At 49.7% G+C, this 285,872-nt stretch overlaps 2 protein-coding genes across 5 annotated transcripts; both read left to right on the forward strand.

Annotated features, from left to right (window-relative positions):
- Positions 1-6,828: 6,828 nt before the first annotated feature.
- Positions 6,829-146,430, forward strand: EPHA5 (EPH receptor A5). 4 transcript variants are annotated; one of them, XM_077302526.1, is made up of 17 exons: positions 6,829-6,989; positions 19,494-19,558; positions 31,863-32,526; positions 75,693-75,848; positions 79,110-79,445; positions 91,359-91,483; positions 97,962-98,121; positions 104,928-105,033; positions 117,740-117,807; positions 119,863-119,988; positions 123,920-124,105; positions 129,920-129,981; positions 130,589-130,798; positions 132,499-132,648; positions 135,715-135,908; positions 136,552-136,707; positions 145,593-146,430. In XM_077302526.1, the coding sequence occupies exons 1-17, from the start codon at positions 6,869-6,871 to the stop codon at positions 145,753-145,755; spliced, it is 3,048 nt and encodes a 1,015-aa protein (XP_077158641.1). In that variant the 5' UTR covers positions 6,829-6,868; the 3' UTR covers positions 145,756-146,430. The 4 variants fall into 4 exon arrangements, with proteins under 4 accessions (XP_077158641.1, XP_077158642.1, XP_077158644.1 ...); XM_077302527.1 differs by having other exon boundaries at positions 104,931-105,033; XM_077302528.1 differs by lacking the exon at positions 6,829-6,989 and adding an exon at positions 14,327-15,263.
- Positions 146,431-230,547: 84,117 nt separating this feature from the next.
- TECRL (trans-2,3-enoyl-CoA reductase like) lies at positions 230,548-248,980 on the forward strand. The gene is made up of 12 exons (XM_077303685.1): positions 230,548-230,899; positions 234,227-234,278; positions 236,541-236,585; positions 237,624-237,727; positions 241,054-241,169; positions 241,740-241,845; positions 242,475-242,547; positions 243,453-243,496; positions 245,272-245,329; positions 246,455-246,540; positions 247,250-247,295; positions 247,685-248,980. Exons 1-12 carry the CDS (start codon positions 230,666-230,668, stop codon positions 247,810-247,812), a joined length of 1,092 nt encoding a protein of 363 aa, XP_077159800.1. The 5' UTR covers positions 230,548-230,665; the 3' UTR covers positions 247,813-248,980.
- Positions 248,981-285,872: the final 36,892 nt, after the last annotated feature.

The raw sequence follows: 285,872 nt of genomic DNA on the forward strand, positions 1-285,872 counted from the left end.
AGTGTGTGTCTGTCTGTCCATCCATCTGTCGCTCCATTTGTGCATTCAGTGCTGACCTGGGCAGTCACAAAATTATTAAAGCCCCTTACAACTCTATCTTTTTCTTTTATTATTATATAATGTATAATAGTTCCCAAACTGTTGTGTATAATCTCTTTTTTTACTTTGTCTATTTCTTTGTTGGAAAAAATATATATGAATCTTGCTAAAAAAACACACCAAAATGAAAGGTGCAAGTCGTATTGCCGTGCATCTTCAGTATCTCTTGCTCACAGCTTGAAAGCCTTTTTGCTTTCCCTGGCGAACAATCCCTTTTATTGTGTCTTGACTCAAATGCGGGGCTGTTGCCAGGGGCCGGATAAATCTGTTGCAGAGCCAGATCTTGTCTGCAGCCCACCGGTGGCCCTTCCCGGCGCACGCAACTGGGTAACAGTAATTCACAGATCATATATTTACGGGTTGTCATGTCGATAAATCACAGATTAAAGGTCCCTCTCGTAATGCAGCTATTGATGTGCCCGTCTGGGGGAGCCATTAGTGTTTATTGTGTCAATGATGCACAGACAAGGCAGGCTGGGGAGGATTTGAACAGCCCCCCCCCCCACTATAATACTGTGAGACAGGAGTGCAAATAAAACATTCACTGAGAACATAACTTAGTTTTCAGCAAAGAATTTTGTTTTATGTCTTTTTTCTTGTGTTTTTCAATGTCGTGGACGTTTCCAAGAGACCCTGTGTCCAAGCTGGATTTCCAGGTGGGCTGCTGTGTTTTTGGGGGGGCTAACAAAGCACAGGAATACTCAGCCCTTGAATTGAACTGGGTTGGTCTTCAGGTGGCCCTGGACGAGGCTGACCAGATTTCCTGGATGCAAAAAGGGGACATTGGGAGGGCAAAAACGGGGCAGGGGTTAGATATTCTGCATTTATGAAAATAAGATGATCAAAATGTTTTATAAACACATTGAGTTTGCCATTATTCTTTAGTAACAGAACCATACAAACATTTAGATAGATTCAGTTGATGGGGGTGGTTTTTCAGCACGATGTCGTACCATGAATATTTCTCCAATGAAGTCATCTTACGCAGTAAATTTCCATCTTTCAACACCTGGTCACAGGAGGGCAGGGAAAGGTTCCTGTTGGCAGCAGAGGAGAGGACCCACAGTAATGGGTTTAAACTAAGTGGAGAACATTATTGGCTAGATAGCCAATTCATAGTTAGAGTAGTTCAGCAGTGGGCTGCCTAAGGAGGTGGGGAGCTCCCCCTCACTGGCCGTCTTCAAGCAGCGGCTGGACAGATCCTTCTCCTGGATGCTGGAGGCTGATCCTGCACTGAGCAGGGGGTGGACTAGATGGCCTGCATGGCCCCTTCTAACTCTAGGATTCTATAGGTCTTGTTCAGCAGTGGGATGGGCTGCCTCAGGAGGTGGGGAGTTCCCCGTCATTGGTGGTCTTCAAGCAGTGGTTGGGCAGATCCTTCTCCTGGATGCTGGAGGCTGATCCTGCACTGAGCAGGGGGTGGTAATGGCCCCTTCCCCTTCTAGGATTCTATGAGTCGAACCCCACTGCAAAAGGAGTTTTGACTCTTGAAAGTGGCTCTTCTGCTGCAGACCAGTTGGGCTTCTCAGGAGAAAGGCCTGCATCCCTCCCAGCGTGTGGCTTGAGAGAGGTTTCTGTAGCACTGAGCCTCTCCCAAGCAGAGAAATGAGGGGTGTGGACGGGAGGGAGTTTTATCAGAGCGCCTTTTGGGTTTTAAAGAAGAGTAAAAAATGTTGCCTCAAGAATCCCAACAGTTCCCTCATTTACATTAAGGGGACCAGATTTCAACATTGGTAAAGCGGGACACCATTGGTGGTGGTGGTGGTTCTTGATTAAAAATTTGGTCTACATGGAGCAACCAAAAGTTTCATAGAACGCAAAAATAATATTGTAAGATATATATTTTAATTTCAACATAAGTACAATTTGCCAGGTACCCCCAGATGTCCCTCCAAAAATGGGATAATCTGGTCACCTTAATTTACATGCAATAGAAAGTGTGCCTGCACATGAATGCTTAGGCCCAGAATAAGACTTGGCTGGTCATGAAGATGCCGCTGGACTCAACATGTGTTCCGTTGCTGCAACACCATAACTTGGATCTCTCCCTCAGATGCCCATTCACCCAGAAGGGAGGGCTCAGTACCAGGTTCTGCCCTCTTCCTTGGAGATGCTAGTGCCAAACCTCAGGGTGTGACTGCCAGGAAACCTGGCAATCCTAACTGAGATCCCTTTTCCTGGGATCACTTGGAAAAAGTTTGCAGGCACATCTCGGGTGTCTCTCCCCATCTAGAGCCCAAGTGCCAGCTTGAGACCCACACCTACGTCTGGGGCATGGGGAGGGAAAGATGAAAGCACCTGGGGATGAGTCCTCCGGAGCACCATGGCCTACCATGGCCTCAGCAGCAATCTGGAGCACCAGCAGATGAACGTGAAGGCAGGGGTGTGTTTGTGTCTCTAATCCACACAAAGAGATCCAGCCATTGTGGAGCACCTTTTTCGTGGGGGACGGAAGGTAGTGTGGACATTCTGATTGGCTCTTGCATGGGTTGATGACAACAATAACAAAGTCAGCAAGGGAGGAGGTGATGGTGGAGGATCAGCAGCTTCCTCCACGTTTTCCAAAATGGCACCGTCCTTACTCCAGCCGCTTTGCTGCACTGCATGTAAGATAGTGCTGGCTGCCCTCATTTACAGAGAAACCCCGGTGTCGGCAGCGTCCCAGATTCAAATCCCCATGCCTGTCATGGAAGCTCCCTGGGTGAGTTGGGGCCAGTCATCCTCCGTCAACCTACCTTGCAGGGATGCTGTGAAAATACAATGGAGAAGAGATTGGAGTGAGCTATTCTGGGTCCCTGCTGTGGAGAAAGGCGTGTGTGTGTATCAGGGAATTACGTAAATCAGAAATCAGTTATTTTATTTTTATTTATTTATTATCACATTTTGTCAGTAACCTTTTATTGGCATAAAATATGTATAAGATATAAAAATAGGGTTTAAAATTTCAACAAAATAATAAAATAGGCCATGGGGTTACATAACCAAACAGATCTTAAAATGATTAAATAAACTATGAAAGATAAAATACAAGGTAGGCAGCATATTATAAAAGCATCTTAGTTAAACTCTGGGAACTAAAATGGTTACCTCTGGGTCTTTGTCAGAGAGCAGAAAATGCAAGGTCATAGACTTACTTACAGAAGGCTTGTTTCCCAGCAAAGCAACAAAGCTGTCATCCCGACACTGCTCAAATAAGGGGCCATCTAACAAAATGTGTGAGACAGAGTCGGGGCAGCCAGAACCACACGGACAGAGTCTCGCATGGTATGGGATCCGGTGGAATCTTCCCTCTAAGACCTTTGAGGGGAAGGCATTCATTCATGCCAGGAGAAAAGCTCACACTTACAGATTGCCACTCTTGGCCCGGCCGGCTCATGGCAGTTTACATAAAAACATAAACCCAAAAACATAGCTCCCAATAAAACCCACAGTATATCCATGGTGGCAGCAATCAACCACCTAAGACCCCCCCCCCCAACCCTTCCAGTAGCATTTGCTGTTCCCCTGGTCGGTGTTTGCAGGTGGCGATGAGCCTAGGGGGCCACAGCTATAGCGGGTGGGACCCGATCTTACTACCAATGTACATTAAACAATGTAATACGGATTTATCAGCCAAGCTCTGGGTGACGTGAGATCACCGTCCATCACCCAAGAGTAAAAATCTGCATTCCTTCCACATACACTCTTTGAATGCCCACAGTGAGAATCCTGCAAGGAGGTCAGCAGCATTGTTCCCATCCCGTCATGCAGGAGGATGGGGGGGGGGGAAACTGGGGTGTTTTAAGAGTGGCTGTTGCTGGAGACACACTTATTGAGTCTTTGGAGAAAGGGCCACACTCCCAGCCTCTCAAACGGCCACAAGAATGGGCCCTCCCAGGAGACAAAACTCTAAGGGGGGGGGGGGATCTCTGCAAAGGGAATCTTATGTAACTTCCCAATTAATTCCATCAGCTAGAAGACAGGATGAAGTGACAGTGCGGAACTGGGGCCATTCCAGATAATTAGGCGAGACCAGAGAACAGGACCAAGGTCTCACACAGGGCAACAGTGAGAAACGTCAAAGTGTCCAGTGAAGGGGAGAAACGTCTTGGAAATGCTGGTGGGCCATAATGGGAGGGGACCAATTGCAGGGGAACTGTGCTCACTCTGCTGTGGCCCAGGGAACAAGATCCCTGGGGGCTGGACTAGATGACCCCGAAGGCCCCTGCAACTATGAGTTCAGGAGAAATGGGTCTAGACAGAAGCCTGCTTTCCCTGGCTCCAGTTGGCTTCTCTTCATGACACCTGCTCCTTGCCCTCCTCCTCCTCCACTACCCCTGCCGCCTGTGGAGCAGAGTCTCAAGTTTTTAAAAACCAGGCTTAAAAACAGAAAAGGCCACAAGCCCCCTGGGGCCCGCCTGCCCCTTTCCTGATGCCTGCCAAGGCCTTCTGAAGGTGGCTGCAGCCTGTGAGGCCTTGGCCCAGCAAGGATGCCAACTGGCTACTGGAAACCTGATGGGCTGTGCAGACCTTTTGAGAACACTGCTGCCAGCCCAGCACAAGGGTCTTCACTGGCCGGTTGGAGATATGCTGTGGCAGCCGTCTTGTGTCTGGCTCCACCTCCTCTGGCAGGCATTTTTTATTAATGTTTTAAATGTAGAAGTATTTGTTAACCGCCACTCTTGGGCCCGGCCGGCTCACATAGCATTTAAAATTCCCACATAAAAGCAATACTCACCACCACCCCAAACCCAGATTGCGGTAACATCCCTATCTGCAGGATCCTCACTCCCTTCCCTCTCCCCCAACCCCCCAGGAGGCAGGTTCAGAGAGCGTCTGGCCCAGCAGTTTCCCTAGACCTGTGCAGGGAGGGAGCCCCTCGCCCTGGCTTCCCTGGCCCGTCTAGGCTGCTGGGATGTTCAGCTGAGGGAGGGTCTCCGTAGGCTGCTGAGCCAAGCCCCCAGTCCTGTCTTTGTCCGGTTTTATTATCTGCACCCGATCAGAACTCACAGCCAAGTGCATTGTAGGCTGGGTGGGAATTCTTTTTATGGCGCTGGAAAGGCCGCTAGACCTTCCCAGAAATCCTCTGCTGATCTGGGGAGGTTCTGGGGGCGAGGGATTGCCTGATGGGGAAAGACGCAGACAGAAGGGGAGGACTAAGCAGAGCTAAGTGATGACTTAGGAGGACATTATAGATTTCTAGACATGCCCTGCGGAAATACATGTGAGGGAAAGGAACGGGTTGCAGCCCAAACAGCCCCTGGGCATGGAGTGCTACGGGACCCAGGCTGACGGAATGACAGGCTAGTCGAAAGAAATAGTCAGCGAGACCAAGGGGGACCAAGGCAGGAGTCACGGCCATGAGATGCAGGAGATTGGGAAGTGGGGGGAGGAGGAGGGAGAAACTCGCCCTCCCTGGGACTCAGTGATGCAGCATTGATTCTTCATAAAATCAGAGGCCATATGATAATTCTGCCAAAACAGCCAATCAGTCCCCTGGAATTCAGTTGTGGTTCACAAAAACATAGGAGAAATAAAACTCTGTCAGTGATCAAAGGCTCCCACTCCACCATTTGCTGTTTGCCCCATCTGTCACCATGCAAGGGTGAAACATTCCTGTGAGGGAATTGCTGGCAATTATCCCATCCCAGGGTCAGGGAGTCAAACTCAAAATTCCATTCCATTGCCATTACTTTACAGCCACCTTATCACAAATAAAATAAATTGTGAGGAATATGGATACACGAGTTGAACAAGGTTAGCATGCATAGTGAGATAAAAAAACTTATGTCCTTGTTGAGTCCAGGGTATGTCATCGTTTTGCGTGTTGTAATAACTTGCATTTCTGCAGTCTCCCTTTCTAGCCTGTTCTTGAAGTTCCTTGCAATAAAACAGCTACTTTCAGGTCCCTCATTGACTGTCCTGGAAGGTTGAAGTGTTCCCCCACAGCTATTTCCGTCTTGTGGCTTCTGATGTCAGACTGGTGCCCATGAATTCTTTGGCGGAGGGTTTGACCTGCTTGCCCTACGTAGAGACCGGAGGGGCATTGTCGGCCCTTGATGGCATTTACAAGGTTGCAAGATGAGCAGGTGCATAGGCCTTTGATGGCCCTGATTCTTGAGAGAGTCACTCACCTTTCGGCTCAGAAGGGGAAGAGCCCGGCCCTCTCCCCCCCCCCCCCGTCTAGCCAGAGGCTCTCAAGAGCAGCCCTTATTTGGGCCAGAGGCCAAAGGCAACCGGGTGCCCCCTCGGACGTGAAGGCACAAGGCAGCCCTTCCCGGGGGGGGGGGGCGGGCGATGCTCCCCGGGGCCCCAGCAGGGCGGGAGAGAGGGGGTGGGGGTGGGGGAGACTCCGGAGCCCGCCGGTCGCTCGTGGGCCTGCCCCTCCGCCCCCCCCCCCCCGGGCCTGCCCCTCCGCCCGGCGGCGATGCCAGCGTCCCGTCCCGTCGTGCGGCGGCGGCTGCTGCTGTTGCTGCTCCTCGGCAGGCGGCTCTGTCCCCCCCCCCCCCCCGCGGCGCTCGAGCCGTCTCTCCTCCCGACCGGGGCTTGGCCTCGACGGACAGACAGACGGGCCGGCTTCCCGCCTTCCTCCTGGCTGGCTGGCTGGCTGGCTGTCCCAAGGGCCACCGGCCGGGCCTCCCCCCTGCCCGGCAGGCCCGCCCCTCGGCGGGGGGTGGGGGCGGGGCGAGGGCGGCGGGCGGGGCGGGGCGGGGCGGGGCGGGCTGGCGGCGGGCTGCTCCTCCGGCGGCGGCGGCGGCGGGCGGCGGGCCGGCGAGGGACGCGTCGGAGGATGCCGGCTGCCCCGCGCTCGCTGCCGCCTCTGGCGCCGCCGCTGCTGCTGCTGCTGCTGCTGCTGCTCGCGCCCGGCGGGGCGGCCCGGGGAGGGCCGGGCGGCGCGGACGGCAGCCAAGGTGAGCGGGCGAGGGAGGCTCCGGCGGGAGGGCTTGCCGTGCTCAGGGCCGGGGCCGGGGGAGGCCGGGAAGGGGCTGGCCCGGGGCCGCGCCGGGGGAGGCTGCCGTGAGCGGCCGGCTTCGTTTGAAGCGGGGGGCAGGAGCCGGACGGGCCTCGGAGCCGGGATTCCGCCGCCGGCCTCTCGCGGTTCGGAGGCGAGGCAGAGACCCCCGGGGGGTCGTTCGGTCCAGGCAGGCCAGCGGCCCCGCCACCCTCGCCTTGCCCCCCAAAGTGGACTCTCGAGGGGGGGGGCTTCCCTTAGCCACGGGGGTGCCAGCCTCCGGGTCCAACTGGGCACCCCCCAGAATTCCATCTCGTCCCAGACGACAGAACTCAGCTGCTTGGGGGGGGGGCGGCTCTGTGGCCTTGCCCCCCCCCAGTCTCTGCCCTCCCCCCCAGGCTGCAGCCTCACCCCTGGCAGTGCCCACCCGTGGCCAGCCCTCCCCCCCCCCCGTTTAGCTATCCTGGTTCACGTGCCTTGACCTCCGTCTTATTCCGGGGTTTGTCTTATACCTTTTTATACCGTGGTCAGGCGTTCTGTAGGTTAATATATACATTAATAATAAACCCATCCCGACATTGGAAATCCTTTAGCCTTTTCACAGGCGTTTGAACATTTTTCATCCTTGGCTGTTTTTCCTCATCAGGCCCTTGGCTTAAAGCTTCAGCTCCCCGAAAACCGGCCGGCTTCCTTAAAAGGGATCAAGGCCACGGAGCGCGGGACGGGCTGCTGTGTCCACGGCTTCCTTCCCCCGGCCCTTCTTGCACGGAGCTGAGGACACTTTGCTGTGGTTGCTGCCGCTTGCCCACTGCAAGGAAGGGGGGCAGCTGCAGTGAGCTGGGGATGCTTTTAGTCAGGGCAGCAAAGTACCAGGCGAGCCGGGGCATTCATATGCCCTCCTCACCCCCCCCCTTTTGGGGGAGATGCCCTTTTTCGAAATGAGGGCACCCTGGTGATGGACAGCGCAGATGCAGCCCCTGGGCTGATCTTTTTTCTCTGGCACCGTTTGATAGTCTACTATTGACTAAAGAGAAAGAGAGAGCCCTAAAGGAAAAGGCATTTCGCTTCTGACATGTCTCCTTTTAATGCACAGTGCCCGTTCTTGTCCAGACGGTTAACTTGGCAGAGTTTCTCCTTGGCATTATTTTTCCGTCAATCTCTGGGTTTCAACCGTAAGATGCTTGTGTTGCTGCTTGACAACTTGCACCCGATATTGAGGAGGAGAGATTTGTTTGTTCAAAAACAGATTCAGGGATGTAATCTGGGCTCATCAGCCAGCAAATAAGCCCCAAGAAATCCTGTGGGATTTATTTCTTTGTCAATGTGTTTAGGATTGCACCGAACAAAATGATTTCACACCTTTTAATGGGAGGATTACGGAGAAATAATCTCCCGTGGTTGGTGACATTTTTAACAAACAGAAAAGGAGGGAGGGTGGGTGAGTGGGTGGGTGGAGAAGATATGTCACAGTGTCAACTCGTAATTTTACCAGCATTATACCCTTCTGAGCCCCATGACTTCAGCAGACTCAGAGGGCTCTAACTCTTCTTAGGATTGCAGTGGTGAAGAGGTTAAATCTAAGGAAGGTATACGTGAATAGCTCCCATTCCCCCCCATGTAAGTGGAGAATAGCTCTCTCTCTCTCTCTCTCTCTCTCTTTATCTATCTATCTATCTATCTATCTATCTATCTATCTATCTATCTATCTATCTATCTATCTATCTATCTATCTATCTATCTATCTATCTATCTATCTATCTATCTATCTATCTATCTATCTATCTATCTATCTATCTATCTATCTATCTATCTATCTATCTATCTATCTATCTATCTATCTATCTATCTACCTACCTACCTATCTACCTACCTACCTACCTACCTACCGCCCTCCCTCGGAGGCTCCCAGTTGTTCCCAGTTTTCCAGATACCTCTCTATGAGTTTAAATTCTTTCCACCTGGAGGTGGTGGGAATGGAGGAGGGCTTTTCCTGCTCCCCCGAGGCCAGAGCCTTCCTGTTGGTTTTTCTCTCTGGGGCGGAGGCTGTTGCTGTGATCAGAGAGCAGTGCTCCGCTGGGGGCATTGGGCTTGCATGCATGCTCAGGTAGAAACCTGTGCTCTGGATCAATTGCAGGCAGCTTAAAAACAATTCATTCGGCATGGCAGACCTTATGAGGGGCAGCAGCTGATTTCTACGTCTCCCAGCTTGGGATACAGATTTCTCAGCATGTCTGTAGTCTCCTCACTTTAGTTTCCCATGGGCCTTTGAAATGCGCCAGATGTACAAAGCAGAAAAGGGGAAGCATAGGACTATATTAACCTATTGCAGGGATTTTTAATCAGCTGTGTTTAGATATTGATCTACTTGTTCTCTTTCTTTATGACATATCATTTGTGAGCATAGGGACACGCTGAGTGAGCATTGTGGTCTGGAAATCCCCCATTCAGATCCCAAGGGTAACTCACTGCCACCCCCCACCCCCCATCGTCCTTGCTTAGAGAGCATTTGAAGCTCACTTTGCTTCCCCCCTCCTTATATTGTACGTTTATATGCTATTAAAGGCTTGTTGTTGTTGATGTTGTAAAAGCTCACTTTGCACTCTTCCTGTGAGTCCTTTCATGGCCCATTGTTATTGCTCTACCTGCATCAGGTGCTCAAATTCTGCTGAGGCTGCAGGACTGAGTGTGGAGGTCCAACACAGAATTTGGGGAGCTTTCCTCTTCAAAGACTAGGACTTGAGTGGCTGTGATCCCACTGGCAGACTAGTTTGCTCTTTGTGAAGGTGTCTCCCGTGTTCAGAAGCAATACTTAGCATAAAGCCACCCGTGGCAGGCAGTGGTCTGATGTCTCCGGAGTCCTTTGTGAGTGTCGCTGTGCGATAGTTTTGTTCTGGCGCTTGGAGCAGGGGAGAGATGGCTGTAGGGTATAATTCCATGAAGTTCCCCCCTCCAAACAGGCCTTTTTTCCCTGGGGAACTGAAGTCTGTAGTCTGAAGAACAGGTGTGATTTCAGGAGCTAGTATAAGGTAATCTTTCATAAATGTGAATTTTGTTTTGCATACAGATTTGCTGGGTTAATGCCCGATTTTTGCTTCTTTACAGTGAATAAAACAACAGTACAATTGAAAATAGCGGCAGGGTAGAATTCATTTTTACTGCTCACATGTTGTCAGCATTGAGACATTGGATTGCAGCACACTGATTGTTCCTGTTCAGGAGATTGCCCCTGAGGAAGGGGCGTCCTTCAAAAACGTGGTTAAAACCTCTGGCCGGCGTATTTCCTACCAGACTACTTTAAAGAAAGCATATTGGAGAACATTGTTGGAATAGCCTTTATTGAACAGTGGTGGCCGATTCTTTTCTCTGCTCTAACTTCTTGGGATTGGCGGTTTCTCTTCCATCTGACCATCCCCAGGAGGCTGGCAACCCTATATCCATCTTGTCACAGAAATTAAGGCTTTGTTTTAGCTCGAGGCTGGAAGACATCGATACCTGGTGAAGCCCCCTGCAAGCCTGGCATGCTGTGTTTTGCCTGGTGTGTGCCTGATACAGGATACCATGGCAGAACTGCAAATTAGATACTGTGTTCTAATACCCTGAACAAAACTTTGTTGATCTTGAAGGTGCCCCAAGAGTCGGGGTAGTCAAACTGCGGCCCTCCAGATGTCCATGGACTACAATTCCCAGGAGCCCCTGCCAGCAAATGCTGACAGGGGCTCCTGGGCATTGTAGTCCATGGACATCTGGAGGGCCGCAGTTTGACTACCCCTCTAGACTCAACTTTGTTCTGCTTCCGAGCAGCATGGCTACCCGCCTGAACTTAGATACAAGTGAGTTGCAGGTGCCTTTGGGATAAATCACGAATCGGTTAAATTTTGGTTGATTCCAGTACCCAACTATCCATCGCTTGAGTAACCCTTTCATGCCATTTTCAGGGCTGGGTGGGATGTTTGCACATTGGGCCAGGGGCCTTGAACAGGTTCAGGAACATCGAAAATAGCAGCCAAAGCGTGCTAGCTGCTACAGGAATGGAACAATAACTTTGTGTAAAAAAACCCCTCAGTTGTGGGTGTGCTCTCTGTGGACCTCGCTGTATACTCCAAACCTTTTGTTAGAAACGTATTTTAGTTTCATTTCCCCTGTGACAAAACTAGCGGTGATCTTTCCCGCAGAGAAGCATGAGTTTTAGAAAGGTGAACAGTTGTTTCCATTCCTTGAAGCAATCAATATTTTCCACACTCTGAACTGGAGCCCAGCCTCCCGGGGCAAAGAGCCAAACCAAGGCCTCCGGGAAATTCCCCTTTAGCTGTAAGCAAAGGCACCCGGGCGCTCCCTGGAATTGGGAACCTGTACCCCCCCCTGATCCTTTTGATTGGGGTGTTGCCCCTGAGAGGCTTTGACAGCTGGTGCCTGTGGTGTGTTCAGGAGGGAGGGAAGGAAGAACTTTGTAATCGAGGTCTCCTTGATGCTGTCTGCCAGGGATCCTTCTGTACCAGTGGCTTGATCACATTCCAGTCAGTGAAGGACTTGGGTTTCTGCAAACGGACATGGCTAGAGTGGGGTTGGTGGCCTTTGGAAGCTTGGAAGGTGACGGCAGCTCAGGTGGACCTCGGAGAGTCCAGTTCTCAACCCTGTGAGCTCCGCCAAGGCCTGTTCAGGGGTCAGAAAGTTTGCCAGGTGCTGCTCGTGCCCTTCCGTTCTTTCTCTGTGTCCAGGTAGATTCCAGAGGCCTTCCGAATCTGGCTAGCATGGTGGACCTGGAAAGGCAGATCAGGTCTGCTCCAATGAGCCCTCCTTTCCAGAGGCTTCGCCCTCTCTCTCTCTCTCTCTCTCTCTCTCTCTCTCTCTGTCTCTCTCTGTCCGTGTAAGAGAGCGTCCTGTGCGCTGTAATGCTTATTAGAGATGTGGCTATTCACGTGATCCAATGCAAATAAAGACCATTATTACAGCTTCAGGTGATGAATTTCCCCCCAGTTACATCATCTGCATTTTCTGTATGGACAAATGAGGTCTACTTAATAGGCTTATTTTATTAGATTTTTTTATACCGCCCTTCCCTCGTGGCGGTTTACAAGATATGGCATAGACACAGTCACAACTAAAACCATTTGTTACAGTTATAAAATTCTGCATGCTATTTAATCACTTGCATTCTTGGTGGTTTCAAATGGGTCGCCGTGTTGGTCTGAAGTAGCACAATAAAGTCAGAGTCCAGGAGCACCTTTAAGACCAACAAAGATTTATTCAGGCTGTGAGCTTTCGAGGGCAAGCACTCTCCCTCAGACTAAGACATGACCGTGGGAATATATAGCAAAAATCAATTTTTCCGCCTTGAATAAATCTCTGTTGGTCTTAAACAGACTGGACTCTGATTCTTGGCGATCGTCTGAGCTCGTCTTGGGGGCTGGGGGCCATCCTCAGAGCAGGGAGCCTCTAGAGCAGAGGTCCCCAACCTTTCTGCGGTCGGGGTCCGCTTCTGGGGGAGGGGGAGAGCCGACAGCCTGGACGACCAGCACATGCGGCAGCTGTGCGCAAACGCGCACGCGCAGTTGCCGCGCATGTGCATTTTCGCCAGCAGGGGCGCTAACACGCATGAGCAGAGTTGTCGCGCATACGTGTTTTCGCCAGCAGGGGACACAAAAAAAACGCATGCGCAGCAGCTCAGTGCATGCGCGTTTGCATCGCCAGCATGCCGGCAGCCGCGCCTGCCTCTTCCCCTCCCTCTCACAGCAAGAAGCTTGCTGGCGCGGCTGCCGGCGGCCCGGTCCCTTGGCCTTCATGGCCCGGTCCCTTGGCCTTCACGGCCTGGTACCGGGCCGCGAACCGGGGGTTGACGACCCCTGCTCTAGAGGACTGCAGTGTCTTCTCTTTCTTTAACTCCTTGTATTTGCTGCCGGCTGCTTGGCTCTGATGGGGTGTATGCTTCGGGGGGGGGCTGTTTTTCTGGCAGTGCTGATGGCTCAGGGGTGGACGGTTCATTATCAGGTGATCCACCTTCTGCCAGTTCTTGCTCCAGACAGAGGCTGTGCTTCAGGCGGTGTGCTGGCTACATTTGGGACCAAGTGCATGGAGCCAGATTCTTCATCTCCTGAGGAGGAGTCCTCCTGTGCAGAGGGCCGACTCATGGCTCCAGGTGGAACCTGGGGATCTCCCAAAATTCCAGGAGAAAAGGGTACTTTGGAGGGTGGACAAGGACGCTGTGCCCTACTGATGCCCCTGTCCTCCCCAGGCTCCAGGAGTTTCCCAGCTTGGTCCTGCAGTCCTGGTCCTCCATCCCGCACTAGTGGGGTGGGGGGTGGGCGAGGACAATAATTGCCAGCAGCAGTTCCCTGGGAGGAATGCCTCACAGTTGTATGGAGCAAGCAACATATGGGGAGGTGATAGCTTTTGATCTCTAATAGCAGCATTTTGGTTTCTCTTTGTAAAGTCCACTGAATTCTAGGGGATTGATTGGCTGTTTTGACTAAGGATTATCATTGGCTGTATTTGGTTGTGACTCAGTCTACTGATGTAACAGAATTGATTTTTGCTATATATTCCCTGTCATGTAAGTTCTTAGTCTGACGAAGGGTGCCCTGAATAAATCTTTGTTGGTCTTAATGGTGCCACTGGACTCTGATTTTATTATCCAGCCATCTGTTGTTAATCATGCCCTTCCCCCCCCAACCACCTGAACTCCTCCTCTGCCTGAGCTTTCCTGTGTGTGTTGGCACTTTTGCAGGAGTTTACAGCTTCCTCCATCACATGTTCTCTTTTATTTCTGTGTCCTAAGTCAGAAGAATCCCCTTTGTGCCGGGGCCATTCAGTGCATGGGTGGTTTGTAAGAAAAGTGACAGGCTAGCAGTAAATGAAGAAGAGGCTGAATAAAGGTGCCCATAAAGGTGCCTGTCTGTCTCCCCTGGCCTCTAAATGGACATTGATGCCCTCAGCGGCTTGGCCCAGGTAGTCATCCTTGTGGCTGATTTCCTTTTGTGAGCTCGGCCAGTCGTCCCACTCTTGCCCTCGAATGGGTTGCTTGAATAGAAACCCTGTTGATCGCCCACTTTTCTCCCTGGCCAGTCTCCACTGGCATTTAAATGGAGACATACCCATCTCTCCCCTTCCCCCCCTCAGTCCCCCTCCCGTTCCATTTGTTGGTGGGCTGGCTTTCCTGTTCACACCAATAATCAACAAACCGTTTGCTCGTCCCGCGGCTTTTGATTTCTTCCGAGGCTGAGTCCGTTTTGCACGTGGATGTCCTGGACGGAGTCTGCCTGGGCAGCAGGAGAGCTTTGCCAAAGGAAAGGAGCACAGCAGGGAAGCTGGTCCGGGCTGCAGTGCGGTTGAGGCGGCTTGGAATTGATGAGGGGAGAGAAGTTTGCCTTGGAATGGACCGCTTGGCAGAGGTGTGAGCCTGCAGTGGGCTTTCCCTCGCTGAGATGGAGGGACTCTGGGGCTCCAAGACTTGCCAGGCTCCTGCTGCTTCCTGGTCTATTCCTTGCAAGGCGGTGCTGAGCACCATCGAGAGACATCAGGGCACAGCTAACGCACAGCACCCCGTGGCGTTTCCAGGGCAGGAGTCCAGCAGAGGGGGCTTCCCCTCGCCTGCTTCAGCACTACCATTTTAGCCTGCCTGCCTGCCTGCAGGGGAGGGTTTGGCACGGAAACTGCCTCGACCACCTGGATGGATTGCCTGCATCAGGAGAGGGGCAATGCAACCCTTGGGGTTCTCCTTGATCTTTCACCTGGCTCCAAGATCATTGGCCATGGGATCCTGCTGGTGCCACTTCAGGGACTCTCTCTCGATTCCATCCAAGTCAGTTGAGGTGGCTGAAATGCTCGATTGCCGCCTGGAGGCAGTACGGGACTGGATGAGAATCCAGATGAGACAGAGGGGCTCTTTGCCCAGGGGTCCTGTGCCCAGGATGTTCAGGGACACCCAGTTCTGGATGGGGTTGTTCTGCTCCAGAAAGCATGAGTTCAAGATCTGAGCGTTCTCCTGGATCCATTGCTGTCATTTGAGACTCATGTGACAGTGGGAGCCAGGAGTGCCTCCCTCCATCTCTGACTGGTTCTCGAGCATCAGCCTTTCCTGGATAGGGATAACTTGGCCATGGTGATCCATGCACTGATAACCTCCAGATTGGACTACTGTAATGAAGTCTACATGGGGCTTCCCTTGAAGATGGTCTAGAAGCTGAAACTGGTACAGAATGCAGCAGCTTGTAAACTGGGATGGAACAGAACCAACGGGGTGAAATTAATTCAAAAGAAATTCCGTCTAAACATCCGGAAGAAGTTCCTGACAGTTAGAGTGGTTTCTCAGTGGAACAGGCTTCCTCGGGAGGTGGTGGGTTCTCCATCTTTGGAAATTTTAAAACAGTGGCTAGATAGCCATCTGACGGAGAGGCTGATTCTGTGAAGGCAAACGGGTGGCAAGTTACAGTAGATGAGTGATTGGGATGTGAGTGTCCTGCATAGTGCAGGGGGTTGGACTAGATGACCCAAGAGGTCCCTTCCAACTCTATGATTCTATGAAGGTAGTTTCTGGCTGGACGCACATCATGCTGGCCTCCCTATTTGCTACTGAGCCCAAATTCAAGGCGTTGATGTTAATATATAAAGCTCTAAAGGGCTTGGGCCCTGGTTATTGGAAGGAGTGTCTTCTCCCATGCAGACCTGCCCAAGCACTGAGATCTTCTTGCTGTCCCTTCTCTCCTTCTTGTTGTTCCACCTCTCTCAGAGGCACAAAGGGCAATGACATGCAGAAGGGCCTTTTCTGGGCTGGTCCCTAGACTTTGGAACAGTCTCTCTCTGGTGCTTGGCCAGCCATCTACATTATGTGGTTTTGGGTGCCCGATGAAAACACATCTCTTCACCCAGGACTTTGATGTCTTGTTTCCTCTGGGTGCTGTCCTGGTTAGCGGGTGAATAAGGGAGGGGCGGCAGCAGCGGTGATGTTTTTAATGTATTTTCAATTCCTTTATTCTGTATTTTATTTTATTTTGTTGGGACCTTGGGGTGAAGACGCAGGAAATGAATTCCCCAGTAAGGAGTAAAAAGGTCTGTGTGTGTAGATCGCCATAGTGTGTTCATCATTCCCTCTTTGTAAGCATGGTAAAATTAGTCTGGGTTCCGTAAGAAAGGAACTATTGTGCCACGTTTACCCTCAAAGTGAATTTTCCCCACTGAAAAACAGTGTCCCCCCCCCCCCCTCAGCGTTCCTGGAGATTTTGGACCTCCCGTTGAGTGATGCTTCAATCTGCTTTCCAGTCTGAGGCACTTCCTTTCCCCAGCCTCAGGAAACTGGTGAAAATATGCTAATTTTCCTGAGCATCAAGTGTTGTGCAGCTTTCCTTTAAGTAATAATTACTGTGTGGTGGTCCTGCGTCTGCATTTCCTAGATGTCTAAATTTCCCCTTGATCTGAATCCACGTACAGAATTGATTTGCACGTACTAAGCTGTCTCTGAGAACGTGCAGGCTGGACTCATGCATGCTTGCCCCCCCCCTCCCAAATATCTAGCTGGACCTTACACAATTTGTGCTACCCGGTGGGCATGAAGTTAATTAATAATATAGATTCAGTATTGTTTTGCGCATTTCTATTGACCTTGTGTTAGTGGTAATTAGGGCCTGAGGAATTTGTGGGGTGTACAGACACTGGGTCAAGGATTAGCCATTAAGCATCGCTAGCTCATCCACAAATATTATGTCAGCTGGACCTCCCACCGTTGATAGTCTAGCTGTTTGGAAATCTCTGTTTTTATAATAAAGCCAAACTAGAGCCAGTTAATGTAATGTTAACGTAACACATTTAAAAATGTTTTGGGTTTTTTACAAGATGTCTGGCTTTGATGCTTGGAACAAAAGTCCAGCGACACCTGAAAGAGGGATGATTTATTTTGGTATATTTCAGTGCTTGCAATTGTGCTATTTGACATATTTGTGGAATGTAGAAGTATGAGAACATCTCCATGCTCTATAAGAATAAACTGCAGGCACACCCAATGGTTGAGAGTAGCACACTCCTCCACCCTGTGCCACAGGAGCATGTGAAGCTTTATTTGTGTCATCTGAGAGGCAGGAAAGAATACCCACTGGAGGCAAAAAACAAGTTATTTCATAAACAGAGCAAAGTGTAGCATTTGCACAGAAACACTTGCATCCATTTACCATGGGCAGGACTACCAGCATATTTGGATATTAAGCTGAATTTATAGAATCCTACAGTTGGAAGGGACTATCCAGGCCCTCTAGTCCCTCCCTCTGCTCAATGCAGGATCAGCCTCCAGCATCCAGGAGAAGGATCTGTCCAGCCGCTGCTTGAAGACCGCCAGTGAGGGGGAGCTCCCCACCTCCTTAGGCAGCCCATTCCATGACTGAACTAGACTCATAGAATCCTAGAGTGGGAAGGGGCCACAAAGGCCATCTAGTCCCACCCCCTGCTCAGTGCAGGATCAGCCTCCAGCATCCAGGAGAAAGATCTGTCCAGCCGCTGCTTGAGGATGGCCAGTGTGGGGGAGCTCCCCACCTCCTTAGGCAGCCCATTCCACTGCTGAACTAGACTCATGGAATCCTAGAGTGGGAAGGGGCCATGCAGGCCATCTAGTCCTACCCCCTGCTCAAGGCAGGATCAGCCTCAAGCATCCAGGAGAAGGATCAGCCGCTGTGGCCTTTGGGCTGAGTTCCAGTCTGTAGGGAACAGGGTCTTGACGGGGGGTTCCTGTCCTCCCTAGGCACCCTCCCGCAACCTCCCAGGAGTTTCCCAACCAGTGCCTGGCAGTCCTCCTCTTCCAGCTTTTGCCACTGGCCAACAGAGATGTGGCCATCCTATTAGAAATGCACATTTTTTCTATTTCATTCCGTAAGTTTCTAAAGCTCTGACAAAAAAACAAAAACCCGAACCACACATTTAAAAGATTGTTTGATGCTTTAATTAATATATGCAAAGTATCTTGGTTCTATCAAACATTCCATCTAATTATATTCATTAGTTGCTTCTCCAGGACAGGTTTTAATTAAGTTATCCAATGTAAATCAATACTCATTGCTCACCCATTACAATTTGAACAATTTAATTATTACAACTGTAGCAGAGTGATTTCTGCCGGCTCTGTGGTCTTGCTGACTGAGCTCCCATTCGCCTCATCTGAAAAGTCAGGGCTCCTCCGTGGATTCCCGGGATGTGCCGGTGCGGGATGGGAATGCTGACCTATGGCGATCCCTCACGGGGATCAGGACCCCTCTCATGCTTACACCCCCCCTCCCCCCAGCATTTTAAGCAAAATGTTTTATTAAGAAAGCATAGCAGAGTCCAGGAGACGTTGTTGTTGAATCTGATGTTGATTAACAACACAGCGATCAGTATCCCCTCGTGGTGCTCCATCTCCATCCACATCCTGTCACCCCCCCATGGAGAGGCGGGTCATGCTCCATTCCCACAAGAACAAAGTGACCCGTGCCAGGTACCAGGTGCCTATGCCGAGGACAGTCATTGGGAAGCTGGCTCGATGGAAGGATTTCTGGATGCCTCACATCAGAGATGAGAGTTGGGCCCAGTTTGCCCCCCTCCCCTCCCCTCCCCTCCCCTCCCCTCCCCTCCCCTCCCCTCCCCTCCCCTCCCCTCCCCTCCCCTCCCCTCCCCTCCCCTCCCCTCCCCTCCCCTCCTTAGTGAAGTGTGGCAGCGGAATAGAAGCCCTGTCCTTCCCCCAGGGTGGACTCCGCTCCCCCTCAGCTCCCCTGGAAGGGCACACGGCTGTTACTTGCTCCCAGTGGCCTTCATTGCCCACCTGCCACAGTAGCCACCCTAGCAGATCCCTAGAGATCTGACAGGGCCAGGCTGTCCCTCCCGTGCTCTCCTGGGGCTCTGCTGTCATCACACTTGAGCTATGAGCAATTAGCCATTGCTGAGTCAAACGAGAGACTGACATTGCCCCCTGAGGAAGAGGGCCGGGCCTTGGAGTGGGGGATGGATGGATGGTTGAGACCAGGAGAGAGTGTGTGTGTGTGTTGGAAGGGGCCGGAGGGGAGGTTAGTGTTTAGTGGTTAAGAGCTGCGGCTTCTCATCTGGCTGGCCAGCTGGTCACAGTCCTGATAGGGCTGTTCTGGCCAAGCGGTGCGGTCAGAGCGCTCTTAGCCGTGCAGGGGCTGTCCAGAGTCTCAGGGCGGAGTCTTTCCCCTCACCTTCTGCCTGATCCTTCAAAATGGAGATGCTCGGGACCTTCTGAACTCGGGACCTTCAGGCCTGCCAGGCAGAATGTACAACCACACCCTCCCTCCCCTCTGCCTTCCCTCACCCGTGTGAGGTGGGGTTCATTCAGCTCAGGGTCTGCCCCTTGCCTTCTGTTTGGCAGCAGGTTGATTGGCATTAGCTTTTGGGGTCTCTCTGCCCAGGGCAGGATCATCCATTGAGCTCTTCTCTCTCTCTCCCCCCCCCATTGCATCTGCTGAAATAAAGATCGCTTTTTCCTTCTTTCTTTCAGTGAACTTACTGGACTCACGATCAGTAATGGGAGATCTTGGGTGGATCGCCTATCCGAAGAATGGGGTGAGTTTCTTATTGTGCACTTGATGTGCTAGTCCTATCTTATGTTTAGGACTTGTGTTCTCAGCTTGGGCAGGGGAGGATGGACTGGAAGCTTCCTGAGTTTACTTGGACATCAATTTCAGGAATGCATTTATAATTTTGGCTCCCAGAGCGTGAATTGGCTCCCAGCTTCTAAGGTTTAGTCTCCTTTGGCTGACATGCACTCGTTAGGGGCTTGTGGTGCCCTTGTAATATTTGCTTCATTGGAGACAAAGACCCTCCTAAAAGGAGCAAGCGCCTCATTCAGCCTCGTCCTGCACGGCCGTCCCTAGCATGTCTTGAATTTATGCCATTCTGCTGCTCCTCCCCCCACCCTCAGTTGAAGGGGGATCGTCATCTCCTGGTCAGTAGCTCACATGGATGTGGATCATGCAGGACTGACAGCATGGATTTATTTATGCATTTTGATGCTTCTACCTGAGTGTTTCCCTGAAGGCCTGAAGTACATAAGAAGAGAAGAGCCCTGCTGGATCAGACCAGGGAGGGTCCATCTAGTCCAGCATCCCTTCTCACACAGAAGCTGATTGGTTCCTTTGGAGGGCAGAGAGGGTGGGGCCTTCCCCTGATGTTGCCCCCCGGCTCTGAAGGTGAAGGTTCCCTTTAGTCACCATGAATCTACAGACAGAAGCCACAGACAGAATCTACGTAATCCCCTTTTAGAGCCATCTATAAGCCCATAATACTTGCAAAGACTAGCGGCTGTCAGCCAGCTGAAAGGTTCATGTGCGTGGGGAAAGATGGCTGATGCGAGTCAAGAAGCTGGGGTCTCATCAATGTACAGTTCTGTGGTCCTCTGATGGTGGGCTCAGAAGAAAGTACATCTGTGGAAGGTCCTTAACATCTGCCCTGCTCTTTAATTTTTCATATGAATGTCATTAGGGAACTAAAATAATGATAATTCCTGGCACCCTGGTTATACAGGCAAATGGTTCTAAAGGAGCACGTTGGAGCTTTATTTTGTTGAATCCTGTAGTTGCAGGATCCCTGGACTCCCTCAGTGGAGACCTCCCCCCCCCACTTCCCTTAATTATTCTCATGTGTCCCTCTTGGACATATAGATGTGGGGGAAGGGGGAAAATCAGAGAAACAGAATTTGGTTTCTCCTCTGAAAAGAAAACCATTTGGGGGGGGGGACGGGGGGGACCCCAGTGTTGAATCTGATGGAAGAGGAGAGAAATCCAAGTGTAGAATCGGTTAATCTCATGTGTACTTTGTGGGTCACACAAATGTTGTTTGTACTATTGGCTACAAACACGAGTTGTCCTTCTTGGATCCTGAGTGAATTGTCACTTTGCACAACCGGCTTTATTTTTAGGTGCTCTTTCCTCAGGGGAAGCTTAGCTTTCTTCCGCTTAATTGTCATCTTCTCAGGGATCACATACTAACGTGGAGCTTTACTCTCAAGTTTTAGCTTGGCTAAAGCCTTTCCCTTTAAGACCTATCTCAGTGTTTTCTCGGCCTGCCATCTGCCGATGGTTTAACTGAGCTGCTCTGCTTTTGATCAACTGCTGATTAAATCATGAGAATGTCCTCCTTGGGGCGGTGGCCGAATTGGGGAGGGGGGGGGATTTTGCCTTCTCTCCCTCTTGCACTGGAACCCGCCTTCTGGCACTCCAGACGTTCCTCTGACGGTGGCTTTAAAGGCCTTTATCCTTTCCCACCAGGACTGTCAAGGATACTCCGTCTAGTGACTTGATGGCCCTTCAGAAGGGTCCCTTGAGAGCGGCATCTCTCTCTCTCCCCCCCCCACGCCAAGCACAAGCTTGTGATGCCAAACTCTGGATCTGAAGACTTCCCTTGGGAAGTTTTGGGTAATACACATAGAAGTGAAAAAGAGCAGCTCAAAACCAGGCTGGGGTGTGTGCTTGTGTGTGTGTGTGTATGAAATGACATGCTTCCCCATTCACTTCTGTGGAGTTGTGCAGTGGATTTTGGCTATGCTGGCTTAATTAGCCTGCGATGACTACCTCAAGTGGTATCTGAGACAGAGAGAACAGGTGACCTGATCTGTTGTAATCCGAGGAGAACTCTAGCCATCCCCTGGAGGTTGGCAACCCTAACAACTAGTATGTTTGAGGAGAAGGAGGGGGGAGGGAGAGAGAGAGATGCTCCTGAGGAGCCTTTCACAGGAGTTAGGATCAAGGGACTGTCCTTCCGAAAGTATGCTTCCGCGGTTCCCCTAAACCTGCTCCCTATAGCCGGTTAGTTCCACTTGTTCACGTAGGGTTGCCCACCTGGAGATCTCCTGGGATTGCACCTGAACTCCAGACTACAGAGATCCCTGTGGCTGCTGAGGTCCCTCCCCTCCCCTCCAGCCAGGGGATTCCCCACCTGGACTCAGCAGCCCTGTGGTCCTGACAGTGGGGGAGGCAAGGAGAGACAATTCGCTTTGGGTTGGTTTTAGAGTCACTCCAAGGGGTGTGAGTTAAGAGTCTCCCAGTGGGGCAGTCTCCTTGGAAGGAAGTGTGCCTCAGAAAGCAAATCCCCCGGGAGTTGGCAACAAATGGCAAGCTTATCTTCTGATGTTTTGAAACTCCCCAAGCCAGGTCTAAAAGGAGGGGGGGGGGAGGTGTTGGTAACAGCAATGGCTTTGCATTATAGCAGGTGCTGGCAGGGGCTCATGGACATCTGGAGAGCCACAGCTGGACCACCCTGGATTATAGGAAGGGTAGACTGCTTCGAGGGCTGGAGCCTCAGTTTCACTGCTGGGGAGAGAGGCACCCATTTCCCCTCTGAGGAATGGGAAGTCCACCCCAGACAAGCTCTCTCACATGGTTCCCCTGAGTTCTGCCGCCATCTCACTCCCACCAAGAGGAGGTAACCGGAAGGTGGAATGGACAGGTTTGATTCTAAATGTAACTAAGGAATTGTAAACACCTATTTCTTAATGCTGTATATTTTAAACTTTGCAAACTGCCCTGACTGAGCCTCTGGGGATATAAATGTAACAACCAATAGATATTGGTCTTCAGCTTTTTTGTGACGCTTATGAATACCAAACTGGCTTGCAAGTAGCTCAGGGGAAGCAATCTCCTTTTCCTGTTTTCTTTTTTCTTTAATGACTGCAGTTGATGAATGGCCCACTGGACAAACAGGGCTGGAAGTTCCTGAGTGTTCCCAAAGCATTTAGCGCCTGTCTGTGGCTCCTTGGGATTTGGCCTGTAAATATGTTTTAAATTAGGAGAAATATTGAACCTCAAATATGAGTTTTGTAAGCCAAGCTGGCCTTGCTTTTGTTTTGCTCCGCTTAATATCATCTGTCTCTTTCCTTTTCACGATCTGATTCTTGGCTCCGGTTGTGGAAGGGAGAGCGATGATTATTACAGTCACGGGGAGAGCAGCTCCCTCCCTCTTGATTTGCTGCTGCAAAGAGGAGCTTTGAGGGAAGGCCCAGAACGCCGAGGGCTTCTCTCTTGAGCAAGAGTCGGCCAACAGGCTCCGCTTCCCACCCGTATCTGGCCCCTCGGAGGTCCCGATCAAGAGCTGCCAGCAGAGAGCAAAGGCACAGTGCGCATGCCGCTCCCACGCAGTGTGTGTCTGAGGACAGAAATGTGTGGCTGGCCTTGCTGGGCCATTCCAGGAGTGGGCCAACTGAAGTTGGAAACAAGGGAGCACAAGTGGACCGATTTTTCAACTGGGGAGTCAATTGGGCATTTGAACCTGGGTCTGCCGGATACCAATGAGCCCCCCCCCCTCCCCTTGCCAGCAAGTGGGGAAGCTGACTCAGGCATGCCTGGGGAGGCTGCAGATGGCTTCTCCTGCAAGCAGAGCTTAGCCTTCAGCATTCGTTTTCACTAAACGCCAATCCTTGTCAGAAAACAACAGCAACAACACACACAGCTAAGAACATCTTCGATTTTAAACCTGTGTGTGTGTGTGTGTGTGTGTGTGCGGAACGGGGATGCTAAGGCGGTGCTAAGATGGCTGTCCAGGAGTAAACACACCTTCATCTATCAAAAACCAAAGCAAAATCAGAAAACTGGCCAATCAGGGGAGTGATGCTAACCTCAAGGCACTGCCCACCCAGCTGTGTTGCCTCAACAAAAGCTGATATTTCTATATAACCATAGTGTGCAGCAAGCCCCTGGCTTCCATGCTCTGCACTATTTAGAACACCCCCCAGCTATTCAGTGGGGCTGAAGTTTAAATATTTGTGATGTGTTGTGGCTCAGAGGCCTTGAAAATGGGTTTTGAAAGGGGCAGCAGGCAGGAGGGCGTGAGAGGGTGGCTACATTGGATAATGCACTTTCAATGCACTTTAGAAGTAGATTTTCCTGTTCTGCACAGGAAGGCCCATCCACAAAAGCACACTGAAAGTGCAGTATCCTACATGTGCGGAATGGGCCCTGGTTTCTGAAAGCCGAGTCCGCTCACGGAATACCTTGGCCTTTTGAAGTTTAAAGGACTATTTTATTGTGGATTAACTGGAACAAAAAGGCTTCCTGACTTGATTCTGGATATTTCTAATATCTGTTGGGCAAAAAATACTAGAATTGGGAAATACCCGGAAAGCTGCTCACGGTACTGGATAATGCAGAGATGACTTGTTACAGGAAATACCAGACATTGAACGGAGTCAGCAGTGCTCACTCTTGCGAGTTTATTGGAGTTTATTTTCCTATCCTTAACACCATTTCACTCCCTTATATCATTGGGAAACAGTCTCCTGGGAGGAGCCTGTCCGGGGCCCTGTCCGTCCAGCTCCACCCTGATTGGCCCTCCCCCTCCAGCTCCCACCCTCCCTCCTTGCCTGCTGGAAGCCTTGTGGCTGTGGCCTCCATTGTCACCCATGAGGAGAGAGGCAACGACAGAGCTTTGGGGCCCGCAGGTACACTCCTGCTGGGAGGGAGCTGTGTGTGTGTGTGTGTGGGGGGGGGGAGTTTACAGCTTCCCTGTGGGCCGCAAAGCCCTGTCTCTGCCGACGACAGGGGGAGGGGGCTTTCCACTCCCTTTAGCCCACTTTGTGTGCCAAAGGGAGCCGCGGCCACCCTCTCACGCCCTCCTGCCCGCCACCCCTTTCAAAGCCCATTTTTAAAATGGGCTTTGTTACTAGTTACAGATAGAACTATTTTGTTCCTTAACAAAAAACACATCATTTTATAGGGTTTTCATCTCCTGGTTGGGAAATGCCCAGAGGTTCTGGGGATGGAGCCTCAGGGGAGGTCAGGATTTGGGAGGGGAGGGACATCAGTGGGTTGCAGGGCCAGAGAATCCACCTTCCGAAGCAGCTCTTTCCCCCAGGGAAGCAGAACTATTTCATCTGGAGATGTCGAAATCTCATGAGCACTCCAGCCACCACCTGGAGGTTGGCAAGTCTACTCAACTAGTTATTAGTGTATAAAATGGAAAAAAGTGGAATGGTCTTAGTTTCTAGAAGAGAAGTAGCAAATGACGCTAAAACTAGCGTGTGTGAGAGAGGGGGTGGTCTAATCAAATAAACAAATAACCATCAGGTGAGCCATCAGGTCATGGGTGTGTGTGGTGGGGGGCTGGGCAGGAAGGAAGACAGCAGGTCACTCTGGACACTCCCTGGACAGGTGCCCAGAGAGGTGTCTCCTCAACAGCACAGCTTTCTGTGATGCATCTTGGCCACGATTGCTTCTGGCTTATGCTTCTATCCAAGTGGCTTGCTAGTGGTAGAATAATAACAGGAATAAATAACTCAGTAGCCCCCCCCCCCCGCTGTTTTAAAAATGTTAATTAAATCCAGTTAAGGGCTTGAGGAGTTATTTTCTTACTGAATTATAATTTTATGTCATTACTTGATTAAAGCTGGAAAATAAATCTTAAAAAAAATTCCTACTAGACTCAGCATGCGAATATTGTTTAATTTGTGCTTGATGAGGAAAGAAGTTGGGTTCTTGCTTTGAAGAGGCTAGTTCTGGCTTTTATCTTGAAAGGGGAGGGGCTGTGGCCCATAAGCCTGTCTTGTGCCCCCCCCCCCACCCATTCCTCTTGCTCCTTGCAGGGAACCCAGGATGGAAACCTGGGTCTCACTCCTGTGCATGAATGGAGGTGTCTGGATTAATCCAGGTGACATTCTTCCCCCCTCATCCATCCAGCTGGGACTTGGCTGCTTGGTCCTTGAGCCTGGGGACTCAAACCCTGGATGCCTCCGGTGAATGGGCTGTGGAGCACCTCCCGGTGGTGGTCATCCGTTGTTCAGCCGTTGTTCAGGTTGGAGGTTTCCCCTGGCTGGGTGGCTCACAGATGGACTCCCTTGACTCAGCCACAGACTCCGGCTTGACTGTGGGATTGATAGCCTCTCGTGACCCTGCTGGAAGCCTTTGCTCTTGAGGCTGACACAAAGTGACATTTATCCTCAAAGGCAAAGAGCTGACCCCACCTTTCTGCCTCTGGGGACAAAGGGCTCATGCCCATGGGAGGATGCTTGACTTGGCAGCGGGAGCTTGCTCTTAGGCTCCCCCGCAAGCAGACTCTTGGCTTGAAGAAATTTCTTTTTTGAAGAAGCAGCAAAGCAGCAGGACTCTGGTCTTTGCCAAGACTGGAGTTGCTTACCAACTGCAGTCCTATGAGGTCAACACACTCCCTTCACCTGAGCGTTTGCTTCAGGTTCAAAAACTCCAGATGGAAACCTCTTAGTGCTCTCCACGCCCCCTCTTCCCCCCCCCCCGGACAGTTGGAGTCACAAACTGATTTGTCCATTCAGAGGTTAGGGATGCTGGTCACTGTTGGACCTCCCTGGTGCTTCTGACCTTCTATGGGAGTCAGACAAGAGGAAAAGAGCCCAAGACATGAGAAGAAGGCCCTGAGGGACTCAGGTAGGGATGCCAGTCCCCACGTGGGCCCTGGGGAATCCCCTGGGATTATAGCTCTTCTCCAGACTGCAGAGATCAGTTCCCCAGGAGAAAATGGCTGCTTTGGAAGGGGGGGGGGACTCCATGGCATTCTAGCCCTCGGAGGTCTCTCCCTGCCCCAAATCCCACTCACTCCCACTCTCACCCCGAGGATTTCCCAACCCAGAGCTGGCAAGGCGGGATCCAGCCCTGCCCCTTCTCCTGAGCCTGGGCAGGTGCCTGAAGGGGAAACGTGGCTGGCCCTGAGAGGTCCTTGGCGGATAGTAGACGAATGGAACAAAAGGGAGACTCCTGAACGTTTTTGCATTGATCACTCTTGAGTTTTCCCTGTGTTCTGCTGCTTTAATTGGCTTTTGTTAATGTACCCATTCTTAGAAAGCTTTTTGGTGTATTGTACATGGCAAAGGGTAACTCATCACGCCCTGGATAATGTTTCTTTAGTTTCCTTGTGCAAAATTATAGGCGCTTTTTTGTTTTTAAAAACCATCTGTCACTTAAACCACAGGCTCATCCGAGGGATGCTGGAACTTTTATGCAAATGAAGGGGGGCGATCTCCACACTGCGGCCGGTTCCCTGTTGGCACACCTTTTGTGACAGAGAAGCATGCCCATCTCCACTGCACACTCTGGGGAGGAAAATGGATCCTGATGGGTGAAACCTTTGGACAAGCCAGCCAATTGGGGACCGCGGCAGGCCTGATGCCATAGTGCTCCCCCCCCAAGGCAGCTGCTCTCTGTAATCTGGAGATGAGTGGTAATTCTGGGAGATCTCAAGTCCCCACCTGGAGGTTGGCACCCCCTTGTCAGCGTGGCGCTTCCCCATCCCCATCTGGAAGAAGCCTCTGCTCTGAGGCTGCCTGTCGCTTGCCTCCCCTGGCCTGGTGCCGCTGGTGTGCCTGGCCAGGGCCATTAATGCAGCTCACGGAGTGTTTATTGGGGGATATATAACCATTTAAGGCTGACTAAGCGTCAAAGCCCTCATGCGGCTGTTTGGCCAACAGAAATGAGATGTAAATTTGCACTGAATGGCCACTGATTACCAAAAGATGATTAATGAAAGATCAGAAATTGATTTATGGAGGCAGTTGTCAGGGCCCCTGGCTCAGACTGCCATGCGATCTCTGTGCAAAGCAGCGGGCAAATTAGAGGCGGGGGACATGGGGGGGGGAGGCAGCACTCTCTCTCTCTGTGTTTCTGTGTGTTCGGGGAGGGGGAGGGAGAGAAAGAGAAAAGAGAAAAGAGAAAAGAGAAAAGAGAAAAGAGAAAAGAGAGAGGCCTGTGTTTTCGGACACATCGATGGGACCAGGGCTCTCTTAGGCTGAGGATTCTTTGGCTGGGTTGCTGATCCCTAAGTGAATTTTTCTCTGCGAGAAATGTGGAATATTGGTTAGTGCCTAATCAGCATTTCTGCGGGTCAGCGTTTTGTACACATTAGTGGCCACCAAGGGGTAAGTGTGACCTTGGAGTTTAGCATATAAGAAGGAGGTTTATGTGGATCTGGCCCCTGGGGCTCTGGGGCCCATTATCCTCTCTTTGGACAGGCCCTGGGCCTCAAGCGGAGGAAGCCTTGGCTGTCTTCCTTAGAGTTGCCAACCTCCAGGTGGATTCGGACCAAACGGGCTGAAATGTAGCTGGCCGGTCTTGCTGAAGGGCTGCTTTGTCACCCTAGGGCTGCGCAGAGTCCTTCAGACTCAAAGCGGACTTCTTTCCAGGAGCAGCAGTGAGCTCTTGAGCCTGTGAGGAATATTGCCCGTCCTGTTGTGCATCGTTGCAACTAGTCCATGAGGGGGGAAAGGGCTGCATGCAAAAAGAAGCAGGTAAACACACGGATGAAACGGGACTGCCTCAAAATGGCTGCTCTCTTCATAACTCTTGAAAGCCCGCTCGGTGAAGCAGGCAAGAAAGGCAGCCTCTAATCTGGAGAACCGGGTTGGATTCCCTCCTCCTCCTCCACGTGCAGCCAGCTGGGTGGCCTTGGGCTAGTCACAGTTCTCTTTGAGCTATTCTCTCAGAGCTCTCTCAGGCTCATCTCCCTCACAGGGTGTCTGTTGTGGGGAGAGGAAGACTCCTTTGGGCAGTGAAAAGCAGGGTATAAAAAAAACCAGCTCTTCTTTTTGTTCTTTCCCGTGCAAATTCAGGCACTCGATCTCCATGTCCGTCTCCTACCTTCAGACACACGAGAGGAAAAAATTTGGGGCTCTTGAGCATGAACGCAAGGAGCAGAGGCTCCCTTGGCTGCTCATCGGGCTGCTGGTCCATTAAGGGTGGGGGGTGGGGGTCCTCAGGGACTGCTGAGCGATTAAAATTAGAGCCAGCTGCTTAGTGGCAAGAGAGGTTCGTAAGGATCCAAAGCTGGAGGTGAGTTGCGGTGCTCGCCAGTGTCCCAACAAGAAGAGTTGAGTCAACCTCTTGTGGGTCTCCCAGATATGGCTGGCCTTTCTTAATGTAGACCAGGGGTAGTCAAACTACGGCCCTCCAGATGTCCATGGACTACAATTCCCAGGAGCCCCTGCCAGCGAATGCTGGCAGGGGCTCCTCGGAATTGTAGTCCATGGACATCTGGAGGGCCGCAGTTTGACTATCCCTGATGTAGACAAACAAGTTCAATTATGCCCTGTGACCAGATAACGCAGGCTTTCCCACACAGCACTGATATGTTTAATCCAGATTTGAAATATTTATGGGCCTGAGCTGTTGGCTGTAGCTCTGTGTTATTTTGGAGTCCTACGTTCCATCTGTTATTTTTTAAAATATTTCATAAGGCACCTCAACAGAACCAAGCCTGGTTGGAGAACATGTTTTTATGTCAGATGGGGCGAGCCTACCTGAACCTGAGACCTAAACTGATGGTTCAGACCACTGGGTCTCTCTACTGTTCTCCCCAGAGAGATGCATCCTTCTGTCGACACGGATATTGCCGAGTTACACGGAAGGCGAGGGGAATGTATCTGTCTCCCCAGATGTCTGGGGAAGCAAACTGATTCCTGTGCAAGTCCTGATTCTGACCCACCAAAGCAATGAATCCATTCCTAGGACAAGTGATGGCTTCAGAGCAGATTTATTTATTTATTGGTTTTATATAGTGCCACTCCCGGACCGGCCGGCTTGTCCTTGTTCCCAGACCGCTCAGTCCTTGTTCTTGACGCAGGTTCTTCCGTGGTGCATGTAGACAAATCTGCATTTATACATTTGTCACGTTGCCATGTGCTTTAAATGTCAAGGGAATCCCGTATTGCCCCACATACTCAGAGTGAGTTGGAATACAACTTCTGCAGTTTGAAAAAAGTTGCTATGGCTGTTAAAACTGAATGTGGTATGATACAAATGGCTTCCAAATCGGCAGCCCCCAACTGGAACGTGTCGCTTTGTCCTGCATTCCAAGCGGTTTGTTCTCTTCCCTCTGCTACGGGATTCCAGTCCAAGCCAGGGCTTGATCCTGACTTGGAGAGAGGAGGACTGATGTTTCAGTGGAGAGCTTGTAGGAGCAGCGGTTGCTTTCCAAAAGGAAAGGGGCTTGCGTGTCTGAGGACCTCAAGGCTCACTGTAACAGCAGCCCACAATGGGTTAATGCAGGGGTAGTCAAACTGCGGCCCTCCAGATGTCCATGGACTACAATTCCCAGGAGCCCCCTGCCAGCATTTGCTGGCAGGGGGCTCCTGGGAATTGTAGTCCATGGACATCTGGAGGGCCGCAGTTTGACTACCCCTGGGTTAATGCATGAAGCCCTCGTACCCTTCATTAATAGTTCGATAACTTCCTGTGTGTATTCCTCACTGAGGAGCATTGTGCATCTTTTGGGGGGGTTAAATGGAATACACAGTTGGCTGCCACTGAGGAAGAAAACCAAGAGTTCATTTTTAAGATTTTTTTTTTGGTGATAATCTGCTTCTCCCGTCGTTGCTGAAATGTCTTTTGACAGCTGCGTTAAAAAAAGAAAAAAGTAGGTTGATTTCCTTCCTCTTGCAAGGAGGACATTTCTACAGGTATGCTTCGGCCTTTGAAAGGAATGGCTACCTGCCCTACATCAATAAAATTGGCCCTTGAACCTGCGGCTGGGCTGCCACATGCTGGACGACTTGTATTTTTAGTAGCACTTGTGAGATCTTCCTTTGACGCTGTGCGTCTATTCTGAAGTGAATCATGCTATTGTTGGGACTATTGTAAGTCTGGTTCCTGTTAACTTGCTAGCTGTTAGCCTGTGAATGTTTCCAATTCAAAAACAGGTCTGCTATAAATGATTTCGCACCCGGTAATTGAAATGCATGAATGTTTTCCTTCTCAGGTTGTTAGAGACTTGGAAATAAACATTTAGCATCAAATTAATGCCAGGGTTCCTGGTGAAACCTGTAGCATTTCTCTCAGAATACTGTGTCTTGAGACAAAGGGACCTGCGTGCCATTCTTCTGTGGAATTGTATTTTGATCCCATACAAATTGGGTTGTATAGTTAATCTCAAAATGCTTTCTCATGCATTCTTATACTTGCAGAAATCATCCCCACAATGTGGCATGGTACTTGTTAATAAAAAGGCTTGGGAAAGCATAAGTCTGTCAAGTGCTACTAGTCACCATGACAACAAAAGGGAGCTTCCATAGTTAGAGGCAGTATGTCTGAATTGTGCCCTGTGCAAACTGGTGGGCTGTTGTCCTGGAGTGTGGCTTGTGGGCTTCCTTGGAGCATCTGTTTGACCACTGTGGGAAGCAGAATAGGGAGCAGCTCTCTTTTGGTCTGCAGTGGAACGGCTAGAATTGGATCCAGGAGCGCCTGAGAGGATTGGGCGGGGGGGGGGGGGGATGGGGGAGCTTTGGAGGAATGGAGATCTTCATGTCCCCCACGCTGGCTCCCAGAGACACAGAATAGAGCAAAGCAGTGGACCAGCCGCAGTCCCTTGTGCTGCAAAGAAGAAAGGCTCGGGTAGTGGAAGGGAGGCTTGGAGATTTCTGCCCCCCCCCCCCAGAGATAGACAACGAGGTGGGTATGCTCAACAATAGCTGCCTGGAGAAGATCTGGGTGTTTTTCCTGCTGGGCCCTGCCATTAACTGCCTCCTGGACTTCCTTGGTGGGCTTCCTGCCCACCCTCGCCAGGACTGACCCTGCTGCACTTCCAAGATGTGTCGTGATGGGTCTGGCCTGGGCCAGCAAGTAATGGGGATGAGAAAAGCTTGGGAAGGGGGCGGCTCTGACCCTCTTCCGAAGCTCTTGTCAAAACTGCAGCCGGGTCGTCAAGAGTTCTTGCCTTGTCCAAGCCACTCCCATTCTGTCCACCTCGGAGTGGCTTGTTTTGTGGTCTCAGTGGACAGACAGAGCGGGCAGGTTTGAAGTTTGCAAGGCACGTTCCACAGGGATGCAGGGCCGGAGCTAGACTGCAGAGATTCCTAATGTGTCCCTCCATTCCTTTTAAAGCCATGCTTTCTTTTCTCTTCTCCTTCCTGTCTCCCCTTGTCCAGTGGGAAGAAATAGGTGAGGTGGATGAGAATTACGCACCGATCCACACATACCAGGTGTGCCGGGTGATGGAGCAGAGCCAGAACAACTGGTTGCTGACCAGCTGGATCTCCAACGAAGGGGCCTCGCGAATCTTCATTGAACTGAAGTTCACTCTGAGGGACTGCAACAGCCTCCCGGGAGGCCTGGGCACGTGCAAAGAGACCTTTAATGTGTACTACTTTGAGTCAGATGACGAAGAGGGGAGAGACGCGCGAGAGAACCAGTACGTCAAGATCGATACCATCGCTGCAGACGAGAGCTTCACGGAGCTGGACCTTGGGGACCGAGTCATGAAGCTGAACACGGAAGTGCGGGACGTGGGGCCTTTGACCAAGAAGGGGTTCTACCTCGCTTTCCAGGATGTTGGGGCTTGCATTGCGCTGGTCTCCGTGCGGGTGTACTACAAGAAGTGCCCTGTGGTGGTCCAGAATCTGGCCGTCTTTCCAGACACCATCACCGGGGGTGACGCTTCACAGCTGCTGGAGGTTTCGGGGGCTTGCATAAGCCACTCGGTGACTGATGAGCTTCCCAGAATGCACTGCAGCGCTGAAGGGGAATGGCTCGTTCCGATTGGGAAATGCTTGTGTGAGGCAGGCTATGAGGAGAAGAACAACTCCTGCCAAGGTAAGGACTCAGCCGGGAGTGGCGTTTGGGGGGAGGGACTCTGGGCCTCTGTCCCAGGGGCATGGAGTGAGGGAGAGGCCGCCGTGGCAGCAAGAAGCAGCCAGGGTATTAATCTATGCGCTGCAGATGAGGCTCTTATGCTGCCTCTTGCACAGTGCACTTAGCGCATTCACACATGACACTGTGGGGCTGTCTGGTGACAAGGAATTAAAAGGGGCAGGCATCTGTGGAATTCGTTGCGGAATGCTGCACTTGGACCTGCAGGTTGATATTGTGCTGTCTTTGTAGAGAACCCCCCAAAGGGTTTAAGCTTGAGTGTCGGGGTGTGGATTTGTGAGCCTCTTGATGGTTGTGCAGATGGATGTGGAGGACGATATTCACCGCTGGAAACAACAGTTTGCCTCTTATTGGCAAGGAAGGACTGCTATGCAAGCTCTGGAAAGCAGCGGATTTTGTTGGGGATCCAGATTTTGGAATTTGGATTTTGTTGGGAATCCAGATTTTGCAATGGGTGGGCTTGGAGAGAGCCACCCCGCTAGTTTTGTATCATTTTGATTTTCTGAGACCTCATATGAGAGTCTGCCGAGGGTGTTCTCCCGTTCCCTTGGGGGTGTCCTGCCCCAGAAGTCTCTCGTCCCCTGTTATGCAGCTGTCTGTGCCCAGCTATAGGTGAGCTTTGATGCTGTCCCACCTCCAGCAATGCAGGGCTGGAATAGGAACGTGCCCCATTCAGAGGGGCTGTGCTTAGGTGCGTTTGGGAAAACTGATTCTACGGGATGCTGTTTGTTGCGATGCCCCTTTTATTGGCAACCATGAGAGAGTCTTGGATTATTCCACCCTAGGCAGGATGGCTGGTTGGTGCGTCAGTGGAAGAAAAATTAAGAAGCATTTTTGACTGAAGTGTCGGGGTTATTTTGGCTGGCTGGAGCAGTTTTTTTGTCACATGTTAAAATGATTTTCTTAGCTTAGTGGCACTACACAAAACTGAGTGTTTTCATTTAAAGGAAAAAAAATAGCCCAATAGAGGTAAAGGTATACTGTGGAAAAGAGTGGAAAGCTACCTCAGGATGGGTGTTCTCTCTCTGTGGCATTTTTAGCCAGAAAGGTTCTCAGTTCCCTCTAGAACAGGGGTAGTCAAACTACGGCCCTCCAGATATCCATGCACTACAATTCCCATGAGCCCCTGCCAGCAAACGCTGGCAGGGGCTCATGGGAATTGTAGTCCATGGACATCTGGAGGGCCGTAGTTTGACCACCCCTGCTCTAGAAGATGTTCTGAGAGATCTGCACGTATGTCCCAGCGGCATTTCTAGTGTCAGGAGAAGACTGTTTATGGACAGAAGTCTCTCCCCAGCAGCCTGACCTTTTCAGGGGTTGCTTCAGCTGACCTGCGGCCAGGAAAAGCATCTTGTATTTTGTTAGCTCTTGAGCAGATTTTGACCCTCTGTGAATGTGATTTTGGTGATTTACTGGCAGAACCAACTTCTCGGGGCTCCTGGCTTTGTGTTGGCTTGTCTCATGAACTTCCTACTGCATAAAGCCTTCAGGGAGTCCTACAGGATTGGAAACACCTTCTAGCTGTGAGCTCGGGAGAGAGCTCCCTGCAATTTGTCCATTGATGACCGCTTGCTGAATAATCCAGATGTTGAAGAGGTCAAATTGTTTTGTTAAAAATGCACATCTGTACTTTGTGCGGATCGGTTTTGGAGATTTTTTTGTCTTGCATAATGGAATTTCAGTTGCTTGGAAATGCATTCATTTTTAGAATATAGACTGGGAAGGAGCCATGCAGGACATCCAGTCCCACCCCCTTCTTGAGGCAGGGTCAGCCTTCCCAACTTGCTGCAGGAGAGGCTGGGAAAGATCAAAGATTTGACCAAAGTCTCTTCGACTTGTATTTGTGAATTTTCTTTGGCTGTTCCTTGCACAAAACCCCACCCATTTTTTAAAGCTTTCTTTCTTTCTTTCTTTCTTTCTTTCTTTCTTTCTTTCTTTCTTTCTTTCTTTCTTTCTTTCTTTCTTTCTTTCTTTCTTTCTTTCTTTCTTTCTTTCTTTCTTTCTTTCTTTCTTTCTCTGTCTGATGTCGTGGACAGTACCAGTTTTGTAAATACCATCCTCAGTTTCCATCCCTGCTTAAAAGCCACTGGTTATTAGTTTTGGGGAGAGGAAAAAAAGTTAGCAACTAGCTTGTTTGGGGAGAGGGAAACTCTTTTCACACAAAGTTTGAGTAGGGTGACCCCTTTCAGACCAATAAGGCTTCCTTCCTGGCTGCTGGCCTGGCCTGGCCTGGCCTGGTCTCCTGGGTGTGGGGTGGTGGGCTCTCCTTCTGGTGGACCGCTGGGCTGGTCTTGCTCCCTTCTCTTGCTCTCCCCTTTGTCACAATGGGCAGGTGGGGCTGGGGGAAGGCTTGCAAGTGGTGGTGCCCCCCCCCATCAAACCCCACTGGTAGAAGGCAGCAACTCTGCTTGATCTTTGTAGATTGTCGCCTCCCCAGCCACAAGAACTAACCAAACAGAACGGGAGCTGAAAATATGGGTCGGAGGGAGAAAATGAAGAGAGAACAAAAGATGGTGAAGGTCATGGGAGGCATGCAAATTCATCAGTCTTAGGTTTAGCCTCGAGCAAAACAGTGTAGGTCACTTGACAGGTCCCATACTTGAAATACTGCAGCGCACTCATGCTGGCTGCACCCCAGCCCCAATTTGCTGGTTAATGGATTTACTTCTCCTAGAAAGAGAAGTAATGGCCCCGCACCATTTTGCACTTTCTGAAATGAGGCAGGATGCCAGCCTTGCTCGCCTTCCCAGACATGTGGCAATCATTGCGTGATCTGGACACGATACAGCCCAAAATCCCATTTGCCTTTTTAGCTACTGAGTCACACTGCTGACTCATGTTCAGTATATGGTCTACTGAGACCCCGAGATCCTTTTTGCACACCCTACTGCCAAGCCCCCAACCTGTAGTGATGCATGTGATTTTTCCTATCTAAATCCAGAACTTTATGTTTTTCACTCTTGAAATCCATTTTAGCCCAGTTTTCCAGCCTGCCAAGATTCTCCTGTAACCTGATTCTGTCATCTGCTGTGTTTGCTTGCTTTGGCCCTGGAATTGCTACAGATGGGATAATAAAAGTTTGTTACCAGGAATATTGACCAGCTCCTTCCCTCACTCAGTAGCTGGTTCACGACTGGCCAGAGTTCCATGATTTGGGATGTATCTAGAAGCGATGGTGCAAATCCTGGAATAAGGAGGATTTGAATGTCAATTGGAGCAGCTGGCTCTGGAGGAGCCGAGTTCTGCAAGAGGGACCCCCGCTCCACTCCCTGGGTTTACTCTTCTGACGGAGAGACCTGGGCAGGGCTGACAGCTGTGGGCTGGGCCATCCCATCACGCCCACACACCTTTGAAATGGGTCCCGATATCTGGACTTAGCGGACTTGGCAGCTCTGAGGCAAGGGGCTCTCCAAGTGTCTGCATGTTTGTGGCCAAAGGCTGCCTGTCTGGAAAGGCCCAGGATTTATTCCTGAGTGTGACGGAAGAGAGGAAAGGTGGCACCCAAGGGAATGTGCAAAAACAGGTCAAGTCTGGAGGAGCAAAAACAAAAACCGCATTAATTGTTCTACTGGGAGGTGATTGCGTATGTTGGGGGGGGAGGAGGAGGATGGAAATTCTGTGTAGGTGGAAAGCTCTGCGTTTTGGAAACAGGATCAGAGGGGAACACAACACCTTAGAGGTCTGTTTTCCCATTACACTGAAGTGGTTGGCTGAACGCTATCTTTGGTGCTTGCAAACCCCATGGATCTGAGCATTAATTAATGTTAATGAGACACTTTCCACAGCAGCCTGTAAACGGCTGGCTTTGATGACACTGTAGCCTAGAAGAAAACAACATGGAAACACTGGCAGGGCCACCAAAATAGTTTGTCGGGCTGGGAAAAGGTTGCCGATGGCTTGTGTCTTATTTGGCTGGCAGCATCCCTGGGGATTTCCCCAGCCTTGGTGCATTTCAGCTCTTGAGACCACGTGGGTGGATGCTGGGGGGGGGGGGTGGCGAATGGGACCTATTAGGGTCAGGTATGGTTTTTATTCTCCTGGGCTCCAAGATCACTGCAGATCTTGGAGCAAATCTTGATAGCATCCTAAAAAGCAGAGACATCACCCTGCCCAAAAAAGTGCATCTAGTCAAGGCTATGGTCTTCCCAGTTGCAATGTATGGCTGTGAAAGTTGGACCATAAGGAAGGCCGAGCGTCAAAGAATTGAGGCTTTTGAACTCTGGTGCTGGAGAAGACTCTTGCGAGTCCCTTGGACTGCAAGGCGAACAAACCGGTCAGTCCTAGAGGAGATCAGCCCTGACTGCTCCTTAGAAGGCCAGATCCTGAAGATGAAACTCAAATACTTTGGCCACCTCATGAGAAGGAAGGACTCCCTGGAGAAGAGCCTGATGCTGGGAGCGATCAAGGGCAAAAGAAGAAGGGGACGACAGAGAATGAGGTGGCTGGATGGAGTCACTGAAGCAGTCGGTGCAAACTTAAATGGACTCCGGGGAATGGTAGAGGACAGGAAGGCCTGGAGGATCATTGTCCATGGGGTCGCGATGGGTCGGACACGACTTCGCCCTTAACAACAACAACATGGTTAAAGCCCCCCTTGAATGCTTTGTTATTAGACCTTTTGAATACCTGTTTAGTATAGATTCGTAATGGTTACTCACCAGCATGGCGTTGTGATTAAGAGTGGCACACTCTAATCTTGAGAACTGGGTTTGATCCCCCACCCCTCCTCCACATCCAGCTAACTGGGGGACCTTGGGCCCATCACAGTTCTCTCAGAGCTCTCTCAGCTCCAGCTACCTCACAGGGCGTTTGCTGTAGGAAGATGAAAGAAAGGCAGTTGTAATTTGGGTAGTGAAAAGCTGGGTACACAAGACCTCTTCTTCTTCTTCTTCGACTCTTGTAAGTAAGGATTGCTTTTCAGGTAGGGTTGCCAACCTCCAGGTGGCACCTGGGGATCTTCCAGAGTTTTCTCACCTGGCACCGCCTGCCTGTGTCTGTGGCATGAGGGAGGCTTGACCTTACACAGGACCTCTAGGCGGCTTTATCTGGACCTTTCCCTCAGCAGATTCTTTACTTTTGGGCTGCTTCCCTCTCACTTTCTGGTTTATATCATCTTCCTTTCCTCTGGGATCCATGTGGCTTCATAAAACAAACCCCTGTCCATTTTTATGTGGACAGAAGTGGTGGCAACATGGCCACAAAGTGAGGAGGCATCTAGCAAGTGCCTTGCTGTGGTCCTGCCAAGATGTATTGGTAGGCTTTGGTTCCAAGGCTACCCCCAGGAGCCCCTGCCCCTCAGCAAATTTGTCAAACCAGTGTCAAAGCCTGTCAATCTTCCCACAAGCAGATTCTTTGGTGTAAAAGAAATCTCTTTATTGAGGGTATATGCATACAGGTGCTAGAGGGTTTGCTGAAACTGAATTTCCACCCATGACCCCTGTCCTTAATTCAAGGTCCAGTCGCAAAATGTCCAGCTGCATTTCCACACTAAAGGCCTACAGAGGCTGCACAGCATTCCAAGCTGTTTACTTCAGCTGCTCAAGGTCAGAGTAAGAAGATAACATGGGAAAAGTTCTGTGGAAATTTACTATACAACTAACTGGAGTCAACGGAATAAAAGGAAAAAAAATCACATGACAGAACCAAAGGCATAGTGTAATAGAAACAGATCAGTGCAAAATTGTGGAAGGGACTGCCTCAGGAGGTGGGGAGCTCCCCCTCACTGGCGGTCTTCAAGCAGCGGCTGGGCAGATCCTTCTCTGGATGCTTGTGGCAAATCCTGCACTGAGCAGGGGGTGGACTAGATGGCCTGGGTGGCCCCTTCCCACTCTGGGATTCTAGGAGTCAATGGCAACTACATTTATAACTCAGGTTATGTTTTCCTTCACTCAAGGAATGGGAACCTGCTTGTGTCCAGCCCCACTTCCCTTCCAAAACAGGCGTGTGTGCATGTGTGGTATCTATTAGTCACTAGCTCTGAAAAGTCATCGGCAAGCAGATTTCACCTAAGAAACGATATCAAAGCCCAGAAAGAAAGTTCTTTTGCATTTTTAAAGTGTGCTAAAATATGAACATCAATATATAGGTAATCATGTAAAGTCTGTCAGCTTTATTTTCCTTAGAGCCACAGACGTGCCTAACAGGAAGTGTTAAAGTACCGTCTGCAGTGGGTGGTCTTGCAATTAATTTTGATGGCTTCAAAGATAATTAAAATGAAAATGGATATTTAACTAAGTCAGGTGCCCTTTCTTTGGCAATCAATACCAGTCTGATAATGGCTGTTCCTCTGAGCCTAGGAAGTAAATGCACTGAGGATCTTCATGCAGAATTGACCTCCTTCTCGTAGAATGACAGCAAAGAAATGCAGAGCTTCCAGCTTTCCTACCCAGACTCTGAAGCTCAGCCTGGCTGAAATGGTAGTTCCTGTAAGCTGCAGGCTGGAGTCCTTTGCTAATCTTTTCCTAATGCTTGTCCTGTCAAGGGGATTTATTGTGTGTTGCACTGGAGCAGAATTGCATACTGATGGCATTTTTTGTGATTTAATTTTGATCCAATAACATGCATTTCTGAGCTCATCTGGAATTTGTGAATACACAAATTGTGTTAATCTGGTATAAATAAGATTTAATCTTCTTTAATGCCCTATTTTAAATCTTCAAACCCCCTTCTGACTAGTTAATCATGTCAGCTGCTGACGTTTGTTGCCGTGAGCAGCCCTGGGGAGCACGATGTCATCGCAAACACAAAACTATCACACACTTCTCAGTTTAAACTTGGCTACTGTGTACTGCTCGCCCCCAATTACAAATTATTTACGAAGGAAGTAAATAGAATGGGTCCCAGTGTAGATCTTGTGGCACCCCCTCCGTTGCGAGGAGTGCCCATCTAGTCCCTGCCACTTAACTAATTTTTAATCCATAATAGGGCTCTTCTTTCTTTCTTTCTTTCTTTCTTTCTTTCTTTCTTTCTTTCTTTCTTTCTTTCTTTCTTTCTTTCTTTCTTTCTTTCTTTCTTTCTTTCTTTCTTTCTTTCTTTCTTTCTTTCTTTCTTTCTTTTTTTCCTTCCTTCCTTCCTTCCTTCCTTCCTTCCTTCCTTCCTTCCTTCCTTCCTTCCTTCCTTCCTTCCTTCCTTCCTTCTCATTCCACTCCAATTTCCTTCCTTCCTTCCTTCCTTCCTTCCTTCCTTCCTTCCTTCCTTCCTTCCTTCCTTCCTTCCTTCCTTCCTTCCTTCCTTCCTTCCTTCCTTCCTTCCTTCCTTCCTTCCTTCCTTCCTTCCTTCCTTCCTTTCTCGCCCTCCCTGAAGGCTCAGGGCGGTTTACATAGAACTTAGAAACTATACAAGAAACAATCAGTACATACAAATAACTATACCATTAATATTACTAATTGATAATTATAACAGTGGTAACAGTACAACTCATTTACTTTATTCACATCATACCTCTCTCCCCAGTGCGTTCCCAAAGTGGCTTACGGTATTCTCTTCTTCTCCATTTTATCCTCATAAGAGCCCTGTAAGGTAGGATAGGCTGTGAGTTTGAGACTGACCCAAGGCCACCCAACACACACTTCCAACAGCAGTTTATTGAGGCAGTGACGCAAAACTCACACTTATTCTTTGTTTTTAATTTCAGATTTTATTTATAGTCCATTTCATCAAAATACATCTAACAACCTCAGAAAGTGACATGTTCATAGATTATATTCCATTTACAGATAATAACTTCTGACTGTATTTGTATATACAGAAAAAGATCACTAAATCTCCTACTCAAAATGTCTAGGTCCAATCTTATTTCCCCTTATAAATCCTAAATCACAACTAATCGTCATAAATCCACCCTTCTACTTTTTTTCTGATGGACTCTATCCAGCTTTTCCCTTGCCGGTCCCTCGGCCCACTTGCCTTGGAGCCTTGACTGGGCCCTCCCCAGCGGAAAAAGCCCCCCCTGAGGAGGAGAGGGAAGGGCCTCCGGCTGGGCCTGGCTCTTGGCCTCAGGGGGTTGGAGAGAGGGACAAGCCAGGGCCCCAGGGAGGCTCCTTTCTGCAGTCCTGATGCTTTCCCTTCCAGCCTGGCCCCTTCTCCCCCCCCCCGCTCCCCCAGAGCTCTCCCTCGTGGCCCCGTGAGGACAGAACAGGGCCCTCAGGCCCGCCTCAACACAAGCCGGTCCAGGGTGGAGCTCCTGACTAGAAAGGATCCCTGTTGGGGCTGCAGAGGTAAAAAGGCTCGTTGTTTTGTTTCTTGCCAGCACACACAGGAGGGATTGAACACGCTGCTTCTTCTCCCCCCCCCCATCATTCCGGGGGGGGGGGATTTGGCCCATGAATCGAATGTCCCTTTTTGTTGAGATGGATGAACCAGGGGCAAAGCCGGCGGCAGAGGAGACTAAGCATCATCCGGGAGTCAAAGGCCACCCAGACCGATCCGGGGACGGCCCTGTGGTGGCTTCCCTGTCCCCCGCTCTCAGCATTAAGCTGTAATATAAATGCATGAACTGCTGTGCTGGGCGAGAATTGATGGGCATGTTTCCCCCAGAGGTTGAGCTTCCCGGGAAAAGATGATCTTTTGTAAGAGAGCCGTCAGGCCAGCCTTGAGCCATTGGGGCTCTGAATTCAGATTCCCGTTTACACAAGGAAAGACTTTTCTGGCAGCCAAAACGTTTGAAAAGTACAAATCTGATGCATGTTTGTTTTTGAATCACTGGCTGTTATCTGCTCTGTAGGCAGCGGCAGGAAGTGACTTTTGACTTCTGACGGATGGGCAACTTACGGCCGTCTTGTAGGATTCTTCAAGGCCAGAGATGTTCACAAGGGGGTTGCTGGCTTTGAGGAGGGGTTAAGAGCAGTGGTCTTTAACCTGGCAAGATGGGCTTGATTCCCTGCCCCTCCACATGCAGCCAGCTGGGTGACCTTGGGCTATTCATAGTCCTGATAGTGCTGTTCTCACAGAGGAGTTCTCTCAGAGCTCTCTTAGCCCCATCTCCCTCTCCGAGTATCTGTTGTGGAGAGAGGACGTTGGATGTGGGGCAGGTGGCTGTGATCGCAGCCATTCTCAGTGACCACGTCCCTCTGGCCCTTTTCCTGTCTTCATAGCGAAGGAACTCCTGGAGTACCACAGACTTCTCTCTGCTGAGCCCCCAGCTTTATGTGGCCGTTCCTGTGGCGAAATATTGTCGTGTGCGTGTGTGTTTTCACAAGCATTTTCACTTGACTGTTTTTTTGGTGTAATCCTTTGTATAATTTATTTTTGTAAGCAATAAAGTTTCTGTGCTTCAGCAGCTCCAAGAGGCGTGCACATTAATATCCTGTTGAATAGAAATGCACCCTCAAAGGCCCCTTTTCTAATTTCCTTCTATTTCAATGCGCAAGAGACGTGTTATGCGATTTCATTTTATTTTTTATTACCTTTGCACTTTCCCTCCTGCATGTGGAGAAGATTAAAGTGCTGTTCAAGCCATACGGTAGACAGATGACTTTCTAATATGAATGAGAAAATTTCAAACAGTTGATATTCAGCTGCATAGTGCCTGCACAGACAGTTGTGGGTTGCGCCGTTGAATCTGAGCATATTGGCAGGGATGGGATGTTCGGTTCTTACTGGCCAAGCGATATTCTGGTTGGTAAGAAATCAGTGGTTTATATCTTCGTGGCCACAGTTATCACTTCTCTTTATTCTGTGTTCTTAGAAGAAATGCGCATCAGCATTTATGGTTGGCAGGTGAGTATGAGAACCAGACCCTTTGGCCTTGCTGATGGATTTAAAGGAATTTTAGTTGCACAAATGTATTCTTTTCACACAGCCAACTCCAGAATGAAAATGAGGTTTTCATTGTGTGACATTACTCATGGGGCTTTTTAGACATTCACAAGGAAGGTGGACACGCGAGGGGAGGTCAAAAAGTATTGCTGCAAGATCACAGAAACCTCAAAATGGCCCCTTCCAACTCTGTCCTTGTATTCCAGACTAACGTGCTTTCCTTCTTTGACCAAGTGACGGGCTTATTAGATTGTGGAAATTCAGTGGACGTTTTTGACCTGGATTTCAGTCAGGCTTTTGACAAGGTTCCCCATGATGTTTTGATGGGTAAACTGGAGGACTCATGTAGTAGCACTTGGGGTTAGGTGGGAGACCCAAATGAGTCAGTTGGGAGACCCCCCAAGGAACTCCAGGGTTAGAATCATGGAATAATAGAGTTGGAAGGGACCTCATGGGTCATCTAGTCCAACCCCCTGCACTATGCAGGACACTCACATCCCAATCGCTCATCTACTGTAACCTGCCAACTCCTTGAGCCTTCACAAAATCAGCCTCTCCATCAGATGGCTCTCCAACCTCTGTTTAAAAATTTCCAAAGATGGAGAACCCACCACCTCACAAGGAAGCCTGTTCCACTGAGAAACCGCTCTGACTGTCAGGAATTTCTTTCTGATGTTTACATAGAATTTATTTTGAATTAATTTCATCCCATTCGTTCTGGTCTGTCCCTCTGGGGCAAGAGACAACAATTCTGCTCCATCCTCCATATGGCACCCTTTTAAATACTTGAAGATGGTTATCAGATCTCCTCTCAGTCGTCTCCTCTCCAGGCTAAACAGACCAAGCTCCCCCAACCTTTCTTCATATGACTTGGTCTCCAAACCCCTCACCATCTTTGTTGCCCTCCTCTGGACATGCTCCAGTTTGCCTACATCCCTCTTCAATTGGGGTGCCCAAAACTGAACACAGGACTCCAAGTGAGGCCGAACCAGAGCAGAGTTGCTATGCATAGGGTTGCTGTGCAGAGGCAGCTCTGAAAACTCTACAGGTTTGCTGTGGGTTGGTTCTGACTTGACTGTACTTTCTACCCCAAAGGTAACAACGTGTGGCACTCCTTGGTGGAAAAGGAGGGTCATAAAAAGTGGGGGATTTTGTGCACCTGGGGATGGCTTGTCGATGAAGCTGCCTGCTGAGCTGTGGGAGGGGAGTCTGGTGCCTGTGTTCAGCTCCTGCTGTTAATGGCTAACGCTGTCCTTCAGCGCCCTTAAGATTGCAGTTATGGAATGGATTTAGTCATCTCTTTTCATTGTCTTGGAAAGAAATCACATTGTCTTTAAAGGTCAGCCTATACTGAAATAATCTGCAACTCAAAATGATGTTAATAAAAGTAACTTTTGTTGTTATATGAGGTTGTCTTTTAAAAAAAGTAAAAGCATACTGCAGCAAATTATTATACCCCCCCAAGACTCCTCAATAATTGCATGATCCTGCAGTGAGAGTCTATAAACATCCACTCGATCCTCCCCCCTCCCCTTTGTCGGGCATTGCAAATTGAGCCCTGATTACCTTGGCTGTGATGTGTATGAAGAGGCCTTGTTGCCCTCTTTGCCAAGGAGTCTTTACTTCCCTCTCTTGGGGGGGGGGGGTCAAGCCTTTGGCCTCCTTGTGAGACCCAAATGAGATTTGTCAGTCAGGCATGGCAAAATCGAATCTCGTCCACAGCAAAAGAAGAAAGCCGACCAGGAAATGATCTGATTTTACAATTCCATGGCCAAGGTTACCCTGGGAAGTGCTGAAAAGGGCATCTAATGCCCGTAACAAAGATGTTGTGTCCTACCAAACATTCACAGTCAAGCAATGGGGCTGGAAGAGATTGTGTAGCAATTTTCCAGGGGCTAGGTATGGTGGTGGCTGGGGGCGTGGGTGACCCTCAGAGCTCCAGAACGGATGTCAGAGCCCTGTTGTAGCCCTTGAAGTGAGGGCCATCTGGGCTTCTCAGTTGATGACGTTTGTTTGCTCCTTGTTTAAGCAGTGGACACAACAGTTAAAGTAATTTAAATACAAAACATAATGTTATAAAACTGAGACCGTTCCTGCACTGGGGACCTCACTGTCCCGTCTCCGGTGTGGAATCACAGATCTGGGGTGGACGAGGTGCACCAGGTCAAATGTCGGCCATTCCTGGCTTCCCATTGAATCATAGAATCATAGTATCATAGAGATGGAAGGGACCTCCTGGGTCATCTAGTCCAACCCCCTGCACTATGCAGGACACTCACATCCCAATCGCTCATCCACTGTCACCTGCCACCCCCTTGAGCCTTCACAGAATCAGCCTCTCCGTCAGATGACTATCCAGCCTCTGTTTAGAAATCTCCAAAGATGGAGAACCCACCACCTCCTGAGGAAGCCTGTTCCACTGAGGAACCGCTGTGACTGTCAGAAACATCTTCCGGATGTTTGGAAGAAATTGGAAGAGCTGCCTTTCAGCTCTGCTTTTTATTTCTTTTTGCTCTGTGGAAATTACATTGGATGAGCAGAAGAAGAAATTGCACTCACCTGAGCAGAGAGACCACCGCAGGGGGTCTTCCAGGAGACGTGCTCCCTTGGCATGCACAGTTTTGCCAAATGTCTGTGATTGGCGGGGGGGGGGGGTGTCACTTCTGAAATTCCAGCCCACTCTGAGGCAGACAGCTTTCACCTCAGCAACACGGTTGCACTGCTGTGGAGCCAGGAGCCCGGGGCCGCTGTTTGCCAAAGGCTGCAACTTATTTGCATAATGCAAGGCAGATGACCCTCCTACACTCACTCACTCACTCACTCACTCACTCACTCACTCACTCACTCACTCACTCACTCACTCACTCACTCACTCACTCACTCACTCACTCACTCACTCACTCACTCACTCACTCACTCACTCACACTCTTCTGTGGGCTGGTAAAGTTCTTGCCTCTTGGCAAGGCTGAACTAGCGTCGAAGTACACTTTGTGCTCTCCCTGCCGCACGGACGTGTAACTTCCAGTTTACAGCCACCCTGTTTGAACCCGTGCTTTTTTTTTTTTTGAGAGAGAGAGCGTTCGGAATCTGCTGGTGCTGGAAAATGAGACGGTGTCTTTGCCCAGAATGTGTGAAGAGCTGAGGTCTATTTTTACTCCCCTTGCAGCCATTAATTGCAGCTCACACTGAGCGGTGGAAGTGGCCTAGACAGGTGATATTTTTTAGAAAGGCCTGCAAAGATGGCTGCCTCCAGCATCTCTGAAACACGTCCACCTCCTGGACAGTCCCGGGGCTGCCCTGAACGAGGGGAACCAAAGTCGGTTCTCCAGAACAGAGTCCACCAAACTTAGTTATTATTCCGTGCTGGCTGGGCTTCGTTCTGTCGGGAAACCATCTGGTTTGGATCCAGCCAGCTTTTGTACTCTGTTTCCCTGCTGCAGCCCCCACCCCACATAGCTTTTGTGCATTCAGGACTCTTGATGATCAGGACAGCCCCTCCCTCCTGCTCAGGACACCTGACCGTTTTGTCCCTGCCCCATTGAGGCTGCCACACATTTTATAAAGGAACAAAACCAGCGGCCCTGGGAAGGGACAGGGCAAGGTCAGCAGATATGTGATGGCTTGTGTCGAGGACGACTAGTTTGGGCAGCGCGGGGGGTCCGGAGAAGGAGCGTGCTGACAGGAGCGGAAACCTAAGAAAGGAAGATCCAGAGGAAGAGATCCCGGCAGACCCTCTTTGGATACGAAACTTACATAAAGTGATGTGGGGAATCAGTTCACCAGGGGTGGGGGAAACGGTAGCACAGGGGCAGTCAGTACAAGCGGGGAGAGCAAGGGAGAAACCCAGGGCGGGGCGGTGGCGGAGAGACGCGGAGTCCCGGAAGGGCGAGGTCCGCCTGAGAAGCCCGGAGGGTGGAGACAGGGGCTAGAGAGGCTACTTAAGGAAGCGTCAATGAGGAGATGGGGTTGGAGGCGTAGTGACGGAACTACCCTGAACCCAGGAGCGGGAGAGAGAATACCGACTCCATTCTGAGACGCTGTTTCCTACAGATAAAGCCTTCTAGTCCCGGGTCTCCCTCACCGAACAACGTGGCGGACCCGAAGCGTGGCAAAGACCCGGCGGACCCTGACAGCTTGGTTTTCCTAATTAGCTCAGCTGGAGGTTGTGAGATCTCAGACGCTAAGCAGGGTCAGCCCTGTTTAGCCCTTGGATGGGATGGGAGTCCACCAAGGAAGGCCACACAATGGCTTGCAATGGCCAACCACCTCCCAAAGTCTTTTGCCTTGAAACCCCCTGAGGGGCCACCAGAAGTCAGCTATGGCTTCGTGGCAAAAAGAGCGATAAAGTCAGGGCTAAGGTTCAGAGCCAAGAACTGAGCTGTACCCAAAGCTGTTGCGGACCGCCGGCCCCTGTAGTGAAGCGACTTGGATTATAATTGAAATTGAACTGTGTATCCTTGTTCCGATTTTTACGCTATACGTAAGTTATATGCTTTTATCTTGTCTGCCACCTTGAGGACCCAATCATGTTAGTCAAAAGGCAGTGAATAAGTGTTCTGTCCAGACTGAATGATCCAGATGGCCGCTCTAAGGAGGGGTTGCCCCACGGAGAGCGAGGCGGCCATTAATCTGGGTCGAATGGCACATTCTAAAGCAGGGGTAGTCAAACTGCGGCCCTCCAGATGTCCATGGACTACAATTCCCAAGAGCCCCTGCCAGCGAATGCTGGCAGGGGCTCTTGGGAATTGTAGTCCATGGACATCTGGAGGGCCGCAGTTTGACTACCCCTGTTCTAAAGTGAGGCCAGGGAGGCAGCAGAGTTGAGGGGCAGAGCTCAAGAAATGCCACCATTGAAACCTTTGTTTTATTTCCTGCTTCTTTTTCATCTGGGGCTTGCTATTTGATCTTTTAACCATTATTGTAACCTACCTTGAACTAAGAAGAAAGCTGTGATTGAAATGTTTCCATAAATAAATAAGGACCGTGCTTGTGACATCTTCCACCTGCATGGTGCCGAGCGGTAGCTTCTGGTCATCATTCGAGGAAATCTCATTCATTCTGCTGATCCAGTGTGTACAAGGAAAGAAAGAGGCCCCTTTCCCCCTTTTGCAAAGAGAGTTAGCAGACACAATGGGCAGAAGGGTGACAGTAAGTAGTTTGACTCAGTGTCTGATTTTTATAACCTCCTTCACAGGACTGAGGTCAGTGCCCTGTCAGACTTCCAATATGCAGACTCTTGATGCAAAAGCAATCTCTTTATTGAAGAAATAGGCTAAACAGGTGCATAGAAGTTCCTTGCTGAAACTTTTACTACACCTGTATGGGTACCCTGACCCCTCCCCCCTGAATTCAAACCTTGGCATGTAAGAGCCACATGTCCAAGGTTAACTGCTTTCACACACTAACCAGCCTACATAAACTGGTGCTAGTTAGTTACTCCAGCCACCCAAGTTCTGTGGAAATTTACTACCAAACTAATTGAGATCAAAAGGATAAATGACCACCAGAGCATATTAGGACAGAGCCAGAAAAACAGACCAAAGGAGTTGGGCATACAAATAAAAATATATCCTTTCCTCCAAAATCCAGTCTAATACACAGCTCATGGCAATAACATGTGAATTTGAGAACAGGGTCTTGACATTTGACAAGGCCTCTTCTAATTTCCAGAAAATGTGACAGAAATGTGAGTTCAAAAGGGTACAGCCAAACTTTCTGCCATTAAGAACTCTGTGATTCAAAATCACTATCACTAAACATTATAAAGTTGAAGTTGAGTGAAGATAATTCAATTCCTACCTAATTGGGCTTCCCTGGAGGGGCGCGCTGCCAATGAGAAAGCACTCTGCCAATGAGAGCCAATGAGTTCAAATTGCACTCAATGCAGGATCAGCCCAAAGCATCCTAAAGCATCCAAGAAAAGTGTGTATCCAACCTTTGCTTGAAGACTGCCAGTGAGGGGGAGCTCACCACCTCCTTAAGCAGCCTATTCCACTGCTGAACTACTCTGACTGTGAAATTTTTTTTCCTGATATCTAGCCTTGTACTTGTAGTTTAAATCCATAACTGCGTGTCCTCTCCTCTGCAGCCAACAGAAACAGCATCCTGCCCTCCTCCAAGTGACAACCTTTCAAATACTTAAAGAGGGCTATCATGCCCCCTTTCAACCTCCTTTTATCCAGGCTGAACATTCCCAAGTCCCTCAACCATGTCGCTCTCCTCTGTACCCTTTCAATTTTATCTACGTCCTTCTTGAAGTGAGGCCTCCAGAACTGCACACAGTACTCCAGGTGCGGTCTGACCAGTGCCGTATACAATGGGACTATGACACCTTGTGATTTTGATGTGATGCCCCTGTTGATATACCAGGTTGGTCTGACAGGACACAAATCCATGCTGACTTCCTTGGATCACCAAATTGTCCTCCAGATGTTTGCAGATATCTCCCTTTAATATCTGCTCCATTATCTTCCCCACAACAGAGGTCAGACTCACTGGTCTGTAGTTTCCCGTGTCATCCTTCCTTCCTTTTTTGAAGATCGGAATAACGTTTGCTCTCTTCCTGTCCTCCGGGACATCTCCAGTCCTTAGAGGTCCCAAAGATGATGGATAAGGGTTCTGCAAGTTCTCCAGAAAGTTTTTTGAGCACTCTCGGGTGCATTTCATCCAGCCCAGGGGATTTGAACTCATCCAGGACAGCTAAATGCCTCTCGACAACCTCTCTGTCCATGTCAACCTGCCACCCAGACACTATTCCTTGGCTACTGCCATCTCTAGATGTGCCTAAACCCCTTGACCTGTGGGAAAAAACAGATGTAAAATAGGCGCTGAACCTTTCTGCTTTCTCTGCATCTTTCGTTAGAGTTTGTCCATCCGCACCCAACAGTGGGCCTATTGCCTCCTTTACTTTACGTTTGCTCCTCACATAACTGAATTTTTTTTCTTGTTACAATGGGCTTCCCTTGCCAATCTTAGCTCACTCTCAGCTTTGGCCTTTCTGATGATTGATCTACAGTGCCTAGTAACCTGTAGGTACTCTTCTTTAGAGCTCTGTCCTTCCCTCTATTTTCTGAACATTTCCCCTTTCTTTCTTAGTTCCTCTTGAAGTTCTCTGTTAAATAGGGGGAAAGCACTGAGCCCTAAGGGACTCCAGAAGGAAGTTGATAAGGGCCTCCCCCACCGCCACCCTCTGGATCCGGTTCTGGAGGAAGGAGCATATCCAGGTTAGAGCTGTGCCCCGTATCCCCATCCCGGCAAGGTGAGGTGCCAGTAGTTCATGGTCAACCATATCAAACGTGGCCTACAGATCTAATAGAACAAGCATGGCTGATCTACCTCAATCCAGCTGGTGTCGTAGATTAACAAGGTGACCAACACCGTCTCTACCCCGTGGCCAGGACAAAAGCAAGACAGATATGGATCAAATGCCAAAGTTTCCTCCAAGAACACCAGGAGCTGGTCCACTGCAGCCCTTTCCACTACCTTCCCCAGGAACACGAGATGCGTAACTGGTCGGTAGTTAGCTGAGTCCGCGGGTCCAGCAATGGTTTCTGGAGGAGAGGACAAACCACCGCCTCCTTCAAAAGCTCAGGGAATTCCCCGGATTGCAGGGAGCAGTTGATGATATCCCTGAGCTGATCCACTATCTGACTTCCGCCCTCCTTGAGGAGCCAAGATGGACAGGGATCCAGAGGACAAGTGGTCGCCCTAATTTTCCCCTGGGGGTGTGCCACCAATACAAAGAGAGCACTCTTCCAATGAGGGCCAGTCATGGGTTTTATCTGTCCTCTTCTTCCTCTTCCTGGTATTCTCCTGGTGGAAGAGGTGCTGACCTCTCTGGGGCAACTGCTGCTGGTAAGTTGCCCCATCCTTGGTCTCCTCCCTCCATCCATCTCTCCCAGGCAGGGGAGGGAAGTTTGCCTCCCGTGTTGGTCTCAGGTTTCAGCCCTCTGCTGAAGCACAGGAAGCACAGATGAGCTGTTAGGGAGGCAGCCTCCTGACATTCGTTTTTGCAGTCTGGGTCACAGAAGGGAAGGACGTGGAAACTACAAAATGAATGTTGTAGTAAGCAGAAGACCGTGGATTCCTTGGATGGCGATAGGGTCATGTTGTTGTTGTTATGTGCGAAGTCGTGTCCGACCCATCGCGACCCCATGGACAATGATCCTCCACGCCTTCCTTTCCTCTACCATTCCCCGGAGTCCATTTAAGTTTGCACCTACTGCTTCAGTGACTCCATCCAGCCACCTCATTCTCTGTGGTCCCCTTCTTCTTTTGCCCTCGATCGCTCCCAACATCAGGCTCTTCTCCAGGGAGTCCTTCCTTCTCATGAGGGGGCCAAAGTATTTGAGTTTCATCTTCAGGATCTGGCCTTCTAAAGAGCAGTCAGGGTTGATCTCCTCTAGGACTGACCGGTTTGTTCGCCTTGCAGTCCAAGGGACTCGCAAGAGTCTTCTCCAGCACCAGAGTTCAAAAGCCTCAATTCTTTGACGCTCGGCCTTCCTTATGGTCCAACTTTCGCAGCCATACATTGCAACTGGGAAGACCATAGCCTTGACTAGATGCACTTTTGTTGGCAGGGTGATGTCTCTGCTTTTTAGGATGCTGTCTAGATTTGCCATAGCTTTCCTCCCCAGGAGCAAGCGTCTTTTAATTTCTTTGCTGCAGTCCCCATCTGCAGTGATCTTGGAGCCAGGAAAATAAAATCTGTCACTATCTCCATTTCTTCCCCATCTATTTGCCAGGAATTGAGAGGACCGGATGCCATGATCTTCGTTTTCTTGATGTTGAGTTTCAAGCCAACCTTTGCACTCTCCTCCTTCACCCGCATCAACAGGCTCTTTAGTTCCTCTTCACTTTCTGCCATTAGAGTGGCATCATCTGCATATGCCAATCTTTTTATACGTCAACATTTAACTTTATAGCACCGACGATGATGAGAAATTGTTCAGTATTTTCAAACGCATTGTGAAACACTGAATGTTGCCCAAGGGATTCACAATAAATATTGTTTACATAGAAACAGTCATTTTCTAATACTGATAGATTGCCTTACATAAACATTTTTATGCTACATGTTCCGTGTAAAAACTTGTCTTTAGAAAGCATTCTACTCATTCTAAAAGGCAGGGAAAAAATATCCTCCCCCCCCCCCCCAAAAAAAATGTTCCATTTCTTCTATAAAAAGAAAGAAAGAAAAGGCAAAGAAAATACCTCTGGAGAGGAGGTAACCTCCCCCCGCGCTTCTTTTGCATTTTCTATTTTTTCTCCAGACTTCCATTTCTCTAATAGCAATGGATTTTTGGTTTCCAGTTGATCGGTTACTTAATCTATATATTGATTTTCCCAGGCAAGGGAATGAGGTTTTAAATACTTTCAGCAAGTAGATTTGTTTCAGCAGTACAGAGCAGACTGAGCGGCAGCCTGGATTTATTATGCATTTGGTGTTAAAAAGCTGACAGCTGATGGCCAGGAGGCCACGGCTCGGCCCCCTCCCCCTGTGCTGGTTCGTCCTTCTTCCCCGTGCCCACAGGGGGCTGGTCTTGCTTGAGGATTCAGAAAGTATATCTTTTTCTTGTTAGAGCCCTTGATTGGCCGGCCGCCCAGTCAGAGGCCGCTAAGAAAGGCGGTGGATGACTGTCATTCAACCAGGGGAGTGAGTGAAGGCCACGGTGGTGGTAAATTGCCTGCCCCGTCAGCTGTGGCCAAGGTTAGAACAGGGCAATTGTGGGCCTGTAGCAGTGGGGAGCCGTCTGCCATCTCCCATCAGCCCCTAATGGGGAGGGGATTGCGCTCCCTCCCAAGCAGGTGGAGCCGAAGGGAGGAGGGGGCGGCCACAGCCTTGGCAGAAGTAGCCGTCGCAAACCAGAGAGAAGTCGTCATGCTTGAAACGACCAGTCTAGGCCTTTTGGCAAGCCGAAATCACTAAGGATTGACTTCCTTCCCATTTTCCACACAAAAATCCCATTAAAAGAAATGTTTCCCAGGGAGCCTCTGTGAGATGGATGGGCTCTGCCCAGGAAGCCAGGAGGACCCTCCCCCTGAAAGCCCTGAGCAAGAGGGAGATGTTTTGGAGGACCTGCATTGACTTCAGGGCAGCCCTTCAAATGGCACGTCTTTGGTTTCTTCATTTGTCCTGCAGGTTTCTCCCCAGGGAGGACCCAAAGTGGATCTCAGTATTCCTGCCCCCTCCTTTTTACTGCCACTGCTGCCCTGTGAGGTTGGCTAGGCTGAGAGGATGTGGCCAACTCAGATTCACCCAGCAAGCTTCCATGACCAAGTGGGGATTCAAGACCCTCCCAAATCCTCATCCGGCTCTCCAGCCACTGTCTGGCAGTCTTGCTGTGGGAATGGGGGTGGGGAGCACACCCTTCACTGTTGTATGGGTGCCTCTCTTTGCCTGCCATTCCCCTCCTTGTCTTCTCCTGTGCTGCCTCTTCTGGCGGTGTCTCTCTCCTCCCTGGCACCTAGCGGTTCGGTTCCGTGTATGTGGGTGGCTTCTTCCTAGAACTGGAGCTACCAGTGCTTGAAAGAGCCATCCAGTTTCACCCAACTCCTGGCAATCTCCTACAAGTGTTGCCGGTGTGTTCTACTCTCTCTCTAAGCCCTGAAGGGGCTGAATTCAGGCCTTTGTTAAGAGAAAAGCAAAGGTATTCTTAATGTACTTCACATTTTGTATTCAAACAAATTCAAAGCTTAGTAGGTAATTATTTTTGCTGAAATACATGTACATACTTTAAGATATTCCAGTTCACTCGTGTGCCCTTGCCATCTCATGTTTGCTTTTTTAAGAGAGAGAGAATGGGACACAGAAAATTTTGCGTGCCCCATGACATCCCCTGGCCTGTCTGGTTTCAAGAGTCGAAAGTTGTTTCAGCCCCTCAGCTTCTGTGCCTCCTGTGCAGTCTGGAGGAAATTAAGTGGTGCTGGCTGGAGATGAGACCAGCCTTATGGGCAGAAGAAGAGGAACACAGCAGCCTCCAGCTGAACATATAAAAACCAGCAGGGAATCAGGGTATGGCTAGTGCTGAATGGGACACAGAAGGGCCTTTAAAGGCTGCAAGCAGAGGGGAATGTAGCAGCATCGAAATAAAACTGCAGCTTAATCAGAGGATGCCCCAGGTGAAGAGTTAATGGAACACAGTGAGCGAGCAAGGGACCCATTAACCACCGTCTCCAACTCCTTCCAGATCAGCTTCCTTTGGCTAAAAAGTCTTCCTTGTTGATAGCTAAATTCAGTGGCTTAGGGAAAGTTGTTCTAGCCCCATTCTTCCTTTGCTGTATTCGTTCTGTTTTTTTTAAGGTAGGGGGAATCATGACCCCTGAGATGTAAGGTGCTTGGAAGCTCATACGGAGTCTCTTGGGATTCTGACAACCACATTCTTTCCCAAGGAAAAAGGCCCTTAAAATGTTGGTCTGCAAGAGCTGAGGTGTATTTCAACATCAGTTATTTGTTTGTTTGTATTTTGGCTTCTATACCGACACTCCGAAATGGCTCGTGGTGGTTCACACTAACAAATCTCCCCGCAATAAGATCCCCACAAAGCAGTCATAAAATTCCAGTCATAACTTTTAAAACCCTAATTACAACCCCCCCCCATGCCAACAACACTCTCCCACCCTCCGGCTCACAGACCTTCTAACCACAGATGTTTCAGGGAAGTCATCTTGGGGGAGCCATGACCTCACACATCAGGGAGCGGCCCAGATCTTCCTTGCTCAACCAAAAACCAAAAACCTGGTGGAAGAGTTCCATTTTTCAGGTCCTGCGGAACTGAGAAAGTTCCAACAGGGCCCGCAGTACTCCTGAGAGCTCATTCTGCCAGGAGCAGAAAGCTCTACCTGCCCAGAGGGCAAGATGGGTAGCCATGATGAAGCATGATCCGGGTATTGAGATGTATGGAGAATTTGCCCTGGGATGACTAGGAGAGGGGGGTTCATCATCCCATGTAGGACTGGGTAAGAGACTTCTAACCAACCAGAGCAAGAAGGGTTAAAAGGGGGGCTTGTCCAGTTAGCATTGCTGAAATGCTTGGAATTGGACCCCCCTGCATGGATTAGGGGAGAGTTTAAGCCAGCAGACTGTGTGTCAAATTCTTCCCTGTGCGCCTTGGCCAAGCATTCACAGGGGAGAGCTCACTGGCCATTTTCAAGCAGTGGCTGGACAGCTACTTATCCTGGATGCTTGAGGCCAGCCTTCCCCATCTTTTTTGCCATTGAGAAACCCCTGAAACATTCTTCAGATTCCAAGAAACCCCAGAAGTGGTGCGATTGTTAAGAATATGATTGGGAAGCAGAGCTGTGTACAAGCAGGGCCCCTCCAGGACCATCATTGGCCATTTTGGGAGGGGGAGTGGGTCATATTACCTGATAAATGTTTAACAAATTTAAAATGTGTCTCTGTGTGTGTGTGTGTGTAAAATTAACTCCCACCCATTTGGGAAACCCTCCCAGGGCCATAAAGAAACCCCAGGGATTCACAAAACCCTGGTTGAGAAAACTTCCTTTAGGCTGATCCTGCATTAAGCAGGTGATGATGTCATCTGTTCAGTCGTGTCCAACCCTCAGCGATTCTATAGGAAAGTCTCCGCCATGCGTCCCTGTCTCTGACTGCTTTTTTTAGTTGGCTCATGGTCATCCCTGTATCGGCTTTGATTGTGTCGAGCCAGCGGATCCTTTGGCAACCATGTTTCCTTTTGCCGCTGACCATGCATTAATGATTTTTCTAGCGAGTTTGATCGCATGATGTGTCCAAAGTAAGTGAGCTTTAGCCGTAATATCTTCCCTTCTAATGACATAGTTGGTTTACTCCTCTCTAAAACTATCTTGTTGGTAACTTTGGCTGTCCATAGTATTCGCAGCATTCGTCACCAACACCATAATTCAGAAGCTTCTATTTTCCTCCTGTCTTCCTTCTTCAGGGTCCAGCTTTCGCATCCATAGGTTGTTATGGGGAAGACAATAGCGTAGACTAGCCAGCACTTTGTATTAAGGCTGATATCCTTATTCTTCCATATTTGGTTCTTGCCCAACATTCTGTTCCGGCCCAGTGTTATTTGCCATTTGATTTCACAGCTGCATCCACCACTTTGAATGATCATAGAGCCAAGAAAGATGAAATTATGAATACATTCGATGTTCTCATTGTCAATTGTGACTTTGATGCTACTGCCAGTAGTTGTCATGGTCTTTTTTGATATTTAGGTGTAGTCCCATCTTTTCACTTTCTTCTTTTAGTCTCTTTATCAGGGTCTTCAGAACACGCTTCGATTCAGCAAGAAGTGTTGTATCATCTGCATAGTGGAGATTATTGATGTTACAACCTCCAATTTTGACTCCAATTCTGACTATGGAAGAATCGTAGATTCTTCCAGATTAAGCTTCTGCATAATTACCAATGCATATAGGTTAAAAAGAAAGGGTGATAAGAATATACCTTTTTCTCACTCCTTGGCTGACCTTGAACCAATCAGTGTCTCAGTATATTGATCGTACTGTGGCCTCCTGGTTGGTGTACAATGAACTGATGAGGTCGGTTAAGTGGGACGACACTCCCAATTCATGTAATGCAGTGGTTCTCTACCTTGGGGTCCCAATCCCAAATGGGGTCGCCTGGAAACAATTAGAAAGACAGAATCTAAGAAAGGGTTTGCCGGTGAAGGGGTGTCCTATTGAATCAGAGAGGTGTGTGTGTTGTCTTAAGTCGAAGGGCACACGGCCAAACTTCAAAGAGCTACGTGGTTTGCAAAAGACAAAAGGGCCATTAGAATTAATACATAGCGGTGTCTGTGGCCCAATGAAGACAGCGACCCCTGGTGGGAATAGATATATACTGACTTTTATTGATAACTACACAAGATTCACAGTGACCTACCTACTTAAAAATAAAAGTCATGTATTGGAAAAATTTAAAGAGTGTCTTGCATTGGCCAGCAACAGGTTTGGAGGTATCAAACCACTAGTATTATTGTCAGACAATGGGGGAGAATATATGGGACATGAAATGAAAAATTATCTGATGGAACAAGGCATAAAGCATAACTTTACTGTCCCATAAACCCCAGAGTAGAATGGTGTGGCAGAGAGGAAGAACTGCTCTCTCACAGAAATGTGTAAATGCATGCTCCTTGAAGCAGACTTCCGTGAGAAGTATTGGGGAGAGGTGATTAACACAGCTACCTACCTGCAAAATAGATTACCTACCAAAGGTGCTACAGCAACACCTGAATCGAGAAGTGGAAGTGAAGCAACTTGGAGACATCCAGTACTATCTTGGAATACAAATAGAACGTAGAGAAGATGGGAGCTATCTTCTCAACCAGAAGCAGAAAATTCAAGAAGCCAGCACCAACTCCAATGAAGACAAACTTCTTGGAACAAAGAGGAATTAGTGAACTTTTCCTCAATAACATAAAGACCATAAGGAAGGCCGAGTGTCAAAGAATTGAGGCTTTTGAACTCTGGTGCTGGAGAAGATTCTTGCAAGTCCCTTGGACTGCAAGGCGAACAAACTGGTCAGTCCTAGAGGAGATTAGCCCTGACTTCTCCTTAGAAGGCCAGATCCTGAAGATGAAACTCAAATACTTTGGCCACCTCATGAGAAGGAAGGACTCCCTGGAGAAGAGCCTAATGCTGGGAGCGGTCGAAGGCAAAAGAAGAAGGGGACGACAGAGAATGAGGTGGCTGGATCGAGTAACTGAAGCAGTCAGTGCAAGCTTAAATGGACTCTGGGGAATGGTAGAGGACAGGAAGACCTGGAGGATAATTGTCCATGGGGTTGCAATGGGTCGGACATGACTTTGCAACTAACAACAACAAATAGTTTTTATATAGAGTAGTGTTTTTATGACTTGTTGTGAACTGTCGGAAGCTGGTCTATAAATCCCACAATAAACAAACAAACAAACAAATAAAAAGATAGATCAGTTGGAGGTGGCTGAGGTGGCCTTTGGCCGAAAGGTGTTACAACAGGCGATGGACTCTGACTAATTTTTTTCCTGCCCTCATTCTATTGGGATTGCGCTTGTAAATCCTAACAAGCTGTCCTCCTGATCTGGAGGAAGAATGACCATTGGACACTCAGCGAAAAGGATCCTTATCCTCATAGGTCAGGAGGACAGCTTGTCCCTCCCTTGTTGGTGTTAATCCATCACAGTTGACACGAGGGTTTGAGCCACTTCAGTTCAGAGAGACAGAGGTGGTCACGGTATGATAGTTGGAGGCTGCTGTCAGGATCAGCTGAAGCATATTAGAATTATAGTTGCCTAGACATTGAAATAATTTAAAAAAAGAAATTAGGCACTGGGCAGTGTGTGTTCTGTGAGTTCTTGTTTGCATTGCTTTCTGTCTCATTTCTTGCCACCTTCTCTGCTGAGTTTGAATCCTAGAGGGCCACAGCATAGGGAGAGCTCTCAGGAAAAAATCAACTGGCAAAAGGAGGGTGTTTCCCAGTGGAAGACAGGAAGTTTTCATTTGATCTGCCTCCATCAAAGAGACACCGGAAACACACACCAAGCTGTCCTCGAGGAATGGATTTGGAGGAATGGTAAAGGACAGGAAGGCCTGGAGGATCATTGTCCATGGGGTCTCAATGGGTCGGACAGGACTTCGCACCTAACAACAACAACAACAACAACAACAACAACTACAGGGAAGTAATTCTGTCCATCAGCACATTGATACATCCAGATATCGCGACAGCTGATGGTTTATTATGCAGGAAGGTGGAGTCACCAACCAAAAGAGACTGGAATGCAGTCAAACAACTTACAAAGTACCTGACTGGAACTGCACACCTGAAACTAAAGTTACCAACATGTGATGATCCCAGACTGGTGGGATACATGGATGCCAATTGGGCAGGAGACACTACTGACAGAAAGTCAACAAGTGGACACCTGTTCTACTATGGCAGCGGAGTAATCAGCTGGAAGCATGACTGAAGCTGAATATGTATCTGCAGTGGAAGCGTGCAGACAACTGAAATGGATACTGCAACTAATGCAGGACTTTGGGATAGAAGAACCCAAGCCAGTGCAACTTTATGAAGACAACCAAGGGTGCATCAAGCTTGCACTAACAGAGAAAATCAACTCCAGAACAAAGCACATTGATGTGAAGCAACACCTCATGAGAAACATGAAGGAAGATGAGCTTGTTGAGCTGGACTACTGTCCTACGAAGGAAATGATTGCTGATGTGCTCATTCTCCAGAGCGAAGTCTCAAAGAGTGCGAAAGAAGATGAACCTTGTGGACTTTGTACACTAGACCTTGAGGAGGGGTGTTGGAATAGACAGTGTATGGTGTACAGAGATGAGAAGAGAAGGAGACCCTGAAGGGGGCAGCAAGAGGGCTGTCAGATAGGTCAGAGAGTTCAGGACCTCTCTACCCTTTTAAGTGTGCTTTCTTGTCTGTCCTTAGACTGATACTCTTAGGAGCAATATCCTCCTTCTTCATGGAAGCTTCTCTGCCTCTTCTGCTCAGATAGCCATGGAGAGCAGATGCCTGTCCCTCTCTCTCTCGGCACTATCACAGATGTCCTTCCGTAATTAAATCCTTTTATCTCCTTTATCCTAAAATACAGCGTGTGCATATCCTTGACTTATTTACCCTGCTGACACCCACACTCCGATTGCAGCCCCCCCACACTACTTTCCCCCAGTGGTCTTTCTAAGGGACAAATGGAGGCTCATGGGGCTGCAGGGGAAGAGAATAGCTCTGTTTTACGGGTCCTGTGATGGAAATCATGCCTTCCGAAGTGACTACCCTTCTCTTTAGTCGAATGGCTTTGGATACAGCCATTTGGGAGATGGTTAAAGGAGCTGGCCATCTGTAAAAAAAAGTGTGGGGGTTGGACTTTGTTTCCTTCTGGCAGCAGAATGCAAATTTCCGCAGCTGATCAGTTGGTGCATTCAGGACCTTGGACAGCAGTCCAGTCCCATCACTGTATGATTCACCTCAAGCTGAATTTGAACTGCGCCTTCAGTTTCTAGTGGTTTCTTATTTGGATTAATAGATTTGAATAATAGATTGTAATTAATGGTCTAATGTTATTTAATTATTTATCCATCCATCCACTTCATGCTGCCCTTCCCCAGGAGACTCAGGGCAGCTCACAACAGTTTATAAACCTCTCATAGACCCATTATGCACGTCAGCAGTCCCCATCGGCTGCTTCTGGGCATTGCGCTGGGCAGCAAGCCCTGGCGCTTCCCATGTATTCACAGGGGAGGGAATCCCCCAGCACATGTGGGCTGCCCTGGCGTAACGCATGCGTGCAAAATGCTGGGGCTGGAAAGCCCAGTACGCTGCCAGGAGGTGGTAGCAGTGGCATGCCACTCTCCCAGCAAGGTTGGGGTCACTTCCTGGCCAGCTCTGTGAAACTGAAAGGGACGTGCAATGTCCCTGCAGGGACACCATAGATTGGGGGAAGGGCCAGGCCCAAAGGCCTGACTCTTCCAATTGTGCACGGCGCTGGCCCGACCCAGCCCTTGCTGGCCCCCACGGCATCCCAGGGAACGCAGAATATTCCGCGTTTCCTTACCACGGGCCTTATGGGGCATTGTGCCGGGCCAGGGCTGGGATGGCGGCAGTGTTGTGCACAATTGGGGCTGCCCTGCTGCTGCCATCCTGGATTTCCTGCCCCAGGCATAATCGGTCATAAAATAATAAAATGACATAGAAATTTAGTTTAAAATTAAATGCCACAATTTCAGAAGGGCCACATCTTTCTTTCTATAGAGAAAGGGGTACATAATGTACATCCATGAATAGTTGATGGTACGTATTAGTTGGTGTTTTGGGTGCTTTATGTAGGTAGGCCAGAATTTTGATGTTTTCCCTAGGCCTCAGCCGTAGGACTGGCAGAATAGCTCCGTCTTACAGGCGCTGTGGAGCTGTCCAAGGTCCTGCAGGGCCCCGATCATACTCAGCAAAGCATATGTACTTTGTTACTGCTTCTTTTTTTTAATTGACAGCATTCCTAGCTAAATCTTTGTCTTCTTCTGTCCCTCATGAATGTAAGGGCATGGGCATGAATGCTACAGTTGCTAGGAGCTTGGGCAAAATAAATCCCCAGAGTACCTGAGGAGGGACCAAGGAAGTTCTTACAAGGGAACTGCAGGCAAAACATCTTTGCTGCCATCATCTCAGTGGGCATCCGGAAGGGTGGAGGGGATGGCCTTTCCCCGAAGCTTTCTCACCTGACATCTCTGGGCCATCATTCCGAGCCGATGGACTCTGGGATCCACAGTTTCAATTGTGCATGATGGGCCAAAAGAGCAGCATCTTGGATTGGGGCCAACAACTTGGACTTTATTCCTGCCCCCATCTTCATATAATATTCTGGGACCCAGGTGTTTTGTTGCTGTCAGTTAATGAAAGGATGGAAAGCCCCTGGATGCTCTTTGCTTAAATGATGCATTCAGAAAGAGCAATTGCCTGGATTCGCAAGCCCTGATCTCTCCCACTAGCACTACCTGTCCATCCAGAAAGCCCCCATGACGAACTCTGGCTTTCTCTTGCCCAATCAGCGATGCCCCTCTTCTAGCTGTCCTTCTACTGCCCAGGCAGGCCAAACATAATTATAAGCTATATAATTGAAGCCATTTAAAACCAACCCCAAATCCTGACACGGAAGCAAAGAGCAGAAACAGCTTAAGGAAGAGCTGATGAAGTATATTTTTATTGTGTTTGCGAGAGGTCATTGCTGCTGATTCAATGGAATAAGACAATGGTTGAGGCTCTTGCTTGGATGGAAATGGCTTTATCTAATCATCCTCTTCCAAATTGGTCTTAATGTACTCCTATAAATAGATTATTTTTCAGCTCCCCCTTGCTCAACTTATGTTGATGTTTCCTTCGTATCACGCTCCTCAGAGGAACTTTTATCAGTGGTAAAAGTAACCATCTTTTTTTTCTGTAAGTCAGTAACCTTTATTGCCATAAAATATGTATAAAACATATAGAAATAGGGCTTAAAATTGCAACAAAATAATAAAATAGGCCATGGGGTTACATAACCAAACAGATCTTAAAATGATTAGATAAACTATAAAAGATAAAATACAAAATAGGCAGCATATTATAAAAGCATCTTAGTTAAGACTCTGGCGACTATAATGGTTACTTCTGGGTCTTTGTCAGATAGCAGAAATTGCAAGGTCATAGACTTACTTACAGAAGGCTTGTTTCTCAGCAAAGCAACAAAACTGTCATTCCGGCATTGCTCATATAAGGGGCAATCTAACAAAAGGTGTCCAATAGAGTCAGGGCAGCCAGAACCAGACGGACAGAGTCTCGCATGGTATGGGATACGGTTAAACCTTCCCTCTAAGACCATTGAGGGGAAAGCATTCATTCGTGCAATGAGAAAAGCTCTTCTTAGGGGTGGGACATCAAGAAGATGTAAGTATGTAAGCATAAGATTTCTCTGCATAGTGATGCCAAAGAATGCTGGAGAGCAGACTCGAGGCTGGGTAGGCATGAGTTCCTGATGCTCATGGTTTAATATTCTCTGTTTAATAATCCGGAAGATACATTTTTCTTCCAGAGGTAGTAGGGAGTTCAGGTCGATGCCAATGGAGACTAATTTTTGTTCAATAGCCTGGAACCATTGAAATTTAAGAGGGTCACTTTTTAGACAAGTTAAAAGGCTGCCAGTTTCTACTCTAAAATAGAGTCTGACCCAAAATTTAAAAGCAGCTATCCAGGTCCTTGTCTCTACCTTAATTTGGCCAAATTCTGTGTAGATGGCATGATAGGAGACACAATTGGGAGCCCCTGCAATTTGCCTATAGAAAGCAGATTGAACACCCTCAACAGATTTATTAAAAACAGGAACCCATAAGGGGCATCCAAACAGGAGCTGGGTCATCACTTTGGCATTAAAAATGTTAATTGCTGCAGGAATAAATTGATTACCTTTCGCAGAGAAAAAGAACTGTTTTATCAGGGAAGATGAGGATTTGGCCAGATTGATAGCTAGTTGGCAGTGGGAACGCCAGTTCTATATTGGAAGGTAACACCTAGATACTTAAATGTTTTGACTCCAATAGACCAAGTGCCTCCAATAGACCAAGTCATTGCATGCCAGCTCTTAGAGGAAACCAAAACTTTTGTCTTACCATAGTTAATTACTAACTTATTATCTTGGCAATATTGGTAAAAAGTGGATAAGTATCGTTGTAAGCCAACCCTTGTATATGAGAGTATTTTAGTGTCGTCGGCATACTACAACAAAGGAATATGCTGGGAACCAAGTTTTGGGGGATGACCATTAATAGATTCCAGTTTTTGCGCTAAATCATTAATGAATAAATTAAACAACAAGGGGGCCAGAATACAGCCTTGCTTAACTCCAATGGTCATTGAGATCTTAGAGGTTAAGTCTCCCTTTGAAGAATACCGGACTTAACAGGAGGTGGACACATAAAGTTTTCGGATGTGAAACACAAGTCTTGGTTCCATACCCATTTGTTGCAATTTATTCCAAGAGCATATCCTTATCTATCTTATCAAAGGCACTTTTAAGGTCTATAAAAGCTGTATAGAGCCTCTTACTGTTTTGGGTCGTATATTTCTCAGCCAGACATGAGAGAATTAAACAATGATCTATAGTAGAGTTACTCTGCAAGAAACCAATCTGTTCTGGACCTATAATTCTTTGAGAGCGAGCCCAATCAGTTAGGCGCCGTTCAAGATGTTTTGCATAAATTTTACCTATAATTGATAATAAACTAATAGGTCTAAATTATTAGGGTCATTAAGGTCACCATTTTTAAACACAGGAACAATGATTGAATTCAACCAGGAACGTGGGACAATCCCATGTAAATCAATTAAGGTAAATAAATTGGCCAAAGGCGGAACCCACCATTTAGGGTTGTTTTTTAAAAGTTCTGCAGAGAGGGCATCCTGGCCTGGGGCTTTGCCTATCTTAAGACTCAGAATTAGTTTATTTCGTCAGGCAATACCAGCGACCATCTAGGGACATTAGTTGGAATGGAGTCATTCAGCAGATTTTCTGGAGCTGCTAGAACATTAAATAGAGCAGTAAAATGATCAACCCAAACTTGGGGGTCAATAATGAGTTCTAAATTACAAGTCTTCCCATTCAAGGGTCCCCTTACAGCTGACCAAAATGCTTTGGAATTTTTGGATTTAACAATATCAAATAGGCGGGCCCAATTATCATGAGAATAAAGCCATTTTTTCTCTCAGATAAGATTATTATACTGTTTTTTTTTTGTTTGAAGTAACTATAGATAATAGTCTGATCCTCTGATGATCGAACCTGTCTAAAGAGCTCTCTTTTTTTTTTTTTTTTTTTGAGATATGACATTCTTGGTCAAACCAGGAAGGATTGCTGCGGTCATAGGTGAGCATGAGTTAGTTAAAGTCTCCCTAAGTTCAGATTCCACAAGGGATGTACTTACTTTCTCCATCTTAGTGGACCATCTAATCCGTTTCAAACAAGATTCAGTGGGATCTGCTGATAGAGATACACTGGGACTGTAAACATCTATCCCAGTATGATCCCAGTTTAGAGTCAGTGGAAAGTGGTCACTCTCAGTACGTGGTTCTATAGAGAATGAAGATATACTTTGGAAGCAGTTAAAAGTGCATAAACCATAATCAATCACACTCTGTCCTTGAGAGGGCGTGAATGTGAAATCTGCAGATGCGGGAAACTTGTTTTGACCATTTAATACCAGAAAATTGTGCTCTATACAGAATTCAGTTAATTTGATCCCATCCTCGTTAATGACACTGTCCTTTGAATTCCTTAAAGGAATTTCAAAAAGCAACACGACCTTTTCCAAGTGTCCGTATGAAGGAAAATGTTGAGATTAAAAGAAAATAATAGTGATGATGATGATGATGATAATAAAAATATCATGTTCTATAATCATAGCTCAAAAATAATATTGGGAGACAGAGATGAGCAATATTGCCCAGCAAAAATCTTTTTAATGGGATAAACTAGGTTGGTGTCCATGGGGTGGGGTGGGGTGTGGCTTATTCATTCCGACTCCTCCTAGGAAAGAATGAAAAGTCAACTCACACACAAAGTGTAACTTTACTTTGGAATTAGGCACTTTATGTTCTTATTCTAATCTATATCCAATAAGTGGAGCACACCTAGGAACACAGGATGGCTGCAGAGGAAAGGACATGCAGTAATGGGTTTAAACTACAAGTACAACGATATAGGCTAGATATCAGGAAAAAGTTTTTCACAGTCAGAGTAGTTCAGCAGTGGAATCAGCTGCCTAAGGAGGTGGTGAGCTCCCCCTCACTGGCAGTCTTCAAGCAAAGGTTGGATACACACTTTTCTTGGATGCTTTAGGATGCTTAGGGCTAATCCTGCATTGAGCAGGGGGTTGGACTAGATGGCCTGTATGGCCCCTTCCAACTCTATGATTCTGTGATTCTATGATTTTATGATACGTCTAGGTGAGTTGGCTTGAGTCAGATTTGGTTTACAGAGTCCCTTCAGCGTGGGCAGAAAGAGAGAATGGGGAATCCACCTGAAAGACCTCTGTCTTCAGCATGAAAAATCTTCATGGAACTAAGCTGGTTGCTCTAAATCCAGAAAAGTTGGATCTGACAGTCACAATTCTAAAGAGATGGAAACATCATGGGAGAACACAGCAGGCTCTTCTTGTGATGCACCAGAAAGGAGAAATTCATACTGAAGTGAAGGAGAAAGCGCTCACCACAGAACAGGAGCAGAAGTGGAAACAGGATATCAACACTGACTACTGGGAAAATATTTTGAGCTAAACTGAATGCAGATTGTGCCTGCATTCAAGGGACAAGAAGCCACAAAACAACCCAAAAGTGGAAAATGTGGCTAATAGTATTGCTGGAAATGCATTTTGTTCTTGGGCATGAAAAATATATGAGGAAAACAAGTCCTGGTCCTGTATACATCTTGCCAGCATGCTGAAAACCTAACGGGGTGTGGCTTTTATTGTAGCTGGGAGAGGGGACATAATCACCAGTGGGTCTTCTTGTTAGTCCGTCAGACGGATGGGAGGAGAAAAAAGGCTCTATATCCGCTCCTCACACGATTTTTTAAAACAACATTTGATGGATATTTTTAACACAACACCAAAGTGAGAAAATGATCAGAGGAGGTGGTTTTAATAGCACAGTAGATCCACAATTAGATGGGTCCAATAAACAAATGCATTACATTACAAAAGGAGGTGTGTAGAGAAACTGCAGCTTGGTAGACAGCAGGAGAATATTGCATCTTCCCCAGAAATGTTCCTCACTTCATTATAATTGTTCTAGAATAGATAAGATACGGGTTACTGCCTCTTTTAAGACTTCCAGTGAGGGGGACCTCACCGCCTGCTTAGGCAGCCCATTCCACTGCTGAACTACTCTGACTGTGAAAAATTTTTCCTGCTATCTAGTCAGTACCATTCTATGTGCAGTTTAAAGCCATAAAGTGCTTTACTGCCAACGGGAACCCTTTTCTGCCCTCCTCCAAGTGACAACCTTTCAGTTACTTAAAGAGAGCAATTTTGTCCCCTCGGAACCTCCTCTTCTCCAGGCAGAACATTCCCAAGTCCCTCCGCCTTCCCTCCTAGGACGTGGTCCCCAGACCTTGGATCATCCTCGTTGCTCTACTCTGCACCCTTCTCCATTTTGTTCACATCCTCTTATGTATCCCAGAAGCCCAGTCAAGGAAGGCTTTTACGATTGCAGCCCCTGTCCTCTGCACTCCCAACTGAAGTCCACTGATACTGTTCCAGCCATTTCTGATGCAAGGGCCATGGGGCAGGATAAGCAGAGGGGTCTCCCTGAGTTCAGGCTGAATCTGAGCTGCAGATTGCAGGGGCAGCAGGAATTCCTCTCTGCCTTTCTGATTGTCAAGCCAAGTTCCTTGTTTTCCTGCTCCATTGACATTGCTGTTGAGGCTTGCAGTTTGCCGTTATGGGGTGTCTGTCTCTTTGGAAGCTTGTCCACCATTTTGGCCGGATGGGCTGCCATTTTGTTTCTTATTTATAAAGCCCTAGACTAGATGATCTGGGGCCAGGCTGCTCCCCCCTGAGCCTGCCCAGCAGTTAAGACTGGCCTTGTTGGTTTCCATCTTTGGAAGGTCATGACCAGCAAGAGGACAGGCCCCGGCTGCAGGATCCCTTCATGAGGATGAAACTTTAAGCTGAATGCCTAGGCTTAAGTATTGCATGTTTTTCTTAAGGAACTATGAGGGTTAAAAGGACATTATAAAAACGCACCTTAAACAGACCTTCTCCCCTTTTGCTGCAGCTTCTTTTTCAGGGAGGTTTTAAGCTAAGCTGACCATCCTTCCCGCCTTTGGCAGGACAGTCCCGCATTTGGGGCTTTTGTGTCGTGTCTCGCGGCATTTTCAAAATGTCCTGCGGTGTTTTTTAAATTATTTTTTTTGCCTGGGATGTCCATGAAGGAAATGAATAAGGCAGGCTAGGGACTGGTGGAGACAGGCCATCGTCTTGCTACAGAACCAGAGCCGAGAATGCAGAAAGCAAGACCCTTCCGTGGTCCCGCGCGGCTCCTTCGTCGTGTTGGGTCCGGCTGTGGCATTTGGCATTCCACTCACATCCTGCGACGACAGGCCTGGAGCAGGAGGCAAGAGGAGCTGGCTAAATCGAGCACTTAAATCACGACTTCTCTGGCTCCATGGCAGATTTAACAAGCATCCTGGAACGAATGCTGTGAAATAATATCCTGTCAAAGCTGACACAGCAGAACGACTCTGCTTCCACTGGCACGCTGTCCCCAGGAGCCCACACAATTACCATTAACCTCCTGCTGGCCTGTGCCTAATGAGAGATGATCCTATCAAAGAGAAAACCTGGAGAAGCGTCATGGACAAGAAAATGATTCCTGAATGGCACACCAAAATAAATTAGCATGGAAAGAATGGGAGGAGAGCCGGTTGTCATCCCTCTGGAATCCCAAACAGATGCCTACAGCATGGACCTTCTAAGCGTAGGCCGGCGGATGGCCTCTGCTCTGTGTGTGCCTATCCTGAAAAGCTGCCTTTGAATAGGACACAACTGCATTGTAACACCTTAATATAGATTTGTGGCATTTGGAAGACCCTGTGAGGTCCAGGTGAGCATTCTGTGAAAGAACCCGTAGAGGTGAACAAGGTCCTGGGAGAGACGAACTAATTAATAATAAAAGGTATGAAATGTTTTCCCTCCAGAACAAAGTTGGAAACTTTGAATTCTTCTCTCTTTTTCAGCGTAAGACAGAGAGAGGGAATAAAGTTTTAACTGGAGAGTTAAGAGCAGGTAGACTTTTGTGCCCTTAACACATGAGGAAACCATCAAATTGATCAGCAATAGATTTGGGACAGACAGACTGTTTCACTCAATGCTTAATTAAGGTAGGGGTTCGCTAGATCAGGATTGTAAGTCTGCTTGAGCCATGAGGAAAGGTAGGATTTAATAATTTAGTTTAATAATGAATAATTTAATACATATTTGATGTTGGGGGGGGCTTCAACAGGTGAGGGTGGTGGGAAGGGGAGGGCAACCATCTGTGCTGTCTGAACTCCTTGGAGGGAGGAGGGAGGAGCATGTCCCAAATAACTCCAGAGGCATATGGTAGTTCTCGATGAATGATGTCGGTGCTGCTATATTCCTTAAAAAACTTCCTCATAACAGCATAGAGGTTTTGGCAGTTTAAAGCAACAGAAACAATTTTTAAACAATGAGATTAGCAAAACTGTCTAAGACATGCAGCTTTAGAGTTCCAGCACTAAATGGTTGGTTGTGTGGGAGGTTGCGAGTTCATGGGCAGGTGACTCCTGCTGCCCCACCTGCCGGTTCCCCACTCTGGGCTGGGGGAGAAGCCAGGAGAGGGTGGGACGAGGGGAGGGGAGGGGAGGGGAGGGGAGGGGAGGGGAGAAGCCGGGAGAGGGTGGGACGAGGGGAGGGGAGGGGAGAAGCCGGGAGAGGGTGGGACGAGGGGAGGGGAGGGGAGGGGAGGGGAGAAGCCGGGAGAGGGTGGGACGAGGGGAGGGGAGGGGAGGGGCCACAGAGCAATAGAATTCATAGAGTCCATCCTCCCAAGTAGCCATTTAAATGAATCTACCATTCAAGCTAATTTTAATCAGCTAAGTATATTTAAAACTGAATTTTAATGCACTGTTTTAACTGTATTTATGTGAACAATACGATGTCCACTACCCTGAGCCGGTCAACTGGGGTGGTGGTGGTATGTAAATCAAACGAACAAATAAGTAAGCAAATGCATTTTACTCCAGGGAAACTGATAGTTCTGCTCTGTAGCCTGGAGACCAGTGGTATCTCAAGGAGTTCCTCAGACCCACCTAGAGGTTGGCATCTCTACTTTAAGCCCCTTAGACTGGATGCACAGAAGGGTCTATAGCAGGGTTGGCCAAACGGTGGCTCTCCAGATGTCTGTGGACTACAATTCCCATGAGCCCCAGATTGTGGTCCATGGGCATCTTGAGAGCCACAGTTTGGCCACTCCTTGTCTGTAACCTGAATAATGCCTTGATCGTCTCCCCCTCCCCCCCTACTCATGTCCTGGAAACAGTAGCATATCCGGCTGTGCCGATCCCATCATGTTTGTGTGTCTGGTACCCTGGGTCTAGAGATGCCTGCCTCTTTTGCAGTCATTTTATTTAAGGGATTTATTCTCACTTTTGTGGCTGCTAATCCAATAAGCAGATAACAGCTCTGTTGTCAGGACCTAAGAAAAGAGCAGGTGTCTGTAACAGCTTCTATTTTTTAAATTTTAATTTTCTTAGCTATCTGCTTCCAAATTAAAAGGAATACAGGTTTCTTCTTATCTTCCTGTTTCTTTCTTCTCTTTGATACCGGAGGGGCTGCTGTTAGACAGCGCCATGGTGTCACACTCTAGAAAAGTACCTTTTGTAAAGCTGTTGAATAAGAAACGGTGGGTTAAAAATAAAGTGGAATCAAGTAAGACTTCATGAGAAACTAAGCCCTCGGGATCCATGTTTGGAGGCATCTCATGTTAGGTACAGGACCTCTGGTAGCTCTACAACCCCAGGTAGTCTGAGCTGGCTGAATCTGAAGGTACACAAATAAAATACTGTCACATGCACTTTAACAACTATCTCAAGGTATTCAAGCATGTATGGGAAAGTGACCATCTGAAATATATTCACCCAGGGGACTTGTTCCAGGGGTCCCCTCCCTCCCCAAATCATAAGACACCCCCCCACTCCATCAGACCTCCATCAGACACAGGGAGGTGTTGGATGGTTTCTAATTTGCATGCTCCGAGTCCTGTAATGGCTTGGCCATTAACCCAAGACCACAGTGGCTGTCCGGGTTCCCAGACGCCGACTTAAGCACTGCAGGCCAGCTCAGTCGGGGGAAGCCAAGGCAAGGCCTGTTGGCTTGAGAGGTGCCTCTTGAGTCAAACTGGGGCTTTCTCCAACCGTCTTCAGCCCCAGGAGACAAAGCCCACCAGAGAGGAAAAGCTGCCCTGTGGACCAGAAGTCAAATGGCCGGGACACCCCCCAGCCACCCAGAAGTGAAGGGCAGTTCAGGGAGGCCGTCCTTCAAAGTGGGCCTGAGGCTGCATCTTGCAAGGTGGAGGAGGAGGAGGAATATCCCCGGCAGCTGTTCAGGGGAAAGGAGGAACAACAGCTGCGGAAGGTTCCTCATCTGGGGGAGAGGCAACAGTTGGGCCAAGCCAGAGAGACACTAAGGCCCCTGGAAAGGGAAGCAGTCCTCTTCAAAGGATGGGGAGGAGGGGCAATAAGCGGAAGCACCAGTGGGAGGCCAGGGAGGATACTGACCAGGGAGCCGGGTGGCCATGGCATGTTCTCCTGGTCAGGGAGGGGGCTTAGGGCAGTTCCCCCTTCCCCTCCAAGTCGGAGGCTTTGGGAAACTCCTAGCCGCAGAGGCACGAAGGCAGTGGGAGGCAGCAGCTTCCCAAGAGGGTGCAAAGAGGATGACAATGTGGGGACCCATGTGGGGACTGACCCCCCCCCCCCGGCAGTGAGCATGACTGTGCCCGTGGGTGGCCGCTTGAGATCCAGGACTTTGATGCCGTGGCTGAGAATACCATCTCCTGCATTTCACCTACCTAATCTCAAAGCTGGGCTTCCAAAGGTGACCACAGTGGTCGGGTGGGTTCACTAGTGACACATGCCCGATGCTGCATCGTACAGAGTCAGACCTGTGGGCCACCGGGATCTGTGCCTCTCCGGGGTCACCTCCTGCCTGTCCTTTGTCTGACGATGCTGCGGATTGACCTGGGACCTTCTGCACACCAAGGAGATGCTTCACCACTGAGCCACGGAGGGCACTGAGTCCTTTTTAATAGAACGGAATGCCAATAAACATATGAATGCCCTTCTTAGGAAAAGTGGGCTTTTCTTTCCCACCTGGTTCTTTGACAGATGGGACATAAGAAGTGAAAGCTTGAGGGCGGGGACATCACTGCGGAGGGCTTGGGAAGGACACAACAGGTGCAGTCTCTCACCGCCTTGGGTCCTTCTGTGCGCCAGGTGCCAGGAATCACCGCAATCCCCCCCCCCTTCCAGTCTTGCCATAGGAGGAGGCAGGATTGTGCTTTTCATCTCGGAGCTAATCAGGCTGCCTGCGCATGCGGGTGCCACCAGTGTGCTGCGCTGCCTTCTGCCCGAGGAATTGGCTTTCTCATGCGCTTGTTGATTTACACAGAATAGAAGCCCATCAAACTTTTTGTGTGGTAATGATTTTCTGTCTGTCTTGATGAGGCATAATGGGATGAATTCAAGAGCTCTTTAAAGGCTAATTATGGCCTGGCTGCTGCCGGCATGGGCTGCCCTTCCTCCCGCCAGCAGTTCTGCTCCGCTTTCTTCCCTCTCTTCTCCGATCCAGGCCTGTTGCTCAGCATGCAGGGGAGAGGGATGGAGAGGGTGCCCTTCTCTCCCCACCGCCCAGTCCGGTGGCTGTCACACCAAACAACTTTATAAAGGGGGATGTAGAGCCTTGGAGTAAATAGAAGTCCTGCTTTTTAGGACAGGCTCAAACAGGAGTAAATGATGAACAGTCCTTGGAACAAATTCAATTCAGAAGTCGCTCCTGGGCTATCTGCAGCTCTAATTTATATTCTCTCCGAAGGGCTAGAAACTCCCCCACCTCCCCCGTGGCAGTAAAGAGCCACTCTGACTAGAATGACTCTCTTTGCACACATGTTCCACTGAAAACCAGCTCTGCTGTTCTTCTCGCCTTCCTTTTGCACATCCTCTCTCTTGAAGCCAAGCTAGACTGGTCTCAAAGCCGGGCTAGCCCAGCCTCGTCCGAACTGACCTTGGTGGAGTGATGCTCTGAGTCGGTCTAAGGCAGCTTCAGGTGTTCACGTCTGTGTTCATGCACTCACACGTTAGCTAAAAGGAAGGTTGCAAAGGGGGTAACTTGGTAGCTAAACGAAACCCAAGTCCAGGGGCACCCAAAGACAAGCGATGTTTCCTGCCGCAGGAGGAGCTTTTGTGAGTCTCATCCTGCATCAACAGTGCGGAAAAGGGCTTGCAAGAGGCAGCCAACGCCAAGTCTCCACTGTTGGTCTCCTGCCTTGAAAACCCTCCGAGGGCTTTCATCTCCATAAGACGGCCACAGCTTGAGAGCACTTTCTGCCCCTCCCCCCCAGACTCAATGGAAGGACAACGTGACCGAAGTTTGCAGTCAAAGGAGTAATCTCATAGCTGTCTCTGCAGCCTCTTCGTCCCAACAACGGCAAGGCAAGAGGACAACCCCCCCTCCCCCCTCTTGTGCATTGGCTGTCTTTGGACATGGGTGGTCCATGGCTCCCAGTTGCCCTCTCATCCCACAGGCAAGCCGGGGCCGGCAGGTAAGGTCAGCAGGAACTCCCAGAGAGGCACAAGGGTGGAGGCTGGCAGTGCCTCCAACTCTTCCACCGTCACACCAAACTCCTTTGTGCCTCCACCCAGCTGTGAAATGGGCCACAAGGGTTGATGGACTGTGGGGGGACCAAGCATGGGAGGATTTAGCTCCTTTGCCCCCTCTGATGTTCAGGCGAGACCTGCCCTGTCCCCTGCTCCATGCAAGAACAGACCAGAGCTGTCCCAGCCAGTGCTGTGTGTGCGTGCATGTAGGGCTGTCAAGTCACAGGCAACTAACAGCGACCCCAGAGGGTGTTCCCAGCAGGAGAGTAACAGAGGTGGTTTAGAATCATAGAATGGAAGCATAGAACAACAGAGTTGGAAGGGACCTCCTGGGTCATCTAGTCCAACCCCCTGCACTATGCAGGACACTCACATCCCAGTCGCTCATCTACTGTAACCTGCCACCCCTTTGCCTTCACAGAATCAGCCTCTCTGTCAGATGGCTATCTAGCCTCTGTTTAAAAATTTCCAAACCTACCACCTCCCAAGGAAGCCTGTTCCACTGAGAAACCGCTCTGTCAGGAACTTCTTCCTGATGTTTAAACGGAATTTCTTTTGCTTTAATTTCGTCCCATTGGTTCTGGTCCATCCCTCCGGGGCTTGAAGATGGTAATCAGATCCCCTCTCAGTCATCTCCTCTCCAGGTTAAACACACCAAGCTCCCCCAACCTTTCCTCAGACATCTTGGTCTCCAAACCCTTCACCATCTTTGTTGCCCTCCTCTGGACACGTTCCAGTTTGTCTACATCCCTCTTCAACTGGGGTGCCTAAAACTGAACAGAGGACTCCAAGTGAGGCCGAACCAGAGTTTGCCATCGCCAGCCTCTGCATAGCATCCCCTGGGCTTCTCTGGAGGTCTCTCGTCCAAACACTAACCAGGGCTGACCCTGCCTAGCTCCTCAGTCTCGCCCACTCAGGCTGGCAGGAGCTCTCCAGGGACTCTGGCCGAGGTCTTTCACGTCACCCACTGCCAGATCCTTTGCCTGGAACCTGAACCTGAAGCCTTCTGCTTGCCCAGTGAGGCTCTACCCCTAAGCCACAGCCCGTTTTCCTCCTCCTTTACTGGCCAGCACACCTGGACCGTGCCTTCTGCCCTGAACCCTTCCCAGAATAACTCACGGTGACACCTTTTTCCCCTTTTCCTCCCTGTCTCCTCTCAAAACACAACTTTTACTTTGATGTGAAGCCTGGGCTTTGAGACCTCCTCCCCACTCCCATTAACCTTCATGGCTAATTACAGCTAGCTGTGGGAGGCCCTATAATTAAGGCATCCTCTCAGGCAAAACAAGCTGGCAAGGAGTGCGATGGGCTGTGATTGGGCAACACCCACTGAGATGACTAGGACAAGGTTGGAGGCAAGAACTTCTCCTCGGAGGCTTATGGGAGTCCACCAGGGGGCAGGGAGGGAGGCTAAACGAGGGCTTTAGGCCAGCTGCGTTGTGTCCACCAGCTCATGCCCAGCTCAAAGGTTTGGGGTAATTTGATCAGGTGTCTAGGGCAGGACAATGTAGGGCAGGACAATGTAGACAACAAAGGCTTTCTCCCAGAGCTGTCCTCTTGACCAGGGGTAGTCAACCTGTGGTCCTCCAGATGTTCATGGCCTACAATTCCCATGAGCCCCTGCCAGCAAACGCTGGCAGGGGCTCATGGGAATTGTAGGCCATGAACATCTGGAGGACCACAGGTTGACTACCCCTACTCTAGACCTCTGCCCTTTGTGGCTTCTAAAAACAAGCAACAAGAAGGTAGGAGGACTGCTCTGGGAAAAAAAGAAGCCTGCCCCTACAGGAAGGGGCTTCCCTGGATGGTCTGGATGAGGCAGAGGTTCGTCCTCTGCTGAAGAAACCATAGTTTCTGGGACCATGGGACCTGGCTAGTTACTGCCCCGTTTCACTCCTTGCGCCTCTGAGGAAGGTGATTGAAAGGGCTGTCGGGCGACAAGGCCCAGCTTGGACGTGGGGAGGGCCAGAAGGGAGAGGTCAAGAGGCAGCCCTGAGCACAAAGGAGCAGGGAGACTGGCAGGAGGGGAAGAGGCAGGGGAGGCGTCCCTTTCCTGTGTACAGCCTCCCAGATGGAGGGGGAGGTGGGGTCTGAACTCCCCTGCCCCCTATACTTGCCAGCTCTCAGTATGTCTGGGAGGCAGTAAAGTTTCCAGGATGAGAGATTGTCTGGCCATCAGCTCCAGATTCCCCTCTCAATGGATCCCTCATCAGCTTCTCCTGCTCTCAGGTAGTTTGTTCCTGTGAATCCAGGTGGACATGTTGTGAACAGCTGAGCAGAGTGTTGATTGTTGCTGCTGAAGACGTGTGTTTGATCATCCCTACCAAAATCCTTGTTTGCCTCCTGAAACGGTGGTTTCCTTGCCTTTGCTTTGGCAGGTATCTTTGTAGCCGGGAAGGGCACGTTTTCAGCAACTTCAAGCCAGGAGGTCCATCTTTCTGCACGTAACAGAAAGCCTTCGCTAAATCCGACTATGGTCACAATCCAGAACCAGATTCATAGTTCAGAGCTTGGTCTGACAGGTCCTAAGTAATCATCCTGAGCAGAGGGGCTTCCCCTCACAGGTCCACGCTCCCCCTTTCTAAATGAAACTGTGGTGATGACTACAGGGACAGGCAGCTTTAAAAGGGGATTGGATTCATGGCCGGGAAGGCTGTTAGTGGCTGCTAGCCATGGTGACTGAGGGGAGCCTCCTCAACAATTGCCACCAAGCCCCATAATCCCAGAACCAGGAGGCAACATCTGGAGAAGGCCTCGGCCTCTCTGCCCTGTGGCTGGCCCTGCAGAGGAACTGGCTGGCCCCTGGGTGAGACGGGAGGCTGAACTGGAGGGACCCTCCCTGGTCTGACCCAGCAGGGCTCTTCTGATGTCCTTAGGAAGGTCTCGGCCTCTCTGCCCTGTTGCTGGCCCTCCAGGGGAACTGGCTGGCCCGTGAGTGAGATGGGAGGCTGGACTGGTTGAGCCCAACCTGGCCTGGCCCAGCAGGGCTCCTCTCAGGGGAAGGCCTCGGCCTCCCTGCCCTGCGGTTGGCTCTCCATAGGAACTGGTTGGCCACTGGGTGAGAGGGGAAGCAGAACTAGGTGGACCCTCATTGATTTGACGCAGCTGGGCTCTTTGTATGGTTTAATATTATGTGTGATGAAGTTCTCCAGACTATGATGAAATTACACTGGCCAAAGCATTCTGTGTTTTACTCCTTGAAGAAACATTTGCTCTCCTCTCTCAATACCCACAGGTGCTTTGGAAGGTGCTTTCCAGATGGCTTGGTTACAGCGCTCCTTCCTCTTTTCCGTCCCTTAACCTGCACAGGGATTCTTTCCTGCAGCTGGCTTCCCCGAGGGGGCATCTGCCTCACCATCCTGCACACACCTTGTCCTGTGGGAGGATTTTGCCGAGCCATGCGAACCTCGTGGGTGGAGAAAGGGACTGAATCTCTGGCTTCTGTCTTGCAGCATGCCGGCCCGGGTTCTTTAAGGACTCCCCTCAGAGTCCGACGTGCACAAAATGCCCCCCGCACAGCTACACTCAGGAAGAAGCATCCACCTCCTGTGTGTGTGAGGAGAACTATTACCGCAAGGAAACGGATCCGCCCACAATGGCCTGCACAAGTGAGTATGTTTTCCTTGCATGAAGGGTTGATTGGGTCAGCCCCGTCCCCAATGACCTTTGCCTGCCAGATCCTCCTCTGAGGAGAGAGAATGGCTCTGCTTGGTGATCCGGGGGACGGACTCATTGAGCTGAAGGTGCTGAGCCCTCCAGCCGGGATCTGCCTTGTTCCGGCAGAGAGTCCCAGTGCCATAAGCAGAGTGGAACAGAGATGGATGACGCACCACCTGGCTGTCTCTTGTTGAGAGCCGGAGGAAGAGGCAGCAGGCTTGGTGGTGCCCAGATCTGTGCCATTCAGGTCTCAGAGAGGGCCTGCGGGCCACGGGAGCCTGCTGTCAGCTCCCACTTGACCCTTTCCTTATGAGAGTGGCTCTTGACAAGTGGGTCACAAAGAGTTCCCGCCCTTCCCAGACTGTGCCCCTCAAGTCCCCACTGCCTGCTTTGGCCTCTGCTGGGGCCTGTGGCTGGGCAGGCTGGCCGGGGGTTTCTGCTCAGCCTTTCCACCCGTCCCTCCTTGTTCTCCTGCTTCTTACCATGTTGGCTTTTCTCCAGCTGAGCTCTGGGGATGCTTCAGTGGGTTCCTGGAGGGGTTGGGTCATGTGGGTTACTTGGCCTTCTTTGAGCCCATTCACTTATGATATGTGGTGAAAGGGAAGCTGGTCTCTTTCCAAGGACCCATGCACTCCTGGAGGCGTCCAGGTGAACTTCCTAGAAAGGAGCCCCAGGAGATTTGAGGCATTTTAGGAAGTCAGATAATACGGAGGAAAGTGCCTGTCTTTTCCCTGTTGTGCTTTCCCCAAATATGACTTGGGCACTCCCAGAGCTTTCCCCTCCAGGCCAGAGCAAAGATCAATGTCCTTTGCTCTGACTTCAGATTCAGATACCTTTGCTGGCATAAGATTTGATATAGATAAAACAAAATTCAAACCAGAAACAAACAAAATTTAAACCAGAAACAAATTCCAGGAATAGACATATGGACAGCAGCCAATCTGCAGCCAATCTGCAGCAGAGATAGATTGGTTCTCGAGTTGATTGACAGAATTTTTGCAAGGTCCACTTTCTGAGATGGCTCCTTTGCACTCAACAACATTTTCACTAGATGTTTCTCATCGATGCACAGACACTTCAGTTTCCCCATAAAACCCCCCAGATAATGATGGAACATTTGAAATTTGGGGCAGTTGAATAATAGGTGGCTAAGGGAATCTGGTACATTGCACCCATGCAGACAGCTTCTCTCGTTTCGAGGGGTTTGAAGGAAGCGGCCTCTTGATAGGTTTGAAGGGAAGCTATTTAGGCATGTAAGAAGAAAGGCCCTTTTTAGGAAATAGATATCTAACACTTGAAGATATAGGGGCATTGATTTGTAAGACCAGGGGATGTCCCAGTGACCAGGTGAACAGATCCTGTGGGTTGATGTGCCTATTATCTAAACAATCTTTTTGTGATCAGCATCAGGACTGTGCTCTTGTCATAATTGACTAGAGTAGATAAATCTAATCCTAAACAATGTTTATGAAAAATTACTTCATTAAATAAAATAGGAATCTCCTAAAATGTTAAAAGGAGAGATAGTGGAAGACAATGGAAGTGGATTTTTAACCAGTATTTGAATGTACATATTCAGGCTCCGGTTTCTAGGGTCTGTTGATCAAGCTCCGCTAAGAGTATATAGTTTGCGACACATTTTGGTATATCCAACAATTGCCTAAAAAAAGGTATATTGACATTTTTCAACTTTGCTGCTGAATGCACCAATCCAGAGAGGGCTTCCAAAAAGCAGTTGGGGGATTATTTTAGCTGCATAGATTTTCATTGTGGCTGAGAAATTCCCATTACCCCTCTGGTGGAAAACCTTTGCCAGTAAAGCCAGTTGCCCCTTAGAGGATTTGACAGTCTTCTCCCTATGGTAGGTCCACTTGTTATTATAGCTAAAATTCATACCAAGATATTTGAAGTGATATACTTGCTCGATCCGATTGCCTCTCACCTTCCACCGGTATTTATGTCTTGCTTTGGCGATGACTAAGATGGTGAGATCATTTTCAGTACAGTAGTCTATAAAAGTTCTAAAGTATCTTATTAGGCCTATTTGGGTTCTTGATAGGATGATCGTATCATCCACGTACAGTAACAGTGGTGTAGATCAGCAGTCCGTAATCTTTTTAATGTTGCGGCCTGCTGCCAAGGGGTGGGGGGAGAGGGCAACCCGGGGCCCGCGCATGCGTGGCAGCCCGCACTTGTGCGTTTGCACCCTGGGACGGCGAAATGCACACACGTGGCAGTTTGTGCATGTGTGTGTGCACGGGGCTGCCACGCTTGTGCGTTTGCGTTCCTGGAGGGGTCGCAAACACGCATGTGCAGTGGCTCTGTGCATGCGCACATGCACAAAACTGCTGTGCATTTGCACTCCCAGGGGGTCGCAGACACGCATGCATGGCAGATCTGTGCATACGTGTTTGCGCTGGTGGCATGCCGGCGGCCATGCTTCCCTCCCCCCCCCACAGCAAGAAGCTTGCCGGCCTGCAAGCTAATAGGCCGCTTTGGTGGCCGATTTGCTCATGACCTGGCGAGCTTCTCGCTGTGGGGGGGGGGTGGCAGGGAGAGGGACCCATGGCCCGCTGCCAAGGCTATCGCTGCCTGGCACCGGGCTGCAGACCAGTGGTTGGGAACCACTGGTGTAGATCTATTACCTACCGAAGGGGAGTGACCATTGGTTCTCCCAAAGAGAGCAGGGAGATCGCAAAGAAAAAGATTAAATAAATGAGGAGGAAGAATGCACCCCTGCTTCACTCCCCTATTAATGGGTATTTTATTAGTTAGATTCCCCTTTTTTGAATACTTGCCAGAAATTATTACAATGTAATTGTTTTAATAAAAGTAATAGGTGGTCCTCGATGTTTAATTGTTAGGGTAGTATTGCTCTGATATAAAGGTGAAGCCGTGCTGCAGCCATGGACACCCTCCCACGCTCCCTCTGGGTGAAAGCTCTGCCCCAGGTTCAGCCAAGCTAGTAGAACTGTCCCTCTGGAGGGAATGGCTGCTTTGGAGGGTGGACTCCATGACATCCTACCCCACTGAAGTGTCTGCCCTCCCCTGTCTCCAGCTCCAAAATGCCCAGCTCTTTCCCAAGATGGAGACGCAGAGGATTTTCAGAGGGGCTCAGGGGCTGGGAGATGGTGTTGTGCTTTGCTGGGGGTGGTGCTGAGCTCTTGGGAGGGACTTTGACTCTGACCCTCTCCCGTTCCTTTCCCCGCCAGGACCGCCCTCGGCTCCTCGGAGCGCCATCTCCAATGTGAACGAGACGAGTGTCTTTCTGGAATGGATCCCTCCTGCTGACACGGGTGGCAGGAAAGACGTGTCTTATTATATCGCCTGCAAGAAGTGCAGCTGGCACTCGGGGCAGTGCGAGGCGTGTGGCGGCCACGTCCGGTACCTCCCGCAGCAGAGCGGCCTGAGAAACACCTCGGTCATGATGGCAGACCTGCTCGCTCACACCAACTATACCTTTGAGATCGAGGCCCTCAACGGCGTGTCCGGCCAGAGTGCGGCGGCTCGGCAGTTTGTGTCTGTCAACGTCACCACGAACCAGGCAGGTGAGTGCCGCCTCCGAGGGGAGGGGTTGGCCAGGGTGGCGCTTGAGGGCTGGAGCTCCCTGGGCTTCAGGGGCCAAGGGCTTCTTGGAGCCACCCACGGGGCCCGTAGTGGGGCTCTCTTTCTTAATCTGAAGCTGCCCTGGCCCGAGTGCTTCCTCTCGGAAGCCTACAGACTGACTCCTACAGAATGTTTCCTGCTTGCATCGGTCCTAAAATAACTGAATCGAAAGGCGTGGTTCCTATCCCTTGTTAGGAGGAAGAGCTCCCCGTCCTGCCCCCCCCTCCAAAGCTGGGTATTTTGAACCAACTGCTTGAACAAGGAGGCAGAAGGTTTTGAGTAAGCGGAGTTGTTTTGAGGGTCGGTTTGTGCAGCCTGCAGGGTCTTATCAGAATGCTGAACATTAAATAAAAATAAAAATCTAATCTTCATGGTTGTCAGGACCTTGGCTGCGAATGTGAAGGCAGAGGACCTGCTCATGGCTAGGAATGAAGGTGGTCAATTAAGATCAAGTATTCTCGGGCCTGTTGTGATTTTAGTCCCATCTCATGATGTTACCTTGCAGGGCTGCCTGGGCGGCGTTCACAGCTGAGAGTAAGAAATCCTGCTTCACACCAGCATCCGTTTAGGGATTTGGGGGGCTGCTACCTGCAGAATTAGTTTCCTGAGAAGGAGAGGTGGCCATGGTACAGCAAAGGAAAACCTGCAAAGTGTTTCTTCACAGATGTAGCGGCCCTTGTTCCATATGTTTGCAGGGCCACGTACAAGGAAGCCCCTCCCCCCGCACCAGTGCCGGTAGTGTCCCCGTAGCCCAGACCACCATTCCCAGAGGTCCCCTCTGTCCCTTATCCCACTCAGGGCTTCTGCCACTCGCTTCCCTCAGAGTTTCTTGCCAGAAGACCAAGGGGGTCCCTCTGCAGCTCCTTCCACCCAGTCAGTCTCTGACCAGGTGTGTGGGGGGAGGGAAATCTTTTTCTGCTTATGAAGTGCAAGGTGGGGACGACCATGCAGGCAGGGGCCGATTGGGGAAATCAGTCTGCCGCTAGCTTCTGTTCAAGCCCCCGAGTGCAAAGGCACAGCTATGCTCGTCTCTGAAAATATGAGCCCACATACTGAGTTGATAGTGATATCATTCAGCCAGTAGTTGTAATATATTGGTTGGTGTAGATTTCAGATGTTGCTGTAGGTGAATATGAGGCTTATGAGCCACAGGGTCTGGGTTTGAATTCTGATGCTGCTGTGGCCACACTTGGTAGACCTCCGCAGAACGGTCTCTCTCAGACTGGTTCTCTCAGTGACTGAGTGCGAGGGAAGTGGGTGGAGCTTAGCCACACGTGACGAAGCACCACGAGGCCGTCTCTGGCCAAAGCAAAAGTGAGGAATGCTGTTTTTGGAGATTCCAAACCATCTGCCACAGTCCTGGCCTGGCGGCTGCCTCGGTGCCAACAGCCCTTCGGCTTTACTTGGTTAGGCTTAGGAAGGAAGGAAGGAAGGAAGGAAGGAAGGAAGGAAGGAAGGAAGGAAGGAAGGAAGGAAGGAAGGAAGGAAGGAAAGAGAACTTGAATTCTGGAAGGGGAAGGAAGGAAGGAAGGAAGGAAGGAAGGAAGGAAGGAAGGAAGGAAGGAAGGAAGGAAGGAAGGAGAACTTGAATTCTGGAAGGGGAAGGAAGGAAGGAAGGAAGGAAGGAAGGAAGGAAGGAAGGAAGGAAGGAAGGAAGGAAGGAAGGAAGGAAGGAAGGAAGAAAGAAAGAAAGAAAGAAAGAAAGAAAGAAAGAAAGAAAGAAAGAAAGAAAGAAAGAAAGAAAGAAAGAAAGAAAGAAAGAAAGAAAGAAAGAAAGAAAGACCTCATTTGTTTCAATGCAGAGTGCACCTGGATCAGGATTCTGGATGTGGCGGACACATTCTATTTGGGGGGAGCAGACTGGCTTTGAGCTCCAGCCGGGATTGTTTCCTGACAGCTTTGCCTCTTCCCCCTATTGCTTCCCCCTGTCCTTGGTGGGAAGGGCACGGGCATTATGTCTGGCCTTTCAGTCAGGGAGGCGACTTCCTTTCTGACTGGGAACCCCAGTTCTAACTGGCGTGGCAGCAGGACGGCCTGTGTCTCGGGGGCCCTGGGTCAAGAAGAAGTGTCTGGGAGGGGGAAAGGGGAGCAGCTCAATAACCAGCTTCTTATTTCCTGTTCAGTATATAATTCAGTGCAACAATTTCAACTGTATGTTAGACTTTGAGATGAGGAGGAGTTCAGGGTCCAGGAAATTAATGCCAGGGAGGTGGTGGGGTGGGAAGTGCCGTCAAGGGGCGGCTGGCTTGTGGCCACCCCCTGCAGGGTCTTCAAGGCAAGCGGCCGAGAGAGGTCGTCTGCTGTGGCCTGCCTGTGGGTAGCGACCGTGGACTGCCCAGATGGGCTCCCTCCAAGTCCTGACCAGGGCCGAGTTGACTTAGCTTCTGCGCCAGCCCAGGCCAGCCCTGCTGAGCTTCCAAGAGCTGGTGAGGGGGGGCTAGCCTGGGCCATCGGGTCAGCTCTGGCCAGGGACAACCAACTCAGGTTTTGTTTATTTTATTATCACTGTGTTAGATGCAAATGAAAAGGTGGCTAGGAAATAAATAAAAAGGGGATACAGAGACCAGGGCCTAGTCTGCACACAATAGATAATGCACTTTCAATGCACTTTAGAAGTAGATTTTCCTGTTCTGCACAGGAAAATCCAGCTGCCAAAGCACATTGAAAGTGCATTATCCTATGTGTGCAGACTAGTCCCAGCATCGAAAAAGCCGCTTTTTGTTAGGGCTGATTGAAAAGGCACCTGCAATTTTTTGTTCTTTAGGCCAGCAGTGTCCTAGTCATGTCACATCCTGCTTCTGAATGTTATGCAGAGGGGCTGCTGTCTCAGAGGGGCCAGCGTGGACCCTACTGGCGAGTAGGGGACACGTAGCGCTGTTCTGTGGATCTGGGCTACCAAATATGCCCAGTAGATGCCTCCATCCAGGTACTCTGCACACTTTGCACCCCACAAAGGGGGTCATGCTGTGTTGGCACCTTGCTAAATAAGAACGGCTATTTCTGCCTCCACCTGGTCCCAGCCTGTCAATTGCTTCTGTGATTTCTTGTTCCAGGAGCAGAATTATTGATTCAAAGCCTGAGGTGAGAAATTGCCACCTGACTCTGCCTAGAATGTTTAAGGATAATCAGAAATAAGATATCCGAAGAAATCACTTATCATATTGACACCCATTTTTTGCATGCCAGATCCCCATCACGGGCCATCTGATGCTTGCGTTACAAGTTCATTCCCTGGTCCAGATGGCGGAATGTCTGTTCCCAATGAATTATGGATTAGACGAATACTTTATGCTTTTATTTATAACTCCCCTGTTGGTAATTGGCTTCCCTCCGTTGGTTACTAGAGGTTCAGAAACACACAATATGTGTAAGCAGTCTGTCTGAAGCTTGAAGTGCAAAAAAAAAAATTGCAAAAATTTGTTATGTTAGATTTAGCGCCCTTTTAAGGCAATCTGGTGCATTTAATGCCATTTTGGATTTGCAGTTTGGCAGGCTTAACGGGCTCAAAATGGACGCGGTTTTGCTGTCGAAAGCTGCCCGGCTAACTTTGCAGTGTTTCCATTGGGCAAGGCCCTGCCTGGGCCACAGGAGCTAGGGCCCTGGAGCACCAGACTGGCCCTGTTGAAGAAGCCCCCAAGGAGGAGGGACACAGTGTGGACTGAGGTGATGGTGCTGGGGAATTAAAAGACCACTTGCCCACCTGCACTGCTTGTAGACTACCTCTGAATTTGGAGGTTCTATATAGTCACTGAGAGACCTAATAGCCACTGAGAGACCTCCCCTCCATAGATCTGTCCAATCTTTCCTTTTAAAGCTGTCTATGCCTGTGGCCACCACCACATCCTTTGGCAATACATTCTGCATTTTAATCACTATCTGTGCAAAGTATTGTTTCCTCTTTTCCATCCTGTATCTGCTGCCCCTCAGCTTCACTGGGTGCCCTTAAGCTCTGGATTTCGGGGAGAGGGAGAACAGGATCTGCCCGCCCTGTGCCTAACTTCATAAAGCTCTGTCACATCCCCCTTCGTCATCTCTTTTCTGAAGTGAAAAGTCCCAGCAGCCTCTTTGGTCCTTTGTCCCAGGGCCCGGCTCAGAGCCTGGAGAACAGGAAGTGCCTCCCCCCCCCATCAACCCCCCACCCCCACCCCATGGTCTGCACCTTTCCACTGCACATTAACTCCAGAACTGGTTATTTTATCTGCTGCTATGTTGAGCTTTGAAGATCTCCCTATGAATTTTAGTCATGAGATGAGGGGGAATAAGCACTCTTGCTGATGATGTTTACGAGACATTTAATTACATTTTTGCAGAGTGATTTCCAATTACAGCAAGATGCTCTGTATGTGCATTAAAGGCCCTGTGATAAATCTGAGGCTTCAGGAGTCTGGTGAGCAGCCTTCCTGCCTTTAATCGCATCAGTTACGTGCAGCTATTTTTAGCTGTATGTTTATTTTCTCCACGAGTAAACTGTTTGCAGGGGCCAGAAATCTTCTCCGGCGCCCCCTCCCCACTCGGGAGGAGGCAATCTGCTAGGACGCTCCGTGCCGTCTAGTTCAGGGGTAGTCAAACTGTGGCCCTCCAGATGTCCATGGACTACAATTCCCAGGAGCCCCCTGCCAGCGTTCGCTGGCAGGGGGCTCCTGGGAATTGTAGTCCATGGACATCTGGAGGGCCGCAGTTTGACTACCCCTGGTCTAGTTAGTCGCCCTGTGAAACGCAGCTCTGGAATGGAAAGAAAACCATTGACCTGCAAGCTCTCTTTCCTCCCCCACTGTGCAGAATCATGGCCACTCTTCATGCGTTTTGCCTTCATTGAGATACAAACATTGTGAAAAGATTGCTCCTCTGCTGTGGAATTGTGAAGCCGCCCCAGACCCGAAGACCGTTCAGGTAGCTCTCTGGAGCTTGGCCTCCGGGTGTTCATCCATGACATGTAGGAAACGGAACGTGGTGGAGAGAGTCGCACAGGATCTCGCCGATATTAAAAAACGAGGAGGTGCTTTTTTAAAAGAAGAAAATCTCTATTCTGCAGCCAGTCGCAGCGGACCTGGGGGTCTTTGCAGGCAGGAGACGGGCCTTGTCTGCCTCTGCTGCACATTTCTCACTGCAGCTGCAGGATGCGTTGCATGCAAAGCCAGTGTTGGGCCCTGCCCCATGACTGGGATCCCTCCTCCCCCACTTTGTAGGGTGGGGCTGGGGCTGGGGAGGAGAATAGCATCGATGGGGCACCGTCTGCAGCTGCTTTGTGCACATGTGGACATGTGAGGGTGGGGGGGCAGGGGGGAGGCAGCCAGACACCTGTGTGGAGGCATTCCCCTTGAACCCACATGGGGGAGGATCCTGATAGGGTTTTGGATCTTTACGTGGGGCAGTTATCAGCTTCAGATTAGGACGTTGGTGGAGATTTGGGGGAGGTTTCTGGGGAGGGGAGGGCTTGGGGATGTGAAGTGCCTTGGCCTGGTATAATTCCATAGAGTCCCCCCTCCTGAGGCTCTTTTCCTCTGTAGCCTGGACAGCAGCTGTAATTAGGAGCACTCTCCAGGCCCCACCTGGATGTCGGCAGCCCTGTTACGTGGAGTGCTTGATCTGCTTTGGAGAAGAGAAGCGTTTTCGTTTTAAGCACCTGCAGCCCAGGTCTTTCTCGGGACCAGCGGAGGCCGTCTCTTTTGTATGAGTCCTGCTTGTTCCCAGAAGCATCCTGGGGCCTGATAAATGAGCAGGCTTCCCAGTCCAGGACCCAAGAGAGGAAAGAGCTGATGGGAAGGACAGGGAAACTGAGAGGCAGTGCAGTATAATGGGCAGAGTGCTGGGTGGGGCTTGAACCCGCGCTCTGCCACGGAAGCCTGGTGGGTGGCATGCCGCTTCCTGTCCCTCACGCCTGGCGGGCCCATCAGTCTCGGCCTCCCTCCGCTCTCCTGCTGCATCCTTGGACTGGGCTGAGCCAGTTTTACAGTGTGGGGGACATTTCTTTTCACGACAACACTGCCTCCTCCTAGGATACACCAATCAATCTCCTTGATGAATTCTAATATTAAAGCCAAGCCTCTAACCACCCCACCAACGGCCAGGCTTTACTTTACAGCTTGAGGTATAATTGGTAGAGCAAAGAGGGTGTTTTTTTATTAGTCAGTAACTAGTTTGGGGGGGGGGGAAGAGATTTCTTTGAGTGCAGTATTGATTTCTTGCTAAAACTGCCCTATTGATCTCGGTGCATTAAGCTTCTCAGGAAGCAAAAAGCAGATTCGAGGAAGGAGACGGCCCACCTCCCAGGGCAGTAGGGATACCAACCCCCAGGTGGGGCCAGGAGATGGCTCAGAATGACAACTGATCTCCAGATTACCCTTCTCCCCAAACCCCACTGCCTTCAGAGTCATTTGGGGGCAAGGGGCTTCCTGACAAGCTGGCGTCATACAGAGATGATGCCAGCATACTGGAGGTGACGTTCTGCCTTGTGAACAAAACTCTATTCTGTGGCACCATCGAGTGGGTGCCATGCCTCATGCCTGATTCCCTTCCTCCGAGAAACTTACAGAGCTGGCTTTGTGGTTCTGCTGCAGATAGACCCTGCTGCCAGCATGTGTGTCTACTCCCCCCCCCCCCCACACACACACCCCAGGAAATTTCAGAGGGGGAGACAGTGCGCAGTATGATGGCGGACAGAGCTACAAATGCTGGCTCCACATGTTCCAGGTAGGGGATTGGGGGGTGTTTTTCCCTACTTTTTTTGAATTCCTAACCGGGGTGGTGGTGCCAAAGTTAGGGTTGTCCCAGTGGAGGTCTGGCATCCCTATCCCAAATCTTCAGGAACTGACTGAGTGTGGCCCCCCTCCTCAACTTCCGAAATATCCTGCATCGGCTCCAAAGAGACTGCAGGAAGTGGGGTCACTTGGCCTCTTCCGCAGAGTGGCCAGAACAAGTTATTGGTGGTGGTGGCAGCGGTGGGTGGTGGCGGGCGGTGGTGGGTGGTGGCGACAGCCAGCAGCGGTGGAGCCATAGCACTGGCCACCTCCATGCCACCTCCAGATTGTTGTATGCTTATGCACGTTCCTTCAATCTTGTGTGCATGCCCCTGTGTGCGCGCCACCCCCACCACTGCTCTAGGGGGTTGGACTAGATGACCCTGGAGGTACCTTCCAACTCTAGTGTTCTATGTATCAGTATCGCAACTCTCCTGATCTCTTGTCCAGATTCAGTGGAGAGCTGAGGAACTGATTGTTAGATTCCCAGTTGGACTCCCCACTTAGCAGACTCTTTAGTTGGCAAGTCTCTTTATTCAGGAAGAAAGGTAGCAGGTAGACCACATTCCTTGCTGAAACTGTGGCTTATCTTAAACATTCATCAGGTGCTCCACCTGAGGAAGCCTGAAATTTGTTTCAGTGTTGGGTTTTTTAAAGAAATGTTCATGCCAACTGTGATTTATGAAATGTGTTTTGAAGCGTCTCTTAAAAAAAAAAGAGCATGGATGCCCAATTGTCTGTAAACAATTAGGATAAAAGCTGTCCCTTCATTTCCTTTTCTAGTTCCAGAGATGCTTATCCGGACTTTTGGGAACTGTTGGGTGATGGAGCTTCCACAGCTCCCCTTCATTCAAAGGATATTATCCTTGCAGAAGCAATGACCTTTACAATGCCGGTTTTATGGAATTCCCTTTTTCCCCTTCCGACGGTCTTGCGTGGGATCTCATTTCAAGCTTTTAAGATGGAACGATTTCAGACTTTGTTCAACTGCGGAGATTGGATTACGGTTTCCGTTTGTCAAAGAAAGCTAAGGGAGGCACACCTCCGCTCTCCAGTAACTTGGATGTCTGGCAGCTGCATTTTCGTGCCAGAACCACAAAGATCAATGGGACACACTTAATTGGTCTTTATCTTGCCATTACAATTTAACACTTCTGTTGAGGAAGATTCTAAAAGGATACAGTTACTGCCTTTCTAAAGTACTCTGGGTTTGCACTTACCCAATTCTCGTATCTCTTTCCCCTCATTTCAGTAGAGCAGAACATTCCGCATGGCCACTAATGACTCCAGTAGAAATCTGTCTCACTAGACATTAGAGTCTTCAAAGTGCTGACCCCACAGAGCTTAGGAACGTTCGGGCACTTCTTAAAGATCACGGGGGTGGAGTGCCAGTGGGGGGAATGCCACTAGGGGTAGCCCTACAAATGGGGGAGGGATGTGTCTTATGCCCTGGATTTAGGACTTGGTCATTCTTGGTTGAAAGTGACCTCAAGTAACAGCTGACTTATGGTGACCTCTCAGGGTTTTCAAGGCAAGAACCATCCAGAGCTGGTTTGCCATTGCCTTCCCTCTGCATAGCAACCCTGCACTTCCCTGGAGGCCTCCTGTCCAAATACTATCCAGGATTGACCCTGCTTAGCATCCAAGAGCTAAGAAGATCCGGCCAGGTTAGGACTGGCCATTCTTAGTGATGGTTAAGTGGTTTGACTTCTCTTAAGTCTAATGAGCTCCTGCCACTTTAGCAGCTTCAATTGTGTGTTGCTTTTAAGTTGTAGCTGGATGTTTGCAATGTTTGTCCAGTGCTGTTTTATTAGCAGAGTGTAAATATTGTAGATAATTAGCCAACATGGACATTTGGGTGTTCCTCCATGCAACAGTAGTATAAGGTGTTGTGATCCTGAGGCAGAGATCCAAGCGGCACTGCACATTCCATGAGGTATGTGTGGGAAATAAGCGAACTGGCCATTTGCCAGTCTTTCCTGGCCCATGTCTTTTATTGGGTGACCCTTGCCTTGACTGTCTGGAAGGGCCTCCCATAGTCACATGCAGCAGGACCTTGATTCAGTAACTGTTGGTAGTTATAAGGACCCCGATGCTATTTATGTATTATTTATTAATCTAAACTATTTATTAGCTGCCTTTCTACCTAACAGGAACTCAAGGAAAGCATGAAACTGCTAGTTTTCATGAGCCAGTTTGGTGTAGTGGTTAGGAGTGCGGACTTCTAATCTGGCATGCCCTAATTCTGTTGTCACCAAGCCCTAATTCTGTTGTAGCTGCAGTCTTTGAACACTCTTCAAGGGTAGTCCCAAGCCAACACACTTCAATAGTCCAGTCCGGATGTATGCACAGAAGTAAGAAGGGCTACTAGGCATCCTGTGGGGCTTGTTAAGAATTCATCTCCTCTTCTAGGTTGTTGTTGAGAATGCCAGTGCTGCTTGACCTTGCTCCGGCCCTTGTTTTGTCTTGTGGCACGGAGCATCTAAGGGCTGCTTCACACCAGCTGAATTTCCTTCTCAGGTATGGTTTCAATAAGCATAAAAGAAGATCGGACATGTTCTTCCTTGTAGTCTCTGTGAACTCACACCAGTCAGCTCTGCGCATATGTAGCATCTACATTTGGAATGTTTTAGAACCAGACTTGTAGATGCAAAGCCATCCCCCTCCTTGGAGAAGGACCGGCAGCCTCCCACTCAGCCTTTCGACCACGGGGACAGCAGCATCAATGGGCATTAGTTTCCTCAGAGAACTGTCGGAGAGCTCCCTTTCCCATCATTTTCCTCTCCCGTCTCCAATCCTTCATTATTCCCCTTCCATTTCTTCCTTCTTTTTCTTAAGCCGTGTTCATCATCTTTGATTTTGAGGATCCCTTCCCAATCGGATATTATCTACTGTCCAAGAGGTGCCAGCCATGAGGGGATAAATTATAGTACACAGATGGGCAAGATTTGTGTGTGTGTGTGTGTTGGGGCGTTGTACCTGGAATAGAACAGAAAGCTGAGGCTTGATCCACTGGATAAAAGCTCACAAAGCAATCCATACAGAACTGCTTATTCTGCCTTTGAGTCCTCTTTGTGTTGCATGTATTGGTAGGAGATCCTTCAGACTGGTAGCTCCAGCACGGTCAACTCTGAGTTACTCTTAAAACTACAAAACAACCCCCAAACTCTGATACTGACCCTGACTACAGAAACTTCAGTACCATAGACCCCGGAGCCAGTAAGATAAGGGAGAAACTAAGTCCAACAGATAGTTGTATGTATGAGAAACTTACAATCACTATTTTTACATGGTTGGCTGTGTTTAAAAGTATTAAGAATGCATTTGTATGGGTTTTAGAAGCTATACAAGTATTTATTTATTTTATTTATCATATATACCGCCCTCCCCGGAGGCTCAGGTATATAAGTATAGCTTAGTCTGCCAAGAATGTAAGCTCTCTCAGTCAAACCAGATAGCTATTGTACAAGATGATTTCCTCCTTGTAAACTAAAACCTTCTGCTTCTTGTTAAAAGCACTGCCATTTCCGACAAAGGTTAAAGAACAAGAGGGCTCTTATGACTTCCTTAAAAGTTCCAGGGCGGAGTAAAGGCTGATGCTGCCCACTGTTTCAGTTGAGCCACCCTTGATGTAGTGGGGAGCCAGCTTGGCGTAGTGGTTAAGAGCAGTGGCTTCTGATCTGGCCTCCATGGGAGGGGAGGAGGTGATGGGGAGTGTCAGGGCCTCTGGGGAGGTGGGGGCCACCTAGGCCACCACCACGGGTGGGGAGGAGTCGGATGAGAGTGGCAGGACCTTAGAGGAGGAGTTGGCTCGTTTTCCCGTTCCTGCCATTGGCGAGAAGGGAAGGCCTCCCTGGAGGAGGCAGCTGCCTTCGGTGCCCTTGCCAGCAGGAAGGAGGTGAGGAAGTCAGACCCAGTCGTGGGGGCTTCATCAGAGGATGGGGCTAGACATGGCATGCGGCTGGCCCTCAGTGTCGCTCAGGGGAGTCCTGCCTGACGGGCTCACAACATCTCCCCATGGCCCTGCGGCTGGCCCTCGCAGGGAGCTCTCAAGCACTCTCTCTCCAGTCTGCCGGTCTGCGCAGGGCTAGAGGTTATGTGGCTTACAACGTATAAAATCATATTTAAAACAATTAACCAGTTTGACAATGTGATGTTCCTGTTCATTCTGCCCCCCATGTTATGTCGTCCAGTCCCTCCTCACAGGCGTGGGGGGAGTGGTTTGGGCCCTTCGCCTCCTTGGCAGGCAGAAATGCCCCTGGTCATGTCCGGCTCGGAAGCGGCATAGTTCCTGCCTGCCGTGCCTCTTTCACTAAAACAACCCAAACTCCGAGCCCTTGTTTTAGAGCAGGGGTAGTCAAACTGCGGCCCTCCAGATGTCCATGGACTACAATTCCCAGGAGCCCCTGCCAGCATTCGCTGGCAGGGGCTCCTGGGAATTGTAGTCCATGGACATCTGGAGGGCCGCAGTTTGACTACCCCTGTTTTAGAGGGTCCGCGTGCCAAAGACCCTCCTTTTCCTCTCTGCAAATCCTCCTTCCTCCCGGCCTTCTCCCCAGGCACCCGCTTCTGCCTGGCTTCCTTAAGCCCAGCTGTGCTTATTGACAGAACCCATCAGACAAGCGGCTGTTGAGCTCTTGGGGGGGGGGGGGGACCAAAGACAAAAACGCTGGATAGTCCTGCTCTGGTTTAGGAAAGAAGCATCAACTCTGTGGTGGAGGGACTGGGAGAGGCTGTGAGGCAGAGTCCGTCCCTCAGGGTTGCCAGCTGGGGGTTGGGAAATACCTGGGGATTGGGGAGGCAGAGCCTGGGATAGGCAGGGTTTGGGGACGTGAAGGACATCTTAGGGTCCAGCAGTCCTCTTCTTCAGGACAGCTGCTCTCTGTCATCTGGAGATGGATTGAAATAGTGTGAGAGTTTCAGGCCCCATCTGGAGATTGGCGACCCTTCTGTCCCAACCAGGCGCTTCTGCTCCTGGCTCTTTCCCGCTGGCGTTTCTTGAGGCAGAGGGTTGTTCTGTGCTTGACAAACCAGGCCCTGGGAGAAGGGGGCTCCCTGCCGGGCATTCCAGCTGCCCCTTGCGCTGACTTGATTTGGATGTTTTGTCCTGTTTTGCAGCCCCGTCTCCCATCACGAATGTGAAAAAGGGGAAAGTCGGCAAAAACAGCATCTCGCTCTCCTGGCAGGAGCCGGACCGACCCAACGGCATCATCCTGGAGTACGAAATCAAATATTTTGAAAAGGTGCGCTGGTTCGCTCTTCCCTGGGGGTGGTAATCTCTGGGCAAGGGGAGGGAGCTTTGGGAAGGGGATCAGCCTCGGCCGGAGCACCGGCAGTGGCCAAGCAGTCTCGAAGAGTGTGTTTGTGTGTGTTTGTGCGATGGTTCTCATCAGTGGGCCACATCTGCTGAATAAGTACGTGTCAGCTTTGCCTCCCGCTTTCTTGTATTACCATCAGAACTGCTGGCTGCCTCGTCCGTGCCTCCACTGAGTGCCATGACATCTCCTCCCTTTTAGTCTAAGAATGTTTGGCGTGCTCCTAAGAGCTTCAGACCCATTGCCTCCTGATCCTCACAGCCTCCCTGTGATTATCCCCATGTTGCCAGTGGGAATGCCGAGGCTGAGAGAGCTTGGTTTGCTTGAAGCCATCTTGGGGGGGGGGGGTGTCACACCAGGGATGGGCTCCAGCCCCAGGAATTCCCTCTCTTTCCCCCTCCGAGGCCTGTTGTGCATTGGGCTGGGCTTCCTAGGCATTCTCTTGGCTATGAAACCTCAAGGCTGCCATTCAGCACGGTGGGCGTAGGAGTGGATAGTGATGCCAGTGAAGATTGCGGCCACGTGGCTCAAAGTACAGATGTCCTTTGCTCATGGCAAATGCTGAAGGATCTTGCCACGTATCCTGCACTGATGGCTTGTTTATAGTAATTCTGGCTCCCAAGAAATGCAGCAAACTCCCCCCCTCCCCTCCCCCATGGAGGGACTTTGCAGGCCGCCAGCGAGAACACATGGGGAGCCTGACCAAAGCTTGCCGGCTCTCCGTAGGGAGGCCCTGTCATTTCCACTGCTGACCGCACAGCCTTGGCCTTTCTAACCCCCCAACCCTCCCCCCCAGCCTTTGTATGAAAATTGTTGTATTCTGCAAGATGAAATTCCCACCAGCCTCAGAGGGCAACACTCTGGGGAATGAGCTTCAGCTCCCGCTGTGGGGACCCTTCTTCAGCTCTGTCCTGGCTGCTAGTAGCCACTGGTAGACCTCTCCTCCCCTTTGGAAGCTGCCCATGCTCACTACATCTTCTGGCAGTGAATCCCACATTTTAATCACTCGGCTACATACAGAAGTGTTTAAAGGAAACCAGGGAGAGAGGAGGGGCTTCTGGTGTCCGTCTCAGTCCATTTTTGCTGGCAGAAACCCCTCCCCCTTGCATCTCTCCAAAGCCAAGTGGACTCCTTGCAAAGCAAAAGGTGGTGAGTCCAGACAGGCCCCTCTGACCCAAGTCATGCCGCATGTAATGTTTGGCTTGGACCTTGCTTGCTAACAACACCTTTTGTGCTGATGCTGTAGCTTGTATTCTGGTGGCTCAGTTCAGATGTCGTGCAAACCCATGGCTTCATTAAATGGGGGGCTGGGCTGACCACTGAGTGGTGGTTCTGGAGCTTATCAAACGAGGATTCTGAGTCCACAGTTTGCAGTTGGTGTATGAAGAATTCTCTTTTGTGTGATGTACAAGGGAATGAACACACCTGAAGCTGCTTTGGACTGAATCAGGCTTTCCAGGGTTTTGGATGGAGGTCTTCTACCTATTTCCTGGTCCTATGTAGCTGGAGGTGTCAGGGACGAAACCCTTCTGCATGCCAAGCAGAGTCTCTTCTGCTGAGCCTAGCCTCCATGCAAGCACCTGGCTCCTGCAGGCTTCTTCCCTGGGGCTGCCTCCCCTTTAAAATAAGCCAGCTAGGATATTATTATTATTATTATTATTATTATTATTATTATTATTATTATTATTATTATTTATTTGATTTGTATGACCGCCGCTCTCGGAAACCGGCTCGCGGCGGTTCACAATGTTTTAATACAAATACAATATATTAACCATTAAAATTCCCCATTAAAACCCCATTAAAATAATGACTGAGTCACAATGATGGCGATTAAAAAAAAAACTATTCCCGTACAGGCCCACTGGATGAGCAGAAGGGAACGGATGGATAATTGGGCATAGGGTGGAACAATCTGGGGAACCAGGTCAGTCTAGTACTGGCCTCCCCCCTCCGGGGAGAGGGGTCCGATCTTAGCCCCGGGCCATCACCTGGCCTTAGACAAACGCCTGGCGGAAGAGCTCCGTTTTGCAGGCTCTGCGGAACTCAGAGAGCTCCGACAGGGCCCGCAGCTCTTCAGGGAGCTCGTTCCACCAGGTAGGGGCCAGGACCGAAAAGGCCCTGGCCCTTGTTGAGGCCAGGCGTGCCTCCCGGGGTCCTGGGATCATCAGCAAATTCTTACCCGCAGAGCGAAGTACCCTGCGGGGGGCATAAGGAGATAGGCGGTCCCTCAAGTATGCAGGACCCAAGCCGCGTATAGTCTTAAAGGTTAATACCAAAACCTTGAACCTAATCCGGAAACAAACTGGCAACCAGTGCAGCTGCTTCAGCAGAGGCTGAACATGGGACCTCCAAGATGATTTAGTGAGGACCCGTGCAGCTGCATTCTGTACCAGCTGTAACTTCCGGGTTAGAGACAAGGGTAGGCCCGCGGCTGGGTCCCCATGGGAGAGGCAAGGGAAAGAGAGCCAGTGTTTTTAAGGCCAATTAGGATTTTAGGACTTGCGTGTAAGGTGAATCCTGGTTTCAGATGCTAACCATTATTAGACTGGATTATTGTTTTGCATTAGGTCTGAATTAAGCTATTATGAGCCAGTGGAGAAGTTTCTAGAAGAACAGACCTTTCTAAAGCACTGGTCATGATGCTTTAAACCGAACACCCGATTGTTGTACCCAATGGAAGGACGGCCTGTTTCATTCTGATGGTTTTGCCATCAAACACATATTAGTCTCATTTAAGCAATAAACTTCCCTGACCTGGATTGTCCAGGTCAGCCCAATCTTGTCCGATCTGGATTGCTTGAGGGCAACTAGGGGTTGGCATCCGTGACTTACGAGGAGAGGTTGAGAGAGCAATGCTTGGAGAAAAGGAGGGCGAGGGGTGATAGGGTAGCTGTGTAGGCATCTTGGAGAGGGAGCCCACTTGTTTACAGCACCTTTAGAGACCAGGGTAGATTCTGCACACAATAGATAATGCACTTTCAATGCACTTTAGAAGTAGATTTTCCTGTTCTGCATAGGAAAATCCAGCTGCCAAAGCACATTGAAAGTGCATTATCCTATGTGTGCAGACTCTGCCCAGGACTAGGAGCAGTGGGTCCAAACGACAGGAAAGGAGATTCCATTGAACTGTTAGAAAGCATTTTCTGCCGGTGAGGGCTGTTAGCAGATGGAAAATGCTGCCTCGGAGGGACCGTTTATGCACTGGGAACTTCACTGCCCCAGCTCCCGTGCAGGAGCACAAATCGGGGGCAGATGAGGTACACCAGGCCAAATGCTCCCCCGTGTGGGTGCAGGAAGAGGTGGGGCAACCGGCCATGACTAAAACTCCAGCCAGCAGCCCGGCATGAAACCTCCAGTGTGTAAACGGTCAGGGTGGTGCAGTTTCCTTTGTTGGAAGCTTTTAGGAGGAGTTTGGAAGAGCACCTGTCGGGAGGTTGTTTTTTAAGGTTCCCAAGAAGGTGGGGGGCTGGACTGGATGGCCTATGGTGGTCTCTTCCAGCTCATTGTGATTCTGCCTTGAAAACCCCATAGGTTGTCATAAATCAAGTGAGACTCAATGGCAAAAAAACAAACGCACACCGAATAAACCAGTATTTTAAACTAATCTGGGAAATTAAATTGTATGTGGCTAGTGCATAAATAATAAATAAGAATTATATAACGCTGTATATTCTTGCATAAATCTTTCTTACCCTACATTTGGAATGAGGACACCTGTAGTCATGAAAAGGGCTTGAGTCATTCCTAAAGAAGAAAAATCACAGGGTTTTTTTTGTGGCAATGTTCCCCCAGATTTCTGGCTTTTTCCTGTCTTTCCAGTCCTACTTTGACATACTGACCACTGTATCTCAGTGCTGTACTTGCAAGATGCTTTTCAGGGGTTTGAAGGGAAATACCAATGCCTCTGTTCAAAGTGATAAATTATCCTTTTAATAAGGAGTGACAATACTTTCAGACTTAGCCAGTAAATATTCTTTGCTGTAATTTTATTTTATGCTTGCTGTCAGAGCTTTCGAGCTTTTGAGGCAAGAAGCATTCAGAGGCCTGGACTTGCTGGCCACCCTTCCAGGCACTCACCAGGGTGAGCCCGCTTAACTTCTGAGATATGATGAGATCGGACTACCCTTGGCCATCTAGCTCAGGGCCACGTGTCTTTCTGTCCATTCAGTAAAGCCGGTTCAGTGGCATCCCTTCAGCACACCTGCCTCCTTTCTTGTTTAATTTCCAGAAGACATCAGGAGTCTGTGGAAATACAGCTTGGGTGTCATGAGGCTCTTCTCTTCATGGGTCTCCCAGCGATTCCAAGTGAGCTTTGCTTTTGCAGAGACTGGGATGGCTGGATTTCACGCTCTTTCTGCCAGAGGGCACCCACGAGAGCATCTTGCCCAGACTAGAGAGCAGGACCTGACAGTCTCCCCTGCCGCCCATTGTGGGAGCCTTGTGAGCTTTTAAAATGACACACAAGTGGATCTCCTGGGGCCTCTGCCCAGAAGAGCTGTGCCCTCCTTGGGCCTGGCCCTGGTGCCCACTGAGACTTGGAGAGTGTCCTCCTGGTCTGCATGGAAGGCCTTAGGCTTGGAGCAGGAGACGTTCTGTGTGGCTGGAAGGGACAGCAGCAGATGAGTCTTGTGAGAGGTGCCTTGAACAGCCAGTGAGGAGAGGCTGTGGGCTCACCTGGCTTCATTGGTGCTGTTTTGTTCTTTTCTGCATGTGTTTGGCTCCCTCCAGTTGTTGATTTGATATTACATTGCTGCATGTCGGGCATGTTTCCCTGCACTTTAAATCTGTAGGTCAATAGGCAGGGCATACATCAATCTAATATCCTATTGTCCTGTAAAGGGAAGGAAACACATGCAGGACAGATAAAACACCAACGATGAAGAAGAAGCAGAGTTGATTTTTATACCCCGCTTTCCACTATTCGAAGGAGTCTCAAAGCAGTTTAAAATCACCTTCCCATCTTCTCCCCACAACAGATACCTTGTGAGGTGAGTGGGGCTTACAGAGCTCTGACAGAACTGCTCTGCAAGGACAGCACTAGCAGGACTATGACTAGCCCACGGCCACTCAACCGGCTGCATGTGGAGGAGGAGCGGGGAATGAAACCCAGCTCACTAAATTAGAAACCACTGCTCTTAACCAGTCCACCAAGCTGGCTCTGATGTGACAGGGACGCAGGAGCAATGAGAATGAGAATGTTACAAAGTCCAGTGATGGGAGAACAGGTGCAATGGAGGGTGAGATGCCAAAATAAGTTAAAGTACATATTTTTTTGGAAGCCCTTTCTTTCACATACACTCTTATTGCATCCCCAAATATTATTGTCTTGGGAATCCCTGAATCTTGGTGAGACAGTAGTGTATAATTGTGAGATTGCAAAGTCCACAGAAAGAGGATTTGAAGACTCCCCCAATGTCATCTGCTGACTCCCTCACCATCTGCAAACCTTTTCCTTCTTGTTACACAAAAAAAAATGGACGATTCCAAATTAGTGACAAGAGAAAAACAGAATCTATCCAATGGCTTAATAAATCATCAGAAATGTACAAAAATATCCATACCCACACATAGTTGAGTTAAATATATTCATAGAGAGTGCTATGTATAACATGAACAGTTACTTTCATGTTATACATAGCACTCTCTGTGAATATATTTAACTCAACTATGTGGGGGTATGGATATTTTTGTACATTTCTGATGATTATTATTATTTGTTATATGTTATACTAATAAGGACATTTGTTTATGTAGGACTCACTGCCACTGACGAAATATTGAAAACGGAAAACAAATCTAGAGACCGTTCTGGCAGAGTCGAAGCCTGAATAAATAACATAAGAGACTCTTTATCTTTTCAAGCTTTATTAAGCCACTGGATAGATTCTGTTTTTCTCTTGTCAACCTTTTCCTTCTTAGCATGAATGACTGTCATCAAGGCTAATGCTAGATATAGTCAGCTATCAATTAGTATTGTTATGAAATCCAGTTAGAGCAAAGTCCACAATCAAAGCTTGGACTGCTCTGTTGGACCATCCATCCGATAGATGTGAATTTGTAGTTGTAAATTTCCTGCATTCTTCATGGGGTTGGGCTAGATGACCCTGGAGGTCCCCTCCAACTATGATTCCATGATTCTGTGATCCCTTGTTTGAAGCTATTTGGCATACCACGGCTGAACTCGACTATACTTAGCTTTGGTGCAGGTAGAACTCAGCATCTTGGTAAACACTAAGAAGGGGAGGGAGATGGGAAAGAAATCTGTTCCCAGTTGTTTATGCACCGCTAAGAGAAAGGAGTATGACGCTAGTTTTTTTGTGACAGCTGCCATCAAGTTTGTCCTTGCCATGCAAATGTTTGATCTTTCTCTGTGTTGATGCCTGTCTGGGTGTGGCCAACCAAGGACCAAGAGACCAGCTACACCATCATCAAATCCAGGGAGACCACAGTGGCTGCCGATGGCCTGAAACCAGCGTCCACATACATCTTCCAGATCCGAGCGCGAACTGCAGCGGGATATGGTGGCTTCAGCCGGAGATTTGAGTTTGAAACCAGCCCAGTGTGTAAGTCACCTTCCTTATCGCCTCCCTTGGACTGTGTAATGATTTCTTTAAAGACAAAGAGAGAGTGGGCAGGTCAGTGTCTTTGCAGGGAATTCACCAGCCTCCATTGCACTCTTCCCGGAACCTTCTTGACGTGCTGTGTTCACAAGCATCCTGTGTCCTCTGTGGCCTCCCCCTTCCCCCCCTACAGTCATTACCTTAGGTTGCTCCGATGTAGTAAAACTAAGAAGCCTTTTTTATATATATATATACTTTGGGAAAGCCCCAGAAGGCTGCAAGATGGAATTAACAAGGTTTGTAGCCTCCCTGCCTGAAAAGGACCAGGCTCATTTCTCTTCATGAAATTGACACAGAGCATCCAATCTGGCTGGGGGGCGGAGGGGGGGGGGAGGCAGGGGTGTGTGTGTGTGTGTGTGTGTCATGCTTGTGCTACTTTGGAACTGCGTTTTAATGCAATCCTGCTTAAACTTTTTTAAAACAGCGGGGAATGGAGGAAGGCAGGCAGAGACCCAGCATGGGTCGGGCGTCAAACGTCATCATTTTGATGCAGGAAACAGTGGAGGAAGCCAATGTGACTTTTGAGTTCCACTTCAGGTTACTGCGAATTTCCTCCCAGGAGAGGGGGGAGGGAATCTCACATTTTCTCAGCATTTACAATATGCATGGCAAACAGGGAGCGCAGTTGGGGCTGCACCTGAATCATGACAGAATCACAGAACCATAGAGTTGGAAGGGGCCATACAGGCCATCTAGTCCAACCCCCTGCTCAACGCAGGATCAGCCCTAAGCATCCTAAAGCAGCCAAGAAAAGTGTGTATCCAACCTTTGCTTGAAGACTGCCAAGTGAAGGGGAGCTCACTTTAGTGCAAAAGTTCCACGTAGCATTATGGTTGCTGCCGTGAAGTTGTTAGTTATTGCGGAAACGGCCTCATAGCATTTGTCCAACTGCCGGAGCGCCCTGCATGCTGGGAATGCAGTGATGCCCCTTCGGGTGCATGCTGGAAGGGACACTGCATGTCACTGGTGACATCACTTTCATTCCAGGCTAGACCTCGCCCTGCTGCCAGTAAGTCCCCCTCCCTGTGCACACTGGGTACCAGGGAGGCCTGGCCACCTGTGTGGCACAGTCCTATAAGAAACCTGATCGTAGGAACTCCTGTTCATCTGAATCTGCGGGTGCCCTGCTTGGGGGCTGCCCTTTTCACCATCTGTGCCAGTATTCCGACCGGAGGAGCCTGTCCCCCCCCTCCCCTCCCCTCTCTGACCTTGTTGTGAGCAAGTTTCACCCACCACTCAAATGTATGTGTGCCCCATATATGGATTCCAGTTCCAATTTGCATGAATGACATATTTATTATATTTTCATTCTATCCAGGAAAGGTTTCATAATGGAAAAAATTCCCTTCATTTCCCTGTTGAATAGAAACTCATTCTCCATATTTATCTTCTGAATTTAAATTCATCAGCCTTTGATTATTGTTTGCCTTAAGCTCTCATCATCCCCCCCTTTTTTTTTTACAAAAAAGCTGTCAGTTTTCCAATTTTCAGTGCCTCTTACCTTTAAAAAAATGAACTAAATTTGAAAGGAATCCATTAGATATGTGCAGGCACGGCCACGGAGTCAGCGAGCAAGCAAATATAGAGACATGCAAACATTAATGTAATAAAAATTATCTATTTAATGTATCTCATATTGCATTAAGCATTAATCATGTCCTATAAGTAGAAACAAAACCTTATTATGCCACCAAATAAGACTCTATTATGACTTCTGCGTACAGTAAAAAAAAAAAAAAAAGCTTTATTGAGAACAGTTCAGTAATCCTGTTTCAAGTTATTTAAAAATAACCTGCTGGCATTTCAGTACAATTGGTCTGTTGCCATCTTGACCTTAAACTAATGAGCAAAAATACCCTTAGCAATAACGTTTAAAAGGCTGGCATGGAGCTGTGGCTGGAAGGTGGATGGAACAGCTGCTCTGAGGGCCTCCGTCTCCCAGTGCTTTTTCCTTAGCAATGAATCCAGTTTAGCAAATGTTCTGGACCAGCGAGGAAATGGAGTTACAAGCACAAAATGGGGCAGCCGGAATCTGTGTCCAGCTCCAGAGGTCTCGCTGGGAGCAAAACGTTTGCTGCTGAGATCCCTTGGAGGCAAGACAGCCTGTGTGCCACTCTGCTCTGCCGCCTTCCCGACTCTGCATCCCTTTGAGGGGCACACAGCTGAGTTCACTTTAGTCCAGGGGAGCTTTACAGAATGGCGTCTTTTTGAAAAATCAACCTAGTGATGGTGAATTCTTTCCATCCATAGTGAAGAAGTTTTGGGTTTTATGCCCCGCTTTTCGCTACTTGAAGGACTCTCAAAGTGTCTTACAGTCACCCTCCTCTCCCCACAACAGACACCCTGTGAGGTAGGTGGGGCTGAGAGAGCTCTAAGAGAGCTGCTCTGTGAGAACAGCTCTAAAAGAACTGTGACTGGCCCAAGGTCACTCAGCTGGCTGCCTGTGGAGGAAAAGTGGGGAATCAAGCCTGGTTCTCTAAATTAGAGGCCGCCACTCTTAAGCACGACACCAGGCTGGCTCTTGGGGTAGACCCAGGACATTTATTGGTATCTTCATACTATAGACCTGTCTTTAATCTCCATGAGTGTAAAATGTGGGGGGTTTTGTATACACATATTCTCCTTATTCTACTTGAGCCTCTTGTGGCGCAGAGTGGTAAGGCAGCGACATGCTGTCTGCCCATGAGGCTGGGAGTTCGATCCCAGCAGCCGGCTCAAGGTTGACTCAGCCTTCCATCCTTCCGAGGTCGGTAAAATGAGTACCCAGCTTGCTGGGGGATAAACGGTAATGACTGGGGAAGGCCCTGGCAAACCACCCCGTATTGAGTCTGCCATGAAAACGCTGGAGGGCGTCACCCCATGGGTCAGACATGACCCAGTGCTTACACAGCGGATACCTTTACCTTTACCTTATTCTACTTATGGGGGAGTATGTATGGGGTTGATAATTGACCTCTGAAGAAGATCCAGTTGGATCAGAACACACAAGGTTGTTTTCTTATCTGTGGCAGATTTTGGGGCACTGTGTGTGTGAATCAAAGTGTTTTTGCATATTTTCTAATGTATAGTTTCTAATTTACCTTGTTTAGCACTGTACAACAAAACATGTATTCAATATATTTTGGTAGTAATAATTTATAGATTTTGTGGGTTCCAACCCCAAATGTGCAGGTATCTGAGGAAGTGTGCCTGCACATGAATGCTCCTACCTTGAATAAAACGTTGTGGGACTTTAAGGTGCCCCTGCTGGACTCTAAATTTGTCTTCCAGCTCAGCCCACGTGCGCTAGAGTCAATGCAGGCTCCGGGGGTGGGATGGGGGGGCGTCCATCAGAAGCAGAGCTTCCAGTGCCTGCTTATCAATACGTTTCAGAGCTGTGTGGCTCCCAGTAGGAATAACCACCATCAAAATAATTGCTCAAGTATCGGTGCTGGGGGCATTGCAACATAATATATATAATACACATACCCAATCATTATGAAAGGGGAATATTGATAGTAATTTAGCCAAGCACTGCTCTCGTGGTGACTGACAGACGAGAAACTCAGCATGAAATCCCATCGTCTGTAGCCCAAACTGTCGGTTTATGGAGGGCGGGGGATGTGGTCCTTGGTTGAAACTTTACATGGGGGTAGGAAATGGATTGGGTCCCCCACCTCCTCCAAACTTCACCTTGCGCTGTGGTGGACAGGGACAGACCCCCCTTGATTTCCTCACCCCCAGCACTCAGCTTGGGATGGAAAGAGGATGACGATGGCTTTTTCTCTCTCCGCCCAAATCCGACAGAGAACAGGAGTGCTCAGCACCTTTTCTGTTATTTATTTATTCATTACTTTATCCTCAGAGTGACAGATGTCATTCTCTGGTCCACAGTTTTATCCTCAGAACTCTCCTGGGAGGTAGATCATGCAGAGAGAGTGTGAGAAGCCCAAAGTCATTCAGCAAGTTTCCACGGCAGAGTTGGGATTCGAATCTGGGTCTCCCATGATCCTTCTCCTGCACTCCAACCGTTACACCGCATTGGCTCCGAGTAGCCCAAGCAGAACGTTACAAAGAGGGAGCTGGGAAGCAGAACCAGCTGGGTGCCAAATAGCATATTTCCCTCCACTTGCCCGATCTCAAAAAGAAAATGTTGCAGGCTGGGTGACAATAAGAAACGGAATCTTAGCTGATTTCTGTAATCAGCTGAGAGTTGGCTCCTGATTCCCTGCCCTCTAAAATACAATGTATCCTCAGAGGAAGATCAGAAGCTGACTCCCAGCTGGTCTCTTCCTGCCAGTTGGCACCATCTGCCAAACCACCTGCTGGTTATCCAGCTGCCTGAAGCAGCCCCTGGTAATGTCAGCCAAACCAACAGGTATCTGAGCATCATGGAGGAGAGTCCCTGCAAGCCTAATGAGAAGTAGTAAACCTCTGAATTCTGGTGCTAGGAAGCAACATGAGGAGAAGGCCTCCGCCACTCTCCCCTGCTGTTGGACCCCAGCTGAATTTGTTGGCCACTGTGTGAGGCTGGATGCTGAACTTGCTGGATCCTCACTGGTCTGATCCAGTTCTTCTTATGTTTATCCTTGTTTAAGCAGTGAATACCGCTGATGGCAGAAGTCTCCTGAGGTGTCATTTTTAGAGCGGGAGGGCTGTCTAAACACACATTGTTCCTCAGGAGCATCTTTATCTCTGGCTAACTCCTTCCTTCAGCAAGAATGTCAAATAAACGGCCTCTCTCCAAAGGACACGCCTGCCCACATGCAAGGCCTTTCACTTCAGCCAAGGGATGATCGGAGGAGATGCATGTGTGAGAGCCAGTTTGGTGTCGTGGTTAGGAGTGCGGACTTTTAATCTGGCAAGCTGAATTCGATTCTGCACTCCCCCACATGCAGCCAGCTGGGTGACCTTGGGCTCACCATGGCAGTAATAAAACTGTTCTGACCGGGCAGTGATATCAGGGCTCAGCCTCACCCACCCCACAGGGTGTCTGTTGTGGGGAGAGGAAAAGGAAGGCAACTGGAAGCCACTTGGAGACTCCTTTGGGTAAAGAAAAGTCTTCTTCTTCTTCTTCTTCTTCTTCTTCTTCTTCTTCTTCTTCTTCTTCTTCTTCTTCTTCTTCTTCTTCTTCTTCTTCTTCTTCTTCTTCTTCTTCTTCTTCTTCTTCTTCTTCTTCTTCTTCTTCTTCTTCTTCTTCTTCTTCTTCTTCTTCTTCTTCTTCTTCTGACAGCCCCTGACTGAAGGGAGGGAGGGGTTTTCCTTCAGAGAGCAACGCAGGGGAGCCTGAGGGCATTCCTTTTGAGGTTGGGGGGGGACTATCCCCATCTGCCAAACAGCTGGCTGACAGGGAGGCCACAGAAAAGCCCCCTCTCACTGAAAATACTGCTCTGGCTGGGGGTTAGACACAGCCAAGCCATGTGTCTTTCTTCTTTGCAACTCTCTGCAGATTTGAGGCCACTGCACAGCGTTATTCTGCAGATGAAACTGTTTTTTTTTGTCTCCTGTTTCATCTGCACAACAACCCTGTGCAGTAGACCTCAAGTCTTTCAATTCAACAACAACCTGTGTGGGAGGCCTTAAATGTTTCTTCTCTACCACAACCCTGTCCAAAGTAGCCCTTTCTGCCTGGGGAGCTGATTTTATACTCTACAGGTGAGCTCTCCAGGAGCTCTCCAGGCTCCACCTGGAGGTTAGTGAGCCCTGAGTTGGAAATATTCCTGGAGGTTTGGAGGTGGGACTTCAAAATCATACAATGCCTCAGAGTCCAGCCTTCAAAGGAGCCATTTTTGCCTGCAGTTGGGAGGGAGTGGTGCAGGAGTGTCCCTCCTGGGCAGTAAACAACAGGGTACAAAAATCCGTTCTTCTTCTAAGGAGCAACCATGAAAGAAACATGTGGGCACATAACATTTTATCAACAGTGAAAAAAATGGAGAAGAAGGAACAGGGTGGACACCTGTGTACTGTGACTACCCCATGTGTATTAGGGCAGAGGGGCATTTCAGTGTCTGTGGCCTAATTCAAACAAGGGAAATGAGGTTGAATGCAGAACTGGGAGGAATTGGTTGCCATGTAATCTCCCCCTAAGAAGAGTCTCCAGTCTGATTTTCCCTTCACATATCTGAAGACATGGTTCTTGCTAGCTCATCTGTAACCCCTATGCCACAATTCCCAAAGGTCAGTCCTTTCCCACAATCAACGAACATTCCACACCACAGGTTCTTGACACCCATATCTCCACACCCATGGCCTCATTAGCCACCACACCACCACAACCTCCCACACAACACACACATTCAACCCCATGCCCTTACAGACTGGACAACTCCTCCCCTTCCTCTTCCCACTGCCAAGCTCTAGCGCCCGTTGCATTCTTGGATACAACGGGCTTTGCCCCTAGTAATAATATAAATTATATTAAAAAGGAAATCTGCAAGGTTTGACACTGAAGTCCTTAGCTGCTAGGTCTGGAAACAGGGTGTGGTCACAAGGGGAATGCCCAAGGACAGAAAACCTGACTAAGAAAGACGGATTTCATAGGGGGAGGCACTCCTGCAACAACGGAAGCCCCAGTGGCTCAAAATCTTCTTTGGTGGATTAGGGTACAAGTTTCCTAAAAGCTGTGCCTTGTATCCCCCCCCCTTCTTTTGGAAAGCTGCTTCTTCTCGAGGAGGGAGCTGCTGTTTCTTTTGAGCAGACTAGCCCTAAAGGCCCCTGTGAGGCAGAGTGGCAATTTTCACCTTAATCTTCTTTTTTGTTTCTTCTCTCAGCAGTAGCTGCCTCCAGCGACCACAGCCAGATCCCCATAATTGCTGTGTCTGTTACAGTGGGAGTGATTCTCTTGGCGGTGGTTATTGGTTTCCTGCTCAGTGGACGGTAAGAGGTGAAAGTTGCCTGTTTGAGGCACCTGTGTGTTGTCTCTCTTTTTATCTCTTCCCCTGAAACTTTGATCTGGCCAACTGTCTTTGAAGCACGTTTTTGTGCAATGAGGGAAACACTTTAACCGATTAAACCCCAGTACGTGTGGATATGTTTCATGGGGGAAACGCTTCTCTGTGGAAAACAGCGCCCAAAGCTTTCCTCCCGCTGACGAAGGCCAGCCCAGCCCAGGGAGTTCTGTTCCATGCCGCCTGCTGTGCCTGTGCAGCTCCTGCGTTTTGCATCATGTTGTATATTCTCTTGTAGCCAGTTTGTAGTGGGTGGGGCTCCGTCCATTTCAAAGGCAACAAGGATCTGTATGCAGGTGGCCATTTAAAGTTCTTTAATGCGGGTGCTGAAAAAGTGGCGTGGAGAAGCATGGGGCAAGATTACACAGAAGGACAGAGGCTCAGGATGCAGTGCAACCCAAGTCATGTTGGCCCCAAAGTATGCGCTTGGGTGGAGGGTCACTGATGATCTTGGCTGAGTGTCTTTCTTGAGATAAACTTGTCTCAGCCACAGAGGCATTTTGAAGTGCATTCGGCACCAGCAGGCCCTGTCATTTTTTTACTCTTGGAATATGTCTGAGATACAGTCAAACAGCAACATGAATAATCTTTGATAATGATTTTGACAGTCAGCCTCTGGGAAAAGGCAGTTATGCTGTCTTTGTTGCATTGGAATGGTAGAGTCTGAAAAAGGATGCTTTTGAGTAAGATAACATCTTACTTACTGGGAGGGAAGAATTAACGGGAAACTTGGGACCCTGCAGAAAATGCCCAGCAAAAAGCTCTTACTGTTCCTTTTTCATATTCAGAAATGATTTTGGATCTTCTGAGGGTTGTTACCTCTCTCTTGTAACCAAGACAGATTTTTAGAAGGATTGTTTTTCTTAATAAAATAGTAATTTAAACACATTCCTACCAAACTCAGTGTATTGTCCTTTACACACCGTCTTCCCTGACTTACATTGTTTCCCCATTTTTTCTTGAATCTGGAGACCTGGGTACAAATTTTAGCAAAAAGGTTAGGTGTCCACAAAATATAAATATACAAATGAGATTAACATTTTTGTGCCCAATTTATAAAGTAAAAAATTAAAAATATGGACAGAGGCTAAGCGTTGAATTTGCAAAATATGCACTATATGATGCTAAACCGACAGTGACTGACCTAATGTGTTTAGACCCCAAAATGGGTGTTCCTCAGAGGTCTAATCCTGAACACACAAGTGATAGTGGACAATGCAGCCAGTGAGATTTTTTTAAAATCAATTTATACTCCATGAATATCAAGCTCAATAAGAATGAAACTGATAGACAACATTGATTTATCAAATGTGAGTCTCCTTCTCCACGGCTGCCAAAAATTCCTGATGCATGCTGGTAGGTTCTGTGCATGTGTGGAAGCAAACGATATTCAAGCCTGATTTTATTTGATCAACCAAGGAGCCCTTCCAGCAGTGAGTCAGTGTTTCTTTTTAAGGACCTTACTATAAAACTCACAATTAATGCATGTGTGCTCAATTGATTTGACTTCTCTTTGTGGGCACATGCAGAATCTCTGTGCATTCTTATATTTCCCTTCCTGTAGTGCAGAGGGCACTTCTTGTTAATGTAAATTTAAAGAAAAGAAAAGTAAGACCACCACCCAGGTCAAAAGCAGCCCTTGAAAGGCCCCTTAATGTTAACTAGAGAGGAACAAACATGTGATTTTCCTACTAAAGGGGGGGGGGGATTTCCAGTGCAATCCTAAACTGTGATATAACTTCCAAATCCATTAACTTCTATTATCTTTGACAAGAACAAACTCTGCAAAGGACTGCACTGCTAGGAACATGTAAGACTTGCTAAAATTTTAATAAAGAATATGTTTTATCGTTGTATTTATTCTGATTTAATTATCCAAACAGTTGATTGCCCTGTGTCTATTTTTGCCTTGATTGAGGTTGTCCTTGCATTTTCAAAAGTTTCCTTTTCCCTGTTTTGTGACTGGCTCTGGTTGAAGACCACAATAAACATTTGATTGATTGATACTTTCGCTTTAGAACTCAGACATGAAACATCCCAGCTCCTGTGGGCAGGGCTGTGACTTTGAACTTCAGGTCTCTGTTGCAACCGTGTTCCTCCTCCTCCTCCTCCTCCTCCTCCTCCTCCTCCTCCTCCTCCTCCTCCTCCTCCTCGTGGGCTGTCATTTGTTGTTGTCGTTTTTAAAGCGTTGAAGTCACAGTGTTTGGAGTGGCTCTTGACACTGACAACCCAAATTAAAACACAATGTGGAACCCCAGCCTTGGCAGCTATCGGCCAATTTGGAAATGAAAGCAAAAGGAACCTGATTTGAGAGGCAGAAATGATTTGCGTCCTGCTGTGTTTGTCTTGGATGCAGCTCTGCAGGGTCTTGGCGTGCTGCAGCATCCCCAGGATAACGTACTCCAAGCAAAGCCTTGGCCCCTTTTAGAGTCTGCTAATCATTCTGTGGGCATATGCGATTCCCGTCAGAGGCGCAGGAGGCCGTGGGAGCTGAAAAAGCTCTTGGTTTTAAGGCCTTGGCTTGTAACCATTTCTAGCATTTGGGGGTCAAAGCTGGGAACGGCCAATGGGCTGCAGAGCCAGGGAAAAGGGCAAGCAGTTGTTTTCCTTGCCGTGCAGAAGAACCGTCTGTTTGCAGAGGAACTGTGCAGATCCTATTGAGACTGTGCTTTTAAAGGTTTTCTTTTTAGGAAATGGTCCTTGGTGGAAAGTTGGTTTCAAGTAAAGATTTGGGGATGAGAGGAGGGGTTGATTCTTTCCCAGCACTCTGTCTCTCCCCCACCCCTACTGCTAGGGCTGTGTGTCCTGGAGATGCCCTGTGTGGTAGACCTTCCCACCAGTCAGGGCCAAGTCCTCACACTCTAGCTGGGGGAAGCCCAGGAGATGGACACGACTCAAAGCTTAATTACAAGACTCAGGAAGTTTGGATGACCCAAGCTCCCTGCAAGGTAGTCTGCCACTAACACTGAAATGCTTCCCCAGTCTCCAGAACCCAGGGGCAGCCCTGGAGACTGTCAGGGACTTAAACCCCCCTCCCACTCAGATATGCCCACTCTGCGGGGTTATGGCCGTGATGTTACCTGTGCACAAATGTTCTGCTGTTGCTTAGGTTATGGTTACTGTTGATGATGCCCCATTGATGATGATCTGCTTACTGAACTTATATTGTATTCTGTTATGCAATCCATGTTCTCTGTAAACTGCCCTGAGCTGCAAGGGAGGGCAGAATATAAATGCAGTGGATGGATGGATGGATGGATGGATGGATGGGCCCCTCAACAGTGTGTGCTTGAGCAGACAACACTTTATGTAACTACTGTGGGATTTAAACCCCACAGTGTTTTTTTAAAACATCTGTAAGTCGCTCCTGCGGAGTGGTATTAATAAAGCGCTATGAAGTAAAGGGGAGGAGAGAGGGCAGTCCGTGATAAAAACTCGGAGGGCCCAATCAGGAGCCGTGAAGCGGCTCCTGATTGGGCCATCCGAGTATCACTTGAGGGCCAAGTGGCCAATTTCTTAGGGCTCCCCATTGGCTGATTAGCCTGTCTTCGGCTGGGCTGGCCAGGGAGTCGCCGCGCCGAGGAAGCTGCCTTCCCTGCGGGTAAGTCCTCCAGCCATCTTACCCTCACCCTCGGGAAAGGAGCAGGGAGGCCGTGTTTTCAACGCGGCCTCATTTTTCCTTTCCCGCCCGGGGTCCCTTCGCCCTCCGGAAAGGAGCAGGGACGCGGCGGCCCTGCTCCTTTCCTGCCAGACACACGGCCGCCTTGTGCGGGGAGGGGGGCTGTGGGAAATGTGCTGGGCTGTCGCATCGCAGTTTCGGCAGCCTACTCCATTCCTGCCCACGTACTGCGGCCCGTGGCCATGGAGCCCGTGCCCGGCCTCCACCCGCAGGACCGCGACGTCACGGGAAGCCTTCGCCCGGCGAAGACAACCCACCCACCTGACGCCGGCCCTGACCTTCTCCCGCGCCTTCCCACACACGCTAATAGGTGGGGGGGACATGCTACTCGTGGGGAGGCGGCGCCCATCCTTCCGCGGGCCCCTACTCTGCCCATTTTATAAATGGGCTTTAATTCTAGTTTTTGATATTTCCTCAAACCCAAGTTTGTCGAAAGCAATGTCTTAATAAGCGTGGCCCCAATCCACAGACGTGGGTATCTGCAGATGGGGGCCACACTTGAGAAAGAGATACAGCCATGTGTGTGTTTTCTCATCCTTATTAGCAACAGTTGTCAATATTGGTGTAGACTGCATTGTAAAAGGTCAAAGTAAATTGTGTGACAGTTGTGGCAATAAAGCCTCTGATATACACAGAGTGAGCTGTTGTGAGGTCTTAGAGTTGTCACGAACACTCCAGTAACTCAGGGCATAGATTTGTCTACAACTGAAGGATCTCAATCCAATTTCAATTAAAGGAGCAAAATGTCTAAGTCAGGGGTAGTCAAACTGCAGCCCTCCAGATGTCCATGGACTACAATTCCCAGAAGCCCCTGCCAGCATTCGCTGGCAGGGGCTTCTGGGAATTGTAGTCCATGGACATCTGGAGGGCCGCAGTTTGACCACCCCTGGTCTAAGTAGTAATTTTGCAACCCGAGGAAGCTTACAGATTTACTGGACAGATATAACTTACTTTTCTGGACCCTTTCACAGTTTTTATTATTACAGTTTACTAGAAGAACTGAGGAGGGAGTGGTTGAATTTGGGGATGGTTTAATCCAGGGGTAGTCAAACTGCGGCCCTCCAGATGTCCCTGGACTACAATTCCCAGGAGTCCCTGCCAGCAAATGCTGACAGGGGGCTCCTGGGAATTGTAGTCCATGGACATCTGGAGGGCCGCAGTTTGACTACCCTGGGGGAATGGACTGTCCCAGTCTTGTTGAAGCCTTACTGGACTCGGATGTTTGCAGTTGTCCACAAGCAGCAAGAATGAGCGGGGTCAGGAAAAGAATGCCCCCATTTAATAACGGAAGCCAGCCCATCCGCGAATAGGATTTGAGGAAAGACTTTTCATGTTCCAGAATATGAGTGCTGCCATGTGATAGGTACTTATTGTGGCTTTTTCTTTCCTTTTTCTGCCTTGGGAAAATAATGATTTCTTAGCCCTAATTAAAATAAGTAGAGCTATTGCTGTAAAGATTTGCTGTGAGGACGAATGAAGTAAAACAGTTATGTTCTCTTTAGCTCACATTGATGAGTTCGGCTTTAATTAGGAATGGGCTTTGAATGCAAATGCATGAATTGGAACCTCAGAATGTCCACTGCCAACTGTCTCAATTCAGAGAACAACCAGCTATTTTGACATGATCTTGACACAAATGTATGCGTCGTTTCATTAGTAGAAGGGGAGAATAGAATTTGTATAAATTTGGGGACAATTTCTAGATGGAATAAATTATAGCAATGTGCAGAACTGAAGTAACTATTAATTAGCAATGCATAAAAATGAAATGGATCTTCTGCCTCAAAATCTGTTTGGGTTGCAGGTGCCAAAGAAGTCTGAAATAGCTTTCCTTTCTTGAGACAGGAGACGCTGTTTGGGTAGCTAGCGCCTTCTTAATAAGTTAACAACTTTCATGACGTGAATCATCATTTTCAGCACGCCGAGAGCTGCTTGTCACCAGCATCTTGTTTGCGCAGATGGCGCCAGCAGGTGAAAGCAGGGGCCGCTCCTGTCTTGGAAACACACCGCCATGTTAGCTTGCCAGGATCCACTCCCTGGACCTGATTTGTGCCAGGCCTCAGCCTGTGGAGCTGAATGAGACATCATCATGTGCTAAAGAACAATTTCCCATTTTTCTATTAGGACTCTAGGATACCTGGAAGGATGCAAGATAAAACCTGCCAGTTCTGCAGGCTGGGGGCTGATTGTGGTCGTGCGGGCCACTGATTCTGAGTGGTGACTAAGAGCGAGATTTGGCACACTGCCGGATCAGAACTCACCTTAATCACAAATCGTCCCGAAAGCATCTCTCTTCTCAGGCTGCGTTCTGCAAGACAGGACTAAGGATCTGAACCTCCTAGATCTATAAAGCGGCTGCATATGGAGTCAGACCACTGGTCCGAGAAGGAAACAGGCTTATATAATGCTGAACTTCTTCATATAATGGACATCAGAGTCACCGATGCAGTAATGCCCGGGGATTTAGTGGTGGAGGAAAGAGCCATCAAAGCACACGTGAATTGTGGCCATCCAGTAGAGTTTTCAATGAACAGAGGGGGTTGGCTGTGGCCTATCTCTGCATAGCAACCCTGAATTTTCTCAGTGGTCTCCTTGATTATCTTGTAAAGAGATTGGGCTAGGCTGAGCCTTCCAGGGCAGGTTGAGGTTGCTGTAAAGCAGGGGTAGTCAAACTGCGGCCCTCCAGATGTCCATGGACTACAATTCCCAGGAGCCCCTACCAGCATTCGCTGGCAGGGGGCTCCTGGGAATTGTAGTCCATGGACATCTGAAGGGCCGCAGTTTGACTACCCCTTCTGTAAAGACAGCAAGAGACCCTCCAGGTTCAGAGATGCTGGGCTTCTGAATGCCGGTTGCTGGGGGATCAATGAACAGGAGAGGTCTGGTCTTCCGTATTTCACTTGTAGTCCTTGGGGTGTGTGTGGGGGGAGTACCTGGCAGAACATTGTGGAAAACAGGATGTCTGGATGGACCAGTGGGATCATTGAGGGAGTCTGGTCCCAAACACCCCAAACCTGAAGCCAGGAGTGACTATGTGAAGGGACTTGAGGAGTTCTAAAAGGTGCTGTGTAACTACTTTGTCAAGCAAAGGCCTGAAGAGTATAGGCTGGAATCTGACCACAGAACAGCAATGAGTAGATGGGGAAATGCCACCTTTTCACATGTATACTTGAAGACGAGTATTTGCAATCCAGAGTGTTCTATGAGCTTATCTGCAACTGGCAGGCATTTGATTAGATTCCTGTACAATTGCTTGGGAATGTGCTTGTAGAATTCATGGGACCTACTCCCAGGTAGATGTGATTTGGAATAGGCTTGGTGTATAGCTCTATAGCTCTTCTTTATTCAGTTACTAGAGAGTTACTCCTATGAGAAAATCCCAGAGGTAGAAATCAAAGATCTTGTCAGAATGAATCCTGTAAAGGAGAGTGAAAGGGGAGTGAAAGAGGTCTGAATGTTGGTTCTTTACACAGGAAGCTCTGTTCTGAATTTGTTCCCAAGATAAACTCTCTTCTGTGAAGAGCTGAAGGTGTTGGCTTTAAAGCATCGAGGCTGGCTGGTCTTCCCGGCCATTAATTGTTGGTGAAAATTGCTGTCAAGTCATAGCTGACTTGTGGCAGCCTCATGGATTTTCCAAGGCAAGAGGCAGTCAAAGGAGGTTGGCCATGACCTGCCCCTTTGTGGCAACCCAGGACTTCTTTGACAGTCTCCCATCCATGGACTAGCCAGGACCAGTTCTGCTTAACTTCTGAGAGCTGATAATGAGCAGAGGTGGTTTGCCACTCCTTCTTCTATGCCACAACTCGGGGCTTCCTTGGTGGTTTCCTGCCCCAGGGCTAACTCTTCTCTACTTGACTTCTGAGATCTGATGAGATGGAGCCAGCCTGGGACATCCACATCAGAACACCAATTAAGGCTATGAAATGTCACAGTCCTGCAAGGAGGAGGGAGGGATCTGCAGTCTCAAAAGCTGCCACTGTCCACTGTTTTTCTCGTCGATGTATGCCCCTTGTCTGAGATCAAATCCAGGATGACATAGGAATTTGTGGGGAGGAAGAGGGGGAAAGCAGCAAATCTCTTTTCATTGTGTATTGCAAGACAGAAACAATTTCTATCGACACTCTGAAGTTTATTATAAACTTTCCCAAGCAGCAGAGCATGAAAAGATTTGTTGTTGGCCTGGCTGATGATTGGCGACATTTCTGCTTCCGCAAAAATTCCTGCTGCTTTTGTGGTCCTACTTGTCACTAGCCACCTGTGGCATTCCAGGATCTAGACGCAAAAGCCTTTTCTTTAAGTCCAGCCAATATTCAAGACCATCCGTTGCACAAACCTTTGAGTTCTGCAGAAATGTTTATCAGGAGGGATTCTTTTCAAAGGAGGGGAATAAAAAAGATGTTTCCGGACAGGTCTTAAGGCCCCTTGTCTGTATTCTGTTTAGAAGGTCTGCAGATTGGAATGGATAAAGGGATGTTGGATGGAACTCATCAGGGAAGGACAAGGACTGGGATAAGTTCAAGGTTCAAGGCAGCCCCTAAACCAAAAGGGCCCCACCCAAATCAGCATGCTTGGATGCCCCTTTCTCCTGGCTGCAGCGAGCCACTGGGGGAGGGGGAAGGGGGGGTCTTCCCTTCTACTGTTCTCCTGGTCATGGCTGTTTTGTTTATATGCTTGCAAGATGGCTTGTGGGAGCTGCTCTCTAGTTGGTTATAGTGGGGAATGTTTTGGTCTTAATATTTATTGCCTTTCAGTTTTGTTAAGTCATGAGCCACCCCAAGAGCCTTTATGCTGAGGGGCAGGATATACATTTTAAATAAATATCATAAAATGCAGTTATTATTTGCTACTTCTGCTGTGAATGGGGGAGTTAAGTTGCTTCCCCATATAAATACCAAGCCCTCTCTACATATAGATCATTTCATAAGGTAGTACTGTCGAACAGCTAGATTCAGTTCCAGTAATCCCTTAAGAGACCCAACTCAATTTTGGGGGTATGAGGCTTGGGGAGTCAAAGTTCCCCTTGTCTGCTGATGAATATTGCTCTCTACATATAGTTAGGGAGCCTGTCCAGGAGATGACAGGATTTAAATGGTTTTGTGTACTTCTGGGAAGTAGAAAATCTTTACACCTGGGAGCACTTGTACAAAGAGCTCTGAACCTTGTGCCAAAGTATATCTGACTTCTATGAATTCCCCTAGTATGAATCCTTTCCTGGCACCAATCCTGCAGGACCCGTTCCATTGTACTGCCTGCCCGTGGCTGAATCTGTCTTTTTTCTTAATAGGATGGTGCCATATTTCCATCCAAGCGTTTTCTCCTTTATAAGTTTGTCAGAAGAAGACTTCAGAACCTCAGTTTTATGAGATGGATGATAAATATTTCACTGGATGATTGTCAGTGTGAAAGTAGGTTTTATACCACATAAAACGCCACAAGAATATTTAGAATGGAAAGGCCCTTTTTCTGCTGAAAAGCATTGACCTGTGATCCAGAGCTCTTCTTTTTCTCTGTGTGATGGGAATAAGACATAAATTTGCCGTGCAGAAATTGTTTCTGGGATATGGAAATGATCAACCACAGACAAGACTACATAGAGTGAATTTATACCAGCCAAAGAACATCCAGGTGTTTGAGATAAGAGGTGGATACTCCAAACTTTTAAATGTGTTACCATTAGAGCTTTAGCTTATCATCCAGCAATACATCAAATTCTGACTTGCAGAATAGAATGCTTCTTGAAATGGGGATAAAACAAAGTTGAGGACGAGTCAAGTTCCACTATATTGCAGTTTGCCCCACACCGGCAGCCCATTTCTGAGACCCAGGTGCTGGCACATGACCATTATGCTCAGCAGACAGGAAAATGTGCAGAAAAGGCCTTATCAGATAACTTAGGACTTGTGTGGGAGCCACCTATAGCAATCCCATGGCAGATCCCCATGGGCATATCTACAGCAACTCTGTGATTGATTGGCACATGGAGGCAGCCAGACAAGGCTGCGCTCCTGACATCATGCCACAGCTGGCCATGCACAAAATGGAACAAGGAAAGAGAGAGCACCCTTCCCCACCTTGAAGAAGTACTGTGTCATGTTCAGGAGGGCCCCTGGAATGAGCACACTCCAGGGAGCTTTGCAACTTCTTTTTTAAAAAATGCATTTTTATATGTTTTACAAAACAACAGACAAACAGTGAACAAAAAAAGATTATACTTTAGGAACTATTATATATTATATAATGTAATAAAAGACAGATTGATAAACATCTAGATTATTCTCTTCTCTTCATCAAATTCTTTGCATAGTTCACCCCCATTTTCTCAATGTTCTTAGGAGTAATGTACCATCTAAAAACAATTCATATCAGTTTTCTCTTAACATCTGATGCTGTGAATTTAATTTGTTTTTCATGTAACTGTTCCCATTGTGACATAGGCATTTGCTCTCTAAAATTTTGCATCCATTTAATCGTGCATTTTTTCACTTTTTCTTCTGTTTCATATATAAGACGTAATGACATAATAAATTATCTTTTTTGTTCTGTAATCACCTGTTAAAACTCAGTCTTTTAAGTCTCTGCCTTCCATGTCAATTTCTCCTTTAATCTTGAAACTGATAATAGAACATTATTATTAGTGTTGTTATTATTATTGTTGCTGTTATTGTTGTTGTTGTTGTATTTATATCCCGCCTCCCCCCGAAGGCTCGAGGCGGCTTACATAACCCCATCCCCTAAAATCCATACGATAACAATAAGTTCCAATAAAATTACAATAGTTGGTAACCAGTTGGTCACAGTAGCAACAATGATGGCATAGTCTTACTCATTTAGTCTCCGCATCCTCAACTATGGGGGGTTGACACTCTCTACCGCCAGTTTGTGAGGGGGCCTTAAAGCCTTCATCTTCAATACCTAGAGCGAGTTTGGAGGAAAACCCATGATGAAGCCACAAGAACATCCTACGGGATGCTTATGAGAGCCTGTGAGATGGCAGTGAAAGCTGTGAAGGGAGAATTCTGTGCAGACCCAGCTCAGTTGTTTCAGGAAATTTGGTCTCTTGCTGCCCTGGAAGATGGGCACTCAGTTGGCTGTGAGCTGTGAGGCTTTTGCAAGATGTTTTGTGGATAAAACCTTGTCTGTCGGTCATGACCTTCTCCCAACTGTTAATACAGTACGAGAACTGGAAGCACCTTGGCCTCCCTCAGGGGGGGAGCTTGAAAGCTTACCCACCCCAAGTGGATAGGTGGCTTACTTCAGTGAGGCCGACCATTTCCCCCCTAAAAACGGGTGACAAGAGGATTGGGAGGCCCGTTGGGGAAATAGTGAATAGGCCTCTGTCTTCAGGGATATTCCTGGGGAAGTTACAGGAGGCAAGGTTCAGCCACTATTGCAAAAAACATCATTGGGCCCTCAGGAGCCCTGCCAGCTACTGCCCCGTCTCGTATCTGGCATTTCTGGGAAAGGTGTGCAGCCCCAGATTACTTAAAGGCAGACCTAGATGAAGCTTTGGTTCTGGACCCAGTCTGGTTTCTGGCCTGGCCATGGGGTGGAGACGGCTTTGGTCATTCTGACAGATGATTTCTGAAGGCAGCTAGACTGGGGTGGGTCAGGGTTGCTCGTGTTATTATACCTCACGGCAGCGTTTGACTTAGTAGATCATGAGCTGTGAACTCACCGTCTCACTGCTGCAGGGATACGGGGAGCCAGTGTGGCAATGCCTGGTCCCATTTCTCCAAGGTCAAGGACAGAGGGTTGCTACTGGGGAAGAACAGTCGTGCTGTTGCCAACTCCAAGGCAGGGCACAATTCTCTCCCTGGTACTCTTCAACATCTTTATGCGCCCTCTAGCTCAGCTCGTCCAGGGATATGGCGTCACCAATATTTAGATGGCACCGAGCTCTCCCCATTCATGAGCAGATGGCCAGAGACTCCACCGGATTTCTTGGAGTTGGGAGGGAGAGGCTCCATCAAAGATCCTTGAATCTTAACCCCCTAAAGGCAGAAGTCCTCTGGGTGGGACAGAAGGGACCAGAAGAGGAAGCGCACCTCCCCTGTCTGGACAGATTGCAACTGGAACCTGCACATACCGTCCAGAATCTGGGGTGATCTTTGACACCTCTCTTACTATGGAGGTGCAGTTCACAAGGGTAGCCTGGAAGGTGTTTTTCCATCTATGCCAGACGAAGCTACTAGCACGCTATCTGGCCCCAGGACACTGAGCTATGCGACGTTCACCTCCAGACTAGTTGTCTGTAACTCGCTCTATGGGGGTCTTCCCTTAACCTTGACCCAGAAACTACACCCGGCCCAGAATGCAGCTGCCTGAGTTCTCACTAGAACCCGGTGGAGAGTCCATATTCTGCCTGTCCTCCAGCAGCTGCATGGGTTACCAGTTGAATTCCAGATGAAGTCTAAGGTCCTGGTCTTCACCTTCAAGGCCTTACATGCTCTGGAACCCGTGTACCTGAAGGACAGCCTCTCAGAGCACACCCCTGAAGAGCATGATGCTTGCAAACGCCAACTTGCAAGCCCCAAAGATATGTGGTTGGCCCTGGCTGCAGCTTGGTAGAATGAGTTGCCAGCAGAGACCGGGGCCCTGTTGGGGCTGAGGGGCCAGCAAACTGGCACTCTCCCGCCAGGCATGTGGCTGGGGCCAAGGGCTGCACAGATGGACATCAGAATGGGCCCCCTTGCCATCAGAACTTGGATGCCAGTTCCAAACCCCAGTGGGCACTGAGTTTTAACTCCTGAATGATGTTGTTAATACGTGTTGTAATGTTGTTAACCTCCCCAAGTCTGTTATCAGAGAGGGTCAGCCAAAGAATATGAATAAAAATCATCGTCATCATCCCCAGTAGGAAATTGAGCAAAATGTCTGTGTTCTTCTGTATTCTGTTGAACGTGGTGACATTCGTAAGAGGCTTCTCACCTGCGCCTTAACTCCTTTTCCATCCCAGGCGATGTGGCTACAGCAAAGCCAAGCAAGACCCGGATGAGGAAAAGATGCATTTCCATAATGGCCACAGTGAGTAATGTTCAGGCAATCCCATCCTGTGTGCTTGATGCCAAAGCAGAGCAGCCTCGGCAGGCAGCGGGGGGGGGGGGGAGATTCTGGGGGAGATGCATTTCCTTCCACCTCTGGGAACTGAATGGCCACCCCCTCCCTTTCCCCTGCCTTCTGGTTCTCCTCATCCACCAATAGGCCACTGTGGCCTCTCATTCGCCCACCACCAGCTGGGGTGGTGAGTTGCCAACTACAGGTCAGGAGATTCCTTGAGATGTGGAGGCTGAATAGTTAATTCTCCATTTTCTCAAGGGGTCTGATCACTGTATTGTGGTCCTGGTAGGTCTCCAGTCCCCACCTGGAAGTTGGCAACCCTATGCCCACCATTATTCTCTTGCCTCACAACTTCTTGAGCTCTTCTAGGTGGGAAGGGGAAAGCCCCCCACACCCCCATTTCTGAAACAGATCTGGGAGATGCTTAAAAACAGTTGGCCCCACATTCAGTCTGAAATGCTTCCTTTGGACTGAATCACAGAATCCTAGAGTGGGAAGGGGCCATGCAGGCCATCTAGTCCCACCCCCTGCTCAAGGTAGGATCAGCCTCAAGCATCCAGGATAAGCATCTGTCCAGCCACTTCTAGAAGACCGCCAGTGTGGGGGAGCTCCCCACCTCCTTAGGCAGCCCATTCCACTGCTGAACTAGACCCCTAGAATCCTAGAGTGGGAGGGGGCCATGCAGGCCATCTAGTCCCACCCCCTGCTCAGTGCAGGATCAGCCTCAATCAGCCAGGACAAGGGTCTGTCCAGCTGCTGCTTGGAGACCGCCAGTGAGGGGAGCTCCCCACCTCCTCAGGCAGCCCATTCCACTGCTGAACTAGACCCATAGAATCCTAGAGTGGGAAGGGTCCATGCAGGCCATCTAGTCCCACCCCCTGCTCAGTGCAGGATCAGCCTCCAGCATCCAGGATAAGGATCTGTCCAGCTGCTGCTTGAAGACCGCCAGTGAGGGGGAGCTCCCCACCTCCTTAGGCAGCCCATTCCACTGATGACCTAGACTCCTAGAATCCTAGAGTGGGGCCATGGAGGCCATCTAGTCCCACCTCCTGCTCAGAGCAGGATCAGCCTCCAGCATCCAGGAGAAGGGTCTGTCCAGCTGCTGCTTGGAGACCACCAGTGAGGGGGAGCTCCCTACCTCCTTAGGCAGCCCATTCCACTGATGAACTAGACTCCTAGAATCCTAGAGTAGGTCCATGGAGGCCATCTAGTCCCACCCCCTGCTCAGAGCAGGATCAGCCTCCAGCATCCAGGAGAAGGATCTGTCCAGCCAGTGAGGGGGAGCTCCCCACCTCCTCAGGCAGCCCATCCCACTGCTGAACTAGACTCCTAGAATCCTAGAGTGGGAAGGGGCCATCCAGGCCATCTAGTCCCACCCCCTGCTCAGAGCAGGATCAGCCTCCAGCATCCAGGAGAAGGATCTGTCCAGCCAGTGAGGGGGAGCTCCCCACCTCCTCAGGCAGCCCATTCCACTGCAGAACTAGACTCATAGAATCCTAGAGTGGGAAGGGGCCATCCAGGCCATCTAGTCCCACCCCCTGCTCAGAGCAGGATCAGCCTCCAGCATCCAGGAGAAGGATCTGTCCAGCCAGTGAGGGGGAGCTCCCCACCTCCTCAGGCAGCCCATCCCACTGCTGAACTAGACTCCTAGAATCCTAGAGTGGGAAGGGGCCATCCAGGCCATCTAGTCCCACCCCCTGCTCAGAGCAGGATCAGCCTCCAGCATCCAGGAGAAGGATCTGTCCAGCCAGTGAGGGGGAGCTCCCCACCTCCTCAGGCAGCCCATTCCACTGCAGAACTAGACTCATAGAATCCTAGAGTGGGAAGGGGCCATCCAGGCCATCTAGTCCCACCCCCTGCTCAGAGCAGGATCAGCCTCCAGCATCCAGGAGAAGGCGGGTCCTTTGCTGCCAACAGGAACTGTTCCCTGCCCCCCTTCCCCTGCCTGTGAGCTCAAGGGCTCGTTGCCTTGTCTTTCTCCATCCCTGTTTGTAATACCTGGAACTCTAATTGCATTCACAGTTAAATTGCCTGGAGTCAGGACGTACATCGACCCACATACTTATGAGGACCCCAATCAAGCAGTCCATGAGTTTGCCAAGGAAATAGAAGCCTCGTGCATATCAATTGAAAGAGTGATTGGAGCTGGTGAGATGAGACGGCCATCCTTTTTATCTGTCTTTTGTGCTGTGGTGAGACACAAAGCAATGTCCAGTGATTGCCTATGGCTTGGGGTCTGTTACTGAGAAAACAGCGTGTGAAGGAGAGAATTCTTATGAACGAAATGGGAGTAGCGTATTTTATTAGCACCAGCCAAGTAAACCCAAATGCTTTCCAGTTCACCGTTCTCTCCATCAGGCTGGCTATTAGAAACGCTTCAAAAGACAGATGGGCAGAAGGCGTACGGTGCAGGAGGTGCGGGTGGCTCCCATTGGGCACTCATCCTCCGCGAAAACAAGCAGGCAACTCAGTTCACTTTACTGCTGAGGAGTTGTATTATGTCTGGGGTTGCCAACTGCCTAGAGGTGGAAAGGCCCTGCTCCATGAATAGGGGTGTAATGCAAACTTTTCATGCCATGGAGCCATGGGACTCTTGCCCTGTGCCTGGCTGACAGCGGGGTACAAGGGGCAGCTCTTAAACGGTTGCAGAGGGTGTCTGCAGAGGGCGTCACCTTCCTCCACAGAGTGTCAGCAGGAGAGGGAACCTCCCAGTGGGAGGCTCTGGTATGCGGAGTCCGACAGCTACATGCGCCCCCTCACCCAGCTAGTTTGGAGTTTCAGACTGGGATGATGTTTCAGTATGCTGATGGCACCCAGGTGTATCTGCTGTTGGACAGCCACCCATCTACACCACCAGATTTATTGGCCAGTCGTTCAGAGGCTGTGGCTGATTGTCTCAAGTAGAGTCCACTGAAGTTAATTCCAGGAAAGGTCCTCTGGCAGGAGTTACTTGGTGTCCCAGCATGTCCCAACTGAGTCGGTGCAACTCCCAGTTCTTGACAGAGTTAAACTAAGAACTTAGACTTCCATCAGGAGCCTGGGTGTGATCCAGGACCCCTCCTTATCGGTGGAGACCCAGAATCATAGAGAATCACAGAATAATAAGAGTTGGAAGGAACCTCCAGGGTCATCTAGTCCAACCCCCTGCACTATGCAGGACACTCCGAACCCTATCGCTCTTCCACTGTCACCTGCCACCCCCGTGAGCCTTCACAGAATCAGCCTCTCCATCAGATGGCTATCCAGCCTCTGTTTAAAAATGTCCAAAGATGGAGAACCCACCACCTCCCGAGGAAGCCTGTTCCACTGAGAAACCGCTCTGACTGTCAGGAACTTCTTCCGGAGGTTTAGACCAGTGGTCCCCAACCTTTCTGAGGCTGGGGACCGGCAGGGCATCGGGCCACGCCCGCGTGGACCACGCCCGCGTGGACCACGCCCGCACATCGGGCCGCACCCGCGTGCCGCGCCCACCCTCACGCAGTAAGAAGCTTCCTGGGCTGCAAGCTTGCGGCCAGGGAAGTTTTTTACTGCGGCGGGGGGGCGGGGAGAGGGAGCCGCGGCCCGGCGCCATGGCCTTCGCGGCCCGACACCGGGCCACGGCCTGCAGGTTGGGGACCACTGGTTTAGACGGTATTTCTTTTGAATTAATTTCATCCCATTGTTTCTGTTCCATCCCTCCGGGGCAAGAGAGAACAACTCTGCTCCATCCTCAAGTCAATATGGTAGCCTTTTAAATATTTGAAGATGGTTATCAGATCCCCTCTCAGTCGTCTCCTCTCCAGGCTAAACAGACCAAGCTCTCCCAACCTTTCTTCATATGACTTGGTATCCAAACCCCTCACCATCTTTGTTGCCCTCCTCTGGACACGTTCCAGTTTGTCTAATCCCTCTTCAATTGGGGTGCCCAAAACTGAACACAGTCCTCCAAGTGAGGCCGAACCAGAGCAGAGTAAAGTGGTACCATCACCTCCCGTGATCTGGACACGATACTGCTTTTGATACAGCCCAAAATCCCATTTGCCTTCTTAGCCACTGAGTCACACTGCTGACTCATGTTCAATGTATGGTCTAAGGTTGCTTGTGAGACTTTCTGCCATCTCTGCTAGGTGGGGCAACTGGCACCTTACCTGTTGACATCCAACCTACCCACTGTGATTCATGCAATGGTCACCTCAAGACTAGACTGCAACTCGCTCTACGCAAAGCTCCCCTTGAGGCTGCTCTGGAAGCTTCCAATGGTCCAGAAAGAGACCAGGTCCATTATGGGGACCCTATTGCACACATCTGGCCTGTCCTCTCCCAGCTGTACTGGCTCCCGATTGAGGACCAAAGGTGCTGGTTCTCACCTTTAAAGTCCTCAATGTCCTGGGATCTTCATATTTGTGAGACCACCTCCTCCACTATGACTCCCCCCCCCCAAGAAGCTTAAGATCCAGTGAGCAAAATTTGCTCGAGATTCTTGGCCCCAAAGAGGTTAAACTGGCCTTGACCAGGGCGAAGGCTTTTCTTGCCCTGACCACCTGCCTGGTAAAATGCTCTGCTGAGTGAGATCAGGGCCCTGCAGGACCTGGGACAGTCCCTGTTCAGTTAGGCCAATGGCTGAGGCCGAATAAGAAGAATAAAAGTCTCCCTACCCAAGTGCTTAAAATGCCAACTAATAACCTCACTAGTTTTAAGGAGTGCGCTTCATGTGCCCCTCTCTCTCTAAAGAGAAGAAGGTGGCCCTTTGAAATGTTGTTGTTATTGTTATGTGTGAAGTCGTGTCCGACCAATCGCGACCCCATGGACAATGATCCTCCAGGCCTTCCTGTCCTCTACCATTCCCCGGAGTCCATTTAAGTTTGCACCGACTGCTTCAGTGACTCCATCCAGCCACCTCATTCTCTGTCGTCCCCTTCTTCTTTTGCCCTCGATCGCTCCCAGCATTAGGCTCTTCTCCAGGGAGTCCTTCCTTCTCATGAGGTGGCCAAAGTAGTGGGATTTTAATTGAAGTGGATAATTTAAGGATTTGGTATCATTTTTTTATCATTTTATGTTAAATTTATATAAACTATTGTGAGCTGTCCACAAATGAATGACATCATCTGAGCATTAAGACCCCCAAAAGCCTCAGTTCTCCCCCCCCAGGGGGACTCTCCCCCCCCCACAGCCCTCTTGGCCACCTCTTTTACTGTACACAGTCTCTGGGCAGCCAGGTTTCTTTCTTGGTGTGTTCCTGGAGCTAGAGAAGTGGCCCAAGTCCGTGAAAAAACAAAGTCTGCCATTTCCCGCGGAGTCTCACTGTTTTCCGTCTTTCAGGGGCTTCTGGGCTCCTGTTTCTCTTGCCACAAGAGACTAGCGTGGCTTCCCTCCTGGAATAAGCCGCCGGGAGGCTTGCTGTTTGGAGAGGTGACTGGGTCCTGCCTCAGCATCCCTCTCATGCGCCTGAGGCCCATAGATTTCCCACTTGCTCTACATGTGGCTGCCTCCTGAGGGGAACATTTCACAGTAAGGCCTGAGGATGCATTCTGGCCACAAAACTGAGGCCAGTTCGCTCTCCAACTTACGGATGAAACCTCTCTTTGGTTCCACCCACAGAGCCGCAGGTCCCCATAGATCCACCTGGGGGGCAGGGAGCGTTGCCTCCCGCCACTCTTTGGGTCCACATTCAGAGGGGGTATGGCTGCGTAGTTCCTCTGTGTCGCTGCCCCTCAGTTTGTTCTTGGCTCCCGGTTCTTGGCCCCAGCTGCTTTGGCCTGCTGGTTTCCCTTCAGGTCACGTAATCTTTCCTCTTTTGCTGCCTGTCAGACCGACCTGGATGTCAGTAAAGCCAGAGGGCAGCACCCTGTCTGGCCCTCTTCTGATCAAATGGCTCAGGTGTCGGGTGACTGTCCTGCCCTGGCCTTGCCTGTCATTGGGTTCCATTCTCAAAGCGGCCCCTGTCCGGAGAGACTTGACCCGCGACTCTGGACCGATGAGCAGCCCAGCTTCTGCTCTCTGAAGACACAAGGACTTGTCAGCTTATTTCTCATTTATGTGTAGCCTTCAACGAGAGCGTAAGACAAGATGTTAACTCCAGTGTTCATTTCTTTCATCGTAGGTGAATTTGGCGAAGTGTGCAGCGGGCGCTTGAGAATCCCTGGGAAGCGAGAGCTAACGGTGGCCATCAAAACTCTGAAAGTGGGCTACACGGAGAAGCAGAGGCGAGATTTTCTGGGGGAAGCCAGCATAATGGGCCAGTTTGATCACCCCAACATCATTCACTTGGAAGGCGTGGTCACAAAGAGTATGTACTTGCTCCTGCTTCAATGGGAGATGTTTTGAGACTTGAAATCAGTACTTCTAGTGAGAGCTCAGTGGTAATCAAGTCACTTGCATTTCCCTCTCAAGCATGTCCCGTTGTTTTATCCGTTTGAGAAACTAGAATATCAAAGTGAACATTTTGTGTTCTTGGCCCATGGCTAGAGCCGGGTCACAGATCCCTTCATGACATTCCCATTCCCACAGGAGGTGATGCTGTGACCTGTAGCTTTTTCTGGGTGACATTTGGGCAAAGTGGGGGGGGGAGTCTTTCCCAACGAAGAGCTCCGCACCCACTTTGCAAAAAGGAAGCTCAGCCTTTGCCATTCTGGGGGCTCCTCCTCACTTGCCTGGCAGGTGCTCAGTCTGCTCATTATAAGTAGCCCAAACGCCTTCAGGTCTGTAAAAGAGGAGACACTGCGTCTTCAACTTAAACAAAATGGTAAAAGCAAAAAAAAAGTTTTACAGTGCTGAGATGAAACTTTCTACCTGGGTGCCTCGGTATCCCTTATGGCTGCATCAGTCCGTGTCCATGGATAGCCGGTGGGCAGCGCAGTGTTCTGTAAGTCTGCATAGCCCTCAGCCTCATGGGAATTGTACCCTTCCTTCAATGAACACAGATTATCTTCAGAGCTTCTAAATATATGGAGAGAGAGCGATGTCTTCCCCCGGCCCTGCCCTGCCCTCACTCCTTCCTCACTTTGTGAAAGGAAGCAAGGAACAGACCGCAGCAAGGAAGGATGGCAAAGTCACAGCAAGAGTAAGCTGGGTGGGTTAAAAGGAAGGAAGAAATGGTGTTGCTCAGTACCATTTTTTCCTGACAGGAATGCTTTAGGATGCTTAGGGCTGATCCTGCGTAGAGCAGGGGGTTGGACTAGATGGCCTGTATGGCCCCTTCGAACTCTGTGATTCTATGATTCTATGAATCAGTGGGGAGAACTACGTTTGCGTCACGAGGGACCTACTGCAGGGGGTCTGTAAAATCAAACCCCATAGTCCAATTAGCTTGAAACTGGGGGAGGGTCTAGACTAGAGGGAGGACTATGTACTTGGCAAATTTGGCACCCATATCTTTAGGGACAGCTGCCCTAGACTTGCCAACAGTTTCCCCATGGAAAGGAATGGTCCTGAAGCACCTTCACCTTCAACATTCAGACAGATTTGAGTCCCGAGCCAGTGAAGTTCTACCTGGACATAAAACAACAACAACAACAACAACAAAAACAATGACCATGCACTTAAAAGTATAGCAGTTTTTTTCATGGTGCACATCCCTAGTGCTGTGTCAGGCCTGCTGTTCTCAGGGTCCCTGTGACCCTCGGAGCAAGGGGGACTTCCAAAGGGAATAAACTGGCTTGCAGCTGAGGCGTTTGGTCACTGTAAGTTCAGCTGTCTGCGGCATTGATCTGGGCATTGCATTGCCCCTGCAGGAGCAGCCAATAATGCCACGCAAGAGGGCATAATGTACAGCTTGACTAGCGCATGACAGAAGGGAAATTGTATTGCATGTTACTATTTTTTTGGGGGGGGGAATGAACTCAATTCAGAGCTTCCATTCTAAGTAGCAGTGTCCTGTTTTCCTATAAAGAGCACCTTCTCCTTTTCGTGTCCCACCCTGTGCATTCCTCTCCCCCAGGCCTCTGCCAAGGTCACTGGCTCAGAAAGGTTGACTTTAGCCGTTGGTTTTCCTTGTTGCAGCCCCCCCTTTATTTAGCTCCATCTTCTCTAATGGCATGCTAATTTATTCAGCAATTACTCTCCACCTGCAGCATGCAGATAATGAAGCAGAAGGGCAAAGAAAGATGATTTCCTTGTGATTGAAACGGAGGGAGGAAACCAGAAATCGGACTCCTTGGCAGAGATGCCACAAAGAGGTTCCTTGCGTCTTGTAACGCCGCCTTTAAGTGGCCGGGGGAGAGGGCCCATGCTATGCCACTTCACTGCGATGCCCCACTAGAAGGGGATACATCATAAATGCCACAGCAGCCTGCAGAGATTTTATGATAAATGGCTAGAAGATCAAAGCTCTTACCTTAAATTGCTCGTTTGGGATGCCTGAGCACACCTTGAAGAGGTCTGCTCCCTCTCGTGCCTGGAAACTCTTCGGGCTCTTCCGTTTCCCTCCCTGCGAGTATCAATCAAGCTCTCCCTCAAAGGGGCAGGGGGGGGGGAGGGATTGGAGCTTCTTGGGGAGAAGCCAAGCAATGCTAGATATCTGAGCGAGAAAAATACCAGTTAACTTCTCGCTTGGGAGTGAGTGATGACTTCCCACCGTTTTACTGGCCCCGAGAGAACATCTATTTCGTGTTGGTTTGTGGCTTGAAATCCCATTTCCGGTTTCAGGAGAATGATCAGTCCCCCCCCCCCGCCCCCCCCCGCCCACAAAGGAAGGTTGCTTCGGCTATCCAGAGAGAAAGCAGAATGCTGCCTGCCACTGAAGAAGAGAGCCGTCACTCACACAACCGCCTGTCCTGCCATAAATCCCGTTAGTCTTGAAGGCGCTCCTGGACTCTTGCGCTTTCTGCTGCTACAGACGGATTAGCCTGGCTGCCCATTGTGATCTGCCCCCTGCCATTGTGGGTCTTCAGTGGGGGATGGGGGTGTCTGTCTTGAAATCCCTGATCAGAACTGACCCCTATGTGGCAGATGCCGTGGGAAACACAGATGTTATGCCAGGTGTTTTCTGAAGGAAATGTGTAACGTGTGTGTATAGACAGTGCAATACCTGCATGTGCAATACCTGCTACTCAACTCCTTGTCCAGCCACAAAATGGGCATGATGGACATGGGGGGGATCCCAGATTAAGCCGAATTTCGGGACTCCACCCCGGCCTCAGCCATATGCCTGGCAGGAGAGCTCCGTCTTGCAGGCCCTGCAGAAAGCTGACAACATGTACATGCTGTGTGCACTCACCTGGGAGCCTTGGCAAGTTCTGTGAGCTTAAAGCCAGTTTGGTGTAGTGGTTAGGAGTGCAGACTTCTAATCTGGCATGCCGGGTTCCATTCTGCACTCCCCCACATGCAACCAGCTGGGTGACCTTGAGCTCACCACAGCACTGATAAAACTGTTCTGACCGGGCGGTGATATCAGGGCTCTCTCAGCCTCACCCACCCCACAGGGTGTCTGTTATGGGGAGAGGAATGGGAAGGCGACTGTAAGCAGCTTTGAGCCTCCTTCGGGTAGGGAAAAGCGGCATATAAGAACCAACTCTTCTTCTTCTTCTTAAGATAATTGTTGTGAGAGTCCTGCCCATTGCCCCCAGGTGAGTTCTCCCAGACTTTGTTGAAGAAATTCTCTTTATTTGAAAGTATAACAAAGCTAGAACCTCTAAACCTTGCTAAGACTAACACCCCTTGGATCATCACCCCTTATCAATCTCCCACCCCTGCAGTTCCCCACAAGCACCCACATGGGCGCAAAACACTCCAGATGCTGTGCCTCATAAGTAGACCCAACAACAAAAGTTAGACACAAGTGGCACATCAGGCCCACAAGGTTGAGTTGAGAGAGCTGTTCCAAAACATCAGACAATTTATGGCTGGATTCCTGGGCACAATGAAGGACACCTGCACACCTGCACTCATCAAGGCAAACAGAACAAATGGCAAACGCATGTAGATAACAGAGTTTTGACACTTGTGCAGATGCGGCCATTTCAAGAAAGACCCACGTAACCTCAGCATGGTTGTCGTGGTCAGCTTGATGTCATTGCTAAGAGCGGCAGCTTCTAATCTGGAGGGCCGGGTTTGATTCTCCTCTCGTCCTCCACATGCAGCCAGCTGGGTGACCTTGGGCCAGTCAGAGCTCTGATAGTGCTCTTCTGACCGAGCAGTGCTGTCAGAGCTCTCTCAGCCCCACCTAGCTTAGAGGGTGCCTGTTACGGGGAGAGGAAGGGAGGGTGATTGTAAGCTGCCTTGTGGCTCTTTCAGGCAGTAAAACATAGTATGTAAAACCAAACTCTTCTTCTTCTCCTCCTCCTCCTCCTCTGCCCTGATGCTCACAAGAGTATGGGCTAGACCAGGGGTAGTCAAACTGCGGCCCTCCAGATGTCCATGGACTACAATTCCCAGGAGCCCCTGCCAGCGTTCGCTGGCAGGGGCTCCTGGGAATTGTAGTCCATGGACATCTGGAGGGCCGCAGTTTGACTACCCCTGGGCTAGACACTCACCTGTGCAAGGACTTTCCCAGGTGGTTGTGAGGGTAAAATGGAACCAGGGAGGTGGGAGGGGGGAATATTTGCTATCCTGAGCTCTAAATGGCATAAGCAGACAGCTTCACTTACAATCTCATTTAAGCCAATCAGCTCTTTATTTTTCTCTTCTGCACTTCTGTTTGCTGGCTAATGAAAATTGATTCAAAGCGGCACGTGCTCTGTTAGAATGTCATTGAATTTAGAAGGGCAGGAGTAAGCTACGTTCATCATTGCCGTGTCATCCTGCCAAGCTAGTAAGAAATTAAATATAAAAATTGAGCAAAAATTATAGATAATTACCACTGAAATGAATCAGTCATAAAAACTAGATTAATGAAGGGGAGTAGGGTGTCTGTGGGGAATATTATTATTCGTATCAGCAAAAGGATGGCAGATCCTTGTGCATTCTTCCAGTTCTCAATTGAACTTTTTAAAAAAATTCCCAGAGTATTCCTGTGATGCCTCTATAAGAGATACTTATCGTGACAGAAGAGGCCTGCTTTTGCTTGGCAAACCCTATCCTGCCTTGCCCACCCCCCTTCTGTCTTGTTGCCACCTCCTTGGAGGGGTTATCAGCTTGTCTCTCTGGGTGCTGCTGCATTCTTCTGTGTCTGCTTGGTGAGTCCCCGGCCGGGCGGCTCCCCATTGGCTGCTTGGCCCTGGATGGACACTCGGAGGGCCCAATCAGGAGCCGAGTTTTTATCCCGGACAGAGCCCGCCCCTTTCTCCTCCCACATTGCCCTTACCCTTTTATTTAATACCGCGGGAGCGGTTACAGATAAAAATACAGGCAAGCTCAAAAAGGTTGGAGACACCTGCCTTACACTCACAAGTAGGCTGTTACTCACACGCAGACCTTGAGCAGGTTGGGCTGCGAGAGCAAGGCTATCTCCCTTCTCCAGATGGTTGGTATGGAAAGCCGGTGACCTGTCACTTCCTTCACAGATAAGTTCTTGTGGTACCAATTTATTCCGGCATTAGAATTCACTTGGGTCTGTGCATGGGTCTTCACACGCATGGGCAGAAAGGGGGCAAATGGATGCAGCGAGGCTTGAAATTACCCAGCTGTGTACCTTTTTTCTTTGTGATATATAAATAATCTGACAGATGCCACGCATCTGATGCAGGAGGCTGTGACCCATGATGGCTTGGGCCATAATAAATCTGTTGGTCTTTAAAATAGATGAGTTTTTTAAAAGTTCCAGCAGACCCACAATGGCTTCTGAAGTTTTCTGCTCCTGCCATTCTCCTCCATGTTATGTGTGCTGCTTTCTCCCCGTGCTTGGGGGCCTAATTCTGCTGGGAGGCTGGCAGGCAGGACAATGGGCAACCTGGGCTGCACCTTTAGTACAGTAGACTCCATAGTGAAGATCCCTCACTTACACCCGTTGTGAGACACAGAAGTGCTGCAACCAACCCCATTTTATATTTTTCGTTATTTACTCCCTGTATCTGAGATCTGCTCCAACAATGCAGTATGTGAATTGGCCCTGAGAGTCGAGAGTGACTGAAATTATACAGATAAGCAAACAATCTGCTGTCTGCTATTCTAAGAGTTAAAAGTTGATAGGCTCGTTATGTCTTTTCCTCTCTTTCTTTTGATCCAGGTAAACCTGTCATGATTGTGACTGAATACATGGAAAATGGATCTTTGGACACTTTCTTAAAGGTAAGAAATGTTTTACTAAGCAGAAGCTTTTAGAACTTACTTTTATAAATTCCTCTTCCCAGACTTGACAGGAATGTCCAAATACAAAAGGCGTGTCGTATTAAGGCCAGCTGAAACGACACAAAAGGGGCCAGAAGCTTCCTTGCTGTTCAGAATTCTTCCTCTCGTTGGCTGTTCAACCAATGGGGTGGCATAAATTGCTTGAGCTGTTGGGCCTCATCTCACAAGCATCCGATCTAGGACATCTGGAGGTCCCTTGTTTCACAGCTCCTCTCTAGCTGACCGAGGTCAGTCCCCCTGGATGAAATGGCTGCTTCGGAGGGGGGACTCATAGCCTTATACGCCACTGAAATCCCTGCTTACAATGTAAATAAGACAATGGTAAGAATTATATAAAGGACCACCATTTAAAATCTCAGTTAGGACAGCCAATAAATAAAAGCTACATCAGTGAAGATGGCAAATGAGGGGGCCAGGGAACACTTCCCGGGGGAAATCAGTCAGTCAGTCAGTCAGTCAGTCAGTCAGTCAGTCAGTCAGTCAGTCAGTCAGTCAGTCAGTCAGTCAGTCAGTCGCTTGATGGTCCTGCCCTCTGTGGTCCTTGCAGAAGAACGACGGGCAGTTCACTGTCATCCAGCTGGTGGGAATGCTCCGAGGGATTGCGGCAGGAATGAAGCACCTGTCGGACATGGGCTACGTTCACCGAGATTTGGCTGCCAGGAATATCCTCATCAATAGCAACTTGGTGTGCAAAGTGTCTGACTTCGGCTTGTCCAGAGTCCTGGAAGATGATCCCGAAGCTGCCTACACAACACGAGTAAGTTCTTGGCCCAGGGCTGCAACGAGCGGACGGCGGAACTAGACAAGGAAGACCAGCGTCTTGTAGAAATTCCAGAAATGGGGGGGGGAGGGGGAGAGAGAGACACACACATGCCACAACCCCCTCCTTTGTCATGTCTCTGGGCCTCCTGGGCCCTGTGGCCCTCCTGGTCCTCCTGACTGGGAGCCTGGACTTCCATATGCACACCCACCCATGGCCAGTAGGATGACCCCCACAAGGGGTGGGGAGCAACCTGACGCCAGCCAGAAGACACCCAGCAAGCCCAGCTGGCATGGCCAGACAGGAGTTCCCTGGTGCAGGAGCAGCCACAGTGCTGGGTGGGAGCCCGTTTCCTGTTGGTCTGATGAGATCAGAGGTGGAGCAGGGGCCCAGATGCCAGGTTTCCTGTAGCGGCAGGGTCTTGGGAAAGCACATCTGGGTGAGCCACACTAGTCATGGCCAGCCCCTAACTAGGCATGTACACAGGGGAAAAAAAATCGACTAGAATTGGTTTAGGAAAATCCGAATTACTCCAAATTACCCTTCACTAGGGTGGATTTGACTGAAGCTGGAATAGCCCAGTTTTTTTTCCTGTGCATGCCTCTTTTCCCCCTGGCCCCCCAGGCAGTGGAGAATGTCATGACAGATTAGTTGCTTGGTGTGCCCTTCAAAGGTCTCCTGCCCTCCAGCTTCTTAGCCGCTCCCTGGGAGGGGGGAAAGAGCGTCCCAATCATGATCAGCTGATTGGGAGGCAGAGACACTGCCGGAGAAGGGGGGGGGGCATTTAAGGTCACACCTTTTAAATGCCTCCTGCCCCTGAGAAGGCTGGGCGGGGAGGGGGGGAGAGTGCACCAAGCTGCTGATCTATCATGATCAGCTGCTTGGGGGGCTCAGCCTTCTTGGGCACTTTCTCCAGCTGCTTGGCATGCTACCCCCCCCCCCCCAGGTCCCTTCCTTTCAACTGGCCAAATCACCCACTCTGGGCTGTACCCTTGCTGGTGTGAATTCTGCCCGTGTCTTGACACGTGGGCACCAGATCTTCAGGGCAAGCGATGAGTAGCCAGCCTGCAGGCTCAGGCAGAGGTTGACCAGGGGCCTGGAGATGGGGCCTGAGGAGGCTCGGCCTGGAGAAGACAAAGCTGACGGAAGACAGGATTGCTGTCTTGAGGTTTTTAAAAAGGGTGTCCTTTAGAGGAGGACGGGAAATGGCTCTGTTGGCAGAAGAGGAGAGGAATCCCCAGAATGGGTGGAAAGATACCACCTAAGAGCAATTCAGCAGGGGAAGTGGCTGTCTGGGGAAGCATTAGCCTTCACGGGCAGCCTTCAAGCATTAGCTAGACCAGGGGTAGTCAAACTGCGGCCCTCCAGATGTCCATGGACTACAATTCCCAGAAGCCCCTGCCAGCAAATGCTGGCAGGGGGCTCCTGGGAATTGTAGTCCATGGACATCTGGAGGGCCGCAGTTTGACTACCCCTGAGCTAGACAAACGCTTGGTCGGGATGCTTTGGCCTGATCCTGCATTGAGCCAGGACCCCTCCAGCTCTACAAGTCTGTGGCCCCTCCTGGCTCTCTGGTTCTATGATACCAGCATCGAAAAGGGTCCCTGTGATACATTACCAATTATTCAAAACTAGAAGTGTTGTCTGTTGGATCTCATGAGTAGACAGCTTAAACCCGGGTTTTTGTTTCCTTCCAGGGAGGGAAAATCCCAATCCGATGGACAGCCCCAGAAGCCATCGCCTTCCGAAAATTCACCTCTGCCAGCGACATCTGGAGCTATGGGATTGTGATGTGGGAAGTGGTGTCTTATGGGGAGAGACCTTACTGGGAGATGACTAATCAAGACGTAAGTAAGGCGGTTGCCCTCTCGGTGAAGACAAAGGGAAAGCAGAGGATGGCTTGCAGCTGCCTCCTCCTCCTCCAGCCGGTCACAGTCCGTCACTGTCGGTCTTCTCTGCTCAGCAGAGGCTGTGCCTGACTCCTAAACTGGAGCGGCTGGGTGTTGAACCGGGGCTCTTCTGCCACTGAGCCATGGCTCTTGCTCCAGGACTGGAGATGTTTTCCAGTCCTGCAGTGGAACTACTGGGAAGGGAGCCCCCCAAAAGACACACTTCAGAGGAAGGCCATGGCACACCACCGCTGCTTCTTGCTTTCCTTGTGGACTTCTTGCCGGGGTCACCCCATGTTGGCCATGACTTAGCGGCACTTTGCACAGGCCGATTCATAGAGGATGGGTCTAGCTGTGGCTATCAGTGGAACCTCCACGTTCAGAGACAGTAAACCCCTAAATCCCAGAGCCAAGAGGCAACATCAGGGGCAGGTCTCAGCATCCATGCTCTGTTAATGGCCCTCCAGAGGAACCGGTCAGCCACCAAGCAAGACAGGAGGCTGGAGTAGTCGGACCCTCCCTGGTCTGATCCAGCAGGGCTCTAAATGGCGAAGTCAGGGGCCCACCTTGTGGAGAAGTGCCCCGGGTGCTGCATGCAGCCCAGCAATTACTTCCAGCTGCCACAAACTGCACCCCCCCCCTCCCGGTCCAGCCCGCTGCAGCTCAGAGCCCCGAGGCCGGCCCCCGCTTCTTTCCTCCAGCCCCTTTTGTTGCCGGCGCTTTCCTTTCAGCAGCACAAACAGGCTTTTCAACAAAGTGAAACAACAAAACCGAGACCGATTCCCCTGGCAGGGACATTGTTGTCCCCGTGAATAGGGCTTAATGCAGCCTCCCTCCGTATTACTTTTCAGGATGAATGGCTGTCATGGGATGAATGCTTTTTTATTGCTCAATCCAGACACCCTGGAAGGCTCCCGTGGCCTCATCTTCGGAGGCCCGGCCTGTGGCTCAGCAGCAGGATCCTCTGGGAAAGGGAAGGAAAGGGAAGGAAGGGAAGCTGTGTGGTCTGTCGGGTGGGCAGGAAACCGCCCGGCTGCCGAATGAGCCTGGGGGGGGGGGGAATGTGGATGGGGTACTCCTTTGGACATGCTTCAGTTGCCCTGTTGTGCTCCCTGAATCAGGGAGATTAGACACCGATAATGACAGGGAGCCCCTCTGCAGCCCCTCCTGTTTGCTGCCGCTGTGATCTTGTGTTGGCATCATGGGCACAGGGCTTGGTCTTGCAGCCACGTTCAGTAGGTTCCTGCCCAGTGTGCCTCTCAAGACAGCTGTCTGCTTTGCATTGTTCCTCAGGAGCCCCTTAATGCTGAGGTGCAGAAAGATGCCCTTGTGTTCTGCTGCTGCTGCTTGCTTGCTTGCTTGCTTTTCCGCCCCTGAGTCACAGCTGCCTCCTGGGGACCCCTTCCGGGGCTTTCATGTCAAGAGAGGTTCAGGGGTGGTTGGCTGTTACCTGCCTCTCCGTTGGGACCCTGGTTTTAAACCTCTTGAAGTATACGGACCACAGTGGCTTTAGGGAAAGAAATGTCCCACATTAGGGGGTGTGAAATCCATCTGCCCTTCTTGCACAAAGAGGGGGGCATTTGGATTCTGCTGGTTTCAGTCTGCTCACACTGCACACCTGCCGAGAAGGAGCAAAACACAGACCGTGGGATCTCAGCCCAACCCGCATCAGAATCGAGTGTCTCGTGCAGCCGCCGGCCTTGGCAGAGCTCCGAAAGGCAGACCTCAGCAGTAAAAGCAGCTCACTAGAAGACGAGAGTCCATACAACAGAAGGTCACACATCACCAGAACACCCACATGCTCTCCCTCCTCCAACCCCCCCATCCCTCTTGAGCACCATCGATCTCTTTATTTAATTTTTTTAATTGATATCCCACATTTCTTCTCAGTGGTTCCTAAAGTTGTTTATACGCCTCTCCTCTCCTGTGAGGTAGGTCAGGCCGAGAGCGTGAGGCCGGCCCAAGGTGGCTCAGGGAGCACATGCAGGTGCTCAGACCTGAGTCTCCGCAGTGCAAGAGTGATGCTCTTAGCCCCGCACCACCCTGGCTCTCCGGCCATGGCCAGACTCAAGAGGCGGCCTTTCCGAGACGGCAATAACTTTTAGGTAAAGGTAAAGGTATCCCCTGTGCAAGTACCGGGTCATGTCTGACCCTTGGGGTGACACCCTCCAGCGTTTTCATGGGAGACTCAATACGGGGTGGTTTGCCAGTGCCTTCCCCAGTCATTACCATTTTACAATACCTTTTAGGTTAGGACTAATATGCGATGGGAACTGAATATGTACGTTATAAGAGTACGTTATAAGAGGATGGCAAACTATACTTTCACATGCATCAATAATTATTTGGTTAGCTGGTTGTTTCTTTTTCTTTTTGACTTATGCGATGGGAACTGAGTATGTACTTTTTAAGACAAGAACGGATTGTGCTTTTACATGTGTCAATGATTATTCCGACAGCTGGTTGTTTCTTTTTTTCTTCTTCTATCTTTCTGTAAATGCTTATATATAATAATAAATAAAAAAGAGGTGGCCTTTCCGCAGGCATCCCGAAGGGGGCTGGGGGGGAAGCGCTCTCTGCCACGTCCCTGCCCTGGCTTCAATGCAGCTATCAGGATGAGGGATTCCAACCGATTCTGAATTGGGTGGCGTGAAGAGGCGGGGGGGGGGGCCCAAGCGAAGGGTCCGGCTCGGCAGAAGGCAGCGCCGTGTTGTAGTGATGACTGGCAGCAGCACCATTTGAAGCCCCCCTGATGCCTAGAACTAGCTCCCGCAGCCCCTTCTGCCATTGGGGGGTGGTTTGTAGCTGGCCTTTGGGAAATGGCCTTTGCTGCATGGTTTCCCAAACATGGAACTTCTTGGACTTTGGTGTGTGGAGAGCTGAATCTGCCGGCAGAGGGGTCTCCTTGAAAGGTTTCGTGCGGGCAGGTTTGTCCGTTGCTTCTCCTGAGGCTGTTCTTCTGGGCGGGGGGGAACGGTCTGCCCTGCGAGGTGATCCCTCAGACGCTGCTCCATCGTCCCTTAGGTGATCAAAGCTGTAGAGGAAGGCTATCGGTTGCCGAGCCCCATGGACTGCCCGGCCGCTCTCTATCAGCTCATGCTGGATTGCTGGCAGAAGGACCGGAACAGCAGGCCCAAGTCCGATGAGATCGTCTGCATCTTGGACAAGCTCATCCGGAACCCCAGCAGCCTGAAGACGCTGGTCAATGCATCGAGCAGGTAGCCCCTCCCCCCCCCACACTTGCGCTACTCGAAACCATGGTTAAGGAGCTGGCTTGACTAGCTAAGAGTTTGGGTGAAGTGGTAAAAATTATTTGTAATTGGATGAGGCCTCACCAGTGGGTAGGATAAAGAAGGAACAAGTGGCAAGGTTGAGTCGTTTATTAGATTGTCTAGCTCCCTAATGGCTTTGCTGAGTGCTTCCTCGGGGGATCTTGTGTGAAACATATCAGATTCCCACATCGGACAATTGTAAAAAGGGCCTCCTAGACCAGGATGGGGGTGACATCTGAACAGGCACAAACCAGAGCTACCAATTCCACTGTGATCCCAGTGGCAAAGGAGAACAAACACAGTATTTGAGCGTTGGAAGCTCAAACCTTAGATGTACCTCTATGACTCTGTAAAGCAGGGGTAGTCAAACTGCGGCCCTCCAGATGTCCATGGACTACAATTCCCAGGAGCCCCTGCCAGCGAATGCTGGCAGGGGCTCCTGGGAATTGTAGTCCATGGACATCTGGAGGGCCGCAGTTTGACTACCCCTGCTGTAAAGCAACCTCTTATCTGAAATGTTACAATTTGAAAATAACTAGTATTGCGTTCTCTCTCTCTCTCTCTCTCTCTCTCTGTCTATCTGTCTCAGAGTGTCCAACCTTTTAGGTGAACACAGCCCTCTGGGAAACGGTGTCTACCGATCTGTGGGGGAATGGCTGGAAGCCATCAAAATGGGACGGTACACAGACATTTTTATGGAAAATGGATACAGTTCCATGGACGCTGTGGCTCAGGTGACCTTGGAGTGAGTAGATTTCCTCATCCTTTTCACTGGTATAAGGGCGAGGCCTCTTGGTTGGCAGCCAGTTTGAGAATCAAGGTAGGGGAGAATTGGAAGCATTTAATTCTGGAACCTTTTGCCATCTCATTCCAAGGAAGGTCTCACCGTGTCTTTCCTATATAGAAGAGAACACAACCTGGAGAAAGTTGGAAGTTGTGGTGGCCACACTTGTTGATGTTCTAGCGGTTCTTTGTGTGGGGGACACGGCAGCAGCTCCCCCCTTCCGCATCCTAGGCTTAGCGTCTTTTTCATGCGGCTGAGATCCCTCCTTCCCCTGAAGTTACGGCTGCGTCAGCCCCGGCACCTTGGGGGGACATGCGGCTGTGGGGCCTCCCCAGAGAAATCAAAGAGCACGTGGTGACTCTGCAAGCAAAGCAGAACCCATGCAAATTCTTTTCCAAACCGGACTTCAGAACAGATGAGCAAATTCTAGTTCCGGTGCGGTGTAATAAATGACCAGTCATGAATTCCTTGTTCTGAATTCCAGCAAAGCCAATCACGGGCCTTGACTCAGCATGACTGCCGACGTGGGCAGCTGAGTGTAAAATTCTCATAAAGCATAAAAACAAGGACCAGAAACAGTGTCCAAAAGAAAATGGAGCAGTTGTCAAAAACGCCTGGATCTGTTTTATTCGGTCACATCTCTTTTATTGTGAAATCTCAGATCCTGCCCAGGCCGCAGGTGCAACACAGAGTGCTGAGAACCCTCAAATTGTACAAGTGGAGTGTGTGTGTGTGGGGGGAGATGCCGTCTCCTGGGTCACATGATGATGGAGACCCCCTTTCTGTGGTTCGGTCCTAAAGATGCCCCAAAGAACCGCACATTTGCGTTCTAAACTCTTGCAGTTTTTTCCTCATTTGCTGTGCCCCAGGTGCGAGAAGGTAATTTGGAAACCATCTGTGGTTGAGATCAGGTGGGCCCAGTCGAATCGCATGTAATGCTGTCCTCAGTCAGATCTCATCCTGTGGAATAATACCAAGCACTCTCAACCAGCACACAGGGAATGCTTGAAGCCTGTTGGCCTTTTGCATTTCTCCTAAATAACATGAAACTCTGTGTCTGCACTTGGCATTTATTACAACTTCTGATGACATGAATACTGTATTTCTCTGTGGATGACGACAACTGAAATTGCTTTCTGAAATCTGGAAATGCAACTTGGGAGAGAAACAGCCCATGCCCCCCAAGTCCTCACAGCAATATGGACTGCCCTAAGCAAGAGATCATTTCATGTCCAGAAGGACCTTGGAGGCCAACATGATTTTTCTTTTCGGGGGGGGAGAAGCTTTCTAGAGTCAACCCTTCCTTTCTCAGTCGGAATGGAGGTCCCGGGGGGAGGGGGGGCTGCAAAGGGACAACGAGAAATGCAATCTGCCTCTTTAGAGAAGGGGAGAAATGCTTTGGGTGCTGAAAATTAGCATCAGTAGTGAGATAAAAATCAGCAAAAATGTGATATCTGAATCAGCGAAAAAAAGTCTGAATCAGCAAAAATATGATGAAAATCACACAGTCAGTTCCTGTGGAGATTTGTTTGAAAGCTACATTTGCTGGAGGCTAAAACTCCAGAGATTGTGCATGCTCAAGACGGAGTTAAAGTTGCAGAACTGAGTGAAATTTAGGATTGCCAGCCTCCAGGTGGGGCCTGGAAGTCTTCCACTCTTACAACTGATCTCCAGACATCCAGTTCCCTTGGAGAAAATGGCTGTTTTGGAGGGGGGGGGGCACTCTAGCACTGTGCCCTGCTGATACCCCTCCCCTCCCCAGGCTTCCCCCCTCCCAAATCTCCAGGTATTTCCCAACTCAGAGCTGGCGACCCTACTTATATCCTAGAACTCTTCCTGTGCAACTTAACCCAATTCTTCTCAGTCAGTCTGGCTTCCATGTGATATATTTGGTGTGCTAGTGGTAAGGATCCCACAGCAGTAGATTTTACCAAGGGATCAGGCTCACACACATCCAGGAAACACAAATGCATTCTGCACCTTATTTATTCTAGCCATAGGTTCCCGCCCAGCAGCAGCATAGCGACACCCCAGATGCAAACTCATTCTAATTCTTAATTGTTTCTGTCCAGGAACTCCTGGGCCCCAGAGTGCATTGGGGGGGGGGGGCTGGGAAACGAATGGGGGTTCTCCATAAATCCTGGCCAACTACAGTTCCTAAGCGTGAGATTATGATACGTTCAGAGTATAGATATATGCTAAACATTGTGATATTGTCGGTATGTTTTGGGCAAACGTAACCACCGCTCAGGAACGCAATCCGCATTCTGAACGTTCCCACTGAAAGCCATGTCCTTGTCAGAGCCAGGGATGCCTGCCCCGGGGGGAAGAAGTGCCAGGAGGACACAGATTCTTCTGCAAAGCAGACCTCAAGAGCTCCAAACGCAAGGTTCTCCCCTCCCCCCCCCCAACACACACACTTCTGCTGCCTGCTTCATGTTTTCCTGTGAGCCTTCACTTATGTTGCAGGTTCTCATGCACAAAGAGCAGAGAATATCTTGGGAATCAGCTAATAATGAGCACTTTAGGAGGCCACACAAAGCAAAGGGAGGGGTCATTTTTTTGAAAGCCCTCCCCCCTTGACCTTTCTCCCTTGTTTCCTGCACATTGAGGCCTGTCCATCCGTGGCAGGTTGATCTACACATCCACCCCCAACATCTCCAGATGTTTCCTAACCCAGAGTTGGCAACCCACGATGTCACTCATATCTTTTTTTCCCCCTGCACCTGCCTTCTGGAGTGTGGGAGTGGCTGCATCCCTGTGGATGGAACCTCTGAGCCCCTGGGTGCCATCTGCCATCCAGGACTTTGAGGCTCTTGTGCTTCACATTTTGTATTTGGGTACAAGAAATGTCTGTCTTCAAGAAAGCATGCTGGGAAAACTATTATGCCTTCCCAGGGGCAGTCTTCTGGGACGTTTTGGAAACCAGATGCTGATGCCACTGTGATGACAGGCACACTTTGCCCTTCTATGCCAGGAATCCCCAAACTGGCACACAATAATACCGATTAAAATCCATCATAGGGTTATAGCAAAAAGAAAGTAGCCATTAAAAAAAAAAACCCGTAACAAAAACTAATAACAGAGCCGGCTAAGCAACGCAGAAGGGACCGGAATAATATATCTGATACAATTGGCCAGGCCTGCTGAAAGAGCCAGAATCTCCTTAGCCTAAATTTTTGTGCCTAATCTTTAATTGTATTATATATTATAAAAGTATATCAGTTTATGGTGGGCCAAATTGATGAGCCCTGAGGCAGCAGTGAAAGCTGTCGTGGGACGAGACGGCATGGAAATCCTTCTGGATGACACATAATACCTGTGCCAGTCCTGCATCCCAGGCAGCTGTAGATCTTCTCCTGTCAGTGCTGCAACTTCTAAACAGCTTACCTGAGTGGGGGCTACGAAGCTCCGTTGCCCTTTTTGATTCATTTATTGGCTCTTGAGAAATGCTGTGAAACTTCTAGTAATGTCACATCAGTTCTGTTTTGCTTACAGTACTTGCTTACAATTGCCTTCCCTTCTTCTCCCTGCAACAGGCACCTGGTGAGGCAGGTGGGGCTGAGAGAGAACTATGAATGGTCCAAGGTCACGCAGCAGGCTTCAGGTGGAGGAGGAGGGGGGGGGATCAAACCCGGTTCTACAGATCAGAGTCTGCTGCTCTTAACCGCTGCACCACTGTGGCATTAGAAATGGTTTAGGATAGGAGATTTCCACAGGAGAAAGGCTAAAGAGGTGGGAAGAGAAGCTTCCGAGGTCCTATTAATGTGTTCCTTGCCTGACCCAGGAGTTTGGAAAACTGGGCTCTGGCTCCACCTGGCATGGAGCATTTTCCTTGTATAAAATCTCTTGCAGTCGGCCTCAGTTGGTGGACCAAGGGGAGCTCCTCATCTCTTTATGGGACTGACTCCATACTAAGACCACAAAGCAGCTTCAGTATTTTCCAGAAGTCTAGGAACTGCTTAACAGTTTGATGTGAAGATAAAGTGCTAGAGAGAGGGGGGGGGGAGGGCGGAGGGCAGAGGGAGGGACATGATAGGGACCAATTGGCTGTTTCTGTCCCCCTCCACAATATGCCCCCAGCTCCTCAGGGCTTTTGTACATTCAAGACTTGTAATTCTCAGCATAGCAAAAAGGCTGGTTGGATCCAACCCTCTTTTTCAATTTAAAATGTATTCTGCATTCTCCTAAGTCTGTGGCTTAGGAGATTTACTCAAAAATCAGAACTGAACATCTCAGAATAGCTTCTCTCCTAAAAGCTGCAGCGCCAAGCAGACTTTCAAAACTGATCTAAAAGTTGTCTTGATTCCCAAAATATTCTTCTGTCCTGGAATTGTACATTACAGGCTGGGATGAGGCTGTCCCAATAGACCAAGGTAACAGTCTCTGCAAGAAGCAATCCTGGGATTTTGCCATGTAGCAGAACGATGACCAAGGAAGTGTCAAATACTTGCCCCCAAGCCAAGGTTTTTAAATGCATCTGATGGTTCTGGGTGCCTCTGAACATCAGGGCCCAATTCATGACTCTTCCCGTTCAGGACTCCATTTATTGCTCTTTAGAAATCGGAACCTTTGACGCGGTCTTGGACCGCTCACGCAAGACCTGGGTCACCCGAAACCATTTGAAAATCTTGGTGACTTCCCTGCATCCCATCAGAATCCCCCCGGCCAATAAGAAGGGCCCTCTCAAAAGTGCTTTCTCAGTCATGCTGCTTTGAAAACGGTAAGAAGCATCACCTCCTCTGGCCCATCCGGTGCTCTCCTTGGCCTGCAGCAGCTGAGGCCTCCCATCTGCGTCTTCCATTTTGCCCCCTAGTTCGGGTCTTAGCCAAGGAGGTGGATTGCCCTTCCTTCCTGCCCATTCTTTCGTCTGGAATAGCAGACTGCTGCCGCAGGAGAAAGAGAGAAGGCCTCTTCCCTAAACTTGTGGACAATGTCTGGTGGCTTTTTTGTGTCTTTGGAGTTCTCACTTAATTCAGCAAGGATAACTTTGCCAGAACAACCCTCAAGAATAGCTAGCTCATGAGACCGGCCTCTTTAGTCGTATTCTGAGCAGGACTTGTCACGGCTCACAACAAACGGTGGACTTCTTCACATCTCCCCTTTGAAAGAGACGCACTCACTGAATCTCAGGACACTTTGTGGCTTGTCACCCAGTGGATGGCTCTGAATATTTGTAAAAAAAAGAAATGTGTGTCTGTTGTGTTATGTTGTAACTGTTTTTTTTTCCTTTTAAAATAAATGTTAATTTATAAAAAAAATTATATTATCCCTTACTCAATGGGGGGGGGGAAGGAATCAAGAGTTCGCCAACTCTTGCTTGCTTGTTTGTTTTAAATTCCTCATATATCCTTCTGTAACTCAGTCATTATTTCCAGAAGAATCCCATCTTGATCTTGAGACAGGGTAGAATGACAAGGCCAAATGAACACTGTTTGCAGAGTTCCCTTGTAACAGCAGAGTCCCTGCTGCCCTTCGCTCCACGAGCCTCCCTTGACAAAAAGCAGGTCAGGGAAAGAGAACCTCCACTTCTGTCGTTTGGCCCTTGCGGTGGCAAATATATGCTTGGGGAAAAACCTCTCTCAGCCTCTGCATAGCAACGGTGGACTTCCTTGGGGGTCTCCCAGCTTGGGTCCTGGTTAAGAGTGGCCACCTCTAATCTGGGGAGCTGGGTTGGAGTCGCCACTCCTCCCCCACATGCAGCTAGCTGGGTGACCGTGGGCCAGTCACAGACCTGTTAGAGCTGTTCCCACAAAGCAGTCCTGTCAGGGCTCTCTCAGCCCCCCCCCCTCTGCCCCCCAGGGTGTCTGTTGTGGGGAGAGGAAGGGAAGGCGATTGGGAGCCGCTTTGAGACTCCTTCGGGTAGAGAAAAGCAGCTTTTAAGACCCAACTCTTCTTCTTCTTCAGTAATATCAAGGCTCTCTCTCTGCTCCACCTATCCCCAGGGAGTCTGTTGTGGGGAGAGGAAGGGAAGGTGATTGGAAGCCACTCTGAGACTCCTTTGGGTAGTGAAAAGTGGGTTGGAGAATGCAGTTCTTTTTCTGCTTAGCTTCCAAGATCTGACAAGATTGTGCTAGCCTGGCCCATCCAGGTCAGGACAAGTAAGGCCTCCGTTTCCGAAAAAAGCAGATCTGTTGGTCAGCCTATGTCCAGACTCCAGTGCTTCAGCCTGTAAGTGGGGCTGTTGTGACTGAAAAGTCCTCCACTGAAAAAAAGCTTGTCCAAGAGAAGAGCTCATATTTTAAAATGATATGCCCATAATCCCCCCCCCTGCAGCTCTTAAGCCCCAGGCTGTCCAGCTGCAGTGCTTACTGTGGGTCCTGCAGCTAGCAGAATCATGGCAAAGAGTGAAGCCTGCAGAATCGGGTATGTCGAATGCGAGATCCTTGTCCCATTGAGGCCTTAGTGGGCCTCAACCAGTGTGGGATTAGTAGCCTTGTTTGGATTCTCATCAGAGGCTCTCAGAGCCATCTCCGTTTTAGAGACTCATCCAAGCCAGAGAAAAACCCTTGGCGTCCCACCTCTTGGTCCTCTCATTACCTCTGGGAATTCAAGGGAATTCAAGACAACACCGATGTCTGAGCAAAGATGAGTCCTAAAGAGGCACTATCTGAAAAAAGCTCATGGAGCTGAAAGTTTCCCAGCTGTGGCCCCAGAAAGCACTGGGGGTCAGGAGGAGGCTGGCCTGTTGGGATGCATCTAAACAACTCCTGGCTTACATCGGAGTCTACACACCTTCCCAGACGCCATGTCCTGCCTAGCGGGCAGCGCCCTGGGCCATTGGAAGCTCTTCTTGACTTGGAGGCCAAGCCAACATTACATTCCACCAACCTCTTAAAGGGATCAGATGTTTCTCCCCCTCTGGGCTGCTGGTCAGTTAGCCGGTTGGACCTGACTCCAGCATGATGCCAGCAAGGTGCAAGCTAGCCCTTGGCACTCCCCACACACTTCCTGGAAGCTGGGCTGGTACCTGGGCAGTGCAGTTATGCTTGTTGCTCTAGCTGCCTTGCAGGGAGAGCAGCCCGATTGCCCCAGAGCACCTGGTCAGTCCACCATCTCACATAGCTTTCTCTCACCAGCCCCATTTGGAACGGGCCTTGGCCCAGCAATTTCCTCAGTCCAGGAAGGACAGTCCCAGATCTGCTGCAGTAGTTCCCTGACCCCTCTCAGCTTGTGTGGATCTCTGGAATGCCAGTTCTGGACCAGAGGCACAAATGACAGAAGCCAACCAGGGCGTATGTGTGTTTGTGTGTTTGTCTGTGTGTGGTGGAATGCAGACCCCTTCCAGACAGCCACCAGCATGGCTCAGCTGTCGAGGTCTGAAACGAGGATGCTTGTGGAAGGCAGAAGGCCCACACCCTGCCCCTCTGTCAGACGTAACCCACTGGCAGCAGCAGCCAAACGGCACAAGCAAAGCTGATCTCATGTTCCTTCTGGGCTAAGCCCCGAGGGAGCCAGTGTGAGCTAGTGGCTCATGGGTCAGACTAAAGGTACAGATGGGAGAGAGACTACGCATCTCTGCCTCTCGGTAAGCAGCAAATGGTTTTGACTAGCCTCCCCCCCACCCCGGCCAGGGATGGGGGCTAAGATTGCCAGATGCAGATTCGGAGACTCCTGGAGATTTGGGGGTGGAGCCTGGGGGGGACAGGGACCTTGGTGGGGGGCAATGCTAAAGAGTCCACCCCCAAAACGTCCATTTCCTCTCCCGGGAGAGTGTCCTCTGCAGTCTGGAGAGGAGCTGTCATTCCGGGGCCTCCCCAGGTCCCACTGGGAGGCTGGCTCCTGTTCCAGGGTGAGCCTTGTAGCACGGGGAGCTTTGGCCCTTCCCCTCCCACTCCGTTTCTCCTGCTCAAGAACTCCCTTTCCTCCTGCTGAAGCAGGAATAGAGCAGAAAGTCCAGTTTCTACAGGAGTTGGAGGGCGAACGCCCTTCTTGCTTAAGGCGGATGAGCCGTGTTCAAACAGGGCACCGCCTGTAATGAGCAATTCTGGTCTCGATCCAGGCCCAGCCTGCGCACCCCCATGGCCCCCCCTTCCACTCTCAATTAATCTGCCTTGCAAGGAGGAGGGCCAAGGCCAGGGTGGCCCACAGCAGCTAAACCAAGGGCCCCCATCATGGTGTCCAGGGGTACCCAGCGCTCACAGACACTTTTCCGGGTGGGGCCAGAGGAGTGTCTGAGCAGCCCTTGAAGATTTGGTTCGCTGTGCAGGTTTGTAAAAACACTGTCTGGGCAGCAGCTGCCATTTGAGCAATGGGAGGCTGAAGGTAAGCTGCAGCAGGCATTTTGGGGCAGCTGTTTTGTGGCTGTCAAAGGTGGCTTCTGGCTCAGGCATTGGGGAGCCCTAAACCAGGGGTAGTCAAACTGCGGCCCTCCAGATGTCCATGGACTACAATTAGTCTAGATCAGGGGTAGTCAAACTGTGGCCCTCCAGATGTCCATGGACTGCAATTCCCAGGAGCCCCTGCCAGCATTCGCTGGCAGGGGCTCCTGGGAATTGTAGTCCATGGACATCTGGAGGGCCACAGTTTGACTACCCCTGCCCTAAACTGAACACTGGGGAAGCCCCACCCTCTTCAGCCAGGAAGAAGATTTGTTTCCAGATGCTGCTGGCCCACTGGGGAGCAGGAGAGCTTGCCACCTTTGGCGGGCAGTTGCGGGTGGGGAAGGGAGTTTCATGTCCAGCAATGTTTACAATTACTGTGAAGAACTTTAAGGGATATGAACTGTTTCTCCCCCCCCCCCCGTTCTATTTGTTCTGTTTGGGGGGTGGGGAATGGCCCCCTGAGTGCAGCCACCTTCTTGATAAATCAACCTTGTGGAACCAACGTGTGCTTTCTTCATGCAGGGATTTGAGGCGGCTTGGCATCTCACTGGTGGGGCACCAAAAGAAGATAATGAACAGCCTTCAAGAAATTAAGGTCCAGCTGGTGAATGGGACGGGGCCCTTGTCACTTGGGGCCCTTGTTTTTAATGACACTTCTTCAGGTGACCAGTTCTGCACTTTGTAAACGTAGCCCTGGAGTTTATTTTATACAAAAGAGAGAGAGAGAGAGACCACTTCAATGATTTCGGTCAGGCGATGGGGGAATATTGGCCTGGGTCACGCAATGTCTAATCCGTGTTAGAACCGGACAGCCTTCCCTGGAGGAACCTCATTCTCTTGGAGGAAATGGTGCCTGCCTGAAAGGTTGTCAGGGGCCTGGTTGAAGCAAGGTGACCAGTTTCTTCTTCTTCGGGAACAACAAAGAAGGCGTCCCAAGTTCCTTGACTGTGCTAGAATACTATGCGAGTGTGTGTGTGTGTGTGTGTGTATGTGAACGTTTGCACGTGGGCAGGTACATCCATGCAGCCACTCACCCACACGAAACCTGAAAATGGCAGCCTGTATTAATACTTCCAAGGACTCCCTCCAAGGGAAACACTTTTCAAGCCATTTCTGGGCTTAGCGAAAGCTGCAGTTTACTGAACTTTACTCCGAATCTTCCTTAGCGTCGTGAGAAGAATATTGATGAGCAATATTAAGACTGTTTCTTGACAGAGACTTCATGTTTTGTAAATCGGAAGGATTGCTGTTCCTGATCAGTGTTCAATGCAATACAGGGTGTATGTTTTCTTCCTCTTTTTAATGGTTTTCTAACAAATGGGGGATTCACATGGTTGGTATAATGAAGGGGTAGTCAAACTGCGGCCCTCCAGATGTCCACGGACTACAATTCCCAGGAGCCCCTGCCAGCATTCGCTGGCAGGGGGCTCCTGGGAATTGTAGTCCATGGACATCCGGAGGGCTGCAGTTTGACTACCCCTGGTATAATGTATGCAATGTCCATGTCACTAGACAGCTAGAGATGGGATACGTTTTGCAGCTGTCCAGTCATAACCAGAGCTGGGTGCGTTTCCAAAACAGCAAAAATGAGGCAGTGGGTACAGAATTCCACTGCCTGAGAAGCTCCACTCTCCTACAGGGAGAAAAGCGCACCACTTCCTGGCATGTACCCTTGTGGGGACAAGCTTGGAAATGCACCGTGGGAGCCAGAAGGAGAGCTGCATCCACTTTCCAGCAGCCGGGAAAGGGGCCAGTTCTCTTCACAGCTCCTTTCCCCTCCCCCAAGGGGATGCCTTGATACAGGGTGCAGAATTATACTTTGGGCAACATGGCATTTCCCCTTCTTAAAGCACAGAGTACATCGGATTCCAACAACAGCAACATGGGATCGCATTCTGGTTCTCAAGTAGGGTGGGTCTGAAAAGCCTTGTTTTATTTGTAACGTTTGACTGGTTTTCAGGGAGCCTGTAGGTGGCTAATGCCAGTTCGGACTTCCTTCCTTCCTTCCTTCCTTCCTTCCTTCCTTCCTTCCTTCCTTCCTTCCTTCCTTCCTTCCTTCCTTCTCATTCCACTCCAATTTCCTTCCTTCCTTCCTTCCTTCCTTCCTTCCTCCTTCCTTCCTCCTTCCTTCCTCCCTTCCTTCCTTCCTTCCTTCCTTCCTCCTTCCTTCCTTCCTTCCTTCCTTCCTTCCTTCCTTCCTTCCTTCCTTCCTTCTCATTCCACTCCAATTTCCTTCCTTCCTTCCTTCCTTCCTTCCTTCCTCCTTCCTTCCTTCCTCCTTCCTTCCTCCTTCCTTCCTCCCTTCCTTCCTTCCTTCCTTCCTTCCTTCCTTCCTCCTTCCTTCCTTCCTTCCTTCCTTCCTTCCTTCCTTCCTTCCTTCCTTCCTTCCTTCTCATTCCACTCCAATTTCCTTCCTTCCTCCTTCCTTCCTTCCTTCCTTCCTCCTTCCTTCCTTCCTCCTTCCTTCCTCCTTCCTTCCTCCCTTCCTTCCTTCCTTCCTTCCTTCCTCCTTCCTTCCTCCCTTCCTTCCTTCCTTCCTTCCTTCTCATTCCACTCCAATTTCCTTCCTTCCTTCCTCCTTCCTTCCTTCCTTCCTTCCTCCTTCCTTCCTTCCTTCCTCCTTCCTTCCTCCTTCCTTCCTTCCTCCTTCCTTCCTTCCTTCCTCCTTCCTTCCTTCCTTCCTTCCTCCTTCCTTCCTTCCTTCCTTCCTTCTCATTCCACTCCAATTTCCTTCCTTCCTTCCTTCCTTCCTTCCTTCCTTCTCCCTTCCTTCCTTCCTTCCTTCCTTCCTTCCTTCCTTCCTTCCTTCCTTCCTTCCTTCCTTCCTTCCTTCCTTCCTTCCTTCCTTCCTCCTCCCTTCCTTCCTTCCTTCCTTCCTTCCTTCCTTCCTTCCTTCCTTCCTTCCTTCCTTCCTTCCTTCTCCCTTCCTTCCTTCCTTCCTTCCTTCCTCCTTCCTTCCTTCCTTCCTTCCTCCTTCCTTCCTTCCTTCCTTCCTCCTTCCTTCCTTCCTTCCTTCCTTCTCATTCCACTCCAATTTCCTTCCTTCCTTCCTTCCTTCCTTCCTTCCTTCCTTCCTTCCTTCCTTCCTTCTCCCTTCCTTCCTTCCTTCCTTCCTTCCTTCCTTCCTTCCTTCCTTCCTTCCTTCCTTCCTTCCTCCTCCCTTCCTTCCTTCCTTCCTTCCTTCCTTCCTTCCTTCCTTCCTTCCTTCCTTCCTTCCTTCCTTCCTTCCTTCCTTCCTTCCTTCCTTCCTTCTCATTCCACTCCAATTTCCTTCCTTCCTTCCTTCCTTCCTTCCTTCCTTCCTTCCTTCCTTCCTTCCTTCCTTCCTTCCTTCCTTCCTTCCTTCCTTCTTCCCTCACCTATAACTGCCCCCTGTAAGAAAGGGAGGGGGGGACGGGCGGCAGCACTGCCTGCAGCATCCTTGGGAAGCATTGCCACACAGCAGCTGAAGACATTCCTGTGAGTCGAAGGTCTCCCGACTGTGCCCAGAATCTTCTCTCTTTTCTCGTGTGCTACCTTTCCCGCCTCTGCTATTTGGGTCAGACATCGCCTCTGTCAGCTGATGGTGTAATGAAAAGAAATGGTGACAGGAAAAACTCATTCTTTGTGAAGCAAGAAGACTGAGGACAGCCCAGGAGGCGGAAGGAGGGACGCTGAGATCCGAGGGAGCTTTCTTGGACTAAGCCCCTTTGATGAGCCCTGAGGAGGATTCTGCGGAGACCTGCTGAGCTCTGCTTTGTGCCTCGGAGGACCTTTTGCAACTCCACCCAGCCACATTTCAGCGACAGGAAGCCCGTGTTCCCCTCCCTCCCCAGACTCTTTCTCTGGACCGGTTGGCAGTCTGTGGCCAGAAAGGTCCAGCAAGGGGAAGCAGGAGTCCGAGCCCTCCGGCAGACCCACTGGAGGAGTGACGTCCTCAACGTTGCCCCTTTGGCCTAACAAAAGGCCCCTTTAGCAATGTCCCCAGCCTTTACCAAACGAATCGAGTACAATATGAAACTATGAAAAGGTTTTTTAAGAGCTAGAAACAGAGTGGACGGATGGAGTACTTTTCCGCATCAGCCGCTGAATGCGGTTGGTGATCGGGCTTCCGGCCGCTGGTTTTGAGTGCTCTGTCCTCTGCCAGGAGGAAACGATACTGAAGGCTTCTCGCGTCTGCCTCTCTCTGTGATGCCGGCACCCTGTTTCCAGAAAGATGCTTTAAAACCCAGGAGGCCACCCCACAGTCTGAAGTGGTATAGTCCCTCCCCACCCCCTTGAGAGGACCGCCTTCTTGGAGTGTCCCGCAGCCCAGGTCAAAGTCATAGCCAGCATTGGGAGTGTGATCACAAGACAAGGAGGGTTCCTGAAGGAGGGGTTTCCCGAAGACCACATGAGCAGGAAGCGGCATGAACATCTAGGCCAGGCCAAAGGCCCTGAGCCAGGAAGAGGCATGGCATCAAGTCAGAGCTCTGTTTCTCAACGCTGAGGGACCTCCATCGATGGTGCAACCATCATATCTCACCAAGGCTGCAACTGGTGCAGCTTCTGTTGCCTCAGGCAGGAGAATGTTGCTGGACCAAGCCCTGTGGAAGCCGCATCTTAATCCTTTGACCCCTTCTGTGCTTTCAAACAAAGCCGATACCTAAATGTGCATCTGCTCTACAAGGACTAGAGAAATGGATTTAGCTGGACCTGAAGAAAGCTCCCAATCTGGCAGTGGAGACGTCATCTCTCTGGGAAATGTCGCCGACATGGTTGCAGTCCCTTGCCAAGCATTGCCCCTGCCCTGTGGAAGGATGCTTTCCCCTGACCTTCATTTGGGCCTCCTGTTAACTTGCTGTTCTCCAATGGTCCTCAGTGGAGCAGTCCTGGCCAGTGGGATTTAGCTCCTCCTCCTCTTCCTCCTCCTCCTCCTCCTTGTAGGCGGGGTCACAAATTCTTGGGACTCCACGAGGGGAAGGTGCTGAGAGCAGGACGCCATCTCCAGTGGTTGAGAGAACCGTGACCTGACAGCTCCCATCCCCTTCCATTTTAAAGGGGGGGGGGCTGACTGGCCTACACCCACCCATGGCTGGCCTTGTATGCCAATGTCTGGACTGGGGAGGAGCTAGGGGACTTGGGACCCACAAGGAGGCAGAGGGGACAAAAGGAGAGCAGCGAGGCATGGAGTCAGTGGAGGCAGGTGTTGCATCGAGGAGGATCCATGCCAGGTGAACCTGGGTGGGCTGGCGGTACAGCAGGGCCTGGCCTTGGCTGATGGCCCCTCCCCATCCCCACTGATCGGCCACCTGGGGAGGGGTGGGCCCGCGGGAGCAGGGGAGCAGGGGAGGTGGCTGGCCTGAGATACCTGTGGAGAGCAGCAACAAGGCCCCCATCAAGTGCAGCCCTTCAGAGCCTGAAGGCGATGCAGGACAGGCTTTTGAGGCTGCTATTGTTGTTGTTTTGTCCCCTCTTGGCCATCAAAGAGATTAGTCTGCTGAGGGCTGTTTGCCGAGAGGACAGGGCATATTTGGGGAGAGGTGCTGCCTGGTGTCAGCTCTCCCCACTGCCCTGTATCTATGGGCCTGCGCGCCCTAGAGAATCCTTTCTGAGCCCTTTCCTTTGGGAACTCTCAGTTGTTTCTTGGTGAGATGGATCCGTGGTTGTGGCCTGAGCAAAAGGGGGCCCTTCTCTCTGGCCCTGGTGAAAAGGAGGGTTGAGCAGGTGCCTCTTCTGACGGGGCCTTTCTCCCTGGATCTGGCATCCCCTGTCCTGGCGCCAATCTCCTCTATTTGGGGGGGGGGGGGAGGGAGGGGGGAGAGGGACGCCCTGGGTGGTCTGCAGGAAGCCAGCTGCCAGAGAAGGACAGACACTGTCGGGCTTCGTGACTTCTGGTCTTTCATGTTTAATTTTGTCTGCTGCCAGGGCAAGAAAGAGACTTATGAAAAAAGAAAAAGACAAAACCATTGCAGCACAAACCTGATCGCTCAAGTAATAAATAGCATTATCCGAACTGTCAAGAGATTCACTTTAGGATTATTTATAACTTTCCTGCCTGCAGTTGTTTGTAAAATAACCCATGAGAAAGCTGAACTGACAGGGTGCTTCTGCAGGAGAAATTCTGCAGGCCTCTCTGGCTCCTCCAAGCTGCTGTAATGTGGAGATGATTTTATTAATACATTAACCTTGGCACTTTTCTCTCGGATCTCTTAAATCGGCAGTTAACTGCTGGGCAGCCGTGGCTCCCAGCACAAACCTTTTATTTCCTCTCCTCAAATAGCCCCCCAGTGCCCAAGAACTCCCATTGGATGGCGCTGGGGATTACCTTGCAGGTGTGGTACTTAGTTCCTGCTACCTTTAAAAGGGTTTGCATTTGTTGACAGGGTGAGTTTTTAAGAAAATACTCTTAGTTCAATTTTTGGCTCTGCAGCTTTCAGTTACAGCAACAGGTACAAGTATCAGTCAGGCTAGAGCCTCTTGTGGCGCAGAGTAGTAAGGCAGCAGACATGCAGTCTGAAAGCTCTGCCCATGAGGCTGGGAGTTCAATCCCAGCAGGCGGCTCAAGGTCGACTCAGCCTTCCATCCTTCCGAGGTCGGTAAAATGAGTACCCAGCTTGCTGGGGGGGGTAAACGGTAATGACTGGGGAAGGCACTGGCAAACCACACCGTATCAGTCAGGCCAAGCAAATCCCCCCCCCCCCCGGTCTTGGATGCTGTGGTCCTCTGCACTCTTCGCTTGGAGTGAACTCCTCCCACACACTGGGGATTCCCTTTGTGCAAACAGGGACAGAACTTGGCTTGCAAGTCTTGCAGGACTTACTCCAGTGGCAGTCAGCCCGTTGGGTCAAGTGAGAGTCAAAGCTGTGTCCTTTTGCAGCCTCCGTTGCCTTGCCTTGCCTTGCCTTGCAAGGAGTGGGGCTTAGCCCTAGGCGGCCATGCTTTGGTTCTGATCCTGTTGGGCAACGGTTAGCTTTCCTGCATAGCGATGGGAGACTTAGCCATGGCCTCAGGGGAGGAGGGCACGTCCCAAGTGGGTTCCCTTCCTGGATGGCTTTTCAAGTGATCTCCAGTGGGGTCCTGGGTAAGCATATTGCAGCCCTGAGGTCTCCTCTGGTTTGTATTTTCACAACTTAAAAAAAAGAAAGACAGAAAATGTGAAGGTGGGAAAAGAGTTTTTGGTCTCCCTTTCCCCCATGAGAACCTTATCTGCTACAGAATGAGTTTAACGGGTGACTTTAAAACTTAATTTTATTTGCTTTTCCTCTGTATTGTTGTGAACAATCCCTCCCCTCCAGCATTTATCCTGTGCTGAATGGGACTAGAAAGAGCTCTTAAGGCTGAGAAAGTCTGACTACACCAACCACTGCAGTTTCTATGTGTGAGATGTCCTATTTCTTGTCTGGAGATAAGGCTTCCCTCCTGCCTTGCCCTGGAGCCGTTCGGGGAGGGGGGGGGATACATCCTGCAGCCTGCCATCGGTTCTGTCCCACACTAAGAATATGTTTCCCTGGCAGGAGTTGGGTCCATAGAAAATTTAGCATTGCTGTATTTATTTCCTTTGATGCTTCTTGTGTATCTTGCCCGTGTACATGTTTTTTGTAGTGTAAAGATAACAGAATTTTATATTTTTTCATAAAAATAAAATTCTTTGGATAACAGCGGATACTTGGTGAATTGCAGATCTGTCTGTTGTGTTCTTCTCACCTTATTGTTTTGTGCTGCACCTCCAGTAATCTTATTTTGCATGTCTTGGGATGTGTCAGCTGTTTTGGGGGAAAGCTCCGGAGTAAGGCTGCCAGTTATATATGTTTTGTTAAAACACGGGACACACTGTGGCTCCGCCCGCCCTCCCAGGCTCCGCCCCCTCCAGCCAGGAACCAGCCTCCCAGCCCCTGCAGGAAGGAGCAGCAACTCTTGCGCTGGGCTTGGCCTGCCTCGATGGTCAAGGATGACAGTAGGGAAGAAAAAGCTGAGAAAACCCCAGACAGTTACATATCTGATGTTTCCTCAGGGCTTTTCCCAGGCAGCCAATGGGAATACCCCAAAGGACCTTACGCCAGAGGGCCACATGATGGGTGAGGGACCGGTCCTCAAGCTCCACCAGTTGCTTATTGCCTCATTAAAATCTTTCTACGCCAACTTTCCTCCTAGTTCCAGGTGGCTCACAATAATCATTGCAACCTCCCCAGTTCAAACTCAAGCAGGCTCCAAATCCATCCCGCCCCCCTGCCCCCCCCCCCCCGCAAATTGAGACTCACAAGCCGTACAAACCTTGAGCACTTCCTAAAACTCTGCCAGGAGAGAGGTCCGCTCACCTCCCAAGCAGGCTGGAGCATGAGAAGATGCCAGCCTGCTGCCTCGCACAGTGGCCAGCCAGGTCCTCTGGAGCAGGGGCCTGCCCGGGATCCGGGATCGGGGACCCAGCGGAGGAGTGCCTCTGCGTGTGGAGGTGCCCCCATCACCAGGACCAGCAGCCACCCATAGCTTCAGGGAAGAGGGGCCCCCTCTCCTGGCAGAGTTTTAGGAAGTGCTTGCCTGTTGGGCTGCCCCAGTATTGGCCGTTTCTCCGGAATCCGTTTGGGGGATCCTGCCTCAGGGGAGCTCCAATCACTGTGCTGAGCCAGCAATGGGGGTGATTTGGGTGTACCACAATTCAGTGAGAATCAACACTGAACTGAATGTTTTTAGCGTGTACACTAAAGCCAGTGTGGGCTAGCGGTTAAGAGCGGGGGCTTTTAATCTGGCAAGCTGGGTTTGATTCCCCGCTCCTCAACATGCAACCAGCGGGGTGATGTAGGGCTTGTCACAGCCCTGATATGAGTGCTGTTCTGGCAGAACAGTTCTGTCAGAGCTCTCTCAGCCAGCAACACCTCCCTCCCAGGGTGTCTGTTGTGGGGAGAGGGAAGGCGGTTTGGAAGTGGCTTTGAGACTCCTTCAGGTGGTGAAAAGTGGGGTATAAGAACCTACTCTGCTTCCCCTATTACTGACCCTGTTTAGCTCCAAAGATCTGTAGCCATCTGCCGGCCCAGGAGGCCAGGGTCATTCCTCCTCAGGCTCCCTCTGCCAAGAGACAAGCAATGTCCTCCCCCTGAGGAAGGTGCCAGGAGGAAAGGCCAGCAGGATTCCCAACTGCAGCTGGTCCTGAGCCCCTGAGACAACCGGAATTGAGCAACGAGGGCGTCTTCCCATTCTTGCTGAACTGAATTGAGAAAACGCGGACCTCATTTTAGGCCTGGGATAAAGTGCAAGTGTTGCTTCTGGGCCATTTGAAAACGCAGCAAGAGATTTTCTCCTTTAATCACTTCTGACCCCCGACTTGTGTGTGTCAGGAAGGCATCAGCACAGATAACGGAGAGATCGGCATCGTGGCTCGCCCATCACACGCCACCCCTCCCATTTTGCGCTCAGGACAGGAGGCTCTTCCTTCCCACCTGTCAGCGCGGCTGATTTGAGCCTGGCAAGGTATTAATTAGGGACAGAAGCTCCATTCTTGGTGGCTGCCAGATCACTAGCTGAGGACAGGGCTGGAGACCGCTAAACCCCTCCCCTCCCCTCCCCTGCCCTCCCCTGGATTGTTGTGTGTCCCCACAATGTAGAATTCACCCTACAATGTCCGCGAGGTGATTCCAACTGTGTGCAGGCACGTGCAGATTTTAAATGATTTGCTTTGCTAGCTGCCAAAGATTTCTTGTAAATGTTCCTTGGAACATTGGAAACAAAAAACATTCTGCTTTTGAGAAAGGCAAAAGTATTTATTTAGAAAACACACATGTCATCTCTCCAGACACAGCTCTGGAACGCAGGACCAGTTTCAAAAAAGAAGATATTAATTTTGGCTTTCTGCTCATTGGTGTTGCGGAGAACCGCCCTCCACCCAAGAATCCACCCCAGGGTTCTCATTATGGGGACTGCTCTCATGCAGAGGGAGTCCCAGTCCGGAGATCTACACGAATGATGAACTCTTACTTAACTGCAACGTCAAGTAAAACTTGCCCGTTTTGAAACTCAAATCATTCAGGAAGTACCTAGCACAAGAGTAGAAGACTGCATCTTTTCACGTTTCCTTTGTTCCCTTGCTAACCTCAAACGGCCTGATCAAAACAGATGTATTTTATTTATTTAGGTTAACTTGACTTATACTTTGAAAGCTCCCTTTGGAAATGGAATGCAGCTTCTGGATCTGTGGTGGTCATGGAAAGTTTTTACGTCAGCTCCGTAGGGTTTCCAAAACATTCAGAGGCTTCGGAGGTGGTTTGCCATTGCCTACTTCTGTGTAGCAAGTTCTAGGGATGTGCAATTTATTTTGGAGGTATGATTTAGTCTAGATCAGGGGTAGTCAAACTGCGGCCCTCCAGATGTCCATGGACTACAATTCCCAGGAGCCCCTGCCAGCATTCGCGGTCTGCATTCGCTGGCAGGGGCTCCTGGGAATTGTAGTCCATGGACATCTGGAGGGCCGCAGTTTGAGTACCCCTGGTCTAGATAGTCTCCTGTGCAAATATCAACCAGGGCTGGCCCTGCTTAGCTTCCGAGATCTGACACGATTAGACTAGAGTGGCCCATCCAGATCTGCACCACCAGGAAATGCGCAGGCCTTCTGAACTCAAGAGCCGCAGAGCCCCCTTGTTGGGGCAGAGGACTACAACACATCAGCCAGTCTATCTGTGGTTCACAGGGACCGTGAACATAAGCAATATCCAAGCTGGCACTGTCTCCATTCCTCCTGTGCAGCTTGGCTTTCCTCTAGGCCAGGGGTAGTCAACCTGTGGTCCTCCAGATGTTCACGGACTACAATTCCCATGCCCCCCGCAGGGCTCTGCGCTCTGCGAGTGAGAATCTTCTGGTCGTTCCCGGCCCTAGGGAAGCACGCCTAGCCTCGACCAGGGCCAGGGCCTTTTCGGTCCTGGCCCCCACCTGGTGGAATGAGCTCCCGGGAGAGCTGCGGGCCCTGCGGGACCTTTCAGCGTTCCGCAGGGCCTACAAGAGCTCTTCCGCCAGGTCTATGGTTGAGGCTGGGGCTGCCGGGGTACATCGACTGCTCTCCCCCGGGCTTCTTCTTGAACACCGTTGACCTCCTTCTCCTCCACCCCCCCTTTTTAGGAAGGGGGGTAGGAAGGGGATTTTATTATTGCGCCGCCATGCTGTGATGGTTTTTAAGTCTTTTAATGGGAGTTTTAATGGGGTTTTAAGACACTGTAACCTGCCATGAGCCATTTGGGAGTGGCGGGAAATAAATCGAAATAATGATAATGATGGTGATGATGATGATGATGATAATAATAATAATAATAATAATAAGCCCCTGCCAGCGTTTGCTGGCAGGGGCTCATGGGAATTGTAGTCCATGAACATTTGGAGGACCACAGGTTGACAACCCCAGCTCTAGGCCAGTGGTCCCCAACCTGCGGCCGAGGCCCGTTGCCGGGCCGCGAAGGCCTTGGCGCTGGGCCGTGGCTCCTTCTTCCCTCCCCCCTGAAGCTAGAAGCTCACCAGGCCGCGAGCAAATCGGCCGCCAAAGTGGCCGATTAGCTCGCGGCCTGGCAAGCTTCTTATTTCGGGAGGAGAGGGAAGAGAAGCTTGCCGAGCCGCAAACTAATCGGAGGGGCCGGGAGGGGGAGCCGCGGCCGCCGGCATGTTGGCAGCGCAAACGCGCACGCGCGGACTGCCACGCACCTGCCGGGCGCAAACGCGCGTGTGCAGCAGTCCGCGCATGCGCGTTTGCGCTTGGGCTGCCGCGCGTGCGTGGGCCCCCGGGTCACCCTCTCCCCCCACTACGCCACAGCGGTCTGCAGTGGGCGAAAGCTTGCGGACCGCTGCTCTAGGCCATATAGTTTCAGGGCAGGCCTCACACTCCCCTCAAGCTTCCCTTGGAAGGACTTCTACCGAGATCGCTTCCCCCCTGATTAATAAGCCAGTTATTCTGGTGTGTCTATTATGCCCAATCCAGGACAAAATGTCCTGCCATTGCTGCCTTGCAGCGCTGCCTAATTAAGATATAGGTTTGATTTGAAAATCAGCATTAGTAACACTCCAACTAGTCTCAGGGGGTCGACCCTTATTTACATAAAAATGGGAAGTGACAGAAATGAATCCATTCGCGTTTGACACGAAGCGCTGGGGGCTGCAGAGATTAGATAGCCGTCCCCTCTCTGTTGACAATGCCTGATTGCCATTCATGGGCTCCTGAGCAAATTCAGATTATAATGGAGAACTGGATGCTATTAGATGGGGAGCCACAGCAACGGGGGAGGGGGATGAAACGGAGGAACCTTCTGCAGCAAGCGCTGTCAAATTGCCGCTGATTTATGGTGACCCCCTGTCGTTTTCAATGCCAGAGGCATTCAGCAGTGGTTTGCCATGGCTTGCCTCTGCACAGCAATCCTGGGCTTGTTGGCCACCTCCTATGCAGATTCGGACCAGTCCCAGCCCTGCTTAGCTCCCAAGATCCAATGCAACTGAGCCAGACTAGACCATCCAGGTCAGGGCACCACAGTGACACAAATATTCCTGGGAAGTTTATCTCCTGAAAATGACAACCAGTGTTCCTAAACCAGCCTCCCTATCAGAGGACTGGAATGTGGCAAGCCCAGCACTATTCTGGGGAACGGGATCCAGGAGTAATTTACTGGGGAATGACAGACCAGGCAGCTTCATGTTTAAGATCAGAATTATTAAGTCTGTAGAGAAATAAGCCTTTTCAAGGAAGAATCGGTAGGCTTCTGCTGCAAGAAGTCCGGCTTGACCACAGATCTGGCCACCTCTGCTGGAAGACTCCCTTCCTCTTTGTTCTTCCTGGCATGGTCTAATTTCTGAGGACAGCCATGTTGATCTGGAGCATACCCGGAAAATCTTGTTGACTGTGCTCAAGACCTTTGGTCAAAATCTTGTTGGTCTCTGAAGTACTATTAGCCCTTCCCTGGATGGCCCACGCTAGCCCTGCCTCATCAGATCTGGGCTGCTAAGTGGGCTCAGGCCAGATTAGTCCTTGGATGGGAGACCACCATGGCAGTTCAGGGTCGCCATTCAGAGGAAGGCCAGGGCCAACCACCTCTGAACAAAATGGGGGCTCTTGATTTTACCAGCATGCATGTTCCCTAGTTGTCTATGGGCAGCACATTTTGCATCCTTCAAAAGCATTAGCAACTTGGTGGAGAAGGATGCACCAAAAGATATCTCCTTGGAGTTCCCAAAAGATTTTGACAGAAATGGCCCACACCATTTGTGTGGCTCTGTAGTTAATTTAGCAGGCTTGGGATTGCACATGGATCAGTACCATCCTGAAGCAGCAGGTAGGAGAAAATTTATGTTTCTCACAAATGAGCTGGAATTGGGGTGTGAGCACTGTAGTGGCCAAAATAGCAGTTACTGAGGATGATGAGAACCCAGGGCTGAAGGAGCTCTTCCCAAGATGAATAAGAAAATGCAGGATGGAGACATGGGGCTGCCTTACTCTGGTTCAGACCAGGCCAACCCAGCTTAGCTTTGAACACCTGATGGGCCTGGGCTAACCTGGGCCACCCAGTCAAGGCGCAAAAGAGGCCAGAGTGTGTGACTGGCCAAAGGTCACCCAGCAAGTAGCCAAGGCAGAGTTGGGATTCAAACCTGGCTCTGTTCTGGCACTCCAACCACTATACGCCACTGTCTCAACATGAGGACATCTCAGATATGTTAAAGCTCTTCTTCTCTTCATCAGAAATAAACTTTTATAATGTGGCCACTAACCTTCTGATTGGCACGTCTCTGAGAGACGAGATGCCTGTTTCAACATTGGCAACAACCATTTCTGTTCCAGGAGACGTGCCTGCTTTCTCTCCCTTTCTCCCCCTTTTGTCTGGAGCTGAAATGTTGTGGAGGCAATTAGCATTCAGGTGCTGCACTTGGCATAATCAGAAGGCCAAGAGGCTGGCGGAGATGGCTGGCAGGCCATGGCCGGGCCCCTCCATGTAATGGAGAAATAAATTAAGCCCACTGAGCACGTTCAGATCCAGAATTTAGACACAGCTGGTATTAGGAAAATACCTCCTTCCTCCTGCTAGTTTATCATTCACACTTCAGTGACCTTTATGGAAATCACCCAGAAGTCAGGCCAGGCACAAAAAGACTCACTGAGGTAGTGTTAATACCCCATCCTTATCCAATAGAATCAGCACGGCCCTAAGCTCCCACTTGTTCTCTCAGGGAGATGACATTCTGTGTGCCCGTTAAGGCTTCCTGGAAAACGTCTGTCCATCTGGACCTGATTTCCATCAGGTTTCCTCTGGGTATTTTTTAGAAAGCTTTGGCCATGCCCCATCTTCTCCAAAAGCCACCTCCAGGTGTGCTGGTGGTTGGATGGATGCATGCTGAGATGCTGAGCTCAGCAACCTTCTGAGAAGGGTGATGGCCCCACTGGTTTCCTCCCCCCTCCCGGACAGGGGGGGAATGGCTGAAGGAGGCACCTGGTCTGGTTAAGGGTTATCGAAGCCACGCGGGGTAATAAAGGGTTATAAAACCCTACGGAGCACTGGGAGAAGCTCTGCAGGAGGAAGCCCAAGCTCCTTCCAGGCTGTGGTTGGATTTACCTCTGAAGCCAACCTCAATGGATGTGGTGTGCCTTTGTGGTCAACCTTCTCGGGTGTGGTAAAGCTCGGAAGAAAATAAGTTGCATGAAATCCCCATCTTGGGCAAGGATAGACCCTTTCAGGCTGGGTCAAGGTGGGACCCATGCCTAGAGAGCCAGTGTGGGGGAGAGGTCAAGAGCAGTAGACTCTAATCTGGAGAACCAGGTTTGATCCCCCCCCTCCCTCCACATTCAGCCAGCTGGGTGACCTTGGGCCTGCCACAGTCACAGAGGTATTTTCTCAGAACTCTCTCAGCCCCACCTCCCTCCCTCCCAGGTGTCTGTTGTGGGGAGTGGGAGGGGGCGGTGTTTGTTAGCCACTTGGGGGACTCCTTCAGGTGGTGAAAAGGGGGACATAAAAAACCCAGCTCTTCTTCTTACAGGAAAGTAAATGGAGAAAGGATATGCTTAGATCGCAAAAGACCTTGCTAACTCCACCCCCTCCCCTCCCCAGCATTTCACCTAAACTTGTACTTGCCAACTGATGGTTCCCAAATACCTGTGCTATCTTTCGTTTTGTGGATGTGACCTGACTGTTGAGAGAAATCCTCCCCCCCACACATCCCCCCCCCCCCGTTGTGCCAGGGGCTCAGTGATGCCAATGAGAGATCACCAAGCGCTGCGGCAGACCGATCTGGCTGACAGATACCGAGGGCTCTTCTGTGGCACAAAATCTTTTTTGGCTTGCAAAAGGAGCCAGGTGCAACAGGATTATTTTTGCTGGTGACAGCTCGTACCTAGAAGAGATTTCATTTTCTTGTTCGCTGGAGGGTTAGGAAGTGAAGTTTAAAACACCGGGCCCTGCTGGTTCTCTGTCAACACGAAGCACAGGGCGCACTGGGGGGTGGGTGAGGATGCTAAGAGCCTCAGAAGAGTTTGTGACAATCGCGGCTGCGGATTCTGCAGCAAAGCGGGTGGGAGGCTGCAGCAGGGTCCCCCATCGCTCCCAGCAAAACAGAACGGCTTCCTTGCCCTCCAGCTGAAGGGTGTCTGAGAACAGGAGGGCAAACAGCACCCCATACTTGGAGGGCGCCTGTGTGTGGATCGCCTGGGGAGGACGGAGGGGGAGGCAGCTGGAGGCTTCACCTGACTCCTGGCCCAAATCCCCCAACAGCAGGAGTCCATTTCCAGCTGGAGCCAAAAGCAGCATGGCAAAATACTCCCAGCTCCCCTTCATTGGTTGGTTGGCTTGTTTATTATTGTATCTCCCCGAGGGCTCAGGGTGCTTGGCATGAAGCAGAGACGATACGGGTGACTCCGTTTGTAGTACTAACGTGATAACGATAAACAATAATATAGTAATAACGATAAACAGTCTTAGAGAATGGTGGAAAACTGAGAAGAACATTAATCAACTTGTCCTGAGGCCCAGCAGTGCAGTTGGGTGGATCGGCAGTGATGGCCATAGGAGGGAGGCTGTGTGTGTGTGTGTGTGTGTGTGTGTGGGAAAGGGTGGCTCAGGTCGACCTCAGCCAAATGCCGGGCAGAGGAGCTCCCTTTTGCAGGCCCTGCGGAACTGCTGGGATTCCTTTAAGACAAGGGGGCCCTTGCCGTTCGCGATCAGAGTGAAGCCCTCCGGGATGCTGACACAAATGCTTAGCTGTGGGGAATCATGTGATTTGTTCCAGTTATCTCAGGACTGCACAAATCGTTGGTTTGATGTCGATCATTCAGCGTGATTGCTCTCGATCGGGGGAGACACAGCGCGGCGAGAGAGTGGATTCTGCCAGCTTCTAATTGCATTTTGCCTCCACTGTTGTAATAAGCATAACTCCAGAAGAACACCGTAAACACTCAAATGCACACTTGTGGTGACAGCTAAAATAAAACAGAATTAATGGAATCGGTAGGGAATGTTTTAAAAATAACTGATGCTGCGGAGGAAAGTGGCGGTTTCTCTGCTGGCAAAATGATGACTGTCATTTGCAGAGGAATCACTGCTGACGTGCCAGAACTGCCTGCCCTGGTGTGGGTGGCCAAAAGTGGCCAAAAGAGGGGGCACCCAGAGCCCAGCCCCTCCCGAAACAAGGCCCAGGAGAGCTCAGTCTTTCTTAATCTCACAACTAAGCAGGCTCAGCCCTGGCCAGTCCTGGGTCACTTGGCTGTGTCTTGATGGCTTTCCATTCCTGTTTTATGTGAATGCATTTTCTGGGGTGCATTCAGGGCTTTCCCACACCCGGGCATCCCAGAAGACGCCCACCCTACCCCCACCCCAGGGTCCCAGGCACTGTCTTGGGAGCAGGGGTTTCTGTTTTTTCAGTTTTAAAATTCCTTTATTTCATTATATTTCATAATAATTTACATTCTATATAAGACAATATATACATATACATATACATATACATATACATATACATATACATATACATACATACATACATACATACATACATACATACATACATATATATATATCTGTACACCGCCCGTGGCGCCGCGGGCGCCACGGACTAAATAAAACAGTAAGGGGTTCTGGGGCGGGATGTGTCCGGGATGAGGAAGGGTCCGGATTGGACCCTTCCTCATGACAGACAACCGGAGGGACCAAACGGCAGGCGCGAAGCGCCTGCCGATTGGTCCCTCCGATTCCCAGCCCCAGCAACTGCGAGCCGCGCTCAGCGCGGCTCGCAGTTGCTCCCGGCCTGACGTGGTGAGAGGCGCGAAGCGTCTCTCACCGCGTCAGGCCGGCCCCAAGGAAGCCCCCGCCGCAAACACAACACAAGACTCCAGCCGCCGAGAAGCTGCAGAAAAAAAAAAACACCCCCGGAGGAGCCTTTCGCCGCTAGCGCGACGAGAGGCAGCAGAAAAAAAAACCCCTGTAGGAGCTCCAAGCCGCCGCGCCGACGAGAGGCAGCAGAAAAAAATTAACCCTGTAGGAGCCTTTCGCAGATCCAAGCAGCAGAAAACAAAACCCTGAAGGAGCCTTTCCCAGCTCCAAGCAGCAGGAAAAAAAACCCCTGTAGGAGCTCCAAGCCGGCACGCCCACGAGAGCTAGCAGAAAAAAAAAACCCTGTAGGAGCCTTTCGCAGATCCAAGCAGCAGAAAACAAAACCCTGAAGGAGCCTTTCCCAGCTCCAAGCAGCAGGAAAAAAAACCCCTGTAGGAGCTCCAAGCCGGCACGCCCACGAGAGCTAGCAGAAAAAAAAAACCCTGTAGGAGCCTTTCGCAGATCCAAGCAGCAGAAAACAAAACCCTGAAGGAGCCTTTCCCAGCTCCAAGTAGCAGGAAAAAAAACCCCTGTAGGAGCTCCAAGCCGGCACGCCCACGAGAGCTAGCAGAAAAAAAAAACCCTGCAGGAGCCTTTCACAGCTCCAAGCAGCAGAAAAAAAAACCCTGTAGGAGCCTTTCGCAGATCCAAGCAGCAGAAAACAAAACCCTGAAGGAGCCTTTCCCAGCTCCAAGCAGCAGGAAAAAAAACCCCTGTAGGAGCTCCAAGCCCACGAGAGCTAGCAGAAAAAAAAAACCCTGCAGGAGCCTTTCACAGCTCTAAGCAGCAGAAAAAAAAACCCTGAAGGAGCCTTTCCCAGCTCCAAGCAGCAGAAAAAAAAACCCTGAAGGAGCCTTTCACAGCTCCAAGCAGCAGAAAAAAAAACCCTGTAGGAGCCTTTCGCAGATCCAAGCAGCAGAAAACAAAACCCTGAAGGAGCCTTTCCCAGCTCCAAGCAGCAGAAAAAAAAAAACCCTGTAGGAGCCTTTCACAGCTCCACGCAGCAGAAAAAAAAAGCACCTCCTGGTGTCCCCTGGGTCCTAGCGCCCATTGCATTCCTGGTTGCAATGGGCTTTCTTGCTAGTATATATATATACATATATAAATTTCTATTAGACAAGGAGAAATGTAGAGTATCAGAAACCCAGTTATGCCCTCCCCCCTCCTCTAAGTCTTCAGAGTTTCATCTTCATTAAACACTGGTAGACAGAATAACAGCTTTTTAAATCTCATTTTGTCCACGCCCTTTCTGGAGTGAGGCCTCCAGGTGGGGTCTGACCAATGCAGTCTACAGTGGGACTAGGACATCTTGTGATTCTGATGTGATGCCTCTGCAGAGTGCAAGACTACATTTGCCTTCTTTACCGTCACATCACTCTTTCTGCCCCTATTTAGCTTATAGTGCACAAGTACGCCAAGTGTTTACACCCCTTCCTACCCTGCAGTGTATCTCCCCTCCCATGCAGTAGGCATGACTCTCATTTTGGTGGCCAGGGGTAGAACTCTGCCCTTCTCCTGTCTGAATGGCATCTTGTTCTCACTGGCCCACTTTCCCAGCATGTTCAGATCTCATTGAACTCTGTGTTCAGTTGCAAAGTACCGAGCCCTGCAGCACCCCACAGATCACCTCCCTCCAATTCAGTGAAATGCCATTGACAATAACCACTCCCTGGGTGTGGTTTTCTGGCCAGTTCCCTTTCCACCTAAGCATCCAAAGTCCAGCCTGCAGGCCTCCAGGTTACCGGTCAGAACATCATGGGGAACCTTGGCAAACCTTGACTGAGATCCAGGTCAACAACGTCAGCTGGAAAGGGGCTGTGCTGAAATGCAGAGGGTGTCGCGGAAAAGGAAAGTGCTGGTCAGTGCAAAGTGGGAGACATGGGTACCATGGAATGTCCCCCGAGCTTCAGGCAGGCCGTCCCTCTTGCTGGTTCCCAGCTCTCATTCATCCGCCTGGACTTGCCGGGACCATTTGAAACTGATAGCCAACTTTCAATTGAACCCACAGACTGGCATTGATATGAAAAGAGATGTGATGTGGTCAGAGTTCCTCTTGGGAAAAAATAAAAGAAGAGATTGATCTTCCCCACCACGGAGACTGCTGGTTATTGTTTCATTTAAGCCCTGGAGGGAGATGGAGAATAAACTGTCCGTAAAGGGCAGAGTGCCGATATTCTGGATTTTTAGAAATGGGGGCCTTCAGAGCACTGAGAGTCATGTAGAGATAAATGTCTGCCCCCGTGGAAGGAGCACAGATTCCTGCTTTGTGGATTTGCCTAAGTGGCGAGTCGAAGCAGCCGTTCTGCAGAAAATCTCTCCACTGCTAGTTAATGTCTGTAATGACCATCTTCCAGGAGAAGAGAGCCTGGTGAGGCATTCAGATGCAGCACAATAAAGGCACACGAGAAAGAGTGCTGAAATTGGCCCAAACCAATTTGCTTTGAATCTAGAGGAAGAATTTAACTTAATCCCTTCTTGCTCTTTGCGATAAACACTCATGGTTTCACATGGCTCATTATCACAAATGCATTTAACAGACAGGGGGTTAGGAGAGTTAATGTGGGACTTACTTTTAAGTGGAGCAACTCTCCTCCTTCTTTCTCTAGGAAGCTGGGGGCCTGTCAGGATTCTGGCCCACATGGCTGGGGGATGCCAACTCCAGCCCGGGGAATTCCTAAAGGTTTTGGGGTGTTGCCGGGGGAGGGCAAAGTCTGGGAAGGGGAAGACATAAAGCTGCTGTTTCCTCCAGGAGAGTGTTGATCCTCCATTTCTCTTGGGCAAACCGAAAAACAAATTGGGTCACCAGGATCCCTCACATATGGGACCTCCTGGTCCTCCACTTTAGAGAAGGAACAGTCCCATTGCCCCATGGATCTGGGGGTCAGCTCTTGAAGCCCAGGGCCTGTCAGAACATGTTGGCCCAAGAGAGAGGTCTTAATATATCAAAGAAATGTTCCATTTTCCTTCCCAGTCAAAGGCAGCTGTTCCCAGGTGTTTGGCTCCATCTCTCTTGTCCTATCTTTGGGGGGGGGGGTTCAGCAGCAGAGCCTGTGCTGGAATGCAGAAAGCCCTCAGCATCTTCAGTTGAAAGGGACAGGTGGTGTGAAAGAAGCTTCCTTAATTTGGACCTTTGAGTGACTGCAAAGGAGAGGCATCTGCCAGGGGTTTGGTGGGAGCTAGATGACAGCAAAGCTTTTGCCTAGGAACAAACCATTAGATTCCCCCCCCCCCAGTCCTGTGAAAGCAGAGAGCCTTTTCTGAGAGACTGCCCATTTCTGCTTTTTCCTTTGATGTGCAGCAGTATTTTCCCCATTTCTTTGGAGCTAGAGATATATGATACGATAATGGGAGAGCTATCGTTCTCATCTTCATAGGAGGATTTCTTTTGCAAGGCCCGCAAAATATAGCATTTCATGCAAGAGATTATTTTCTCACCCATTAAGGAGTCCTCCCCGATGCAAATATAACTCCAGAAACAATCACACTGAAGGCCAGCTGAATGACAAAGAGACCAGGGCTAGAGGTCAAATCAGAGTGACCCCATTTTCCCTTCGCCTTAGATTTTGTTTTAACACTCTCCTGAGATAAGACTCAAGAACGCCCATTGTTTTGCACTCTGTTTTGCAGGCAGCTGGTCTACAAATATCAGGGAGGGATCCCGGCTCAGTGGCAGATCCTCTGCTTGACATGCAGAAGGTCCCCGGTTCAGTGCCCAGCATCTCCAGCTAAAAGGACCAGGGGATGGGAAAGGCCTTTCTCTGCCTGAGGCCCTGGAGAGCTGCTGCCAGTCAGAGTAGGCAGTACTGACCTTGGTGGACCGAGGACCTGACCAGGAGGCAGCTTCATGTGTGTTCATTGTTGGTGCTGACCCAACGCAGGGACTTAACAGCATGGCATGAATCTGTCAGGATCAGTCCCTCTGATCTCGGCCATGATTTGCGATTGACCTGAGAGACTCCATTTTGGTTTGATGTGTGTTGTTTGAAGAACTTTTTATAACCGTTGTATAACCCTGAGCTATGTGTCACTGCCTTGTGTAACCTCTTCATGCTGGGTTACAATCTTGTAAATCAGGGGTAGTCAAACTGCGGCCCTCCAGATGTCCATGGACTACAATTCCCAGGAGCCCGCGCCAGCATTCACTGGGAATTGTAGTCCATGGACATCTGGAGGGCCGCAGTTTGACTACCATGTTTCTCGGTGCTTTGTTATCAGAAAGGGAGGGTAGTCTGTCACCCATAGCCAGACGGCCTGGCGAGGATCTGCAAGAGCACCCAGGATGGCACCTGTGTGTGTGTGGGGGGGGGGGACTTTTCTCCCTGGGAATGAGGGGTGTTTGGGCAGAAATGAGACATTGATAAATGCTTGCTTTCCATGTATCGATCAGATTCGACTACAGACGTTGAAGTGATCAGAACTGCTAGCAATAAAGCTTTCTATCAATCCAGAAATCTAGTTGTTAGTCCGTCTGCTTTTGACAGAATCTTATTGCTATGCAGCACACAATAAAGAGATCTGGGGGCGTCGTTCAGGGAGGACAGGAGGTGCGTGAGAGCATTGCTTCCCAGGCTTCTGATCACAGATAGGTCAAGAAGTCCTCTGTTTCTGGTCAAATCACTGGTCTTCCATGCTAGCAAACCGTTCGATGAGCGGTGCATGCCAAAGACACAAAACCCCTTTCCAGCAAAAGGTGGGTGAGGGGAGGGAATAGGGCAGTTGATCTGTGCAGCTGGCTTTGCTCAGGTTTATTATGAACAGTTGTTAAGCAGGAACCACAAATGATGGGTGGATTGAATGTCTATGCTGCCTCTTGCTGCCAGGTGGTTTCAAGGTGGCTAAAGGTAAAGGTAAAGGTATCCCCTGTGCAAGCACCGAGTCATGTCTGACCCTTGGGGTGACGCCCTCCAACGTTTTCATGGCAGACTCAATACGGGGTGGTTTGCCAGTGCCTTCCCCAGTCATTACCATTTACCCCCCAGCAAGCTGGGTACTCATTTTGCTGACCTCGGAAGGATGGAAGGCTGAGTCGACCTTGAGCCGGCTGCTGGGATTGAACCCCCAGCCTCATGGGCAAAGCTTTCAGACTGCATGTCTGCTGCCTTACCACTCTGCGCCACAAGAGGCTCATGCCTCAAGGTGGCTAACAACAGTTAAAACAGTAAAATATTAACGAATCTCAGAGCTTAAAACACCATGCGAATGAAACTAAAAAGCAGTCGTCTTAAGCAGGCCCAACTAACTTAAAATGTAGATTGTGTCATTTTTTCCCAAGGTGGAATCTTTAGAAGTCTAGCCGAGGCTGCTGACCCTTCCTCTGTGCCTGACTTCCTCAAGACAATTGTGCCCCTGCTCAGAGGTGGGGTCCCAGGAGCCAAGTTGAGCCAATGGCTGGATGGCGGCCCATTGACCGTTGGTTTTACATGCTCTGAGTACCAGCACAGATATGGCAATCATTGCTTCAGAGAGGTTAGAGGTGCGTGGGGTAAAATCAATCTAGAACATTGGGGAATTAGAGCACAGCGCAGGGAATGTTTTACAGGGACTTTATTTGACGGTGCTTGAGCCTCGGAGCCTGGATACAAAACAGATCGACAGGGACCAGTATAAGCTGGCCAGTCCAGGCACGCTTCGCCTGCTGCAGAAGAGGCTCTCGCACGTTCTGGGGGGCACTGGCAGACCCTTCACGGACAGCCTTGTGCAAGAGGATGTTTGTGTTCCTGGCTGCTCAGGTGTTCAGCCTTCGTCTGTCTGATGCCACTTCTGGCTGCAGAGGTGAGCTCATCCATCCCAAGCAGCCTCTTCACAGCTTGCCCGGAAGCAGGGTCCTCCCCAAGCCTTCCGGCCGTTTTAGCTTTCATTGTGCCGGGGATTTGTTGGGAGAAGCGCTCAGTTGTGCACGTTGGGATAGTTCTGGTTGGGACTGCCGCCACAGCAGAGAACACGTTCAGCCCTCTCTTTGCTGTCTTTCAGGTAAGCTGTCTCCTCTTCTTGCTGAACTTGTACTGAATCCTACCTCTAGTCCCCCAAGGCCAGCACTGTCTGCTCAGACCAGCAGTGGCTCTCCAGGGTCACAGGCAGAGAGAGGTCTTTCCCATCACCTAATTCCCGGTCCCTTTTAAAAACTGGAGATGCCGAGGATTGGACCGGAGACCTTCTAGGTGCCTTGCTGAGGCTCTTCCACTGAGCCCCCCCCCCACCTGGGGAAAGGTCAGGCAGGGGTAGTCAAACTGCGGCCCTCCAGATATCCATGGACTACAATTCCCAGGAGCCCCTGCCAGCATTCGCTGGCAGGGGCTCCTGGGAATTGTAGTCCATGGACATCTGGAGGGCCGCAGTTTGACTACCCCTGGGTCAAAGGAACCTCAAGAAATGGACAGAGGAAGGTGGGTGGCTTTCAGAGGACAGGACTTGCAAAAATGTGCTTAAAGTATGGGTGGAAAGAGACTAGCTGGGTATTAGGAAAAGCTGCCAAGGGTGGTGGTGACTCCTCCCCCTCCCCCGCCTGGCAGTCTCCAGGCACAAGCTGGAGGAATGTTTGTCAGGGGTTCTTTCGGTGGAACCTGCACTGGGCAGGGCCCCTGTGGTCCTTCACGCTCTAGGATTATGTGGGTTGCATTTTGAAAGACTCTAGAGCAGGGGTAGTCAACCTGTGGTCCTCCAGATGTTCATGGACTACAATTCCCATGAGACCCTGCCAGCAAACGCTGGCAGGGTCTCATGGGAATTGTAGTCCATGGACATCTGGAGGACCACAGGTTGACTACCCCTGCTCTAGAGGGCTCCTGGTTCTGGGCAAAGAAGGAAGGTCTCCAATAGCCCTTTGCCGGCTGCTTCCAGACAGAAAGGGCATCACAGCAACCGAGGTCTGCAAAAAGACCAGGGGAATTCCTCATACGCAGCCTCATAGCGGGTGCAGGTGAATTTCCAGGCATCATAATATTCCCAGGGGAAACATTCCGCCATGGTAAAACCGACAGAAATCTATTCAACGTGGGAGCGCAGAGTCAATGTTTACAGGGGGAGGTCAAATAACAGGATTCTGCTGGGTAAATGTCAGAGCTAAATGAGCAGAGAAGAGCGGCAGAATTTGCATCGCTATCAAAGTGATACATGCGGGAGCTCAAAAACAGGCGATGCCTTGGGCAATTCCATTCTTCCCTCCTAGAGATCAATAAATATCCACCCGCCCCGGTTTGCTAACACAGCCGTGGTGCAGCTGAGACTGTTTCTGTGCCGGCTTCACAGAGTAAGACAAACAGTGTGGCTTCCTCCCCATCATTCAGATCTTAGTAAGCAGATGGGTTAAGGCCAGAGCAGCTCCTGAGGACAGGGCGATACGGGCACTAGGAATGGCTGAAGGGCCATGATTGCAGGATGGGACCACAGGGAAGGGAGGGGTGGGTGGCAAGTTTCCAAAAAGGAGTGCCCAGTGGGGGGGGGGGAGGAAATGCCTGAATCCCCTCGTGAATGGAACGCACTAGTCTATCCCCATCCCCCTCTACTTCCCAATAACCCCGCAGTGGGGAATGTCAGGGGGGGGGGTACTGCAACTTCTCTGGTCCTTGCGGGACCCAGCAAGGACAAGATGGGAAGAGTTATGCTGTAGAGGCACTGGCCAGGCCAGTGTCCTGGGGGTAAACTGCACGGAGCTTTTATTCCAATCCCAGGTCGATTCAGTCCCTGTCATCTACACAGAATGTGATTTCCATTTTGATTTTGGGCAATTTAAATTTTCCTTCTACAACAAGAAGGATTGATATGGAGTGACCCTACCTTTATTGTGTGCTTTAGAGTGCTTTTAATGCTCAATATTTTAAAAATCGAATTGAGAAAGCAGGCTGTTTTGAATTTGGGCTTTGCTCCATGGTAGAGAACCTCTGATTGGCCAAAGCTGATCATGTGACAAGCTTGCCTTAAAGGACAAGCTCCTAATTTCTCTCAACTTCTGTCGGTCTTGGATTTTTTTCTCCCTCCTTTGTCTTCTTTGATCCTCTCCCCCCTCCAAGAAAAGAAAGAGGATCCCTGCTTGGCTCCTCTACCCCCCCCCCCCTTCAAAAAAAGAAAGAAAGAGGCTTGCCTCCCCCTTCTGAACTACCCTAACCACGTGCAGAACACTTTTCTGTTTCAATGGGGAAGGGGGGGGGGAAGAGGAAGACCCGAGTTCAAATCGATCTGAATTCAACAGGATTGACAATTGAATAAACAAAGTCAGTGCAGACTCTGCCCAGGTCAGGCCACTGAGTGTCCACTTTCTGCTGCTCCTCTTGGAGACAGCCAGTGTGGCTTAGTGCTTAGAGTGTCAGACTAAGATCTGGGAGAACCAGGTTAAAATCTCTACTCTGCCATGGAAGCTCACTAGTGGACTGTGGGCCAGTCATAGACTCTTAGCCTAACCTACCTCATAGGGTTGTTGCGCTTCTTTTTGTGAGGTTTGAGCTCATTGCTTTCAATAAGAAAACTCAATTTGTATGAAAGTTTCTTTATTATAAACTACAATGATGCTTCATTCCCAACAATGTTGCTAAGACTGAAGCCAGTTGACTTTTGCTCCCTTTTAACCTCTTGCATAATTCCAGTAGCAGCTAGATGTACACTTGTCAGGGATGTTTTAGGTTGGTCCTGCATTGGAATAGATGCTCTCTTCTGCCTTTGATGAAGGCACTCAAAGATGCCCCTTTATTTTTGATGTAGCAGACTAATATGGCTGTTGCACTGAATTTCTCAGGCTCTGTTGCAAAGTTGTACAGGGACAAAAGCACAGCAAATGTTAAATCTGTGGGTTAGGGTGGCATTGGGTGTTTATTTCAGCTCATTATTGACCAAGGTACTCCCAGGTACAGAGAGCCAAAACTGAATGGAGAAACCCCCTGAAAACACCAACAAATATACAAGTGAAAACAATAGGAGAACCCCGCCAGTGTGCACTATACGTTAGTTTCACTATGAACTGATAGGATCCGGCCGTCAGCATCCAACAGTATGTTGGCCAGTCGCGATTGTAGGATTATGATCCTGCCTTGAACCTTAAGTTCAGGTCCTTGGCAGGTCTACACACACAACAGTGAGCTAAAAGAGCACTCGTGTGTGTGTGTGTGTGTGTGTGTGTACGAGAACCATCTTTTTTACTACTCAAGGATGAAGCTGATAAATAGCGGATCAGTTTCCAAGCGTGGGAGGGGCATTTGTCCACTGCTCCCTGCCAGGGCTGTAGGATCCTGCTGCCAGTTATTTCAGTCTCTTGGGAAACCAAGGGGGACTGGCTGGTCTCTTTCATGACCCTCTCGTCTCTGATTTGGTCATCTGAGCAAAGGGTGTGTCAAACGTGAAGAGAACTCACAACAGGCTTCTTAATTAAAGAAAGCTTTATTGGAAAGTACTACGCGCTCTAGGACTGAGAAGTCAAATCTGACTAGAGTACAGATTTTCTTCTGCTGATCAATACAATTCTCCCGCTCAAAACTTGACAGTTCCCAAGGGAGGGGAGCCAGAGAAAAGACACATGTGTAATTAAAACAGAGATACATTCTCATGGCCTTGACTAGGTGACAACAAACCCAGGCTCAGCCGAGAGGCCACAACATGTGATAAGGTTACAAAAACAAATTATTCACTTTTATGGTTAGCAAGAATACAGGACCTGGGGCAACCAGGCGCCAAGCAATATAACTGACATGGAGGAACTCAGGCTAATTTATGACAGAGATTCTACAATCCTGACATCCCTCCGCACTAAAATAGACCTCCCCCACCCTAGCCCGCATCCACTGGACGAGGACAATCAGGGAATGCGCGGTGGAAAGCCCGGAGGAGGCGAGGTGCCTTTACATTTTCTGCCTCCACCCACTCCCTCTCACCCGAAGGAAAATCCTTCCAATCCACTAAATATTGGAGGCGACCCTTGTGCACACGGGAGTCCAAAATTTGGTTGACTTCGTAGTGAGTGTCTTTATCAATGTAGACCGGTACTGGTGTTGATAGCGGAGGGTGCCACACATCAGGCACAGGGGCTCGCCGCAGCAGGCTGGAATGAAAAACCGGATGTACATTCCTGTAAGTCTTAGGCAAACACAATTCTACAGTAACAGCATTGATCAGTTTCACAATTGGAAAAGGTCCCACGTATTTAGGGCCCAACTTCTTAGACTTTTGCTGACAGCGCAGATTCTTTGTGGACAGATAAACGAGATCACCCACTTTCCACGTGGGAGCTGGTGCACGTTTTTTGTCTGCCTGGGTTTTATAAGCCTGTTTTGCCTCCTCGAGGCTAGAGACAATGTCAGGCCAACCAGCACTGATAGTTGCAGCCCACTTGGTGACTTCAGGGGCCTCGGTGGAACTTAGATCCCAGGTGGGCGCAGCCACTAAGTCTGTCCCGTACACCACTTTAAAAGGTGACACTCCCGTGGAGGCATGCACCCCATTGTTATAGGCAAACTCAGCAAGAGGCAAGAGGGCAACCCAGTCGTTTTGTTGGTGGTTAATAAAACAGCGTAGGTACTGTTCAAGAATTTGGTTCACCCTTTCAGTCTGGCCGTTGGATTCAGGGTGGTAGCCTGATGTCAAGGCTTGCTCCACTCCCAGCAACCTCAGGAGCTCCCGCCAGAACTTGGCAACGAACTGGGGCCCCCGATCTGTGAGCAGGCGCCTCGGGATCCCATGTAGGCGGATTATGTGGGTCACGAACATGGAGGCCAGTTTGGCCGCTGAGGGCAAGCCAGCGCAAGGAATAAAATGGGCTTGCTTGGAAAATGCATCTACCACCACCCAGACCACCGACTTGCCCTGGCTGGGAGGCAAATCCGTGATAAAATCCATGGTGACGTCGGCCCAAGGACGGGAGGGGGTGGGCAGGGGCTGCAGCAACCCCCGTCTCTTCCCACCCGAGGGTTTGGAGACCAGACAGGTGGGGCAGCCCTGCACGTACTTCTCCACATCACTCCGCAATGTTGGCCACCAATAATGTCTCCTGACCAGGTGCAGAGTTTTCACAAAACCAAAATGTCCTGCGGTTTTTGCATCATGGCAAAGTTTTAAGACGTCCCCGCGCGCTGCCGCCGGGACGTAGAGACGCTCCCCCTTAAAGAACAGGCCCCCCTTATCGGTTAGGTCGTGGCGGAGGGAAGCAAACTCAGAGTCCTGTAACACCTCCTTCTGAACCCACCCACCGGGAATCGAGTTTCCCTTCTTTGTTTGACTGCGCGTCACTGCGGCCATTCCCAGTTGGGCGGGAGTGAAAACGGTGTCCACCAATGGGTCGCGCTTACTGTTGTACTGGGGCAAGCGGGATAGAGCGTCCGCCAAAAAGTTCATTTTGCCTGGCAGATGCTTGAGAGTAAAGTTGAACCGGGAGAAAAACTCCGCCCACCGCATTTGCTTGGCAGAGAGTGAGCGGGGCTGCTTGAGTGCTTGGAGATTTTTATGGTCTGTCCAAACTACAAACGGGACGGCGGACCCTTCCAACCAATGTCTCCAAGTGGCTAAGGCCAACTTTACTGCAGCTGCCTCTTTTTCCCAAATTGCCCAGTTGCATTCTGCCCCGGAAAACTTCTTAGACAAATAAGCTAATGCGTGTAACTTCCCATCCTCCCCCTCTTGTAGGATCACGGCCCCCATTGCCACATCCGAGGAATCTACTTGCACGGTGAATTGCTTCGCTGGGTCAGCATGGGCCAACACGGGCTCAGATGTAAACAGGAGCTTCAGATTCTCAAAAGCTTCCTGACATCGGGGGGTCCACTGGAGTGGGGCGCCTGGTCGACTTGCCGCTTTCCCCCCCTCCTTTGTTTTTAACAAGTCAGTGAGAGGCAACGCCACCTTGGCAAAACTAGGGATAAATGTTCTGTAAAAGTTTGCAAATCCTAAGAAACTTTGGAGTTGCCTTCGCGCCCGAGGTGGTTCCCATGCCAGCAAGTCACGCACCTTGCCCGGGTCCATTTCGATCCCCGCTTGAGAGACCCGGAAGCCCAGAAATTCCACCGCATCCCGGTGGAATTCACACTTTGAACGTTTAGCAAACAAATGGTGCTTCCGCAGTCGGCGGAGCACTTCACGGACTAATTTGGCGTGCTTGCCCACATCTTCAGAATACACTAAAATATCATCAATGTACACCAACACCCCCTGATACAACAAATCATGCATAATTTCATTTATCATGTTCATGAACACGCCCGGAGCGCCGGCGAGGCCGAACGGCATGTTGGTGTACTCAAATTGGCCCAAGGGGGTGTTAAAAGCAGTCAAATACTCATGCCCCTTCTTTATTCGGACCCGGTAATAGGCTTCTCTCAAGTCCAGTTTTGTAAAAATCCGAGCCCTCCCCAAATGTCCCAGCAAGTCCTTAATCAAAGGCAGCGGGTAGGCATTACAAGTGGAAACGGCGTTCAGCCCTCTGTAGTCCGTGCAAAGGCGCAAGGACCCGTCTTTCTTTTTCACGAAAAGGACCGGGGCCGCCAAGGGCGAAGTCGCGGGTCTGATAAATCCCCGGGCTAAGTTTTTGTCCAAAAACTCCCTAAGTTCTTTCATTTCTCTCGGGCTCATTGAATAAAGTTTGGCTTTGGGAAGGGGCTCCCCTTTCTTTAGCTCGATGGCACAGTCTGTTTTACGCTGGGGGGGGGGGGAGTTGGTCGCATTCAGCATCTGCGAACACATCTGCAAAGTCTCGATACTCCTGAGGGATGGCCGCCCCCCCGGCGGTCCCCACTGCGGCCACGACCCGACCGTTTTGAGCGAGTTGGGGCCGCACATGCCGCTTGCAACTGGGCGAGGAAAACTTCACCCTTCCCTTCTTCCACTTCACCGTGGGGTCATGCTCCCTCAGCCAATCCAGCCCCAGGACACATGGGAAAGCAGAGTGGGGCGCTACTAATGACTGAATTTGCTCCCAATGTTTCTCAACGTCCAAGTCCATCGGGAGCGTTTTCACCGTAGCCTCCCCCCCTGGAGCACATTTCCCATCCAGTTGTGTAATGGGTAGGGGCTCCCCCAACGGCACCTTTCCCACCCCCAAAGTCTCGGCTAGCGCTGGGCTTACTAGAGTTTGGGTACACCCTGAGTCCACAATGCAACGAACCCCCACTTTTCGTCCAGACTTGGGCTCTGTGAGGGTTGCGGGCAAAAGAATCAGGGGGGAGTCACTCACCACTCGTTTGCCCCTGCCGGAGGCCTGCTGGCGGGGCGCCTTTACAGCAGACCGTCTTTGTTTCCCGACTGCTCCTCCAATTGAACTTCTTCGTCCTGGCCGCTGCTCTCCTCCGATTCCTCCACCACAGTCGCGGCCCCAGCTGGAGCCAGCAGAGACTTGGCACTTTTCTTCGGGGCCGTTTTCTTGGTAGTGGGCGCTTTGGCTGGGGTTCCTCCCATCGACTTGGCGCTGGGCGACGTCTTGGTTGGGCATTGTGCAAGGAAGTGGCCAGCCTGACCGCAACCCAAGCACAATCCCTTCTCCATGCGCGGGGTGCGCTCGCTCGGTTCCAGTTTCGCCTTTGGCTTGACTTTCTTGGGGGTAGAAGTTTTCGCCCCCGCCTTGCCGGCGACTCCTTGATATTCGGCCGCCCTTTCCAGGCAGCTCTCCATCTCCCCTGCCAATTGGACCCATCCTGCCACCGTGAGTGGGTCCTCTAGGAGGAGGCACTTGCTGGACAAGTCCCCGGAGAGTCCCCCCACGAACGCGTGCACTCGCTGGGGCTCAGTCCAATCCGGCACAGCTGAGGACAGCTCCTTGAATTCCCTGGCATATTCGGCCACTGTCATTTTCCCTTGCTTCAGGGATTTGAGTTTCTTCTCCGCCGTCTCCTTCTCGAACAGTTCCACGTACATCTGGTGCATGGTTCTCAGAAAGTGGTTGTAATTGCGGACGGCTCTCGGGTTGTAACGATAGAGGTCCATGAACCATTTCGCTGCCTTCCCTTCCAGGCATTCCGCCACAAAACGAACGCGCTCGGCATCATCGTTGAAGGTGAATCCCATGTCCATCATGTAGGCTTGGAGATGCACCAGGAACGAAGGGAAGGTTGATGGATCCCCCAAGAATTTAGCTTTAAACTTGTAGGTGCTCCGCATTTCCACTCCCCGGAGATGGGGAGGCAGTCGTCCCGGTCCCCAATCCATCGGGACTCTCGCTCCACGGCCCAAACCTCGACCTGCTCCTGCCGCTGCTCGCGCCGCCGCCGCCGCCCGTGCCGCCGCCGCCGCCCGCGCCGCCGCCGCCGCTACTCGCGCCGCAGCCGCCGCCGCATCCGCTCCGTCCTCGTCAGCCACCGCTCCGTCCGCCGCCCCGGCACCTTCGGCGGCTCCCGCGCCACCACCAGCCCTGGCTCCACCGAGGCCGGCTTCTTCTTCCTCCTGCCGCTGTGCTGCCGCCCTCGCCTCGGCCAAGGCGGCGGCTTTGGCCTCGGCGGCCGCCTGCATCGCCGCCTCCTCGCGTTCCCGCAGGGTGGGAAGATCCCCCAGCCTCCGACCGCTGGATTCGCGAGAGTCTCCGTGCAGCTCGCACAGCAGGCGCCGCGCCTCGCGCTGCTCTTCCGGATCCAACCGGCCCGAGGCATCCTGCAGCCAATTGGTCACCTTGTCCAGTTTGTGCTGCAAGTCGCGCACCTCGCCGGCGGGCTCCATCCCGTAGCTAGGCATCCCCAGTTGGTCCGGCCACTGCTCATCCCCCGTCAGGTGGTCGTACTTCGACAAACGCCTGTGTTCAGTGATGTGCTTTTCCAGGAACTCAGCATGACCCGGAGTTGCCTCTCCTAAGGCTCTGATCATGCCCGAGCTGTACGGACCCACACCGGCCCCGTCGCTCTGAGAGAGGTCCCAATCCAGGCCTTCTCCCTGTTCGGAATAGATATTGCCTTCGTCCTGCATGTTGGCAGGCGAAAGGGGTTGTGAGATTTGACTTAATGTCAAACGTGAAGAGAACTCACAACAGGCTTCTTAATTAAAGAAAGCTTTATTGGAAAGTACTACACGCTCTAGGACTGAGAAGTCAAATCTGACTAGAGTACAGATTTGCTTCTGCTTATCAATACAATTCTCCCGCTCAAAACTTGACAGTTCCCAAGGGAGGGGAGCCAGAGAAAAGACACATGTGTAATTAAAATAGAGATACATTCTCATGGCCTTGACTAGGTGACAACAAACCCAGGCTCAGCCGAGAGGCCACAACATGTGATAAGGTTACAAAAACAAATTATTCACTTTTATGGTTAGCAAGAATACAGGACCTGGAGCAACCAGGCGCCAAGCAATATAACTGACATGGAGGAACTCAGGCTAATTTATGACAGAGATTCTACAATCCTGACAGGGTGATGTGATGGCTCCTAACTTCTTCTTTGCCACAGAGGAGTCAGTGTACTATGCTAGAGCCTTGTGCAAACGGCTGGCCCGTGTGCAAAGAAATGCACAGAAGAAAGTCTGGGATCGTTCATACTGTCCTGTCCCCACCTTCCATGCATCCAAGGCTGTTTGAGTGATCCCTGCCCTCAAGGTATGCATCGCGTGGGTGAAGTGTTTGCCTGTAGATTTTTATACAAATGAGACTTGGAAGCATGGTGGCTAGGGTGGGGTCAGAGGTCACAATCCTGAGTGCCCACAACATATGTTCATTTGTATAGTTTGATTATCTGTCTCGAGTTTAGGGGAGGAAATCAGTGAGGAATGCTACAAAACTGGGTCTCCAATATTTTGACCCCATGAGCACTTCTGGAAATCTGTCACGGTATGTTGGGTGTCGTCAAAATATTACTGTAAAAAAATGGCTGATGCAGAAGATGGAGCTGGCCAGGAAATGACTGCTGGAGCACATCTTCAGCCACAGAGTAAGATTTCTGTGCTAAGGTGTCAGCTGCTGCCAACAATTAAGAACAGTGGTCCCCAACCACCGGTCATGGGACCGGTGCCGGTCCTTGGATCAGTCGGTACTGGGCCGTAGCTCCTCCTCATCCTCCTCCCTGGCTGCTGCCTTGGGGGCTGCCCTGCCGCTCTTCCGCTGTCTCACCTTCGGTGCTCTCCAGTGGCCACCATGGCTGGGGCTCCCCCTTGGCGCGGCACTGTCCAGCTACTGCTGGCAATAGCCCCTCAGTGGGCGGCAAGAAGTCAAAGGCGTCGGCAGGAAAGCAAGCGGAGCAGGGGCTCAGGCAGCAGCGGTGACGTCCCTTGGCAAAAGACTACCCCCCCCCCCAGGCCTCAGTAAAATTGTCAAGCATTGACCGGTCCCCGGTGATAAAAAGGTTGGGGACCACTGATTTAGAAGATTTCTTAAAAGAGATCTGCACAGTCAATTCAATCTCCAGTGGCCAATCCAAAGCCTTGTTGGGCAAAAGCTTCACTTGGCCCAGCCCACTTTCTAAAAATGTTTAGCGTGCAGCAGGACACATGGGCACCGTGGCACTATATTTGGGGTCCCTCCTATAAAGGAGTCAAGAGCAGAACGTGGTTTGGGGGAGATCTTCGCTTCTCTCCAAAGACACTCTTGCTTCCTCAAAGCCCCTGGAGCATTAAGAGGCAGGAGCATTTAATGTCAGCAGCTGAAATGACCAGGGGGTTCATACCTGAGTTGTTTCAGGGGTTAATTACTCCCATTATTAAGACCTTGCACTTGATGCCTTGATTCCCCTTTTATTGCTAATTCCCAGCCTGCCTTTTGATACATGAGGAGGAGAGAAGCCCATGCCCGGAGCATGGCCACTGGACTGCAATAGACTCTTTCCCGGTCATAAAGTGAAGCAGACGAAGCCAACGAGCCATTCCTTATGGCTCTATGCATGAAATGCGGCCGACAAAGGTTTCCCATAGTTTCTGTCTCACTGCTGAACTGGAAGAACGAATGCTTCATTGGATTTTCAGAGTGTTTGATTTCTGAGTCAGAAACACACCATTCAAAGGGGCTGAGGTCTTCAGTGGTGTTCCTGTCCCCCGCCCTGCAGGATCAGTGTTGATTTTCTTGGCAGAATGATTCACACAGCCTGGTTCCTGTGAACTGATTAAGGATCAGAGGGTTGGATTTAAGAAACTACTGTGCCAGATGGAGAAATAGACAGAGACAGAGGCAGCATGCAGAGTACAGGGATAGAGAGAAGAGCAGAGTTCTGTGGAGACGAGAAGAGGATGAAGGCAACATAAGAACAGTGCTCTGTGTAACACAGGAGGAAATGACACATTAGCAGAGGACTGGCCAGTCCAGTTTTTGACATAGAATCATAGAATCATAGAATCATAGAATCATAGAATCATAGAATCATAGAATCATAGAATCATAGAATCATAGAGTTGGAAGGGGCCATACAGGCCATCTAGTCCAACCCCCTGCTCAACGCAGGATTAGCCCTAAGCATCCTAAAGCATCCAAGAAAAGTGTGTATCCACACTTTTGAAGACTTCCAGTGAGGGGGAGCTCACCACCTCCTTAGGCAGCCTATTCCACTGCTGAACTACTCTGACTGTGAAAAACCTTTTCCTGATATCTAGCCTATATTGTTGTACTTGAATTTTAAACCCATTACTGCGTGTCCTCTCCTCTGCAGCCAGCAGAAACAGCATCCTGCCCTCCTCCAAGTGACAACCTTTCAAATACTTAAAGAGGGCTATCATGTCCCCTCTCAACCTCCTTTTCTCCAGGCTGAACATGTGGGAAGCATGAGAGAGACAGTTTGGTGTAGTGGTTAGGAGTGCGGACTTCTAATCTGGCATGCCAGGTTCGATTCTGCGCTCCCCCACATGCAACCAACTGGGTGACCTTGGGCTCGCCAGGGCACTGATAAAATTGTTCTGACCGGGCAGTGATATCAGGGCTCTCTCAGCCTCACCCACCCCACAGGGTGTCTGTTGTGGGGAGAGGAATGGGAAGGCGACTGTAAGCTGCTTTGAGCCTCCTTCAGGTAGGAAAAAGTGGCATATAAGAACCAACTCTTCTTCTTCTTCTTCTCAGCACATTTCAGACCTCATTTGCACACGCTTTAGAGCAGGGGTAGTCAAACTGCGGCCCTCCAGATGTCCATGGACTACAATTCGCTGGCAGGGGGCTCCTGGGAATTGTAGTCCATGGACATCTGGAGGGCCGCAGTTTGACTACCCCTGCTTTAGAGCCTCTGATGACGTGGCACCTGCAGCCGTGGCAGCTAATGTCATGTCAGCAATAACTTGTGCAAATAAGGCCATGTGTTGAGATGCTGAGAACTTCATGCTGAATATCTTTGGCAAACGAGAGAGCTGTTTTTGACCTTTTTGTCTCCTTGTCACCCTTCAGTCTGAACAGTGTAAATCCGCATTCCCTTTTTTGCCCCGGCCCTCTATGGGGCATATGTCAGGCCTGGGCCGTGTGTCTGTGGAAAATCCATTTGGGGCATTGCTCCTAACCCCCCCCCCCCCACGGAGCATCACTTCCGCCATCCGCCCACCCAACATTTTAAAAGAAGAAACAAGTTCGATTGTGCAACTATGTTATTCCAAAGTAACAAAATAGCAACAACCCCTCCCCCCCGTTTGGTTTTATGGGTTTCAGTGAAATCTGGGACTGTCTGTGCATGTGTGCATGTGTGGGTGGGACAAATGGCGCAATAAAACAGCCCATTGTTTAAATTCCCTTGTGTGTGCTGTAACATTTGTGCATGACAATGCAATCCTGGTAATTTTTGTAATTTTTTTTTCAGTCTTGGGGGGGGGGGGAGTGTGCTCAAATGGCTCTGGGGGGTGATTGGGGAGTTCTTGACATGGTTGACCGTGGCTCACTTTGCTAGATTCCAGTCCTGTGGTACCTTAGAGACTAAGAAAATTGCCAGGGTATGAGCTCCTAAGAGTTAAACCTCTCAAAGCTCATCCCTCCCCCGCAATCTTGGTTTTGGTCTTTGAGATGAGACTGGCCTCAGATCTAGTTGTTCTACTGCAGACCAACCCTGAAATATACCCTCTGAACTATAATTAATATTGTCTTCCTTCTCCAGCTGTAAATCTTTCCTGGCATTCATTGCTCCTTCCGCTGCAATTACTCATTCATCCACTTTTGTCTCTGCTAATTGAGGAATTTTCTTCATTAATACCACCCATCAATTTCTCTCGCAGCTTCTGGTCTCCCAGCATGTTCAACATGAATCTTTCTACACTGGCCTCTACCTCCTTCCTGCTCCACTTGCTGTAACTCATCCTTCTTTAATGAGACCAGACAGGCTTGGCTAGAGCGGCTGGAGCTGCCTGGGAGCAGCACACGTAGAGGTGTATTCCCACAAGGAGCACCTCCCTCTTGTCATGATTTTCAATTTATTGGCCCCTAAGTACCCATAAGAGCCTCTTGTGGTGCAGAGTGGTAAGGCAGCTGTCTGAAAGCTTTGCCCATGAGGCTGGGAGTTCAATCCCAGCAGCTGGCTCAAGGTTGACTCAGCCTTCCATCCTTCCGAGGTCGGTAAAATGAGTACCCAGCTTGCTGGGGGGGGGGGTAAAGGGTAATGACTAGGGAAGGCACTGGCAAACCACCCCGTATTGAGACTGCCATGAAAACGCTAGAGGGCGTCACCCCAAGGGTCAGACATGACTCGGTGCTTGCACAGGGGATACCTTTACCTTTACCTTTAAGCACCCATTGCACTGGCATCAGTCTTCATGGCCTCTCTGGGACCTCCTTGAAGCACATGACAGAGCTGGGAGTCCTCCACATTTTGGTGACACCTGACCTCACCCAGCAACTGTCCAGAGATGTCATTTGACACTTGTTGTCCAGCTCTTTGTGGAGACAAGTTCTCTCCTCCTGAACCTGAGTTTCCTTTTTGGAAAAAGGCATCAAAGATCTCTTTTGGCACATTAGGTTCTGTTACCTTTCATAGAGTTGTCTCCTGAACATATAAAGAGGGAATGAGCAATTCTAGGAGACTTTCTTAGCAAGAGGGTAACCTGCAAGATTCTTCCTACAATGTATACGGGAGGGGGGGGGGAATCTTAGCCAGAAATATCAAGCAGAGGCAATCTTTGAAATTAACCAAAAATAAAAGTCTCCAGCACACTTTCACGCTATTTAAACCAAACAAGAATACAGGAAGAAAGAAAAGAATTGAGATGGTATGAAAGAGGAGTGATATTTTGGGTCAGAAAAGGTCGATAGCTATCTTCCACAACATGCTAATGTTCATGAAGAGAGAAGCCGTCAGATGAACCAGTGTGTAAGGTTGGGTGCATGTTGTGGATCCAAGAATACCACTAGAATCTGGTGTGGCATTTAAATACCCCCAAATACATCTTAAGGCCTGGTTTGATTGTAGCCCCTAAAACAATGTGTTTGAATTAATTAATGAAATGAAGAAATGGAGACCAGCTAATGGCTTTAGCCAGTCTGTGACAAAGAAACCTTGGTTAGGTTAAGGAGAAACCTTCAAAGTGAGATAATTCAAAAAAGGTTTTCTCAGGCAGCTGCAGTATTGGCATTCCTACCTGAATAGGTGTTTGGGTGTGGAGGAGCCATTATGCTCAAATGGGCTTGACGATCTGGTGTACACAGATGGGAAACAGCTAGGTAGATGACTAAGTCATGGAAGAAATTAGGAAAAGAATAGCTCCAGTTGTTAAGAGAGTGCTGAGGGCTATCTGAGAGGACTGGCAAACTGCCATAGTCAGAAGATTCCCACGTTTGTGGGATAGGTCAGTTTCCCCTGTGCAATGAACTAGGTTACTTGTGGTCATCCAGATCTTTCTAGGAAGAAATGGCCTCTCACTAGACTAGAGCAAACTGTTACCCAAATTGTGTGGACACTTGTCCTAAAACACCTGTCTTTGAGCTTGTGGGGAAGAGCTTAGCCCAAATGCAGCACCAGTTTGGTTTAGTGGTTAGGAGTGCAGACTTCTAATCTGGCATGCCAGGTTCGATTCTGCGCTCCCCCACATGCAACCAGCTGGGTGACCTTGGGCTCGCTACGGCACTGATAAAGCTGTTCTGACCGAGCAGTGATATCAGGGCTCTCTCAGCCTCACCCACCCCACAGGGTGTCTGTTGTGGGGAGAGCAAAGGGAAGGCGACTGTAAGCCGCTTTGAGCCTCCTTCGGGTAGCGAAAAGCGGCATATAAGAACCAACTATTCTTCTTCTTCTTCTTCTTCTTCTAACTCAGTGTTTATGGATCGAAATGCCTATGTATACGAGGGTTGATTACAGGAACTCCAGGCAAACACAGATGTAAATGGTAAAATAGTAATATAAGCTTTATTGGAAAGAAAATAATAAAAGCATAAATATAACTAACACACTAACTTAGCAGTCAGACAGAAAAGAATAGGGTGGAAAGGAGGATCCAGTATAGTTACCATTTCCTGTAGAGATGATAGGTGAGAGAAAGCAGGCTGCACGGAGACCGTGCAGGGTGTTCAGATGAGTCGCATATCCGAAATGCACACGGGGGCTTGCTAAAGCCATTGTTGATATTGAGTTTGAGGGAGCCAGGTGGGGGGCTAGTTGGAAATTTCCACTGAGCCTGGTGTTGGGCAACTACTGGCCCAAGCAGGAGATGGCTGTTGATGGCCTTAGACCAGGGGTAGTCAAACTGCGGCCCTCTACATTTGTAGTCCATGGACATCTGGAGGGCCACAGTTTGACTACCCCTGCCTTAGACAAAGGAGTTAGTGATTCTGAGGAAGGGAGCCATCCTATCTCAATGGGTCTATCTGTAGGGTTTGGGGAAGAGATTTCCCCTAGCAGAAGGGCCAGGAATGAGTGATATGCAAGGACAAAGAAATTGGCCAAGAGCCCTTGACCAAATCAAATAGGGCAATGGCACACCGGCATGACTGTTCAAGCTCTTTGGCCCAGCCATCCTTTGCTAAGGTGTACCAGAAAAATTCGTAGGTAGGGGGGCTCACAGGCAGACTTGTGCATGGGGGTCTTGTCCCCGGGGTCCTAACAGTTCCACCAGTAAGATCCCACATTCTGCCTTGGCTCCTGGAACTGTACCCTTCCTGTAGGCCCACCTCTTTTTATGTTGCAAAGAGGAGCAACAATAAACCGGAAGAAGTCCTTCTTGTTTCCAAATCCCATTTTTTAAACCTGCTTCATTTTTATTACCCCATTGACTCTCTTTGGTTAACAAAGATTTCCAGTAAGTGGGAGACAAGACAGCGCTTTCCCTCCCCCCCCCCCCAGCCCGGTGTTTCTATTGCCACCAAAGTACTTCATGTTTAAAGTTTTATTCGTTCACCTTGGGCCAACCCGACACTGACAAATGGTCCACATGGTAGGAAACACCCTGAGTGGGAGAGGTTAGGCCATCGCACTGTGTCGACACAGTGTCCTACAGAGGGGACCGTAATGACGGCAATATATCATGAGGCACCGCTGCCCTGCAAAGCCCGGGCGTTCCACATTCCAGGAGCAAAGCTTATTTATTTCTGCTGTTTGGATGGGAGCGGCAGGAAGTATTTTCCCCCTAATGGGCCTAATGTGTCTCCGAAGGCGTTGCTCCATGTCATATTTCTTACCCTGGCTGAAAATAAAAGCCGGGGTTTGTGGGGTGAGATAAATAGATTTCTTGCGCAGTCAATAAACTGTTTTGAAACACTTATTTTCCTCCTGAACAGTGGGTCATCTTCCCACAGAGAGTGTATAAGGTTGCCAACTCCAGGTTCGGGAATTCCTGGAGATTTGTGGAGTCTCTTGAAAGCAGGATTTGGAGAAGGCGGGGGCTCAACGGCCACCTTTTCCAGGGGAACTGATCTCTGTAGTCTGAAGACTAGTTGTAATTCCAGGAGATCTCCAGGTCCCACCTGGAGGCTGGCAAGCCCACCGAGCTGGGAGACCTGAGGCTGGGCCACACCATGGGGGAGGGGGGGACCTCGTGTGCCAGAATGTTTCCCTTTAGCAAACAAAACCCCTCCTCCTGACGTCTTGGATTTTCTTTTTTTACTTCTAGTTTTCTATGCTGTGGGAAGGTTTTGCATGAATGAGCATTCTATCTTCTGAGCTCACATTTGCCCGTCTGAAAGCACTGAAGCCCAGCGACACATTTACCGCCTCAGTAGTCATTTCCTTGTTTCTTTATGCTTCATCAGTATACAGTTAGGGTGAGTCAGAAATGCCCTCCGCATTCCTTCTGAAAACCAACCCTTTCCTTGCTGCCAGGTTTGTGGTGCCCTGACTGGATAGTCCAGGCCAGACCACTCTTGGCACATCTCAGTCACGGTGAGTCCTTGGAGGGGAGACCATCAAGGAAGTCCGGGGATGCGACCCAGAGGCAGGCAGGGGATAAACCATCTCTTGCCCTGGAAACTCTACAGCAGGGGTAGTCAACCTGTGGTCCTCCAGATGTCCATGGACTACAATTCCCATGAGCCCCTGCCAGCGAATGCTGGCAGGGGCTCATGGGAATTGTAGTCCATGGACATCTGGAGGACCACAGGTTGACTACCCCTGCCCTACAGGACTGCCCTATGTTGGCAGCAACTTGGGAGGTCTTTACACACACAGGGTGAGATTGGTGGTTCCTCAGCAGTGGGCAAGGGTATACTAGGGCACTGGGAAAGAAATGTCACTGCATTTTGTTTGGCAGGGAGGAAGTGAATTCCCAGGTAGCTGCCAGCGATGGTCGGTGCTGGGCAATATCGGTCCCATATCATTAATGTGCCATGGTTGCAACATCAGTGCACATGTGCAAATACAGATACTGATTTTCTGGACCCCTGCCCTGAGTGCTTGTCATTCGCAAGCCCATTCCAAATCAGGCTGAGGAGTGTTTGCCCATCGCTGGAAGACACAAAAGGAAGGAAATCATCAGGAAGAACCCTTGTTCATCATCTCCAGACCCTCTTGGAGGACTGGAGAGGTGCCAGAAGACTAGAGGAGAGCGAATTATATCTTCAAAAAAGGCAGGAGAGATGACCCAGTGAGTCTGACCTGAATTGCACAAAAGATAATGGAACAGATTGTAAAGGGGCTGACCTGCAATCACCTGAAGAAATATTTGTTGATCCGGGGAAATCTGCACAGATTTGTGTCCCCCAGGTCCTGCCAGACCAACCTGGTTTCCTTCTTTGACCGAGTGATGGGCTTATTAGACTGAGGAAACTCAATTGATGTTGCTTACCTCAACAAAAGATCAGAAATGATCTGCAGGGGCAGCCTCCACCTCTGGCTCAGCTATGTTGGGCTCAAAATAGCTGAGCCTTATAGAGCAAACTGCCCAAGAAAGGCCCTTTAAGCAGCCAAGTCACGGAAACAGATTGCTACTGTCCTAGAACAGGAAAAAGAAGAGAAAAGGTAGGAGAATGATTTTATCATCACTTTGTTATTCCCCATCTGCCTGCCGCACTAGAGCAAGAATGCTCTCTCTCTCTCTCTTTGTGTGTGAAGTGACAAGTTGCAGTTGACTTACGGAGACCCAAGGAAGGGGCTTTCAAGGCCAGGGGTTTGCCATTACCTGCCTCTGCAGAGTCTTCCTTGGTGGTCTGTCTTCTTAGTACCAACCATGCTTTGTTTCCAAGATTGGATGTGACTGAGCTCTAAGAAGCCACCTTCTCTCTGTCGGGAACCCGCTTGCTAACTGAAAAAACAGGGTGCCCCTTGAAGAAAACGTCACGCCAGGCCGGGTGGACGATACAACAGGAACAAGCTTTATTTCAGCAACGTGGAGTCCGCTGGTATGGAGTAAGAGCTTCCACCGAACTCCAGGTGGAAGCTCTCTTTTATACAAAACCCACCTCCTTTGGCTGTATTGCCCCACCCAGTACTTCCGGAGGGAACATGCTGATACAATCATGACTCATGCACATATGCGAGGTTTTCCGGGGTTCCCGATGGCCCATTTTCCTGGAACAAAGGGCCATCTCCGGGCCCTTGTCAAAAGGTGGAGGGGGACATTGAGGTTCTTTAGCGGCCATTGCCACCTCAACGATCGGGTGGGGCGCCCAGCTGCCGGCTTGCCTGTGATCACCATGCCCTACCTCCGTGATCGCGGGCGCCTCTGATGGCGGGGTTCGGTCTGGTTCCCAAGCCACCAAGGATCGAACCACGACATTCTGCCCCCCCAAAGGTCCATTCTCCAACCCCCCGGGACGGCCAGGATACCGCTTGTGGAAACGTTCAGTGAGTCGGGGCGCAAGGACGTCCGCTGCCCAGACCCATTCCCGGTCCCCCAAAGCGAAGTCCTTCCATTCCACGAGGTACTGCAACTTCCCCCTGTGGAGTCTAGAGTCCAGGATATCCGCCACCTCGTGGTGCTCCCCCCCCGGCAGGACCTCGGGCGCTGGCGGGGAAAACACGGGGTGCCAAACGTCACCGTCCGGAGTTTTTTTTAGAAGGCTCACGTGAAAAACGGGATGGATGTGCCGGAGGTTCTTGGGGAGCTTGAGCTTGACCGAAACTTCGTTGATCGGGGCCAAGACCTCGAAAGGCCCCAAAAACCGAGGGCCTAGCTTCTTGCTGGGCAAATTCAACCGGAGGTTCCGGGTGGAAAGGTAAACTCGATCCCCCGGTCGGATCTCCTCAGCTGGTCGTCTCTTCCGGTCGGCGTCCTCTTTCTGCGCTGCCTTGACTTTGTGGAGCTGCTCCTGCAGCGACTTCCAGCAGCTCCCGGCACGCTTCCCCCACTCGCGAAGGTCGGCCGATTCCCGGGCGGGGACCTCTCCAAGCTCCGGGAAGTGTCTCAGGTCTGTCCCGTAGACGACGGCAAAAGGCGACATCTCCGTGCTGCTGTGGTCTGCGTTGTTGTACGCGAACTCGGCCAGGGGGAGCAGGGGCACCCAGGTGTCTTGATGATAGGAACCGAAACACCGCAAGTACTGCTCCAGTACTTGATTAACCCGCTCGGTCTGCCCGTCCGTCTGGGGGTGGTAAGCGGAGCTCAGCCCTTGCTCGATGTCTAACAGGCGCAGGAAAGCTTGCCAAAACCGGGACACGAATTGTGAGCCCCGATCGGAAATCACCTTGTCCGGCAGCCCGTGCAGTCGGAACACGTGATCCAGGAACATCCGAGCCAACTGTGAAGCACTGGGGACACTGGCGCAAGGAATGAAGTGGGCCTGTTTGGAAAATAGATCTACCACCACCCAGATCACCGTTTTCCCCTTGCTGGGAGGCAAGTCTGTTATAAAGTCCATGGAGATCACTGACCACGGCCGGGTCGGGACCTCGAGCGGGTGCAGCAGCCCTTTCGGCTTGCCAACCCCCGGCTTGCAGGTCAGGCAGACAGGACAACCACTGACGTAAGCTTTTGTGTCCCGCCGCAGACTGGGCCACCAAAACCGCCGCCGGGCCAACTTCCAGGATTTTACGAAACCGAAGTGCCCGGCGGTCTTAGCATCGTGGCAGAGGCTGAGGGCTTCCCGTCGTAGCCCTTCCGGGACGTAGACAGCCTCCCCCCTCCGCCAGAGACCGGAGTCCAAAATCAAAGAGTCCCGGAGCTCAGCCAGCTCCTCGTCTGTCCCGTAGGCTGCCACTAGGCGGTCTCGGAGCGGGGCGGTCGCCGGGTCGGGCTCCCATTCCCCCCGGGCCCGACGCCTAGTGACGACCCCCCGTCCCAGCTGCTCCTCACCGAACACAGACCTGGTGCAGGGAGCGTACCCCTCCCCATGATGCGGCAGCCGGGAGAGGGCGTCCGCGAGGAAATTCTCTTTGCCGGGGATGTGACCCAGCTTGAAATTGTACCGCGAAAAGAACTCCGCCCACCTCATCTGCTTGGCGTTCAGGGATCGCGGTTGCCGGAGCGCCTCCAGATTCTTGTGATCTGTCCAGACCTCGAACGGCTCCTCTGTTTCCTCCAGCCAATGCCGCCATTCGGTGAGGGCGAACTTAATCGCAAACGCCTCCTTCTCCCAGGTAGACCAGTTCCGCTCCGTTTCGGCGAATTTTCGTGAGAGGTAGGCCGCCGGCCTCAGCTGTCCTGCCTGGTCTCGCTGCAGGAGAACTGCCCTGGCTGCTGCGTCGCTGGCGTCGACTTGTACCACCATCGGCTGGGTTGGGTCGACGTGCAGTAGCGTGGGCTCAGACGCGAAAGCTTGCTTGAGGGCCAGGAACGCTGCCTCCGATTTCTCATTCCAGCCGAGCGCTGCGCTGGGCCGCGTGGCGCGAGGACCTCTCCCCTTGGTACCTAGCAAGTCCGTGAGGGGAGCCACTACGGAGGAGTATCTGGGGATGAAGCCTCTAAAAAAATTAGCAAACCCCAGGAAGCTTTGTAGCTGTTTCCGGGTGCGGGGCCTTTCCCAGTCCAGCACCGCCTGCACCTTCTCGGGGTCCATAGCTATGCCCTGGGCTGAGATGCGGTAGCCCAAATAGTCCAGGGAGGGACGGTGGAATTCGCACTTAGCCAGCTTCACGTATAGGTGGTTTGCCAGCAGGCGCTTTAACACCTCCCTCACCAGGGTCACGTGCTCTTGGGGATCTTGGCTGTAGATCAGGACGTCATCCAAATAAACAACCACCCCCTGAAACAGAAGGTCCTGCAACACCTCATTAATTAGACTCATGAAAACCCCAGGTGCCCCGCTTAAACCGAACGGCATCACTTTAAATTCGAATTGTCCCAATTGACAGTTAAACGCCGTTTTCCACTCATCCCCCTCCCGGATGCGTACCCGGTAGTACGCCTCCCTTAGGTCCAGCTTAGTGAACAGAGTCCCTTTGCCCAGCCGGGCCAGCAAATCCGGGATCAGCGGGAGGGGGTAAGCGTTCCCCGCTGCGATGGCGTTGAGGCCCCGGTAGTCCTGGCACAGCCGTCGGGACCCATCCTTTTTCCGGACGAACAAGACTGGAGCTCCCATGGGACTGGAAGCGGGCCGGATGAAACCTCGGGCCAGATTTTTTCCCAAAAACTCCCGGAGGTCCTTGAGCTCACCCTCACTCATTTTGTAGATGCGCCCTTTGGGCAGTACCGCCCCCTCTGGGATGTTGATAGCGCAGTCCGTGCGGCGGTGTGGGGGTAGCTCGTCCGCTTCCCGCTCGCTGAAAACGGCTGCGAGGTCTCGGTACTCTGGCGGGACCTCGGGCTCTGGTTTCTCCTGCTGCGCCGCCGCCGCTCCCCTGGGACGCGCCGCCGTCCTCTTGTGGCTGGAATTCTCGCGGGGGACCCGATGCCGTGCACCCACCGTCAAGTCGAACTTCAGGGTCCCCGCCCGCCAGTCCACCACGGGTTTGTGTTCCTTCAGCCAATCCAGGCCCAACACCGCCCGATATCCCGCTACGGGGACCTGGATCAGCCACCGCAGCTCTTGGTGGTCCCCTATGTGGATGGCGATAGGACCCACCTCCTCCCCGAAAGGTCCCCCCTGAATCGGGCTGCCGTCCATCTGGACGAAAACCAGGGGAACCTTCCGAATGCGCTTCGGTAGCCCCAAAGCCCGGGCTATCTGGGGGTGGACCATGCTGTGGTCGCATCCAGAGTCCAAAAGAGCCTCCCCCACCCAACTTAGTCCGTTCTCCGGGTTCCGGAGCTCTAAAATTACCACGTTCGGAGGTCGCGCCTCATGCTGTAGGGGTTTTCCCTCGCACCGCGGGACCTGCTGCCCGGCGCCGTCTACAGCAGGTCCTGGCCGTTTCCCGTCGCCTGGACGCTTCCCGGTTCGTTGCGGAGGTCCTCCGCCCGGCGTGCCTGCTGGGGGCGTGTCGCACCTCCCCCCTGGGAGAGCCCGCGGTCCTCCCCCCCTTGCCGTTGGCACGCTGCTGCGAAATGTCCTGACCCCCCGCATTTCAGGCACAGTCCTTCCCGGCGTCTCCTTTCCCGCTCGGGGTTCGGGGGTCGTTTGGGGCGAGAGTTGTCGGGGCCCGGTCTTGGCGCCTCGGCTGACCCGCCTTTGGCCTCCCGGGGGGGTGCGGCGGCCCAACCCAGGCTGGCTTCCAGCTTGGCGACCACGAAACACCACCCCTCCAGTGTAGACAGATCTTCTTCCGTCCCCTTGATCACGGCCCATTCCCTGAGCTTCGGGTTAAGGCCCTCCCGGAAGTACTCGATTTGGGTCTCCTCGTTCCAGGAGAACACCTTGCCTGCTTCCCTCCGGAAAATGTCTATATAGTCCATAACCCCCCTAGTACCCTGTCGAAGTCCCTTGATCCGACTCTTTGCCTTGTCCTCAGCCTGGGGGTCCTGGAATCGTCGGCGGAGCGCGACCACGAAGTCCTGCAGGTCCTGAGTTGCCGGGTCGCCGCGCTCGGCCAACCCCAGGTACCACTGACCCGCCTTGCCCTGGAGACACGAGGCCACCCCCCAGACCAAGTCCTCGGAGTCCTCATACCGGTCTCCATATCTCCGGGCATGCGTCAGCGCGTGGAGGAGGAACTGCGGGAGGTCGTCCGGCGTCCCGTCGAAACGCGCCTTAAGCTCTGGGGGGGAACGTTTTGGAGAGTAGTCCGACCCCCTCCGGATCCGGGATTCTCGGCGTCCGCCGTCTCGTCCTGCTCCGCTCCACCGGCTACCAACTTGCCCAACGACGCCGTGCCGCTCCCTGCCTTGCACGTCGCTCCTGCGTTGGTCCGGCTCTCGCCGCCCCGTCGGCTCACCTGCTCCCCCGAGATCCTCTGCTGTCTCGCCTCTCCGCTGGCCGTCTCGCCTACTCGGGACTGAAAACTGCTCCGGGTCGGGGTCCGGGGCCCGCTCACCAGTGCCGGGCTCGTCCTCGTCGCTGGAGGCGTCCTCACTCGACGCGATCCCCTCCGCCGTTGTATTACCAGTCCCTCCGGGCCCGGCCCGAGCTTGCTCACGGGCTTCAGCTGCCTGCAAGCGCCTGGCCAAGTCCGCCATGGCCCGCCGCAGGTCCTCTAGGGATTCCTCAGGTCTTACCGGGCGAAGCGCCTGCCTCAGCTGGGTGTCCCAGGTTGGGGCCAACCCCCCAGACCTCGGCGCGCTCCCCGCCGTGCTTGGGAACCCCATGGCCCGGCGCCTTCCCTTGGCCGCCGCTGCCGAGGGTCTCGGGGTCCCGGACAGCTGCTCCTGGCCCCCCGATTTTCGGAGGAAATCTCCCGGGGACATTAAACCCATGTTCCCGGGGTTCGTGGGGGTCGAGACCGCCTCGTTGCTTGAAAACGCCATCTCTGGATCCGTCCCGATAAGCGCTCGGATGCGATGCCGACCCTGGAGTTCGGGGGGAAGCTCTTACGATGTCGGGAACCCGCTTGCTAACTGAAAAAACAGGGTGCCCCTTGAAGAAAACGTCACGCCAGGCCGGGTGGACGATACAACAGGAACAAGCTTTATTTCAGCAACGTGGAGTCCGCTGGTATGGAGTAAGAGCTTCCACCGAACTCCAGGTGGAAGCTCTCTTTTATACAAAACCCACCTCCTTTGGCTGTATTGCCCCACCCAGTACTTCCGGAGGGAACATGCTGATACAATCATGACTCATGCACATATGCGAGGTTTTCCGGGGTTCCCGATGGCCCATTTTCCTGGAACAAAGGGCCATCTCCGGGCCCTTGTCAAAAGGTGGAGGGGGACATTGAGGTTCTTTAGCGGCCATTGCCACCTCAACGATCGGGTGGGGCGCCCAGCTGCCGGCTTGCCTGTGATCACCATGCCCTACCTCCGTGATCGCGGGCGCCTCTGATGGCGGGGTTCGGTCTGGTTCCCAAGCCACCAAGGATCGAACCACGACACTCTCCTACCAAAAATTACAAAAACAGCAACAAAAAACATTGAAAAAGGACCCCCCCCCTTTTTTTTCTTGCACCTGGCAGTTCCTTTCAGAGGGAATGCATTTCTCCAGAGAAGCAGCTGGCTCTGAATGGGGAAACAATATGGGAGATTTGTTAAACAGGCTGAATTTGTGGGGGACGGAGGCGTGACCATCTGCTGCATGCAATGGTCTTCCACCTTGTTTTCCCCTTTTGTTCAAACATAGGATCCTTTCTGCTAGATGAAAAAACGAGGCTCGGCAATTATATTTGCATCCCCTGAAGTGTGCTAGAGACCCAGATCCATGTATCCTTTTCCTTTTCTGAAAGCAACACAGGATTTTCTCTCCTGTTTCTTGTCCAACCCATCTCACCGTGGTGAACAGCATCTCTCTTGCCGCCACCAGCTGTTTTGGGACTCAGACTTCAATTTGTGTGCATCATGCTGGGCAGGGAGTGAAGGAGAGGAACCTGCAGTAATATACTTCAGGACTAGTTGGCACAAATGGCTACATCCCACATTTATCGCTTTGGAAGTCACCCTAGAGGCCATCTAGTCCACCCTTGCTCAATGCAGGATCAGCCCAAAGCCTCTCAGACAAGTGTGCATCCAACTACTGCTTGAAGCCTGCCAGTGGGAGGAGGGGCTCACTGCTGTGCTCCCCATCAACAAAGGCTGCAGTCCTCTGAGGTCTCAGCTGCGATTCACCGTATCTCTTGCAGAATTGTCTGCTGCTATCATTTCCAATTAAAAGTGACAGTCCTGAGATTGAACTATTATTTCTTCAGGAAGATGAGAAGTCACATTTACTTATAATTAGTAATCAGGAACTGAAGGGCCAGGCAGTTGTATGGGCATTCCAAATTATTGGTGGAAAGTGACACATTAACTGCAAATTAATATTTATGAGTTGAACAGGGAACTGAGTTTGTACTTCCTTTCTGAGGAGAGACCAGGAGATGCAATGTTGCTAAAGAAAGATGATATTAAATGGGAATGACATATATATATATATTTTAAAGGCAATGTCAAGCCTAAAAAAACTGGAGTCCTCCGCCCCTTTTACAGGAAGAGGTGGTCCTGTACATATGTTGGTCTCGGACAGTTTAGGGCTTTGAACGTTAACACCAAAACCTTGAACCTAATTTGGTCTCCAATCTGGAGCCAAGGTAGCGGGGCAAAGACCAGTGATGTGTGCCCTCCATTGGGTTCCCATGAGAACCCCCACTGTTGCATTCTGGACCAGTCGTAGTTCCTGGAGAAGTCCCAAGAGAAGCCCTGCATGGGCCGAGTTGCAGAAGGGTAGTCTAGAGGTGATCCTTGTATGGATTACTCTGGCTAGGCCCGACACTGAGAGAGCGGGAACAAGCTGTCATGCCTGATGCAGATGAAAAAACACCAGGGGAGATCCATTCTCCATTAAAAGTATGACGCCCAAGCTCTTGACTGAAGACACCAGTGCTAACTGGGCTGGGAGATGCATCACCAGTTTCTCCATAGGTTGACCTAGCCAACTCTGGACTCAACTGTGCTTGAGTTAGCCAGTTGGTCTAGTGATGTCAACAATTGGCCATTCATTAAGATACATAGCTCAGTGTCACCAGTGTACTGATGACAACCCAGCCTGAAACTCTGGATCAACTGGGCAAGGGGGCGCTGGTAGATGTTAAATAACATTGGGAAGAGTATAGCTCCCTGCAGGACCCCACAATGGAGGTCTCAAAGTTTGGAGACACTCCCCCACCCAGCACCACCCTCTGTCCCTGACCTTGGAGAAAGGACTATAGTCATTTAAGGGCCGTGCCTCGGATCCCCGTGTCAGCTAGGCAGTGGGTTAATAGTTTGTGATTGGCCATGTCGAATGATGCCATCAGATCTAAGAAAGCAGCAGTATCAACCAGCCTAGACCTAGTTTTCTCCAGCAACCAGTTCTGTCTCCACCCCATGGTCAGGCCAGAAGTCGGACTAGAACAGATCGAATGCTGACGCTTCTTCCAGGAACTGCTGTAACTGAAACTAGCACAGTTCAGCAGGGCCTGCAAAATGGGGCTCTTCCACCAGGATTTTGGTGGGAGCCAAAGAGCAGATAACATCTCCTGGGCCCTCCAGCCCCCCCCCCCCATCAGAAATGCCCATTATGAGGCAATCTGTAGTCCTGCCAATCCATTAAGTTATGGTTAAACATTTTAAATGGTTTAATGGTTTAAATGTTCGATAATATTGATGTAATTTACAGAGCATATTGTATTTTATGTTATATCACAGCATGTGGATGAGATTGTGTTGCAAACCATCCTGAGCTGCAGGGGAGGGAGGTAGAAAAATGTAATAAATAAACAAACTATTAATCAACCACCCATTCAATCGCTTTACCCAGAAACCCTAAATGCAAAACGGGGCGGTAATTGGCTGGGTTGGAAGGAGCCAGCCCTTGTTTTTCCAATAACGGCCTAACCACTGCCTCGTTGAGACCCTCCAAGCGGCCATGAGGGACAGGGGTCACAAGGAGGTGTGGCTGGCCAGGCAGCTGCCAGGTCCTTGTCCACGTCAGCCAAGGAGAGCGGCTAGGTTGCCTTGAGCCACCAGAGCCACTCCACTGTGGCCGGATAGGATGTTCCAGGAGAAATCCCATTGGCTGTTCTGACTAAAGTTGGGAAGGGAGAGATTTCCGTGGCCTGTGCTGGTTCCAGGTGATTGTGTGACTAGATCAGGCTTCCTCAACCCAGGTTTCGTCAAAACCTAGGTTTCTTGATGGCCTTGGAAGGGTTTCCCAGATGAGTTGGAGTTAATTCTTTTTTATATATTTTTTTAAATTGTAAAACATTCATTGGGGATATGACCGTATATCGTCATGTCAACCTCCACCCCCTTCCCAAATGGCCACTGATGGGCCTCACCAGCCAAACCCCCCTGCCTGCCCCCCAACCGCCCCGCCGCCACTTCCCCATGCCCACAGACACACAGACACACAGCCACCCACCCACCATGCTCTCCCACCCCTTCCCCCATCCCACACACCCACGCACACACTCCTCTCTACCCCCTCTTCCCTCACCACCTCCCCCTCCTCATGATTCCCCCCCACTCTTAACCCCCCCTTTCCCCTCCCCCTTCACTTACCTCTCTGCCTGCCTTCCTTTCTTCCTTCTTCCTTCTTACTTCCTGACTTCCTCTCTTTCTCCATCTCCTTCCTGTCTCTCTGTCTCTCCCTCTCACTGGCTTCCTGTCTCTCTCTTTTACTTCCTTCCTTTCTCCCTTCTACCCATCCCTTCAACCACCCCTTGCCCTTTTTTCTCCCTCCCCTTCCACCTTTCCTCTTCTCCCTTCCTTTCCCGCAGTCTGCCTCCCCCTCCGCTGGGGCCCGCTGTATTTCTTCTACAGCGGGCTTAATTTCTAGTTCCAAATAAATGTACAAATATGCACTGACAATATAAACCCATGCTCTTATTCCAGTTTATACCAGTCGTTTATCTGAATTCTGAGTTGGAATTTTGGCAGCTTATGTTGAGAACTGGAAAAAATAAATTATGAATATCTAACATTTGGCCACAGTTTACATTCAAAAATTTTAAATGGTGGAATTTTGAATCTCAGGTGCCTTTTGAAAATTTTAGTGACTTTAGGCTTGTTGGCCTCTCTTACCTTTGGATTGTTGGTGGGCATAAGATGTGACGTAACAGAACTCCGTTGGCTGTTTGAGTGTCGACTTGAAATTGATTGAGAAATCCCTGACTTACCGAAGGGGCCTCTGGTGCAGAATCAGGAGGAGAAGATAATGAACAAGAGAGGTGTTTACACCTCCTTCTGAACTGATGCCATAGGGACAGGGATGGATGCGCAGCATCTTCGAAAATGGAGTCATTTATTCCAGGTGAAATTTTCAAAAGTACTCAAGTGGCTTAATGGCTCGTGTCTTATGACTTCCAATGGAAAATGTTCTCCTAAATCACCCCAGGCACTGGATACCTGAATGCAAGTATCTCTTGGACCAAGGTGTGCCTGAAATAAATATTTGTTTCTCATGAAAGCTCCTTAAGAGGCAGCCTGGAGAAGGGGCCGAGTCGGCGCGTCCGCCGTGGTTAAACCAATATTTCACATGTGGAGGGAGCAGAAACCAAGCAATGCGGCCAAGGTGACACTAGGATAACCAAGTATTTGAGTGAGAAATTGGAGCACGCAGAGCCTCAGGCTGAAATATGGTTTCAGCAAGCTTTTGCTGAATAATTTAGAATAATGCATAAAAATCCAGCACAACAAACCAAATGTTTGCGCACAGGACTATGTCGAACAAACACGACGGGCTGGCAGGGTATCTGACAACATGGGTCAAAGGCGTTATTCTTTTCAACTCATGTTGTGCTCCAGCTTTATAATCACTGATTGCAAATCGAATGAAATTTTCATCCAGAAGTTGGCCCTTGTTTGTGTTTTTGGCCCTGGGGCCCTCCCTTTCTCTGCCTTCCGCCGTAGATGTCAGAGAGCTTGCCGATATGAGTTACTTGACAGGGAGGCCCCTTGATCAGATGCCCTGATCTGCTTTTGCATTTATTTATACCCCACTTAGAGCCTCTTGTGGCGCAGAGTGGTAAGGCAGCAGTCATGTAGTCTGAAAGCTCTGCCCATGAGGCTGGGAGTTCAATCCCAGCAGCCGGCTCAAGGTTGACTCAGCCTTCCATCTTTCCAAGGTCGATAAAATGAGTACCCAGCTTGCTGGGGGGTAAACGGTAATGACTGGGGAAGGTACTGGTAAACCACCCCATATTGAGTCTGCCATGAAAACGCTAGAGGGCGTCACCCCAAGGGTCAGACATGACTCGGTGCTTGCACAGGGGATACCTTTACCTTTATACCCCACTTTTCTCCCCAGAGGAATTCAAAGCAGCTTTAGGATATTGTTCTCCTCTCCTCCATTCTCTTACCACAACAGCCATCATAAATTTGTGATGAGCGTAAGTTCGCCAAGTGGCCTTCCGGTGGTGCAGGGTCCCAGTCGGCCACTTCCTGTCAATGGCTCACTGGAAGCCATCAGATCCCACAGAGCATTCAGGAATCTTTCAGGAATCATAAGTCTCCATGGGCAGGCTAAAATACACCTGCAGCCTAAACAGGGAGGGTGTGGGATTCGAATCGAGGCCTTCAGGACATGGTGACCATGGGATGAGGTTAACCGCCATCAGATCCACCTCTATCCTGTGCCAAAGATCAGGTTGAGGGTGTGGCCAGGTTGATGTGTGGGACCAACAACAAATTGCAATAACCCCAGTGTTGCCAAGGTCAACACCAGGTCCGAGCCTAGTCCTGGAGACAGTGACTTTGTAAGGACATTGAAGTCCCCCAAGACCAGAAGCTTGGGGAACTGCAGTCCATGTGGTCACCACTTCCGACAGGCCCAACAGGGCAAATTGGTGGTGTGTTTGTGTGAATGGCACATCAACCAGATGGCCAAGTTCTTGACTGAGCCATCCTATGCTGACACACTCCATCCCCCAGGATTGATGGCACTGGGAGAGCCCTGTAGGTGAAACCATCCTGGACCACTATCACCCACCCACACACACACACCTAAGGCCCAAGACTGATGAAGAATATCATTCAAGATGACAGTCTCGCCTTCTCTCACCCAGATCTCAGTCATGCATGCTAGGTTGGCCTTGTGCTCTGGGAAATACTCATGCAGGATAAAGATCTTCTTGTTAATCGACCTGGCTTTGCTCAGTTCCAGTGTCGGCACCACCCTAGCCGTCTCCCCAGTGTATTTTGGGATGGGACGGAGATTAGAAGGGTTGTGAGCATAACTGCACCAGCCCATCTACTGTCCAATCTCCTTCCACCATTGTACCTCCCTTGTCCCACTATTGTCAGGATCCCCAACACCCACCTTGGGGGGACCTCCTTCATACATGCCAACACCTGGGCACATCCCAGCCACCACAAACCCTCTTCCAGAGCCCTGAAAAAACCCAACTCACTAGCAATTAGTCCAACCCCAAAATCTGCCAACAATATTAATACTCCTTCCAACCAACTAACTGACTAACTATTGCTAACTATAAAATTGTGCTACCCATGGGGATTAGCCCAGATCCTCTAGGTAGCCCAGATCCCTCACGGCTAGCAGTCACTAGGCTAAAAGAAACTAATCCCTACCCTATAACCAGGGTGCTGCAACCAACATCTGGGGGAAGGAAAAACAGGCAACAGATTCCAACAATACTCCCCAACAACAATGCTGAATGACGAAAATTTACTATCCCCCCAAACCGACTAAGAATAAAAGATCTCACAAAGAGGAAGCTGGACCCAAAGACCATCACATACATCTGGGCACAGTCCAGGACACCAAAGGCTGCCTGGAAGATGATCCCCCCCCCAAACTGGTGTTTTGTAAAGAGAGCCTGGAGAGGGGTCATGCGCTCATGGCAATGTTCAAGGCACTCGACAGAAAGGTCTCTCATGGAGATGATAACGTTCCTGTGGAACTCGTCATTCTCAAATGGGATGGACCTGAGATCTTCACACAGGTCCTGGTTCCTGGTACCAGCGAATGCAGAAGATGTCTTGGCCGGGTCCTCCTCTTGGGCTTGTTTCCTGTGCCTCCGGCAGAGACCCTCCTGAGAATTTTAAAAACAGTATTTTACCAATACTCTTTTGGCTTCCTTGAGAATTTGGGGGCTGTTTCCCATGAGCATAACCTTCCAGTTGGCCTTCAAGTTTCATGTCCAGAGGAATGAAGTACAACTCTGTGGCTGTGGTCAAACCCAGAGATCTGAGCCAAGGTTTGCATTGAATCAAGCAGGATGTGAAATGCGTATTCTGAAACAGGAGCCACTTGATTTGAAGAAGGACTTTCACCAGTGGACGTCTGAGATGCCATTTATTACCCTGCACGGTTTGGCATGGTGCAGGATATTGTACCTATAAATCAGCTGCAGCAAATTATTTAATGATGCATAAACTGTAGATTTTCACATATATTACAGTCCTTTAGCCAGCGCCGAATGTGTTTTTCATAGCTTAATACATCCCCAAAGTCTTGGTGCAGGCTCACTCATCCATCAGTGGCCCACGCAGGGGTTTTGCGCCTGCTCTTTTTATTTTATGAAAGCCCTCCATCGGCGTGTGTGGAACTCCATAAAAGCTCCCAGGAATGTTTTCCTGACATAGCAGCACAACCTGCAGCCGGGCTCCTGGGCAGGGCTCCTCCAGCTCTGCCCCCCCATTCACTGACAGAGGGAGGAAAGGGCCACAGGCAGACGCTGGGCACGCTTCAGTCTGTGTCTTGGCCACAAAGGTGGGCCAGTGGCCTCTTCAAGCGGGCACTGTCTCAGTGTGGACTGGCTTGGGTTGCCAGTTCTGAGGGGTGACATTTCTGGAGATTTGGGGGCAGGATGGGTTTAGGAAGAGGGGGAGCCTCAGTGGGGTAAAACGCACCCTTCCGAGCAACCATTCCTCTGGAGGAGCTGTTCTCTGTTGTTGTACGTCTAGGAGATCTCCAGGCTCCATCTGGAGGGTGGCAATCCTAGGACTGATGGTAGCACTAGGTGATCTCAAGGAGGGTGTTCTTTGCAGCCCTGTTAGACAGAAAACTTGGAAATGAGGATCTCAGAGACTTACCATGATGGGACCTTCTGGATGAGAAGCTGCGGCTTTTGAGCCCCACATGGGCTGTCCATGGCTGCCCACTGCATGATCTGAGGCTGTTGTCAGTGCCTGAGATGGACCAGGGAAGGGACTGGCTCAAGGTACTGAGCACATTCAATCTCTAAGGAAATATTTCATTTATGAAAATTCAAAAACACTCAACATGTCAAGTCTTCTACAATCCAATCTTTCCTTCACTGCAGTCCTCTCTTTCTGTGTCTCATGCTAACCAGCTCCAGGGAGTTCAGAAGAAAATAAACAAAGCCAAGCCTGGGGAAGAGAATTCATTTTCTGCTGGGCTCCTTCCTACACCGGCAACTGGAGATCTGTGGATTCACATGGGGAGGAGGCTGAACTGCAGAATCTATTTGATCTGCATGTCCAACACTCCAATGCCACCAAACACACTGATATCCACCGCCCATTTCATGTATGAGAGCCTAAGAACTGTCTTGCTAGGTGAGGTCCAGCATCTCACCTCCCACAGCACTCCCCCCCCCCCCAATATAATTGGGGTTATGCCCAAATACCAGAGCATCCCTGCATCTCTGGTGGTGCAATGACATCATTTCCAGGGCATGGAGGAAGTGACGTTGCCAGTTGCTGACAATGTTGCTGCGAAGCTGGCCTAGGCCCCGCTGCTGCCAGTTGTGTGTGCCAGTGTGTGCCGTCAACCACAAGTCCTTATAAGCTGCAGTTTCCTGACTTTGTGGCTCATTCCATCTCTGCTGGTGCTAGAATATACTGGCTTCATCTGGCCCACATCCTGCCCTTTAACAGGGAAGCTAAATTGACTGTCCACAGAATGACTGAGCATTTGGGGGTTTTTGTTTTGTTAATGGGAAAAGTCAAAGCCTTTTTTGCCATATTATTCAGACCAAGCAGGGACAGGAGACCTTGCAGAGATATTTCCACCCCCGTTTCCTGATATCGTTGGTGATGCATTTTAACCCCCCTTGTTGTCAGGTGCAGAAGCAAAAAGGCCACAATGAATATGCATGATGTCCATCTCCTTGTGCAGCAGAGCAAATCACAAACCGGCACGTTCATTCCAATTGTGATTTGGGGCCACGGTCATCAGCCTGTTCACGCTCAGCCCCCGAACAGAGGAGTCAGGACTTGTCTAGCCCCACTTTTTTTGAACAGCATTGCTTGTTTGGCGTGTCTGTGTGTTCCCATGAAATGTTTACAGAGAGCCTTGCCATGGTCTCCTCAGCATTCTGGCTCCTTCAGACATGAAACTGCTTCTGCTGGATGTTCCGTCCCGGCCGCCTGGCGCTGAGATGACCTTAGCCTTATTTGTATGCAGAGCGTGTTGGAGCGGGGCCTCCCTTAGCTGCCTGGGTGTCAGTGAGCAGGTGGGAAAATGACCAGCAGAAAATGAATTGTTAAGACCGCTGCGGAGAAAAGATTGATGCAATTAATTTTTCATTACGTACAGTGTCTGTGGATTGTAATCAGTTTGGATTGTTCCTCCTCGGAGACTCAAGGAAAATGCAAATGGGGTCAGGATGAAAGGAAATAGTTCTTTCGTGATGCATGGCCCATCTCTGGGCTGTGAAAACCAGGCTCCAATCAATGGGGAGGGTGACAAATATGGTTTCAATAGATGCAGGAGGGAGTCTGACGTGCGCAGTGTGTGTACAAGCAACCGTGGCCTCCCTTGGCTATGGAGCCAATGCTTTAATGAGCCAGCAAGCTGGAGCCATCAGGAGGGCAGGAGGGCAGCTCCTCAGCGGAAGGAAAGGACAGAAGGGGAGGGAGGTCTGGGCCTGGGGAGGGAAAAGCATCCCATTAAAGCACTCTTCAACCGGGCCTGTTTGGCTTTGGATCTCAGGGCCTTCGGTGAAGTTCATGGACAACAATGAGATGTGTAATTGCTTAAGTAAAGGTGCAAAGAGCCAAAGTAAAGATCCAAAACCCTTCTGAGTGGGGTGACCCAGGATTGCCTCTGTGACAATTAGGAGGCTGTTTCAGAACATTCTGGTACCCAAACACAACATGCATCATATGAACATCAGCACATGAGAAGAGCCCTGCAGGATCAGACCAGCCAGTCCAGCCTCCTGTCTCACCCAGTGGCCAACCAGTTCCTCAGGAGGTCCAGCAACAGAGCACAGTGTCAAGATCCTAATGTCACCTGTCCTTGCTGTGATCTGTGTTTTCTTGATCTGAATCTGCCTTAGTTGCTATTGTTGTAGGATGTAGACAAGTTGTTTGGGGGAATGTGGTTGACCCTTCTCCATGTTGGCTTGCGGAAGCTGCTTCAAAGGGGTGGCTAAGGCTTCCCTGACCTGGGAAAGAAATGCCAGGAGAGAGAAAGGAGGCACTAGTTTTGCTGTCCTTTTGGGGGGCTCTTAATCCAGGGCATCCCCACACCCTGAACACTGCACCCCAATATTTGTCCTGAAGGGACCATTCATGACTTGAATGGAGCAGTCTGTTCTATCTGTCTGCCTCGACATTCAGCGCTCCTTTTATGTGGAGAGCTTTCAAATCCACTGGAATCGGACACACACCCTCCCAGGTCCCAGTTCTGATCTCCTCCTCTGAGACAGAGGCTGAAACGGGCATGGGTGAGCTCACTGCTGAGATTGCTGATGCCCACCGAAAGGCACTGCAATGTCCTGCTGGCATCGACGGAAATGTGGCTGCTGAGTCGGTAATGGTGGAAAAGAGGATAAGGATCTTGCTGTCTGACCGTTTCTTTTAAGTGCAGAAAGATATCCATCAGTAGATGGGGCAAATAAAGATGTTTTCTCCACAGGCATGTCCTCCCCACGGGGCCTAGCCTCCACAGGCAGTGATGTGTCCTCAGCCACAAATGATGTCTCAGGACGATAGCAGATGCTGTGGGGCTAGCCGCTATGTCAGCGGAATGCCTGCCAGCATTCGTTTCTTGCTTTGATAGCTTAACAGCTTCTGATGGAATCATCTTGCCCAAATTTCCTGCATCCTCCAGGAGCTATTTAGAAAGGCTTTCCCAGAGGCAAAGCTGATACCCTCCCATAATCGTTTGGTAATTAGGAATCCTAAAGTTGAAGACCAAAGAAGAGTACAACACCCACGTGTGGTGTTCCAAGCTGGTTCAAAAAAGCCTCACCTATTTATGGAGGTCTGCACTCTCAAACAACTCCCCGGGGCTCCAAAAAGGAGCGTCACACAGGTCCCATGCAAGATATCCGTGTGGGAAAATGCATTCTTATTGTTTGTATGACAGAAGAAGCAGGCCTACACACAACACCTGAAACCAGAATGGCTGTCCAAGCCATTAACATGCACTCTCCGAGTAAGTCAAGGCACAGTCAGGAAGCTATTAAGATTAAACACTTCCACTTATATTTCCTCCCTCTTTACGGGTTGAGGCCCATTCCGCACAAGAATCAATGTGGCCAATTGTTTACACTAAGCAATTCCGGAATTTAAAATAGTGGAATTCGGCGTTATGCATACCTGCCTTTGTAGTTGAATTCAGTAGCATTGCAATAATTTCTCCACAGGTTTCTGGTCTCGCCAAAAATCACTAGAAAGGAAGTGATTTTTTTCTGTGCTTTGTCCCGCCCCTGGCCATCACTCAAATGAACAGCCAATGGGCGGCCGTTATCATGCTCCCGAAAAGCCCCTTTCCCTTTAAGACAGGTTTAAAAAGAAACACACACACGTTGCAATGAATCTGCGTTGATTCGTTGCAATGTAGAGACCCATCTAGCTGGCAGGTGGTGTGTGAGCTGGCCATTCATCATTGCCACGCTCCCCCGAGTGAAAAGAAAATCTCCCCCCCCCCCGTGCACGGGCGCAATTTTTGGCCGAAAATAAAGGGAACTTGCAAACGGGGCTGTATTGTGCTTGGTGACTTAAAGCAGCTCTGTGGAGGGACTGCAGCCGGAGAAGCCTCGCTGGGTGAATGAAGGCTCACCAGTTTGTTGCTCTCTGCTCGCTCCGAGAAATAAAAATGGTGATCGCTTCGCCAGAAGATCAGAGGAGAGAGCCAAGGGGAGGGACTTTGCTGAAACCGCAACAATGGGAACGAACAGGACTTTTTCGGAACTGTTGCAGATTGTTTGCAAGAGTGTAGTGCTTTTCAGAGGGTGAATCCATTTTTTGGGATTTCCCTTTAAGCGCTACAATGAAGCGCTTTTTGCTGATCGTTTTCAGGAGTGTAACAGATTGTGTGCGACGTTGTGCATAACTGCAAATTAGTAGCGTTTACAATTTGCCACACTCCTGCTACATTTAACCTGTGCGGAATGGGCCTCAGTGCACAGGTTCTGAGCAGTGCAAACGTCCAGGTTTTTTGAGGCCAAAAGAGATTTCAGTCCTTACTGGGTCAGCTGACTGGACAGAAAACTGAGATGGTAAACAGCTCTGGGAGAAAAGGGGTGGGGTGGGCAGATTAAGAGTCTGAAACAAAACAAAAAGATTACCTGTAGATGGGGTGAAATCCCACATCTGTTTTTCCAAGAACATCAAAACATGCGGCCTAAAACTACATCAGTATAGGATTACACGGGACCTGACACTGCATTCTCCTCTGGTTGCTGTAGTTTTTTTTTCATGCGTATCTGTTTTCTCATCTAAAGGACAGTCTCTGGGCATCCATAAACTGCACAGGACAACTGCAGCCAAATGGCAGAGAGAGAAATGCAGAAAGGGCCCTCGTAGGTCTCTTGATCAGACTAGACAGGCAGGAAAGAAGTCTGAATTAAGGAAATACAGAGAGCCAAGACGTTTCAGGGCCGGGGAAATGACAAAATGAAACTTTGAACAGCAGAATGAGGTCAGCAAAGAGGAAAAATCTTCAGATGAGGTGAAAGGTGTACTTTAAAAACATGGAAGAAAAGAGGCTGTTGTCATATGACAGACGGATGGCGCAGCAGGGCAGAGGTGAGACTGGCACACTCTTCATTTGGTTTGGCGCTGCCTTTTCCCTCCTTTGGACATGCAGCTCCTCCCAGGTCACTGCATCCTGCCAGTGGTGGATGAAACTGGGTGCTGAACACCATCTCTGCTGTTTCCCTCGGCCTGGGGCGATGCGGCACCTTTGGCGGCTCACAGAAATACAAAACCAGATCAAACTTCTGTCCAGAAGGATTAGCAAGAAAGGAATCGCCGACTGGCTTCAAAATGGCCAGGAGTCCTTCACCTTTCAGGGGATTCACCGCAAAATTATTTCTATTGAATTTTAATTCTGCATTGAATTCTCACATCCCTGATCAAGACGGCGTGCTTCCATGCGAGACCTTTTAAAGAAATTCCAATTTAACATGAATGTTCCAATAAAAACACGCAGCTCCACAGAGCTCTTCCACCAGGCATGTGGTTGAGGTAGGGCCTCCAAGAAGCATTTTCTCCTGTACCGTGTCGTTTGGGCAAGGCATGGTGGGGGGCAATGTGGGTGAGAAAGGAAGTATGTTGATGTCATTTCATAGAATCCTAGAGTTGGAAGGGAACTCCGGGGTCATCTAGTCCAACCTGCTGCAGAATGCAGGAAATTCACAGCTACAATTTGATACACACTGCCTCCAGATGGCTGGGCCAAGAAAGGCGGTTCTATTAATCCAATTATTTATGGAGGCAGAAGACGGCGGGATTTGGGGAGGCTGGGAACCTCAGCTGGGCATAATGCCATAAAGCAGTCATTTTTTCATGGGGAAGTGGAGCTGCAATCTGTAACCACTCTGCGGTATTAATAAAGCCCTAAGGGCAAGTTGGGAGGAGAAAGGGGTGGGCGCCGTCCGTGATAAAAACTCGGAGGGGCGAATCAGGAGCTGCTTCTGGGTTTATTCATTCATTCATTCATTCATTCATTCATTCATTCATTCATTTAAAGTCGTGGGTTGCTTGTAGCAGATTGCAGCAGGCACTGGCACCGCAGCCTCAAGATTGCAGGCGGTACGAGGCAGAGTCCCACCAGAAAGAGCAATCCCAGCTTATGCCCTGCATGACAGCTCCTTTTGGGAGCCAGAGCCAATTTGGAATGTAACCAGATGTGCAGCTAAACAAAAAGCAAATGAAGGGCTCTTGCTGGTTGCAGTGGCAGCGGGCGGCAGCAGCAAGACAAATGGGAACAGGTAGAACAGCATCTCAGGAGCTGGCCACGTTTTCTTCTGTTGCCTTGGTACGTAGTGCGCCCTGCTGGAAAGCAGAGACATGATTCTTTTTGTGTGGCCTTTCAGATTTGTAGCCTCCCAGTCCCCAGGGCAGGATTCAGATCCAGGATAAAGTTAAATCCAATTTGTTTAAATACAACTAAGCAGTTTATGTGGGGGGAATTTCTCCCAGAGATATGAATGCAGGTTCACCACCAGTTGTCCCAGAGCAGAGTCCTGCTCACAGCCCCCTTTGTAGTCCCAGACGTCGCCAAAGAGGCCTTCTTGCAACAGCAATGACTATCAGATTAAACAAAGTGAACGAGAGATCCCGTTGGCATGGCGATAGATGGAATGGCAAGATGGGCAGGGCAAAGACCCAGCTGCCAGAGCCAGGGAGTTCTCCTGCGCACCACCCAGGCACAGCCCACACACCCCTTGCAAACAAATTGCTTTGCTCACACCCAGCCGTGGGGACCCCCCCCCAGAGTTTTGTATATAGTTTTTAATGCAGTTATTTACAGAACTCGTTTCCTGCTTTTTGACCCGTACAAAGGTTGTTGAGGTGGCTTACAATTGAAAACATACATGATAAAACCATGTTTTAAGACTGTTAAGACCAAACCTCCCCTCAAATGCTCATAATTAAAACAATTTTACAGAGTAAAAAAAAACAGAATAAAAAAAAAAACCTTTAGAACAAGGTTCCGGTCCAGTGACCCCTTTCAGTACAACAACATTTAATTCTGGGTATAAGCTTTCATAGTTATGTATCTGAAGGTGTGTACACAAAAGCCTCTACCCAGAATTAAACTGTGTTGGTCTTAAACGGGTCACTGGACCCAAACCTTGTTCTGTTGCTTCAGGCCAACATGGACACCCACCTGAATTTAGTTAGGAAGGAGGGATCATGAGGGAATGCCAAATGAAATGAAAAATCTTCAACTGCTGGCAGAAGACAGCAAAAGAAAGAGGCAGACAAGGGAGGGGGTCTACTGATGACATTTGAGATCCAACCCACACCGTGTCTCTTCCCACCCAGCGAAATTTTTTAAAGCTTTTGAACAGGATGGCATTAAACTGCAGTTCCAAAGTAGCAGAAGCACAACACACACACACTGCCTCCCCATCTCTCCCTCCAGCAAGATGGAGGGCCTTTCCACACAAGGACCAATGTTGCTAAATGTTTGCAGTATGCAGAAACACTATATTAAATAGTGGAATTTCGGCATTCCACACACCTTCAATTCTAGTGGAATATTGAAGTCCCAGTAGCGTTGTATTCATTCCCCACAGGTTTCTGGTATCGCAACAAAGGAAGCGATATTCTTCCGCACTTCTTCCCGCCCCTGGCCATCAATCAAACAAAACAGCCAATGAACTGTTGTGTTCGTGCTCCTAAAAAGCCCCTTTCCTTTTAAAAACTGTTTTTTAAAAACCCAAACACACCAGTTGCAACGAATATTTGTTCAATCATTGTCTCAGAAAGACCTTTTTCGCTGGCGTAGGAGTTAGCGCTTAATCGTTTACACGTTCTTCAAGTAACCCCCCCCCCATGGGTGCGATTTCTCCTCAGTCTTCTCTTGTGAGGGAAATAGTGATCAATGTGGCAAAAACGTAACACAACACAAGGGATAGGAATGGTGGCCTAGGATCACCCCCCCCCCAATGGGTGCAGTTTCTGGCCAAATTTACGGGCAGTGTCGAACAGGGGGCTGTATTGTGCTTGGGAACTTCAAAGACAATTGCAGAAGGGAGATTTGTTTTACTGTTAAGCACTTCTGTGGAGGGACTTCAGCCGGAGAAGCCTGTTGTGGGGATTGGAAAGGGAAGGCGACTGTAAGCCGCTTTGAGACTCCTTCAGGTAGGGAAAAGCGGCATATAAGAACCAACTTTTCTTCTTCTTCTTCTTCTTCTTCTTCTTCTTCTTCTTCTTCTTCTTCTTCTTCTTCTTCTTCTTCTTCTTCTTCTTCTTCTTCTTCTCCTCCTCCTCCTCCTCCTCTTCCTCCTCCTCCTCCTTCTAAAATGCAAGCCATGAACAGACTCCTGGAGGCCGTGGAGGAATGATGTGGCGGCAGCTGGGACTGAGCCACCTGAAATAGTCAGCCCCATCCTGGCTGACTATTACCAGGTTGTGAGCCACGAACCTTTGAATTATGTGGATTTTTTGAGTTTGTCATTTCTTTCATGCCTACTTCTATGGGGAAGTAGGTGGCCATTGTTTCTATGGGAGGAACCTAGAGATATGTGACTCCATGAAGAGCCAAGCAGAGAAGGAGGGAGGACAAAGTGAATATAGAGAGAGGCGAGGTCAGAGAGCAGCTCCCAGACCTGCAGGGGACTGACTGTACTGTTGCAGTTAGACAGTGTATAAGCTAAATGCTAAACCCCCACATTAAACTAAAATGCCTCTTTAATTGTCCAAAAGAATCCCTCCTCGTTTGGATTTTGAACCCTGAATTCAGGGCTCATTGTTAAATGCTGCTTTTTTTGGGGGGGGGGGGGAGGATAGAGTAAATACAACAAAATGAAAGGAATTTAATTAAAGAGAGGGAAATAGAAGCTAATCAAAGGAAATTAGTGGAACATGTTATCAGTGCAGCACTGATGATATTAGAACATGGGAAGCATCTAGTGTAGAGAGGAACAAAGGGATGTAATTGTATATCAGAAGCTTTTATTTCAGAATCTGCATGGAAGAGTTATAAAAAGAAATTTAGAACAACCACGATGGACAATCATGAAAAGAGATGACAGATTCCATATGAATTGCCTGCCCCAAGACTATCTGGGAGGAGGTGGGCTGGGAGCATTGAGGCGGTCGCTGTCGCCTGGCTCCACCCCAGCTGTGTGTTGTTGCTGTCACGGGGCACTATGGGGCTATCTCCATCTGAGCCAGGTCTGTGCCCTTCAACTGCACTCAACAGACATCCTTGATAGCCACAAGACCCCCCTATTGCCCCAAACATAACATAAATCCCTACAGGAACTCTTAGCTGAATCATAGAATCATGGAATTGGAAGGGAGCGTACAGGCCATCTAGTCCAACTCTTTGCTCGATGCAGGAGCAGCCTAAACTAAGAGCTGGGCTGCCAAGAGTCCCCATTGGGGTGGGGGGATTGATAAAAGGACCCAACCAAACAACATAGAGACTACCATTGTTGGGTGCAGGTGGGGGGGAGGAAGGAGAGAGTTTAGTTGTTATATTTTTGTGGGAATGGAATGCCTGGGAGGGAATGAAGAAAGAGAGATGGAGACCCGTGGCAGGGAGGTCAGTGAAGAGTTGGAGATCCCCTTCACTGAGGGACATGGGAAGGATGGCAGTAGGAGAAGGAGGTCTAAATGAAGGGGTGGGAGATATGGCGATGGTTACACCCCTTCTAACCTTTGTCCCATCCAAAGATGCAAGAGGGGTGGGGCTCGGGATAGTAAACTTTCCCCAGTATTGGCTTTGTGTCATGCCAAGTCCATAAATAACAGGACCGCTGCTCTGCAGGACTTGGCATGCATGGCTGAGACCTGGGCGCTATGACCACGGGGCTGGACTAGATGGCCTGCATGGTGTCTTCCAATTCTAGGATTCTATGATCCAAGAGCACTCCCCATCCCAGTGATCCCAGGTACTGGACGTGTGGGATGCAGGGGAGAGTTTAGACATCTGGCTGGTGTTCAATCTGATCCGTTACGAGCTGTTAGCCCACTGCCTAGCTTTCTTCTAAGGTCACACTAGGGGAAAGATCCTCAGAATGGTATGCCCTGGCATGTGGGGTCCCTCAAGGAGTTATTCTCTCTCCAATGTTTATAGAATCATAGAATCTCATAGTTGGAAGGGATCTCCAGGGTCATCTACTCGAACCCCCGGTAGAATGCAGGAAATTCACAACTACAGTGCTATTTAACATCTACATGCATCCCCTCACCTAGCTGTTCTGGAGCTTCTGGCTGGGGTGTCATCAATATGCTGATGACACCCAGCTATATCTGTCCCAGCTCCCACATTCTGAATGCCAGGAGGCCATGGTTGACTGGCAGATCCAAATCCTTTATTGCCATGTAAAACAGTATTACAGTTGGAAGTGGAATAATATATAGATATAGAAAGCCAGTTTGGTGTAGTGGTTAGGAGTGTGGAATTCTAATCTGACATGACGGGTTCGATTCTGCGCTCCCCCACATGCAGCCAGCTGGGTGACCTTGGGCTCGCCACGGCACTGAGAAAGCTTGTTCTGACTGAGCAGGAATCTCAGGGCACCTCACAGGGTGTCTGTTGTGGGGAGAGGAAAGGGAAGGTCACTCTAAGCCACTTTGAGCCTCCTTCGGGTAGGGAAAAGCGGCATATAAGAACCAGCACTTCTTCTTCTTCTGGATACAAAAGCAAAATTAAGTAAAAAAAACAAGGTAGACACATAAAACCCACATAGGAATTGATAAATATACAACAAGTTGTATTTATTTCTTTATATTTCTTTATATTTTGACTTATATACCACCGCTCTCAAAGACTCACAGCGGTTTACAATAAAAGAATAAAATAAAGAAGAATAAAACTACCCAGCCCACAAAGTCCCCAATCCCTTAAAAGATGGCTGTTTTATGGAGTTAGTACCCTCTCTCTTCTCCCTTGCCCAGCAGCAGTCAGGGTTCTTTCCTTAGGAGCGAGGGTCTTGATCTAATTCTAGGGGATCCACTGATGATAACTCCAGGACCTCCGCCTGGCCTCAACCATACGCCTGGTGGCAGAGCTCCATCTTGCAGGCCCTGTAGAAAGTTGACAGCTCCAGCAGGGCTCTCAGCTCTTCCGGGAGCCCATTCCACCAGGCTGGGGATAGGGCTGAGGGTCGAGGCCAGGCAGATATCCCGAGGCCCTGGGTTGACCAGCAGATTCCTACCTGCAGAGTGGAGTGCCCTTCACAACAGTTCTGATGCACTTTAATGGCACCTAGCAAAAATCTAGCCACAGTTCCTATTATTTCTATGCTGGTGTTATCCAGAAGGAGAGAGACCGTAAAATGGCTGAGAAGTCCCTGCTTATTTATCAAAATAGGGCCCAAAAGTTTTCTACGAAGACTTATGTAAAAAGGACAATAGAAGAGAACACGTGGGACAGTTTCGATATTGCTTAATTGACAAGGAAAGAATCTATCTGAAAATGGCACTTTTTGGCCTCTTACTAGGAGGATTGACAAGGGTAGGGGATTGCATCTGGCCAGGGGGTGGACTGGCTCAAGCGGAGTTGGTTGAAGTTAAACCCCACTAAGATGGGGGTCCCCTGGCTGGGTCGGCAGGCCCCAGGTGAGATGCAACTCCCGGCTCTTGACATAGTCCAGTGAGCAGCCGTGATGTCCATCAGGAGCCTGGGTAGGTCCTGGATACCTCATTGTCTATGGCGGCTCTGGTCACCAATGTCATTCCCCAGCCATTCTACCACTTTTGCCAGGCTTGACAACTTGTGCCTTACCTGTTGGCATTCAACTTGGCCACTGTGATCCATGCAACAGTCACCTCCAGGCTGAATTATTGTAACTTGATCTTGAAGTATGAAGTAGTGTGGGTCCTTGGGAACCCAACAGAGAGCAAAATTAGCATTCCACTTGTCCACAGTTACAAGGCTGCCAAGACAGTTGATCATTGAAAACATACACGATAAGATTCAATTTTAAAACTATTAAAACCACCACCACTTTCTCCAATTGCATGCCATTAAAATAGTTTTTAAAACAGAGTTAAAATACATACAAATAACATTGTTAGGAAGGAGGACTTGTCAAGGGAACGCCAAATGAAACAGCCTTCATCTGCAAGTGGACGATGGCCACAGAAGGGGTTGGATGACTCTCCCTGGGGGAGCGAGTTCTAGAGCTTTGGTGCCATGACCAAGAAGGTCCTCTCTCTTCCAGGTCACCACTGGCCTAATTTCAGAAGGTGGGGGCACCCGAAGCTGCTGTGGCCGATGAACGTGATGGGGTACATGTAGGACTCTTACATGCATGCACTACTGCAATTTGAAGAAGAAGAAGAAGAGTTGGTTCTTATATGCCGCTTTTCCCTACCTGAAGGAGGCTCAAAGCGGCTTACAGTCGCCTTCCCATTCCTCTCCCCACAACAGACACCCTGTGAGGTGGGTGAGGCTGAGAGAGCCCTGAGATTCCTGCTCGGTCAGAACAGTTTAATCAGTGCCGTGGTGAGCCCAAGGTCACCCAGCTGGTTGCACGTGGGGGAGCGCAGAATCGAACCCAGCATGCCAGATTAGAGGTCCGCGCTCCTAAGCACTACACCAAACTGGCTCTCCCAAACCCTTGTCCAATAAGCAAGAGAGCTTTCTTGAAACAGCTGCAATCCATCAACAGGGGGTGGGGTGTGCAGGGATGATCCAAACTTCTTTCCAGATTTTAAATATAGCTTATTTGGCAGATGCTGGGGTGAAGGTGGGCCCACTTAAGTGCAGCTGCCATATTGTGCTGTAATGATCATCCCTGTTGCTTTTTTCACGCTGGGCCGATGTTGTTTAAGAAGGAATGCAGAGACATTTCCATACCATGATAATAATTAGCAGATGTTATTAATTTAGAGCCCGGACAATAACAAGCCACCATGCACTATGAAAGACTTCATTATGAAATTAATTACTCTGATTGGGGTCAACATGCAAGGTGAAGTTTGCATAGTGTTTAAGGAACAATCGCTTTTTAGGGTGATTCCACAGCCCAAGCTGTGCAAATGTGGAGTGTGCGCCTGGCATTTATCAACCCCTCTTCTGCATTCATATGCAAAGTCCCCTGATAAGCGCCACTTGTCTAAAAGAAAAATTGAAATCACTGAATTGAAGAAGATCTGGATAATGAGGTATTATTGATACATCCTATAAATGTTCCAATTATTCTTGCTGTCGCTTTAGAAATTCCGCCGAAACAAACAGCAGCAAAACAAAACAAAAAAATGGATTTTATAAAGTCAGTTCTAATCTTTCACTGGCTGTTGTTCTTGTCTTTTCCCCCTTAATCGGCATGGATAGGGCTTGATTATAGTTCTCTCTGTGAATTTACAACTGCTCTTTTTGTTTTTATTCTCTTCGGCATTCAGCTCTCTTTCGGGGGGTTATTGCCCTTCTAGATAGCCGACACCTGCCTCCAATTCACTGCCTTTAAATAGATCTTAATGGGGTTTTGTATCACTGAAGCTTCAATGTTTATATCCCCCCCCCCCAACTGCTGAATACATAAAATGGAACACTTGGGAGGGGGGGGGGAGCAGAGAAAATGCTGCTTAGGCAGAAAAGATTTCACAAATCTAAGTCTTCAGTTCGACATGTAAGCCTGGGTGAGTAGAACTTGTTCCCACATTAGATGCCAACCTCTTTGGACCCCGTGGAATTATACCCCACTGCAGTTCCTCCTTCCTCAAGCCTTCCCCTCCCCAGGCATCTCCTTAAAATCTCCAGGAAATTCCCAACCTGGAGTTGGCAACCGTAGATCCAGTGTCCCCCCTCCACTCCCTCCCCCGTTTCCAGGGGCCCGGTAGCAATAGCAGGGTGAATCCGGGGGCCTCCCAAGCACCACCAGTTGGGGTGCCAGATGTGGGGGTAGAGCCTGCGGAGGACAGGGGCCTCAGTGGGCTACAAGGCACCCATTTGCTCCAGAGAAACTGATTTCTATAGTCTGGGGTTGCAATTCCAAGGGTTCCTCAGAGGCTGCCATGCGCAGCAGTCCATAGCCGCTGTGGACTTGCAGAAGAAACTTATTTGCTTGCTTGCTTGCTTGTTTGCCTGTTAGTCATCTTGGCCAGCCCTCTCTAAATATGATCTTTGGGCAGCTTACAGCCCCTCTGCCAGGCCTTCCAGACATCTGGCCAGAGATCTGGTGGAGTGTTCATTAACAGCCAGAGCGGGGCGTCATCCACACATTGGTGACATCCCATCCCCCCAGGCAAGCTGGGCTAGAGGGTGCATAAAGATGCTGAAGAATATCGGGGAGACAATTGCACCCTGTGGAACCCCACAGAGTTGGAAGGGACCATCTAGGCCAGGGGTAGTCAACCTGTGGTCCTCCAGATGTTCATGGACTACATTTCCCATGAGCTCCTGCCAGCAAATGCTGGCAGGGGCTCATGGGAATTGTAGTCCATGAACATCTGGAGGACCATAGGTTGACTACCCCAGATCTAGGCCATCTAGCTCAATCTGCTGCTCAATGCAGGGCCAGTCTCAAGCATCCCTGAGACAAAATGCAAGATGTTTCTGAGAACCAATGACACCATCTGTCAAAAGAGGTCTACAAGTCTCAAAGAGGATCTTTGTCAAGGCCTCCCATTTTCCGCACAATTTCAGAACTTTTAGTTGTCCCATTTTATTGAGTATCTGCAAATACTGTAAACAAATAAGCTAGATAGGGAGAAATCCACAGCAGGAGTCATGGCTGCTCCACTGATTAAGAAATAGTGTGAAACCAGGTTTTGTGGGTGCATGCATGGATTTCCCCCCAATCCATGCCTACAAGGGGGACAAAGTATGAAAGCTGCATCGAATCATGGCTTCCCATTGTCCGGTGGTGGAAAATGTTGTCAAGTCACAGCTGACTTACGGTGACCCAGTAGGATTTTCCATATGTTGGTAGGTGGATTGTCAGGGGAAAGGGAGGCGGGGAAGGGGGAGAGGCTATAGGGACTTTCATGGAAGAGAAGAAGGAAATAGTGGGGGGGGGGAGTCTTGGCGGGTCCCTGCTTGTGGGGACTCTGCTCAGATGCCTTCATCACATCGGTGTTTGTGGAGACTCTCGCCTTCCCACACAACATGGGGACACCAGGCAGGACCCAGTTATATAGCAAGTTTGTTTTATAAATTGGCAGTGTAGATTTGGGTTATGCTAGGGTGTGAAGGCATACAGGACTTGGTGCAAAAACACCATCCAACACCACAATGCAATATCACCGGGCACAGTCCAGCTCAACCCATGGAATAAGGCCTACAGAAGAAGAAGAAGAAGAAGAAGAAGAAGAAGAAGAAGAAGAAGAAGAAGAAGAAGAAGAAGAAGAAGAGTTGGTTCTTATATGCCGCTTTTCCCTACCCGAAGGAGGCTCAAAGCGGCCTACAGTCGCCTTCCCATTCTTCTTTTGCAATTTAGAAGAAGTTGCAATTTACAAAGTCAGGCTTGTTGCGGTACTGGGGGTTATTTGAGTGGGCTTGAAACACAAAGAGCATGGGACTCAAAACATGTCTTCTGTGAAGGTGGAGGCCACAGGGTTATTATTATGGGCTGGCGACAAGAAAAAATCCAGGCAACTTATATGACAGCTGACAGCATGACAACGGAATATCTGGGTAATCCAAATCAATGGGTGATCAAGAGGTGTTCCTGTCCACCAGGGCCTTGGGGCCTCAGCTGTTAGGCTTTCTGCTATAATTAGCACTCGGTGAACGTGAAATGTTTATTGGCTGTGAAATTGCATTTCTACAGAGGCAGTCCACATCTGGAATGACAGCATGCAGTTCAGATGCCTGCAGAGTCCCCTGCCTCCAAACAAACCTCACAGTCAAAAGGGAACTTGCTGAGTTGACATAATGCCCAGTTGGACAGGGCTTGCAAACTGCTGCCATGACAGGCCTTGCAAAGCATCCGGGGTGGACTTGAAAGGTATGAATCCCGGAGGGCTGGGCAAGGTACTCTGCCACCACCACAAAAACCAACAGGCTTCTTGCCATCATTTCAAGAATAACCCGTTTTTATTCTAGAGCCAAGTGGGGTGGATTGCAATCAGTTCTTCCCCTCCTCTGCCTCCTGTGGAAGCCATTTTGTGACTGTGCCCCCACCCGGTGTCAAAAGGCCAGCGGTGCTCCAAGCTGACAATAAGTTGGGGACCCTGCATCAAGGTATTTTGGAGACATATCCCAGGAGAGGGGCTCTCTGCCTAAAAAGTAACGACCCAGCCCCCTCCGCCATGCACGTATGAGTGTCTGAGGTCAAATAGTGGTCTAGTTGGGTTCTCCATCTGTGCAAAGAACAGCAATGCTCCAAGATGACAGAATGCATCTGCTCTGGCAGACAGAATGCTCAGATTAGAACGAGGGAACACAGGAGATAATTTTTTTCCATTTCCAAAACACCTTTCATTCTCTCTCTTGTACTGGCTCAAGAGGATTCCCCAGTCTAGCGATGTGAGTGGGATCTGGGGATCTATGGAATTACAGCTCCTCTGATCTCTACAAGGATCAGTTTCCCTGGAGAAAATGGTTGCTTGGAAGGGTGGAATCCAGAGCATTGGGCCCCACTGAAATCCTTGCCCACTTCTGGCTCCACCCCCAAATCTCCAGGACTTCCGCAGCCTAGATCTGGAGACCTATACGGCCTGGCCACATGGCTTCTGGGCTAAAAGGAATCTATGGAAACTCTGTGCTAAAGCCATCAAGTTTTAAACATCTGCTGCCTCTTGAAGCAAGCCAAAAAATGTAAATAGGATTGTTGTTATTAGTTGCGAAGTCGTGTTCGCCCCATCATGACCCCATGGACAATGATCCTCCAGGCCTTCCTGTCCTCTACCATTCCCCGTAATCCATTTATGTTTGCACCTACTGCTTCAGTGACTCCATCCAGCCACTTCATTCTCTGCCGTCCCCTTCTTCTTTTGCCCTCGATCGCTCCCAGCATTAGGCTCTTCTCCAGGGAGTTCTTCCTTCCCATTTCTGTCCATTTTAGTTCACTGATTCCTAAAATGTCAATGTTCAGTCTTGTCATCTCTTGTTTGACCACGTCCAGCTTGCCTTGATTCATGGATCTGACGTTCCAGGTTCCTATGGAATAAAAGTCTTTACAGCATCGGACTGTCTTTTCGCCACCAGTTACTTCCACAACTGAGCGTCCTTTCGGCTTTGGCCCAGTCGCTTCATTCATTCTGGCGCTACTCGTACTAGCCGTCTGCTCATCCCCAGTAGCATATTGGACACCTTCCGACCTGAGGGGCTGATCTTCCGGCGTCATATCGTTTTGCCTTTTGGAACTGTCCATTGGGTTTTCATGGCAAAGATACTGGAGCAGTTTGCCATTACCCAGTGCCTAACAGTTATACAGAAGGAAAAAAAAAACACTGTGTAAAGACAATAAGAATGTGTGCAATCTAGAGAAAAGCTTTATCCAGCACTATGAAGGCACAGACAAAATCTAGTAAGACTACAAAGATCTTAAGAAGCTGTAGGAATGCCAGTGGATATTCCAAATCCAATCCTGCGTTTTGCTCGTGGATGCTGCCTCAACTTTACTTCTCAAGGCCGCTAGATAAGAGTCCCATCCTAATGAATTTCTTCATAGTTTAATTGCAGAATAACATGTAAACATATAAAAGTCTATAGGAGTATCCGCCTAACCACCTGAAAACCCAGATGCTTTCCACCAGAGTGTCACTCTCTTCCTCTTGTATCTCTTGACAGGCAAGCCCTGCCCTCCCATTCAGCACCTCTCCACCTCCTCTGCGACCTTTTCTTTTTCTTTTTAACACCTGATATCCTTCCACCTCTGCCGTCCGGTCATGGGAATCATTCCACCAAGTCTCTGTAATGCCCACTAAGCCATCTCTCTCTGTCTGCATGAGAAGTTCAAGCTCTTCCTTCCTCTTGCCCAGGCTTTGGCCCCTGAAGCATCTGACCCTGGGCTCCACTTGACTTGTCCTTCCCAGGCAGACCACTGGTATGGGCTCTCCTCCATGAGAGTCCCTATGCTGGCTGTCTCCTTTCCCTCGTGGCGTCAGTTTAAAGCTCTCCTGATGAATCTCCAGGCAGAGGGTCCCGAATGGCCTGCTGCTTTCCGTTTGGAAGGGGAGGGAGAGAGAAAGGTATGGTTTAAATCAGGGATCCTCAACCTGTGGTCCTCCAGATGTTCATGGACTACAATTCCCATGAGCCCCTGCCAGCAAATGCTGGCAGGGGCTCATGGGAATTGTAGTCCATGAACATCTGGAGGACCACAGGTTGAGGATCCCTGGTTTAAATGGCTCCCACCCATTTAAACTTTCCAGCCAACCAGTGGACCCATCAGGCTGCTAGGTTTAAATAGCCATCAGCCATTTCAGATATCCCTTTTTCTCCCTCCCCCTTGGAAGTGTGTCGGGGTTGGGGGGGGGGGAGTGAAAGGAATAGCTGATTTGGCAAGGCTGCCTGTGCCTGAATTAAAAAAGCGAAGAGGAAATCTGTACTTGAGTAAAAATAATGAATGCCGATAAAGTATTTTGTGGGCTCAGTCGATGAATGGGCAGGCTGGATTACAGAGATTTTTGGCGGAGGCATCATTTGGGCATGAAATTGGGGCCACCGTGGGTGGGCAGGTAGTTGGACTAGATGACCTTGGAGGTCCCTTCCAACTCTAGGATTCTGTGAATGCACACCCACGCCCACAACCCTGCCCACTCCGACTTCTTGATCCTTAATGGTTTACTAGCAATGATAAACGCCAATAGATAAGCTGAGGGGGGGGCACCTTGAGCAATGTCCGGTCCAACGTTACTCTGCAGTCGGTTTCTTGAAGAGGGCCATACACTTGCTGTGACCTGGGCAGTCTGCACTTTCTTTTTTTATTCCATTGTCAATCCTGTTGAATTCAGATCGCTTTGAACTCGGGTCTTCCTCTCCCCTCCCCCTCCCCATTGAAACACAAAAGTCTTCTATACGTAGTTAGGGAGGCTCAGAAGGGGGGGGGGAGGCAAATGGAGACTCTTTCTTTGTTTTCTTGAAGGGGGGGGGAGAGGATCCCAGAAGTCAGAGGAGGGAGGAAAAAATCCTTTATTTTCTTGAAGGTGTGTGTGTGGGGGGGGGGGGGGGGGGAAATCCAAGGCCGACAGAATTTGAGAGAAATTAGGGGCTTCTTCTTTAAGGCAGGCTTGTCACATGACCACCTGTAGCCAATCACGGGTCCTCTACCACGGAGGAGAGCCCAGATTCAAAACAATGCAGTTTTCTGAATATATTCAGGATTAAAAGCAGTCTGAGATATCCCACAATAAAGTCAGGGTCACTCCGGATCAATCCTTCTTGCTGCAGAAGGGAAATTTAAATCGCCCCAAATCCAAACGGAAATCGCATTCTGTGTAGAGGGCAGGGACTGAATCGACCTGGGGCTGGAATAAAAGCCCCGTGCAGTTTACACCCTGGAGAGCGCCTCTTGCCCCCTCCTCCTAGGAGCCCTAATTAGCTGGCCGAGCACAGCTTCCTCCCACGTCTCTTTGAATTCACTCCTGGCTTCTAAATCAGCCGGCTCTCCCCAGTGTTCTGCCTTGTCTCCTCTCATATGGCTAATGAAACAGCTCAATCATGGCAAGGAGCTTTTGTGCCCGAGCAGAGCCTTGCCTGGATCCAAAAAAGCAGGTGCTTAAAAAAATGATCTCGGTCTTCCCTTAGGACAGGGATCCTCAACCTGTGGTCCTCCAGATGTTCAAGGACTACAATTCCCATGAGCCCCTGCCAGCGAATGCTGGCAGAGGCTCATGGGAATTGTAGTCCTTGAACATCTGGAGGACCACAGGTTGAGGATCCCTGCCTTAGGAGGTTGTGGAGATATCCTGGGCCCCTTGGGACAGCACCCCACTTTTTAAAGAATAAGGCTTTTAAAGCGCTCTCCTACTTCTTTTCCCAGCATGTTTTCTGGTGGGAACTGGGAACAGAAGTAACAGGAAGCTGCAGCAAACTGCTCGTGTCCCTATTCCGGAATTAATTTTAGAAACTCTTCTGGTTAACCCTTGAAGTAGGGAGGGAAAGCGGGGGGGGGGGGAAAGGAAAAGCAAAATTACTCTGTCATGTTTTGTCTTCATGCATTATTTAGGGTTGCTGAGGAATTCCTGGAGATTTGGGGGGACAGGATTTGGGGAGGGGAGGGAGCAGCAAGGTATAATGATCATAGGATGCTTAGGATACTTTAGGATGATCATAGGTTGCTTTAGGATGCTTAGGCCTGATCCTGCGTTGAGCAGGGGGTTGGACTAGATGGCCTGTATGGCCCCTTCCAACTCTATGATTCTATGATTCTATAGTCTTAAGCAGACATTTTCTCCTGAGGGACAGATCTCTGGAGACCAGCTATAATTCTGGGAGACCTCCCGGCACCACCTGGAAACTAGCAACTCTAGCATTACTAGATACTGTGGTTGCCTAGCAACAGCCACTGTAGGAATCTGTTGTTTAAAGCTACAGGTGCTCCTTTGATCATTTTGGAATTTTTTCACTCCATCACCATATATTATTTTTTTAGATTTCACGTTTTTCTACACGTTTTTCTACAGACTTGTTTGTTCCCTTCATGTTTGTAAAAATATCTGTCAGCTCCATTCACGAGATTTAAGTATCCCCAGATTTAGCTAATGTGGCAATTAGTATACAGAAATGTCCATTGACCAGGTGGAGATGTTTGACCAACAATCTCATTATGTGCCTAAACCAGGGTCCTAGCTAGAAAATTTGGGCCTCCATTCGCAAAGAAAGATTCTCAATACGTTATCCTGAATTTTAGCTTAGTTATTGAATCCTGTCATTTAAAGAGACCAACAGGTCTGTGGCAGGGCCACAAACGGCACACCGGGTGGGTTTGTGACAGGAGCTGCATTTTCCCTACTTCTAGCCAGGGGAAGGAGCAGGCCTCCAGGTGAGGACGGGAGCCCGGAAGGCACTGCGCAGGAAACCTGGCAAACCCCACGTTTCACAGGCTGGTGCCGCAGAGCCCTAGAGGCCCCTGGATCTTGCACAGCAGGCGAGGGCAGGACCAGGCAAGAGACTCACAGGCAGCTGCCTTGTAGTGAATCAGAACAGACCTTCATCACGGCCAGGGCTGTCTACCTAGACTGGCAGCAGCTCTCTGCGGTCTTTCCCATGACCTACGGCCATATCTTTTAACTGGAGCTGCTGGAGATGGAACATTTATGCAAAGCAGAGTTTCTCCCACTGAGCCACAGGCCCTTCCTGTAACATGTGGATCCAGTATAATCAGGTAGAAACTTCTTGTGAGCCAAAAACATGCAGAAAACAAAATTGCCTTTGCCCCCCCCCAGACGCCCTTCCAAGACTAAATCTGCACTTACTTTTTTTATTCCATTGTCAGTCCTGTTGAATTCTGATCGATTTGAACTCGGGTCTTCCTCTTCCCTCCCTCCTTATTGGAACAGAAAAGTGTTCTGCGCGTGCTTAGGGAGGCTCAGAAGGGGAGGGGGAGGCAAATGGAGCCTCTTTCTTTGTTTTCTTGAAGGGGAGGAGAGGATTGGAGGAGCCAAGGGCAGATGGAAATCTCCACCGACAAAAGGCTCCTGCAGAGAAATTAGGGGCTTCCCCTTTAAAGCAAGCTTGTCACCTGGGCAGCCTTGGTCAATCAGGGCTTCTCTACCACGGAGCTCCAGCGATCTGCATGATTTCTCATCGGATTCAATCCGATTCTGAATATATTGAGGGTTATTTACACTCTTAAATATCACAGGGAAAAGGTAGGGTCACTCAGGATCAATTATGCTTGTTGCAAGGGGGTGTGGCTAAAGATGTCGTCCTGAGAGGGTGGCAGGGCATCTGCTCTGCTATCTCTGAAGCCTGACAGGGGTCAATTGTGCAAGCAATTGGCCGAAAAGAGGAGGGGTACGCAAACCCCACCTCACCTTTCTACCCAGGAAGTTCTTGGGGCCGTCTCCAATCCTTTAGGGAGTATATCTCCCTGGATTATAGGCTGTCAGCGTTCCAGGTCCAGAGGACGACTGCCATTTTCTACCTCGGACTTTCTTTTCTTTCTTTAATCTTAAAGTATCTGCTTCAACCCTACATGATGATTTACCACAAATGAACGCTTTGAACTGAGGGGAGGACATCGGCTGAGTTCCAAAACATCATTTACTGCAAGTATCTCTCGCTTTTTTTTTCTTCGTCTCTCTTCCTGCATCAAAGCCCTTTGTTTCCCCCCTCCTCTTACTCTGCTCTGCCTGAAGCCACCTCGTTAAGAGGCAGGCTAATTCTCCTAACTAAGCAGAAGAAGGACTCAAATCAACTCGAATTAATTGGCAAAAGCTCTTATTGTAATTGTTTTGGTTTTCGAAGATAAGAGATAAGAGCTGTGAATGGGAAAATCTCACGAGAACTCTGTGCCAGTACGAGAATCTCTGCCTTAACTGACTTCAATACGTCACATGCCTGTGCCGGAACATTAGAGGATAAAACAGAGGACCTCTACTGGCCACTTGTAAAATTGTTTGAGGCCGTTTTTTTTTAAAGTCAAAATCATGTCTATGTTAAAAAGATTGGCTCATCTAATAGAGATACAAACCCAAGATTACAAAGTATTTTTAGATGGATTGATCAAAAATATCTCCAAGGAGATCCAAGATGGCAAGGAAGAAGTCTTCAATAGGAATGATGGATCAATAACAGTGACTGATGACAGCTTTAAACAAGGTGGAAAACCAACAGCAGAAGAGAAATCTGAAATTCATATCTTCAAGGAGATCCAAGATGCCAAGGAAGACGTCTTTAACAGGAATAATGGATCAATAACAGTGGCTGATGACAGCTCTAAACAAGGTGGAAAACCAACAGTAGAAGAGAAATCTGAAATTCTGGAGACGGAAAATGGGATGCCGGAGTTCTGCAGCCCAGATAAGGACACCCTTTTTAAAAAGACATATAGCCATCTCAAAGCAACAGTGTACAAAAATCAATCAAAAGAAATATGGATCTGCAGTGAAAGTAACCGATTTAAAGGATCTCTCTGGGGAAAAAATTGTATTGATACTGGAGTCCAGGAGGTGCAACGGCCTCAAGATTTATCGATGCATACTTTGCGGGAAAGAGTACAACTGCACTTTCTACGCCAAAGGCCAATGGGACAGAATATAATTTTACGGGAACGACAAGATGTAGCAAGCCTCGAGATGAGACCCCCTTAAGAAGACCAAAAGCTCATATTGTTTTATGTTTAATGTTATACTGTATTCTATATTTCCATTTTTATGAAAAAGGGGAAGCAGTGTCTCTTTCTCTCTTGTTTTTTTTGTCTCTTTTCTTTTGTAGGCATATAGGTAATATAATCATTAGTGCTGAAAATGTAAAATGGGGTTCTCCCCCTTATTTTTTCTTTCTTCTATTAGTGTATTGTCCTAGGACTAAAGCCTACACTGACTTGTAGAAAATGTTTAATGTTAAGCTTTCAACTTAAATCTGAAAATATAACTGTCAGGATGGTTCTTAGAATGGGTCAAGCATAAATTGTTTTGTAGATGTATCAGAACCAAGGATAAGGAGAAGCTATAGAAGACTGAAAGCTTATATTGTTCTATGTTTAATGTTAAGCATTTAATCTAAACCTGGAAATCTTATTATTCTCTGTATTAACAACATATACTGTATTCTACATTGCTATTTTTATGAAAAAGGGGAAGCAGTGCCTTTTTTCTCTCTTGTTTCTTTTTCTTAGTAGGCATATAGGTAATATAATCGTTAGTGTTGGAAATATAAAATGGGGCTTTCCCCCCTTATTATTTTTTTTTATTGGTGTATTGTTATAGGGCCAAAGCCCATATTGATCTGTAGAAAATGCAAAGCTCTCAACTTATACCTGTCAGGATGGCTCTTAGAATGGGACAAGTATAAATGGTTTGTAGATGTATCTGTATTAAGGATAAGGAGAAATTATGAAATCCTTTTGTAATTTTTTTTCTTTGTACATCTTTAAGGCAAAGCCCTACTTTCCTCTCCCTTCATCAGGGTATTGATACAGGGCCAAAACTCATACTGTGCTATAAGAAATGTTTAATGTTCAAGTAAGTTGACTAATAATAACTTTTCTTTTGTATATCTAAACAGGCCTTTTTTTTTTTAATGTAGTGGAAATGTGGATGGCTCTTAGACTCATGGCTCTTAGAGTTTTGGGCAAAAGTTTATATCACTGTGGAGTCAATGTGGAGTCGTATATTCTCAAATGATGATTATATTTCTATCTTTATGAAAATAAAAAAAATCATTATAAAAAAAAATTATGCTTGTTGCAGAGGGAAAATTAAAATCGGACAAAATCAAAATGGAAATCGCATTCAGTGGAGATGGCAGGGACTGAATCGACCTGGGATTGGAATAAAGACTCCGTGCAGCTCACACCCTGGGTGTAACAATTTGATCTCTCCATTGTTGTTGTTAGTCATGTTGTGTTGTGAATTGTTACTTATTATTATTATTATTATTATTATTATTATTATTAGATTTATAGCTCGCCACTCCCTTGCGGCTCGTGGCGGGTAACAATATCGCAATTCCCCATTAAAACCCCATAAAACAATAATAACATTGCCAATATTGCCGGCATGGCAAGAACGGCAGCTCAACTCCCCCCCTCCCTCCCACTACTAGCGGGTGGAGAGGAGGTCCTGATGATGTTTTGCTTCGGGTCCAGAACCCGAGTCCCGGGGGGAGGCATAGATCTATTATCAGCTCCGGCCTCAACCATAAACCTGGCGGAAGAGCTCCGTCTTGCAGGCCCTGCGGAACGTTGAAAGAGCTCATTCCACCAGGTCGGGGCCAGGACCGAAAAGGCCCTGGCCCTGGTCGAGGCCAGGCGTGCTTCCCTAGGGCCGGGAACGACCAACAGGTTTTCACCCGCAGAGCGCAAGGCCCTGCGAGGGGCATAGGGCGATAGGCGGTCCCTCAGGTATGTGGGTCCCAACTCGCGTAAAGCCTACTTGATAGATTGTTGTGATGTTCTATTGCAATTTGTATAATGTCATAGATTGTTATAATGTTCCATGTAAACCGCCCAGAGCTGTAAAGAATGGGTGATATAAAAATCCAAACAAACAAACAAACAAACAAACAAACAAACAAACAAACATAATCTTCTGTTTCAGAAATCACAATCAGCAATATTTTCCCTTTCTTTTTTGCCCACTGGAGAGCTGGAGTGGCAGCTTCTAATCTGGAGAACCAGGTTTGATTCCCCGTTCCTCCTTGACATGCAGCCAGCTGGGTGACCTTGGACCAGTCCTGGTTCTGTCAGAGCTCTCTCAGCCTCGACCCCTCTAGATGGAAGAGTAATGCTTTATTCTGAAATAAAAGTATTTTGCATCTCAAAGACGCCTCTTGAGATGGAATATTCTCAGTTTGGGCAACGGCTGCTGCCCAAACACTCTCCCTCCATCCCTCCCTCCTCTAGGGTGAGCATTAAGTCATGTGCCAGCAGTGCCATCTGGTGGCTCTGAAAGGTGGTTGCCGCTGTGACTCTGCTTCACTTTTGCCGGCCCACATGCTGCGTATCCCTCCTTCTCCAATGGGGTCATGAGCACCACTGACCTCCATGAGGCTAAACTCCTAAGCGATGCTGCACTTCAGACTCTAAGACAGGGGTAGTCAAACTGCGGCCTTCCAGATGTCCATGGACTACAATTCCCAGGAGCCCCCTGCCAGCGAATGCTGGCAGGGGCTCCTGGGAATTGTAGTCCATGGACATCTGGAGGGCCGCAGTTTGACTACCCCTGCTCTAAGAGGTGTGCTAGTTGCCAGATCTGCACAATATTGTTCTTTGTTCTTATGTAAACAGCCCTGAGCCTCCGGAGAGGGCGGTAAATAAATATAAACACACAAACAAACAAACAAACAAACAGAAGACTCCCAAAGTGAGAGTCTTGCATGTGTTCTGGAGATGCCAAACCCACGGGACCAGTCCGTTAGGATAAGTGGATATTCCGCCACAATTGCCAGAAGATGAAAAGGGCTCAGCCCTTCAGGATCATTCATGGCCAGCAACAGGCGGCCTTCGAGCTACTAGTTAATATTCCACGCAGCTGTTTCTGATGTAGCTTAGTAGGAATTACAGCTTCTTCATTGTCATTCAAACTACGCAATGGAATGGTTGCCCTTTAGCTACTACCCAAAACAGGTGGGGCCCCACGATTGGACTATTCCTTTTCTTGTTTCTGCACAGGCGAGAGAACTGTCCCTGGCATTGCCGTGTAGGCGCACCTGACATCCCTTTTGTACACTTCAGCCAGGTGGGGTGACTGCAGAGCAGTGTGGAGGCAACCTCGGAGGGGGTCTTTGCTGGCAAATCCCCCCTCAGAGTGAGGGAGGCTCTGGCCACGAACAACTGGCCAGCGCCTTACACAAGCAGGGACAATCAACGAGAAGAAATCTTTGTACAGATGTGGGGTGGGGGAGGGTGAAAGGGCCACTCGCATTGGACTCTGAAGAAGTGTGCATGAACAACCCATTGCCGATCCAAACACAGACACACAAGCATTAATGACAAACACTGAACAGGAAGACTTTCTTTGAAACCGCCGTTCTGTGCTTATGACAAGAACCAACAACTGATGTGCACATTGCTTATTTATCCCGCTTGTCTGACTGAGGGGAGCTGTGAGGGAGAGCTGCTTAGGACTGCTTTTTCCCCACGGTAAGAGCGAGGGGGATTCTGGGGGGGGGGGGGGCGGGCAGAAGGGCCCTCTCTTGCTCTGCAGCCCTTCTGTCAGGGCTGGGGCATTCCTTGATCTCTCTGTTCTCACCTGCATTCTGTTGCAGTCATTCTCTCCCCCTCTCCCCATGCAAATGTTTTTTTCTAAAAGTCTCCCTATTTTCAGAGATGAGCGTATTGATGGCTTATGGAAAGAGGGTGACGGCTGCTCTCAAGTCCCGGGAGCCGTCAGGTGGGATGGGGTGGGAGAGAAGCTTCCGTTTCATCCGGAGCTGCAGAGGTGGAGAGGGACATCCTGCCGCCTTCACGGGTCTCTCTTGGCAGCCTGGGGATTCTTCTGCATCCTGCCAAGTCTCCAGCCTCAGCTCCACCAGAAGCCTCCCTCCCCCTCTCCTGCCGCGAGACTCTCCTCCTGGCCTGTGTCCTTTCTTGACGTCCCCTGTGGCTGCCTCTCTGCCACAGCTTCCAGCTGGGAAACTGGAGAATGCCCACACTGTAGGCCTCGCAGGGGGCTGGGGCAAGCAGCACACAGAGCAGCCCAGGGATGGCGGTGTGTGGGGAGGGTGAGAACCAGGGACCCTGCAGGAGCAGCTCCTTCTGCGGAGCAGTGGAGCCGGCTGGATGACCCCGCTCTCCAAAGGGCTTTCTCCTGGCTGCCAGATTAATGCCTTCTAATTGTTTTTATTGCCTTTTTATGTCAACCCCCTTGAGTCTGGGAATCTGGGAAAGGCAGCACGTGCACAGTTTAAAGCAGGGGTAGTCAAACTGCGGCCCTCCAGATGTCCATGGACTACAATTCCCAGGAGCCCCCTGCCAGCGAATGCTGGCAGGGGCTCCTGGGAATTGTAGTCCACGGACATCTGGAGGGCCGCAGTTTGACTACCCCTGGTTTAAAGAGATAAATAAATACACATTGAGGGCTTTGCCGGGAGCTGAAGTTTCATTTCTGTCACCTGTCAAAGTGTGACAGATAAGTTAAGAGAGGGGAAAAATTTCTACTTAAGGACAAATTACTGCCTGTTACTCATCAGCTCTTAAGTGTGTCCCTTGGTCTCCCTCCAAATGCCACGGGGGCTGGAGGACTCCAATATCCTGCTCTTAGCTGAACCGGCCGCTATGCGTGAGCCATGACACCATTACCTTTGATGCTACGGCTGCAGCACGCTGGTTCTCCACACAGGGACATGCGCAGTGTGCAGAGATCAAGTGGGACTGCAGAGCCTGCAGGGCATGTGACCAGATGCACATCTCCCGTGACTAATCCAAAGTCTTGCTGAACTGACGCTCCAGCTGACCGGGCCCGTTTCCCTAAAAGCCCTTTGGACAGGTCCCCAGAAGGTGGCAGGGGCTCTATGGCTCCCACAGGCTCCTCAGTAGGGGCTGCTTAATTAGCAGACCCAAGACCTTTCTCCCCCCCCTCCCCCCCAGTAAGCGTTCTAGCCTGCGGTATCGGGAAGTGCTCTTTGGGAAGCAGAAGGCCAGAGCCCTCCTGAGAAGGTGCTTTTAGCTTCCAAAAACCTACTCAAATGGCAAACACTTGCTAATGGCAAACCTGCACCTCTCAGCTGAGCCTCTAATCTGGCTTTGGGCTTATCTGTGGGTTGAAATGCACGGAAACCCAGGAGGCGGCCGTTCGGGTGACGGGATCCGCTTCATGACCTCCTGCACGGGAGGAAGTGTTTTGTTTCCAAGGAGCGGCTTGGCATGTGTGGGAGAAATGGGGACGGGCGCTGGCCACCCCGCTGACAGGAGCCGTGGGAGACAGCGGGGGCCGAGCCGTCAGAGGCGCCACTGATGAAAAGCAGAACCGCCCAGGAGGAAAACTCTGCAGCGGCAAAGGAAGCTGCTGGGTGGGATTCATCGTGGGATGCCCTCCTGGGACGGCCAGGCAGAGACACCGATTCCACAGATGACCAAGCCATGGTTTCCCCCTCAACATGTTTGTCTCCTGCCCCTCATTGACAGCATCTTGGAACACTGAATAGGGGACGGGGGAGTGTCTCCATTTCACCCCAATGCAGATTAGGCTTGCCTGGTGGATTCAAGGCTGCCACTTCCATGATGGAAAATTCCTGGAAATGTGTGTGTGTGTGTGTGTGTGTTGTGTGTGTGTGTGTGTGGGGGGGTCCTCTGGACCCTGGTTGGGAACCCTCCTGGAGCCAGAAAGGTGGCCTTGTGTGTGTTTGCATCCTCCCCCCCCCCCAGGCATGATGTTCTCTTCCTCAAGTATTCCCTGCCATATCTTTGTGAGTTCTCCATTCCTTCACCGTGCCCCAGCCAGGAGTACTGGTGCAGACTGGGAGCTCATCGCAGCTGCCACGGAGATGATCTTGCCCCTTGTTCTGGGTGGGGGGAAACATGCAAAACAGAGATGCATTCCTTGGACGTCCTGTTCAGGTGCCTGTCAGCATTCAGTGGCATCACGACAGAGTGCCTGAGACCAAGCAGAGACCGATGCCTCTGTCCCACCCCCTTCCCCACTTTGCACAAGGGCTGTCGATATGATGCAAATTGGTTCCCCTGAAAAGCCTGGCCTTTTGTGCAACCGCCTCTCAACCAGAGCCTCTGGAAGCTATTTTATTGAAACGTCATGCAGCAAATGCAGTTTCCATTGGGAATGATTTAGCTGGATGGATGCCAGTAGTGCAGGTCGTTTGATGTGAGATGTTCCAGTAATGATGGTCTTGTCCTTGATGGGGTATGATCTGAGAGGCGACATTTGCAAGATCCAAGTGGAATCCAGTTTCTTCTGCCACTGCATGAGCAAAGGAGGCACTACGAAGGTCAGAGGGAAGATCTTGGTTTTAAACCTTGGTCCTTCAACAAGGCAGCCGAAGCCTTGACCCTGCGTGCTCCAGGTCTGTGGCCAGAACCCTACCAAGGTCAGGAATCTGTCTCCTCCTTTCTCAGAGGCCATGTGTGGACAGACAAGGGGATTCTTGGTCCTAAATGAAGTGGGCGAGCATGTCCATGTGCACACATACCTGGCAAAGCTGGGAAAGAAATCTTCACTCTGGCTTTTGCTGTCAGATGACCGTGTGATATAATTAAAAATGGAAAACTGCCTCCTACTCAGAGTATTCTTGGCAGCCCGGGGTATTTCATAATATCTGGCAGTCATTTGGCACTATCTGACGGGTCGATTCCTCGGCATCCTAAACTTAGTATAGATATGCTGTGTGTTAGTTAATACCTCCGGCACAGATGGCATTTGACTTTTTCATAAACGGACACATGCACACGCCCACTTTCTGTAGATAATGAAGGCATTTCTTGCGTGCCACTCCTGGCTCCTTTAGAGCCCGGGATAGTTTTAAAAAGGAACCAGCCTGTCATTATGAGGGAACCAAGATAAAGCAACTGAGCAGGACAAGCTGTTTCAAACAGGAGGTTTAAAATAAACAGGGGAACAAACCGAAACCCCTTTGCCCAGTAATGCCACACATCACAATAGCAAGCTAAAAATAGTCCCGGATTAGAAAGCTATTGTTTCCAATCCTGCTATATAAAACTTGGGCTCTCCAAATGGAATGTCACTTGACCTTTTGTGTCCCACCAGCCTGTGCTTGTATTTAAGTGATGTCAGGACAGCAGACTGCCCCTTGGAGGTGTCTTGTGCGGACATGACAGGCCCCGGTGCCGTGTGCTGGCCATGTTCCGGAGACACAAGCCCAACACTGCAGAGCACAAGAGGAACCCTGCTGGCCATGGAGCTGCCCCGCCAGGGCCCCAAAATGACATGAGGTCTTTCTTCAGCCTGTCTCAACTGGTTCTTTCCGCTGGCCACCTGCGACCGCCCCCCGTCCAAAGACACTCAAAAATCGCATACTTTGAAGTGGAGATTCTTGATGCCCAGAGCAAAAAGCAGATCTGTGTGGTGGACAAGGTAAGCAGGCGTGCCTGCGTGTGGGCCGTGGGACAGGCAAGCTGACTGGAGCACTAGCTGCGTGCAAATGTGACCTTAATAATGGAAAGCATTTCTCCTTCTGCAAGCTTTTTCAGCGGCGTCAGTTTTATGCTCCCCAAGTTGCAAAACACTTGTGACGCATCGTGCTAACAGAATCTGGTTTGCCAACAGTGTATGATACTCATATTGAATGTTATATTTAACTGTATGCTTTAGGTAAGACTGACAAAAGGCCTGATTCAGTGCAGCGCTGTGACTTTTCAATGGGATTGCAAATCAAAAACCCTCCAGTGCTCAAGCTTGCTCCCGTGAGCAGAAAGTCCATCCCACCGCCGTGAACATGGCGTGTGATGTGGAGCTTCAATATTTCTGGCTCTGGTTTGCTTGCTAGTATTTTCTGCCCAACTGCACCGGTTGGTGTCCCCTTGCTGAAGCTCAGTATCTGTCATATATTCATTAGACATTTTTCGGCTCCACCGACATTTGATCGCCAATGACACTGAACAACTAATTGGCAATAAGGGATATTTGACGGCTGGTGGATTTTAATATTTAAGTTTCAGCATCTGAAGGGAAACTTGATTTTTATTTCCTATACTTATTATTTGATAGCTTGTATTCAGTTTTAGTAACTGACAATCTTCAGGTGATATTAATATACCTAATTCTCAATATGGCCTCATCTGTGGATTCTTAAATCCAGGCGCTGGGGCCAGAGATGGATCTTTCTACAAACCTGTAAAAGCCCTGGAAAAATATGAAATCAAAATATTAATAATGATGATGAGGGTGTTAGTCCCCTCCAATGATAAATGATACCTCCTGTAGCTTTAAAAACTTGATTCATGCAGAGCCTCTTGTGGCGCAGAGTGGTAAGGCAGCCGTCTGAAAGCTTTGCCCATGAGGCTGGGAGTTCAATCCCAGCAGCCGGCTCAAGGTTGACTCAGCCTTCCATCCTTCCGAGGTCGGTAAAATGAGTACCCAGCTTGCTGGGGGGTAAACGGTAATGACTGGGGAAGGCACTGGCAAACCACCCCGTATTGAGTCTGCCATGAAAATGCTGGAGGGCGTCACCCCAAGGGTCAGACATGACTCGGTGCTTGCACAGGGGATACCTTTACCTTTTACCTTTTCACTCGTCCCCCCGGGGTGTGTGTGTGCTGTTGCTGAGAAATCACAACAATATTGTCAAGCCTGGGCTTATCTCAGGAAAACTTGCAGTTGTGTGTGTGTGTTTTTTACAGGGCTGTTTTGGCCTTTCATCCATGCCAGGCCTAGTAGCAACCCCAGGACTTGCACGACTCACCCAGGCCTGGCTGCTTGCTACTGTTTAGTTCTGGCCAGCTGAAGAGAGCCAGTATGGCCCAGTGGTTAGAGCCTCAAGGGAGGGAACTCAGGCTGGTGTCCTGTGGAAACTCAATGGCTGGTTTGGGGCCTAGGATAACCCATCTAATATGATTGTCGTGAGGACACAGAAGAGGAGCAAAGGCAGAGTATAAATGAAGAAGATAAATATAGGTGGGGCAGATGGAAAGTATTTTGGCTGGTAGATAGGAAGGACAGGAAGAGACAGGGAAAACTGGGACTATGGAGGATGCCACAAGCCGGGAAAGAAGAAATAGTGTTGGGATGGAAATACAGGGGGAAATGAGGTGCCTTCCCCAAATGCTTGCAGGTTCCCAACGGTTCAAATTGGCCTGGCATGTCCGGCACCAGGATACTTGGTGTTGGGGCTTTGGGACTTGGCTGTGTCCTGAGTCCCTGCAGAGAAACAGAGCTGCAGAGTAGCAGGGCATTTGCAAGCATGCAGTTATTAGTTACCTTTGTGGATGAGGCACAGATCCAGACTCACTACACTTTGAGATTTAAAAGAGAGTAAACTTAACTGGAAAGAGTATTTGCAAATGTATGCCATATTCATCTGCTTCAGTCGCCACCCGCTTGGACTCCCAGGCAATCCAGACAGCCAATCTCCTTGCCAGGTTACCAAGCCTGCTGCCTACTCCTGCCAATGTGAAGCAACATGCCAGCCTCAGTTTTCTTTCCTACCTGTAAAATGGACATATTGTTTGTCAGAAAGTTATTACTCTCTTAATGTGTCATTGTTTATGTTGTATGTAATTACATGTGTAGAGTTGTCAGGACCTGGGAATCCCTAGCTCCTCTCCAGACGACCGAGATCAGTTTCCCTGGAGAAAAGGGATAATTTTTTTTTGGGGGGGGGGCTCTATGACATTGCCCCCCACTGAAGAGTCGGTCTTCCCCAGGCTCCCACCCTCCATCTCCAGGGGTTTCCCAACCAAATCTGGAAACCCTATCCCCCCCACCACCCCTCTGCAGCATCACGCCCCTTCTGATGTCCCTCACTGCCCCCAACCCCCACCAGACCCACAACTGCCAGCCATTTCTCAAGCTGTTCTGGGGAGGCTCCGGTGGCCCTTCAGGTCTCCCCCAAGATTAGCACCCTTGTTCCCTCCGGGCAAGTGGCTATTTCAGTGTCCGGCCAGGGTACCCATCAATCCCAGGGATCTCTCTTCCCCACAAAACATCTCAGCGCAGAGCAGGTGAATAGGAAGTCCAGACATCGCAGGCCCTTGTATTGTGCCAGGGAAATCCAAGCCAAACACATTCCTCACAAGCAAGTCGCTAATCTCTCCCTGTGAGGCGGGAGAGGTCAGGCGGGGGCAGTGTGGCCGAGGGGACGCACCAGAGAGGCAGGCAGGAGGCCCTCTCAAGCCCCACTGACCCTGTTCCTTTGGGCCGCTGCACCCAACGATGAGGACCAGCTGGGAACAGAGACGGTGGCTCGCCTGCCCTGGGGGCTACGGGAAGGGGCAGCTCTCCCTGCTTCCATCCCAGCCAACAATTAGCACATTTCCCATCAAGTCCGAGAACTGAGCATGGGTCACAATCATTATTTCGTTCATTTACGCCCTGCCGTTCTCCCCAGTGAGGGGTGGCTCACATTCTCCTGTCCTCCGTTATATCCTCACAACGCCCCTGTTTGGTAGGCGAGGCTAAGGGCGTGTGAGCCATCCAAGGTCACCCTGCCAGATTCCATGGCAGCAGAGGGGATTTGAACCTGGTTCTCCCAGCTTCCACCCCCCCCCCCACTTTGTAGCTGCTCCGCTGGCTGAAATCTTTGCGTTGGCATGAATGGGGCACAGGAGTGCTTGACTCCTGCGGAAACAGGACCATGGGGCACGAAGGGGCACAAGTTAATTTTTTTTTCCAGCCTCAAAGATGTAAGGTTGGTGGACAGGAAAAGCAAACGTGTTTTTTTTCTCCCCCCCCCCCCCCTTTCAGATACCGCCTTCCTCTACTCTTCTGGATGTAAAGCACAAGTTTCACAAAATCTGTAAGTACCTGGCTGTTTGCAGGCGGCAAATACGTTTGTTCCAGTCCTCTGAGAGCTCAGAGATTCATCGCAGGTCAGAAGAGAGCTGCGGAACCAGCGGGACCAAAAGGCTGGTGTTTCTCCGAAGGGCAGGGAGTCCGGAAAGGGCAAAATGCTTTCTGCGGCCTGAGTCACTGCCCGGCGGTGCCCACGTGGAGGGTGGCAGGCAACTCTGGGTGGATCCCAGCTGACCTTGCAGCCCTCCTCCCCATCCCCGTCACGATCACCTTGCCCTGAACTGCCAAGCAGTGAACAAAGTTGCACTCAAGAAAGCATGAAATCCTTTCTGTCAGGGGCACCTCACCAAGAGGGGGGGGGCTGCTCTAGCCCTCCAAACCAGATGCAATCCCCCCCCCCCCAAAGGGAGAGACTGAGGTCTGTGCTCCAGTCACCAGCCCTGACCCAGGCTTCCCATGGCCCGGTCCTCTCCCTCTCCCCATGGGCCTGCCATTCTCCCCTGTCCTCCCCAGCGGCCCCCTCCCCAGGGTCCCACTCCTCAGGGGGGGCTTATCTCCCTGCAGTTGCTCCCACGTGTCCTTGAGAAGGACCAGGCAGCCCAAGGCTCCGTCTTCCGCCCACCGGAAAAAGCATTTCTGTTTCTTATTTTAAAATTATCTTCCCACAGAATCGCAGCAAAGAAGAACCCTTTTGAAACTAAGTGCTTAATGCAGGGATAATTGTCATATCTTTTCATTCTAAAATTTAAAATCTTTTCCTTTCTTTCTTCAGGAACACAGCCGCTTCCCTGTATAAAAAAAAGCATACTTTTATTCAAAGCCAGTCCCTTGGGTGCTGAAAACTTTATTTTTCTAAACGTGATTTATTATATGAATCCTAGAAATGCCCTGGCCCCACAAGGCCCCATCTCACCAGATCTTGGGAGCTGAGCAGAGCTGTGCCGAAGTTAAATCTGGGAGACCTGGCCTGCCAGTTCCCAGGCGGGAGGGGGGGAGATCCCCCCCCCACTCCAGGGCTAACAGGAAGGGGAAGATTACCCCCCCCCCCACACACACACCCAAGCAAGAGGCCAGACATAAATGCATCATGCCAATGTCACCCAGAAGGGATGAGAGTTTGCTCACGGATCAGACATTGCCTGTGTCACTTCTGGGTTTATTTCTGGCTTCTACGGTTCCTTTTCCCAGTAAATTCCCCCCTATCTCCCCACAGGCTGGTCTGACAGATCTGGCCAGCCTCTGAGAGACGCAGCACTCTGTCCTGGGAACTGGCCAGCCGATGCCTGGGCCAGCCACTCCCTCTCTGCCTCACTACCTTCGCCAGACATGGGTGGCTTAAGGCTCACATATGCATTGTAGAACCTGAATAATAACTTTAATAGACCGTCTTACTCAAGATACACTCCCCCTGGAATATGCACCGCCCGTCTTAATGTCATGTGTGGGGTTTTGTTAAAGGGTGTTTCACTTCTTGTGGCAGAATGGAATTTTGTTGACTTGTGCTAGTCTGTGACCGCAGCAATACAGACTTTTGGGAGTGGGGAAGGTGCATGGAGCAACTATGTAACAAACCAACTGTGGTTTCTCATTTCGCTTTGGAGGGTAAACACGAGCTGAAGTTTGCTGATCTGGATGCCCCTTTTAAGCCCTAGGGCAGGGGTAGTCAAACTGCGGCCCTCCAGATGTCCATGGACTACAATTCCCAGGAGCCCGCTGCCAGCGAATGCTGGCAGGGGCTCCTGGGAATTGTAGTCCATGGACATCTGGAGGGCCGCAGTTTGACTACCCCTGCCCTAGGGAAAGGCAGTCTGTGGCAAAGAGGGGGAGGAAAGAGTTCTCCAGCCTTCCACTCACCCCCAACCCTCGCGTGGGGGTCATCCAAAAGGAGTCATCCTCTCTAGCGTGTAGTTCCAAGATGGCTGGAGGAGCAGAACGGCATTTCCTGGCAGGAAGCTCGGTCTCCGGCCACGCGGGAACTGCAGAGCCCAGCGGTAGGATCCCCAGCTTGCAAGCGAGGTCTGGAGCTCTGGATTTACTGCTGGTTCCCAGTTTGTGGTTTCCCCGGGGAAAAGAGTCACTTTGGGAGGGTGGAACCTAGGACATGATTCCCCCTGGTGCTCCTGCCTCCGTCTCAATCTGATTTTTCCCAGCCTCCAGCCTAAACCAACAGGAATCTCCCAACCCTAAGTCTGCAGCCCTACAAACCCCCTTGTCTTTTACAAAGTGCTCTGGAATGCCATGTCTTGTATCTCAATTCCCTGCCCAGGTCCTCAGTGGTATCCGTCTCGCATAGGCCTGCGACTGGAACGCAGTAAGTATTCCTTGTGCTGCAAAGACATAAGAAAAAGATATATTTTCCCCTGTAGAAAAAGGGAATTCCAGCATTGTGGGTTGATTTCTGGGAATCAACTGTGCCGGCATCATCTTTCCCTGATATGAATGTCTTCCTCCCCTGGAAGGAAGTGCCTCTCTCTGCGAGGGCAACAGAATCAGGGGGGGTCTGACCCTAAACGAGGGGCGGGGCTATAGCTCAGGGGCAGAGACCCTGCACTTGGCAGGCAGAACGTCCCATGTTCACTCCCCACCCCCTCCAGTTCAAAGGATCTGGCAGCAGGTGACCTTGGACAACCACTCCACGCCCGAGTCGAAAATACTGATCTCCATGGATGGATTCCCTATAAGGCAGTGTTGTGTGTTCCTGTGAGTCGGTTTTGATAGATGCCATTTGGATTAAATTGCAGTGTGAGAACTGGGCAGGCAGCACGTTCCATGATCAACGTTCCCCCAGATTTCACACGAGGCTTCAGTTGGTTGTGTTTCTTTCACTGAAGTCCTCTTCTCACAAGGAACATGCCTAAGGATTCCTGGGCCTAGTCTGCACACCCAGGACGATGCACTTTCAGTGTGCTTTGGCAGCTGGATTCTCCTGTGTGGAACAGGAAAATCTACTTCGAAAGTGCATTGGAAATGCATTATCTATTGTGTGCAGACTAGGTCCTGGTTGGGAGCTCTTTCTGGTTCCTGATAATGTAGGGGCTCAGAGCTTTAATCTCCCCTTCAACTGGGATTCTGAACCAGGTTTGTATTGTGGCTTAGAATTCCAGTTTGTGTGGAGGAAACCAACTCCTGGTCACCTGGGATCAGGGGTCACAGGGGACGGGAGTTCATTTAAGCCTGGGATCCTTAATTACACTCTGCCTGAGAAGGAAACCACAGGTCAGTGTGACATCGGAACCAAGGCGACTTGCTTTCTGCTTGTCAGAGACTCTCCTGAAGTTGGACCATGTTTAACTCACAGACACTGAACTGGAGTTATATGTCACTTGTTCTCCCTTCTTGGTTCTTCTAGACGGGTCCTATTTGAAAGATTCTGTCAACATCAAGAGCCTTGCAGCTTCTTCTATCATTACGCTATATTTCACCGATATGGGCCAGCAGGTCAGCTGGACAACAGTAAGTCTGACCTGTATAAAACCCGCCCATGAGTGAGAGTTGTGTGTGTGGCTTGCCCAGGTCCTTCTCTGTCCTCTCCTTTGTGATCTTCCATGTGGCCTCACGTCCTTTCATTGCACACACCACGAGATCAGTCCAGAGGTGCTGTGGAGTTGCTTGCAGCAGCAAATGATTGGCACACGCCACTGCTGGAGAATGGCCTTCCAGCCTTATTCAGGCTAAGTGCTGTCACGTGGAAAGGCATGAAAGAACTGCCAGATTTAAGCTCCCCCTCATGCCTTCCAACAGAGACAGCTGCTGCTTTGCTTGCATAAGCTGAGAGCCAGCATGGTGTAGAGGTTAGCAGCAACACACAGTGACCTGGAGATCCGGGTTGGATCCTCTGCTCCACCTCCTTGGGCCAGTCCCAGTTCTCTCAGAACTTTCTCAACTCGGCCTGCTTCACAAGGTGCCTGTTGTGGGGTTGGGAAGGGAAGGCGAATGTAAATCACTGTGGGACACTTTATGGTAGAGAAAAGCCAGGTATAAAACATAACTCTTCTTCTTTAGATCCACACAATTCAGAGGAAGAGGAGAGGAATGGGAAGGTGACTGTAAGCCGCTTTGAGCCTCCTTCGGGTAGGGAAAAGCGGCATATAAGAACCAACTCTTCTTCTTCTTCTTCTTCTTCTTCTTCTTCTTCTTCTTCTTCTTCTTCTTCTTCTTCTTCTTCTTCTTCTTCTTCTTCTTCTTCTTCTTCAGTAGACCGCAGTGTATTCTTTGCTTTGGTTTTGCCAACTGACTTGGCCATGTGAGACAGTGACAACCTCCAGGGAAGGACCGAGTGGAATAAACCTCTCCAGTTAACAAAAGTTTCCTTGTCTAGTGGCCTTATGGGCCATCTAGTCTCCCCCCCACCCTGCTCAGAGCAGGATCAGCCTCAAGTATCCAGGATAAATGTATGTCCAGGTGTTGCTTGAAGTCTACCTGTGAGCTCCCCACCTCCTGAGACAGCCCACTCCACAACTGAACTACCCTGACTGTGAAAAAAATGCCTTGGTCCCTGGATCATCCTCATCACTCTCCTCTGCCCCCTCTCCATTTTGTCCATGTCCTTTTTGAAATGAGGCCTCCAGAACTGCACCCAGGACTCAGGTGGGGTCAGACCAATGCTGTATAGAGCATAAGGACTATGACATCTTGTGATTTTGATGTGATGCCTCTGTTGATACAGCCCAAGACTTTCTTCGCCTTCTTTACCATCACATCACACTGTCTGCTCAAAATTAGATGACAGTCCTCAAGTACCCTGGAATCTGGAGTCTGCCTGCCCAAAGTCCCCATTTGACACCCCAGCTTTCCCTGGCAAATCAGAGTCAGACTGTTGCCTTAATATAACCAGAAATGCAGAGTCACTGTCACTATAAACCAACCCCCTGACATCACAGGGCTAATGCTTCTAGTCTAATCCAAAGATTATCTCTGCTATTCATGGAATCAAGAATTGATAAACTTTCTCTCTTGTTCTTGTTGTGCTGCATATAAATAGAAGACACAGAGAAGCATACTAGGCATGCTGTACATTTTGTATGCGTTAGGCCTGGACTCTTTTGGGCTCCACTTTCGGGGTTTAAGAAACTAAATCCCCTGCACTGGGCAATAGACAGGCCAGCTGCTTTTCCTGTTATTCCACCTTAAAAATACATTCATCCATCCCATTCATACCAAGAAGATATTTTAATTATTTTCTGTTCTTGTCTCGATTTGTGTAAACAAATTGTCTTTCCTTGGAGCTCTGCCAGAGTTTTCCAAGGGCATTGCTGGCTTTTCCTAAATTGTCCCCCCCCCCAACAAAAAAATGCTGCATTGACCCGGTGTTAAGACAAAACGATTTCACAGCGGTGGGTCATTCACAGAGAACCCCCCTTCCCAGAAAAACCCATCAGACCAGCTCCTTTATTTCTTCCATCAGAACCCCAGCCCCCCCCCCCCCAACAAAAAAAGAGGGGATCAGGAGAAGACGAGGCGCACCAAGACGCAGGTGCAGGTGTGGTCTGTGGGAAGTGCCGTTTCCATCTGTGGAAGGATAGGCTGCAATTCTGGCCAACTCCTGCCCCTCCTGCTGCCCAGTGCTGTGCTGGAGGACCTGCTGATGCCCGGAACAACATTCCCAGTTGGCTCTTTGGGGTGCAGCAGGAGGGGAAAGCAGGAGAACCAAACTCGATAAAGAAATCCTGTGGACGGTTTGGATATTTTTTTATCCCCCCTGCAGTGTTCTGTGGTTCTCCAACTGATTATTGTGGGGGTGCCATGTTGAACTTTATTCAGCTCCCCCCCACTCAGCCGGACTTACCTCGTAGGGCTGTTGCGAGTATAAAACCAAGGAGAGGAGGACAATGGGAGTGGTCTGGGCCCCCCTCTGGAGAGAAGGGAATAAATGAAGCCTCCTCATTGGAAATAGAACAGGACGGCAGCTTGGGCCAATCGACCACTTGGGCTGATGACACGTTTCATCGGACTGTATTATACTTTTGATAAGACAAATCTCTCTCTGTAAATTGTGGTTTCAGCCTCTTGTGGCGCAGAGTGGTAAGGCAGCCGTCTGAAAGCTTTGCCCATGAGGCTGGGAGTTCAATCCCAGCAGCCGGCTCAAGGTTGACTCAGCCTTCCATCCTTCCGAGGTCGGTAAAATGAGTACCCAGCTTGCTGGGGGGTAAACGGTAATGACTGGGGAAGGAACTGGCAAACCACCCCGTATTGAGTCTGCCATGAAAACGCTGGAGGGCGTCACCCCAAAGGGTCAGACATGACTCGGTGCTTGCCCAGGGGATACCTTTACCTTTACCTTTATGCTAAAATGTATTTCATTTATTAGATACTTGGGGCAGCACATAGTGGAAAAGCAGAATATAAAATTATATTAAATAGTGTGTATTATTATGTCCTTATATGTTTGCCTTTCTACCTTCCCGGAATATAGGAAGCAAACCATATACCAATCTGTTTCCCAGTTGTTCTGTTTTCAAATACTGATCCTGCAATTTGGCCACATCAGGGAAACCTGGTTTTTCAAGGCTCTTGGGGTCCATAAAGAAGGACCCTTATTACCCTGAAGGCTGCCCCGATGTGTCCCCTGGGACTCCCCCGGACCCTCCAGGTTCAGTTGGCGAGGTGCTACAGAAGGTCTCGGCCAGCAATCATCCCTCGTGGTCTCTCCAGGGAATGGGGAAGGCCAGCTGTTGCTGCCAGCCAGAGCAGGCGACTGACCTGGATGGGCCAGGGGTCTGACTGAGTGCGAGGCTGCCTTGTGGGTGCTAGTCCTCTTTTTCTTTTTCCCTTCCTCCCAGGTTTTCCTGACCGAATATACCGGCCCCCTTCTCATCTACCTGCTCTTTTACCTTCGTCTCTCCAGCATTTACGATGCGAAAGAGAGTGCCCGGAGCGTCCGCCATCCCATCGTTCAGTGAGTAAGAGCAGGCTCTGGGCAGGTGTGCTGAGAGAGGCTGGCCACGCTGACCACAGACCTCGCGCTGGGACTGAGCCTGCCCTGAGCACCGCAGCAGACCCCTGGTCAGGGAGCTCCCTTGCCTCCAGTCGGAGACTCGGGGTTGGGGAGGGGGGATTCAGAGCGACAAAGGGCAGCCCCCTGGTGGCCAGGCAAGCAAAATATGAAACTGCTTGGCAAAGGGGAAGCAAGCCAACGTTCACAGGTGAGAAACATTGATCACAAGCCCAACAAGGTTATGACTAGAGGGGAAAGGGAGTTATGATGGCACAGAGCAACATTGTGGAGAGGGGATCGTCAGGGCCATTCGGGAAGGGCATGCGGGGCCAAAGTCCGTCCTGCCAAACAGGGCGCAAGGAAGAAGGAACGTCCCACAGGTTCCTGTGAGGAAGCGCAGGGGACAGCCTGGGCCAGAGCACAGCAGCTCCCCCTTGGAGCTGCTTCAGCTGAGATTCTGGACAGGGCTGTCTCCAGCCACCCTTGCCCCCCCCCCCCAGCCTTGCCTCCCTCCCCTTTTCCTCTCTCCAGCCTGGCCTGTGTTTGCCACTGTGTCCATTACCTACGGCACCTTCTGGAGACGCTTTTTGTGCACAAGATTTCCGAAGGGCATACGCCGCTGAAGAACCTGATCAAGGTGAGTTCTGCAGGTCAAAGACATCATGACTGAGCTTCTCTCTGCAGATCAAGACACCGTCAGCCAGCTGAACCCTCCCCTGCCCCACACATCAGCTGATGGGAATAAATGCAGGTTCCTCTTTGGGGCAGAACGTTCCCAGACTGCACTCAAGCAGAAGCCCTCCTGAAAGTCACGGCCGTCGCATCACAGGAAACAAATGTCATCAGCCCGGCTGATGAATCTTCCAAAAACTGAATTTGGGATGCCCTCAGATGTCTGGCATCGGTACCTCAGTTTCAGAAAGGGGGGGGGGGGTGAGAAGAAGAAGCTGTTTTTTATACTCTGCTTTTCGCTACCGGAAGGAGTCACAAAGCAGCTTACAATTGCCTTCCCAGGACTCTCTCTGTCAGGCACAGAAGAGCAACACAGGCTGACATCTAAGTTGAGGAAACATTCGGGTGGGGGCAAGCCTAGACCCTAGGCCAGGCCACCGGCCAGGAGCAAGGGATGCGGATCCCAGAGCTCCAAGCGCTCCGGGAGTAAGGGAAAGGGCCCTCGGTAACCTCTCCCCAGGCACATTGGAACCGGGAGGCAGGAGTTCATCCTTCTGCCACTCCCTGCCTTCAGGGCATCTGTTCTTCTTACAGGGCTGTACTTTTTACTGGGGATTCACATCTTGGATTGCTTATTACATCAACCACCCGCAATACACCCCTCCATGTAAGTAGCACCACGGACACTGCCCCCCTTTGAACTTTCCTTCAAGGGGCCATTTGATGCAGGATTTCCCTCCCAAAACAACACTGGAGAACTTCTAGCACGCTCTGCAGCTCTTCGGCTGACCGGGAAGGGAATGGTTCTTCTGCGCTGCTGGGCAAACTGGCTGCTGAGGTAGGAGGAAAACGATCCAGCTGGAAACCTTCCGCTCCATCTCCCACACACTTGGCATGCAGCATTGGGGGTAGGCCAGTAGAAATACCCCCACCCCCCAAAAAAAATGAGGAGTGAAGGTGGTGGCAGAGGAGAATGGCTCCAGCCACCGTTCTGGGCACAGCAGTGAGACTGGTGGGAAATCTGGGACTGGAGGCGGCTTCTTGAAACTGGCCTCCGAAGCTCATCTGCCGAAGTTCCTGAACACAGACACCGGCTGGGGGAGCAGTCGAGGCTACCGGGAAGGGAGGGGGCCAATGTCCCCAGAGGGCAGCTGGCAGAGAGTGCAGATCCCCCCCCCCCCCGGCAGTGAGCAGCTGCAGGAGAAGGTGGGATTCCTGCCAGGGGGCCCTCTGCCTCCTGGGGCAGAAAGGGGGGAGGAGCCCTGGCCAGCCATCCTGCATGGACCGGGGAGGACTGGGAATTCCTGGAGATGGGCGTGGGGTGGGGGCTGCATTGGGGAGGGATCCCCGCAGAAGATAATGTCACCCCACCAAAGCAGCCATCCCCCCCCCCCCCAACCCGGAAACACGGCCTCTGCCGCCTGTACTTTCATTCTCGGAGATCTCCAGGCACCACCTGGCAGCTGGCCCCCCTGAGGCTCCACGTCTCTTCCAGCTGTCACTTTGAAGACCACTGGCCGATACAAAAGATCAGGGCTGAGGGCTAATGGAATGTTTCTTTATGTTTTCTAGCCTTTGGGAATAAGCAAGTGACTTTTGCGGCCCTTACTTTTCTGGTACGTATTTGGGCCAGATAAATATGATTATGAAAAATGAGGCATGCGCTGGCCTTGGAGACCCTGTCCTCAATCGAGGGGCTGAAGGCTGGTGTCCACCCAAACCTTCCAAGACACCCACTGGGTGCCCTTGGCAATGGGGAGGGGCAGGGGAGGCGTACTATCAACAGGGTAAGCCTAGCCTGGCTATGCAGCAATGCTCTGCTGCCTGAAGCTCAACCGTCTGCAGACGGAGGCCCTGTGGCTGGGAAGGAAAGGTCCAGAGGAGGGAGCGCGTCTCCCTTGTCTTGACGGAGTGCAGCTTCAGAGACTGCGCAGACAGTCAGGAACTTGGGTGTGACCTTCAACGCCTCCCTTATAATGGCAGCCCAAGTCATCAAACTGGCACACCAGGTGAAGCTACTAGCGCCTTACCTGGGCCCGGGACACCTAGCCACAGTGATCCATGTGACAGTCACCCTCAAGCTAGATTACTGTAATTCACTCTATGTGGGCCTTCCCTTGTCCCTGACGCAGAAGCTACAGTTGGCCCAGATTGCAGCTCTCTGGGTCCTATCAAAGACCTCCTGGAGAGCACACATATGACCAGTTCTCCAACAGCTGTACTGGCTGCCGATTCAATTCCGGATCAGGTTTAAGGAGCTAGTTCTGATCTTTAAGGCCTTATGCAGTCTGGGACCCACGTACCTGAGGGACCATCTCTCCGAATACGTCCCCCGAAGAGTTCTTTGCGCAGCAGATGCCAATGTGCTGATGATCCCTAGAGAGGTCCATCAATGGCTACTAGCCACGGTGAATGAAAGGAGCCTCCACCTCTAGAGATAGGACATACCAGTGCTCAGGGGCAGCAACAGGGGAGAAACCTTGGACTCTGCCCCCCATAGAAAGTGGAAGGTCCCAGGCTCAATCCTCTGGCAACTCCAGTTAAGAAGGGGAGACCTCTGCCTGAGATACTGTAGATCTGCTCCAGAATAAGGCAGCTTGATGTGTTGTTGTTGGCTGTAAAGAAGAACGGATTGGCCACAAGGTGAGACAGGATGCTGGGCTCAATGGACCGCTGGGCTGATCCAGCAGGGCTCTTCTGAGGTCCTTAATTACCCTTGACTCAGAGTCTCATTGATCGTTCCAGGGGTTTGCGGTTTCTAAGGAGGCATTTATTCCCCTTATTTATTTATTATACAAACTCATGGAATCACTATTGCAAAATAAATGTAGTTCAATGCATATTTCAATAATATGTTTTTCTTAAAAATACTGGTAATAGTCTGATACCTGCAAAAAAATTATTACTTTTTTTAATTACGAATTCACACTGTGTCAATTGTTTGAGAGTTCTTTAGGTCAGGGGGAGTCAACCTGTGGTCCTCCAGATGTTCACAGACTACAATTCCCATGAGCCCCTGCCAACGGTCGCTGGCAGGGGCTCATGGGAATTGTAGTCCGTGAACATCTGGAGGACCACAGGTTGACTCCCCCTGCTTTAGGTGACTCCCAAGAAGTCTCCTAACCCACCAACCACATCAGCAATTGTTTCTTGGCTTGAAATCCACATTTTTGTCGAGCTGGGATAAAAAGCCCTTACCTGAATTTGCCTTGGTTTTCATAGAATCCTAGAGTTGGAGGGACCTTCAGTGTCATCTAGTCCAACCTCCTGCACAATGCAGGAACTCACAAATTCATTCTGAATTTGCTCTGGGTAATCTTCCTCACTGGGGCAAGCCAGGTACTGAAAACATCATATCATTTAATAGAGATATTTGCCATGTTTCTGGCAGATTTGTGAAGTTGGGAGTCATTTCATCAATGTAGCCCTCGTCCATCGGAATCTATCAGGTTTGTGGTGACTTTTTCTTTTCCTTAAAATTCCGTCAAGGTGAAGATTTCCAGTGGTGGCAAATTTTCCCTATGGTAGCTAATTTCACTTGTTCGGAGTAGAGATGCATGAATGTAGAGTTTTATTTTAGTTTTATTCCTGTTAGCTTTAGAACCAATTTTGTCAAAATAAATAAATTATACAAGCTTGGAGCATAAAAGACCTTCTATGCATGCTCAGAATGCAGCTAAGCTTAAGCATGAGGAAAGGTAGAATATAAATGTTTAAATAAATACATTAATAATAGGACTTCAAAACCGGTGAAATCCGTTGGTTACAAATAAAGGGTGAAGAATAGATAGCTGTTACTGACACAGCATAACGTGGCTACTCTTGGGTTGGGGCATGGCTTAATGGCAGAGCATTTTCTTGGCATGCAGAAGGCCCCAGGGTCAAGGCCATGTTCACCAGTTCTCATGCTCTTGTCATGGGATGTTTCCCTGATCAGTTTACACCCTGCTTTAATGGTGCAACATATTCCCACAGCCTTGTGGCCCGAGGTCTCTCTCTCATATATCGTCTGAAAACGTCTTCTTGGTTTGACCTTGCTAGCCGGATGTATCTCTGAGGAATTCCTTTGTAGTTGCATGCATTTCTGCATGGGAACTATTGTTCGCACATGGCATCTCATCCAGCATGCCTAATTTCAGATTGGGGGGGAGGGGATTTAGAGAAAGTTTATAGTCTGCTTACTAGCTGGGTTTTCAGTTTTAGCAAGGAACCAGCTTGCTCCCTGTTCTCCATCTTCTTCAACAAAGAGATTTCCTTTAGCGGTGAGTCTGCTTACTGAGAATTTGACAGATCTCACAGGGTTGCTGTGAGTATAAACTGGAGAAGTGAATGACGTAAGCTGCTTTGGGTCCCTATGCAGAGAAAGGGTGTAATTGAAGTATAAATTTAAATATTCTTAGGGGAAACTTCTGTAATAACTACTGGAAAAGCTGTGGATGAGAGAGGAGCAAAAGGGTAGTTTATGCCTCTGGTCAGGTTCTGAAATTTTTTTGGCTAAGAACCACGGCAGTAAATGTCACCTAACACCTGAGCAAATTGTTCTGAAAATTTTGCTTTTCTCTCCTTTCCTGAAGGAAACAAAGCCTCTTTTCCAAGTCCGTCCATCAACCCTTTCACCTGGCTGTTTACGTTGGTCTCCTGTCCAAACTATACCTATGAGGTACCCTCCTGTCCACATCCCTCCCTTGGGCCTGTGTCCTTAAGTTCAGGAGGCGGCTTTAGCATACTGAATGCTGGCGAGGTCTCCAGACAGGACCTAGTTCAGAGGTGACCTTAATCCATTTGCGAGCAAGCTGAGAGCTTGCAGTGGACACTGCTCCAATCCAGGAGCGGATGCACAGATTGCTGGCTTGGAAAGGTTTTCGCTTTTTAAAAAAAGTTTCTTTTATAGAGGAGTGTTTAGGTTCATTCTGGGAGATCTCCAAGGCCCACTGGGAGGATTTGCAAATCAGAACCACAGTCCAGCTTGGTGCCATGGTTAAGAGCGGTGGCCTCTTATCTGGCGAGCTGGGTTTGATTCCCCACTTCCCCTGCATGTGCAGCCAGCTGGGTGACCATGAGCCAGTCATAGTCCTGTTAGAGCTGTTCTTGCAGAGCAGTTCTGTCAGAGCTCTCTCAGTCCCACCTACCTCACAGGGTGTCTGCAGTGGGGAGAGGAAGGGAAGGTGATTGCAGGCTGCTTTAAGACTCTTTCAAGTAGTGCAAAATGGGGTATAAAAACCACCTCCTCCTTCTTGGCTTCCCAAGTAAAGCCATGCACCTCCCTTCCCACCCTTGATCTTTGGCGCTGGGTCCCTTCTGCTCCCCCTGGCTCTTCCCCTCGGTCTCCCAGGGTGTGTCAATTCCTGTTTTTCTTTTCTTCGCAACAGATTGGCTCTTGGGTTAGTTTTACATTAATGACGCAAACTCTGCCAGGTAAGTGCCAGCCATTTAAGCAAGATGTTGTACCCCGCGGGAAGGGCTGTGGGTCAGGGGGAGAGCCTCTGCTTTGCATGCCAGAGGCCCCAGGACCAGTCCCTGGCCACGTCTCCAGTTCCAAGGTCCTTCCTCTGCCCGAGACCCTGGAGAGCCTCTGCCCCTCTCACCAGGTGGCCCCGACAGTGAGGGACCGATCCTGCCTATGTGTGTGCGCTCTCCCACTGGCAAGATTACAAAGCAGCCCCAAAGAGCAGCATTTGCCCTTCTTCCTGCAACCATGGATCCCACGCAGGGTCCTGTGTTCCACGCAGCAGAACGGCTGCCTCCGCCAGAAAACGAGCCGTCGTGGACTGACGCCAGAACCCGTTCCTTCCCCCTCTTCCTAGCGGGTGTTTTTGCCTTCCTGATGGCCATCCAGATGGCACTTTGGGCTCGGAAGAAGCACCAACTGTACCTGAAGAAGGGGACTTTGGCTCGGTGGAGAAAAGCAGCCATGATCCCATTTATACTGTGAATGCAGCCGGATGGGAGGTGGGGCATCCACTCTGTCCCATTCTCCAGACAGGATCCAGCAGGGCATGGAGGGAACAAATATCTCAAGAGCAGTCATGGTGGATCAGAGCCGTCTTCCAGCATCCCGTTTGAACACGGAGGTCCCAGGTAGACACGGGTGGTAAAGCCAAGGACTTGCTCAGGTGCTCTACGGGCGAAGGTTGCAGCTCGGGTTCTAAGGCTCCAGGGAAGGCAGTGCTGGGCAGGGCATTTCTCTGTGGCCCAGGAGGGGGAGAGGCATTGTGCTGGGCGGTCCAGAGGCAGCTGCAGAGACTGAAGGGCACCCGGTGCGATTTTTGCCTGGTTCAGCAGCAGGGTCCCCACTTCCCATAAATAACTGCTTTTGAAATTCTCCCCAGTACAAAAGTAGCTTTCCACGAGAGGCCCTTCATTAGAAAGCAGTCTGGATGCTGGTCGAAATGAGGATGTGCTCATTTCCTCCCTTTTGCCAGCAGTTCCATTGGAGACCATTTAATGAGACTGGCAGATTCAAGTGGGTCCTTGTGTTGGTCCGAAGCAGCAGAACAAAAGCGGAGTCCAGGAGCAACTTGTAGGCCAAGAAAGTTTCATTTGGGGTAGAAAGCTTATTTGCAGAGTAAAAGTTTGTTGGTCTTAACCAGGGGTAGTCAAACTGCGGCCCTCCAGATGTCCATGGACTACAATTCCCAGGAGCCCCTGCCAGCATTCGCAGTTTGACTACCCCTGGTCTTAACGGTGCCGCTCAACCCAAGCTGCGTTACACTCTTTGTTATTACAAATAGAAACTGCAATTAATGCAAATGAAGGTTTCCGTCTGATTCCCACCTCCTCGGGAGGAAATCTCACTCTCTTCAGTGGGACAGAAGGATGAGTAAGCCTGCAAGACATTGAACGGCAGGCTACGATCCTGTGCAGCGAATTCAGCCCAAGTCAGATTCATCGATTTACTTCTGAGAAAATGTGCATTGAAACAGATTGCATGTGGCCTTAATATGTGTAAAGAATCATCGCTGAAATTTCGAACTCTGTACTCGCCTGTATTTTGGAAACCGTGTTTTTAAAAAACTTATTTACTTGTTTCTTTACTGCCCAACCCAAACTGGCAAAGTGTGCCTGCACACAAAAGCCGAATAAAACATGGTTGAATAAAACTTTATTGGTCTTAAAGGTGCCGCTGGACTCAGACTTTGTTCGGACAAAGCTAATATTGATTTTAAGGATCTTGTTTGAATGGATGAGTTTTTACTGAGTTGTAATGACTTACCTGAAGAGCCTCTTGTGGCGCAGAGTGGTAAGGCAGCCGTCTGAAAGCTTTGCCCATATGGCTGGGAGTTCAATCCCAGCAGCCGGCTCAAGGTTGACTCAGCCTTCCATCCTTCCGAGGTCTGTAAAATGAGTACCCAGCTTGCTGGGGGGTAAACGGTAATGACTGGGGAAGGCACTGGCAAACCACCCCGTATTGAGTCTGCCATGAAAACACTGGAGGGCGTCACCCCAAGGGTCAGACATGACTCGGTGCTTGCACAGGGGATACCTTTACCTTTACCTAATGACTTACCTGCCTGATTATTTGTTCCTCCCCAGACAGGCAGAGAGAAAACAGTTTGCTCCCTTGTTCCGAAAGAGCACACTCATGAGCCATCCTGAGGAACACTGCAAATCCCTCAAGTATACCAAAGAAACAGGGGAGGGGACACAATGAAGACAGACTCAATCAATGATAAAAGGTTTTTTTTTGGGGGGGGGGGGGTTCTCCAAGGCCAATTTCAAATCCAGTCCTGGGTTTGCCTCTATTGACAGTCCCCAACATACTCCCCCACTCTGAGATAATCCCCCCTCCACACAACTGCTGTGTTTTAGATCTGTTGTGAGCCACCTCAAGCCCTCAGGGGTAGTCAAACTGCGGCCCTCCAGATGTCCATGGACTACAATTCCCAGGAGCCCCTGCCAGCATTCGCTGTAGTTCATGAACATCTGGAGGACCACAGGTTGACCACCCCTGTTCTGAAGGATCCAAACTTTGTGGCCTGCTAATGTTGAAAGTCAATGTGTGCTTGAGGGGATATACTATCTGTATCTCTCTCTCTTTGCAGACATAGGTTACCACCACCGGTCTTCCCTGGAACTTTGCTGGGTGGGAAACGTGGGCAGGTTGACAAAGTATTCTGTGCAAAATTAAAGGAATTCAATTGATGACTCAAAGAGCAAGTATCACGTTTACAGCACCCTCTTGTGGTTCGAATATATCACCACACCTCTCTCGGTAGTACCACCACCCAATGCATTCCGTGTCACTACAATTGTCACCCCGGGGTCCCTGGCCTTTACCAGCCCAGCAGAGATCAGGTGACCTGAGAGGTTGGCCAGTTGGATTCAATCTGAGCTGACCCATCCCCCTTTGGTCTGAGTGCTCCTTGCAGGATGAGCTGCTTGAAAACTTCTGGAGGGAACCAGCTATGCCTCTCAGCCCTGATATACTCATGAACAAACATGCATGATCTTCCAGAAATACTCAGGTAGGCTCCAATAACCATGGGTGTCCCCTTCGTTCCCCTTCTTTTGTTCTACTGACTCTACCATCTCTTTCAACCTGGGAAATTGTAGGCAGTCCAGCTCTTTGCAGCATCTGTAGAAGAAAATGACTGTCCCTTGGAAGGGTCCTTTCCAGCTACATCAGAGCATCTGCTTGAAGTACTTTAATAATCTGGAGGGACCCTGAGAAGACAGGACCTTGGGTGTTGCTGCAATTGACACACAGCCAGCCAAGGGCATGCCCAGCACTGGAGGGCTGGTTTGAAATATTTCTAAAACGCTTTGCCAGAAAAAAGGTTTATTTCAAGAGATTAACAAGCCGCAAATCGTGCTGCCCCTCCCCACTCCCACAAACGGGCCCAAACGCTCCAATAAATCAGACATGTACATTACGAATACAAAATCATAGCTGATCCAAAAAAATTTTACTTGTTTATTTATTATGTGATTTATTGGCCACCACTTTCAGCCGGGCCATCTCGTGGCTGCTTACAACTGTAATAAAATAAAATAATCCAAAATCATAAACCTCCCAATTAAACCCCAAACCCCAAACAACAATTATTGGCATTCAGAAAAGACACGGCAGGCCCAACATTTGTGAGGGTTTGTGGCTCAGTTAGGTCACCTCCTGCTTTGCAGGTTAAAGATCTCTGGCAGAGTCCAGGTTGCCAAGTCCAGGTTGTGAGATTCCTAAATATCTGGCAGCAGAGCCTGGGGACAGAGGGGCTTGGGGGGTGGGGCAAGGGATATAATATAATCCCATACAGTCCCCCCCCCCTACCCGGCAGCAATTTAGGGGCACTGATCTCTGCAGTCTGGTGAGGAGCTGAAATAATGGTGTATCTCCAGGGCACACTTGGAAGTTGGCAACCTCACTCTGGTACCAGTGTGTCTGCTCAGGCAATACTGGATTTGACCGCCCAGTGGCCGGACTCAGCGCAGGGCAGTTTCAGGCGTTCCTGCGCGTTCTGGACAGATTCGATTCCAACGTTGCCTTTGAGATCAACAAGAGGTTTGCAGGAGATGCTTTTGAATCTGTATCCTTCATGAAAGAGCTTCCAAGAGCCAAAGCCCCCTCCATCCAGGACTCTGACCCTTGAAAGGTCATGCCCCCCTCTCTAAGGTGCTCCTGGACTCAGAGCTGACTGGCCCACTGCACATGAATCCCCGGGGGGCAGCTGCGTTGCTCTGAATCGGTCACACAACGCCTGAGTTCAGTTGCCATCTTTGAGGCCAACCAAGTGTAACCAGTGTTTGTGGGCCTGCTCAGGAACATTTCTCCTCAGAATTAAACTGTGGCTCCACTGCAGACCAAGATGGTGCCTCTCCAAGACAGGTTCCTCAGCAGCGAGGGCTGTTTCCTTCAACCCAGTGCTGAGGTGGGAGCTCCAGGCACTGAATGTGACATTCTTGTTTTGGTCAACTACCACATGCCACAGGCGACAGCAGAAGAGCACGTATGTGTCAGAACAAAGAAGACAGTGGCTGCAAGGGCTTACGGGGCTAGTCAAACTGCGGCCCTCCAGATATCCATGGACTACAATTCCCATGAGCCTCTGCCAGCATTCGCTGGCAGGGGCTCATGGGAATTGTAGTCCATGGACTTCTGGAGGGCCGCAGTTTGACTACCCCTGGGTTTATGTTTCTGGACAAGGAGAACTGCAACCAAATATTAGTATTTGTCCCCCTTTAATAGCAGAGCCTCTTGTGGCACAGGGTGGTAAGGCAGCAGAAATGCTGTCTGAAGCTGTCTGTCCATGAGGCTGGGAGTTCGATTCCAGCAGCCGGCTCAAGGTTGACTCAACCTTCCATCCTTCCGAGGTCGGTAAAATGAGTGCCCAGCTTGCTGCTGGGGGATAAACGGTAATGACTGGGGAAGGCACTGGCAAACCACCCCATATTGAGTCTGCCATGAAAACGCTAGAGGGCGTCACTCCAAGGGTCAGACATGACTCGGTGCTTGCACAGGGAATAACTTTCCCTTTAACAGCAACTGGATTGGATAGACAACAAAAATTTCAATATACTACTTGGGACAAACAGCGTCAGGGTCAGTACACCACTGGGCGAGCTCAGAGGATGTAAGGCCAGGGCAGAATGTGAATGTGTCAAAAACTTGTTAGATTTGTTTTAAAACTTTACAAAAAAGTAAAGAAAATGAAGGATTACTACCAGACAATATAAAAAAGGAGCTCTGCTCTTTGTGTAAGGGAAACAGGGGGCCACTGGGTGTCACTGTTTGAATATAAATCGATGGAGCACATTGTTGAAAACCTTTGAAGAAGCAGGGAAGACAGCCCAAGTGGGAGGGAGGCTGCCCAGTTCACCTGGAATCCCACTTCACGTTTATTGCCCAATCCATCTCGAAGGACCACGGATGACCTCAGTGCTGCCCAAGCCCCCTTCCCTTCCCAGCTTGAAGAAAATTTAGTGTGGCAAGTATCTTTCCTGCCACAAGTGTCCAAGTGCACATAAGGACCCAATTTAAATGAAATATCACATTTGCTGGCAGGGCAGGACAGGGCAGGGCTGGCATGTCACTATCGTCTGATTTCTTCACTACGCTCTTCTCTTGGTGGTTTCTCTTTTTTCCCATCCTGAATTACAGGCTAGGCTGAGCACGTGAAAGTTCCCCCAAGTTCAGAATGATAAAATCCCTTATACCACCCCTGACGGCCAAAGTCTCGGCCCCTTCGGATTAAACCCCCTACCGATGCTTCCCAGGGACACTCCAGCGTGAGCTCATGTCTGGTCACCAGTGGTGAGCCGGTAGCTGAGATTTCAACGGGCCGTTTGTCAACTGGTTGGCAGCTGTTCAGCAGGCACAACTGGCTTTCTGCACATGCACAATCTTGCCCACCTCCCTTTCTCTGCTTGGCAGGCACTGTTTACATCAGGGGTAGTCAAACTGCGGCCCTCCAGATGTCCATGGACTACAATTCCCAGGAGCCCTTGCCAGCATTCGCCAGCGAATGCTGGCAAGGGCTCCTGGGAATTGTAGTGCATGGACATCTGGAGGGCCGCAGTTCGACTACCCCTGGTTTACATCTACAGTTCATGTCAGGGCCCCCCAGTCCATTGGCCAAATGCCTTGTTTCCTGGGTGGGTCTGCTTTTTAGAGCCATGTGCTAATGGCTGGAACTGTAACCCCCAACTTTGTTTCCTGCAGGAGAGAAATGTGCGGGCTGCTTACTGCGCCTCACACATCTCCCACTTTAATGGCTGCTATTTTTGCACCGTTGCTCTTTGCTTGTGCACTTTGTAGCAATAGTTGCAAAGCTATTGTAAATATTTAAAGAAGCAGGATAATGGCATGTTTTGCTCTGCAAAATGGTGGTGTCTGCTAGACCAGCATATAGGAAAAAAGAGCCATAACATTGGATAAACTGACATGATAAATGAATTGCTTTGCTTTAAATCTACTCTTAGTCAGAGTAGTTCAGCAGTGGAATAGGCTGCCTAAGGAGGTGGTGAGCTCCCCCTCACTGGCAGTCTTCAAGCAAAGGTTGGATACACACTTTTCTTGGATGCTTTAGGATGCTTAGGGCTGATCCTGCGTTGAGCAGGGGGTTGGACTAGATGGCCTGGATGGCCCCCTTCCAACTCTATGGTTCTATGATTCTATGATTCATCAGCATAGGAGCTATCTCTTACTGTTGTAAGAATGCTTTAAAAGAATAGTTTAAAAAAGGTGCCAAAAGATGAGCTGGGCCTTTCTGTTGGGTCTGCCCTGGAAATCCAGAACTGAAGGGAGGTATTGGGTGAAGCAGTGGATCACGGTGAAGAAATCAGGGAGCGGCTGGGGAATGTCAAGGAAATCTGCAGCATAGAAATGACAGAAGAGAAAACAGAGGCCCAAATCAGGCCCCACAAACCTCGGTGGCATCTTGGTGGCATCATGATGAGGCTGGGGGGTCTCTTGGATTCTAGATGCTGCACTAAGAGCCAGCCAAGCCTAGGAACGGGCAAGTTTCCCGGGCTCAGTTCGAACTGGGCTGGAATAAAATGGTTTTGGATGAGTTCTCGGGTGAAGTTCCCCACCAGCCCTCCTTGAGGCACAGAGCGATGCCCCTGGAGGACTCTGCCCCTACTGCTGATGGGGACTTTCTGACAGCAGGGGGAGGCCCGGGCCGCTGACATCACTTCCAGAGCCCATAGGAAGTGATGTCATGGCACTGCCAGTGATGTAGGGCATGTTGGTATTTGGGCAAAAACTGGAGTGAAAATGGATTCTATGTATAGTTTTTGCCCAATATCAATATGTTGGCTCAATAATATCACTTCTGGTGACAACCCACTGCGTCTTCAGAGTAATCAGCTTAGACCGACCCCCATGTCTGGGAATTCCCCCCCCCTCCCGCCATCCTCCCGTTGCTGTTTCCAAGAGGGACCTGGCAGTCTTGCATGATTCAAAAGCATATGAAGAATGTTCAGCAGGGGGCACTGGAGGAGCTTAGCATGGTTAGAAAAGGAACTTTCTGATATTTTCCAAACAATCTCCTCTCGCATCCTGATTAGCTCTTTTGGACACTTCCTGCTCCTTTGAGTATACTTCCTCCCTGCTTGCCTCCTGGACAGAACAGTCAGAATGAATGCAGAACAACAGTTAGACAATTAGGATGCTCTCTCTCTCCTCTGTTTCCATACACAGTTGTTCCTCTTCTAAGTAAAACGATTTTATTCTTTTGAGCAGCTCGGTGCTTTGCCCTCTGCCGACAGTAAAAAGAGAGCATCTCTAACCAGGCTTTGGATCGCTGGTTTCCCCAGCAGGCAGCACAGATGATTTGCGAGCTGAACCTCGTAACTGTACTGGACCTTCCTCACTGCCCAAAGCCCGCTCTGAGTGGCCACCCACACAGACCGCAATGTGTGTGGAAGGGACTCTGCCCCAGCACAAACAATAGAAACCTGCCCCTTCCAAAAAGGAAGGAGCTGCGGCTGTTACCTTTTCATGCAGAACGGCCTCACTCCACCCCAGCCAAAACCCAGACCCAAATCTTGGTTGCCAGCTGGGAAAGAGGCACTTTCAGGATAAAAAATGGCAGCCCTCCCAAGATAGTCGGAGGCTTCCAGGACAAGGTATCGATGTTTTAATCTTCCCAAGCCACTGAGGCTGCTGCGGAGGGATTCCAGCATGGGATGGAGACTCCCTGATGCTATGCCTGTGGGCATTTGGACACAGATGCAAATGAGGGTTCTCTGCTAGCCAAGGAACTAACCAATCAAGGATCCTGATCACTCTGCTTAGGGGCAATCAGATTGCTCTGCTTAGGGCTAATCGGATTGCTCTGAGAAGGGCCAATCGGATTGCTCCACTTAGGGGCCAATCGGATTGCTCCGCTAGAGCCAATCGGATTGCTCCGCAAGGGCCAATCAGATTGCTCAGAGTGCTCCGCAGGGGCCAATCAGATTGCTCTGCTTAGAGCCAATCAGAGTCAGCAGCTGGCTGCCTGAAAGGTATAGAAGTGCTTGAGTTTGCCTGTTTTTCCCTGTTCAGTAGTTGTAGTTTGTTGCTGGAGTTGCTAAATAAAAAGAGCTGTTTTGAAGACTTGGAGTCTGTGATCACTGGACCCGCAGACTTAATACCTGGATTGTGCTTGGTTGCTCCCTTGCCTTCCCAAGCCAGGGTACAGATCCCCCCCTCCACCAGTCGGAGGCATCTGAGGCCCTCTCAATTCCCTGCAGTTCTATCACGTTTTCATCCAAAGGAAAATGCTGAGAAAAGATGCACAGCGAGTTCTGCATTTTAAAACGTGCTGCAATTTAAACAAGCAGAGTGCACAGGCTGCTATGACAGCCCCTGTCCCACCCCCCCGGCAGAGATGAGGATTCCCCTCCATTTTTCTTTCCCTTCTGTGACTGAGCGGCCCTCAATATCTGCTTTCTCCTTTCTTGAGAAATTCTGCTGTCCCACCCTGTCATGATATAATATTTTGACTGCTCAGCTGAGGGAAGGGGAGACATTTAAACTACAGATTTCAATGGCGCTTGAGAAATTTTTATATTCATAATTAACAAAATATTTTATTCCACCTAAAGGGGAAAGATCAGATGAAATCAGGGCTAAAATCCAAAAGGTAACATGATACTACAAGGGAGTCTGCTACCTTAAACAATATTTTTTAAAAAACCAAATATCCCCTCCCTTTATTTACACATGACAAACAGAGTCTTGTAAATGTGTGAAGCCCCCCCCCCCCACTGCTCTACTTCCACTTTCCTGAGTTGCAGAGTGCCAAACGAGAATCTCCCCCCCCCCATGAATCACCATAAAAGTCTCCTGCAACTGCCACTCACACCCTCTGATTCGAACCACCTTTGAACACTCCCCACAAAGGCTGAAATACAGCCCAAAAGAAAATTAAAGAAGCTTCTGCAGGCCATGACTGGCACAAAAGCAGGAAAAGGACTCTGTAACCTGCTTCACAGCCACTTCACCTGCTTTGTACAGGAGGCAGAATGTAAAGGGAAAGCCAGGGAGGAAGGGAGGGAGGAAGGAAGGAAGGAAGGAAGGGAGGGAGGGAGGGAGGAAGGAAGGAAGGAAGGAAGGAAGGAAGGAAGGAAGGAAGGAAGGAAGGAGAACCTCTCTCTCATTGGCAAAGTCTGGGAAGGAGGCACAAATGTCTGGTGGGACCTCGCTTCTTTGCGCACCACCACAACTATGGGTAAAGTCAGGACATGCACAAACTTCAGTTCTTATATTTCAGGCTAATGAGAGTTCCTTAAACTGTTCACAGTTATTTAAAATCCTTATGCTGAGAGGCTATAGTTCCAGTGTTTCCTCAAGCACTCTTCCTTGAGTATTTGGGCTCTTTTGGTTTCCAGAAGGCTAGTACATTCTTTCCAGTACCCAAACCCTGTCTCTTGAAACACCACTACTTGTCTTCAGTTTTTAACCAACTTAAGATTCCTACAGGTGGTCTCTAAGCCAGGGATGTGTACACTTTACAGAGCTGTGTGTGTATAAAAGTGTGAGAGAGACTAGGAAGGGAAATTCTCCTCTCTCTAGAAAATCTATCCCCTTTCTTTGGCTTCCATCTATCCACCCACTGGCCCTGGCCAGCTTTAGTGCCTCTTTCATGACTGTTTGCAAATTCTTCTCATATACAACAAGGACAAGTAATTCAGATTTCTGAGTGACCACATTAATCTCCTTACATTTGTACTTCTTGGAAAGGCCGGCTGTCTCCCAGGTCAGCTCACAGTAAAGGTAAAGGTAAAGGTATCCCCTGTGCAAGCACCGAGTCATGTCTGACCCTTGGGGTGACGCCCTCTAGTGTTTTCATGGCAGACTCAATACGGGGTGGTTTGCCAGTGCCTTCCCCAGTCATTACCATTTACCCCCAGCAGCAAGCTGGGTACTCATTTTACCGACCTCGGAAGGATGGAAGGCTGAGTCGACCTTGAGCCGGCTGCTGGGATTGAACTCCCAGCCTCATGGGCAAAGCTTTCAGACAGCTGCCTTACCACTCTGCGCCACAAGAGGCTCATGCAGCTCACAGAGAGGGTTTGAATTCTTTCTCAAAAGCATTAAAAAGAAAACCCTGTCCATTTTAGGACACAATACAGCGCCTGTTAAAGAACTGCTCACACCTTGATCTAGCTACAGAGATACCTACGCTTATTGTGGTCAAAGCTGTGCTGTAATTAATACAGATATTGTTAAGTTAGTGGAGCAATAATTTTGCCCAACCGGAAAAACAACACAGAAGACAAATGTTGTCAGCACATTCTATGGATAATGAGGTTAAGGAGTTCTTTTATTACAAAATTAAATTTGGGGTGACTAATATAGTCAGAAAGATAAATAATCTTGCAGAGTGCAAAATATGGATATAATCAATTGTATTCAAAGGATGCATACGGTAGTTGTATATCACTGTCAAATGCTGAAAGCCCTTGTGATTAACAGGATGCTTTGTGGCACCTAGGTAGTCCTCTGCTCTTCCAGAGTTTGGGGAAAGTTTTCCCGTTCTCCTGAGATGATGCCTACGGCCATACCACCCTAAACATGCCTGCTCTCCTGAGATGAGCAGAGTACCAGAAATCAGAACACACGGGTTCCAGTTTTCTCCACCGCTTTCCTACATGCTAGCTGGAAGATCACAAATGAGTCCTGTATTTAAAAATTCATTTTCTTAAGTTGCAAATAATATAATTTGCAGAGAGTTCGCCTCTCCAGTCCCTGATATGGGCACAGTCTGGGGGGATTTCGGTTTATGTTCCTGGATGTCAATGGCTTAACATGGAAAAACTATGGAAAGCAGAAGTTGTCATCCCAGTGACCCAGGGAGGCAGCAGATTCATAGTATTTCTGGCCAGTTCAGAGTCTTTGCACTCAACAGCTGCATAATGCTCCCCATGTAATAACCACTGGTGTCCCTAGAGAGCCCTGAGGCTGGAAGACACAGTTGTTGTCTGTTCCCAGGCCCCCAACATGGCACGATGGTGCCTACGGACAAGTCTCCTGCTGCCCACCAAGTTTTTAGAAAGTCCTTGGGCCGGGCGGGACTTTTGCCCAGCAGGGCTTCTGATTGGCCACTGGGGAGCTGATTGGACAAAGGTCCTCACTCACTTTGAAGTGCATCCCTCCTAAGAGGGTCATCAATCAGGGGGCTAAAGCAATAGGAAGGATGCATCTTCTGCCGCTCCAGCTCCATCTTCTGGGTCACGTTTCAGAGGCCTCAACTTTTGGACCTCCCCCTAGTCATTGTCTGAGATACTGCAGGGCCATTGAAGCCAGGGGGTGACGAAAAGACTTTCCTGCAGAGTGACAGCAGTGTCCAGGAGTTCTGAGAAGAGGAATGGTGTGAGAGGAGGGGCTGGGAGCGACTGGCCTGAAGGGAGTCCGAGAAACAAGAAGACAGCCCAATGAATGTGGGTGTGAGAGTGGGGCAAGGCCATGGGTACATGGGGCGCATTGAGTCCAAGGAGTACCTGGGTGGACTGAGTTGTATGTATGGGCACAGGGCTCCCATGAGGTAGGTTAGGCTGAGCAAGTGTGTCTGGCTCAACATCAGCCGGTGAACTTCCATGGCCGAGTGGGGATTCGAACCTGCATCTTCCAGATACTGATCCGTTACTCTTAATCACTGCACCACACTGGCTCCGGACCCCTGGGAATGTCCCGCTGATTGCTTGCAATAATTAAATCACATCTAAAACATTTGAGGGATTCAATGTCTTGCTAACTGTTGCCACGGACGTGGATACTGGAGATCGGCAAACTGTAGGACGGGGTAGTCAAACTGCGGCCCTCCAGATGTCCATGGACTACAATTCCCAGGAGCCTCCTGCCAGCGAATGCTGGCAGGGGGCTCCTGGGAATTGTAGTCCATGGACATCTGGAGGGCCGCAGTTTGACTACCCCTGCTGTAGGACTTGGGCTGGAGCATATCTTTGTAAGCTTTTAAGAAGAATAGAGCAATAAGGGAAGTAGCAGGGACTTCATTGCAATTCTATCCTACTCCCTGCTATATTTTTTTTCTCAGATGTTGTTTTGGACTAAGCCGCACAGCTGTAGGCTGTTTATTAAAATGGATTAAAAGTGCAGAATTTCCCAGCATAAAATGCCCTTTATTCTGGGTCAGCTCTGCAAGGCTGGGCGTTTTCTGCTGCAGGTTGAGCAGATTCCCTTCCCTAATCTTATGCCCAGGCTCTGCCAGATAATTGTCACATAGAGACTTCTTAAAAGGTGCAAGGAAATCTTACTGGAGCCAAAAGTATTCAAGGCCCCCATGAAATCCAGTTCAAAGAGGAGAGAAGTAAACAATCCATTAAGTGTTCAATTTAACTCGATTGGAATGGTTTCCAGGCGAGCCCTTTTCAAAAGAGCGCCATCAGCACTGCCTGGGGTGGAGGCAGAGGACCAGTTTTGCATCCTGGGAATGCCAGGAGGGCTGCTGTCGTAGATCAGTGCTCAGGGCTTGGGCTGCAGGGGACATGGCCGCTGCAGCCCCATTTCCAGGTTCCTGTTCCTCCACCTGGAGTTGGTGGCTTCCTCAGCTGGGGGTTGTCCAGGGCAGTCATTGAGAGGTTGCTGCAAAAATTTTTGTCATCACTTTGCGATTCTGTATTTGCAGCTGTTGTGAATAAAACCCTGGACCAGGCCCATCAGATGCCACCATGGTGTGTCTGTGTGTGTGTGTGGGGGGGCAATTGCAGCTGGGTTGAGGAGCTCCCCATCTTGAGTCATGAGCCAGTATTTTTTTCCACGGCCCTTGGAATGTATGTTGAGAAGGGGGACTCCATGCTGGGACCCGAAATGCTCTTCATTGGGGGGAATTAGCTGGGCGAGAGGGGGAAACTAGGAAGGCCTATTGCCAATGTTTTACCAGGTAATTGTCCCCCTTTAGAAACCCGAGGCAGAAAACAGAGATATATTAAATATAAAAGAATTCGGGTTTTTTTTAGGCACAAACATGCGAGGCAAGTAATAGACTGGACTAACAGCTGTACAATTATACCAACACACTCAGCCCAGAAGAAACAAAGAGAACAAAAGGACTGGCTATGGGACATCAGGGCCAGCAAGATTTACAGTTACTGATCTGGATGTGGGGTGTGCTGGAAAGAAGCAGAAAAATGCAAATAAGTTGGGATCGGTACTGAGAAAGCTGTTCACCGGAGAGTGCTTGGGAGCCCCCAAAGAAGGGATCTTACACCCTTTCCCAGCCATGCCCACAGAGGGAAGGCACCTAGGCTGGGGGGGGGCTTTCCAGAGAGTGACAAGAGGGCTTGATTGCTCTGAGATGGTGGTGATCAAGGCGAGTGGAGAAAACGGGATATCTGGGAAGAACGGGAAGCTTCTGAAATGAGAAGATTGGGCTCAGTGTTGGAACAGGAAGGGTAAACAAAAGGTCCAGATCCAGAAGGATACTGAGAAAGACGCCTGCTGGCCACTCGTTAGCAAGACAATAGTCAGGAGGGAGAGGATGTCAGGAAAGGCAGATGTGTGCACAATACCCACTTCCCATGAAGCAAGGCATGCTCAGGAGCTGACCCAGTCAGTCTCAACATGAGTGCTGACTTCCCATATTGCCTTATGAGGGTGGTCTGGAGAGGGCAGAGGGGGCAGCTTGACACGAGGGCAGAGTGCTGATGCAACAACATCGGGGGTGACACTGCCTCCTGCCTACCTATCTTCTTGGTCTCTATCCTGCTGCTGACCTTGATTCCGGCTGGTAGAACCATAGAATCCCAGAATGGGAAGGAGCCAGACAGGCCCCCTAGTCCAACCCACTGCTCAATGCAGGGTCAGCCTCAAGCAACCATGAAAAGTACCTGTCCAGCTGGCTCATGATTCAGCGCTGAGAGACACAAACATGAACAGTTGTTCTCAGTCAGGCTAGCAGTCATTCCCTGCTGTCGCCAGCCAAGGAACTTGGGAAGATGAAGAAGAAGAAGAGTTGGTTCTTATATGCCGCTTTTCCCTACCCGAAGGAGGCTCAAAGCGGCTTACAGTCGCCTTCCCATTCCTCTCCCCACAACAGACACCCTGTGGGGTGGGTGTGGCTGAGAGAGCCCTGATATCACTGCCCGGTCAGAACAGTTTTATCAGTGCCGTGGCGAGCCCAAGGTCACCCAGCTGGTTGCATGTGGAGGAGCGCAGAATCGAACCTGGCATACCAGATTAGAAGTCCGCACTCCTAACCACTACACCAAAATGGCTCCCAAACTGGAAGGCCAAAGTTTGCTGCTTTTGAACAGGGAGGCCATAAAATGATAGGCTGCCACTTCATTCTGTGGGGAATGGCTGCTACTTGGGGGTAGAGCACCTGCTTGGCATGGAGAAGGTTGCAGGTTCATGTCAGGAATCAGGCAGAGTTATCTGTGATAAAGGAACTTCCAAGGTCCAGGCAGAGTAAGGATCCAAAAAGAAGGTCTTTATTGGAACAGAAATACTACAGCGGCTAACATGAGCCAAGACTCATTGAGCAATTGTCTTGACAAGAGACAAAGGAACATTAAACATTGGGGTGTAAGGACTCCCTGCTGACGGCAGCTTTGGTATGCACAGGCGGACAGGAACCAACACAAGAATTTATGGCTTTATTACACCCGGCCTGGAGGAGTCCGGGAGAATGCAGTTTAAATGGAGGGGGCATGAATCAGAGTTCATGACAGTTCAATATTTGGCATCTCCAGTTAAAAGGATCACGTTGTAGCCAATGGGAGCAAGCACTGTGAGACTTTTGGCAGAGGGGCTGCCAGCCTGAGCAGAGGGTATTGAGTCAGTTGGGTGGACTGGCTAGGAGTGTGGACTTCTAATCTGGTAAACCAGGTTCGATTCCCTGGTAAATTGGTGATCTCAGGGCTCTCTCAGCCTCCCCTCCCTCACAGGGAGTCTGTAGTGGGGAGAGGAAAGAGAAGGCAAATGTAAGCTGGTCTGAGACTCCTTTGGGTAGAGAAAAACACCATATAAAAACCAACTCTTCTTCAGTAATATCAGGGCTCTCTCAATCTGTCCCACCTCACAGGGTGTCTATTGTGGGGAGAGGAAAGAGAAGGCATATCTAAGCCACTTTGAGACTCCTTCGGGTAGAGAAAAGCGGCCTATAAGAACCAACTCTTCTTCTTCAGTAATCTCAGGGCTCTCTCAGCCTCCCCTCCCTCACAGGGGGTCTGTTGTGGGGAGAGGAAAGGGAAGGGGACTGTAAGCCGCTTCAAGACTCCTCTGGGTAGAGAAAAGCAGCATATAAAAACCAACTCTTCTTCTTCAGTAATCTCAGGGCTCTCTCAATCTGTCCCACATCACAGGGTGTCTCCTGTGGGGAGAGGAAAGGGAAGGCGACTGTAAGCCGCTTTGAGACTCCTTCTGGTAGAGAAAAGCGGCATCTAAGAACCAACTCTTCTTCTTTCTGAGTTAGCAGAAAACAGCTTCATATATCCATCTGGCAGTGAATGTTACCACGTTCATTGCTTTTTGAGTGAAGAATTACTTTTGCCTATCTCACGTCTACTGCTTACCAGTTTTGTTGAGCCTACTATTATGGGAGTGGAGAGGGTCTCCTTTTCGACTTTCTCTTCACAGGCCTTGCCTTGTCAGCTCAGAATGCAAGAACGTGTCAGCCTTACTGAGCACCAACCTGGCCATATAAATATTGAACTCAAATATTGAACTCAAGGAGGGCAGGCTGCTGTTTCCGTTGGCTGCAGAGGAGAGGACACGCAGTAATGGGTTTAAACTACAAGTACAACGATATAGGCTAGATATCACGAAAAAAAATGTTCACAGTCAGAGTAGTTCAGCCGTGGAATAGGCTGCCTAAGGAGGTGGTGAGCTCCCCCTCCCTGGCAGTCTTCAAGCAAAGGTTGGATGCACACTTTTCTTGGATGCTTTAGGATGCTTAGGGCTGATCCTGTGTTGAGCAGGGGGGTGGACTAGATGGCCTGTATGGCCCCTTCCAACTCTATGGTTCTATGATTCTGTGATTCTATTATTCTATTACAACACGAAAACACATGAATAGATGCATGGAAGTTCCTGCCTGATTGACAATCAAAAGAGACGTCCGTTGAGAGTTGGCTGTTCCAAATAAAAGACGAAAACGCTGGTCAAAAGTTTCCCAGATGGAGATTTAAACTACCTCCTTACACAGCAGCTGTGGAAGTTAAAGCAAAGCTATACATTGTTTTAACATGTAAGCCCAAAGAAAGAACTTGGTTGTGGATTCAATTCTGAACCCCCAAAAGGCCATTTCAAAAGGAGACGACTGGTGGGGCTTTTGTGTTGGAGTTTCTGCCAGGGAAAGCATTGCTTGCTGCTTGAATAGTCTTTGTCTTGCCTTGCAATTTCCATAATTTATTCCCATTTATTCACTTTCCTGTCTAGATCATCCCCAGTCTGTTTGGAAAGCCATGCCAGTGAGATAAACCAGCTTGCCCAGGGTTAGGAGGTGCATAAGTCAATGCCAGGTTAGCATTCAGCAGGTGACAAGAGCCCACAATGCCATTCACTGTGTTGGATGCCTCAAATGCTTCTGAGAGGGGAGCATAGTGCACCTTCTTGGCCACTTGGCTCCAGCGTCACTGACTTACAGACAAAATCTCAAACTTCCGCATGGAAGCTCACACTGCTGCAGAGAAGGAATCTACAAAGCCCCCTCCTTCGGTGCTCCCGAAATAGACTCTACTTAACGTTGTGCTGAGAAACGGTCCATGACGTCTTTGCCTCTGAAACCAAAACAAGTGCCCGGGGCCCAGAAATTTTGCTGTCTCCTTTTTCGTCAAGGAAGGATGGTGCAATGAACTGGCCCCCTCTTGCATACAGCAGTTTAATATTCGCGGGGTGGGGGTGGGGGTGGGGAGAGCCCCTGGCAAACAGGTTGGCTTTCGATGGAATTCAAGGAGTTGGTGCAAAAACAGATGGAGAATTGCCATAGCAACTTAATAACACACCAGGAAAAAGGCATTCAAACAGATGCCATGATCGGGATTCATTTCCCGAAGATCTTGCTGTCAATAGCTTAAGATTTTTTTCTCTCTTTTCCAGTAAAAATCCATGATGTGTCTATAATACTAATTCCGAGAAAAATGCACGTTGGCAGGAGGGAGAGAAGATGGCGTCCTGGCCAGCCACTTGGAGCTCATCCTTTCCCATCCATGGTGTCCACAGGGTCCATGCCTGGCATCTCAATTGTATGGATTCAGATAATTGCCTGTTTTTTAATGACCTTAACAAAAGGTGGGGATGACAATTTCTGCATTTAACTCTTCCGTATGTTTCTGTCATGTGGACGGCACTTGGAGTCCAACTGTTCTCTTCTCTGACCGCTGGTGTGAGCATTTGCCCTGGACAGTCTAAAACTGGCTCTTGCATGGAAAGAGGTTGATCTGGCTCATTGTCACCCTCTGACACTCTTGGGCAGGTACTGGCGAGGACAGCCGGGACCTAAATCAGACCCGGGGCTCCCACTAGGCAAAGGGGGGCAGATGTGGGGGCAGTGCCTGGTGAGGGAAGCTTGGGGAGGATGTTATATCACTTCCAGGTGATGCTCCGGGAATCTATCCTAAGATCACAGAGGTAGGAAGAAGTCCTCAACATTGCTAGGGGGGCCCATTTCTTTCTCCTGCTTCTCAGCTCCTTGAAGACATGCAGTTGGGGCTGATGGAGGGGAACTCTCCACAGAAACCAGGCAAACAGCAAGCCTAACCTGGCATCTTCCAGTCTGGAAATCAGAGCACAAAGAGAAGTTTGCAGAGGGAGAGAAGGGGAAAGGCAGTGCTATCCTTTACAAGTTCGAGCACGGCTGTCCTTACATAGAAAGGTCTTTGCTTAAGCTGCATTTTACCCCTCCAAACCCTTGAGAAAACTACTCTGGTATTGATATTGTAACCCGCCATGAGCCGGCTTGCCAGGAGTGGCAGGAAATAAATAAATAAAATTTGCAGTGAAACTGCAGGCAAGAACTGCTCTACAGTGAGAACAGAAGGTCACATGCAGTGCTGTCACAGTAGATTAATTATCATAGAATCCTAGAATCATAGAGTTGGAAGGGCCCATACAGGCCATCTAGTCCAACCCCCTGCTCAATGCAGGATCAGCCCTAAGCATCCTAAAGCATCCAAGAAAAGTGTGTATCCAACCTTTGCTTGAAGACTGCCAGTGAGGGGGAGCTCACCACCTCCTTAGGCAGCCTATTCCACTGCTGAACTACTCTGACTGTGAAAAACTTTTTCCTGATATCTAGCCTATATCGTTGTACTTGTAGTTTAAACCCATTACTGCGTGTCCTTTCCTTTGCAGCCAGCAGAAACAGCTTCCTGCCCTCCTCCAAGTGACAACCTTTCAAATACTTAAAGAGGGCTGATCTGGTATTCAGTTTGAAACTTTTGGTAAGATCTGATCTTACCAAATGTGTAAGAATATGTTACCGTGGAATATCACACACACATGCTCCATTTTGCTTTTGGATCTTCCTAGGAACACAGCTGTTCTCTGCTCCCACACTGTGGAATGTTTGAAACACTTTATCTGGCAGGAACTATTCTAGCACGACTTTTGGCCGTTGGTTGGTCAATGCCATTTGTCTGAAAGGTGTCAGGACTCTGACCTCCTGGCTGCTGAACCTTTGATGACGACCTGAGAGTTGAAGGAAGATGCCAACTGGTGAGGCTGACGTCTCAAATAATTTTTAGTCTGTGTTGATGAACTGGATTTTTTTTTTTTTAAATACTGTCTAATGGTTTTAGTTTTGTATATTTTAATTATACACTTGTGGGGCAAAGACATGTTTTCTTAATCTGTAAGCAACTGTGTGCTGGGAGAAACTTGGAGGTAACTATTCAAATAAATATATAAATCCTCTAGGCCAATTTCTTTTCTAGCTGTGTCAAGGGGCTGCAGGGGTATAAACTGAAACCAGCCAGGTATGCGGCCTGTGCCGTGTTCTGCAGGCAGCTTTGATGTGTGTCCCAGCAGCTGCATTTTGCTCATATACAGAAACTCTTCACATGTTGATACATGTACACAAAAGCCAAGGCTCCTGCCTCCTCTGAAGGCCAGGAGGGCTGCATGAGTGGCAGGGTAGAGGGTGGAGCACACACCTGCTTCTCAACCACTTCTCCAGAGGCCAGGAGGGACACAAGAGTGGCAGGAGGCACAGAGCACATGCCCAGCTCTCTCCAAACTACCTAAGTGTCAATAGGTCAGGCAGAGAGGGGCTGGAGATGCAGCAGGAGGGCATTCCCTGGGCTCTCAGTGGGTAGGAGGGCAGGGATTGTGGATAGACTTTGCAGCTCCCACCAGCAGCAAGGTGGTGGAGCAGGTCCTTAGGCCCTCTGCAGAGGAGATGGCCCTCATTTCCAACCACTGAGGGTGGGGAGGAGGAGGTGGATTCTGGCACAGGGTCTGCAGAGGAGGAAGCTGATCCACAGAACCCCCACCAGGAGCTCAAAGGCATGCTGGTCAGCTGAAGAACCACACGGGTTACCTCCTGTTGGCTCTGTGTGATCAAAGTGAGAGAAAAATTAAATGCCTTAGTACTAGAGCTTATACAATGATGAGGGGGGGGGGGAAGCCTTCTACTAAGATGGCTGTCCTAAAGTGAAAACAGCTTGAAGAATCTCTCCAGACAATCTCAAAAAACATGCCCTGCTTTAAACAGACCAATAAGCAGAGACCAATCATGCACAAACAAAGAAGAAAAGAAAAGCACTGAAACACAAGCTTGTTTTTCTCAGTGGTATGCAGAGTAAATACTCTGTGATTTGGAGGGGGAAAAACTGGTCCAAAAAGAAAGGTACAGAATGCAGGAACAGGATGCAAATTAAAGGAATACTGGCTTCAGATCAGTGATAATTGAAAGTAAGCTCTGTTTGCAGAAAGGACCAATGTTGGATGGCTGCCTTGTGGATCCACATGAGCAGATGGAGCAGAACTACAATTTAGAATTAAGAACAATAATAACACCTGTGTGTTTCCTTAGTGCCAAAATTGTGTGAGTAAGGGGGAGGGTAACGTAATCTAATGCAGTACTTGAAGCTTACTTGGTGATTTTGGACCCGTCACTATCTCTCAGACTACCCTACAGAGTGGGAGTAAGGAAGGAAGTAGGGGGGTAGATATTGTGCACCCTGACTTCTACTTTGCCAAGGGTGCTAGTCTTGCAATATGGCACATGTCCTGGTTCCCTTCCACTGCAGTCCTAACCACCCCAGAGATCATAGAGAGAAACTCAGAGATATCTGGGTCTGCTGTACAGTTCTCAAGAGATAAACAATGACCAAAGAACTCCCAAACAACTTCCAAAATTCAAAGCTTGAGGTAAAAGTATTTTGTTAGTATAGTGCTGATTGTAAACAGCTTTGTGCCTAGGTTATTATTGGTGTTTTTTATGTTTCTAGTTGATAACAATGCTTGAAATACTTTGAAGAAGACAATTGGCAAACTGATGAAGATTCAAAATTCTTTGAAGTTGGCGAAGGGACTTTGGTGAAAGAATTCCGACACATGCGTTGCCCTCAAGTCAGAGCTGACCTATGGTAGCCCTGTAGGTTTTTCAAGATTTGTCACGCCATGCGCGGGCTGGCAGTTGCCCTGCCGGTCCCCAGCCTCAAAAAGGTTGGGGACCGCTGTTCTACACTGATAGTTAATTTTGCTAAACTGGCTAACTCCATCACTTGACATTGCCATTCATGAATTGTGGGTATTTCTTCTGACTTCCATTTTCTTGCCCATATAATTCTCACTGCAACAGAGAGGTATCCACATTTTTTTTCCTAGCTCAATGTTTAAAGAATCCTCTAAAATGCCTAATATATAGGCTTCTGGTTTAAATTTAATCTTTTCCCCTAATTTTTTTGAAATTTCCTTATGAATTCCCCTCCAAAATTGTTTCGCTTTCCGACAAGTCCACCATTGGTGATTAAATGTACCTGGCTCTTCATGGCATTTCCAGCATGTATTGTTTGCCTTCTTACTCATCTTTGAGATTTTAGATGGTGTCAAATACCATCGATAGTGCATTTTGTAAATATTTTCTTTTATGTAGTAGCTATTTGAGAATTTAGAACGTTTTCTCCATACAAATTGACAGTCATCGTATTGAATCTCATGTCCTACATTTTTGGCTCAGGTTAACATAAAATCTTTAATAATTTCAGTCTCAGAATCCAAACTCAGACATTTTTCATATACTCTACTAAATGCTACCAATGCAAACATCGGCCATCATTAACTGGATGAAGGACAACTTAGATCAGGGGTAGTCAAACTGCGGCCCTCCAGATGTCCATGGACTACAATTCCCAGGAGCCCCTGCCCGCGCTGGCAGGGGCTCCTGGGAATTGTAGTCCATGGACATCTGGAGGGCCGCAGTTTGACTACCCCTGACTTAGATAAACACCAAATGATAGTCATCTTAAAAAAGAAACACAAGTGTTTGATTGGTTAAATCATGACTGATTTAAGTGTCTATTTAAATACTAGAAGTATGGGAGAAGAGGACACCATCGGGAAGTATGAGCCACTACGGATGTCCAAGCCCATGGTTTTGGTGTATCGCTGTGCCAGTTACCCTGAAGGTTTTCCCCGGGCCCTGGAATATACGATATGTATTTAAGGAGTGCAATTCACTGCTTTCCCGAGCTGTCTAGCATAGGTTTGATAAAGCTGAAGCTTCATAGCACCTTCCTCATTTTCAAAGTTAGACCAGCTCTTTAAAATTATTGCCCTTTTAAGATTCTTCAGCATTCACTCATATAATAGAAGGATTTTTATTTGGCGTTCACACACAGGCCTTGTATTTATTTTTTGCAAGAAGTTTCCTGTTGGCACTGGCAATGCCTTGAATTTTACTGAACCCTTCCAAGTGCTAGCAAACATTCTGATAGTTATGTAAAGCCAATTGTTTCCCAGAAGAAAGATCTCCATCTGCCAGACTTTGTTGCTAGGTAGGGGTCTGTTGCTTGTAGCAACTCTGCTAAACTGTTAGTCAACATTATTAAGGCTGCTGGGAACAACAGGTAAAGCAGGGGATAATGGACTGAATCATTGTGTGGAACTATAATAGGAGGGAGGATGTATAAAGAGAAAAGGTTGGTTGTGAAAACTGTTCTCAGAACAGAGTTGCCAGGTCCGTCCCACCAAACCACCAACAGGGGATGGGGTTGCCATATCCAGAGTGGGAAACTTCTGGAGATGTAGTGGTTTGACCCTGGGTAGGGGGAGGGGGGAGACACAGAGATGGGCTACAGTGCCGAAGCATTCGTTTTGTCTAGGAGAATTGATCTCTGTGATGGGAGATGAGCTGTAATTCCAGGGGATCCCCAGGTCAAGACTGGAGGATGGCATCCCTATCTCAGAACTCCCTTGTAGGATATTTTTATGCCTTCATTTTCCTACTGGTAGGCACCAGCACAATTTAATACACTTGGATGAATGAAAAGGAAGAATCTTATGTTTTCAACTTTCCTCTGAAGAACACCAGCTGCCAATCAAAGCAAAGAAAGGAGGGGAATCAGAATCAATGGATCCCAATTGCAAATGCAGAAGGCTGCTTATCCAAGTCTCCAGCGGTCAAAGGCTCCAAGACCTGGGCTGATTCTGTTGTGGATTCTGCTGAATTCAGATCGATTTGAACTCGGGTCTTCCTCTATCTGCGCCCCCCCACCCATTAAAACAGAAAAGTGTTCTTCACATGTTTAGGGAAGATCAGAAGGGGGGGGGAGCCAAGTGCAGCAGGAGCCTCTTTCTTTTCTTGAAGGGGAGGGGGGGAGGAGAGGATTGGAGACAGCAGAGGTGGGGAAATAGATCCAAGAGGAAAATCTCTGCTGAGACAAGTTAGGACTTCCTCCTTAAGGGAAGCCTTGCAACCTGGGAACCAGGAAGCCTTTGAACTGACATCCTGGCCAATCAGGACTTTTCTACAGAGTTGAAGGCTCTGCAGCAAGTTAGTTCAGGAAAAGCAGAGAGCTGACGTTTACTCATGACAATATTTCAAATATTGAGGGTTAGATCCACTCCAGGATATTGTGGGGGAAAGGTAGGGTCACTCTGGATCAATCCTGCTTGTTGCAGAGGGAAAATTTAAATTGCCCAAAACCAAAATGGAAATCGCATTCAGTATAGACGGCAGGGACTGAATCGACCTGGGATTAGAATAAAAGCGCCATGAAGATTCATCCCTGGTGAATGAAAAGGGGACTTGTCAGACTCCTGCACCGGCCAGTGAAGCAGATTTGCTGGGCTGCCTTTGTGCGCTGAGTATCAAAAGAGGAATCGTATCAATAAATATCTCAATATTATCAGTCACACTCTCCTGGCAGGTGCTCATCCAGTCTCCTCCTCAAAGCTTCCAATGATGGAGACTTCACCATCTATGACCAGCTGTCACTGTCAGGAAATGCTGTCTAATATTTATGTGGAACCTCCTTTCCCGTATGCGGAACCTACTGCTCCTAGTTCTGGTCTCTAAAGCTGCAGTAAATTAGTGTGGATTTTTCATCCTATAGCAATAACTTGATATTTTATATGTCTTTGACCTAAAATGCTTAAGATGGTTTTCTCAGATCCTTCCGATTCCCCTGCTTGACAGTCCCAGTAAGTGAGCGGTGGGTGTTGGGCAGGGATTCAGACTTCCCATTTTGTTTTTAACTTCCTGAAACAGATAATTGATCATTTCCCAATAGATGTCCATCTCTGCACATGCTGAAATTCTGCCGGGGAGCAGCATCCTGTCCATCCTGCCGGCATGAGACCCCGACCTCTGCTGACCACTGGCCGCCTGTCCTGGTCAGCTTCCCAACACACCATGAAAGGAATGAGATCCTGTCACCCTCAGAGTGGAAACTCAGAACTCAGCAAAGCTCTGGAGCAGCGTGATCCTGAGTGAAAGAAATTATTCATGAAAGACAGAAAACTCTTTGTTCAGTAAAAGAGGGAAATGCTTTTTTGCTGCTCTTTGAACACTATCACCGTTGGACATTCTGTTAATGAGCTTCCCCCCTTCATAGGCATTTAATTGTTGCTGTCTTTTGTGGTCTGCTTTGATCTTATTTATTAGCGAGGCATCGTTAATTGGGTCTCTTTGAGCTGGCCTTCATCGCATTCAGTTTCATTCCACTCCACGGCTCCAGAGAGAGCCCTTGACTGAGCATCTGCAGTGCTGGAACTCTTTCAGGACACATTCCATGCATTCTTATCAATGGATGGATGTTTGGCTGTTCCTGGGAATGGGAGTTGATTGACAGCCACCCCCCCCCACCCCCCGGGCCAGATGCCTTCATGCCGCCATATCCCTGGCTTTCACCTAAGTGAGATACAGAGGTCGGACATCACACATTCCTATTCAAGGGTTACTCTCTGGGCGTGGAAGTGATATAGCTTTGCCGCTGTACTCCTCTCCGGTTAGACCCCACTTGGAGTCCTGTGTTCCGTTTTTCGGCACCACAGTTGAAGGGGGATGCAGACAAAGAGCTCCTGCAGCTGTTTTGCAATTGCAGCCATGGAACCCTTTGGGTCTCAATGAGGGCGGGGAATAAGAAGAGCTGCCTTACATTGGCCCTGCCTACTTTCAAGCCAGCTTCTGCCAGGCTGCGTGGCACACATGGGCAGCATGCGGGGGAACCCTGACCGACTTGCATGGTGATTCTTTATTGGTTTTAAGAATACTCATTCTGATGAGCTTCCTGGAAGATCTTGTCACGGCTGTAGAGAAATCCAATGAATAAATTTGGTTTCTGCCCCGTCCACTTCTGGGCCCACCGAATTCTGCTGCCCTTCTGTTCTGCTGAGGACGGAGAAGGCAGTGGAGTGGACCAATGTGTGGCTAGATTCCGTCTGTAGGATCCAGTCAGTTTAAGCTGAAACTGACCAATAGCAAGCACCGGTGGGAAGATCCATTGTCTGCTCCTGCACATCAGTTGGGGGAGTTCGGGGGTTTCTCATGCTGAAATCGCAATAAAGGGCTGGTTGGACTGTCAGTTGTCCTGGATTTAACACAGTCCACATCTGGGGTGCTGTGAGCAGTTCTGGAGGCCTCACTTCAAAAAGGATGTGGACAAAATGAAAGATATTACGAACATTTTTTTTACAGTTCAGCCTGGGGCTGATCCTGCTTTGAGCAGGGGGTTGGACTAGATGACCACCACAACCCTTCCAACTCAAAGGGCTTTTCTGCATATTAAAAAGAATAGCAATCGAGTAACGCTAGAAAAAATTGTGCCTCCAGCAATTCCTCACCTTCTGGCTCCTCTGCAGCCCTCTCGTGTGTCTTACCACTCTGCACGCCCGCTTGAAATGGTAGAAGAGGGGAACGCACTAGACACACTCCTCTCTTCCATGTGTCGATCAAGACAGATGGCCAATCACCTTTTCCCCTCTTTTAAAGGGACCGCAATGCTAGCTAATTTTTTTTTAGTTCTCCGTTTAAATGCCTATGAATTTTTTTGGGGGGGGAGGGAACAGAAGGGGCATGCTTTGTGTGTAAATTGGAGGGGGAATGTTTTTTTTTTTTTTTTTTTGCTCTGCCTGGGCAATTGGACACATATTTGTTGCTCCAGGCAGTTTGTGTATATATAAGCTAAACATGAGCAGGCAGTGTGATACAGCCCTATGAAGATAGGTTGAGGGACTTGGGGATGTTCAGCCTGGAGAAAAGGAGGTTGAGAAGGGACATGATAGCCCTCTTTAAGTATTTGAAAGGTTGTCACTTGGAGGAGGGCAGGATGCTGTTTCCGTTGGCTGCAGAGGAAAGGACACGCAGTAATGGGTTTAAACTTCAAGTACAACGATATAGGCTGGATATCAGGAAAAAAATTTCACAGTCAGAGTAGTTCAGCACTTTTCTTGGGTGCTTTAGGACACTTTGGGCTGATCCTGCGTTGAGCAGGGGGTTGGACTAGATGGCTGTATGGCCCCTTCCAACTCTATGATTCTATGATTCTATGATTCTATGATTCTATGATGATTCTGGGGCCCCATCCTTGATTTTTGCCCAGGACCTGAGCATTGCTTAGTCTGTCCCTGGTCTGGGTGCTGCAGCAACTACTAAGTATATAATTTTGAGCCAGTTCAAATCACACCTGCAGTGCAGGACTCCTTGCAGGGCGACTCCTTCCCCCTCCCACCCACAAGGATGACCCCAGAAGCCATGTCCCTGGAAGGGCCGTGAGGAAGAGAGGCGCTGCGACACAGCTGCTTGTGTCATCCCCCGTTCTCCAAATGCCCTGTGGAATGGTCTCTTCCTGAAAGAGTCTGACGTAACCAGAGCCCAAGCTGCTCTTGACTGCAGAGCAGGGTGCCGGACCCTCCGGAGTGGACCTTTAAGCCCAGCAGGCCCTTCCCCCTCTTCAGGGTTCCTTGGATTGCAACGACATTTTGCCTTTTCTCCCCAGGACTCACTCCATGCAGGCTCTGCCAGGCCATTTATCAAAATTTCTCATTTGTCCACTGTGCACATTGCAGTCATTCCTGCCTCTAACCTGCAGGTTATTCAGGGTGCCACTTTTGATCAAACTACACCAAGAGGCTCCTGGAAGCTCCTGGAATTCCATCTCACTTGCGGGCTTGGGGGCAACGTATAATCAAGGACGGTATTTAGTCAGGCCCCCGTTGCTGAGTTCCTCTGGCCTCCTGGCTTTTTGCTCAACGCTCGGATTGTCAAGAAATAGAAAATATTGAGAATTCACAGATCTGGGCACAAAACACGGGCAACAGGTGATCAGGGCCAAGCTACACGCTGCATTGATAATGCATTGGGGGCCTGGGATCCCTAGACCCTTCCCCCACAGCCTCAGAGCAGCTGTAGGGAACTGCTTTTGGAAGGACTGGAGGGGCTCCAGTGGTCTTCCTTCAACTGCCATCTTCCCTTCTAGGCACTTCAGCCGACTTGTACAACAACCAGGGATGGTTTCTCTGTGCAGCACTTGTACACCCCACATGGTGCCCCCCCCCCGTGGATCAGAACTGTAGCCTGTCTCCTCCCCCCTTTTCCCTCTTTAAGGACACTCAGAGGGAGACCCCTTTCCACTGTGGGGGCCCCCCCTCCCCCCCCTCTGGTTGCTCCCACTGCAATTGTGCTCTACTAGGGTCCTGAACATCCTTCAGCTGGCTCTCGCACTCTGGGTCCCACAAATCCTCAAGCCACTCCTGACAGCAACACTCTCCAGTTGGGACCACTTGCAGGAAGTAAACTCCAAAGCGTGCTGTAAGAGGTAGGAGCCATGGCCATTAATCTGGAGAAGTGGGGCTTGATTCCCTGCTCCTCCACCTGCAGTCTTGCTGGGTGACCCTGGGCCAGTCCCGCTTCAATCTCTCAGAGCTCTTTCAGCCTCCCCTCCCTCACAGGGTGTCTGTTGTGGGGAGAGGAAGGGTAGGCGGTTGTAAGCTGCTTTGAGACTTCTTCCGGTAGAGAAAAGTGGGGTACAAGAAACCAGTTCCTCCTCCTCCTCCTCCTCTTTCAATAAACTGGACAAAACAGGGAAAAGGTCAACGCAAGGGCCAAAGCAATGCAGAAGGAAAATGAGCTTTGCGGGAAATGCCACGGGGGAACAGACTGCCAAAAATAAACTGCAGGAAGTGCAAGGTGAATGCAGTGGAAAGAAACAGCCAGTATTGGGGGCAGCAAGAGAGACGGGGAGGGGGAAGGAGACAGCCAGCCGCTCCGACTTGCACCTTGCAGCAGATTTCCCAGGCTGGCATCCGTCTTGGTCCCTTTTAGCCCAAGCAGTGCTTTTTGCTCAGGGTACTGCAGTGATGTCTCTGTCTCTCTAACCTATAAACTGCCCCGCAGCCATCTGCTAAGACTGAGGCGAACTGGTTGCTGTGGAACCTTGAAGCCTGCTGTGAGAGCAACAGAGAGGGCCGCCTGCCGCTCACAACGAGAAGGATGGCTGCAACAGCCTTGCTACAGTTTGGGCCAGGGGTAGTCCAACTGCGGCCCTCCAGATGTCCATGGACTACAATTCCCAGGAGCCCCTGGGAATTGTAGTCCATGGTCATCTGGAGGGCCACAGTTTGATTACCCCTGGTTTGGGCCCTTTCAAGCCCTGCTGTTGGCGGGTTGGCCCAGCTAGGGCAAGGGGAGGGGGGATGTAGCGCCTGTGAGTTCCGGTCGGATCCTGCTGGACACCCAGGGTCACAAGGCAGAATGACTCTCAGCACAGCAGACACAGCCCTGGGAATCCTCTCCCATACCTCTAACAAGATGGCTGACATGACTGTAGCAGTGAGAGTCCTGGGTTAGGAACCGGACCAACTAAGTTGACCCTCACCCCACTCAGACACTGGAGCCTGCCAGGAGAGCTTGGGCCCGTCACAGTCTTTCAGCCTAACCTACCTCACAAGGTTGTTGTAGTTGTTGTGAGAATTAAGTGGAGATGAGGAGATGATGTGGAAAGTCACTTTGGGTCCCCAGTCAGGGAGAAGACTGGAATAGATCCATTGAAGTAAGAGTCCTCATAAGCATCCTTCGTGGCTCCCTGAGGGTGGCACCCACCTCTGCACCCTTTGGGCTTCTATTTACGCCACAGGGAGGCAAGCAGATGCCGTGGATTTTATTCCAGAAACGAGGACTCAGTTTCTGTGGGTGAATTTAAATAATAAGCTGAGAGTATTTCTCTGTTCCGCCATTTGATAAATGGGAAAGGGACTCGGTTATCTTCAGGTAAGATTATTTCTGAGAGTGGATGGCATTTATTACCTCAAGGACATATTTCAACAAATCTTTAGTCACGGTGATAGCTTTGTTCATATGAGAAGCGAGCAATCGAGAGGAGGAAGGCTGTTTTGCATGGGAGAGGTATATGTATGAGGAGGAAAAACACATTTATTTCTAGAAAAATGCACAGTGGGAGTTGGGTGACTTAAGATACCTTTCCCAAATGCCAGTTAAATTCCACTCAAAACCTTCCCAAACTGTCATTCACACCTGACATCTCTTTAAATATTTCTAAGTTTGCACTAAAAAAAATATCCCCTTATATTAAGAGTCTTCCATGGAGTAGAGAAAGAAATGGCTTGCAATTACTGGAAAATTCCATACTTTATATGAAAAACAGAGGCACCATTTTTCACTGGGTGGGCCACAGAAGTCCCAGGAGTTCACAGCAAGGGTCTTTCCCGTGTCACCATCTCACCTGTCCCGGGAGGGATCAAAACTGAGTTCAGTGGGACAGAGTCCTAAGGAAACTCTTTGCATTTTGATCGCATATTGCTAACTATCCAGCTTTAACTATGGAAATTACTTTTTAAAAAAATCCCCAAACTATAGTTTTGATGAAAAGGCAGTAAGTTCTGTGTAAGGAATATTCTGACATTCCTTTTTATCCTCTAGAAAACAAACATTTTCACCAAATTTCATGTTTTTATCCTTAGATTGGCTAAATCATCACTTAACAGGAAATTGACTGGCGCTGCCTGGAGGAAAGATAATTACATTATTGTTGTCGTTATTAATTGTCACAGACTAGTAGATGGTGAACCTCTTGTGGCGCAGAGTGGTAAGGCAGCAGACATGCAGTCTGAAGCTCTGCCCACGAGGCTGGGAGTTCAATCCCAGCAGCCGGCTCAAGGTTGACTCAGCCTTCCATCCTTCCGAGGTCGGTAAAATGAGTACCCAGCTTGCTTGCTGGGGGGGTAAACGGTAATGACTGGGGAAGGCACTGGCAAACCACCCCGTATTGAGTCTGCCATGAAAACGCTGGAGGGCGTCACCCCAAGGGTCAGACATGACTCGGTGCTTGCACAGGGGGATACCTTTACCTTTACCTTTAGTAGATGGTGTTCCGCAATTCGAAATCTAGTCTTGTTCTTGGGAATTGCAGAGGTATCTTCTGAGAATTCATGCTGCTCAAAGTGACACGGTCTTCTGGGGCGGAGCTGCTGTTATTCGCTCAATGCCCAGAATGTCCAGGTGTTTCTTGAGATTTCCTGGCACTCCTCCAGGAGCTCTAGAGACAGCTGGCATGTTGGTAACCCAAAAAACTTTAACTGTGTTCATTTAGGGATCTCCTCCTGTGTTTTCTTTTCTATTCTGCTGTCTCCTGCGATTGCAATATCAGTGATCTGGTCCCCATTTTTCATGATTTTCAATACAGAATTGTGCTACATACTAAGGGAAAGATTTCTGCCATTTCCTTGCTTTTATGTTTGTAATGTTTATGTCCCCACCTTTCTCCTGAGCATAATAGTTTTCTAGAGCCCATCGTATTTCTTTTGGCACAATGGGTTTTACTTCTAGTTCCTTTATAATGAACTACGAAACTTTGACTAATTCCCCCAGCCCCGTAAGCGGTGTTTTTTAGGGTGCAATGTTTGTGGAGATCAGGGGTAGTCAAACTGCAGCCCTCCAGATGTCCATGGACTACAATTCCCAAGAGCCCCCTGCCAGCATTCGCTGGCAGGGGGCTCTTGGGAATTGTAGTCCATGGCCATCTGGAGGGCTGCAGTTTGACTATCCCTGGTGGAGATGGAGACCAGCCTACACTTATGCTTCTTGGATAAGAAGTCTTCATTCATTCTTTGTCCTTTGGCACTTGCTGTCCATTCCGGGAGTCTGAGATCTGCTCAGGGTGTCTGCAGCAGAACCAGCACAGCTTAATTACAGTCATACATCTCTTTTGACACCACACACAAAAAGGGAAATGGTCAGCAGGACATTACATTTCCTTTATTTAATAGAATTGCATATAAATGACAATGAAAAATGTTCCGGGGGGAGCCTTTATGGAGAGCAGTAAACTTCACTGGTTGATTCCCTTGGGGGTAACGATAAGGGATTATTAACTAATGGCCGTTATCTCTGGCAGATGCATGTCATAGGAAACGGGGGGAAAGCGCTGGCTCACTGGAAGCGCATGTGCTTTGCATGCAGAAGGTGCCAGGTTCAATCCGCGGGATCACCACATCAAAGGACCAGGCTGCAGCTACTGTGAAAGGCCTCTCTGCTGGGATCTTGGGCAGCCCTGGAGAAAAGATTTCTGAATCTGAACTAGGCTGTTTACGGAGCTTGGCAATCCACTATGTTTGTGTGCATGTGTAACATACTGACTCGCAGGAGGGCATTTTGGGCTGGAATAAGACATGATACACCAATGTTGGGATAAACATGGCCACAGCTTTTATTACCTCCCCATGGGAGGGTTGGTGCAGCATGGGAGAAGGAGCCTGACCTAGCAGTCAGCGGACTGCACCAAAATCTGCAGAGTCCAGAGGTGCCCTGGGGACCTGCACCATTCCCAGCCGGGAGAGCAGATCCCCTTGCCTACTGGAGTCTGCCCCAAGGGAAGCGACCTATGCGGGGGAGCCAATGGGCATCCACCTCCTTTGGCTTCCCCCTGGCCGCCTGGCTAAACGAGCCCCTGGCCTCCCAGCCAGGTAAGCTGCACTCGTTTACATGCCACCTGTTGCAGAGGTCCCGAACCCCAGGGCGTCTGATCACACACTGGACTCCTAGCCAACACGCTCCATCCCATGCGAACCCACAACTGTGATGAAATATTAACAGAGAACAACCACCTCAAACATTGACATGGGGGGGAGGGGGGAATCTGCTCCATGGCGTCCTGGAGAAGAGGCTGGGACCTTTATAGAAAACACATGGCACTTTTATAGGCACCGCAGTCCCGCCTCTCCGTTTTACGTTTTGTGCGCTGCTGGGGGAGTCGTGTCTGCCTCCAGCCTGCCCTCCACAGCGTCAACCGGTGGCTGTGGTGAGTCTTTCACTTTAAACCAGTGGTCCCCAACCCGCGGGCCGCAGCCCGGTCCCGGGCCGCGAAGGCCTTGGCACTGGGCCGTGGCTCCTTCTTCCCTCCCCCCCCAAGCTAGAAGCTCGCCTGGCCGTGAGCAAATCAGCCGCCAAAGCGGCTGATTAGCTCGCAGCCCGGCAAGCTTCTTGTTTCGGGAGGGGAGGGGAGGGAAGAGAAGCTTGCCAAGCCGCAAGCTAATCGGCCGCGGCCGCCGGCATGTGCCGGCGGCGCAAACGTGCATGCGTGGACTGCCGCGCACGTGCGTTTGCGCCCCTACCGGGCGCAAACGCATGTGTGCGGCAGTCCGCGCATGCGCATTTGTGCTGGGGCTGTCGCGCGTGCGCGGGCCCCCGGGCCGCCCTCTCCCCCCACTCCGGAGCGGCGGTCCGCAATGGGTGAAAGCTTGCGGACCGCTGCTTTAAACAACAAGATCAAAAACTAAAAAGTGGCGAAGACTTAGCTGCATCTGCCATTGACGCGGCAGACAGGCGGGCAGCGGGAAGATGCGCTGGGGGAGGTCTTATGGTGGCGGGAAGGGCGGGAACGTGTGCCAGTCCCAAATCATGTTAGTTGCCCTTTATGGAAACCTTTCCCAATGCAAGGATATCTTTTTTGTGGTGCGCTGACCAGAACAATGGTACACCATGAGGCTGCACCATCAATTTCTACAAGGGCATTTGGATACTGGCTGAGTTGTCTTCGGTCCAGTTCCTAACAATCCCCAGTAGAGCAGCTGACTCTTTTACTGCAGTCACACACTCAGTCGACATCTTCAGTGAGTTGTCTACCAGGACTCCAAGTTAGTGCCATTTTGGACCCTATCCGCCTAGCTTTAGAGTTAGGGTCTTGAGCTCCCAGGTGGGTGACTTTGCACTTGCCCAGGTTGAACCTCACTTGCCACCCCTGCTCAGTCTCCGCAGACCCTTCTGGAGCTCCTCACAGTCCTTCCTGCTGCCTCAACCACCCTCTGGTCCCATGCAGCCAAAAGCTACTGCACCATGATCCTTTGAAACCTGCGCATTTTGGTCAGTTTCTTTACACATGCCAGTTATGGATCAAGTGTTTCCCTGTGAGGCCAAACCTCCAAAAGACCAGCAAGTTACATGTTGCTTTTGCAAACAGCTGGGAGGTAGCCGTGGTTGGGAAGGTGAACCAGATTTACATTCCTGACTCTACCTCCCCCATGACTGGCTGTCTTGCATGGGGCTCCCTGCTCATCCCCCTGCCCCCACCCCAAAGTCTTGCTTTTCACTTTTACTCTGGGTACTAAGCCAAATCCAATCATTGTTTTGCTTGGAAAAAAACCAAATTTCCCATTAGGCGAAATATTGATGGCCTGTGTTGTTGGGGGGTTGGAAGCCTCCTATCTCTGTGTTGCCTGCTGCCAAGGCACTTCCTGTTCAGGACAACCCCACGGATCATCTCAGCCTTGCGCAGGGCTTGCCAGTGGAGGGTCCTCACAGCTTCCTTGCAGGGCCTGTCCGTCTCATGTTGGGTCTCCCTCTTTTCCTGCCCCCTTCTGCTGTGGTCTTATCACAGTGGGACCAAAGTACTGTGGGCTTTGTGGGGTTATTTCCCCCTTGAGTGGGGATTCTAAACTTGGCCTGTGCTTCCCTGATGCATACATGTTGACCAGGGTGAAAGGGATGTGTGAAGAGGGGCAAAGAAATTGCATGCTGAAGTTTTCTTGCTTTTTAAAGACACTTAAAATGATTTCCTTGGCTTCCTAGGTGTATTTGAGCTCATGACTCTCTTTCTTTTCCTCCACATTCACATGGAATTCCCGTATCTTCAATATTTCTCTTGTGGATTACTTAATTATTGGTCCATAGTTCATGAAACTAGAATGAATCATTAGCTCTTTCCCCCCCCCCCCCAGGATTTCCCCCTATTCGCTTCAGCTGAAGCATCCTCCACGTGCCCTGAATTTTGCCCACCACCATGAGGAGGAATTGGCACCAGATCTGCTCAGTTCCTTAAAGGTTGGGCAGCCCCAGGACTGTAGCTTGGCCATGCAGCCCCCAAGTGGGAGTGGAAAAGCGCCTCTTCCTTCCGAAGTTCCGGGAAGAGAACTCCCTGTGCCCAGTCCCCAGTGAGCAGCCATCCGGCTCCTTCTCCATGCTCTGCCTTCTGCCCTCTCCCTTCGCTGGCAGGCCTCCCTGTGCCCCTGCAGGTGCTCGGTTGTGGGCAGAACGGAATCCTTTGCCTTTGCTAAAAATGCTCACTTGCAGACAAACTTTGAAAAGGGTCCTATTGTCTGAAACGGGAAGGTCTCTGTCGGACGTTGATGGATGTGTCTCATTACTGAGATTAAGCTTTCAGCTTTGGGAAGACAACTGCATTACCTAATAATCTGGAACGTTTTACAATGAGAGGGTGTCGGATAGACAAATGATAGTATTTTAATCAATTAACTTAGCCGTGCTATCAAAACCCACATGAAAGGTCTAGACGCTTAGATAATGTCACATTTTTAATAGTTTATAATTAACACAGTGGGGGGAAAAATTGGTTGCATACCAGCCTTGGAGAACATAGCATTGTCCCTCCAACTGGGGTGGGGGTGGGGGGGGAATGAAATGACAGGCTGTACATTTTGTGTCCTGAATACGTTTTGTCTTTTCCGTCAAAAACAGGGAGGGAGGAGAGTCAAGCAGCCATCTTCAGATGATTTGAAAAATGAATTGGAAGGGAATAAAGATGAAGGTGCTTCCCCCCAAATTAAACACTTATTTAAATGTATCAAAAACAGGAAACCAGAGAGAAACAGGGTACCCAACAGTGTACAGGTCTCTGTTGTTGTTTTTATGATAAATAAATAATACTTGTTCATCCTAGTTTGTCTGTGTTCCCTTCAGCTACGCAGCAGCTGTGTGGTGTGGCTTCTGAAAAGGAAAGGAGAAACAAATGGTCTTGAGACAGTGAAAGGCAAGGCTCCCCCCACCCACCCACCCCGCTTTGTTGCCCAAAGTCCAGGCCAGAGGTGTCCTTTCGCTGCTCCAGCTGTACAGAGACTCCACGTGGAGCTGTGAAGTCAGCAAAGAGTTGGCTTCCCAGCCAACATGGTTTTCATCTAAGAACACTTGAGGGGTTTTTTTTGGGGGGGAGCAGTTTCCTCCTCCTCCTGACCCCATTCTGGGCCTTTTCAGAAGCAGTTTCCATGCAGTGTGGCAACGTGGAAACCAGGCAAACCTGTGCAGCTGGGAGAAGAAACAGAGGGGTTTGTTTGCTTCTCTTGGGCCCTCCCTTCTTCATGCCACGAGGATGAAACGTAGAAATTTTTGTCGTGAAAGATGATTTGCTTACGTTTTTCATTTGTATTCTTGATTTTAAATCCACTCTTTAAAAAAAAAAGGAATGTAAAAGCACAGTGTTTGAACAGTTCAGGGATGGTTTGGATTCATGCATAATTCAGTGCCTGGCATACCTTCAAATGACATAGCATTAGGCAATTTGGGGCAAATTGCAGGAGAACGGGGGTGACATATTATCGCATAAATTTGCTGTTAACCAACAATGGGTGGTTGTTTGTCAAGCTGTTTGTGAGTTCCTGGCTGACCTTTAAGAAGCGGCGGATGAATCAGACTAATAGCGTGAATAATGAAAGTCTTTCAACAAGTACGCTGAATGCACCTTTTTTCCTTCCAAGAGGGAGGCAAATGCAGGATATCAGCAAAGATCCAAGATCTGCTGGCTACAGGACAGGTTGGTTACATTTCAGGACACAATTAACCTGGAACAACTAAATAGGAGTCCAGTAGCCTGTTAGACATCAACAAGTTCTTTTTTTTTGGGGGGGGGGGATAAGTGACTGGACTCCAGTCTAGTTGTACTCTGCATTAGTGATCCCCAACCTGTGGGCTGCGGACCACATGTGGTCCGTCGACTAATTGGAGGTGGGCCGCCAAGGATGCCTTCTCTCCCCCCCCGGCCCTTTACTTCACCCCCCTCCAGCCCTTTACAACACACTGTGGGTGTCATTGTCTCCCATCACTCCCAGATGGGACTATCTCATTGCAGAGAAACAAGCTCAAGGGAACCCATTGATTTGTCTTTGTCATGAGTTAAAATTTCCATGAAAATAAAACATTCCTTATGTTCATTGTTGTGGCGTGTCTGTATCTTATTTTGAAGGGATGTTTAAACATTACCATAGCGATCAGAGAGCGTTAGGGCAGTGGTTGAGAGTAGAGGAGTAAACTACCCCCCCTCACCGGGCCTCAGTAAAAGACGTTGAGTAGTCCCCGGTGAGTGGTCCCCGGCATTGAGTGGTCCCCAGTGATAAAAAGGTTGGGGACCACTGCTCTGCATAACACTCAAACTGAGCATGGCCCTTCAAGTACGAAAACAGTAAACAGTCTTGAGGCAACTATTGTAACTCTAATGTGAGTCGGAGGGTCTAGAGAATTTCTCCCCAACAAGTTATGCAAATAGTTTGCTAATGAAGTAAATCAAGCACATTAATTACTGTATTATCTACCAGTTGCCTTGCATCCGTTAATTACCCAAAAAGTTACAGAAACCCTGTATTTGCTTGACCCTTTGTGCATGCCCGGATTTGTTCTGGCTCTGGAGACATCAGCCAAGTGTGTCTGGGGAACAGAGCAAGAGAGAGAGAGAGAGAGAGAGAGAGAGAGAGAGAGAGAGAGAGAGAGAGAGAGAGAGAGAGAGCAAGACAGAGGGCCATTCCGCACGACTTTAATATAGCACTAGTCTTACATTTTGTTTTCGCCACTAAAACTATATTCCGCATGACGTCGTTAGCAATCTGCAACACTTCTGCAACACTAGCGCCAAAATCGCTTTGTTGTAGCGATTTTCAGGGAATTGGGAAAAGTGGATTCACCCTCAGAAAATCGCTACACTCTTGCCAACAAGCCGCAACATTTGCAAAAAAGACATGTGCGTTCTCAATGTAGCGGTTGCAACAAAGTCCCTCCCCCTGGCTCTCTCCTCTGAACTTCTGGCGAAGTGATCGCCATCTTTTTTTTCCTTGGAGCAGGGAAAGCAACGAACCAGCGAGGCTTCATTCACCCAGCGAGGCTTCTCTGGCTACAGTCCCTCCACAGAAGTGCTTTAAAGCTCCCCTAAGTCCCCAAGCACAACACAGCCCCCTGTTCACCAGTTCTCTTTAATTTCGGCCCAAAATCGCACCCCTGCGGGGGGGGGGGTTCCACTTGGGGAAACGATGAATCGCCAGCTCACATGCCAGCTAGATGGGTCTGTCCGTTGCAACGAATCAACGCATATTCGTTGCAACGTGTGTGTGTGTGTTTTTAAACCTGTGCTTAAAGGGAAAGGGGCTTTTCGGGAGCATAACAACTGCCCATTGGCTGTTCGTTTGATTGACAGCCAGGGGTGGGACCAAGCACAGAAAAAATCGCTTCCTTTCTAGCGATTCCTGTGAGACTGGAAACCTGTGGGGAATGAATGATACTGGATTCCACTACAAATGAAGGTATGCAGAACGCAGAGATTCCACTATTTAAAATAGCGTTTCCGCTTTGTGAAAGCAATTGGCAACATTGGTCCTTGTGCGGAATGGCCCTGAGCCAAGCTCTGGGCCCGGCTGGGCTCTGCTTTGGGGGCTCCATTGGCCGGTGGCTGCGCATCTGCTCACTCCATAAGCAAGTCTACATTCCCCTGCAGGAGGCTCTTACTCCTTCCCCCCTGGCTCTTCAGTCCTTGATGCTTAGAATCCAGGGGCCATAGGTCAGTGTGTCTTGCTCACGGAGCTTTTGATCCTGTTCACCGTGTTCACTTTTATTCGTCAATTACTTTAATTTAAAACATTTTTAAACCTCACTTCCACCCAGCTTAGGTACCCAACGTAACAAACAACGAAAGCATTAAAATAATCTCAAAATACATTTAGATGCGTATTTTTTAAAAAAATAATAAAAACAAAACACAAAGACACACAAATGGGAACGCTGATCAATGAGAATCAGCAAAGGGAACAAAACTGGCAAGGTGACTCCGGCCATCAGGTGGCCCCCACAGGGTTGCTTTGAAGGCAGAAGAGTCAGGGAGGAAAGAAATGCTTCACATCCTCCGTGCTTTAAAACAGGGGTAGTCAAACTGCGGCCCTCCAGATGTCCATGAACTACAATTCCCAGAAGCCCCTGCCAGCATTCGCTGTCAGGGGCTTCTGGGAATTGTAGTCCATGGACATCTGGAGGGCCGCAGTTTGACTACCCCTGCTTTAAAATCCTCTCTGAAATGGCAACTAGCTCTACAGGAGGAGAAAGACCAATTAACGCCTATAGAATATTCTAATGAAGCAGCGACTGGATCTCTCCAATGTTATCCCTAACC

This window comes from Paroedura picta, chromosome 11 (genome assembly GCF_049243985.1).
Source record: "Paroedura picta isolate Pp20150507F chromosome 11, Ppicta_v3.0, whole genome shotgun sequence".
Lineage (NCBI taxonomy): Eukaryota > Metazoa > Chordata > Lepidosauria > Squamata > Gekkonidae > Paroedura > Paroedura picta.

Coding starts and splice junctions, on each gene's coding strand:
- EPHA5 (XM_077302526.1), top strand. CDS start 6,869: ATGCCGGCTGCCCCGCGCTCGCTGCCGCCTCTGGCGCCGCCGCTGCTG. Junction 129,982..130,588: donor CTTTGGACACTTTCTTAAAG/GTAAGAAATGTT, acceptor TGGTCCTTGCAG/AAGAACGACGGGCAGTTCAC. Junction 130,799..132,498: donor AAGCTGCCTACACAACACGA/GTAAGTTCTTGG, acceptor GTTTCCTTCCAG/GGAGGGAAAATCCCAATCCG.
- TECRL (XM_077303685.1), top strand. CDS start 230,666: ATGTTCCGGAGACACAAGCCCAACACTGCAGAGCACAAGAGGAACCCT. Junction 241,846..242,474: donor CGCTGAAGAACCTGATCAAG/GTGAGTTCTGCA, acceptor TTCTTCTTACAG/GGCTGTACTTTTTACTGGGG. Junction 242,548..243,452: donor CCCGCAATACACCCCTCCAT/GTAAGTAGCACC, acceptor TATGTTTTCTAG/CCTTTGGGAATAAGCAAGTG.